We start from the raw sequence: 288,358 nt of genomic DNA, 5'->3' as shown, positions 1-288,358 counted from the left end.
GAACAGAACAGCAGAGCAGTTCACAAGAACTAAAGTTGTGCATTACAGCCACACGCATTGATACACCAGTACACAGGCAAGTACATATCGGCCTAAATTTAGAGACTGAGCATTCCATATTCTGCAGAGTGGCAGACACTGTCAATTGAGCTTTGGTCTTCCTCTGGCATTTTAAGTACATTAAGCATTAATTAGCAACTGGGAGCTATGTCCTGATGTTGGCACTGTTGTCGAATTCGTATGGTAGCTTATATGCTGCTACAGCGTTCGGTGTCAACAAGCGTCGGTGGCTGCTTGGGAATACACGACAAAGAGCACGAAGATTACTTTTAAGGACGTTGATGTGATACGTGCCCCGAAGACATTGCATAAATATGTGGTTGGATGACGCTTATGTCGAGTCGATGAAAGTGTTTGTTTTGAACTTCCGATGGTGAAATTTCAGCCGTACTGAAATTTTTGTGAAGCTCATTGATGTTTGTTTCGTATGATGCTCTGGAACTCTCGGAAATGTCGGACGAAATAACGTGTAGTGATCGCCTTCGATTTTAGATGTCTGCGACCATTCCTCTTACCAGTCCAAAGACAACTGCTTCGTGAGCATGGATATCATATATATACTAGCTCCATGAGCTGCTTGTAGAGATACTTGCTTTGCACGGCCGTCTACTTGTTTAATTCCAGGTATCCAAGAGTGGCCTTTCATCGACACCAACACAATGTTGTGACAGTTCCTCTGCACACGAAACACAACGTCTGCAACTGCTGCAACTATAATGATCGTTTCAAATCAGGGATGCAGACTGTTTGCTGTCTACGTCTGTGTGAATAGTAGATTCGGCGCAGATCCCTCAGAGTAGTTAGTGGGTGTCGTCCTTAAACAACCCTTTCCAAACTATTCCAGGCAGGTTCGATAGGGTTCTTGTCTGGAGAACATGCTGGCCACTAGTCCAGTGACGTTATCCTGAAGGAAGCCATTGACAAGATGTGCACGATGGGGGCGCGAATCGTCTTCCATGAAGACAAATGCCTTGCCAATACGCTGCCAATATGGTTGCACTATCGGTCGGAGGATGGCATTCATGTATCGTATAGCCGTTATGGCGCCTTCCATGACCACCAGCGGTGTGCGTCGGCCCCACATAATGTCACCCCAAAACAGCAGGGAAGCCCCACCTTGCTGCACTTGCTGGACAGCGTGTCTCCAACGATTGTCTCGAAGGCATATGCGACACCCATCGGTGAAGAGAACGTGATGCCAAACCTGAGCGGTACATTCGGCATCATGTTGGGCCCATCTGTACCGCGCTGCATGGTGTCGTGTTTGCAAAAATGGACCTCGCCTTGGAAGTCGGGAGTGAAGTTGCGCATCATGCAGCCTATTGGGCACAGTTTGAGTTGTAGCTCTACGTCTTGTGGCTGCACAAAAGCATTATTCAACATGGTGGCGTTTCTGTCAGTGTTCCTTCGAGCCATAATCCGTCGGTAGCGGTCATCCACTGCAGTAATAGCCATTGTGGAGGGGGGGGGGGGGGGGGGGGGAAGCGAGCGATGGGTGCCATCGGCAGTTCCTGTCTCTGTATCTCCGTGTCCGAACATCGCTTTGGTTCACTCTGAGACGCCCAGACACTTCCCTTGTTGAGAGCCCTTCCTAGCGTAAAGTAACAATGCGGACGCGATGGAACGCCAGTATTGACCGTGTAGGCATGGTTGAACTACAGAAAACACAAGACCTGTACCTGCTTCCTGGTGGAATGACTGGAACTGATCGACTGTCGGACCCCCTCGTTTAATAGGCGCTGCTCCTGAATGGTTGTTTACATCTCTGCGTGGGTTTAGTGACATCTCTGAACAGTCAAAGTACTGTGTCTGTGATACAATATCCACATTCAACATCTATCTTTAGAAGTTCTGGGAACCAGGATGATGAAAAAGGTTTTGTGACGTGTTAATTTACTGAATACGTATACGTATATCTTTTTAGTCAGAGTTAGAAATGATACCAACGTGTACATAGATGATTCATATTTCTCATCACGGTACACGTGAAAGATTGTGAGCGAAACTGGATGAACAGGACAGGGCGCAGCCCATACGCTAGTTCGGGAACTACGGATTGAGGATGAGCACGAAGCCGGGACATTCCTCCGATTGACGAGCGGCGAGGTGCGGTTTCTTCTAGACTCCGTCCATAACGAGACAAAAGTGAGACGAGCAGTAAGATTGCACCACAGTGATTGTTGCCTACCGCTTCACTGTAAAAGCTTGGACTACCTTACCTTAAAATATTTTATTTCACAAAAACGGTAGATTTAAATGTACTGCGTTCCGATAACAATCAGCATTTTTCATGTGATTCGTGCTGCAACCTACAGTATCCCTTTCGAGACCCTGTTTGCAGAATAGGCAGAATCATTAAAGAAGCAGCTACGGTGGTCTGTAGGGATGTGAACATCTAAGCAAACAATCTGACTGGAAAAGAAATCTCATTATTTATTATGAATTCCAACATTGGTAATTTTTCCATTGATATTTTTGGAAGTTCTGGTTCTGTATTTGCTTTGTCGTGTAATACGTATTCATTATTTTTTCAACTATGCTCAAAATACAAAGAAATTCCGGCTACACATGCATAACAGATTGCTGAAAACGCAGTTACACTACATAGAATTTCTGCAAATAGTTAAATCTTACTGACAGCTCTTTCTCATCGAGAATGGTGGTTTCTTACATATCCAACAAAGCGCAGAAGACTGGCCACAAAGATACAGCGCCTACTCGTCATCACCGATTTCGTCTAAATTTATGCTGTACGTAGGTCTTGGCATGAAATAAAAAGGCCAAGCGTTGAGAAAATATTACATGCACTTTGCTATTGCAACTCTGTGACGTCTATTTTTATTGCAAGAAAAAGAATTTGATCAAAAAGCTACAAAACTGCTCTTACCTCACAGAATGATAAAAATAAATCACATTCCGAGAAGACTGCATCTTTGTGCGTCACCAGCTATACTATTTGGCGAAACGATGCGTTACGCAACAAACTGTGCGGTAGAGAGAACCTTTCACGAATGTGAATCAAGTTTGCTTCGCTATAGAAAATTTTAAGTAAAGTTGTGCAATAAAAAAGAGGCGTTCGTAACGTGTGTAAGATACTGAGAAAATTAGTGCTCCTTGCTTTTACGATGAGTATCACTACAGCAAGTGACGCCTTGTATGAAAACATTAACAAATGCAATATATTGACCTATACTTCGGTTTATTTGCAGTGCAAGTGACGTAAAGTTCGAAGGAAAAATTGTTGCACATACGAACTCAACCCCACGACCTTCTGATTACCGTTCTGCACGACATGCATCGTCCAACCAGCACCAAAAATACTGTTTTTCTGAACGTTTGTTGATCTGGAGTTCCCACTTGCGTCACTTTAATTTCTAGTCAAGTCCTGCATACATCATGTACCTGAACGAAATCGTGGTGAGCCAGGGCGGTACCCTTGTCATTGCCACAGCAGATTTCGAGAGAAGCTGAATTTTCCCTCTTCGTCTCGACGCGCTACATGGAAAGCACGTGATAACAAGCTCGACTAATAGTGGGAGCCTTTTTATAAACGTAAACGGCGACATAGAACTGTTCTTTTGGAAATGGCAGATGCAAACTATATGTTTGCGTTGACTATGGTTGCAATGTGTGAGTATCTGACAGATGCATTTTCTAGCAGTGCTTTGTTTAAGAAGCTAAAACAGTGAACTATTCTCCTGTCGAACGCCTCACCACTTCCTGGTAGGAGCATTCCAGTTTCATAAATTATAGTCAGGGATGATACTTGAGCAAGTAAGTCTTTCTTGCTGAATCTAGGCTCTATTAGACGTCAACCTGCCGCAGAGCGTGTTTTTAACCGCCGGCTCTACTAAAAAGTTTCGGCATTTTAGTTATTAGTTTTAGGGTATTCAGAATGCCATTGTACTTTAACCCAAACACAGTATCAAACAGTCCTGACTAAGTGTTCAGTCCATAACTTCTTACTGGTTCAAAACGTGTCCTCTTGTATGGGTAATGGGATGCGTGACTGTGGATTCCATAAACAGAGATCTCCTGCCAAATCTCAAGCGTGATGGATGCAATAACGGAAATTGCTTTTCCACTGCAACGAGGGAAACTAAAAAACGCGCCTATATCGCGAAAATATGCGAGGGACGGGTTTAGGGACTACAGCTATTGAAAGTGAACGGAGATCTCAGCGAGCCAAGAACTGCAAGGTTTCTGGGAATAAAGGCTTTCGGGAGACTGAAATAAGGCCAAATACTACTGTGATTTTCGTTTTGTCTGTACCTACTTGCTCGGTTTCTCATACTACCTAGTTCTTCGTCAATCTCATAATGAGAGCAAAATGAGGGTGAGCGTATTTACTACCAATCCCGTGCCTGCTTTCAGTGTAGTTTACTGTGCAGCTGCCTCTGAAATACCCTGCGGAAAACAAAAATTCATCTTTAACTACCTCCTGAGCTTCATTTCCCTCCTCCTACAGAATCAATAACAGAACCGCAAACTAACGCAATACAATTATGGACTTACCCACGTACTGTATAGCGCAATAAAATTTTTACGTGATTCTTAGGCAATCTGCTGAATGTTTGTCCTCAGTATTTCCAAACATGTTCAAGTTTCTTGAGGGAAGTCATTGCCCTGCGTATGCGATTTTTCATTTTGAAACGAACACTTATTTCATGATTTTTCGCTATTAGCTAATTTTGTCACATTGTTCATTTTCAAGCTACCTGGTTGTCACATGACGAAAGTTGCAGCAGCTTCAAGAACAGATAAGAGTCAGAAATCTACGTAAAACCTTCTACAAACCGCCATGACTGCGAGAAACTGTTGTCACATATCTTCCACATATTTGTGTGAGGGAAGCTCCGTCTAATCGCATATTTAAGAAGTCACTTGGGAAAGCGGTGGTAACTGGCACAACCTACAGACGCATCACTGGACAGCACACTCCACATAAAATGTAAAATTATGAATTAAATTTGGTATCACCGTTAAATGACGTTACAGGTTTCACAGATGCCAATTCTTTATGTCAAGTGATTAATTGCAACCCTTGTAAGGGTCTTTGTCGCTGTTCCACCATAAAACGCATTAAAATCCGTTGGTTCGTACTTCAAACAGATCGTCCAAACAATAAGACGCAACTTTACTAATGTTTCTACCACATGCAGTATATGATTAGCAGACGTGAGAATTTTTTTCTTTACAACGTAGTCGTACCTCCATCCGTAGTTCAAGACAGTATTTTGTATAGAAGCTTCGCATCTCTCTCAAACATTTTAATCATTAGATTTTCTGCCTAACTTAGTTCAGGCATACGTAGTAATGAGCCTTTGGCCAAGGGTTTATTTCTTTTGTTTAAGCTTTTTATATCTCTGACGAAACACTCGTGCAGTTGAATTCGCTGAAATGAGTCATTTAATTTTAAAACGTTGACAGTGTCATGTGCAATTTTATTTGAAATGCGAGCTAACGGATTTTAATGTGCTTTTGGCTGGCATAGCGACAAAGACCAGTCATTTCAACCTGAAACCAGCGTTTTACGAATTGTTTTTTAGTACCTGTCCCTTTGGCATGAAACCCCCGATTCTGTGGCAAGACCGACCTTGTGAAGATTCTACAGTTTCAGTGACGAAATTAAGCAGACTGGTTCCAATGACAATGTACTTTGAGACAAACATTGATGTCAGCTTCAGCAAATTAGCTGTCATGAAACTCAGCTATATTAAGAACATACAACCGTAAAAATATACTTTCCTTTGACACCAGGGTCTCACAGCTTCTAGATCTACCTGGATACATCACGCAACAATTCTCAAAATTGCTGGTGACACTGGTTAAGTAACGTGGACTTCCCATTACTCAAACTACCTTCCACAACACACAGAATAAATACAGTTCTTAAAAACAACAAAAAGTGTTGAAAAGAAACGAGCTTTGAATAACAGCAAGATCAAATTTCATTAAAAATAAGGTAGCTAGGAGGGATTGGATACACTATCCCACGCAGAAGCGTCAGATAAACGGGATAAGCTTAGTGCAAAGTGCAGTACGCTAATATCGTAAAAATATCAAAAGCAGTATGTATTCTTTTTGATAAGAATTTCTTATCACCAGCAGAAAATGTTATGGGCATCTACCATGAGATACCAAACCATACCACTCAAAATCGTGAAGTTTCAACCTGAGAAGGTTATGGGAAATGAAACAAGCAAGGTAATCCTAACATTAAAGAACAAATACTCAGCTGTGACGTCGAGCCCTGAAGAAAGTGCATAGAAGGAACCACAACTTGCCTCAATCTGCAGTATTAAGGAGAAAAACTTAGTAGTCTAAAAAAAAAAAAAAAAAAAAAACACTGTTAAACCAGTGCTAAGAAGCGAAGTAACCTACAATAAAGGCTTCAAACTAGAGCTCAGTATCATTGTCCCCTAGATTTAATATGGTTTTTGAAATGGTTATTTTAAATAAATAAATGCAGCATGGCTTTAGGAAAGAATGGATGAAGGAATGAAGAGAAGAGGTATAATATTACATCATTCCAAAGCCTCTGACAGTCAGCCGTGGGTCGCTCATGAAATTTAAGGTATACAACATTCAGTCACTGTTAACTTACTATAGCAAGCAGTGCACCGAATTACTACTACTACTACTACTACTACGACAGTTCTTCCACCTTCATCTGGTAAGCTATGCTGAAGACACCACCACCCTTCTATTTTACCAGCAAAGCTGAGGGATTAGAGGCATTTGAAACTGAAGGAGTGACAGAAGTAACCACGTATTTTCCTACATTGAGGCCTAAATCCTCAAGTCAGTAAATCTGTTACTAACATTAAAACAATTTGCTCTAATGAGGATAAAATAATATATGTGATATTAAATAGGAAGAAATAGGTAACAAATTTCTTTGTGTCCTTCTGGACAAAAATTTTCGTCACGTAAACCACATCTATTCTGTGTGCGAGAAAATAAGCGGTGGGTTCCACCTGATACGCGAAGTGGCAAAAACAGTTCGAGCTCAATCCCTAAACATGGGATAATTTGTTAATCACGATACTGAAGTGTGCGGCCGCGTGGCAGGACAACACGTGAATACACTGTTGGTATTGTAGATAAAGGCAATGAGGTTAATGCACAGACTAAGGTCCGGAGAGTCCTCGTGTGAAATCCTTGTCTGACAAATATTTAACAATATATTCCTTATATTTGTATTAACTTACTATAGTTTTTGTGAACAGTAAAAACAAAGCAAGCAAATGTGATACACGCAACTACGACACTAGAAGTGGGATAACAAGATCATTCAGAGGACAAAAATATAAGAATAGTCCATATTTTAATATGGTATGTATGGTTCAACAAGCTGCCACATACTTTAAAAATCTGTGAAACAGGGGGTTAGCTTTCCTAGTAAATACCTGTTTGCACTAAATGAATTCCAAGCTGAAGGCCCTCGATTGCAATATGTAATATGTAAAGATGAATGTATTGTGTATCACTACTGTATGTATTGTTTATATTAACTGATCACTCAACTAACGAATGACGTTTGGAAAAGGGACCAGCTTAATGATGGTAACAGTACTTACTCTACCCAACACCACATCGAAAGTAGTTCACAGGGGCGACTTCTGAAGCATTCCATATAAAAACTGGCTTCAGACAAAGTGACAGGCTAACACTACTACTCTTCAACTGTGCACTGGAATATGTAATGAGCGAATGGTAAGAAGATAATCAAAAGAAAATAAGAATTGTGTGTGCGACAAATGAAGTTTCAACTTCTTGGGATTTGCTGATGCTCTTGCTCACCTAGCCAACAATACTCAGGAAATAATACAAGTTAAATCGCTACAAGAAACAGCACAGGAAATTGACCTTAAAATATCATTCGGAAAACAAGATTACGTTGTCTTATCCGACTTGCAAATTAAATTACAATATAACAGGGAATCGAAACTGAGTTACGTATTGGACACCTCCCCTCCCCCTTGAATTTGTGGCCGTGGCGTCAAAGATTCGTGGAACATTCCTTTGTCTAGTTTATGTTACAAGGTGGCAAAGCCAACTAATGTGACAGTAGAATGTATGGCTGAGGTAACAAATTACCTAGTAGCGAAGACTAATATCTACATCTGTGCCATATTGAAAAACGGATGGGGGGGGGGGGGGGGGGGTCCAATACCCAGCTTTTACCCAAAACTGTTAATAAATTTGAATATTTAGGTGAAATCGTAACAATCTAAATGAGAACTAAAAATGGCAAAATACAGCAATTGAAAGAAAAATACATTACTAAACAACAAAAAAGCGTGTCTATAGATGCTAAATTAAACTATTAAACAGTTACACGACCAGAAATGTTATATGCAGCTGAAAAATCTTCAAAATTACTACAGCAGAAATGGACCAAAGACAGAAAGAAGAATTAGGAGACCAACAATATCTCAGTAAATGGGCATCGGAGAATATACATAGACATACATAAAATCATTGGATAGTAACTCCGAAGTAAACAATACACAAGAAAACAGAACTAATAACTAACACCATCACGAAGTATCGCGTATCGTTCTTTGGACATCTTATGAGAACACCACAGAAAAGAATTAGTACAGGAGTAATAGAAAAGCTGTGGAATAGTAAGAGCAACATTAAATGCGTCACACAAATTTAGGAAGACATAAAAACTGCAAATTATAGAGGATAATTAAAAAATCAAAATACTGGAAGACAGGCAAACGAGACCCCAAACGAAGATCAGGGGAAGAACTACAGGAAGAGTCGTCTCGTAAGAAGAAAGAAAACATCCGAGAGAACGAAGAAATATCGACCAGACAGATTAAAGCACTCTTTACGTAACAAATTTTAACACTCCTTGCACAACCACTGTGTTATTAATCGCCATATTTAATTATTATGGAACAATTGTATTGCAGAACAACACCAAGAAATTCTATAAACCTTCGTAAATTTAATGGAAGTGCTTACATCAAGTACATAACTTAATAATTATGATTAAATAGTCCACGGAGCCGGTCGAAAATGGAAATAATTCGTTTAGTCTCAAATTTTCAAGCAGTGGTAAAAGGGAGCGCCGTGAGCAACATACTAAGAATTCTGATAGGAGGAAAAGCGGTGGGGGAGGATAGAGTGTGAGGAAGTTAGTGTAGTTGGAGACCACTTTTGTACGCGTTTCTGTAACAACTCGAGAACAGACTACTATTACAAATGCATACCGTTAAAACATTGAACTGCATTACATACGCTACAAAAATGCTCTATTCATTTTGTTTTAGTCTGCACGAATACAGCTAGAAAATATTGAAGATCTCGTATTACACGGAGGCCCTGTAACTTTGGTGTTTCGTCTAGGTAAAGCGTGGTATTGCCGCCCCCCCCCCCCCCTTCTCACTCTCTCTCTCTCTCTCTCTCTCTCTCTCTCTCTCTCTCTCTCTCTCTCTCTCTCTCTCTCTCTCTCTGACTGAGAATAATAACACCTTTCCAGACCAATATTAACCAAAAAAATTTAGCACACGAAGTTCTGCACAGTAAGCACAATCCAAATACGCAAAACCAAAACCCGTGGCATTGTAACTTCGCTTGACCTGTATTGCTTGAACGAAACCCTCCATACCAGATACTCACACACATCTCTGAAAACTGATACCGCACATTTCACTTGGTCATTATAGCAGAAAAAAAAGCCCATAGTGACGAAAACAAACACATTGAAATCGTAAAAACCCATTACGTAAACCTTCACATACCATATCTAACACGAAGTCCACAGTACAACAAACGAAAACTCTCCAGACATAGTACAAAAAATATGACCAACCAATAATGGTAAACTGATGTCGACACCTACCAACCACTAACAACTGCCAAATACCAACAAGAAAACTTCCTAAATTAATGGAAAGAATCGTCCGTTATTGGTCGAACACTCTTCACCCAGAGCTTTTCGAGTTGGATGGATACGAAATCTGAAGTCATATGATGGAAGGAAAACCTGTAATGCAAAAATAAACAGCGCAGCCACTGCTGACAAAAATCAACCATCTATTGAGTCGAAACAGGCAATATAATAATGTAATATGTCTGATGTTTACTGTAAAAAAAATATTCACAATGAGCAAGCTATTAGACAAGTTGTATCAGAGGGCCGGTTCAATGAGTGAAAGATACCTTAATATCGGCCATTTTTATTTTTACCTGCATAACATGTTTACAAGAACATCAACTAAAACAGGAACACTGTCATTTTCTTAAAACTTAACGTCCCTGCAAAATACAATTTACAAGAAATATCAGAGTTCACTTACCATGGCTGTTAACTTGATCCAAAAGTCGTCCCCTCTCGCAAACACCAAAGAGTCGTCCCCTCTCGCACGCAAACACCAAAGAGTCGTCCCCTCTCGCACGCAAACACCAAAGAGTCGTCCCCTCTCGCACGCAAACACCAAAGAGTCGTCCCCTCTCGCACGCAAACACCAAAAACTCTCCTCCTCTCGCACGCAAACACCAAAAACTCTCCTCCTCTCGCACGCAAACACCAAAAGCTCTCCTCCTCTCGCACGCAAACACCAAAAAGTCTCCTCTCGCACGCAAACACCAAAAACTCTCCTCCTCTCGCACGCAAACACCAAAAACTCTCCTCCTCTCGCACGCAAACACCAAAAACTCTCCTCCTCTCGCACGCAAACACCAAACACTCTCCTCCTCTCGCACGCAAACACCAAACACTCTCCTCCTCTCGCACGCAAACACCAAACACTCTCCTCCTCTCGCACGCAAACACCAAACACTCTCCTCCTCTCGCACGCAAACACCAAACACTCTCCTCCTCTCGCACACAAACACCAAACACTCTCCACCTCTCGCACACAAACACCAAACACTCTCCACCTCTCGCACGCAAATAGCCAAACTCTCCACCTCTCGCACGCAAACAGCAAAACCTCTCCTCCTCTCGCAAACAGCAACAACTCTCCTCCCTTCCAAACAATAAAAACTCTCCTTCCTGTCAAACAACAAAAACTCTCCCCCAAACAACAGCAGTAACAAAACTCAAAACAGTAACAACAAAACTCAAGACAACAGCAACAAAACTCAAAACAACCGCAGCAACAACAACAAAACTCCTCTCAACAACAAAACTCCTCTCAACAACAAAACTCCTCTCACCAACAAAACAACGCCGTAATACTTCGATCTCTACTTCTCTAATCAAGTAAGACGAATAACCCTCAGCTGTTCGTGTCATCCGTTGCAGCCGTCAGGCAGATCACGTGACTCGATAACAGCGCCTCTTGTGGCGCCCCACCAACTGACCGTCTGACAAATTGGCAGTGTGTCGGTGTTTTGACTGACCGACCGACGAACTTTTATTGTCGGGATGTCGGGCGCGACCGACCAGTCGACAACCGAACCAAGAAATTGTGTCGTGTGTAGCACGATCGTGCCAATCGCATGAGTAAAACTCCTGTTCTGACAAAGCTCTCGGAATTAAATACTGTTGTAATATACATTTCGACGTCCGAGGCGGACGAAACTTTAAGGACAAAGTTTTTAGTGAAATTCAAAGACTGCATATGTTTTCGCGACACATCGTGCGAGGAGTATAACAATAGAGATGCAAGAAATGATGCACTTTTTTCATTTTCTAACGAATCCATAGTGGTTTCTCTATGTGCAACACGTGATTAAGCCTGTCTATCTTCTTTATTTCTGTTTTTACATTTTAATTTCCCTGAAGTCCAAAGTGTGGGATCTTTCATTTTTATTTATTTATTTATTACAATTCTAACGCCAAGCGAGTTGGCGCAGGGGTTAGCACACTGGACTCGCATTCGGGAGGACGACGGTTCAATCCCACGTCCGGCCATCCTGATTTAGGTTTTCCGTGATTTCACTAAATCGCTCCAGGCAAATTCCGGGATGGTTCCTTTGAAAGGGCACGGCCGACTTCCTTCCCCGTCCTTCGCTAATCCGATGAGACCGATGACTTCGCTGTTTGGTCTCTTCCCCCAAACAACCCAACCCAACCAAACAATTTTAACAGTCACAAAATGTTTTATTTCTTATGTATCTGTACGGATGTAGATGTAGCAGATGTATTTACTAGATGATGCGCGCCGCCCTCATGTGTAGTCCTTCTTGTTCAAATACGAAATGAGATTCTGAAATTTGCAGGTCATCTTTTGTACTACATCCGTAAGTAAATTAATAACGTTTTCGTGATCGTCTTTTGTTTTATTTATTTTAATTTATCATGATTTATTACCTCTGTCAGCTATAAATCTCGTTGTACGTTTCCCGAATAATTTTAGTTAATAATTGTAGCGGTATGAGAGTACTGAATCTTAGGTCTGCCGCCAGTGGCGAGAAATCGTAATACAGCTAACAGTCTCTCCTCGAAGTTTAGCACCTCTCTCAGGACTGCATTATTTTTCCTTTAACAAACGTTTTATGATGTCCAGCAGCTTCGAAATGCATTATTCACCCTTCTAAAATAATCAGGAAAATTATAAGCTCCCAGCCTGAACATGGGTGTATTTCTTCCCTTGCATTGGCCACTTCTTCGCCCACAGCTTTCTTTCTGCATTTTTCCCTTCTTACCTTTAAAACAGCCAATGCAAACCCCGTTATTATTTTTTATGAAAAACCAGGCCGGATCTCTTAGAACAAAAACGCAGTGAACTGAAGATAAAACAAACAACAGGGCGGCACTATAATCGCCGAGTACAGTCGGTTCGGACGTGTGTAGGCTGCGATCAATTTGGTCATTCTGTCATCCGATAAATTAGTGTGTAAGTGCAGGAGCCTTGTATACTCAAATATTGTTCATTTAGACCCTAAACCGATGACAAATCCGTATTTCCTGCTTTCCGACGCTGAGCTGTCTCTGTTCCCTTTGCCTGGTCTTTGATGATAGCCAGCGCAGCTGGATAAATCTTTTCGTTCTGGTGCTAATTTTAATTACTTCCGGTTGAAAAGTGGACAATTGTTCCCAAAGTACGGAGCACAGGTTCTTAGTGACACCAATTTCGTGGACAAATTGTGGTTCCCTATATCTGGACCAAATTAATTCCAATTTCGTAGGGAGGGGGGGGGGGGGGTGTAGGTTAGAGTTTAACGTGCTGTCGACAGCGAGGCCATTAGAGACCGAAAAATGGCTCTGAGCTCTATGGGACTTAATATCTATGGTCATCAGTCCCCTAGAACTTAGAACTACTTAAACCTAACTAACCTAAGGACATCACACAACACCCAGTCATCACGAGGCAGAGAAAAACCCTGACCCCGGCGGGAATCGAACCCGGGAACCCGGGCGTGAGAAGCGAGAACGCTACCGCACGACCACGAGATGCGGATATTGGAGACCGAGCACAAGCTCGGACTATGGAAGGGTGGACTAGGAAGCCGGCCGTCCCCTTTCACAGGAACCATCCCGACATTTTCAGTACGCAATTTAGGGAAATCACGGAAATCCTATACCTAAATGGCCGGACGCAGGTTTGCACTGTCAACCTGCCGAATGTGAGTCCAGTGTGCTAACCACTGCGTTACCCCACTCGATAATTTCATAGTAGTTTGAAGGAACGATTCTGAGGTTACAAGCAAACCTCCGAGAGAAACCGTGGTCAGCCACCCAACCGAACTTTCCTCAAGCATTGCCAGTAACTCCCCATAGTGTGTTGCCAGTGATCTGTCGTAATGTTGCTTCGGTATACTACATACCTGGTAAGATATAGTATTGAAACCCTTCAACACTGAAGTCAGAAGCCTGTTAGGAGACATCGGAATCTGCTACTGCGAAATCTAGATTTTCGAGCTCTTTCTCTTATTCAGTTACTATCAGTGTCCCACTGTCAGTAAAGGACCCTATCCTACACATGCCCAGTTCACCGACCGACCGACCGACCCATAAATTGTGCGTGTGTAGCTTGTTGACCGACCGACCAACTGTACGCCTGTAGGCTTGTTGGTCTAAAGAGCGATTTTTCTTTGCGGTTGGTTTGTTAGGTAAGACTAGCAGACAGCCGCACCCGCCTCCCCGCGGCCCCATTCACCGTACAAATTGTGTAGTCTGTCCTGCAAGCCGCCCCACAACAGTTCCTTTTCAGTCACCACGCGCGGGGTTCAGCGCACTCCGAATGTGGCTAACACGGTAGTGTGCGAGGCAGACGAAATTTTTATGACAGAGTTTCTGGAAAGTTTTCGAGTCTTCAGATGTCTGTGGGACGTGCCGCGCGAGCAGTATAGCAATAGAGGGGTAAGCAATGAAGTGCTTCTTTCATTTTTAACAAATCTGTAGTAGTTTCATGTGGCAAACAGAGAAAATAAAACATACACAGTTTTGCGAATAATGGTTAGTCGTCTGTCCGTTTCTCGGTTTTATTTCCAATACTCACCGGAAATGAAGTTAGATAACGTTAAATAGAGACAGATTGGATTTTTATTTCGTTTCAGATACGTATCGATAGTAGGAACTAAAAACCGAATTATAGACAGTACACGGACTTTCATTCATGAAATCCACTTGGTTCATTATTAGAAGTGTTACAAAAATCCAACCTATCGTCGCCTGTTCTGCTATGAAGAGCAAAGTGAAGTACTTTTCTTTTCTAACAACTGTTAAGTGCTTCACTTCTTATGAATATGTTGCTGAATTTATAATATGCGCCGCCGCCATTTGCAGTCGTCCGAATCTGAAAGGAGTTTCTTGAAATTACAGGGGATATTACTACATACGAACATAAATTCATAAAGTTTACATGAATATAATTTTCGTTTCGCTTCTGCTTTATCACGAATATTTCCTCAAGCAACTAAGAATCACCCTGCAGATTTCAAGAATCATTTTAGATAATAATTTTGTGGATTAACTGCGCTGAATCTGAGGTCCTCGTAAATTCTGCCAGTGGCTAGAAATCGTATGTGGCTATCGTTTGACGACGTTCAGGAGCTCCGAAAAGCATTTTTCATCCATTCTTAAATAATTCCGAAAATCTTCGGGTCTCTGCTCCGTAAGTAACAAAGCGTAGGTGCATTTGGTCCATTGCAATAGCCATTTCTTTACCTACAGCTTTATCACGGCTTTTTCTGGCTTTGTTAGTTCGAACAGCCAAGCCAAATCCCAATTCTTTTCCTGTGGAATACTAACAAGGGAACCTCGCCATCGCACCCCCCTCAGATTTAGTTATAAGTTGGCTCAGTGGATAGACCTTGAAAAACTGAACACAGATCAATGGAGAAAACAGGAAGAAGTTGTGTGGAACTAGGAAAAAATAGGCATAATATACAAACTGAGTAGTCCATGTGTAACATAGGCAGCATCACGGATAGTGTGAGCTCAGGAGCGCCGTGGTCTCGTGGTTAGCGTGAGCAGCTGCGAAACGACAGAGCCTTGGTTGAAGACTTGCCTAGAGTGAATGGTAATTTTTTATTTTCAGTTCAGGCACTCACACAAAATCAACTTCGATCTACAAAATTCCAAGACATGTTCAGATTTGCTTGGACATATGCAGGATTTGACTGTCTACACACGGAAAAATTTGAAAACGTTAAAAACATATGTTTTGACAGAGCACAGGGAAAACTTAGCGACTGTGAAACTGTTGCATTCATTTGTTGCAGTTTGTGACAAACTCTTATGTTTTCATCACTTTTTGGGAGTGATTATCACATCCACAAGAAAACCTAAATCGGGCAAGGTAGAAGAATCTTTTTACCCATTCGCCAAGTGTAAAAGTTAGGTGGGTCGACAACATATTCCTGTCATGTGACGCACATGCCGTCACCAGTGTCGTATAGAATATATCAGACGTGTTTTCCTGTGGAGGAATCGGTTGACCTATGACCTTGCGATCAAATGTTTTCGGTTCCCATTGGAGGGGCACACTAAACTTATTGCAGTGAACAGAAACGTCAATGAACGAACGGACAGATCATAACTTTGTGAAAATAAAGTAAAATTTTCCCTCAAGGGAAGACTTGAACCAAGAACCTTTTGTGCCGCAGCAGCACACGCTAACAACTGGAACACAACGATCCTGAGCGTACACTATCATTTATGTTGCTTATTTTGCGGATGGACTAGTCAGTTTGTATATTTTGCTTATTTTTTTCATAGTTCCATACAACTTCTTCCTGTTTCTCGAGTGATCTGTGTTCAGTGTTTCAAGGCCTATCCACTGTGCCAACTTATAACTAAATCTGAGGGGGGTGCGATGGGGAGGTTCCCTTCTAAGCGGTATCGCGTAGAACAGAACGTCATAACCAGCTCTAGGAGCAGGGCGGCCCTGAAATGAAGTCGGTCGGGACGTGCGTTGTGTAGACTGTTACGAAATTTGTCGGTCGGTCAATAAACTGTGTAGAAGAGTAGTTGATGTTCAGGCGGGCTAGTTTTGCATGACGGAGTAATCGAGCACAGACTGCCTGGACAGCCTGCCCGAACCAGTCAACAGTGGCCGAGCGTAGAGGCCATAGCCAAGTCATACGTAATGTTAGTTCCAAAAACGTTAAACGTACCTTCATCCCTGCGCAACTACATCCAGCACAGGATTCTCATTCGTGGTGTATTTGTAATCATGCAGAGTGAGGAAGTATTTGCAGTAACAAGTAAAACTGAAACCAATGCGTAAACGTAGAGGAAACGGGAGTGTCCAAAAAGAGAAGTAAGGAATAAATATTTGTTGTAAACTAAAGAAATTCTACAGCATACGTGTCACGCGTAAGCTGACCAACGTTTCTGTTTTTCCAGTCGCGAGCAACTCATTTAAAGAAATACAGTTGTATGAAATTCCACACTGACATCTCCTTCAGGAATGTAGGTTGTAATAAAAAAACAACGAAGTTTGTTGCAATGTGTGCTAAAGAGGTGACACGTTTTAGAGGTGAGAGGCGTTTCTGATGACAGTTCTAAAGAAATAGGCTAAGAATTAATTCATCAAGTTGCAAATTATCGAGAACTCAGCGTTTCAGATGTTACGTCAAATATTTCTACTGTAAGTGTGCATGTCAAAGAAGAGGCTTCTTGCAGTGTGAAACCGTACAAGATCTTCTGTTATTAAGTTATTAATAAAAAATTGTCTACGACAGTTGATATGCGTGGACTGATTGGTATAAAACAGGGCCGGCCATAAATTCTGCACGCGTGCGGTGCTCCTGCACATGTGCAACTTTCGGGTCACAGCGTGCACGCCGCAGCAGTCAGCGTTCATGTAGTGCATGTTTCTACGCACAGATGTCGCTTTATCCACTTGCTGGGATACTCTGTACCGGCGCATTCTAGTGCTCTTTCCACAGCTAGCAGGCCAACCATGGGAAGGTGTTTAGCGTATTAAACATTTAAAATACTGTCACAATCTACTCATTGAGACGTCTACCTTTATGTTAACAGTTTAACTCAGTAAGACAAGTAATACAGTTAACAACCGCGGATTTTTATTAAGGCAGCTTGACTGACGGCACGTAAATACGCGTAATGCTTTTGATCTAGTATTTAAGAAAGAGAGTACTTAGACTCCCAAGAACCTTATTCATGATTTAAGATAACATTAAACTAATGCAAAGTTTCCTATAACTAATTCTCGGTGCCCTCAGTTACACCCACATAATTTGCCTCACTGACCTCTGAACAGAATAACAGCAGACCTCTCGATGATCACCTGTTATTTCAATACCATTATTGCTATATCTTTCATCAGTTACGTCTGAAATCTGCATAATAACCGACAATTAGATGAATGTTATGTTTTATCGACTTCAGCTGAGCGTAGCCCTTCACACATTAAAAAAAAAACCTAAATGTAAGTATACATTGGAAGAATCGCTTTAATGACCAATTTTCCTGACAATAATGTAACGTGGAACAGAATGAGGCAATGATGCACAGTTAGTAAACAATAATTTTTAATTATGAAAGGAATAAATCCAAACACGTTTATCACTGGTCATGAGAAATGATAACCGAGTTGATGTGTCTCATCCATTTTCTTAAGCACATTTAATTTTGCTTGCCGTTCTTCACTGTTGAGTACACTACACTCGTCTTTGTGATATGTATTGTAGTGTCTTTCAATTGAAAACTTACACTAGCCGCTTATTATTCGGCGGCACAGCATACACTGAGTTTTCACCAACGGCTACAAAAAAGAATTGCAGTTCCCAGTCATTTTTAAACGACTGAGAACATAGATCTCCCGTCATTTAATTTTTCACAGTATTTGCCATTTCTCAGTACTTCTCTGTTAAGGTTACGGTTACCAGGGGTAAACGAGACTGGGAATGTTGCGCTCTTGCTTGTACCACATAAACACGGAAGTGGAGCCCCCTCCGTTCATTTAGGACACATGTCTAATAACAGATGCCACTGTCGCACATGTGCGCACATGTGCAGCACTTCCGCACGTCTGCACATTGTGCAGCGTTTGGCCGGCCCTGGTATAAAAAGTGCATTATTTGACACAGCACATTACGTAAGCACAGATTTGTCTCTTGTGAATAACGTTCTATTAATAACCGAATTCCCGGACGTTAAGCTGACAGTAGTAAATACAGGGTGTATAAGAGGACAAGAAAAAAATTACCGGATTTCTCGGTTAAAATTACACTTTCTCCCGGGTGAAAATACACTTTTTCCCTGTGAAGTGACAGGGTACTTTTCCTCGAAACTGTAAAATTTATCAATCCCTTGAATGGTTATGGTTTTATACATCAGTGTAGTACTTCTCGGCTCTTTAGAAAACCACATTCAGTAAAAAAAAAAAAATTGGAAACGTGTATGCTGCATATTTTCGTGTTACGGAAGTGTAAACTTAAATTCCGCATGTCACTTTCTGAAGCATTGAAATCAAGCTTGCAATGCGCTTTTGTAGCCAGTCATAGCTCATGTCACGTGATCTCGCCAGCCGAGGACATCGAATATTCGAGCATAGGACACGTGATAGCAATACCACCGTTAAGTAGTGCGTGCACACAGATAGGAAACGTTAATGGTTTAAATTAATATACATGTTGTTACTACAAGAAAAGCAGAGTTTTCACATATAATCTTGGTCTCTAAGATTAATAAGCTGCAAGAGAAGCTAAGCTTTCACGTATCATGTTGATCTTTTTTGCGCACGTTACACTTAGACACATCCTACAAATGTGCCAGTAAAATTTTTAACAAGGACATGACTGATCTTCTGAGCTCGAAATTTTTCTAAATGTTCGTACCAGACTTGATTTTTAAATGAGTCAAACGCTCTGTGATTTAAGGAATTCATCGTAAATTCTCGCACATAGTTCATCTTACATAAAAGAAAATTTACTTTGAAACTAACGCTTTTCAAATAACCATTCGCAATATTTTCCCGCGACCTGTTAGAAATAGGTTAGTCTCAGTAGCCAGCGCCAGATAACAGGCGCCAGATAACAGGCGTCACCGCGCTTGCGCAGCTACTAGGATTCTGGAAGCTCGTATGTTCGTAGGTGTAAGACATTAAAAGATCTTACATTGTCATAAAAGAAAGAAATCAGAGGATACGCAAAGAGCATCGGAATTTCGTGAACCACACTAAAACGCGTAATTCGGCTTGAAGTGCACATTCGTATGTCCAGATTCGAATGTAAATTTTCTTGGAGTACCAGTAATGTATTATTTCATCTTTGGTTCTTCATTATAAAATAATTTCATACGTGCTAGAAGGTGAAAACATGCACTTTTGAAATGCAGCAAACAGTTGAAACCAGCCAGTAGTGTGGAATTAAACAGTTCGTTTCAAATAAATTGACTGCCTCAGCGGAAAAGATTAATAAAAGCCAAATCTCCTTAGCAAAACGACAAAAATAACTTGATTGTTCTGTAAGGCTATTGATGCTTGACTGTCAGAAAGGTGGAAATAAAATAAAATCTGAAACTAATAACATATTTTAGCCTTCCGTACTCATGTCAATGTATTTTAATTTAATTCACTTGATAGCTCCCAACCACAGAAATCCATTTTGTTTTCACTTGACGTGAGAGCAATAAACGAAGAGAAAACAGCAAAATCACTGAACGTAAACGTCGGTCACGTGAAGATTATCATCTTTCCCACTATAACTGAGACTATGTGCATCAGAAAAAAAAAATCGCAATCAATATTGGATGGGATATTTTGTAACCGGGAGAACAAGAACTCTTCAGAAGATTTGCATTCTTTATTGCCTATAGCTAATAACTCGCTTTTTTGTGAGATAAAATTAAAAATAGGATACATGAAACCAGTAGAAGAGACAAGCAAGACAGTACACATTTCTTCAGTCTTTAAACGTAGCATTTTTTTCTCTCTAACTTTGTTTCCTTTCTGGGAAAGAATCTTACTTAATCAAAGATCGTCAAATGTTTTGCTACATGAAAAAAGAAATTCTTTGTCTAATACTGAAAAAGCCGTTAATACAAACAGTACCAAAGACTTGTGTGATTTCTCAATCTGATTACGTGTTTTTGTCACTGTCTGCTAGATAAAACAAAATAGGCCTGTCTAATATTGTAGCTATTGTAACAAACACCAAATAAACGAGACAGTTTTGGCACAAATGGTCATTTTTATAACACGAGAAAATATAATTCACGAAGTACCAATATCAAATGCTTGTCAGGCTTACTACAAGCAAAAAGCTTTATGTTCGGAAGTAGTTTCACATTTCATTCATACGCTCCAGCTTCCCAAGCATGAGATCGATAGTAGTAGTACGAAACTTTTATATAAAATTGGAATCGTTGCTGGGGAGTAGCCGAACGGTCTGTGGGCGCTGCAGTCATGAAAAAGGTTTCTACGGCTGCCGCCCCCTCTCGTATCCCAATCTCCATCGTTCACGGTGTATCCAGTCTCCTTCATTAAGACCTCTCGCACCCATTGCTTCGTTGACGTCGTCTTTCCTACATCTCGCAGGTCTACCGCGCCGCCTTCTTTGATGTGGAGTCCATTACCATACCCGTTTTTGCCATCTTGTCTGGAATACGCTGTAAGTGACCATACCACAGTAGGCGCTTCCTTTCTATGTAGTCTAGGATTGTGCTTTTGACATTCATAACCTCTCTGATCGTATCATTTCTAATATGGTCAAGTCTGGAGTATCCACAACTTCGTCTCCAGGAATCCATCTCGACAGCCAGCAGGCGATCTTTCTGCTTCAGGGTTAGTTACCACAACTCTGCACCATGTGTTGTGATACTTTCAATAATTGTGCAAGCGTACAATGATCTCTTCTCCTCGAAAGGTAAGAAGCTGATTACTCTAGTCAACAATACGCAGTTCTAGGTAATCCAATGTTTTTAACTGTTACTCGAAGATATATAGTTTGTGGGGGCTTGAACTATTTTGTACCCAGTACCGACTGTAGGGATGAATCAACTTATCGTTGAGGTATGAGTTTGTGGCAATATTGCACTCAACGTGGATTGTGCTGACTGGTAGTACATCTACAGCTTGATCCGATGCATAAAATTTACTGGCGTCCCACAACAAAACACGATCATTTGCAAAACCTAGCAGTGGACCTATTGAATCTCGGTCTAAAGTCGATCGTAGCACTCTGCACGTATTTGATTTAAGGATATTAATGTTTGCCCGCAGTCAATACCTTTTCCTTACTGTTTTAAGACTTCGTTTAAATCATCAATATCGTAGGCACCAAGTTGTATTTGTAGAATCTCCTTCCAACCGTCAATTTCCAGATGCTCTTCGTGATATTTGGAATGCTGTTATACGCCTCCAGACGAATCAGGGCAATACTCCAGTCCCCTGCACTTAAATCGGCGGAAAGTAATTTGCACGTAATGCTGATACTCGCTCTTTTAAAGTCAGAGTGTATGGCATTGCATCTAAACCTCAAATGATGGGCGTGCGTTCAGTTATGGCTCTTTCATATGTGTGGATGTTCGCACACCGGCTCTGACAAGGAGAGGAGAAAGCGCGCATTCGACTTCTCACCGTTCTGTCTAAATATAGCGCGCATTCCAGAAGTTCGCTGATGCAGGCGAAGGTTAATTTGCCATGGCTGTGATGAGGAACATAATGCGGAGATGCCCGCGCAGGTATGTGTTAGTCCTGACATCGCCGTAAATTGTAGGAAACACAACTTTTGCTGGTGAAGTAGCGTTGTGAATCTTCAGGCGGTTGTAAATCCCCAAATGAATCGAAATATTGTACTGTATTTATACTTTTCTTGACATACGCCTCCCAATGGATCCCTGGACCCCCAGCAACATCTAAATTTACAATTCCGCACTCATTAGTCCGCCACATACTCTTCGGTAATGTATCCCGCATAAAGACGCAACGGAATCCAGGAATGTGAAGTTTCTCTTTAACAATATTAATGATACCTTTATTCGTGAGCGTTCGATCAGGTAGGATAACTAACGAACTTTTTTTATTTATGAAGATACCTAGTCTTTTTCTGTATGGTTTCAAGTAGAGACCCTTACCGATAGCTGCTGCTTCCGTGGCCAGATTATGTCTTCTGGCTTCCTCTAGATGCGCCTGTGCATTCTGTGTGTTTTTGACGTTTTGGCTACAGCTGCAGCTCCACCTGTAAGTGAACCTACCGCCGCCAGAGCTGCAAAGGTCTGGAACGAGGAACGGAATAATTCCACCTGATGTGTTTGGTAGTGGTAGGACTCTAGGTGGTTTAATTGCAGTCGTCGTCTTCGTCTCCTTCGCTTTCCCCTTCGCCCCCCCCCCCTCCTTCAACACACGTTTAGCTGCACACATCGAAGTGAGAATACAGTTTTTCAAAGTGCCTGGTTCGTTCTTCTTCGCCCCAACAGTTGTTCGCGCTGCATTCATATTTCGTTTGCAACTCATCACCTGCATGTCGAACTTAATTTTTCCATGCATAGTTTTATCAACTACGAATGCATCAACGCGCTGACCTATTCGGAGATCTTTTCTTCGCTTTATTTGCTTAGCTCTATCGGCTAATATTCGGTCGGCAACGTGGCGTGCTGGGAGATCTTTATTTGCAGCGAATGCGAGGTCGTGTTCAAGGTAGACTTCGTCTAGTAGGTTAATACCGCTACCACCGCGTGCCAGGCGTTTCTGAAGCTTTGTCTCAGGCCCACAGAAGTTGTACCCCGGAATGTGCAATTCAAAAGGCAATTTTTCAAAAATTCCACCTCCACCTCTTATTATGGTGTGCTGCCTATCATGTATGGTACACTACCGAGGAGACAGAGGTCTACGCTCCCTGTTATACACTAACTCGTCAGCGTCAATCGAACTGTTTTCTGATGATGGAAATACGAACCATTTAACTAGCGCTCTATTCCCGCGACGTCTTATCACGCGTTCGATGAGAAATACATCTGCTTCAGAACTCTTCTGCAATTCTTCTGTGTAAAAGCATCCAGCCATTTCTTCACCCTTGCCATCCTTTAAGATATGTCCTAGGGTTCGTTCTGTGCACTTTGGATACTGTGAATATCTCCGCTCACCAGTTTGGTAAGTACGATTTCTCGAACGCTGTCTTGTATTTTGAAATATGTACTAAGTCGCCTACATTGAACCTCTTTTTGCGCGGGTCCAGCATTTGATGTGGAAATATACTTTGTCCATGAGTGAATTATAGCGAACATCGGTCGGTCTCATTTTTATTGTACTATGTTTGGTTCTATTATACCGCGCAATTATTTGTGGGATGATATCTAGCCACTTGTAAGAACCGCGAAGATTAAAAGGTATTCACATTTGAGCTTTGACCATTCTGTTCAAACTGTCCACGAAGCTAGCTTTCAGGTGGGTAAACGTCGAGTAGTCGTGTATCCCGTACCGCTCCATCACAGTCTTGAAATATTCATTGTAAAACTCACCACCATGATCGGTTTCAAGATTGTCTGGGCATCGATTTGATCCTGTCTGCAGCAAACGCTCAAACACTACAGCAACATCTCTACCGGTTTGTTTTGACAGGTAATGCCCATGCGAATTTAGAGTATGTATCAATAACCATTAAAATGTATTTGAATCCATTATTCTCAAGTGAATATTGACTTATGTCTACAAGATTGGCCTGCCACAAGTCATCCAGCCGCTTAATCATAACATGCCTCAGAGGATATGTTTCGCGTGGTGGCTTGTGCAATTCTCGAACTACCGTCTCCATACTTATTAAATAATACCTCTCTCTCAAAGCTCAGAGATTATCGAAAGAACCTCGTTCGAATGAGCTGTACTACCTGCAGCAGCCGAAGCCATCAACAGTCGAAGTCTATTAGTTCATCCGGCTCATTGTAATATATATACTGCGGGAGTTGATTGCTCACGCCTTTATGCTGAAAGTCTACACCTTCACCAATGCTTTTAGGATGCTCATTCAGTAAAGGTTGTATAATGGCTCTGTATTTAGAGTTTTGCAGGTTTCTCAGTGTTATGTCAGGAATTTTATACAGCTCAGTCAATTGCAGTATTTCACCATATACTTTGCGATTATTGGTAGAGTATTTCAAGTTTTTGAGGGCCTTAGGAAGATAAGATTCATTAAGCCAGGTGTTCTTTTAAACTCTGTATCCCCGATGCGTTTCGTGCTATCATATAAACTTACAGTTTGAGCCTAGCATGTACGGTCTCTCCCCACTGACACCAAATGTTCTGTCTTACCCGCTCAATACTGGTTGGTGAATTCTGCGATTGAATCATTATCACGCGAAGCCATCTTACTGATAGATTCGGTAACAGGTTTAAAAGTTTCTCGTAATGTTTGCTCGCAACCCATATGCCCCATCCTCAGCTAACGTAATTTCTCTGGAGCTGCTTTGCGTGGCTGAATGACTTTATGCTTTGTCGACATCTCGGAGCATACTAATCAGAGCTGCTCATATCGCGTGGTTTTATATATGCTTTGTCATTCTTCTTCTTCCCTACACCTCCTCCTTCAATAACAACCACCTCAGCTTCTATCTTCTCTCCAATTGCGCTAAATCTATTCTCTAGCCAATTTTGGTTAAGTGCAAGAAGTTTATGAGTGTCCTTTAATTCCCTTGCAAGCTTACCGAGTCTTGCCTCAAGATTCTTAAATTTCATATCGGTATACACGTGAGCATTATATGCACACCTAATCTCTCAGATTGAGCATCCGCCAAGCGTGCGAATTTGTCCATGGTGTAGTATCTACTGACGCACTCAGCTATTTTGTACATTTATATATGGAGAAACTGCTGGAAGTTCCGGCTATAACTACCATCATTCAGTTTCCGCCTTTTATCAACAACGAGAAAACCGGATTGTGAGTGATTCCAACAATCAGCACATATCTTTACAAATTCATTGTATGACATGTCAGTCCCAACATGAGCCTGGTAAATGTATGTTAAATTGAGATTGTCTTGTTTGAAGGCTATAATGAGGTTGGCATTATCCCTCACCAACTGTTCTGGGATCCTGGAATACGTCTGAGATAAAATACGTCAACACCCATATGACGACCAAAGCAGAAATATCTACGAATTTGATCCTGCTTTTCGACAGCCACATAGTCAAATATGAAGACAGTGTTAGGCTTTACCTTTTCAGGTGGGGGGAGGGGGGGATGTCGTCGCTTTCACTGAATGCTCTTACATTACACCATCTACCCACCCCCCCACCCCCCCCCCCCACATGTGGGTCCGGGGATTAGAATAAGCCCGAGGTATTCCTGATGCCTGCCTGTCGAAAGAGGCGACTGAAAGGAGTCCCTCCCCCTCAAGGGGTAGTTAGCGCCTGCGTCCGGAGACGGACGGTTCCACGGCCTATATTTGCGGTCATTTTGGCTTTTCGCTTCTTCTCGTTTCCTCCTTCCTTTGGTTGGTTCCCTTCTTTGTTCTTCTCCATCTCACTGTCTCACTTACTCTTTCCCTTGCCTTCCTCTCCTTGCCTTCCTCTCCTTGCCTTCCTCTCCTTGCCTTCCTCTCCTTGCCTTCCTCTCCTTGCCTTCCTCTCCTTGCCTTCCTCTCCTTGCCTTCCTCTCCTTGCCTTCCTCTCCTTGCCTTCCTCTCCTTGCCTTCCTCTCCTTGCCTTCCTCTCCTTGCCTTCCTCTCCTTGCCTTCCTCTCCTTGCCTTCCTCTCCTTGCCTTCCTCTCCTTGCCTTCCTCTCCTTGGCTTCCTCTCCTTGGCTTCCTCTCCTTGGCTTCCTCTCCTTGGCTTCCTCTCCTTGGCTTCCTCTCCTTGGCTTCTCTGGTCTCCGCTTCGGCGTTTGAGACAGTCTGCCCTCTCTCTCCCTCTCTCTCTCTCCCTCTCTCTTCTTTTTCCTCTTCTTCCTTCCTCCCTGTGCGCGCCTGAAGGCCGACCCACGCGTTCGCACACGTAGCCGGTGACGGGGTAACCCGTAATTCCCTGCCCTGGGTAGACAAGTAAGGCACGCACGTACCCCCTGGTAAAGGCCAGGCCCAGGGAGGGGTGATTGCCTGAGCTGATACCTTCTGACCACGCCGATTGGTCCCTCTGTCTGTTTCTCAGGAGGTGCGACCTGAGGTGTAAACATTCACCTAAGGCGGGCGCCATCGGAGATGCTGGCAATCATGGGGGATTCCTCCGCAATGGATTTCACTTCTTCTTCTCTCGCACCTTCTGCCCATAAACGGAAACTTGACCAGCCACCAGTAACAAAAGTACTACCGCCTGCCCCACAGTTACTCGTAGTTTCTCGATCTGAGGATGGCAAAGATTTTTCCTCTGTCAAACCTTTCGTTATCCAGAAGGGCGTAGATGCCATAGCTTGATCTGTCAAGTCGTGTACCAGGTTGCATAATGGTGCCTTGTTACTAGAAACTGAGAGCGCCTTTCCGGCACAAAAAATTGCTTCGGGCCACACTCCTGTACATGTTCCCTGTTCGGGTGGAGGCTCACCGCACTTTGAATTCGTCTCGTGGTGTGGTATATACTCGATCACTTGACGGATTGACTGACGAGGAGACTAAGTCTTTCCTCGCTGAGCAGGGCGTGAAGGCTGTCCATAGGGTCATGAAAAAGGTCAACAATGACCTTGTACCGACCCGGACACTTTCCTTGACCTTTGATAGTGTTCAGCTGCTGTCACGTATCAAAGCGGGCTACGACGTTATTTCTGTTGGCCCCTATGTCCCGACACCTACGCGCTGCTACCAGTGTCAGCATTTTAATCACACTCGCCAGTCTTGTTCCAATGTGGCTAAATGTGTCACTCATGGCAGGGATGACGATGAGGGTGACTGTCCACCTCCGTCTCCTCATTGTGTGAACTGTCAGGGTGACCATGCAGCGTCCTCCCGTGACTGTCCCATCTACAAGGAAGAACGCTGTATCCAAGAAATTCGGGTCAAAGAGAAAGTGTCCACCTCGGCTGCTCGCAAGCTATTTGCTAGTAGGAAGCCCACGCTGCTCCCAGCGGCAAATACAGTACTGTCCTCGGCTCTCCATGGACTACCAGGAAGGTGGCGACGCAGACATGCGATCTGACCTTCAGCACCACGGTCGTCTGTTCGGCCAGTGCTAAGATCGCTCGGTCGACGTCTCCTCTTCCTCCCATCACCCCTCAGACACAAGCACCTTCATCAGCTTCTGCCAAGACGAAGACCCAGAAGTCAGATGCACGGGCCTTCAAGAAGGAACCGTCCCGTGCAGACTTCCTACGTACCTTGAACTCCCAGCCATCGACCAGTATTTCCACTAAACAACCTTCCAAGAAGGCTCATAGGAAGCACAGTTCTCCTTCTCCGCCATGGCACATTTCTTCTCCTGCGCCACCCAGTGTTTGCCACCCCAGGCCGTCATCCGTTTCGCCTGGCCGCACCACTGGTAGCCGAATATCTGGCCGTTCACCTGCAGAGGAAGCTCCCCCTCCATCGGCCATCTTGTTAAGATGGCCGATGAACCTATAGAACCAATTGACGATGACTGTCCGCCTACTGATAGCGGCGGCAGTGCTCGCTCGAAGCCAGGCCCTCAGCGGCCTTCAAGGTGACCCCTTCCTTCATCTTCCTTTTCTTCTCACGATGGCACTTATTCACTGGAATATTCGCAGCATTCGCTCCACCCGAGACGACTTGAAGTTGCAGCTCCGCTTGCACCATCCGCTCGTCGTAGCCCTCCAGGAAACGAAGCTACGCCCATGCGATCAAATTGCCTTGGCACACTACACCGTTGTCCGTTTTGACCTACCCTCTGTGGTAGGTATTCCGGCTCATGGAGAGGTTATGTTGCTGGTCTGGGATGACATTTACTACGATCCCATCACATTGCACACCGGCCTGCAGGCAGTTGCCGTCCGAATTACTCTCCCCACTTTTACATTTTCCATTTGTACCGTTTACACTCCATCGTCATCTGCCGTTACCAGGGCAGATATGATGCAAATTATTGCTCAGCTACCTGCACCATTTTTGTTAACTGGAGACTTCAATGCCCACCATCCCCTTTGGGGCTCTCCAGCATCCGGCCCAAGGGGCTCCCTGTTAGCAGACCTTTTCAACCAGCTCAATCTTGTCTGCCTCAATACTGGCGCCCCTACTTTTCTTTCGGACACATCTCACACATATTCCCATTTAGACCTCTCTATATGTACCACCCAACTTGCACGCCAGTTTGAGTGGTATGCACTTTCTGATACATATTCGAGCGACCACTTCCCGTGTGTTATCCATCTCCTGCATCATACCCCCTCGCCGTGCTCAACTAGTTGGAACATCTCCAAAGCAGACTGGGGGCTCTTCTCTTCCAGGGCGACCTTTCAGGATCAGACCTTCACAAGCTGCAATAGTCAGGTCGCACACCTCACGGAAGTCATTCTCTCTGCTGCTGAATATTCCATCCCTCACACTACTTCTTCTCCACGTCACGTACTGGTCCCCTGGTGGACTGCAGCATGTAGATATGCTTTACGTGCTCGTCGACGTGCTTTATGCACCTTTAAACGCCACCCTACAGTGGCGAATTGTATCAATTATAAACGATTATATGCGCAGTGCCGTCATATTATTGAAGAAAGCAAGAAAGCCAGCTGAGCTGCTTTCACAAGCACCTTCAACAGTTCTACTCCTTCTGTTGTCTGGGGTAGCCTGCGTCGGCTATCTGGCACTAAGGTCCACTCACCAGTTTCTGGCTTGACGGTCGCGAATGACGTCCTTGCGGCCCCTGAGGATGTTTCCAATGCCTTCGGCCGCTTTTTCGCAGAGGTTTCGAGCTCCTCTCATTACCACCCTGCCTTCCTCCCCCGAAAACAGGCAGAGGAGGCTAGGCCACCTAACTTCCGCTCCTCGAATCGTGAAAGTTATAATGCCCCATTCACCATGTGGGAACTCGAAAATGCACTTGCCCGGTCATGGTCCTCCGCTCCAGGGCCTGATTCTATTCATATTCAGATGCTGAAGAACCTTTCTTCTGCGGGTAAGGGTTTCCTTCTTCGTACTTATAATCGCATCTGGATTGAGGGACATGTTCCCGCATGCTGGCGTGAGTCTATTGTTGTACCGATTCCTAAGCCGGGGAAGGACAAGCACTTGCCTTCCAGTTATCGACAGATCTCGCTTACCAGCTGTCTCTGTAAGGTGATGGAGCGAATGGTTAACTCTCGTTTGGTTTGGCTGCTTGAATCTCGACACCTACTTACCAATGTACAATGTGGAGTTCGTAGGCGCCGGTCTGCTGTTGACCATTTGGTTACCTTGTCGACCTTCACTATGAATAACTTCTTGCGGAAGCGCCCAACCGCGGCTGTGTTCTTTGATTTGGAGAAGTCTTACACCTGTTGGAGGGCGGGTATTCTCCGCACCATGCATACATGGGGCCTTTGCGGCCGCCTCCCTCTTTTTATTTGTTCCTTTTTAATGGATCGACAGTTCACGGTACGTGTGGGTTCTGTCCTGTCAGAAACCTTTCGCTAGGAGAATGGGATGCCACAGGGCTCAGTTTTGAGCGTCGCTCTGTTCGCCATAGCGATCAATCCAATAATGGATTGCCTCCCAGCTGATGTATCAGGCTCCCTTTTCGTGGACGATTTTACCATCTGTTGCAGCGCGCAGCGCACATGTTTCCTGGAGCGCTGTCTTCAGCGTTCTCTTGACCATCTTTACTCCTGGAGTGTCGCCAATGGCTTCCGTTTTTCTGCAGAGAAGACGGTCTGTATTAACTTCTGGCGCTAGTTTCTCCCACCGTCTTTACGACTCGGTCCTGTTGCTCTCCCATTCGTGGAGACAACAAAAATTTTAGGTCTTACATTTGACAGAAAACTTAGCTGGTCTCCACATGTCTTATTTGGCTGCCCATTGTACCCGTTCTCTAAATGTCCGTGTTCTCAATGGTATGTCGTGGGGAGCGGATCGGTCCTACTTCGCCTATTCGGTCGATTGTCCGCTCCAAGCTGGATTATGGGAGCTTCGTATACTCCTCTGCACAGCCGTCCATCTTACACAGCCTCAACTCCATACAACATCGGGGTTTACGTCTTGGGATCGGAGCGTTTTACACTAGTCCCATCGAGAGTCTTCATGCTGAAGCCGGTGAATTGCCACTCACCTACCGGCGCGATATACTGCTTTGAGGGTATACCTGTCGGCTACTGTCAGTGCCCGACCACCCGTCTTATCGTTCCTTTTTTGACGACTCTCTCGACCGTCAATACTGGTTGTATGTCTCTGCCCTGCTACCCCCTGCAGTTCGCTTTCGTCGCCTCCTTCAACACCTTGATTTTTCACTCCCTGCAACCTTTTAGTGGGCGAGAGCCCCACATCACCTTGGCTCCAGGCTCAGGTTCACGTTCACCTTGACCTCAGCTCGCTCCCAGAGGAGGTTACCCCCGGTTCGGTATACCACTCCCATTTTGTCGAACTTTGTTCGAAGTTCATTAATATGACCGTCATTTATACAGAAGGCTCTAAGACCAATGACGGGGCTGGGTGTTCTTTTATTGTCGGGGCACAAAGTTTCAAATACCGGCTCCATGGCCATTGTTCGGTCTTCACAGCTGAGCTCTTTGCCCCCCTACCAGGCTGTTCTTTACATCTGCCGCCACCGACATTCTGCTTATGTCATCTGCTCTGATTCCCCTGAGCGCCATCCAGAGCCTCAGTGATCCGTATCCAGTTCACCCTTTCGTGCACCAGATCCAACGCTCTCTTCAGCAGCTGGTGGACGACGGTTCTCCGGTTAGCTTTATGTGGGTTCCTGGCCATGTCGGTATCCCTGGGAACGAAGCTGCAGATGCCGCGGCCAAGGGTGTGGTCCTCCAGCCTCGGAAAGCTTCTTGTTGCGTCCCTTCATCAGATTGTAGCAGGGTCATTTGTCAGCGCATTTTGTCGCTGTGGCATGCCGTTTGGGCTGCACTTACGTACAACAAGCTTTGGGCCTTGAAACCTCTTCCCGCGGCTTGGACGTCCTCCTCACGCCCTTCTCGGCGGGAGGAGGTAGTTTTGGCCCGGTTACGAATTGGACACTGCCGGTTCAGCCATCACCATCTGCTCACGGCTGCGCCGGCGCCGTTCTGTCCATGGCGGTCCACCACATTTTAACGTCCTGTCCAGATTTTAATACACTGCATCTTGATCTTGGCCTACCATGTACTCTAGATGCCATTTTAGCGGATGACCCAGGAGCAGCTGCTCGCGTACTTCATTTTATCAACTTGACAAACCTGTCTAAGAACATTTGATTATGCTGTTTTTAATCCTATGCCTGTCAATCTGTCTTTTATCATGTTTTCCATTTTAGTTGCTGTTTTAAACTTGTGCATTGCGGTGCATTCCTAACATAGTCTGGGCGCTAATGACCATTGAAGTTGTGCGCCCTAAAACCACAAAAAAAACAAAAAAAGAGCCGTCTACCCCATCTAACATTTTCTGCAGTAACTGGTACTTGGGTTTAAGCAGTGTTTCAGAGTAGACGAAAAGGTGCTTGAAGCGGACTCAGTCTGTGTGTGTTAACAGAGCCATCAAGACATTTGTCTAACCACAGTTGGAAGGACCTACAATTATAACTCGTATGCTGTTGTGAAGGAGTGCTCCATTCTTCTTCTTCTACTACTACTACTACTACTACTACTACTACTTGGTCTTCTGGTCTTGATCATCACAGGACCAGTCACCAACAATAAAGTCCTTGCAGCAAGTGTGCATCACCCAGCCTGCCATGATACCTATTGTGCTATGTACTGGCGTGCAATAGGCTTTTATATGATAAATAGTGTGTGTGTGTGTGTGTGTGTGTGTGTGTGTGTGTGTGTGTGTGTGTGTGTGTGTAGCCACTATAGTGCAATCACCTTACGAACTGAACTAAAACGGCTACATGACAGAATGAATTCCACATGGTGTATTTAAAGGGAAGTGTGTCACATACATTAACGTACATTAAGGTGTACTAAAGTGCATTAACAATTGTGACATTTTTGTCTAGAGAAATGAAAAAGACAAAGAGAAATTTAATATTATAAATATATTTATTTACTCGAGACATAAAATTATGATCAGCATGGAAAACAATAAGTTCATTCTTTTTCAAATGGTGCAACAGAAGTACAGTATTTCGAAAAGAGTTGTTTCTTATATCCGTCAAATTAAGCAAATGTATCTCATAATGTTATAGACCCATTGAAATAGTTGGGTATGCCATCAGTAAATTTGAGTTCAATATTCACAACACTTATTTGAGGAATAGCACAAGACTTCGGCGCTGCCGTTATACAGGTGCTAAGACAATGGTCTATATCTTCTATGTGAATGCTACATGTCTGAAGCCAGTTAATGATGTTACTGTATACAGCTTGAACTCATGGGCGCCATCTATTTAGTACTAGTTACTGCCATGTCTAGATTGAATAAGTTATCAACAGTCGAGTGCTGCATGAAAATACTATGACCCCCAGCACATTTGATATCCTCTCTACTTCGACGATCATCAGTTATTTTGCTCCCCAAATAGCAAAACTCCTTTACTACTTTAAATGTCTCAATTTTCTAATCTAATTCCCTCAGCATCACCCGACTTAATTCGACTACATTCCGTTATCCTCGTTTTGCTTTTGTTGATGTTCATCTTGTACCCTCCTTTCATGACACTGTCCATTCCGTTCAACTGACCTTACAAGTCCTTTGCTGTCTCTGACAGAATTACAATGTCATCGGCAAACCTCAAAGTTTTTTTTTCTTGTCCATGGATTTTAATACCTACTCCGAAATTTTCTTTTGTTTCCTTCACAGCTTGCTCAATATACAGATTGAATAACATAAGTGATAGGCTACAACCCTGTCTTACTCCCTTCCCAACCACTGCTTCCCTTTCATGCCCCTCGATTCTTATAACTGCCATCTGCATTATCATACTCTTCTATAAATGATGTAGTGAAATGTGGCTAGTCCTCCCTCAAATGTCTACATCCTTCACATTCATCTTGATGATCAAACATGTGACGATGCTTTGACGGTGACAACACAGCAAAGACTGAATGTGCACCGCCAATCAGGTCATCTGAGTGGTGAAACAAAATAAGTCGCCGTCCTTGATGACAGTAGTTGAGTGGACGTGACGCAGTTGGCCTTCTTTCCAACAAAATTCAAACTTCCCGCCAAAATCCGACATCTTGAATGACGCCCACTGCTGGTGGCTATGTGACTTAGCCAGTTGGACCTTGTGGCGAACACACCTGCATGATATTGTTGAAGTAATAATAAAGACAAGTCAAGTTTTACTGCCATTATTGTGCTGGAATTTGAGCTTGCCGCCATTTTCTACGGGGTTGGGGGTTAGTTTAGTGGACGTACCCCAAGTGGTCTATTTTCCTGCCATTTTCGTGGTGTGATGCATTATCCTGCTGGAATTTGAATTTCCAACCAATTTTTTTTCTGGAGGGTTAGGTTAGTGGAGGTAGCGCAATTGACCTATCTTCCAGCCAAAATTCAAACTTCTCACCAAATTCCGCCAACTTGGATGACGTCATGCGCTGTTGCTAAGTCTAGAGCCGCCATCTTGGATGACGTCATCGCCGTCATTTTGAATAAATTTGCAACAATGGAATGTCGGATATAACATACCTTGTCCCCCTACTGTTGGTATCCATGTAAATGAGGCAGCCGATATAGTAGGCAATGCTACAGTCTCCCTTCCTCAGCCCACTGTTCGCGTGGTGCCCTTCACCGATCTGCATTGTGTCTTATTTCGTCGTGTTGCTCTTTTATGGCACGCTCATTGGTCTACACTTCCCGCTAATAAATTGCGGGATGTGAAACCTCTTCTCAGTGCTCAGACATCTTTCTCCCGAACTTGTCATCTGGAGGAGGTAATTTTAACTAGACGCTGGATAGGGGACTGACTTTTTCGCCATTGACATCTTTTAAGTGGCGATGCTCCCCCACTTTATCCCCACTGCTCTCAACTGCCCCTATTTTACTCCACTACAAGCCCATCTACAGCTGTCGCCTGATATGCCTTCCATTTTAGATGATGACACGCGCTCAGCTGATCGTGCCTTCGAGCTTATCAGTGTCAATGAGATCACGTCGGTCATTTGAAGCTCTTTTTGGGAAAAACAACCCCCTCTCCTACAGTGGTTTCCTAAGTTTCCCTTTGGTTTTTTAGTTTCCCCTCTTTTTGAGTTTAGCTTTCATTGCTGCAGATTTCCCATTTGGTTTTTGTACCCTTCCCTAAGTCGCAGAGTGGGCGCTAATGACCGTAGCAATTTTGCGCCCTAAAACTGTAACAAGATAAACTGTAAAATGAAAAAAACTACTTCCTTAAGACATCGATTCCCTGTGATACATGCACAATATAGTTTCGCAGAGGTGTATGGCATCCTCTGTTCATATCCGATCACGGTTTAGAAATTATACTATGCCTGCATCAGTCCCATACAAAATGATCTTTAGTAACGGAGAATACCTCTCACAAGGAAACTGACCAACGCATAGCAACGATGTTCGACATGTGAAATTACAAGACATGCCGCCACTAAATCTGTAAACAGAACATCTGTCAAGCAGATGTATCCATGGGAATTCAGTATCTCACAAACTGTCACTAACATAGAATCAATGTAATTATGAAACTGAAGACTCGATTTTATGCCAAAGATACGGCAGGTTAATGGAGTACCTTGCAAATATCTTCGTTCATCTAGAGGAAAGTGCCGAAACAAGATGGGCGTGTTTCGTCGTCGTCGTCATAACCACACACATGAGATGGAACTCCTCTGATGGCAGATCTGCTGTTAAAGATCGCGAGTAGATAGTGCTCTAAGCCTCAAACATAACATACAGTTGAATACGAGTCGAACACAGGTTATGCCACACAACTGATGCACCCTAACAGAAGGGAAAAAAATTTTTAAATGATCTGACGCAACATCTTCCTCTCTCTAGAATGCATCTACCATTCAATCATCTACCATTAGATCATACTTCGTTACAAACTCATCTCAACCGGTCATTCCATCCACTTTCTGTCATCCTGCACGGTTGCAAGTAAGTTTAGGCGCAGATAGAAAGCTACAAACACAAACAAATCTTCACAAGCATCCCATACTTAGGCATAGTATCACAAAAAGTAGCTAACTTATTAAAAAAATATTAAAATATTTTTCTCCATAAACGGCAAACTTGGATACCACTTACCTCACGCAGGGAACACAAACAAGCCAATAACATAACACAGTGGAATATATAAATTACAATGTAACAGTTGCCCTGCATTTTACATAGGAAAAACTGGAAGAACCTTCCACACACGGTATAAAGAACACACAGACACCTTTCGACTACACCATTTTGAAAAATCTACAATAACTAACAACATGTATATTAATAAACAGACTTGACGACATCCACAACAGCCTAACTGTACTTCACACAGAACCCAACAGTAAAAAATTTAATCTACTAGAACAATTAGAAATAATGCTACACAAAGAAAAATGTTCCGAAAACTTGTTGAATGAACAAACAGAGTTTAACAGCCACAATTTTTTTTTACACCTTCAAAAGTTTATTTTTTCCTGAGAAACCAAATCCATAATAGTACGAACAACTGACAACCTACAACATGGTGCCAAATAATTATTTTAATAATACCTGTGTACTAATACTATCACGTTATCTTCTGTGAAACAAGAAAATCGATTATATTTATAAGTAGAACATCTGTATGAACGAGAATCTGTGGCAGGTTTACGTTCTGCTACTACAATGTGCGAGAAAGTGTGTGACTATGTATATATCCCAGTATCTACTGCAAAATTAAAGACGTATATTGTGTATACCAACTGCACAACAGAAGCAGACATCATGCAATGTTAAACTGTAAGTTATTTTCATATTATTAACGCTGTTAGACTTACATCTATAATATACCATGTTGTAACAGAAAAATGTAATATCAACAGGCAAACAACTAAAAAACCTAATGTAAATCACTAAAAAGCACCTGAAGGTGGCCTCCAGTGCTCGAAATGCATAGTGCAGTAAATAAACGCAACTTGTGACTGAAGGCGGTTTGTTCATTTTATTAAAGAATTCTTCCAATATGAGATGGCACCCTTGTCATCGATGGATTTCTTCTCCAGTGCGTTGTATGGAAGAATGGTGAAACACTTAAGTTAATGCTAACCAAATACGTTGAATACTTAAGAAGACACTACAGCGGAAGTGCGACAAGTGTGGTGGTCGATGGCTACCCAGAAGACTTGCCCACCAAGAGAATCAAATATGCTAAGCACCTCTGCCGAAACAAAAGACACACTACTCCTGAGGTCATATTTACCGAGCTAATGATGGTGACTATGACTCAGGAGCAGTTCCTTTCCAGAAATAAAGTACATCTCATTGGCTTGCTTATTTCGAGGCTCGAAGATGAAGGCTTCTCAGTAAGGCAAGCTACTGAAGACGCAGACCACCTAATTGTTGCCACAGTGCTTGAGGTTTCACAGGAGCATGAGAAGGTTGTGGTTGTTGGTGAGGATACGGACCTTCTCATCATGCTCAATGCCCTAGCCACACCATCAGCAAATATATATTTCTTGAAACCTGGAAGAGGAAAGACCTCATCAAAAGTATTTGATTCTAACAATTTCAAACTGGCAAAGATCAGGTCACTCATATTTCTTTACCCCATAAGTGGATGTGACACAACTTCAGCACCCTTCGGTCGGGGCAAGAAGAAGGTGGTCAATCTACTGGTCAAAAATGTCTTCTGGAAGATATCATACATTTCTGAAAGCATGACACTCAAGCTGAAGCTATTGTCGAAGCTGACCTCCGATTTACGGAGGTATGGCAGGAGAGACTTCAGACAACTTGCGATTCGACCTGTTTTCCAAAGCGATTATGAAATTCAGATTCACCCTAGCATCCCTACCACCAACGTCGGAAGCAGATCGCCAGCATTGCTTGTGGACCTACTTACAAGTACAAATGTGGATAGGACACCAGATGGATCCGCTCCTCTGGGGATGGCAGGCTTCAGAGTTTGTCTTGGCCTCATTCCTACCTCCAAAGAACCAGCTCTAAAGAACCAGCTCCACAGTCTCTTCTCTCAACAAGACAGTCAAACGTTGACGTATGTGAAATTTGTGTACATACCTACTTTTACCTTCTCATCTCATACATTCACGTAAAATTCTGTAATTACGAAATATAATAATCACTACTTAATTTCAAGGAGTGTCTCTCTCTTCTTGTGTCCTTCATATCAGTTGAATGGGTATCACTATATTATATTGAGGGTTACGAACGGATACCACGTACCTGACAAGACAAATTTCACAGGGGAGCTAAAAAATAACCTTTAATAAAAATTTTGATTGTTTTGATTTTTTATTTAGAGATAATCGCTTATTACTCACAGGTTGTGCATTGTATTTTTTGCATCATTTTGTTATAACATGCATTTTTTCCACTTCCAATTTTTTTGAGTCAGAACTTTCTCTGACATCTGTCAGATACGAGGTCTCAGTTCTTAACCCTCGACATATGAAAAACTTTAATATTTTTCAAATTTAACAAAATTTTAGTATTTTATTCTATTACTATATTACATAAGTACAAGACAATTGGTTGCTATAGTTCTGTGTTTAAAAGACTGTACATAAGAATGACTGAAGAACTACATTTGAAATTGATGAGAAATGGTCCAAATTTAATGAGGAGCAGTACACAAATGGGTGGTTCAATAAATTCACTTTTGGTTTCATCGAATGCCAAATTTCTCTCTCCATATCTTTTTTTCTGAACGACACTATTGATAGGTGGGTTAGTTTCTACGATAATACCAAAAAACAGAGGTTAAAACGAAAAATTTTTATGAATATGTGAAATTGGTCCAATTTTGAAGAACACTAGTATGGAAACGGGTGGTCCAAGAAATATACGGATGGTCTCGTTCAATGCAGAGTTTCATGCCCTACAATTTTTAATTGCACTATGTTTTCGATTTGTGAGTCATTTACGAGATATAACCACGAAACCGAAAAATACCACTTTCTCGGGTACATTTTTGCCCCCCCCCCCCCCCCCCCCCCCCCCGCACTTTTCCACAACTCGGCAGTGGGGGAAAACCTAGGATAGTCATACTGGGACACAAACGAAGCCATTAAAACAATAAAATTTTTGTAGCAATTATTTCCGATTGGAATGCTAATTCTACTGGACTAATTGTAAATACTGTTTGTTAGGGTGTGTGTGGCAACGGCGCAGTGCCGTATCACGCGAATGAACGCCACAATAGATAATAACATATGCACTAACCGTCGCATGCAGACGGCCGACATAGTAACCAAAATATTGGACATTGATTTACTCCAGGGTATAACTGCTCTCGGAACACAATTCATAGGTTGCAATCACATTCTAGGAAACTGTCGATGAATAACAATGACAGAAATAATGGACGCAGTATATCGGGACAAAACACGGGGCCTGCGCCTAACTGGACGCCACCCCCGCAAAATCATGCCGTGAGCACTTTAGAGGTGTCCCAGGAATGGTCCTCAAGCAACGCTGGTGGGTCATACTAAAACCGCCCCCATCGTACTCACTACGACCGTCAGAAAGGGGGGCGAGTGGAAGTGATAGACGGCATGAAGAGCAGTGGCAGCTGTTGGGTAAGAGCACAAGAGCACATGAACACCGTACCATTTGGCACCTTGCTGATTTACTGGTTATTTTTCTTTGAACGCTTTAAACATAATGTAGATGGGGTAACCCGAAATAAATGACACCTACCGCGCTACGCTACATTGTTCCCCTGACTCAGTGAAACTGAAACTTTGGATCACGATAACGGGCGCACATTCACGGGCCGAATACATACGGATTTGATAAGCAATGTGCACAGTTCACAGCACTCATCTACAAGTTTACATCAATGCCACCAGGTGACAGCGCACTGCAGCAGTCGTTTGCTTGGCATAAATCCCACTAGGCAGTTGGCACACTGCACAGATACGCCAATTCACCCGCTATATGGTAACATTAGATCGGACATTGGTGTATTTTATAGATATACTGGCAAAAAACACCTACTTTGTGAGATTCTGAATGAGATACAATACATTAAGTTCTGGATTTTATCCTACAGTAATCCATTTGAGGCACTCAGAACCATAAAGCACATCATCGTCAATTGTGAGTGTAGAGCATTTATTCAATGCTTCTGAAATCTGTTGACCTTTCGGTGGGTCAGGTTTATCGGCACTGTAGGCCCACATTACATGTATATCTGAACATTCAAGAAAAGCTGTCTCACTGGTTTCTCTGATATTCACTTAAATTTGGGGGTCAAGGACAGTGTGCTTTTGGCCCTCGTGGCTCTCAGCGCCTTATTCGTGTTCTGGTCAAGTGACCTCATTGGTAGATGGCACTAGTTGAATTTAACAATTTCTGTGAAAGGCAGTGTGTGTTTGGAGTTGGCTGTTTACTGCGCAGGAATCGGCTTTCTTGTGCAGTGCCAACATCAGTTTTGTTGAACCTGTCGTAATGAGCGTACAGCATTGTGAGCCGGGAGTCCCCCATTTGGGGAAGTTCGGCAGCCGAGGGCAAGTGCTTACTGCATTCGACGCCCACATTGGGCTAAATGATAGTGACACAAAACCCAGTCCCCAAATGGAGAAAAATCTTCTGCTCCAGCTGGGAATCCAACCTGGGCCCCTTGAACCTGTATTAAACGCTAACAGAAAACAGAATCACCAGGAAAAGGAAGCAGGGCCTCTCAGACGACATTCGTTGTTTGAGAAAGTGAGGAAATCAAATAAGCGTGACTAGAAGCGAACATTCAACAAAGAAGTGTATAATATGCATAAGCTGTGCGCGTGCATCGTAATAATTCCCGATTATCGGCCTGGAAATCAATTCATTAACTAATACATGAATTGCACAGGCATGAATTGCACAGGCATGAATTGCACAGGCATGAATTGCACAGGCATGAATTGCACAGGCATGAATTGCACAGGCATGAATTGCACAGGCATGAATTGCACAGGCACGAATTGCACATTTTTCAGAAAAACTAAAAAAGGTGCGAAAACTGCCACTTCCACAAATATATGAAATGGAGAGTAGTGAAAGACTAAACATTGTTTCATTCTTGCCATTAACTGCACTAAATAATATACAAAATAACAAAATTCCACATACATAAATTTTTTCAGACAAGTTGAAAATTATTATTATTATTATAGACAGCGGCGGAAGTTGTACAAATATCTTGATAAGCATAACTGTTTTACAGTAGATGCTATTAATTTCACACTTGTGTATTTAACTGACTTTAAAAATTTGTGACCACCCCGAACATACACCTACGAGGAAACCTGATGAAAAGTTTCGTATGCTACGATATAAAGAGGATACAGATATTCGAGAAGAACTGTGAGGAGATTTTAAATCGTGCATGAAACTTAAAGAACTAGTTCAGGCAGCTGTGAATGCTGTAGTGGAGAGCATACCCACGACAGTTGTACTGGACAGAGGACCAGGTATTAACGTCCGTGACGTGAAATTTTCAAAAGTGTAACTAGTAAATCTAGTGTACCGATAATGCCATTCCAAAACTGTGTAGTCTCCGGTGCTACTGGTGCCAAGGGACAATTAGTTAGGTGACTGTGGAACGTGAGGTCCGAACAGTAGTATCATCTACATAATGTGTGCACATAATTTCCTTAATAGTCATAGTTGAATATTTGCATGGAAGTAAGGCGCTGCACGAATTTCAAAAAAGTTTGCATTGAAAAACAAGAGTCGCTATGATGTTAACTTTCGGTGCATACTACATTATATTATAGCGGTGTATTAAATTTAGCTAACATACTGAATTTTTGTTTAGACTTGGGACTTGGTGTCTGTCATGGATCTCGAAAAAACTGCTCTGACGTATCAATGAAGCCACAGTGTAATATCAACATCATCTCTTATATTTCCTCAACTGTTTGAGATATCGAAATGAGATTTTGGCAAATGATAAAACGCAAAGAGACTATTTTTCCTTATGTTTATTATGCAGAACTTCATTTACCGTGTTATTCCACGAACTGGACTTTCTCGAAGAAAGCACATGCTATAGGTTTCGGAACAATATTAGACAGTACACGTTTATATTTATACCGCGGGTGTGGTTTTTCATAAGCTACCGATCTTACTTTTCCTCAGTTCCTTACTTAAACTTCATGAGCCACTGTTTCGGAATTCTCTCTGCACAACATGTTTGTGAGGTGAAACTGTAAACTCTGCTGTGCTCTGGCAAAAGAAGCAGGTTTTAACAGGGCAACAAGTGAAAAGTACAGGTATTATTAAAATTCGGCACTCATGATGCTTCTCTGAAAATTACAAATGGTTAATAAACCAGGCGAAAACCAATTCAGCGGAATTCTTTTTTGATATTAACGAAAGCAGAGGTGGCAGAGCTTTTCGAATGGTCACCATACAAGTGAGGGCTCCACTTAATACTAAACGAAAATTTTGAGCGTACGCTTCAGTTTAGAACGCACTCCCCCTCCAGCGCTGTGAAGTTCCTCTACAGGGCGTGCCCGTAACCCCCACCAACACCACCACCACCACCACCACTCTCCCCAAACGTGCCCAGCCGTTCGCGCAGCATTATTCGGCGCGGGCTCAACGTTTCTCACTGTCAAGAATTTGTCTGTTTCCTGTCTGGTAGGCATGGGATTTCTGCGAAGAGGGGACGCAAAGATCGACCATCTGAACGGAACAAGTTGTAAGTTTCTTAAGGAAAACATCATGTCATGGTAGGTATTGCGAAAAAGTGAAGGCCAATGTCTCAAACTGATAAAAACTAAGGCTCTGTCCACTAGTGGTGGGCAGTACTGTGTTCATAATGCACTAGAATGTCAGAATACAGGAGATGCCATGGATATTTTATCCCATATTCAAACGAAAATAGGCGAATCAGGGCATTTAACAGAACAACAAAAGGCTGAACTAGCTGATTTGCTGAATAAATATTCAAATGTCTTACCGCATAATCCTGGTATCAAGGGGTACGAATATCATGCGCACGTAGTCCCTTATCAGATGTATCATAGGCGCAAACTAAGTTGACACTGCGCGCAGTGGCAACTGTAATTGCGAAATGCCTTCAGGTCATTCACACCAGTCATGCGCCGACTACCAACTTCGTCTGCACATACAGTACTGTCATGTGACATATTGCTTTCCCTGGGCCTAAGGAAAGGTGGTGCAATTTCTATTGCATATATAGTATTAATAGTTAGGATGGCATTTTGTAGTCAGTCCGGCGAATTTCTCTTCTAAAAATGAAAAAAAACTTTTCTAATTTTAAAGCATGATCCTTCAAAGTTAAGTGAACCTCTTGTAATTATAGATAGTAAATATTTCTGTTTAATTCATGACAGTCTCGGACAGATGATCGGCTGTACTAATCTCATGGACTAATGTATATATGCAAATATATTTGTATAACAACTGATCAAGATTTGGACACAAGCTTTGAAGCAGTAGAAGTACGCTCTGTTTCATGGTTTAACCACAGTGGCGTGTAAAGCTAGGAATTTTAAATATGTTCTGAACAGTACAATAGTTAATTCAAAATAATTTGGGAAAGTACTAATTTATGACAGATACATGGTATGGGAATGAATATTAAAATGTACACCATAAAATCACACTTTTACTGTAAGCACAACCAGTATGGGTAGGATATACCAGCAAGCAAGAGAAATAAAAATCTTTAGCTATGCAAGCAAGGCACAAATCTGTAATTGTGTATGGCTTATGTTTAGCTTATTTTTACAAACGTAGTTGCTAAGTTTTGGCAGGAGCCAGTAATTATTTTCTTGTGAATTTTTCTACATAAATAAAGCAAGCACATAGTACTAATACAAAAATCTAGGAAATGAGTTGCTTATTGAGTCTTGTCAATCTCGTAGTTACACAAAATTTCTCTTTGTGTGTGTGTCTGGATGCCCATGTTTGATTCGCGCACGCGGCGGACGGTTTATTTACCCATTTTTTTCCTGTGGTAATTTTCGCTTATTGCGTAGACACCGTAATTTCTATGGAAGTAAAGGTCGTATAGCGATGCCATGTACGAAAAGAAAAAAGTTTTTCTTTTATGAAATATATTTCACATGTAAACATCAGGCCACTAAACCAAGTAACTAAGTACATGAGCGAGTACTATGAGAACATATAAATCTTGTTACATAGCTCCACCGCTAAAATCAAAAAAGAGAGATATTAATATACAAATAATTCAAGTGTTGTATTAAGCTTCACCTTGCATGAGAACAAAATACTTGCACAGCAACTATTTGATTGTCAACGTACACAGAAGCTCCTGAGAAAAGAGACACAATGATTCTGTAGATAGTGCAGTTTAAAACCCACTGTGGAACTCAGCACATACTGAAAGGCTACGCAAGCATAAGCAAATACAACATGTGAAAGCCCATAGTAGTACGTGAATCTGTACTCACCTCTGCTGCGTCGGATTATGGAGGTAATCGGATGAAGTATGCACGAACGCTTTTAACCAAGTGTATCTTCATAAGTGTTCTCGCACCGAACCACAAATAAACGCGTCTGATAAACGTGGTACTAACAAAGCGAACTGATGTCTGCCGTTGTGGTATTCAGTAACAGTGCTTAACAAGTCCACAATTGTCACGTATGGTTGTGCGCGTTTAAAGTACAAAAACTTTAAGGACTGATTAATAACCTGTGCCCTACAAGAACGCTAAACTACCGTTTGTCGTAGACAGTTTTATAATATGATTCACTGAGAGCTGAACTATGTGCAACAGGCTACCAGTAATTCTGTAGTGTAGTGGATGTCATGCAGCGCTCTGACCGCTGACAGTGTTGCCAACAAGGAAACGTGTTGTTACTTTGAAATGAACGAACAGTAGTAACTGCGTATAAACTACATTAAACAACTGACTAGACAAACATGCTAAGCAAAACTCTTTTCAGTGCCGTATAGTGGATAACAAATGTTTTGTCTCTGTGATGCTGCACTTAATTTGTTTCGTATAAACGATGCTGAGGTGAAAAGCAGAAGCGCAGCCCGCGACACATCGTGCTAACCTTGGTACCAGCAGCAGGCATTTGTTCCTATGAAGCAGTTGGTGTAGCGGCAGAGCCGCAACAGAACAGATGATAGGAGCCGCCGACCGTGTGATGTGAGCTCCGTATCAATTACATAGAGAGTCGTATCAAATGAAATTTACAATTAAGGCTTCAACGCTGACTTGTATCACACTAAAGTTTAAGAACTTTACTGCAGTTTGTAAACTGTTGAGCCAAAAATAGCTCGGACTTGAAAACAATCAGTACAATAATATTGATAACATAATTAAAGCAAAACAATTTTGTGTGTAATTCTATTACGTAGCGGTTGTAAATATGCAGCAAACTTTATTTTAAACAAAACTGGATGGAAATTTTATCCCTCGCTGAGTTTTTTCCCGTTGGGAGGAATGGAAACAAAGTATAATGCCACGTAAACACAACTATTCACTTTTGCCTCAGTCAAATGTAAATATTGAAAAAAAGTTCTCATCCAATCCTGAAAACTAAGCCTTATAATAATGACAGTTTATTGATCAGTGCGCAAGTAAACTTTATTTGGTTATTATACAACTCAAGCAAATGAGAATATTTCTGAAAATAATTTGCCATCAGAAAATCATACATAACCAATACATTAAAAAAAGAGTAAAATTATTTTGAAAAATATTTAAACGAACAATTAAGTACTAGCTGGTAACTGATTGAATGCATAAAGTATGTTCTGTTCATCATATAACTTCATTCATTCATTCATTCATTGGGCTTACAACACATAATATATCCTCATTATCTGTGAAAGACGTTTATGCCTTGCCCCCAAAGTGATTTCAAAAACGTATTTATAGAAGTCTATTAATACTGTAATTTATAGTACCGAAAAATGTCTTCTGTTTTTTTTATACAAAGAAATGTTTTGTAATTAAAATCGTTTGGATAGACACTTGGTAAGTGAGCGAAGCGGCAAATGCAAAATACATAGTGACGGTGAAGAAATAAGCGATCGTTACGTACTTCATCTATCCTCGCCTGATGGTGGCGTTTTCTCTGTCGGATTCTACAGAGGGTAAGCATCTGCTCCTGTGGTCCTTCGTATTTAGTTAAACATACGATATTAAGGGAAATGTATGAATCGCGTTTATTTAGAAAAACCACACCTCTTGAGTCCTGTGATAACAACTAGGATTATGTACGAATATTTCTGTCACTATTCACAGCCAGTAAATAAAATATAACTGAAGAATTGTTCGAGGGTAGAACCACCGGATATATTACGTGTCTTTCGTTACTTACTTGAATATCTCCAGGTCGAACCACTCAGAGATCAAATTGCCGATCATTTCTTTTCATTTGTTGCGTATATCTTTACATAAGAATAGTATTAAGCTGATCGGTCCATTAACGTGAGACAATGACACAGGTTGTCGTTTCAGTGGACCGGTGGTGTTCTGCTTCACGATGTTATTCGACGGTGATGTAAACAGATGCTTAATTTGCATCGGTTATCAGAAATACACTACTGGCCATTAAAATTGCTACACCAAGAAGAAATGCAGATGATAAACGGGTATTCATCGGACAAATATATTATACTAGATCTGACATGTGATTACATTTTCACGCAATTTGGGTGGATAGATCCTGAGAAATCAGTACCCAGAACAGCCACCTCTGCCCGTAACAACGGCCTTGATACGCCTGGGCATTGACTCAAACAGAGCTTGGATGGCGTGTACAGGTACAGCTAGGGCGCTAATGACCATTGAAGTTGTGCGCCCTAAAACCACAAAAAAAAAAAAGGTACAGCTGCCCATGTAGCGTCAACACGATACCACAGTTCATCAAGAGCAGTGACTGGCGTATTGTGGGGAGCCTGTTGCTCGGCCACCATTGACCAGACGTTTTCAATCGGTGAGAGATCTGGAGAATGTTCTGGCCAGGCAGCAGTCGAACATTTTCTGTACCCAGAAACGCCCGTACAGGACCTGCAACAAGCTGTCGTGCATTATAATGCTGAAATGTAGGGTTTCGTAGGGATCGAATGAAGGGTAGAGCCACGGGTGGTAACACATCTGAAATCTAACGTCCACTGTTCAAAGTGCCATCAATGCGAACAATAGGTGACCGAGGCGTGTAACCAATGGCACCCCATACCATCATGCCGGGTGATACGCCAGTATGGCGACGACGAATACACGCTTGCAATGTGCGTTCACTGCGATGTCGCCAAACACGGATGCGGCCATCATGATGCTGTAAACAGAACCTGGATCCACCCGAAAAAATGACTTTTTGTCATTCGTGCACCCAGGTTCGTCGTTGAGCACACCATCGCAGGCGCTTCTGTCTGTGATGATGTAGCGTCAGGGATAACGGCAGCCATGGTCTCCGAGCTGATAGTCCATGCTGCTGCAAACGTCGTCGAACTGTTCGTGCAGATGGTTGTTGTCTTGCAAACGTCCCCATCTATTGACTCAGGGATCGAGACGTGGCTGCACCATCCGTTACAGTCATGCGGGTAAGCTGCCTGTCATCTCGACTGCTAGTGATACGAGGCCGTAGGGATCCAGCACGGCGTTCTATATTACCCTCCTGAACCCACCGATTTCATATTCTGCTAACAGCCATTGAATCTCGACCAACGCGAGCAGCAATGTCGCGATACGATAAACCGCAATCGCTACAGGCTACAGTCTGATCTTTATCAAAGTCAGAAATGTGATGGTACGCATTTCTCATCCTGAGACGAGGCATCACAACAACGTCTCACCAGGCAACGCTGGTTGACTGTTGTTTGTGTATGAGAAATCGGTTGGAAACTTTCCTCATGTCAGCACGTTGTAGGTGTCGCCACCGGCGCCAGCTTTGTGTGAATGCTCTGAAAAGCTAATCATTTGCATATCACAGCATCTGTCTGTTAAATTTCGCGTCTGTAGCACGTCATTTTTGTGGTGTAGCAATTTTAATGGCCAGTACTGTAATTAATTTCATTTTCTCATACTTTTTGCTTACGTTTGTCGTCTATGGTTTCCTCGCGCCCGACGCGGACGGGTACAACAGCCAATAAGTTTCTTACCGTGACATACTGGGAAAACTATGCTTACCAGTTTTCTCCCAGGATATTCTCATTCACTAAAAATTCAGAGAGAGGTGTGGGCTTCGTCACTATTCGGAGGTCGCAAAAGTCAAGGGATACCTCCTAAAATTGTCGGATCTCCTTCCGCCTGACGTAATGCAGCTATTGGATGTGACATGGACTGAACACGATGTTCGAAGTCCCCTGCAGAAATAATTAGCCATGCTGCCTCTATAGACGCCCATAATTGCGGGAGTGTTGCCATTGCAGGATTTCGTGCACGAACTGATCTGTCTGTATGTCCCCTAAATGGGATTCGTGTCAGGCGATCTGGGCAATCGAATCATTCGATCGAATTGTCCAGAATGTTCTTCAAACGAGTCACAGATAGTTGTGGCCCAATAACGTGGCGCATTGTAATCCATAGAAATTTGACCGTTATTTGGGACCTCGAAGTCCGTCAGTGGCTGCTGATGATATGCAAGTAGCCAAACATGTCCATTTACAGCCACTGATAGGTTCAATTGGTCCTGAGGACCCAGTCCGTCCCATGTAAACATAGCCTGCACCGTTACACCAGCTTGCACAACGCCTTGTTGACAACTTGGGTCTGTGGGGCCCAAGTCGAATCCTACTATCGGCTCTTATCAACTGAAATTGGGACTCATCCGACCACGACACAGTTGTCCAGTCATTTAGAATCCAACTCAAATGGTCACTAGTCCAGGAGAGGCGCTGCAGGCGATGTTGTGGATACGTACGTGGCGAGCACGGGGCCCCGAGCCAGTGCAGCCTTCTCCCTTCCACTCTCCCCCCCCTTCCACTCTCCCCCCCCTTCCACTCTCTCTCCCCCTTCCACTCTCTCCCCCTTCCACTCTCTCCCCCCCTTCCACTCTCTCCCCCCCTTCCACTCTCTCCCCCCCTTCCACTCTCTCCCCCCCTTCCACTCTCTCCCCCCCTTCCACTCTCTCCCCCCCTTCCCCACTCTCCCCCCCTTCCCCACTCCCCCCCCCCTTCCCCACTCTCCCCCCCTTGCCCACTCTCCCCCCCTTCCCCACTCTCCCCCCCTTGCCCACTCTCCCCCCCTGTCCCCCCCTTCCCCCCTGTCCCCCCCTTCCCCCCTGTCCCCCCTTCCCCCCTGTCCCCCCCTTCCCCCCTGTCCCCCCCTTCCCCCTGTCCCCCCCTTCCCCCTGTCCCCCCCTTCCCCCCTGTCCCCCCCTTCCCCCCTGTCCCCCCCTTCCTCCCTGTCCCCCCCTTCCCCCCTGTCCCCCCCTTCCCCCCTGTCCCCCCCTTCCCCCCTGTCCCCCCCTTCCCCCCTGTCCCCCCCTTCCCTCCCGTCCCCCCTTCCCTCCCATCCCCCCTTCCCCCCCGTCACCCCTCTCCCCCCCTCTTTTTCCCCTCTCCCCCCTCTTTTTTCCCCTCTCCCCCCTCTTTTTTCCCCTCTCCCCCCCTCTTTTTTCCCCTCTCCCCCCCCTCTTTTTTCCCCTCTCCCCCCCCTCTTTTTTCCCCTCTCCCCCCCTCTTTTTTCCCCTCTCCCCCCCCTCTTTTTTCCCCTCTCCCCCCCCTCTTTTTTCCCCTCTCCCCCCCCTCTTTTTTCCCCTCTCTCCCCCCCTCTTTTTTCCCCTCTCTCCCCCCCTCTTTTTTCCCCTCTCTCCCCCCCTCTTTTTTCCCCTCTCTCCCCCCCTCTTTTTTCCCCTCTCTCCCCCCCTCTTTTTTCCCCTCTCTCCCCCCCTCTTTTTTCCCCTCTCTCCCCCCCTCTTTTTTCCCCTCTCTCCCCCCCTCTTTTTTCCCCTCTCTCCCCCCCTCTTTTTTCCCCTCTCTCCCCCCCTCTTTTTTCCCCTCTCTCCCCCCCTCTTTTTTCCCCTCTCTCCCCCCCTCTTTTTTCCCCTCTCTCCCCCCTCTTTTTTCCCCTCTCCCCCCCTCTTTTTTCCCCTCTCCCCCCCCTCCTTTTTCCCCTCTCCCCCCCCTCTTTTTTCCCCTCTCCCCCCCTCTTTTTTCCCCTCTCCCCCCCTCTTTTTTCCCCTCTCCCCCCCTCTTTTTTCCCCTCTCCCCCCCTCTTTTTTCCCCTCTCCCCCCCTCTTTTTTCCCCTCTCCCCCCCTCTTTTTTCCCCTCCCCCCCCCCTCTTTTTTCCCCTCTCTCCCCCCTCTTTTTTCCCCTCTCTCTCTCCCTTCACCTCCCCCTCTCCTCTCCCTCTATTGGTGTCCTTGCTTATGTTGGCCCCCGCTATCCTCCTGGTTCTTTTGGTTTTCCAATTCGGCTTCGTTGCATAATCGTCTCCTCCTTTTGGCATTCCTTGGTCTCCTCTGGGGTTTGACCTCCATTACAAAATGCCACCTCCATAGTGTGAGCCATTTGGGAAGAGCATCTTACCTAGTGTCTCCGACGTGCGCCCTCCTAGTACATTCCACCTTTTCTTTCACGTCGTTGTCTGATACTAGGGTGCATAGCCAGCACGGTAGCCAGCCCGTGTGGTGGGGTCGCTATGTACCCTTTTGGTTGAGCCCCCTGAACACACAGGGATCACACTTCTGATACCTGAGCTGTGACCTCCTCATGCATGCCTTGGAGTGGTTGCTCGTCATCCTGGAGCATCGGAACCCCCAGCAATGGCCGGCGTGCCAGACGGCCCTTGCTGTGGCTGGGTGCTCCCCGTGAGGAGAGCCCCTGATCAGAGTGGGCGGACGCTATGCAAATGAAATGCGTACGGGTCCAGAACTCAGGCTGTTATTCTGCGGCCATCTCTCTGCATGGAACTGATTCCTCAAGTGCTGCTTCTCTTGCTCCTTTGGCCTTCCCTTCCATGACTACCCCCTGGGAAGAGGGTCAGTCCCATCGGCTAGGGGCAAAACCTTTCCCCTGTTATCTAGTTTGCACCAGGACTGATCGAGATACTTTCACCAGTGTCAAACCTTTATTCTTTGTGGAACACATTGAAGACAAGCTTGGCGAAGTGGACTCCCTGAGCAAGATGCGGTCGGGTTCGTTGCCGAAAAAAACTGCTTCAGCTGCCGAATCTGCGGCCGTTCGTGCCTGTACCCATCTTGGCACAATTCCTGTGTCCATTACCCCCCACCAGTCTCAAAATATGGTACAAGGTGTGTTTTTTCACAGGGACCTCATCCTTCAAACTGATGAACTTCGGGACAATCTCGGACGGCGTGGTGTTCACTTTGTTTGGCGTGTCCAGAAGGGTCCTAAAGACAATCGTATTGATACTGGTGCCTTTATCCTGGCTTTTGAAGGGGAGAAAGTTAAGATTATGGTCTATCGCTGTGATGTGAAGCTGTACATCCCACCTCCTATGAGGTGTTTTAAGTGCTTGCGTTTTGGCCACATGTCTTCCTGCTGTTCACAGGCCCCTCTCTGTGGTGACTGTGGACGTCCACTCCATGAGATGAGTCCCTGTGTTCCCCCTCCTGTGTGTGTAAATTGTCATGGTAGTCATTCTCCACGTTCACCAGATTGCCCAGTATATAAGAAGGAAAAGAAGATACAGGAGTATAAGTCCCTCGATCGTTTAACCTACACAGAGGTCTGTAAGAAATATACACGACTTCACCTTGTGTCCATGACATCTAGTTATGCCTTGGTTACACCTACAACCCTTCCTCCCCCTTCCTTACCCCCATCGCGGACCCCTCTCCTCCCCCCCTCCCCTGCGGCTCCCACACCTCCTCCTATGGGCGCTGCTCCCCCTCCCCAGCCGGAGAAGTGTCCCACTCCTTCGGCGTCTGCCGGTCAAGGGCGCCTCTCCCGGGATGCCCCTTCCCGGCACCTTCCAACCAAAGGTCTGCTGCCGCGCGACGACCGCGAGAGCCGCGGTCTGTCGGCCCCCAGGTCGCCCGGTCTCTTTCTGTTCCTGATCTTGCTGCAGCTGGCTCCTTTATGCCACACAGCCCTCCTCGATTTCAGCCTGAAAAGAAGAAGAAACATAAGTCCCGGGACAAAGAGCCTCTGGTGTCACCGGAGGTCCCTTCCCCGACTTCACAACCGGATTCTGACCTGTCGTTCATGGATGTCGCCCCCTCCTTGTCGGTGACGGGTGGGGACCCGGCGGTATGACTAGATTTAGCGTGTTCAGCCCCCATTTAAACCATCGTTCTGTGGTTCTCCAATGGAATTGTAATGGATACTATCGTCACCTTCTGGAATTGAAATCCCTTCTTTCGTCCTACTCTGCAGCTTGTGTGGTTCTCCAGGAATCTCATTTTACTGATGCTCACTCACCGACCCTCCGTGGGTTCTGTGTTTTCTGTCGAAATCGGGTTGGACCCCTGTGGGCTTCTGGTGGCGTTTGTACGTTGGTCTGTACAGACATTGCTAGCACGTGGATTCCTCTTCAAACTATATTGGAAGCAGTTGCTGTTAGGGTCCACTTAGACTCTGCGGTCACAGTTTGCAATCTTTATCTCCCTCCTGACAGCACTCTTACACCTGCTGCCTTAACTGCCCTTCTTCAGCAACTTCCTCCTCCCTTCCTCCTCCTTGGGGATTTTAATGCTCATCATCCCTTGTGGGGCAGTGCCTTTCCATCTAGACGAGGTCATCTTATAGACCAATTTATTGCAGACCACGACCTGTGCCTTCTTAATGATGGCTCCCCTACTCACTTCAGTGCCGGTCATGGTACATTTTCTGCCATTGATCTTTGTCTTTCTTCTCACTCTCTCCTCCCTTCATTACACTGGTCGCCACACGACGACCTTTGGATAGTGACCATTTCCCGTTGATTATCGCTTCCCGCTCCCCGATGGACAGGTTACCTTGTCGGTCTTTCCGACGCGCCGATTGGCCTCTATACACTGCAAAGGTCGTGTTTTCTCCCTCTCTTTCGGGTCGTATTGATGACGTCCTACCTGACGTGTCTGAGGCGATTTTTGGCGTTGCTAGTCTTGCTGTCCCGCGCTCTTCTGGACCATTTCGTCGCTGGCAAGTCCCATGGTGGAGTACGGCCATTGCCATTGCCATCCATGATAGCCGTCGAGCTTTGCAACACCTTACGAGGCACCCATCCATATCCAGCCTTACTAACTTTAAACGCCTCCGCGCTAAAGCCCGTTATTTAATCAAACAGAGCAAGCGCATATGTTGGGAACGATTCGTTTCTTCCCTTGGTTCTACTGTTCCTCTATCATGGGTATGGGCTACACTTCGCTGTCTCCAAGGTTGCCATCGGCCGTCCACCCTCCCAGGCCTTCACCTCCCAGATGGCATTTGTACGGACCCATTAGTTCTTGCAGAACATCTTGCGACCCATTTTGCTGTGGCATCAGCGTCAGCCTCCTATCCAGCTGCTTTCCTTCACCAAAAACAGCGAGCTGAAGCTTCCACCTTATGTTTCACCCCTTGTGAGTCAGAATCTTACAACGAACCTTTTGCTGAATGGGAATTTCTTTCTGCTCTATCTTCTTCTAATGATACGGCCACTGGCCCAGATTCCATTTATAACCAACTGCTTCAACATCTCAGTGCTCCACAACGGCAACATCTTCTTCAGGTGTTTAACCATATCTGGCTCCAGGATGACTTCCTTCTCAGTGGGGGGATAGCATTGTGGTTCCTGTTCTTAAGCCTGGTAAGAACCCCCTATCTGTTGACAGCTATCGGCCAATTAGTTTGACCAATGTTGTTTGTAAGTTACTTGAACGGATGGTAGCATGTCGGCTCAATTGGGTCCTCAAATCTCGGAATCTCTTGTCCAATTACCAGTGTGGCTTTCGAGAGGGACGGCCTCCAATCCATAATTTACTTCGCTTGGAATCCGTAGTTCGGCAGGCTTTTTCCCAGCGCCGCCATTTGGTTGCAGTGTTTTTTGACCTTCGCAAGGCCTATGACACGGCTTGACGCCATCACATCTTACTTCCCTTCATCAGTGGGGTCTTTGGGGCCCACTCCCGATTTTTATCCGCCAGTTCCAGTTGGTACTGCTTCAGTTCTCCATGGACCCAGGAGACGGGCATCCCACAGGGTTCTGTCTTGAGTGTCCTTCTTTTCCTCATTGCTATCGATGGACTTGGGGCCTCTGTCGGTCCCTTGGTCGCCCATGCCCTGAATGTGGATGATTTCTGCGTTTGGGTTAGTTCCTCCTCGATGGCATCTGCAGAACGGCAGCTCCACGTGGCTATACGGCGTGCCCCTGCATGGACCCTCGCACATGGGTTTCAATTCTCTCCTTTAAAATCGCGGGTGGGCCACTACTGTCGCCGTACTACGGTCCACCATGATCCAGAGCTCTATGTCGCTGCACAGAGATTGCCTGTGGTCCCACAGTTTCGTTTCCTGGGTCTTTTTTTCGACAACAAGCTCACTTGGCTGCCCCTTATGAGACTCCTGAAGGTAGGATGTTTCCGTAAACTCACTGTCCTTCGCTCCCTTGCCCACTCCTCTTGGGGTGCGGACTGTTCCCTCCTTCTCCGTCTTTATCATGCTCTATTTCTGTCTCGCTTGGACTGTGGTTGTCAAGTTTATGGTTCAGCTGCTCCTTCCACACTGCACGTGCTGGATCCAGTCCACCATCGTGGTATCCGTTTGGCCACCGGTGCCTTCCCTACTAGCCCTGTTGATAGTCTCCTGGTTGAAGCTGGGATCCCCCCCTCCCACCTTTCTGTTCGGCGGTCCCAGCTTTTGATGTCTTATGCACTCACTATCGGTTCCTCTCCAATCATCCTTCCTATTCTATCCTGTTCCCAGACCATGGACGTCGCACACCCGACTCCCGCCCTTGGGCGGGTTTACCGGTTGGGCTCCGCCTTGCGTCTCTTTGCCGTGATTTTCAGCTTCCTTCTTTTTCCTGTCTTCCTCGCTCCCTCCCCTCCGCCCCTCCTTGGTTAGTTCCTCGGCCTCGAATTCGGATGGATCTCCATGGAGGTGCGAAGGATTCCATCCCCCTGGTGGTGTTGCGTTCCTTTTTCCGCCAAATTTTATGGGAGTTTCGTGATCCTGTTGTTCTTTACACTGATGGCTCTAAGTCTGCTGATCATGTTGGGTATGCCTTCAAGTCCTCTGTTGGAACGGAAAATCATCTGCTGCCACCCACATGTGGGGTGTTTACTGCGGAATTGATGGCAATTTACCAGGCCCTTAGCTTTGTTTAACAGTCCCAACACAACCGCGTTTTGTTATGTATGGACTCGATGAGTGGCCTTCTTGCTATTGACCGGTGTTTTTCGCGCCATCCCTTGGTCTCTGCCATCCATGAACATCTTGCTGATATTCACCATGCTGCTTGTTCTATTGACTTCCTTTGGGTCCCTGGCCATGTGGGTATCCCGGGTAATGAGCTCGCTGATCGTTTGGCTGGGGGAGCAGTTACTTACCCCCGTTTTCTGTAGCCCCTCCTGCAGCGGATTTACGGCTTCATGTAAAATCCCACTTCGCACAGTCATGGGCCAATTCTTGGGAGGCTACTCCCCTGTCTAATAAACTTTGTGCGATTAAGGTGACACCAGGCCCGTGGCGTTCTTCCTTTCGCCTCTCCCGAAAGGACTCAACCATACTGTGTCGTCTCCGCATTGGCCATACCAGGCTGATCCATGGTTTTCTTTTGCGTGATGAGCCACCCCCACTTTGTGGTTGTGGAGCCCTCCAGTCAGTAGCCCACATTTTGGTTGAATGCCCCCTTCTTTTGGCTCTGCGTGCTAAGTACAGACTCCCCTGCACTTTACCTTTGATGTTGGCTGACGATTCCCGGATGGTCTCTCTGGTTCTCGGTTTCCTCTGGGAAAGTGGTTCTTATTCTCAGTTTTAAGGTTTTTAATCTCTCTCTGGTGTTGGGGCAGGGCGGTGAGTGTTTGGGTGTCTCCCACTGTAAGCCATGTTGGGAGATTCCCGATTCACCTCCCTGACCGAGATCCTCTTTTCTTCCCCTTTTACTCTGTTTTTACCTCTTTGTTTTTTAAGGATTGGTTAGTCTCCTTTTCCCATACGTATTTCTACATTCTAGCGGTTGCACCTTTTAAGTCACAGGTGGTCTTGCCTATGCTGCTTCAGCATAGCGTTGGGTTCGTTCTCTTGCCGACTTCCCTCATTTTGTTTTTACCAATGACAACATGTCTGCCCTTTTACGTATTTACCTTTTTCCGTTTTATTGTTCTGACTTTCCTGAGATGTCGCATTAGCGGAATGGAGCATATTTGAAACAAGGGACTGATGACCTTGCTGTTTGGTCCCTTAAACCTCAAACAACCACCCATCTTATTCGTTACTAAACCATTCCTGCATTACCAATATTTGACTTTGTATTTATAACCCTTTATTCGCCGGACCAGAAGCCCTCATCCTCCTGCCACCAAACCTCTCTAATTTCTGCTATATCTTCAACCTGTCCATTTCCTTTTTTAAATTTTCTAACCTACCTGCCAGATGAAGGGATCTGTTTCCATACTCCGATCCACAGAGAGCTATACAAACCGAAATATACATCATGGACATTTAATTGAAACTATCTGAACAGCATTACCCGCAATTACCTTAATTTTTATTGCACACCCATCACTACGACTATTATATTTACTTGATGAGTCAGCAGACGCAATAATCACAATCAAAACAATTGGACGACAATGATACTGAAGATATGAATATTCTTGTTTCTCTTGATGACGTGAAGTAACAGCTTCGCTAATGTGATGCTCAAGCAACAATAGCTGGCTGCTAAGCGGTAACTGATCAGGATCATAGCCTGGCATCTTGTAATAGCGATAGTGGCGCCTCGTTTTCTTATTGTGTTCACTGGCGCCTTTACGTTTGCTCGCGTTGTCTGTCCGTGAGTGGCAGCAGCAGCAGCAGCGCTTATCGATAGCGCTTACTGTGGTACCATCTTTGGGGCAGCCTGTAGTATTTCCGGGCCGTCGTGTGTTGAACAAGAGGATTTGGGAGAGAGCAGCAGTGAGGTCCGGACAGCCAGTGCTCGCCCGACCGCTGGCGACACACATCCAATGTCCGGCGGAAGGGTGTGGTCGCGAGAGTGCACGACCACGTCAAGGACCGGATTCAGCGAGTTTTAGTTGAATGGGTCGTGATATTTGAGTAGTGCAACTTCCACGTGTGTGTGTGTGTGTGTGTGTGTGTGTGTGTGTGTGTGTGTGTGTGTGTGTGTGTGCGGGGGGGGTGGGGGTGGCCGTCGAAGTGATCTCATGGAAATAAGTTGTCAGTCGAAGATTTATACTGGAATCTTTCCTGTGCCTGACTTGAGTGGAGACGACTGTTGGTTGGTCGTTCGGTCGGTCGTCGCAGCGGACGACGTACATTTGGTCTTCCGACCGCTTCTGGCTTCTCTGTGTTCGTGCCGACTTCTAATTCGTCCATGTTGTTTCATAGTGACTCGTTTTAGTATTGTGAATTGTTGTCGTAATTGTTTTCCGGGCTCCGTGTGTATCTCGTGGTTTTGAATGAGCAGTTATTTTAATGCTGTCTGCGTACTGGATTTGGTGTGAGTGGGAGGGTGAACGGACATGAGGTCGTTTGGGGGCGCAGCAGCGAGCAGGTCCATGCAGCGCGAGGGGCAAGCCGGGGTTGCTGGCGGCGTGCTGCCACTGCCGGATCGATGAGGGGTAGCTGCGAGAGCGACGACTTCGTTGCACACCGAACCCTGGACGTTTGAGTGAAGAGTTAACTGCTAATGCAACCTTGACTATTCTGAGATCTCGACTTTTGCAGGCGGGTTGTTGCTTCCAGGGCCGCTGACCCTGGCGCCAACAAGTGAAGTGTTCAGAGGCGGTGAAACATTGCAGCCGTCTTTCCCTATTTGTTATTCATCACTGAATTTAGTATTATTCTTGTTAGTGAAGTACAACCAGTGGTATTTTCTGCCTTGTGGCCGCTAACGCCCCAGTTACCTGCCCTGGAGGTGGTGTGCCTTTCCTCGTCGTGTTGATGCTGTCCGACACGGCGTGTAGTTTGACAACTTCTTGTATTGTACTGTGCATATTTTTGTGTGTGTGTGGGGGGGGGGGGGGGGCAGAGATCTACTACGTCGGTCCTGGTGTTTCCTTCGGCCTTGGGTGTTTTCTGAAGACGTAGTGCTGTCTGTCTCTTCGCCCTTGCCTAAAAATATTCCATCGTTGTACCGGTGATTGGACGTTAGGCAGACTGGTTAGTCTTTCGGTCGGAGCGTTTGTGCCCCTAGTTTCAGTAGTTTTAGTTGTCATCCTGTTACGTGAATACAACTCTTGGCTGCCTGTCTCACCGTACCTTACGTTTGATTTACCTTCCAAGGCCCTTGGAACACTTGCTGAGAACCGCTTGTCTTGATTCCTTAGATTGTGATGTTTGTTTTAAAGATATTTGTAAATCTCTTATTATTGATATGACCTTCAGCCGAGCAATAATTTCACTTCTTTGGTGATAAGGCCTTCAGACATGTTACAGTAAGGTTTTTAAGCAAATCTGTTTTAAAAGCAAGCTATTTATTTTAAAAGCAAGCTATTTATTTTAAAAGCAAGCTATTTATTTTAAAAGCAAGCTATTTATTTTAAAAGCAAGCTATTTATTTTAAAAGCAAGCTATTTATTTTAAAAGTGCTATTTAGAATTGTTCTTCAGACTTTTATTTCAGGCCTTCAGCCGTTTGTTGTTTGAGGTTATTGTTGCTGGCCTTCGGGGCTAAAATTGTGGAATTTTTTTCTGTGCTATCATAGTCAATTGTGACTTTAAGAGATTGTTTTAAAATTATAATTTCTTTAAATAAAGTTCACGTATTTGTTGCGCAACCGAGAGTAACTGATTACGGCCCCATCCACAATCGTAACCTTATCCTGCCCCATCCAGAGAAACGAGCTCTCAAAATCCGCTGAATTTCGATTGCCCCAAAAGTCGAACAAATCTGAAGGCTGTAACTTCAACTAAATACTTAGAGATTGCAATTTCAAATAAAATACATTGGAACGATCACATAGAAAATGTGAATAGAGGCAATCAAAGACTGCGATTTATTGGCTCAAATGGTTCTGAGCACTGTGGGGCTTAAATTCTGAGGTCATCAGTCCCCTAGTACTTAGAACTAATTAAACCTAACTAACCGAAGGACATCACACACATCCATGCCCGAGGCAGGATTCGAACCAGCGACCGTAGCGGTCGCACGGTTCCAGACTCTAGCGCCAAGAACCGCTCGGCCACTCCGGCAGGCTGCGATTTATTGGCAGAACACTTAGAAGGTGTAGCAGGTATACTTCTCCGCCCTATCCTGGAGTACTGCTATGCGGTGTGGTATCCGCATCAGGTGGAACCGACGGATGACATCGAAAAAGTTCAAAGAAGGGCAGCTCATTTTGTATTATCGCGAAATAGAGAAGATAGTACCACAGACATTGGAGTGGCAATCATTAAAACATAGGCGTTTTTCGTTGCGCGGGATCTTCTCATGAAATTTTAATCACAAGTTTTTGTTGTGGGTTGGCAGGAGAGCCAACACCGTATTATTAGTGGAAGCCGAAAGGCACGCGTTTTAGCTCACGCAGGCTGGCGTGAGGTCTGGAACAGGCCAAGGAAATTAGACTTCAGAAAAACGGACGTTGCTGGTGGAATACTTAACTTTAATCCATTAATGAGGAGCGGCGCTCTTGACTGTACATGATTCAGTATCAATAGTAACTGGTAATGGCGCTTCCCTAGGTCGTAGCAAATGACGCGGCTGAAGGCTATGCTAACTATCGTCTCGGCAAATGAGAGCGTATTTTGTCAGTGAACCATCGCTAGCAAAGTCGGTTGTACAACTGGGGCGAGTGCTAGGAAGTCTCTCTAGACCTGTCGTGTGGCGGCGCTCGGTCTGCAATCACTGATAGTGGCGACACGCGGGTCCGACGTATACTAACGGACCGCGGCCGATTTAATGGCTAACACCTAGCAAGTGTGGTGTCTGGCGGTGACACCACAGTTTTCTCCTCCAATTGCGAAAAGATTCTGTTGGCACCCACCTACATGGGGAGACATGATCATCATGATATAATAAGAGAAATCAGGGCTCGCACAGAAAAAATTGTGCTCGTTTTTCCCGCTCGCCGTTCGAGAGTGGACCGGTAAAGAGACAGCTTGAAGGAGGTTCATTGAACCCTCTGCCAGGCCCTTTATTATGAATAGCAGAGTAATCCTGTAGATGTGGATGAATATGGCAAAAAAATTTAGAAAATAATTCTGATAACGCAACGATAATTCGTGGCTGCATTACTGGTTACGATATAGACCAAATTATACCTTCCTGATAGGTTACGTTGGAATTGTTTGTCGAGGAGACTTAGGCCGTTACCTATTAAAGCTTTCATATAAAGACATGTAGCCCAAAGATCTTCTTGCACTTTGTCTACTGGGGCAGTAATACTCGATTAGATGTTGTTGACCGTGACGTCTTTTTATTGTTATGATTCATGAGACTGGAATACATCTGATACGTTGAGATGGATGTGTAGATGTTGTAAAAGGGTGTAGTTTTAATGCATCATTAATTTCAGTGCGTTTTTATTGATAAAGAATTCTCTGTACTTTCGGCAGGTGCCACGTTGTTAACCTTATCGAAACATCCTCCTGCGATTGGAGCGCGTCGCTAGTGTGTGGGTGTTGTTCAGATATGGCTCCTTATCGGCCGCCTTGGAGCCATAGTCTTCTGACACACAGGTGGATATGAAAGAAATTTCTTGTCCGTTACTCCTAATGACGCACACAGGTCGCTGAGTCCCCCCAATTTTCCAGTTTTGCGTAGGCCGCTTCCAACACTTTCTCTCAACCAGCTTAGAGGTAGCGGCAACACATTCGGAGATGTGACGAATGGCTGCCGCCTTCAGTATTCCCACGGCTGACCACAGGCTCGCAATGGCAACGTGAAACCTCATGGTTCACTGCTGCAGCAGTAGCACCTGCAGAGAGGAACAGCATTTCATCACAAATATGGTGCCGATTGCAGTGTTATCGGGTATGTGCAGCCTGTTTCTACAGAGCTCATTGTGCGTGTGTTGTGCGCTGTTTGAATCCACACAGTCTTTGGAGAATAGTGTTATCGACAAACGGTCCTCAATCTCTGCAACTCTCTAAGCTCGCGATTTATTGTACTGTGACTCTGTGAGTATATGACTTCGCGTACGTAAATAGTTTCTTTTTCCTACACTGTGGTCTTTACTCAGTTTCGTTTGTGTGTGGTGAGGACGCGTTTACTTCGGAGTAGTTCCGCATCTGTTCATGAGTCTTACTGTGACATAGCGATGTAATATTGTGAGAGCTACATGTTTTTACATTCTGTCTGGGAACACGGGAAGATACAGCCCACCGTCAACGTAATTCCAGGACTATGTTTTGTCGCTAAATTTTCTCCCGATATACCCGGTATGATTGACGTGTAGTGGGGTAATACGTCAGCTGCACTGGTCCTGCTCACAACTGAAGGACACTCACGTACTGTCTGCCATTGGGTTCCCCTAAATGGCAGGCAGCACCGCATAACAGCCACGCTATGAGGGAAACAAACCAACAGCTGAAGACATCAGGTAAACACGCCGAAGATTCCAGTTGATTAATAGGAACCTTTCCTTGCAGAGGTCACCGCGACATATCCGGCCACGGATACCTACGCCGCGTTTCTATTGGCTCCAGCTCTCTATATAGGCCCGACCGGTCAAAGGCAGACCAGTCTTCGTCCGCTGCTAATGGCAACCGTTGTAGCAGAGTCTCCGAGAAGATATCACTGAAGCCGCGGTACTGTACTGCCGATCGAAGTACCAGTCGACCGAGAGGAACCACAGCTCCGGCTAGATCGACGGAAGTCTACATCTATTGTACAGCCAGTTATTGTATTATAGAAGAAGTTACGTTCAATAAACTGTTGGAGAATACAAAAGTAGCGATGAGTAAGGATTCGACAACCCAAAGAAGATGGAACCACAACAACAACAAGCACAATCACAACTGCAGCAGCAGAATCTATCAGTGCAGCAGGTACTGAATCAACTTTTTCAACATTTCGCAATACTGCAGCAGCAACTGATTGCTGAAATTCAAAGTCTTCACCACCGACACCGCCAGCGTTCCCAGCATTCGATGAAGACGCTGAAGATAGGGAAACATATGAAAAGAGGATTCGTCAACATTTCCGGATTCATCAGGTATCCCAGGAAAATGATCAGAGAGCCTATTTTCTTTCTTGGAATGTCTCCCGTATGTACGAGCTCCTGACGAAACTCAAGCCATGTGATCCTGACAGTCTTACCTTCACAGCCATATGTGAGTGTCTCACCCCCTATTATCGCCGCAGATATCACGTCATGGCAGCAAGAGTGGAATTTTACCAGAGTCGAAAGGAACCCGATCAGACGTACCGACAATGGACTGCTGAACTCAAAGGTATCTCTCGGAAGTGCAACTTTGACGCCCGCATATACCGGGAATCTTACGCAGATGACGTGGTCTGGGATCACCTGATCCAAGCTGCCCCAGACGCGGCTTTCTGCCACGACGCCTTAAAGTTGGAGGACCCTTCGCTAGATCAAATCATAGACCTTGCATTCAAGTTTGAAGTTCCCACTGCAGCTGACCACAGATTGGAAACGTGGACCGACGTCGCAGTCGTCCGAGAAGAGACTTCCGACGTCCAGGAGGACATTGCGGCCGTATACGCACCTTCACACCGCACTCCCCAGCGCACCGCACCGGCATCTTCTCGGCGTATGGAAAACAAAAAAAGACGGTCGTTCAAGGAAGACAACCAGCAGCTCTCACGGGGCCAGCAACGCCGCCGCAGAGAACCCCTGTGCCTTCCATCATGTCCAGGATGCTATTCCCAGCATGAACAGGAGGATTGTCCTGACCGCTGGGCGACGTGTCGCCGTTGCAGTCGGGACGGGCACCTTGCCTCTGTCTGTCGCTCTGCCACGGCGCCAATCTCCCGGCACTCTGACACCAAGGCGTCCGTGGACATCAACCAAGTTGTGTCTTTGGCGTCCCCAAAACTGTATATTGATGTCACCCTATTGGGTAAGCCAGTTCGACTGCAGGTGGATACAGGGGCTGCGGTATCCCTGCTCAATTACACTACCTAGACCGTTTTAGGAGCGCCAAGCCTTCATCCGGCCCCTCGACGCCTACTTACATACAACAGACAGGAAATCGCCTTGTTGGGGCAGTTCACGACGGTGGTTTCTTGCAAATCTGTCAGTCATACGATTTCTTTTCTGGCAGTCAACAGTTCCAATGCTACCGATCTGTTTGGGTTGGATGCTTTCCAAATGTTCGGGTTCAGGATCGATGATCATGTACATCTGGTTTCTTCAGAGCTGCCGTTTCCCAAAGTTGACTCCCTCTGCACCGAATTCCAGGATAGCTTCTCTCCCGGCATCGGGTGCGCCAAGGGGTTTGCAGCAACGCTCCACCTCTGGCAGTCAGCCTGCCCTCGATACTTCCAGGTTAGGCAGGTCCGGGTCGCTCTCCAGCAGCCACTGCACGACGAATTGGACCGTCTGCAAAGGGAAAGGGTGCTACAGCCTGTTCAGTTCAGCCCCTGGGCAACACCTCTCGTCATCGTCCAAAAGCCAGGCAGGTGTCTCCGTCTCTTTGGGGACTTTTCGGCGACCCTCAACACCCAGCTCCAGGTGGACGACTTTCCACTCCCTCGGTCTGATCATCTCTTCCATCGATTGGCTGGTGGTCGTTACTTTACCAAAATTGACTCGCTGAGGCGTACCTCCAGGTTCTTTTGGACAAAGCTTCTCAAGCCCTCACTGTTCTGAATATGCCCGCTGGCCTCACGTTCGGCCTGGCTAGCGTCCCGGCCATTTTCCAATGCTTCTTGGAACAACTTCTGCAGGACATTCCCAGTTGCATTAATTACCTCGACAACATTGTCGTTACGGGCCCTACTGCTGCAGCCCATTTTACCAATTTGCTTCAGCTGTTTCTTTGCCTCTGCCAGGCTGGGCTAAAATGCAATAAGGTGAAGTGTTCCTTCTTTCAACCTTCTATTTCCTATTTAGGACAGGTTATTTCACATAAAGGCATCTCTCCGTCATTTTCCTATGTGGACGCCATACGCCGCCTGCCTCCCCCATGGGACATCCATCAGCTGAAATCCTTCCTTGGAAAAATATCGTATTACCGGAAGTTCCTTCCATCGGCCGCCCAGGTGGCGGCCCCCTTATATCACTTATGCCGCAAAAATGTCTCCTTGAGTTGGACCCCTGCTTGTGAGACGGCCTATTCCACCCTCAAACGCCAGTTGCAATCAGCCTCCCACCTGATGCTAAACGCCACCCTACAGTGGCGAATTGTATCAATTATAAACGATTACGTGCTCAGTGTCGTCGTATTATCAAAGAAAGCAAGAAAGCCAGCTGGGCTGCTTTCACAAGCACCTTCAACAGTTTTACTCCTTCTTCTGTTGTCTGGGGTAGCCTGCGCCGGCTATCTGGCACTAAGGTCCACTCACCAGTTTCTGGCTTGAAGGTCGCGAATGACGTCCTTGTGGCCCCTGAGGCTGTCTCCAATGCCTTCGGCCGCTTTTTCGCAGAGGTTTCGAGCTCCGCTCATTACCACCCTGCCTTCCTCTCCCGCAAACAGGCAGAGGAGGCTAGGCCACCTAACTTCCGCTCCTCGAATTGTGAAAGTTATAATGCCCCATTCACCATGCGGGAACTCGAAAACGCACTTGGCCGATCACGGTCCTCCGCTCCAGGGCCAGATTCTATTCATATTCAGATGCTGAAGAACCTTTCTCCTGCGGGTAAAGGTTTTCTTCTTCGTACATACAATCGCATCTGGATTGAGGGACATGTTCCCACATGCTGGCGCGAGTCTATTGTTGTCCCGATTCCTAAGCCGGGGAAGGACAAGCACTTGCCTTCCAGTTATCGACCTATCTCGCTTACCAGCTGTGTCTGTAAAGTGATGGAGCGAATGGTTAACTCTCGATTGGTTTGGCTGCTCGAGTCTCGACGCCTACTTACCAATGTACAATGTGGATTTCGTAGGCGCCGCTCTGCTGTTGACCATCTGGTTACCTTGTCGACCTTCATTATGAATAACTTCTTGCGGAAGCGCCCGACCGCGGCTGTGTTCTTTGATTTGGAGAAGGCTTACGACACCTGTTGGAGGGCGGGTATTCTCCGCACCATGCATACATGGGGCCTTCGCGGTCGCCTCCCTCTTTTTATTCGTTCCTTTTTAATGGATCGACAGTTCAGGGTACGTGTGGGTTCTGTCCTGTCCGACACCTTTCGCCAGGAGAATGGGGTGCCACAGGGCTCAGTTTTGAGCGTCGCTCTCTTCGCCATCGCGATCAATCCAATAATGGATTGCCTCCCAGCTGATGTATCAGGCTCCCTTTTCGTGGACGATTTTACCATCTATTGCAGCGCGCAGTGTACACGTGTCCTGGAGCGCTGTCTTCAGCGTTCTCTTGACCGTCTTTACTCCTGGAGTGTCGCCAATGGCTTCCGTTTTTCTGCCGAGAAGACGGTCTGTATTAACTTCTGGCGCTACAAAGAGTTTCTCCCACCGTCCTTACGACTCGGTCCCGTTGCTCTCCCAATCGTGGAGACAACCAAATTTTTAGGCCTTACATTTGACAGGAAACTTAGCTGGTCTCCACATGTGTCATATTTGGCTGCCCGTTGTACCCGTTCTTTAAATGTCCTCCGTGTTCTCAGTGGTATGTCGTGGGGAGCGGATCGAACCGTCCTACTTCGTCTATATCGGTCGATCGTCCGCTCCAAGCTGGATTATGGGAGCTTCGTATACTCCTCTGCACGGCCATCCATCTTACGCCGCCTCAACTCCATACAACATCGGGGTTTACGACTTGCGATCGGAGCATTTTATACCAGTCCCATAGAGAGTCTTCATGCTGACGCTGGCGAATTGCCACTCACCTACCGGCGCGATATACTGCTTTGTCGGTATGCCTGTCGGCTACTGTCAATGCCCGACCATCCGTCTTATCGTTCCTTTTTTGACGACTCTCTTGACCGTCAATACGGGTTGTATGTCACTGCCCTGCTACCCCCTGGAGTTCGCTTTCGTCGCCTCCTTCAACGCCTTAATTTTTCACTCCCTGCAACCTTTCGAGTGGGCGAGAGCCGCACGCCACCTTGGCTCCAGGCTCAGGTCTGCGTTCACTTTGACCTCAGCTCGCTCCCAAAAGAGGTCACCCCCGGTTCGGTCTACCACTCCCGTTTTTTGGAACTCCGTTCGAAGTTCATCAACATGACTTTCATTTATACAGATGGCTCTAAGACCAATGACAGGGTCGGGTGTTCCTTTATTGTTGAGGCACAAAGTTTCAAATACCGGCTCCATGGCCATTGTTCGGTCTTCACAGCTGAGCTCTTTGCCCTCTACCATGCTGTTCTTTACATCTGCCGCCACCGACATTCTGCTTATGTCATCTGCTCAGATTCCCTGAGCGCCATCCAGAGCCTCAGTGATCCGTACCCGGTTCACCCTTTCGTACACCGGATCCAACGCTCTCTTCAGCAGCTTGTGGACGTCGGTTCTCCAGTTAGCTTTATGTGGGTTCCTGGCCATGTCGGTATCCCTGGGAACGAAGCTGCAGATGCCGCGGCCAAGGCTGCGGTCCTCCAGCCTCAGACAGCTTCTTGTTGTGTCCCTTCGTCCGATTTTAGCAGGGTCATTTGTCGGCGCATCATATCGCTGTGGCATGCCGATTGGGCTGCACTTACCGACAACAAGCTTCGGGCCTTAAAACCTCTTCCCGTGGCTTGGACGTCCTCCTCACGCCCTTCTCGGCGGGAGGAGGTCGTTTTAGCCCGGTTAAGAATTGGACACTGCCGGTTCAGCCATCGCCATCTGCTGACGGCTGCGCCGGCGCCGTTCTGCCCATGTGGGCACTTGCTGACGGTTAGACACATTTTAATGTCCTGTCCAGATCTTAACACACTGCGCCTCGATCTTAACCTGCCAAACACTTTCGATGCCATTTTAGCGGATGACCCACGAGCAGCTGCTCGTGTTCTTCGTTTTATCCATTTGACAAACCTCGCTAAGGACATTTGATGATGCTGTTTTTTAATCCTATGCCTGTCAGTCTGTCTTTTATCGTTTTATCGTGTTTTCCCTTTTAGTTGTTGTGGTCAACTTGTGCCTCGCGGTGCATTCTTAGAGTAGTCAGGGCGCTAATGACCATTGAAGTTGTGCGCCCTAAAACCACAAAAAAAAAAAAATCCCACCTGATGCCATATGATCCGTCTCTGCCATTACTCCTGGCCACGGACACGTCTGATTACGGGCTCAGGGCTGTCCTCTCCCACAAGCTTCTGAATGGGACAGAACGTCCAGTGGCTTTTCTATCCAATTCCCACTTCGGAAACGACCCTCACTGCTCTCCAGAAAGTTTTTCCTCGGATGAGTTGCCGCTAACTATTGTTACCGATAACGGCCCTAAATTCCGGAGCCAGGAATTCGCGACATTTTGTTCTGCCAATGGCATCCATCAGGTCCTCACTGCGCCCTTTCACCCGCAATCGAACGGCGAGGCCGAACGCCTCGTCCGGACATTTAAGACCCAAGTGACAAATTATGCCTCCGCCCACACTTTGGACGAGTCGCGCACGTTGTTCCTCAGTTCCTATCGGTCGACGCCCATCGGCCTCCGTAGTCCAGCGGAACTTTTGCACGGCCGGCAACCTCATACCCTTTGGCACCTCCTCCGGCCTGGACCCAAACGACAGGTTCCGACTGCACAGGGTCCCTTTGTTCCTGGATCCCTTATCTGGGCGCGAGGTTTCGGCCTGAGAGCTGGATGGATTCAGGGGGTGATCGTCCGGCCGCAAGGCCATCAGCTCTTTGATGTCTGCATCGCTGACAAAGTGGTCCGCCGCCACCGCAACCAACTCAGGCGCTGGTATCAGGGTTTCCCGACCGCCTGTTCTTTCCAGCAAACAGCTCCGCCGCCTTTTTCCAGCCGCCTGGATGCGCTCCCTTCCACCCGTGGTCGGCGTGCAGGGCCGCCAGACCCCGTCCAGCAGCAACAGCCGTCGTCTCCACAGCGGCTGCTGGCTCCACCGGCTCCTCCACCGGCCCGACCGGCTGCGCCATCCACCATCGTTGACGATGCCCCCGTGCCCTTGGCACCGCCGCCGCCGGTGTCGCAGCCTAGCCAGCGACGCCCGCGCAGTCCATTTTCCGGGAAGCATCCCGCGGACGTCGACGAACCTATGCCCGTGGCACCGTCGCGGCCGGCATCCCCGTATCTTCCGCAACGCAGCTCCGCCCGTCTGGCCCACCGCGCCGCGCCCTACTCTGCTGGGGCGAGTTTTCACCGCCTCCTCCACGAAGCCGCCATGGCCGAGCAGGACGATGTCGCCCTCCTCTCCCCCCCCCCAACCCCAGGAAGAGTGGTGTGTACTGTCTGCCATCGGGTTCCTCTAATGGCAGGCAGCACCGCATAACAGCCACGCTATGAGGGAAACAAACCAACAGCCGAAGACGTCAGGTAAACACGCCAAAGATTCCAGTCGATTAATAGGAACCTTTCCTTGCAGAGGTCACCGCGAGATAGCCAGCCACGGATTCCTGCACAGGGTTTCTATTGGCTCCAGCTCACTATATAGGCCCGGCCAGTCGAAGGAAGACCAGTCTTCGTCCACTGATAATGGCAACCGCTGTAGCAGTCTCCGAGAAGGTATCACCGAAGTCGCTGTACTGCACCGCCGATCGAAGTACCAGTCGACTGAGAGGAACCACATCTGACTCGATCGATGTACATCTATTGTACAGCCAGCTATTGTATTGTAGAAGAAGTTACGTCCAATAAACTGTTGGAGAATACAACTCATTATATTCATGCACAGATAAATTTTTGTAGAAATGTTTAAATACCACAATGTACTAGCTGTCCAGCGTGTGTCTTTGTATTTCTATGGATCAGTCAAATAATGTTAGTAGCAATGATCAAACTCTGGTTTTCCGCCGCATATACAAACAATATTGCAGGGTTTACTTTGTTTAGACACCGTAATCAAATATCTTCACTCAACATGGGGGTCCACCTGGCTGAAAATGGAGTCACCCATGCAATTTCAGCATAACAACAAACTGGAATGCGAAATTATTTAACATCGACGATGCATTTCACCCTTTTGTAGCATCACCAGATTGTGTAAAAGAACCTGTATATGTAATCCATCTGTCATAAAGCCATATAAAATGGAAAATGGACACAACAATGGCAGTAGCCCACAGAGGTTTTAAAAGAATGATGGTAGGCGGTAGCAGAGCAAGCCTGTTTCTGATTGGTCTAGAGAAAAGGGGTTGGGAAAGGGAGTACTCGGCGCTAAATTTGTTAGCAACATTTATCTGCAAGGGCGTCGGTACATTACGACAGGTTTGCTGTGGCAGACTGTCCTCTCCCCCAGTGACTGAGTGCTATTTGTGGCAGCCACTAGGTCTCTTGCGTGTGCACAGATACGTATTGTTTAAATAACGAAAATTTCTCCACCGTACTGTTAGGCAGACATGCATACACCGTCTGGTGTACTGTTAGGCAGACATGCAGTGCTCTCCCATTCGCGACTCTGTGGCCTTGACCGCACATGGAGTTCGGTACCCTGCTGGCATTATCCAGTGAACACAGGGGAGGAGATCCTCGTCATCCAGGTGTGTATTTGTAGCGTTCTTTGAATTTACACCGACATGTTGGGATCTGTTTGCTTTTATATTACAGCGGGCAGGAGACTTTTCGACCAAAACTGATACGGCAGCAGTGTGAGCCACCAGGCTGGGGATGACTACACCCCAACGTTCTCAGCAGTTGCTCCGCATGTCCGCGGTCATATTCCAAGCAGCAGTTTCCGCGGCTATCCATCCACAGTTTGCAGTCAAAGGAGTGGGTTACCGTCAGCGAACTGATGTTCGCTGAGGTGTTTTCAGTTATTGGACGGTTGTATCTCTAGGTGCGTATTTGATAGCGCTGTACAGCGTCTGAAACAGTATCTTCCGTTGGTGGCGTCGGTATTTTATTATGTCATCACACAATATAGTAATGTAGTGGTGGTTTGGAAGGGGTTTGTTTATTGGAGTGTGGTATTTCTTATGTTACATATTTGGTTAGACATCTGTATCACTTATAGAAATTGCTATGACATGATTTCTACCAATACATTAGTTTCTAACACATACACCATGACATCCCAAAAACGCGCACGCGCGCACACACATGCTAGTGATGGAGTGGTGACTTAGCAATGATAAATAAATAAGACCTATGCTTCGTTGTCATCGCCTGAGGGCATGAAGACATTGACCCGACGTCGGAACAGTGGGGTGGATCTTGTGTGATTCGACACAATAATTATAATTTTGGGAAGCCCGAAAAAAATTTCGAAAATTGGCGAAAAATGCGTAAAATTGGGGAAGATACCAAAATATGGGAAATTAAGAAAAATTGCGGAAGAATGTTATTAATTAGAAACCCTTTCACTACAGAGTACAACTGACTGGGCTCATCCACTTCAGCTGTACCTATTGATAATCTGATATTGCTTATAACAAATCTGCACCTCTATCACGTGATGCTCAGACCTCGAATGAAAAGGGCTATGGGCAGTTGAGCTAGTTATGACAATGATAATGGGGAAAGGTGCTTGATCCGCATTGGTCGATTGGGGCTCCCATTGGCTGAGAGAGGGTCCCTGCCATTTTTTTCACGTGATGACTATAGAGTTACGTCGTCTACAGACAAGCTAATAATTACAAATTCAGAAAAATTCCGTAATTTATTGGAGAGAAAGGGTTTCGCAAACTGAGCAAGTCAGTAACGCGTTAGTACACCTCTGGCCGTTATGCGAAGTTATTCAGCGTGGCATGGAACGATAGTCCTCCTGAGGAATATCGAGCCAAATTCTTTCCAATTATGCGTTAGATCGTCAAAATACCGAGCTGCTAGGAAGGCGCTGCCCATAACACTCCAAACTTTCTCCACTGGGGAGAGATGTGGTGACATTGCTGACCCAGGTAGGGTTTGGAAAACACGATACAAGTAACACTCTACCTGCATGCAGGTCATTTTGCTGAAATGCAAGTACAGAATAGCTTGCCACGAAGGTCAGAAGAAAGGGGAATAGAATACAGGGTTATTACAAATGATTGAAGCGATTTCACAGCTCTACAATAACTTTATTATTTGAGATTTTCACAATACTTTGCACACACATACAAAAACTCAGTTTTTTTAGGCATTCACAAAGGTTCGGTATGTGCCCCTTTAGTGATTCGGCAGACATCAAGCCGATAATCAAGTTCCTCCCACACTCGGCGCAGCATGTCCCCATCAATGAGTTCGAAAGCATCGTTGATGCGAGCTCGCAGTTCTGGCACGTTTCTTGGTAGAGGAGGTTTAAACACTGAATCTTTCACATAACCCCACAGAAAGAAATCGCATGGGGTTAAGTCGGGAGAGCGTGGAGGCCATGACATGAATTGCTGATCATGATCTCCACCACGACCGATCCATCGGTTTTCCAATCTCCTGTTTAAGAAATGCCGAACATCATGATGGAAGTGCGGTGGAGCACCATCCTGTTGAAAGATGAAGTCGGCGCTGTCGGTCTCCAGTTGTGGCATGAGCCAATTTTCCAGCATGTCCAGATACACGTCTCCTGTAACGTTTTTTTCGCAGAAGAAAAAGGGGCCGCAAACTTTAAACCGTGAGATTGCACAAAACACGTTAACTTTTGGTGAATTGCGAATTTGCTGCACGAATGCGTGAGCATTCTCTACCGCCCAGATTCGCACATTGTCTGTTCACTTCACCATTAAGAAAAAATGTTGCTTCATCACTGAAAACAAGTTTTGCACTGAACGCATCCTCTTCCATGAGCTGTTGCATCCGCGCCGAAAATTCAAAGCGTTTGACTTTGTCATCGGGTGTCAGGGCTTGTAGCAATTGTAAACGGTAAGGCTTCTGCTTTAGCCTTGTCCGTAAGATTTTCCGAACCGTCGGCTGTGGTACGTTTAGCTCCCTGCTTGCTTTATTCGTCGACTTCCGCGGGCTACGCGTTCAACCGTTTCTTCGCTCACTGCAGGCCGACCCGTTGATTTCCCCTTACAGAGGCATCCAGAAGCTTTAAACTGCGCATACCATCGCCGAATGGAGTTAGCAGTTGGTGGATCTTTGTTGAACTTCGTCCTGAAGTGTCGTTGCACTGTTATGACTGACTGATGTGAGTGCATTTCAAGCACGACATACACTTTCTCGGCTCCTGTCGCCATTTTGTCTCAATGCGCTCTCGAGCGCTCTGGCGGCAGAAACCTGAAGTGCGGTTTCAGCCGAACAAAACTTTGAGTTTTTCTACGTATCTGTAGTGTGTCGTGACCATATGTCAATGAATGGAGCTACTGTGAATTTATCAAATCGGTTCAATCATTTGTAATAGCCCTGTATAGTCGACGTGCCATTGTGCTGTAAGAGTGTCACAGGTGACAACGAAAGGGCTCCTGCTACGAAAGTAAATGTCATCCCAGGCTATCACTGTGTCAGACTGTACGGAGTGTGGAAGACAGGTCGATATACCACTACACTCCAGGGTGTCTCAAGATGTGTACTCGCTGGCCATCGGGACTTAGTTCGAATTGGGACTCCTCACTGAAGACAATTTGAAACGTCCCCTTTGAACAATTTATACACGACTGTGCTTAAACTGACACACAATATTTTGTTAGCGCAACGCAATCTGACTTTCAAAATTCCCTACAAAAGAATGGCCCTGACTAACATTAAACTATACCTCTCACAAATCACTTACCTCACAAAAATCTTCGCTGCTCAAGCTACTGCAATACAGCGAGCGCCACTACTGCCAGCTAAATAAAAGATTCAAACTATGGAAGGCACTAACTACTGATAGGGATAGTTAGCAAATGAAAGATATTAGTAGAGAACAAACAATGTATTTACCTTGATATCATCATATATAAATATAGCGGTTCATGACAAATTTCAAAACTCGGCCATCTCTCTCCCCACATCCACCACTGCTGGCGGCTCACCTCCAACTGCGCAACGCTACGCGCTGTTCACAGCCAGCTGCCTAACACTACAATGTCGAGTATTACAACAATGCAAAGCAGCCACAGACTGCACACAGCACAGCCAGTGATTTTCATACAGAGGTGGCGTTACCATAAAAAAACATAAACAGCCTACTTACATAGAGAAAACATAAACAGCCTACTTGCATAGAGAAAACATAAACAGCCTACTTACATAGCCCCCATGCTCCCCACAAAAAATTTTACAAATTGGTTTGGGCAGTGCCCAATACAGATTTGAAAAAATTTTTCATAATTACAATAACAAAGATATCAAATGCACACACTTATTGATACAACAGTGGTCAAAAGCTAAAATTTTGTCACAGTCCATAAAGACAGTCCTGATCATTCATTACGGTAAAATATAGTGTTTTTCTCAAAGTCTGAGCAGTAGAAGAAAATGCACACGGAAGTAGTGGGTTTCCATGCAGTCTTGAAGAAGTAGTGTTGTCCTTCCAATGGAAAGACAGTGCTGACTCTCGACATGCAGACAGGTAATGGGCCACAACAGAGCAAACCCACAGCAGAGTCAGTCGAAATTTTGAAGAGTATTGGTAAATCACCGTTGAAGAGTCTTGCGGATAATATAGCAAGTCCATAAACCACCACTTGTGCACTCACAAAGTTTTTGAAATTGTCCTTAGAACCAGCAATGCTGTTATCCAGTCCCTTGCTGAATCATTAACACACTTGCAAACACTATCAGTCCCTACTTCTCACATATTGTCCATATACTATGACCAACAGAAACGTGTGCAGTGAAATGTAACTAACAAGTTAATAATATCATGAACTGGTGACAATTACAATTTTTATAACATAAGAATACAATAACATAGGTACAAAACACATCATTAAAACATAATAATACAGATAACGTTTGTAGTAATAGGGGCTTTACAAAAGAATAGAAATAAACATATACATCAGTGTTACAGGAATTATGACATAAGTAAATAAATAAGATCAGAATAACTTTTGAAACATCAACTTTACACATGAGCATTGAACAGAACAGAATATCATAGTGAATGTAGCTTAATATTAAAAGAGAAAAAAATTCTATGAAACTACACAGAGACAGGAAGAAAACAAATACACAAGGGTACACAAACACATACTGGGATAACACAAAAGGAAAGGACAGGGTTCGTTTTCAGTGTAACATTTGGTACCGCAGTCCATCCCAAAACTTCATTCTATAGATCTTTCGTCTTATTTCAACCTTTGCTTGCACCAAAAAAATCTTATCCAAGCATGCTTTCTGTATTCTGTTCATATTTCTTTCAAAATAATTATTTCTGATTGTACAATACTCATTTGGGCCCAAATCCTTTTTATATAACTTCGCAATGCATTCTTTACCTATTCTCCATAGTCAGTTTCTCATATAGTCTACCCCCTTTTAAGCTAACTTAAATCTACTGAGCTCAGATGCTAAACTAAGGGACGAGGCAATGCAGCAGCACGTAAAACAATTATTATAAACAGCAATGAAAAAAATGGAAAATTGCAAAGCAAGCTACAGTATAAATTAGCAAAAGTCAAATTCAATAACACTATGCCTGGCAAACAGCAGCAACTTATACCTAAACATGACATAGCGCAAGCAGAAAAAATATTACACTAAAATGGCCATGTCTAATACCTATGTCACAACTTAACATTAGAGTGATGCATCACAATTTATTCTACAAAAGAAATTACCAAGTACTTGAAAAGAAAATTATGAATGCAGTTCCTGTGAAGGTAAATGTCGCTTTGTGCTCCCTCATTTTTTTTAAAAAAATTATTATATACTCGATCTGTAGACAGAAAATATTTATATTAGTACATCTATTAAATTTTATTTTAACCAATGCTGCAGTGCAGCTAGAAACTTGATATTAAACAAAATGTGTAAATAAATACATAAAGCAAGGCATATGGCATTTTTCTTAACTAGCAAGGCAATAGCTGTGAAATGTTTCTCATCGTTTCATTAGGCATTTCAGTAAATATCATAAATTACGAGCTCCACAGTATGCTTTCAACAAGGAGATGTCAGTAGCGCGGACAATGGCCTTCCCTTTCTTTTTTTTCTACCTGTGCTTCTGACGAGGCACTCACACTAATGGCTTGTTCTCCAGGCGTCTGACACACCTGGGTGCCCACGACGCATTATGTGCAGGTGGTCACTTAACTTTCGTACGGAAATATTTACGACAGCAGTTTCCGCTACAGTGACAGTCATATATACAAAATTTCACAGGTAGAGAATTTACTTTGCAAATGTGTAGAAACAAAATCCTATGAATATAAGTGTCCAAAAAAATTTTCAGTGGCATTGTGATACATTCACACATGATTCACACATGTACACACATTTCATAATTCTAAAGTACGATTCTTGGTTTCCAACATCCTTTTCCATAAGTCAGAGTCCCTAATCACTATTCATTACTCCTTACCTTATTACACATATTTATATTCGTCGACACGTCAACCTTGCGACGACACTTCAATATTTCATCATAATAAATACATAGCATAACCAAATTCCTCATATAGCACCAGCTTATTAATCATAAACATACCTCAGCAGCATAATACACATCGTCGTCGTAAAAAAATAACATCATAACACCTCAGTCAAATCTCAAAATCGTCGTAGCTTCCTCCAAGAATTAAAAAATTCTCTGCTCATGTCAAAAGTGTCATCTGCCTCAAACGTACTTTAAAAATCATGAATCCATACCAAATACATCATTCAAAACTCTCATAGTATCACAATGGTTCCGAAAAAATATGAGCATTTCACAAAGTACAGACAAAATACAATTTCATAAGTGTGAAGTTATCCAACTGTGTAATTGCGTAAACATCTGTCACTGACATAGTAAAAAGAATGTTTGTTTCTCTGTCAAATAATCAGATAGCTGTGTAATTCTGTGTTAGAGAAATATGGTACCGATGTGTAAAGTTGTATAAGCAAATACCATATTAGCTAGGGCTTCTTGTGCTTGCCAAACACATGGTACACAAAGCAAGCGTGTACCCCCCTGAGGATAAATGTAATTATACTCCCAGGTGTTACAAATTACCGCAATGGAATGAAATCTATCACGGAAAACTTTCTTTGTAATTAAAAAAATCTTTAAAAATAAGTGTTTTAAGTATAAGATTAATCACTCAAATGCGTGTACTGTAGCGCTAAACTGTGCATCTTGTCGCAACATAATCTCTGTGGAAGTGTCGTAGTTATCGTCCTCCGAAAGCTAAGTTCTGCAGAAGTCAATGTACTTACCACATGATAAACAAAAGTGAAATGCTTTGCGTATAGATGTCGTAGTTATTATGCTTATTGGCGTGATGAAGAAAGTACTGTACAGTAACGTAATGTTGTGCCACGAAAAAGGCTGTCTCATTGTTGCTATACCACAAAAGTTACTACTAAAACATGTTTTTCTTTCCAGAAGAATTCAGAAAACTGTGCAGATATAAAACAGATACACCGCAAAAGCAACATTGTAAATTGTCACTCATTAGTAGCGTCGTGATAAAAATCGTGTAGCTGTCACATAAACTAACCTCTGTGTCATCTGGTATCTCTCAGAAAGCACTTTAAATTCAGAATGTATTTTCAAATAAACCAAAATGTTGCATTAAAATCTCATTAGCAGTACTGGTAAATGTTCTAAGTATGTGAGCCTCATAGTCGTTACGTAATCATGCAACAAACAAGCAAGAATGTACACACACAATAACACTGTGACGTCTGTTCACTATAACAATGCATTCGTCATTTCTGTTTAAATAAGTTCTCTTGGTTCTTGACTGGATATTTCACTTCAAACATTGTTACATGTTAACAGATTCTAAATCTGACAAAGCATATTAGTAATGTGAAGCGAAAAATTTTATGTCAAAGACTAAGTTAAAAAGCAGATTATCTTTCAATAAACGGTTTTACATGTGAAATGTGGTGTAAACCTTTACTCTTCCTAGTACGCAGAGTTTCAACTTCAACGCAATTATCATGTGGTATACGTCGGATTCTGTAAGGTCCATTGTAAACTAGAAAGAATTTGTGACTCAAGTGTTTCTTCTTATGTGACAATGCATGAGCTTTAATGAGAACCTTCTGACCAATATACAATTTCTTTGCATTTGCTTTACCGTGTAGTTTTCTCCTTTCGTCTGCTGCAGATTTTATATTTTTAAGAGCCAAATCAATTATGTCTTTGTGTCGAAGTTTACGTGTATTTGGGAAAGGTACAAGCTCTCTGATTCTGTTCGGTGGTTCTTCATTCTTTAGTACAAGAGTAGGTGGTAAAGCAGTGGAATCATGAGGCATTTCATTCAGCACATTTTGAAATAAGTGTAAATATCTGTCCCAATGCTGATGCTTTCTGTGACAATAAAGTCTGCAAAGCTTATTGATTTCTTTCATAATCCGTTCAGACGGGTTGCAATGTGGTGAGTACAATGAAATAAAAACAGGTTTGATTTTATGATTCCGAAGCGTGCGTGACCAAACAGCAGATCTAAATTGCGGTCCGTTATCTGAAATGACTTTAGCAACGTGGCCAACTTCAGGTAAGAAATTTTTAACAAAGGCGTTGGATACAGATCGTCCAGTGGCTTTACGTAACGGAGTGAAAGAAACAAATTTTGAAGTAAGTTCAACAGCGACTAGAACGTACGAAAATCCATTAGATGTTCTGACAAGCGGTCCCAAGAGATCAACAGCAGCAAATTCTTTTAATTTAGAAGGAATGATAGGAAACAACGGAGCACGATGTGAGACAGTAGATGGTTTCGCCTTTTGACAAAGTTTACAAATAGACAAGACTCTTCGAATTCGCTTTTCCATATTGTTAAAATAACAAGTCGTTCGAAGAATATGATAACATTTTCGTGGGCCAAAATGTGCGTAGCTGAAATGAATGTACCAAATGAGCTTATTAACAAAATCGTCTGGAATGCAAAGTACCCATAGCTTGTCATCAACAGTGCAGCGTTTGAAGAGTATGTTGTTTCTAACCAGGTAATAATGCCGAATCTGTGTGTGTGTCTTTTCATGCCATTTGCTCTTGATGTCTTTCCAAACCGGATCTTTATCTTGTTCATGAGCAATGTCCTTTAAAGATGTGGTGATGAAGTTTTCAAAGGCGACTTTCTGAATGTAAAGAATACTGAAATTTTTCTCGAGGTTGCCTTCTGTGGTACTTTTCTCAAGCCCAGCCGGTGCGCGTGACAGTGCGTCCGCAACAATGTTCTCCTTGCCGGGAATGTAGACTACTGTGAAGCGGAATTCTTGCAGAAACAATGCCCAACGTTTTAACCTGTCATGATTTAATTTTGAAGACATAAGAAATTGTAATGCACGATGATCACTGTATACTTTTACGTGCTTACCAGAAAGAAAGAAACGGAATTTGTTAAATGCCCAAACGATAGCTAAAGCTTCTAATTCAGTAACGGAATAATTTTTTTCAGATTTTGTTAGCACTCGGCTAGCAAAAGCAATGGTTTTCTGAATGGTAGTGTCATTTTCTATGGCTTCTTGAAATAAATGGGCACCAAGACCGACTTTAGAAGAATCCGTGCTAAGGCAGAAATCTTGTGACAGATCTGGATGAGCTAAGATTGGCGCGTGAAGTAACGCTTCTTTCAAAGAATTGAATTCCAACTGTGCTTGTTCGTCCCAGTTCCAAATAGTATTTTTTCCAGTGAGAGAACAAAGTTTTGGTGTAACAAGAATTTGCATATTCAGAAAACGACGGTAAAAATTTACGAGACCTAGAAAACTGCGGACTTGTCTTTTTGTGGATGGAACTGGAATGGCTCTGATTGCTTCTAACTTTTCAGGATCCGGCTGAATGCCTTCAGAAGAAATAATATGTTCCAAAAACTTCACCTTTGTCCTACTGAATTCAGACTTTTCCAAGTTCACTGTAATTCCAGATTCTGCAAAAATACGTAACAAACTGTTGAGGATGCGATTATGTAGTTCCCATGAAGCTTCTGCTATTAGAATATCGTCCACATATAAGGTGATGTGACGTTTTAAGAACTCAGGTAATATCGAATTTAGCCCGCGAATGAATGCTGCTGAAGAAATGTTCAAACCAAAGGGAAGTTTCCGAAACTGATAACAAACGCCGAAACAAAGGAAAGCTGTGCATTTTCTACATTCTGGATGAAGTTCGATCTGATAAAAGCTGGATCTGAGATCAATGGAAGACAACACTTTTACACCATTAAAATTTTGAAGAAGTTCTTCCATCGTCTGCGGCCTGTCTGTTTCAGGAATAATGATAGTACTGATTTGTCTCGAATCTAAGACAAGCCTGATCGATCCATTTTTCTTCTCAACAACATGTAACGGATTGTTGTATGAGCTTACTGCAGGCTCAATAATGCCCTTGTCAAGCATAGATTGTATTTCTGTTCTAACACGGTCCCTATAATGCGCCGGAATTACGTATGGTCTAAGACAAAATTTAGTATGCTCACGAACACGAAATTGGTATTGAAATCCCTTGATTGTTCCTGTTTTGTGAGTAAAAACTGTGGAATGTTCTTGTAAAATCTCAAAAAGGTCCTGCCTATCAGTGTCATTACAATTCTCAATTGTTTGAATTTTATTCTGAATTAACTCATTAATTTCAAGTATGCAGTCTATATCATCCCTGTCAGTTCTTGCAGAGTGATTGTTAGTGTCTAGTTCCGTAGAAAATTCCGAATTGTTGTCCAACAGAAGGTAAAGCCGATTGATTTCTTCGTCATGGTTTGAGAGCCAATCTTCAAATTTCAAAGCTATTGACTTACCTTCCTTCTCTAAACCTATTTCAGCATCGTGAAAGTTTAAGATTGCTTTGTATTCATTCAAAAAGTCTACTCCCAATATAGTTTCCGTCGACAATAATGGAACAATGAGAAAGCTCATAGAGAAGCTGTGGCTTTGACAATAGAATTCTAAGTTGGTTTGTTGGCGTACATCTACACTTTTTCCAAAGATTGCACCTTGTAATTTAATCTTACGTAACGGAAGTGTGGGACAATCGTTCGATTTGTTGCATTTGCTAAAGGCTGTTTCACTAATTACTGAAATGGGACTGCCAGAGTCAAGTACTGCCGTAAATTTTACATCATTTACTGTAATGTGAATCACAGGATATGCAATATTGTTATGTTTTATGTCGTGTTCCTGGAGTAAGATGTCCCTAATGTCTTCCATTTTTACGTAATTACTATCTACGGCAGCTGCGTCGTTAGTGTCATAAGAACGTTTTGTGGCTGCCAGCGGTGTGAGTCATTGCCTATTGTCTCTTTGTTGGCGAGCGTCGTTATTGGGATTTGGAGACCTAACTTCTACAAATTCACCGTGACGAGAGGGCCCTGCTCTGTTTAAATCCCGCCAGTTCTGATGCAATTCAGGTCTGTCGTTACGATCACATCGTCTGTCGTCATGTCGGTAGTTCCTGTAGTTCCTTTCTTGTCGGTTAAGTGGTGGAGAATTTCTCCCTGAATCGTAACTGCGCGTTGGACCGTTGCGTCTAAAGTTATTCTGTCTCCCTTGATAATAATTATTTTGGTTCCCAAATTGTCTGTTTCTCTGATTGTCTCTGTGATAGTCACTACCGCGGAGAGGTGATCTTTCCCTGTAATTATTACTACTCTGCCAACGGTTGTAATACGGGTGGTGTCTGTTTCGGTCACGATTTGTGTTGTGAGAATAGCCTTGTCGCGTCCAGTTATTATTTCTTTCATCGCGGAATTGTGACTGATGTGATCTGTAATTGTTGTGCTCCTGTGTTCCGCGATTGTCAGTGTCACTTTCCAGTTCTTGTAACAGTCCCTGAAAAGCTTCAATGTCGTCTTTGCAACGTCCTGCCAAAATAATATGTCGTAAATGTTCAGGTAATTTGATTAAGCAAATGCGGATGAGTTCTGAGGGGCTGTATGGGTTTGACAGGTACTGATTCCTGTGCAACATGTCTTCAAAATATTTCACAAGACTGGAGAATTCAGATTGTTCGAAATGTTTCATCATTATGATGCCATGTTTTACGCGGTCTTGTGTGGCTTGAGACCAATATGCTGAGAGGAAGGCATGGTAAAATTCTCCTTCACTGTGGCAATCGTGAATGACCGATCGCATTCTTACAGCTGGTTCATTCTCTAAGTAGCCACACATAAATTCTAATCTGTGCTCCAATGACCAGTTGGGAGGAAAACAATGAGAGAATTGATGGAGACATGCTTGTGGATGAATGTCGTTGTCAGAATTCTTAAATGTTTTGAATTTACGTGTAGTAATGAACAGCTTATAGTCAAAATCATGATGTCGTCGAGTCGCATATCGGTCATTGTTAGGTCGTGTCGGCCGTTCCATCTCAAAATTCGGTGCACATTGCCAATTTCTTTCATAACTTCCGAAATGCCCTGTGTTATTATTTTGTGGCTGTTCCGTATTTCTGTGTCCCTCTTCCCGTATTGGGGCGCGAGTATCCTCTGAAATACGTAATTCTTGTATTAACTGTGTCAGCTGATCTTGTACTTCCCGGATTTCTCTTTGGTGTTGCGTATTAATCTGATTCTGATTTTGTTTGAATTTCCTAATTTGTTCGCACTCTTCAGTGTCAGTGAAGGCTACAGATCTTGTGTCATTCAGATCATCATCTACTTTTGTAGATAAGTTAGTGACCTGATCCGAAAGTTCGGCTACTTTCTCCGATAGTGAACACATTTCCTCAGTGTGTTTTTCTGAACCAAGTTTCAGAGTGTCCATTTGTGTTGAAATCGAATCTACTGTGTCCTTTATGTTTTCCTGAGTTATTGCAAGTTGCGTAACCGAATCGGTAGATGCAACTGAGTCAATTTTAGCCCACAAGGTCTCATGATTTTCATGAACAATGGCTTGCAGTTCTTTTATGGCTGCTTCGTGATTCTGTAATGCATTTTCATGCCGCGAAAAAAATAGGTAGAAAATGCTCACAAATTTGTGTTTTTACGTCATTACACACTTTCTGACATTTCGATTCAATGTTATGTAACTCAGTGGTTAAATCTTCACGTGTTTGTTCAAGTGTAGTGTCTAACTTTCGAAGATTTTGTTCCATTGTGTCTAACTTTTTGAGATTTTGTTCCATTGTGTCTAACTTTTGAAGCTTTTGCTGTGTTTGTCCCATTTGTTGTATTAACTGTAATAACAATGCATTGGTGTCTGAAACATGTTCCTCAGTGCTTTTCGGCAGTGAATTTGCACCGGAAACATTCACATTTTGACAAGCAGAAAATGTGTCTTGACTTATTTGAGAAAACGGTGAGGATCCAAAACCTGAATCTACAGTATTTGCGAAATCGTGTCGTGTCATTTCGGCTTCCTGAGGCGAGCTATTGCCGACCGATCGATCGATAATGCTTCCCTCTTCACTAATTGTTTCACTGTCCACGCCATTGTTTGCCGCCCGCTCCATTTCCCTATGCACAATTATCAAATTACTACTTTGAACATCAGTTACTTCATTACTCTGCGGCGCTAACACACTGCTTTCGTCTTCACTGTCATTTCTCAGTTTACTTTGGAGCCTAGTATTACGTTTTTCACACGCCATAATTGTCACAATATTTCACACGATAACACAGAAAAGCACAATTTGAAGAGCAAAATAAAATAACATAGCAATGGAAATAATGTCTACTTAATTGCCAGCGCAGCTGCGAAATACTTGGTGCAAATCTACATGCATGCCACAACTGTTTTACTGTACAACAATGAAAGACTGCAGCTACAAAGGAGATTCTCTCTACAATTACGCGCTAGCAATAAACAAAATCTACACTAATTACACAAACTACAAGAAAAATCAGAAGATTCCAGTGAGGTATCCTAGGCTAAGGGTCGACATATGAAACGTCCCCTTTGAACAATTTATATATGACTGTGCTTAAACTGACACACAATATTTTGTTAGCGCAACGCAATCTGACTTTCAAAATTCCCTACAAAAGAATGGCCCTGACTAACATTAAACTATACCTTTCACAAATCACTTACCTCACAAAAATCTTCGCTGCTCAAGCTACTGCAATACAGCGAGCGCCACTACTGCCAGCTAAATAAAAGATTCAAACTATGGAAGGCACTAACTACTGATAGGGATAGTTAGCAAATGAAAGATATTAGTAGAGAACAAACAATGTATTTACCTTGATATCATCATATATAAATATAGCGGTTCATGACAAATTTCAAAACTCCGCCATCTCTCTCCCCACATCCACCACTGCTGGCGGCTCACCTCCAACTGCGCAACGCTACGCGCTGTTCACAGCCAGCTGCCTAACACTACAATGTCGAGTATTACAACAATGCAAAGCAGCCACAGACTGCACACAGCACAGCCAGTGATTTTCATACAGAGGTGGCGTTACCATAAAAAAAACATAAACAGCCTACTTACATAGAGAAAACTTAAACAGCCTACTTACAAATTCTACTCCGGTCAATGAGATTCCAGGCCCGAATGAACAGCGAAGACGTGTCTGGCGACGCCCTGGACAGTGATGGGATACCAACTTGACTGCCGCCAGCCACACAGCCTACCTACCAGAAGTGGTGGTCTGGGTGGCATTTCATTTCACTTCATAGCAGAACCCCTTCGGTTCTCAACCGTGACACCCTTACGGCACAGCGGTGCGCCGACCACACTGTGTGCTCTGTTTTGTTCCCCTTCCTGGCATGCCACTCTGGGTTTACATTTCAGCAAGATAATGCCCGCCCTCATAGGGCGAGAGTTTCTACGGCCTGTCTTCGCGCCTTCCGAACCGTACATTGGCCAGCAAGGTCGTCAGATGTCTCGTCAGCTGAGAACGTTCACAGCATCACACGCAGGGCCCTCCTACCAGCTCGGGATTTTGACGATCTAACGTGCCAGTGTGACAGAATTTGACACGATGTCCTTCAGGATGACATCTAGAAAGTCTGTCAATCAGTGGCAAGCCGAATAACTGCTTGCATAAGGGCCAGACGTAGACAACCGCGTTACTGACTTCCTCAGTTCGTGAAACTCTTTCTCTGGATTATATTATCCAAGTTTTCTGAAACAGTACTCATTTGTTTGTCTGTACTTGTACGACACATCTGCCGATTTCTGTCCTATTCCGATGACCACTTCGTGATGCGTCTTTTTCTGTCTTATACTATATATTTTGAATCATAACTAGCACTATTTTGGCTGGTAAGGAAGTACTTTTCCCGTCGATGCCATAAAGGAAAGTTTTCGCCAGTGAAAACCACTCGTCTCCAAAAGTGGAGGGTTGTGTCGCTATTAACAGGAGCAAAGGCTGGGCAGGCTTCTCTTGAGCAAGTAGACAATGTCTCTTTGAGAACAGTGTTTCTTGCTCTCAGTTCTGCTTTCCTTAGAAGACGAATGACTGTCCTGCTGATAACAGTGAAGCTTAAAACTTGCTGAATATGTCGTGCGTTGAAGAATGGAGGGCTAATCACTGAAAGAAAATATCCACCGGTCGTGAGCTGCTGCTCCAGAATGATGTCGCATTTTCAGGTTACCACTCTCTTTCTTCTAATGCACCTGGCAACAGTCAACCTGCGAATGCACATGGTCACGGTCGTGTTTAGGGGATGAGGTGGGTGGTGCAAACTAGGCAACTGCCCAGGGTGGCAGGGTTACTGGGTGCTGCTATACAATATTTTGGTAATCACTGAAGAAACGATTAAATGGGGCTCAGTATTGATCTCCAGCAAAAGGAAAAGAAAGTAAGCATTGAAGATATTTTCTCGACGTTTTTATAAAATCCTCAATGAATTCAGGTAGACAATAAACGCACTCTCCAAGTGAAATTGTAGAAGACCAGGAGGAAACACACTAAAGATGAACACACTACATTTTCATCATACGTAATTGGAAAATGGACCGCCCAGCATTGTCGAGGAACGTTTCACGGTGTTGATACTTTTCGTTCTTTCTTTTTTGTTTTTTTAAATCTGAAAAATATGGAACTACATTGCTATGAACGGGATAAAACAAAATAAAGAGACTGATTCGTTAAAATAAAAACGTATGTTACAAGGAGTTACTACTGTTGTTAACAAACTTTGTACTCGAATTCTGCCTTTCCGTCGTGATGATGATGATGATGATGATGATGATGATGATGAACGTGAAAGTGTTCAGAAGGGAAGCTTCTTAATGGGCGTGGAACGTATTGCTGAATTTGGATTACTTCTTGCCAGGCATCTGTCACAAAAGAAAGATTCTGGGAAGGAAAAAACGCCATACTTGACTTTCACTACATAAGAGGATTTAATAAGGATCATGGGGAAGAGTAGTTGAACAAATAGTGACAGTAATTTTTGCAGCTAAATATTACATTGTTATTGTTGACCCCAGTCTTCATATTGCGCACAATGATTAGTTAAGCTGTGGTGCTATATCAAATAACTATGGTTAGCAGTAGAACGTATAGCTGAATTGATAGCCGATTCACGACATAGTGGCGAGGATCTGGCTGACGCGGTACTCCACTTTCTTGACAGATAAGGATCGGACATAAGGAACTGTTGAGATCAATGCACCAAACTTGTCAAGTACTGTTTGGGTATAATTAAAGTGCAGCTGCTCACAGACGTCCAGTGTGGGCTGTAATTGTCATATGGCGGTGGAATTTGATAGATATTCCAATGCGTTAATGCGGAGCCGGTTTACAACGGAAAGGCATTAATTCCAGTTTTACCCATAGGTGCAAATCTGCGAGAAATACGAATAGAAGTGTAGTGGATTAGGAACGTAATGTGGGCAGACGAGGTCAAACAAGTGAGGAAGCCATAATGTGGATCTTATTATTAACTGCTGCTTACACAATTTGTTCAATATGAGCACTGGAGAGGACGAAGAGAAGCTACATCCATAATATAACTTGAACATCAGGTGCTCGCAGCAGTCCTGGTGGAATCTAAGCCATGTGTTCCTGTGTAATGGCCTCCTTATTATGTAGAAACCCTATTTTCAACTCGTAAGGGCGTTCTTTTGGATAAGCCCCAGAGCAGAAAGTCATACAGATTCAGATCAGGTGATCTTGCAGGCCATGTATCTGGAAAACCTGTGAAAATAACACGTTATTGCAATGTTGCATTAAGCAGATCTTTCACTGGGCGAGCGACATGAGGTTATTCCATCTTGCATGAAAACAGTGGTTTCCACATGGGTGCGCTCTTCCACAGCAGGAATGACATGCTCTGTCTACCAGCAGGTTTCGATAACGTGCAGACGCCATAGTACACCGGACAGGCCCTCTTGGTGTACTCTCTTGAAAAGAAGAACTGGTCAAGAAACGACACCATCCAGTCACATACGACGAGTGCAGCGGCTCTACGTACACAACACACGTTTTAACATTGCCCCAAATTCAGCAGTTCTGTTTATTCATTGCTCAGTGTAAAGTAAAATGTGCTTCGTCATTCCACTGAATATTGTCTGGCCGCATGTCATTTCAACTTCGATCTGTGCCAGAAACCCAAGAAAAAATTCAGAACGTTGGTGTGGATCGTGAGGTTTCAGATGATGGAACTTCTGAATCCTGTATGAGTGTTACTGTGGTTGCTGTCGTTGTGGTCTTCAGTTCAGAGACTGTTTTGATGCAGCTCTCCATGCTACTCTATCCTGTGCAAGCCTCATCATCTCCGAATAACTTCAACCTCCATCCTTCTGAGTCCGTTAAGCGTATTCATCTCTTGGTCTCCCTCTACGATTTTTTGCTCTACGCTTCCCTCCATTACTAAACTGGTGTTACCTTGATGCCTCAGAACATGTCCTACCAACCAATCCCTTATTCTAGTCAAGGTGTGCCACAAATTTCTATTCTCCCTAATTCTATTTAATACCTCCTCATTAGTTATGTGATCTACCCACCTAATCTTCAGCATTCTTCTGTAGCATCACATTTCGAAAGGTTCTGTTCTCTTCTTGTCTAAACTGTTTATCGTCCATGTTTCACTTGCATACATGGCTACACTCTATACAGATACTTTCAGAAACGACTTCCTGACACTTAAATCTATACTCGATGTTAACAAATTTCTCGTCTTCAGAAACTCTTTCCTTGCCATTGCCAGTCTACATTTTATATCCCCTCTACTTCGACCATCATCAGTTAATTTGCTCCCCAAATAGCAAAACTCCTTTGCTACTTTAAGTGTCTCATTTCCTAAACTAATTCCCTCAGCATCACCCGAATTAATTTGACTACATTCCATTAGCCTCGTTTTGCCTTTGTTGATGTACATCCTATACCCTCCTTTCAAGACACTGTCCATTCCATTCAACTGCTCTTCCAAGTCCTTTGCTGTCCCTGACAGAATTGCAATGTCGTTGGAAAATCTCAGAGTTTGTTTCTTCTCTATGGGTTTTAATTCTTACTTCAAATTTATCTTGTGTTTCCTTTACGCTTGCTGAATATACAGATTCAATAACATCGGTGATAGGTATAACCCTGTGTTGCTTCAGACTTTTCCGACGGATATGTTGTATATATGGTTCTCAGCCGAGACATCGGATGTCATAGTGAAAACTCCACAATATTTCGTCAGCGCAACTGACCGACATCTTCAGGTGCGACGAGCACGCTTCTAAGGCAGGACCAGAGCTCCCTATTTATGCCAGTATTGGGCAGGAAGTGCGCAGGCGTGGAGGCGCCAAATTCGATGGCCAATAGCGACGATATCAACCGATAGCTGGAAGGACAGCAACGCCACCTACAGGATGAAGAACCAAAGACTTCGACGCACGCGCGGAGGCTGCCGCCGCTGCTCTGCGCTGCCATCGGCCGCCCCAGCGACCTCTGTCGGAAGCCGCAAGCAAAAATGCGCGTCCACGTAGGCGCCTTGATTATCCTCCTGTTGTCAACAGAAAAATTTATGTTGGTTGCGAATCGTCATTCGTCTTATGACCAATAGTACTCCTCTCTGCTCGAAGCGACTTCAATATGGCCAGTGCTGGATCCCAAGCTGTACTAAGCTGAAAGCCTGTGTTTCTGTTTACAACATTCGTCGAGCTACGTATTTCCACTGCTTCCTTAATAACACTGTCCCAGTACGAACTCGTCGATGCGAGAATTTTTGTATGTTGATAATTCATAGAATGGCCTGTACTGAGACAATGCTCGGCCACTGCAGACTTTCCTGGTTGCTCCAGACGAATGTAGCGTCGGTGTTTACATCTATCTTCTACAGTGCGACAAGTTTGTCCGATGTACGGCATGCCGCATCTACAAGGAATCTCGTAAACACCGGGTCTTCTTAGGCCAAGGCTGTCCTTAGATGAGCGCAAGAGAGCTCTGAGTTTTGCCGGCGGACGAAAGACACATTTAACGTTATGCCTCTTCAATAATCTTCCTATTTTTGAAGAGAGACCGCCGATGTATGGCAAGATGACCATTCCTCTTTGTTCTTCGCCTTGTTCCACTTCCTCACGTTGGGTAACCCGCTTCGGTTGTAAGGCACGGCGAATTTCCCGTTCGGAGTATCAATTTTGTTGGAAAGCGGTACGCAGATGAGGTAGCTCATTAGATAAGCTGTCCAAGTCTAATAAGGCTCGCGCTCTGTGGACCAACGTCCTCAGTACGCCACTTGGTTGCGAAGGATGGTGACAGCTGGTGGCCTGTAAGTATAGGTCCGTGTGCGTTGGTTTACGGTACACTGCGTGACCTAATGTGCCATCTTCTTTTCTCCGTACCAACACGTCCAGGAATGGAAGTTCGCCGTTTTTCTCCATCTCCATCGTGAACTTGATGCGGTATGAAGCGAGTTATGATGCTCAAGAAAAAAGTTCAACGATACAAAGCCGTGAGGCCAGATAACAAAGGTGTCGTCCACATATCGCCAAAAACACGCAGGTTTCAAATCCGACGACTGGAGGGCTCTCTTCTCGAAGTCTTCCATGAAAAGATTAGCCACAATGGGTGACAGGGGACTACCCATTGCGACGCCGTCAGTCTGTTCAAAGTATTGTCCATTAAATGAAAAGTAAGTCGAGGTGAGCACATGTTGGAATAAGTCTGAAAGTTCCCCATCCAGCTTCTCGCTAATGAGCAACAACGATTCCTGCAATGGTACTCGAGTAAAAAGTTGTTAACCGGTGCCACCTTCAGAATTTGAAAGAGAGTGTTCCAGTCAATATTGTCAAAAGCTTTCTCTAAGTCTACAAATGCTAGAAACGTAGGTTTGCCTTTTCTTAATCTTTCTTCTAAGATACGTCGTAAGGTTAGTATTGCCTCACGTGTTTCAACATTTCTACAGAATCCAAACTGATGCACCCCGAGGTCGGCCTCTACCAGTTTTTCCATTCGTCTGTGAAGAATTCGTGTTAGTATTTTGCAACTGTGACTTATTAAACTGATAGATTGGTAATTTTCACACCTGTCAAAACCTGCTTTCTTTGTGATTGAAATTATTACATTCTTCTTGGAGTCTGAGGGTATTTCGCCTGTCTCTTACATCTTGCTCACTAAGTACGAGGGTTGGAACTTCAATAGTGGTGGTGTGGTGGTGTGTTGGGGCTTATGGGCGCTCAACATCGAGGTCATCAGTGCCCTGACACACATTAAAAGGAACGAATGTGGACAGACCTAAGAAAACTAAAGCACACACTGAACTATAATAGTGGCAAATAGTTATTTATAGTTCGTACAAAATAGATACGTGTTTCAAAGTTTAACTGACCTTGATAGTAGTCACCAGGATTGTGTATAACCCGTTGCCAGCGATGTGGAAGTCTTAGAATACTCTTAGCAGTGCCAGTTGTGTTGACAGTTCGAGCGGCGCGGTCTGTTGCTGAACAGAATTTGTAGCAGTTCTGAAGCGAATGCCGTGAAGTGTTTCCTTCAATTTAGAAATCGAGTTGAACTCACAAGGGCTTAAATCAGGGGAGTGCAGTAGGTGGTATAGCACTTAGCAGCCCCATCAGTCAAACAAATCAGTGACATCTTGCACTGTACATGCTTGAGCATTGTCCTGCAGGCAGAAAGTGTCATCGCTTCTGTCTCTAAGCTGGTTGTAGGTAGTGTTCCAAATTGAACAGCATAGTGACAGAAGCGATGACACTTTCTGCCTGCAGGACAATGCTCAAGCATGTACAGTGCAAGATGTTACTAATTTTTTTGACTGATGGGGCTGCTAAGTGCTATACCACCTACTGCACTCCCCTAATTTAAGCCCTTGTGAGTTCAATTCGATTTCTAAATTGAAGGAAACACTTCATGGCATTCGCTTCAGAACTGCTACAAATTCGTCCAGCAATAGACCGCTCCGCTCTGTCAACCCAACTGGCACTGCTAAGAGTATCCTACGATTTCCACATCGCTGGCAACGGTTTATACACAATGCTGGTGGCTACTTTGAAGGTCAGTAAAACTTAGATACATATTTCAATTTTCTACGAGCTGTAAATAAATAGTTGCCACTATTAAAGTTCCAACCCTTGTACATGAGTTTTTATCATGGCTGGTCCTCCCCAAGGGGCCTTGTTTCGATTTAGGTCTTTTAGTGCTCTGTCAAATTCTTCACCCAGTATCATATCTCTCATTTCATCTTCATCTACGTCCTCTTTTGTTTCCATAATACTGTCATCAAGTACACCGCCCCTTTGAAGACCCTCTATATACTCCTTCCTCGTTTATGTTCTCCCTTCTTTGCTTAGGATGGGTTTTCCATCTCAGGAATCATGATAATCATACAGGTGGTTCTCTTTCCTAAAAAGTCTCCTTAATTTTCCAGTTGGCAGTATCTATCTTACTCGTAGTGATGCATGCTTCTACATGCTTCTTACATTTGTCGTCTAGCCATCCTTGCTTAGCCATTTTGCACTTCCTGTCGATCTCACTTTCGAGACGTTTGTATTCCTTTTTGCCTGCTTCATTTACTGCATTTTTGTATTTTATCCTATCGTCAATTAAATTCAATATCTTTTGTTATCCAAGAATTTCTACTAGCCCTTGTCTTTTTACCTACTTAATCACCTGGTGCCTTCACTATTCCTTCTTTCAAAGCTACTCATTCTTCTTCCACTGTGTTTCTTTTCCCTGTTCTTGTCAATCGCTCACTAATACTCTCTCTGAAACTCTATAACCTCTGTCTCGTTCAGTTTATGCTGGTTCCATCTCCGTAAATTCCTACCTTTTTGCAGTTTCTTCAATTTTAATCTACAGTTCAAAACCAATATATTGTGGTCATAGACCACATCTGCCCCTGGAATTGTCTTAAAATTTAAAATCTGGTTCCAGAATCACTGTCGTACCATTTTATAATCTATATGAAAACTTCCAGTGTCTCCAGGCCTCTTCCGTGTATACCACCTTCTTTCATGATTCTTGAACCAAGTGTTAGCTATGATCAAGTTATGCTTTGTGTAAAATTCTGTCAGGCGGCTTCCCCTTTCATTCCTGACCCCCAATCCACATTCACCGACTGCTTTTCCTTCCTTTTCCTACTAACGAATTCCTTTCCCAAATGACCATTAAATTTTCGTCTCCCTTGGCAAGTTGAATAATTGCTTTTATCGCATTATACATTTCTTCAGGTTCTTAATCATATGCAGTGGTAGTTGGCATATAAACTTGTAATGCGGTAGGTGCGGGCTTCATGTTCATCTCTGCTACAATAATAGGTTCACTCTGCTCTTCGTAGTAGCTTATCCGCGTTCCTATTTTTTTTATTCATTATTAAACCTACTGCATTACCTCGATTTGATTTTGTATTTATAACCATGTATTCCTCCCCCCATGAACCATGGGCTTTGTCGTTGGTGGGGAGGCTTGCGTGCCTCAACGATACAGATAGCCGTACCGTAGGTGCAACCACAGCGGAGGGGTATCTGTTGAGAGGCCAGACAAACATGTGGTTCCTGGAGAGGGGCAGCAGCCTTTTCAGTAGTTGCAGGGGCAACAGTCTGGATGATTGACTGATCTGGCCTTGTAACACTAACCAAAATGGCCTTGCTGTTCTGGTACTGCGAACGGCTGAAAGCTAGGGGAAGCGACAGCCGTAATTTTTCCCCAGGGCATGCAGCTTTACTGTATGATTAAATGATGGCATCCTCTTGGGTAAAATATTCCGGAGGTCAAATTGGCCACCATTCGGATCTCCGGGCCGGGACTACTGAGGAGGACGTCGTTATCAGGAGAAAGAAAACTGGTGTTCTACGGATCGGAGCGTGGAATGTCAGATCCCTTAATCGGTCAGGTAGGTAAGAAAATCTAAAACGGGAAATGAATTGGTTAATATTAGATATAATGGGAATTAGTGAAGTACGGTGGCAGGAGGAACAAGACTTTTGGTAAGGTGAACACAGGGTTATAAATACAAAATCAAATAGGGGTAATGCAAGAGTAGGTTTAATAATAAATAAAAAAATAGGCGTACGGGTAAGCTACTACAAACAGCATAGTGAAGGCATTATTATGGCCAAGATAGACACGAAGCCCACGCCTACTACAGTAGTACAAGTTTATATGCCAACTAGCTCTGCAGATGATGAAGAAATTGATGAAATGTATGATGAGATAAAAGAAATTACTAAGGTAGTGAAAGGAGACGAAAATTTAATAGTCATGGGTGACTGGAATTCGAGAGTAGGAAAAGGGAGAGAGGGAAACATAGGTCAATATGGGTTGGGGGAGAGAAATGAAAGAGGAAGCCGCCTGGTAGAATTTTGTGCAGAGCATAACTCAATCATAGCTAACACATGGTTCAAGAATCATGAAAGGAGGTGGTATACATGGAAGAACCCTGGCGTATAAGAAGAATGGGTAGCTCTGAGGGATGAAGTAGTGAAGGCAGCAGAGGATCAAGTAGGTAAAAAGACGAGGGCTAGTAGAAATCCTTGGCCAACGGAATAAATATTGAATTTAATTGATGAAAGGAGAAATTATAAAAACGCAGTAAATGAAGCAGGCAAAAAGGAATACAAACGTCTCAAAAATGAGATCAACAGGAAGTGCAAAATGGCTAAGCAGGGATGGCTAGAGGACAAATGTAAGGATGTAGAGGCTTATCTCATGAGGGGTAAGATAGATACTGCCTACCGGAAAATAAGAGACCTTTGTAGAAAGGAGAACCACTTGCATGAATATCAAGAGCTTTGATGGAAACACAGTTCTAAGCAAAGAAGGGAAAGCAGAAAGGTGGAAGGAGTATATAGAGGGTCTATACAAGGGCGATGTACTTGAGGACAATATCATGGAAATGGAAGAGGATGTAGATGAAGATGAAATGGGAAATATGATACAGCGTGAAGAGTTTGACAGAGCACTGAAAGACCTGAGTCGAAACAAGGCCACTGGAGTAGACAACATTCCATTAGAACTACTGACAGCCTTGGGAGAGCCAGTCCTGACAAAACTCTACCAACTGGTGAGCAAGATGTACGAGACAGGCGAAATACCCTCACCCCCCAGGGGATCCACAACTCTTTTGTGGATACGTGCGTAGCGAGCACGGGGCCCCGAGCTAATGTGGCCTTCCTTCCTTTCCGGGCTGCATACCTTCCCTTTCCGCATCCTTCCCCATCCCCTGTCTTCACCCCCCCCCCCCTCACCTCTTGATCTTTCCTTCACTTTCTCCCCCTCTGGGAGTATGGTTTGCGCCTACGTCCGGAGACGGACGCTTGTAAATGTACCGCATTCTTCTTCTTCCTTGCTTGTATGTCTTCTTCCTTCCTTTGTCCATCTCCTTTCCTTACCTCTTCTCTTTACCCTTTTCTCCGCTGCGGCGTTTGAGACCCCCTCTTCTTTCCTTTCCCTTTCTCTTTCTTCCTCCCTGTGCGTGTCTGAAGGCCGACCCACGCACTTCCATGCGTAGCCGGTGACGGGGTAACGCGTAATTCCCCGCCCCGGGTAGACAGGTAGGACACGTACGTACCCCCTGGTAAAGGCCAGGCCCAGGGAGGGGTGATTACCCGAGCTGATACCTTCCGAAAGTGCCGATTGGTCCCTCCGTCCGTATGTCGGGAGGTGTGACCTGAGGTGTGAACAATCACCTAAGGCGGGTGTGCCCTCGGTGAGGGCCCCCACAAGGGAGGAGCGCGCCATCGGAGACGCCGGTAATCATGGGGGATTCTTCCGCAATGGTTTCCTCACCTTCCACTATGTCTGCTCACAAACGTAAGTTCACTGAGTCTCAGCCACAGACGGTTCTTCCATCGTTGCCACAGTTCCTTGTTGTTTCTCGGTCTGACGAAGGTCACGACTTTTCCACGGTCAACCCTTTCATTATTCAGAAAGGTGTCGACGCAATTGCGGGTCCTGTAAAGTCTTGTTCCAGATTACGGAATGGTACCCTGTTGTTAGAAACACACAGTGCCCTCCAGGCTCAAAAATTGCTGCGTACTTCTCTGCTCCACACCTTCCCTGTCCGAGTGGAACCGCACCGTACCTTAAATTCCTCGCGTGGAGTCGTTTATACACGCTCCCTCGATGGATTGTCTGACGAAGAAATTCAGCACTACCTGTCTGACCAGGGCGTCACCGCTGTTCATCGGGTTATGAAAAGGGTTGACTCGAACATCATTCCAACCCGCACTGTCTTCTTGACTTTTGACAAAGTTCAACTCCCATCAAAAATCAAAGCAGGCTATGAGATAATTTCCGTTCGCCCTTATGTCCCAAACCCTACGCGTTGCTATCGATGTCAGCGGTTTAATCACACCAGCCAGTCCTGTTCCAATCCGGCCAAATGTGTTACGTGTGGCAGGGATGCCCATGAGGGTGCTTGTCCACCTCCATCCCCTCGCTGCATCAACTGTATGGGTGACCACGCTGCTTCCTCTCGAGATTGCCCTGTTTTTAAGGACGAAAAGCTGATCCAGGAAATAAGAGTGAAGGAAAAGGTGTCGACCTTTGCTGCTCGAAAGTTACTCGCCAGTCGACAGCCCACCGTGCCTCAGAAAGGAAAATACAGCGCTGTCCTTGCTTCTTCTCGGCCAACAAAGGAGGCGGCCACGCAGACTTGCGACCTCACATTTAGTACCACGGTCGTCAGATCGGCCAGCGCAAAGATCGCCCGTTCAACCTCACCTCTTTCGCCTGCCCACTCTATGGCTCACCCTTCGTCGGGTTCTGCTAAATCTCGAGCCCAAAAGTCAGACGCCAAGTCTACAAAAAAAGAGCATTCTCGTGAAGAGTTCTTACGTACTGCAACTTCACAACCATCGGTTCCTCCGTCATCTAAACATACCTCCAAGAAGGCTACGAAGAAACACAGTTCCTCTCCTTCTCCGCCAAGGCGTGTCCCATCTACAGCACCACCTGGCGGAAATCGCCCTCGGCCATCTTCTGTGTCGCCGAGGCGCACTGTTGGTGGCCGGTCAACTGGCCGATCGTTGGTGGCAGGAGCTGCTCCTGACCAACCTATGGATCAGGATCTTCTGCCTTCGACTGAATGCCATTCCATGCTGTCGGTCGCAAGCTCTGAGCAGTCGTTGAGTTGACAGCACCCTTGGTGCCGTTCCTCCATTTTCTGTTCACCCTATGTCCATTATCCACTGGAATATCCGCGGCATTCGCGCCAATCGGGAGGAATTGTCGATCCTCTTACGATCCTACTCGCCGGTCATCTTCTGTCTTCAGGAAACAAAGCTGCGTCCCCATGACCGCTTTGTTCTCCCTCATTTTCAGTCCATCCGATATGACCTCCCCTCAGTTGAAGGCACTCCAGCCCATGGAGGACTCATGATTCTGCTCCATGATACTCTCCATTATCACCCAATCCCCTTAAACACTTCCTTCCAAGCTGTCGCCGTCCGTCTTTCCCTTTCTGGATACACGTTCTCTCTTTGTACGGTATACATTCCATCGTCTACACCAATGGCACGAGCTGATCTCCTTCATCTTCTTGATCAGCTTCCACCCCCCTATTTGCTGGTTGGGGACTTCAATGCCCACCACCCGCTTTGGGGATCTCCACATCCTTGTCCACGTGGCTCACTATTGCTAGACGTCTTCCACCAAGCGGATCTAGTCTGCCTCAACACTGGGGTCCCTACATTTTTGTCTGCCTCCACGGCAAATTTATCCCATTTGGACCTTGCGGTCGGTACTGTTCCGCTAGCTCGGCGCTTCGAATGGTTCGCCCTTGATGATACACACTCGAGTGACCACTTTCCATGTGTTCTTCGACTGCAGCCTCAACTGCCATATATGCGCTCGCGACGCTGGAAGTTTGCCCAAGCCGATTGGACACTTTTTTCGTCTCTAGCGACATTCGATGACCGTCGCTTTCCCAGCGTCGACGATGAGGTCACACATTTTACCGACGTTATTCTCACAGCTGCGGAACGTTCAATACCACGCACCTCCGAATTGCCCCGGCGCCCTCCAGTTCCTTGGTGGAACGAGGCCTGCCGTGACGCAATACGTGAGCGGCGACGTGCTCTTCGCATTTTCCGTCACCATCCAACTTTGGCCAACTGTATCCGATATAAGCAGCTCCGTGCGCGATGCCGTCGCGTCATCCGCGATAGCAAGAAGGCAAGCTGGAAATTCTTTACTAGCTCATTTAACAACTTCACTCCCTCCTCGGAAGTTTGGAGTCGGCTTCGACGGTTCTCAGGCGCGCCTAGTTTCTCCCCGGTCTCTGGGCTCACTGTCGCGCATGATACCTTAGTGGACCCCGTCGCAATTTCTAACTCATTGGGTCAGCACTTTGCTGAGATTTCGAGCTCTTCAAATTACCCGCCAGCGTTTCTCCCGAAGAAACGTGCAGCAGAAGTGCGGCATCTTGCTTTCTCCTCTCAAAATCGCGAAAGCTACAATACTGTTTTCTCCATGCGCGAACTCCAACATGCACTCTCTACTTCTCGCTCCTCCGCCCCAGGACCGGATGGTATCCATGTCCAAATGTTGCTGCATTTATCAACCCATAGCCTGCGTCACCTCCTTCGCCTTTATAATCGAATTTGGACCGACAGTACCTTTCCCAGGCGATGGCGGGAAGCTATTGTCGTTCCCGTTCCGAAACCTGTAAAGGACAAACATCTCCCCTCTAGCTATCGCCCCATTTCTCTCACGAGTAGTGTCTGTAAGGTTTTGGAGCGTATGGTGAATTACCGTTTAGCTTGGTGGCTGGAGTCCCGCAGTCTTTTAACACCAGCCCAATGCGGATTCCGAAAGCATCGTTCTGCTGTTGACCATCTTGTTGCTCTCTCCACTTATATCATGAACAATTTTCTCCGGAAACGCCAAACGGTAGCAATATTTTTTGATTTGGAGAGAGCGTACGATACCTGTTGGAGGACAGGCATCCTCCGCACACTGTTCTCTTGGGGCTTTCGAGGCCGGCTGCCCCTTTTTCTTCGCGAATTTATGGCAGAGCGCACATTTAGGGTGCGGGTGAACACTACTCTCTCCCGTACTTTCTCCCAAGAAAACGGGGTACCCCAGGGCTCCGTGCTGAGTGTTGTACTGTTTGCCATCGCCATTAATCCAATTATGGATTGTCTCCTTCCTGATGTCTCGGGCTCCCTCTTTGTGGACGATTTTGCGATCTACTACAGTTCTCAAAGGACCAGCCTTCTTGAAAGACGTCTTCAAGGATGTCTCGATCGCCTCTACTCGTGGAGCATCGAAACCGGCTTCCGTTTCTCACCCAGTAAGACCGTTTGTGTTAATTTTTGGCGACGTAAGGAGTTTCTTCCGCCCTCCTTACATCTAGGTCCTGTCAGCCTTCCGTTTTCCGACGTCGCTAAATTCTTGGGTCTTATGTTTGACAGAAAACTGTGCTGGTCCTCCCACGTTTCCTATCTTTCGGCTCGCTGTCTGCGTTCCCTTAACACCCTCCGTGTCCTGAATGGTACCTCTTGGGGAGCGGACCGGGTGGTCCTTCTCCGCCTCTATCGCGCCTTAGTGCGCTCGAAATTGGATTATGGAAGCATAGTCTACTCCTCTGCTCGGCCGTCTATTCTTCGGCGTCTCGACTCTATCCACCACCGTGGATTACGTTTAGTGTCTGGAGCTTTTTACACCAGCCCTGTGGAAAGCCTTTATGCTGAGACTGCTGAACCTCCGCTGTCCAATCGGCGGGCAGTCCTTCTGAGTCGTTATGCTAGCCATCTGTCTTCCATGCCTGCTAATCCAGCCCATAACCTTTTTTTCGACGCCTCCTTTGATGTCGGGTATGCAGGCCGCTCCTCCTCCCTACTACCCCCGGGAGTCCGCTTCCGTCAACTGCTCCATTCTCTTTCCTTCCGCTTTCCTAAAACCTTCTTGACAACTTGGGGTACAGCACCGCCTTGGAACCGTCCCCGGATCGACTTGCTCAGAGACCTATGTCAATTTCCCAAAGATGGTACCCCTACACTTGTTTACCGTCGGGCATTTGCTGCTCTATGTGCACAAATGACGGAAGCCACATTTATTTACACCGATGGCTCGAAAACATCGTTAGGTGTAGGGAGTGCCTATATTGTTGGCGACACCCCAAATCACTTTCGGCTTCCCGACCAGTGTTCGGTTTATACTGCAGAGCTTTACGCTGTTCTCCAGGCTGTCCACTACATCCGCCGCCATCAGCGGATACAGTACGTAATCTGCTCAGATTCTCTCAGCTCTCTCCTAAGTCTCCAAGCTCTTTACCCTGTGCACCCTCTGGTCCACCGGATTCAGGACTGTCTGCGCTTGCTCCACCTGGGGGGCGTCTCAGTGGCGTTCCTCTGGCTCCCGGGACACGCTGGTATCTGTGGAAATGAGGCGGCCGATATAGCGGCCAAGGCTGCAGTCTCTCTTCCTCGGCCAGCTCTTCAGTCTCTTCCGTTTACCGATCTACGGAGCGGTTTATGTCGCCAAGTTACTCAATTATGGCATGTGCATTGGTCAACACTTCCCCACAATAAATTGCGGGAAGTGAAAGCCGTTCCTTGCGCTTGGACCTCTTCCTCCCGAACGCGTCGTCGGGAGGAGGTAATTTTAGCTCGACTCCGGATAGGGCACTGTCTTTTTAGTCATCGACATCTTTTAAGCGGTGATCCTCCCCCACTCTGTCCCCACTGCTCTCAGCTGTGGACGGTCAGACACCTTTTAATTGAATGCCCCTATTTTAATCCGTTACGCTCCCGTCTACAGCTATCGCCTGATCTATCGTCGATTTTAGCAGATGACACGCGCTCAGCTGACCGCGTTCTACAGTTTATTAGTGACAGTGAAATGACGTCAGTCATTTGAAGCTTTTTTTTTTGTGGACAACCAACCCCTTTCTATAGTGGACTTTTAAGCATTCCTTCTGCCTTTAGTTTCTCCAATTTTCTGACTGTTTCCATTGCTGCTGATTTTAAATTTCGTTTTTTTCCTGTTTTCTACGTCACGGGCTGGGCGCTAATGACCATAGAAGTTTTGCGCCCTAAAACCACAAACAAAAAAAAAAAAAAAAAAAAAAAAGAAATACCCTCAGACTTCAAGAAGAATATAATATTTCCAATCCCAAAGAAAGCAGGTGTTGACAGATGTGAAAATTACCGAACTATCAGTTTAATAAGCCACAGCTGCAAAATACTAACGCGAATTCTTTACAGACGAATGGAAAAACTGATAGAAGCCAACCTCCGGGAAGATCAATTTGGATTCTGTAGAAACGTTGGAACACGTGATTGAATACTGACCCTACGACTTATCTTAGAAGAAAGATTAGGGAAAGACAAACCTACGTTTCTAGCTTTTGTAGACTTAGAGAAAGCTTTTGACAATGTTGATTGGTATACTCTTTCAAATTCTGAAGGTGGCAGGGGTAAAATACAGGGAGCGAAAGGCTATTTACAATTTGTACAGAAAGCAGATGGCAGTTATGAGTCGAGGGGTATGAAAGGGAAGCAGTGGTTGGGAAGGGAGTGAGACGGGGCTGTAGCCTATCCCCGATGTTATTCAGTCTGTATATTGAGCAAGCAATAAAGGAGACGAAAGTTCGGAGTAGGTATTAAAATCCATGGAGAAGAAACAAAAACTGAGGTTCGCCGATGACATTGTAATTCTGTCAGAGACAGCAAAGGACTTGGAAGAGCAGTTGAATGGAATGGACAGTGTCTTGAAAGGAGGGTATAGGATGTACATCAACAAAGGCAAAACGAGGCTAATGGAATGTAGTCAAATTAAGTCGGGTGATGCTGAGGGAATTAGTTTAGGAAATGAGACACTTAAAGTAGCAAAGGAGTTTTGCTATTTGGGGAGCAAATTAACTGATGATGGTCGAAGTAGAGGGGATATAAAATGTAGACTGGCAATGGCAAGGAAAGAGTTTCTGAAGACGAGAAATTTGTTAACATCGAGTATAGATTTAAGTGTCAGGAAGTCGTTTCTCAAAGTATTTGTATGGAGTGTAGCCATGTATGGAAGTGAAACATGGACGATAAATAGTTTGGACAAGAAGAGAATAGAAGCTTTCGAAATGTGGTGCTACAGAAGAATGCTGAAGATTAGATGGGTAGATCACATAACTAATGAGGAGGTATTGAGTAGAATTGGGGAGAAGAGGAGCTTGTGGGACAACTTGACTAGAAGAAGGGATCGGATGGTAGGACATGTCCTGAGACATAGAGGGGTCACCAATTTAGTATTGGAGGGCAGCGGGGTGGGTAAAAATCGTAGAGGGAGACCAAGAGATGAATACACTAAGCAGATTCAGAAGGATGTAGGTTGAAGTAGGTACTGGGAGGTGAAGAAGCTTGCACAGGATAGAGTAGCATGGAGAGCTGCATCAAACCAGTCTCAGGACTGAAGACCACAACAACAACCACCACGCTGTATTCACGTGACCAGAAGTCGTGTTCCTCCTGCCACTGAACTTCACTAATCCACAAGATATCTTTTCCAGTCGAAACCCGTTTTTAGTTAGAACCCGTTCTTATTAGTTAAAACTAGTTTTTACTGAGCCACTTCATCAAAACTTGTTTTGCCTAGTTAAAACCAGTTTTAACTGAAACTCCCTGGCAGATTAAAACTGTGCCGGACCGAGACTCGAACTCGGGACCATTGCCTTTCGCGGCCAAGTGCTCTACCAACTGAGCTACCCAAGCACGAATCACGCCCCGTCCTCACAGCTTTACTTCTGCCAGTACCTCGTCTCCTACCTTCCAAACTTTACAAAAGCTCTCCTGCATGATTTGCAGAAGAGCTTCGTAAAGTTTGGAAGGTAGGAGACGTGAGGACGGGGCGTGAGTCGTGCTTGGGTGACTCAACTGGTAGAGCACTTGCCTGCGAAAGGCAAAGTTCCCGAGTTCGAGTCTCGGTCCGGCACACAGTTTTAATCTGCCATGAAGTTTCATATCAGCGCACATTCCGCTGCAGACTGAAAATCTCATTCTTGTTGTAACTGGATTTTGCTTTTGACCAGCAGTAAATTTTAGTTGTAACTAAGGCTATCAGTATCAACTAGTTTCAACTAGTAAGAACGCTTTCTAACTAAACTAGACAGAACTAGTTTTCAGTAAATTTATTTAGGGGCAAATATTAAAATTAAGAGCAACTACGTGTTGATTGCAATAAAAATAGCTTTTTTGTATTGTGCAACGTAATATTTATAGGAATTTTGATCATACATCCAAACACATTCCATATAGTGAAAACAAGAAGGCGCCGACACGAACAGTTCCAGGCGCCAAAACACCCACCCCCCCCCCCCCCCCCACCCGTCGAGCAACGCTGCAGCGACCGACAATAGCCCACCACTGGGCGCTTTTCGCCATAACAAACAACACCGTAGAGGGGTTAAGCACGTACAGATCAGTTTGTACGTATTTATCATGGCACATTTAAAAGAAGAAAGTCGATGGAAAGAAGGATTTGTGAGAAGGATGTTACAAATTCAAGAACACGACACTACAATGTGGACGATATTGAAGAAGCACAATCAGACAAGAAAAAGACACAGAAGCAGTACAGAAGATAAAATCGATTCAAGGTTATTAATATTTGTGGGACCAGCAAGTCAGTGACGAGAAAAGAGCCTGTGGAGTACTACATTACGTGTTGAAGAAATTGTCGACATTATTGAAGCAGCTCATCAGGCCGTCGGTCATGGAGGTGGAGACAGATTAAACGTTGAAACTTCAAGTAAGTACGCAAACATAACAGTGGACACGACACACATTTATCTGTGTGAAACTTGTCAGCCCAAAAGGAGCATTAAGAAAAGGGGGCACATGTCGAAACTTCATTCAGAAATGAAGAGTCGTTGCCAAGTTGATCTGATCGACATGCAGACTCAAGAAGATCGCGGATTTAAGTGTATAATGGTGTATCAGGACCACATGACAAAATTTGTTTTGTTACATGCACTGCAAAGCAAGAGGGCAGAGGAAATGGCACATCATTTAGCAGATATTTTTGACATTTGCTGCTCCTTGTATTTTACACTCTGACAGTGGCACAGAATATGTTAGTTCTGTCATAAACGAGCTGGCTGTATTTTGGCCTGAGTGTAAACTGGTTCACGGTCCACAGACGCACAGCCAAAGGCAAGGTTTTGTTGAACGCGCCAACAAAGAGATTGAAAAAATATTGGCTTCATGTATGAAAGAAAACATTACCACCAACTGGTCAAACGGTCTTCGCTTTGTACAGTTTATGAAAAATCGAACATATTATTCTGGTATCAAACAAACACCTTACAAAGCTGTGTTTGGCAGAGAACCACGAGTAGGGCCTACGACTTCGAGTTTGGCTCTAGACGTTATTAAGGAGATAAAAGATGATCTTGAAGAGGATTTAAATAAAATTAATGTGGTAGACGCAGTAAAAGAGACACCTGATGAACTGGAAACCTCACACGACTCAGAGGAGATAGCGGTTATGGTTAGTGGCAATGGACGGGTTACAGCTGCAGCCAGACAAGAAGATGCAGAAGCTTTGCCCAGTACAAATATACAGTCTCCAACAACAACAACAACAACAACAACAACAACAACAACAACAGCAGCAGCAGCAGCCAAGCAAGAGGATCCATAAGCCGTAGCTAGTACGAGTGCAGAGCCTCAGATAACTCCAGCTTGTCACGAAGATCCAGAAGCTGAAGCTATTACGAAACGACAGTCTCAAATACGAACTACTAGAGAAAAAGCTCATGAAAACCTGACGAAACAGGCCAGAAGGATGAAGATGGCTTCAGATTGAATACACGCCATTGTAGAAATCAGTGACAATATAATTATACCGATTCCTGTTATCGACAGCGCAAAAGCAGATCTCCCCAATCTTATTGAAGTTGTTCTTCAGAATGATGAACAGCGCTTGCACAAGATTAGAAAGAAATATGGGATACTCGACAAATTGTATTGCAGGTATGTATTTCTGAGTTGAGTTCAATAATCAAGGACAAATGTCAGACATTCATTACTTAATTGATTTAATGCTCTGATAACGTCGCTGACTATTCAAGTAATTCATTCATATTTTAAGATTGAATACTTACATTGTAATATACTTTATATGTATTAAGTACCTAATCGCCTTTCAAACAAACCAATTAAAAGTTCTCTTCCAGATCCGAATTCGACGTGTCCAAAGAGAAATTCTAGCTGCTGGAAGACGTGCCACAGACAAAGGTACCATTAAGAACTGCTGTCAAGATGGCAGCCTTAGGATCAGGACAAGAATTTATTCGCTGTGTGTGTGTGTGTGTGTGTGTGTGTGTTCGTGTGTGTTCGTGTGTTCGTGTGTGTGTGTGTTCGTGTGTGTGTGTGTTCGTGTGTTCGTGTGTTCGTGTGTGTGTGTGTTCGTGTGTTCGTGTGTTCGTGTGTTCGTGTGTTCGTGTGTTCGTGTGTTCGTGTGTTCGTGTGTTCGTGTGTTCGTGTGTTCGTGTGTTCGTGTGTTCGTGTGTTCGTGTGTTCGTGTGTTCGTGTGTTCGTGTGTTCGTGTGTTCGTGTGTTCGTGTGTTCGTGTGTTCGTGTGTTCGTGTGTTCGTGTGTTCGTGTGTTCGTGTGTTCGTGTGTTCGTGTGTTCGTGTGTTCGTGTGTTCGTGTGTTCGTGTGTTCGTTTGTGTTTGTGTGTTCGTTTGTGTTTGTGTGTGTTTGTGTGTGTGTTTGTGTGTGTTTGTGTGTGTTTGTGTGTGTTTGTGTGTGTTTGTGTGTGTGTTTGTGTGTGTGTTTGTGTGTGTGTTTGTGTGTGTGTTTGTGTGTGTGTTTGTGTGTGTGTTTGTGTGTGTGTTTGTGTGTGTGTTTGTGTGTGTGTGTGTTTGTGTGTGTGTGTGTGTGTGTGTTTGTGTGTGTGTGTGTAAGAAGGCATATATTTCAGAAAGGTGCTTTTGTAGGAAAAAAGGAAAACTTTGTAACTCAAAATGTCACGACAGTTTGCCTTGCAATAACAAATAATCAAAATTTAATTGTTAAATTTTTTTGGCACGTTTCTCATTTATTAAGATTGTGGCAACTTCTGTCAAATGTATCAGTAATTTATATACTTTCACTGTATGATTACTTTGTTTCCACTTTCGTAACTAATACTGTTAAAATGGCTCTGTAATTTTCCTTAAAATGTTTCTTCAGTGTGTGGTTATTTTTGTATTGCTGTAGTTAATATTAACGACTTAGATGTATTATCAATATTCTCAATAAATATTGCACAATACAATTTTTTTTTATTTCAACGGAGAAGTACTTACTTTTAATATTTGCCCCTAAATAAATTTAGTGAAAACTAATTCTGTCTAGATTAGTTAAGAAGCGTTCGTACTAGTTGAAACTAGTTGATACTGATAGCCTTAGTTACTTCTAGAATTGACTGCTGGTCAAAAGCGAAAGTCATTTAAAAAACTAGTTTTAACTAGGCAAAACGCGGTTTGATGAACTGGCTCAGTATGCACTAGTTTTAACTAGTAAGAAAGCGTTCTAACTAAAAACGGGTTTTCACTGTAACATATTTACCTTTAACCTATCCATTTCCCTTTTTAAATTTTTTCACTTGCATGCCTGATTAAAGGATCTGACATTCCACGCTCCAATTCGTAGAACTCCAGTTTCCTTTCTCCTGATAACGACATCCTGCTGAGTAGTCCCCGCCCAGAGATCCGAATGGGGGACTGTTTGACTTCTGGAATATGTTACCCAAGAGGACGCCATCATTTAACCATACAGTAAAACTGCATCCCATCGGGAAAAATTATGGCTGTAGTCTCTTGTTTGCAGCCGTTCGCAGTACCAGCACAGAAAGGCCGTTTTGCCTGATGTTACAAGGCCAGATCAGTCAATCATCGAGACTGTTGCCCCTGCAACTACTGAAAAGGCTGCTACCCCTCTTCAAGAACCACACGTTTGTCTGGCCTCTCAACAGATACCCTTTCGTTGTGGCTGCACATACGGTATGGCTATCTGTATCCCTGAGGCACGTAAGCATCCGCACCATGTGCAAGGTGTGTGGTTCATGGGAGGGGATTAGAGGGTATAAATATATCGCAAAACTTTCTGTACTGTTGATCATGGGATGGATGATTCTCGTGACACTGCAAATGCACTAGCACTTCCCACAGCACATACTGCGTGGTCAGTTACAGCAACAGCAACGTAACCAGTAACGTCCACTGTATAGGAGGCCTTCTCCTTACAGATGCCACATCAAGCTCAGCCGTTATCAGGAGAGCTTCTGTGAATTTTGGAAGGTAGGAGACGAGGTACTGGCGGAATTAAAGTTGTGTGGACGGGCCGTGAGTCGTGCTTGGGTAGCTCAGTCGGTAGAGTACTTGGCCGCGAAAGGCAAAGGTCCCAAGTTCAAGTCTCGGTCCGGCACACAGTTTTAATCTGCCAGGATGTTGCAACACAGCCGTGTTTTCGAATTTTATTACCATCTTCATTATACCATGTATTGACAACAGGCCTGTCCCCAGACCTATCCGTCAGCGATACTATCTCAGTGCAACATGCGAGCGGCAGCAAATTTCAATTTCACTCACAGTGCACGTCTCTCGTCTCGATAGCCACACTGTTCACTCACGTAACGGCTTGTCAGATGACAGCGTGGATGTCATACCGTCATACAGTTTACAGCGCCAGATTTGCACCTGGAGGAGAAAACTGAAACTATTTTTCCCGTGTAAATCGGCTTCACATTAACGCATTAGCATATCTAAAAGTTTAGTTGCCATACGATAATTACAGTCCGCAATGGACCTCCATAAGACATTGCACATTAATTATAACCACCCAATATTTACCCTGGCATGCAAGCTATAATTAAAACTGTCTCTCTACACTCGCTATATTCCTTATTCAGCACATATTCTATTTAGTGGGCTAAAGTACAGCAAAATGTTGTAATCATTCCACTTCTTTTTTGAGATTTTCTGATAAATCCATCAACGTTTCCCTTGATACCAAAACAATGTAACTGTTCATTGAATACAACAAATGAAACATTTGTTATACCACATAGGTCTCTACTCATTCATTTTCGAACATTACACTGAAATAACTTCGCCATGTGCGCTACTGGTAACACGCCAAATATCAAGGCAGTATTTAATCTCTTGCCACACATTCTGCAACACGTGTGGTGTGATTGTGCTAATGGCTTCTCTGATGCGGTGTTGCATTGTCACAATATCAGGAACTGCTGTTTTGTAGACATATCGCCAAAGAAAGAAATCTAAGGGGGTAATGTCAGGTGATCTAGGGAGCCACGGAACTGGGATGTCTCTGGCTATCCACCTGTTGGGGAAGCTTTCATTAAGGAAACCCCGGGCTTCTCGAGCCCAATTATGGGGAGCGCCATCTCACTGATAGATGATAGTGTCTTGTATATCCCATGGATGGGGTACGGCATAATTCACCAACATGTCCATGTACACACAACCACATACATTGATATCAAGGAAGGAGATGTGGGCGGGTCGCAGTGGCTGCCGTGGTGGCTCGCGTGTTGCGTTGCGGGCCACCAGTGGAGGAACTCGGACACGGACGGGTGTGCAGTACGAGGTACACGCCCGCCCCCGGCTAGCCGCGCGGGCTAAGGCCGTGCTTCCCGAGCGGGAGGGCGTGCCGGTCCCCGGCACGAATCACTCCGGCCGATTCGTGTCACGTCCGGTTTGCTGGCCACCCTGTGGATGGTTTTTAAGGCGGTTTTCCATCTACCTCGGCGAATTCGGGCTGGTTCCCCCTATTCCGCTTAGTTACACTATGTCGGCGATTGCTACGCAAACACTGTCTCCACGCACACGTACACCATCATTACACTACCAAGCACACATTTGGGGTTCCACTCGCACTCGTCTGGTATGAGACGTTCCTGGGGGTGGGGGGGGGGGGGGGGTGTCCACTGGGGGCCGAACCGCACAGTAACTCTGGGTTCGGTGAGGGGCGGTGGCAAGGTTGGTGGACTGCTGTGATGCTGTGGGGTTGTGAACCACTGAGGGTTACGGCGGCAAGAAGCCTCTCCGTCGTTTCTAGGACCCCAGTTAGTACACAATACACGCGGTACACACCCCGTACATATAGTAATAATAATGTTGTCGAAACAAGTGTCACGGGACATGTGGACACGACCGAGGATTGCGCGCACTAAACAGTCAGAGCGAGTCCACACAGCTGCCCTAGCTGGTCAGCGACGTCGTCGTTCCCACAAGCATTTGTGCTCCAGTTACTGCACTTCTTACGCTACACCTCTCAAGTAAGGAATGGAAGTGAGTCACACTCTTTCAGGATTCTGCGACATGCCAAAAGGTAGCAACTTGGCGAATCTTTAGCCAAAACTGAACACATACACTCGAGAACACTCAGCAGTAAGGTATTTTTCACAAAAACGGGATCGTCTTAATTATATCGGTGGCTCTGCTATGGAATCAGACTTGACAGTGAAACTCAAGTACGCAAAAATCGTAAATTTGTTTGCAAATGACAGAGCAAAAACAAAACTACTCCTTATTCCAGTAATCAGTGTTTTGCATCCTGATACCTTTCTAAATTTAATACAAATTGTTTGTATTGTTTCTGTTTAATTTCAGTAAAAGCACAATTTCAATGTTTACATTTATATTTATTGCGTGAAAGTACATTAATTTCTTGTGTTTGTATTTTTGTCAAAATAACTCTTAAGTTTGCAAGTCAACCTTCAATAAATACCTGTATTTCATATCGGTGGGTGGTTGGATGGGTGGTGGGGGTGAGGCAGCAGAGATATTTTAGCTCAGGGGCGTCTCATGAATCCTAAGTACAGACCTGTCCAGTCACTGATCTACAGCCATTCGAACGGAACTCGAAGAAACTACGTTCACATCTACGCCACCAATCCCCAAATCAGATCTTAAAGTATTACTCGTTACTAACAGTATCAACGATGAAGGCTTGAATATGTCAGCGTGACACCGATCTCCAACCCAGCTATAGATCACCGCAGACCCTATCAATGTAGTAAACACGCCATTCGTATCCTGCGCCATACAAAATCAAACTGCGCGCGGGAAACCCGAGCATTTCATTTTTTCTGTACGAGCCCTGATTTATTTTATCGTGATCATCTTGCAGTTGGGTGCCAACAGAATGTTTTCGCAATCGGAGGAGAAAACTGGCGATTGAAATTTCATGAGAAGATCCCGTCGCAACGAAAAACGCCATTTTTAAAAAAATGATTGCCACTCTAATTTACGTATATCTGTGGCACTATCTCATCTATTTCGCGATAATACAAAACGAGCCTCCCTTCCTTTGAACTTTTTCGATGTCATCCTTCGGTCCCACCTGATGCGGATCCCACACCACACAGCAATACTCCAGAATAGGGTGGACATGCGTGGTGTAAGCAATCTCCGTAGTAGACGTGTTGCTCCTTCTAAATGTTCTGCCAAAGAATCGCAGTCTTCGTTTGGTCTAGCCATAACATTGTTCATGTGATCGTTCCAATTTAGGCTATTTGTAATTGTAATCCCTAAGTACACACATCAAAAACTTTTGCATCACCTCTGTTCCGAGAGTTCTGGAACCTGTACAGAAAATTGGAATAGAGGTCAACATAAACATCATTTCCGCCCTTCTTATTGCTCGCGAAAACCACACGTTGCATGTCGTACCACCATATAGCGAGACTTTCAGAGGTGGTGGTCCAGACTGCTGTGCACACCGGTACCTCTAATACCCAGTAGCACGTCCTCTTACATTGATGCATGCCTGTAATCGTCTTGGCATACAGCCCCCAAGTTCATCAAGGCATTGTTGCTACAGATTGTCCAACACATCAACGGTGATTCGGTGTAGATCCCTCACTGTGGTTGGAGGGTCACGTGGTCCATAAATAGCTCTTATCAAACTATCCCAGGCATGTTCGATAGGGTACATGTCTGCAGAACATACTGGCCACTCTAGTCGAGCGATGTCGTTATCCTGAAGGAAATCGTTCACAAGATGTGCACGATAGGGGTGCGAATTGTCGTCCATGAAGACAAATGCCTCGTCAATATGCTGTCAATATGCTGTCAATATGGTTGCATTATCGGTCGGAGGATGGCATCCACGTATGGTACAGCTGTTATCGCAGCTTCCATGACCACCAGCGGCGTACGTTAGCCCCACATAATGCCATCCCAAAACGGCAGGGAACCTCCACCTTGCAGCACTCGCTGGACAGTGTGTCTAAGGCGTTCAGCCTGACCGTGTTGCCTCCAAACACGTCTCTGACGATTGTCTGGTTGAAGGCATATGCGACACTCGTCAGTGAAGAGAACATTATGCCAATCCTGAGTGATTCATTGGGCATGTCGTTGGGCCCATCTGTATCGCACTGCGTGGTGCCGTGGTTGCAAAGATGGACCTCGGCATGGTCGTCAGTGCATCATGCAGCCTACTGCGCACAGTTTGAGTCATGACACGACGTCCTGTGGCTGCACGAAAAGCATTATTGAACATCGTGGCGTTGCTGTCAGGGTTCCTCCCAGCCATAATCCGTACGTAGCGATCATCCATTGCAGTAGTAGCCCTTGCGCGGCCTGATCGAGGCATTTCATCGAAAGTTCCTATCTCTGAGTATCTCCTCCATTCCCGAACATCATTGCTTCGGTTCACTCCGAGACGCCTGGACACTCCCATTGTTGAGAGCCCTTTCCAGCACAAAAAGTAACAATGCGGATGCGATCGAACCGCGGTATTGACCATCTAGGCACGGTTGACCTACAGACAACACGAGCTGTGTACATCCTTCCTGGTGGAATGACTGGAACTGATCGGCTGTAGCACCCCCTCTGTCTAATAGGCGCTGCTCATGTATGGTTTTTTACATCTTTGGGCGGGTTTAGTGACATCTCTGAATAGTCAAAGGGTCTGTGTCTGTGATACAATATCCACAGTGAATCTATCTTCAGGCGTTATGTTAACCGGGTTGATGCAAAACTACTTTTGATGTGTGTATTTAGTTGAATTTACAGCATTAAGACTTGTGTGACTTTTCCTGTAATTGAAATTTAGTGGATTTCTTTTAGCACTCATGTGAATAACTTCACACTTTTCTTTATTCAGGGTGAATTGCCGCTTTTCGCACCATACAGATATCCTAACTACATCATTTTGCAATTCGTTTTCGTCATCTTATGACATTACAAGACGGCAAATGACAGCGTCATCTGCAAATAATGGAATAAGGCTCTTCATATTTTTCCTGTCGTTAATATAGATCAGGAACAATGGAGGGCCCCTATAACACTTTTTTTGGGAACGCCGGGTAATAGTTTTGTTTTACTCGATGGCTTTCCGTCTATTACTACGAACTGTGACCTTTCTGACAGGAAATCACGAATCCAGTCTCACAACTGGGCGATATTCCATAGGCACGCAATTCGATTAGAAGATGCTTGTGAAGAACGGTGTTGAAAGCCTTCTGGAAATCTAAAAATATGGAATCTATTGATATCCCCTGTTGATAGCCGTCATTACTTCACGGGTATAAAGAGCTAGTTGTGTTCCAAAAGAACGATGTTTTCTGAATCCGTGCGGACTACGAGCGCGCGCGCACACACACACACACACACACACACACACACACACACACACACACACACACACACACACACACACACACCATCCACCTTTTCTTTCTTTCTGCAGACAGGACTTTCAGTGGTGAAATTATTTTGCACAGACCGCTAAATAGCATTGACAGTTAAACCCGGAAAGTTGTCTACAGAGCATCAAATACATACGATACTCACTCTAATATTGGAAGCCAGGAACATACTCACCAGTGTAACCACGGTTAAATATTACAATGGCAGCTACAGTCTGACACCGATTGATGTACAGGTAATGTCTCCTCTTGACAGCTGTGCTTTTGGAACTAATGTCAATATCTATAGCGTACATAATTTTCCATATAAAAAATCTCTCTCATACCCTCATGGTTATGGATATGCTAAATCTATACGTCCCTCACAGTCATCCTCTCTAGTCATGCCACAACATAAACCACAGTAACTATGCAATGCAATATATATACATTTTACACAACATAAGCCACAGTAACTTTACAATGCAATAAGTATGTACACACACAGTGCAGTTATCTTTTATATCTGTACAGCACCCAAAAAAATTGTGTGCCTACACTCACACCGGTTCTATGTCACGATGCTCCTCAGTTCTAGGGAAGCAGCGTCTACCATATCTTTCTTTCTACAGACGGACATACAGCCGCAATAAACTATTTTACACTGATCGCCATATTGCACTGACAACTAAACCTCGCAAAGTCCCATACATATCGTCAAATATGGAAAGAATCTTACTCAATTACACTGCTATCCCAATGAGAACAGGAGCTTGAATATTAGAGCGTTAAACCAATCTCCAACCCAGCAGTATATCACTGCGTACCGTCTTGATGTAGTAAACATACAATTCGTATCCTTCGCCATACAAAATCCATCAGTGGATCTAAGTCACTCTCAGAACAGTTGTGCAAAGACTGGCTCATTGCCCCCTTCGGTACAAACGCATTACTGTTTCTGGTCCAGACCTGTCAGCTTGCTCGCATTTCTACACCCATCTCCAGACTCTGGTATTACAAGAACATATCTAATTTCGCTTGGTTCGCACACAGCAATATCCTATCGATCGCTCAAGCAACATAATTCCAGAGATATAGATGGGGAATTATTTCTGTACAAACTCGAAACTTTAGCTACGTGGAGCATGTTCTAGACCACTGAGTAACTAAAAACAAACACACGAAAAATGAGATTTCCGCACGCAAATACCAATCTTGGGGATGTAACAGATTCGAAATCATCCCTATAATTTATAAGATCAACTAAGGTGTTCCTCATGTCTAGAGCAGAGGCAAACATGTCTTTCCCATGCTAGATGCACACCCCACAATCGATCTTCTCTCAATTAAATAAAACCGCAAAATGTGCAGAAGCAGTCAACTGAACAATTTATAAATCATTCATCCTAAGAAATCGGTCACATATGTCTTCAATCCCTCTACTTACAACTAAATGTTAAGATCGCGGTCTCAGTTGAATGACATTCGACAATGAGTGCAGTTTTGGAAATACACCCTTTTGATGGCTATGGCTGTGGAAATAGAATTATCAGTACCATTCTTACGACCCTTTGCTATCACAGTACTAGACGTCAAATCCACACCTTCCTCATGAATGGACATAGTCATTTCTTTTGCATATTTCAAAAGACACACACATACTTCACAAGCCTTAGGCTCAAGGTGAACCGATCATGCACCCCCTACTACTAAGTACAATACTTCGTCAATAGGTGATGGCCTATGATACGAAATACTGACCGAAAATCAACGATGGGTGGACATGTCTCTTAGGTTTCTCTTGCGAGTGCTACCACTGTGTCTTAGAAAGAGAGACGTAATCGACCAGATGTTAAAAAACTCGATCCCAACAACTACTGTATGTTACTGTCACAAGCGATCTTGGTTCTACAGGTGCACACAAATATCCATGTTAAAAGTTATACCCACTTTACGAATCAAGGTACGACATTACCTCTGAATGAGATGGTTTTTTTTTCCGGACAAATGCCGTGATGGTGATCATAGGAATGTGTATTATCAGACCAACACGTAGCCCACGAACCAAACAAGTGACAAAATTACTGCATTTTGAAAGTGATTCGGCTAAGGAACGTGGTATGTAAGCAGTATTTGCGACTCCCTCCCACCACCCCAGCTAGATAATTCTATGGTATTTATATTGCATTCTGTCTCGAGACCATATCAGAGGTTCCGCTTTATATCCCCTGAGCTAAGACCATGGTTGATTGAGAAGGATCACAAACATTAGTAGATGGTGTGCTAATTGAGGTCATAAGTAAATATACACTAGCTTCTCAGATATATATTGTTGTGCTATCCGCTAGAAATGATACCCATGATTTGGAATCAGCTCTTTCCATTGAAGCACGTACATATGTTGGATCCTATTGACAATTCCTTTAATCATTACAACCACTACTCAGTCAGATTTCTGGCACTCCCATATCTCGAAATGAGTCACCATTCCTAAACCTACCTGCTTCAGTAAAATTCCAACACATCTCGCAACTGCTCCCATTTCTACATCCTAGCGCATGTGATCTTTCCAGTTTAAGTCGGAACTGAGCAGAAGTCGGAGAAAGACATACCCACAAGCTTCTGCAACCAGTGTAGAAACATAACGACCTGAGTTAGTGGAACAGACTGTGTTTTGACCATTCGGTGGAAATGTGTGCAATGTGGTACATCTCCGAACTAGATACAGATACTACACACCGAAGCAGATCCGTGTCGATTCAAATCTACCAGCCCAACATGCTATCATCGTTATTCTCTACCCACAAACAGAGAAAAATTAAGAACTATAGAAGCTCCACTAACTTCATCCGATATAGAACTGATCTACTCACCTTTGCTCGTGCAATTACGCAAGGCTGTGGTGGGGCTCCAGCGTGGGGAGGGAGATTTCACAATGCTCCCCAGAATAGCGCAGCATGCAGCCTTCCAAGCATTCCTAACGGTATACACCGTCCCTCACCGAATAAAGACACTGCAGAGTCTACTTTAAAGTTTCATCACCTATACTCTAGGTGAATGATCGAATCCCACAGATTATACTAAGTCGCAAAAGACGCTCCCTCTGGTCATGTTTAGTTGTTTCAAACACTGTTTTCCAACACGCTTTTGTACATTGCCAAACATTTTGTTTTTCCGCCACGGCTTCGAAGCCTTTACAGAAAACTAGACATTGCACAGTGTAAATCATGTTGTTACAGCAGATACCATAACATGCCACACATCGGCTGATTTTAAATAAAAGACAGTTACAACATGAGGACTTAGGAAGAGAGTGTTTGCAGTGTGTAGAGTCTCCAAACTACAGTCAAAAGGTGATTCTCGAGCTCTACATTTAGATTCGTCTCTCACACTGACGGAATAGCTGATACCTCTACATTCCATTTCGACTGATTCCTCATATTGCAGACATGTACGTGATCACTGTTTCGGTTCTATCCACCCCAGATGGTATAGCCCAGCTGGCAAAACTCTCTCTCCATCTCAAACAAGCGATGTCAGTCAATCATTATGTGGTAACCAATAGTGTACCAGTGGAAAGATGGGATGGAAAAGACAACATCGATGTACTCTAATAATAAGCATCATAGTTGATAGTGTGAACAATTTTAGCAATTTCAACACCAATTTCAACACCAACCAATGATCCGACAGCACATTTCCCAATTTCAGTATCATAGCTAAAGCACCCTTTCTCCAGATTATGAGTATCACAGCAAATGTAGACAGATGACTGTGCAATACGTCCATTCAATGTTAATTCTCTAGCACATACATCATCAAAGTATATCAGAAAATGCTCTACATATTTCTAACACCCTGAGGATAGTGCACAATTTATGGTGATGTCACAGAGCATTCTCGTTGTGTTAGGGTAAAATCAGATTGTGAAAGACCCTCTCGCACTGTCGTTGACCAGCCCACCCTGCAGCACTTCTACTGATTTAATCTGCATCCTACCAGAAATAGGTCGCTACATTCCACATCTCAAGAATGAATGGAGCGTAGCAAGTCCTCGCCAGGCCAAGTGCACAATATTTCTCGAGATGCACCCATGTCAAGGAGCTTAGCGCTCCTTATCGATGTATAGTAACAGATTTCCAGAGGTCACGTTGTAATACTACACAGTTAAGAAGAACAAGAAACGAATGATTTTGATGCGCGATGGAGATCCAGATGGATGGAGTTCGATGCATTTTTACCTAAATAAACCAAGCTATGAACTCTAAAGCCAGCCGCAGTGGCCATAAGGTTCTAGGAGCTCCAGCCTGGAACCATGCAGCTGCTGCGGTCGCAGGTTCGAATCCTGCCAGGGCATGGATGTGTATTTCCTTAGGTTAGTTATGTTTAAGTAGTTCTAAGTTCTAGGGGACTGATGACCTCAGATATTAAGTCTTGTAGTGCTTAGAGCCATTTTTATCAACTCTAAACTAATGTGCTAGAGTCTAGTATCGGTTCCTGGAAGGTATCGGTAAGAGAGAACATAAACACATACACTCCTAAGGCTACAACGTTCTGCATTTAAAGTGGGCTATAATAACATTATAGCTTTAGCTATGATACTGAAATTGGGAAATGTGCTGTCAGATCATTGGTTGGTGTTGTAATTGCTGTAAAATTGCTAAAATTACTCACACTATCAACTGTGATGCTTATTATTAGAGTACCTCGCCTGCTTCTCCAGCCTATCAGTAGTATGGAATGTAGTGCTGTTAATACTCCAATGTAAGAAATATACACTCCTGGAAATTGAAATAAGAACACCGTGAATTCATTGTCCCAGGAAGGGGAAACTTTATTGACACATTCCTGGGGTCAGATACATCACATGATCATACTGACAGAACCACAGGCACATAGACACAGGCAACAGACCATGCACAATGTCAACACTAGTACAGTGTATATCCACCTTTCGCAGCAATGCAGGCTGCTATTCTCCCATGGAGACGATCGTAGAGAAGCTGGATGTAGTCCTGTGGAACGGCTTGCCATGCCATTTCCACCTGGTGCCTCAGTTGGACCAGCGTTCGTGCTGGACGTGCAGACCGCGTGAGACGACGCTTCATCCAGTCCCAGACATGCTCAATGGGTGACAGATCCGGAGATCTTGCTGGCCAGGGTAGTTGACTTACACCTTCTAGAGCACGTTGGGTGGCACGGGATACATGCGGACGTGCATTGTCCTGTTGGAACAGCAAGTTCCCTTGCCGGTCTAGGAATGATAGAACGATGGGTTCGATGACGGTTTGGATGTACCGTGCACTATTCAGTGCCCCCTCGACGATCACCAGTGGTGTACGGCAAGTGTAGGAGATCGCTCCCCACACCATGATGCCGGGTGTTGGCCCTGTGTGCCTCGGTCGTATGCAGTCCTGATTGTGGCGCTCACCTGCACGGCGCCAAACACGCATACGACCATCATTGGCACCAAGGCAGAAGCGACTCTCATCGCTGAAGACGACACGTCTCCATTCGTCCCTCCATTCACGCCTGTCGCGACACCACTGGAGGCGGGCTGCACGATGTTGGGGCGTGAGCGGAAGACGGCCTAACGGTGTGCGGGACCGTAGCCCAGCTTCATGGAGACGGTTGCGAATGGTCCTCGCCGATAACCCAGGAGCAACATTGTCCCTAATTTTCTGGGAAGTGGCGGTGCGGTCCCCTACGGCACTGCGTAGGATCCTACGGTCTTGGCGTGCATCCGTGCGTCGCTGCGGTCCGGTCCCAGGTCGACGGGCACGTGCACCTTCCGCCGACCACTGGCGACAACATCGATGTACTGTGGAGACCTCACGCCCCACGTGTTGAGCAATTCGGCGGTACGTCCACCCCGCCTCCCGCATGCCCTCTATACGCCCTCGCTCAAAGTCCGTCAACTGCACATACGGTTCACGTCCACGCTGTCGCGGCATGCTACCAGTGTTAAAGACTGCGATGGAGCTCCGTATGCCACGGCAAACTGGCTGACACTGACGGCGGCGGTGCACAAATGCTGCGCAGCTAGCGCCATTCGACGGCCAACACCGCGGTTCCTGGTGTGTCCGCTGTGCCGTGCGTGTGATCATTGCTTGTACAGCCCTCTCGCAGTGTCCGGAGCAAGTATGGTGGGTCTGACACACCGGTGTCAATGTGTTCTTTTTTCCATTTCCAGGAGTGTATTTCAAGCGGATGACATACATCTTTCTTCCCGGTTTCACTATAATAAACTACCACAATAGACATACAATATAATGCAGCCTCGATGGAAAAAATTGACTGCCTCCCTGATTCCCTTCATTTTGATGTTGACTTTTCTCAGATAATTCTTTTTTCCACATACTTGTTCCCATGTACAAATTGTTCTGTGCGAACCAGAAGAAACCCAAGTACTTCCTCAATTACCCCGCATTTCGGATTATATTCGGTAAATTTATACCTATTCGCTCGTTATTTTTCGCAATTCTATCGATTTTATGTCAGATCTATCCATGCGATTATGACATAACCTCACAACTGCCAACACCTAGCCCAAATGCACTGATTGGGAGGCGTAATAAAGCACTGTACTAGACTATGTACAGTCACCTCCACATTCAGAGTGCGTTTGCTCTGTTTTCTGTATGTCTGTGTAGATTCATGCCTCACAGACGGCCCCCAGGACCCAGCTTCCCCCTCTCCCCCCAAGGTTGTGGACCGAACTTCGAACATAGAATACGTGTCCAGACATAACACATGTTTGGTCCCCGTGAACTCTATCACAGATGTGATATGTGGTGGATCCGCCTCCGAACATAGGTGTGGATGTATATAGTCTGTGACAGATCCACACCCAAACGCAAACTTGGATGTGGAATATTGTGGATCTGCACCAAGACACCACTTCGTACATTGTGCGTGGCGACTCCACCCTCGAACCCTATCCCGTGCGACGCAAATTGTGGATCCGCATCTCAACATTGCTCTGGATATAATGTGTGGCAGATCCGCATTCAAACACTAACTCGGGTCTACTTAGGGTCCTGGGAGCCTTTTGCGAGGCATGCATATACACAGACATACAGAAAACAGAGCAAACGCTCTCCGAATGTGGAGGTGACTGGATACATTCGAGTACAGTGCTATATTACGCCTCCTTATCACTCTAAAAAAAATGTTCAAATGTGTGTGAAATCTTATGAGACTTAACTGCTAAGGTCATCAGTCCCTAAGATTACACACTACTTAACCTAAATTATCCTAAGGACAAACACACACCCATGCCCAAGGGAGCACTCGAATCTCCGCAACAGGTGGGGAGTAGGGTGACGCCTGCCTTGTTCCACTACACACACACACACACACACACACACACACACACACACACACACACACACACACGCACGCTGGATGATTTTGAATAAGACAGTCACAACAAAAGAAAACTGAAAGAGTTTTGCAGCATTGTGGATCCTTTCCAAACTGCTGTCCAAACGTGATTGACAGCCTCTACATTTAAAGTCATCTGGCACAGTGACAGAATAGATGATGGCTCAAAGTTCCATTTCGAATGATTCCTCATATTGCAGTCATTTGCGCGATCACTGAGCCTTACCCAGACGCAGTGGTTAGACACTGGACTCGCATTCGGGAGGACGACGGTTCAATCCCGCGTCCGGCCATCCTGATTTAGGTTTTCCGTGATTTCCCTAAATCAGTCCAGGCAAATGCCGGGATGGTTCCTCTGAAAGAGCACGGCCGACTTCCTTCCCCATCCTTCCCTAATCCGATGAGACCGATGACCACGCAGTCTGGTCTCCTTCCCCAAACCAACCAACCTTACCCAGAAGATGTTCCCCTCTACCAAGACACTTACTCCATCTCAATCAAGTGATGTTAGTCAATCATTATGTGGTAATCAACAGTGTACCAGTAGACAGATTGGATGGAAGAGACACCGCCGATGTACTGTAATAGTAAGCACCACAGTTGATAGTACAAACAATTTTAGCAATTGAATAAAGTCAAAACCGACCAATGCTGCAAAATCATGCTTCCCAGTTTCACTATCATCGCTAAAGCACCCCTCCTCTACTTTGTGAGTACCATTGCGAATGTAGTATGGGTGATCAAAAAGTTAGTATAAATTTGAAAACTTAATAAACCACGGAATAATGTAGATAGGTAAAAATTGGCGCACATGCTTGGAATGACATGGGGTTTTATTAGAACCACCCCATATTGCTAGTTACGTGAAAGATCTCTAGCGCGCGTTGTTTGGTGGTGATCGTGTACTCAGCCGCCACCTACGTCATGCTTGGCCTCCCAGGTCCCCAGACCTCAGTCTGTGCGATTATTGGCTTTAGGGTTAAATGAAGTCGCTAGTGTATCGTGATCGACCGACATCTCTAGGGATGCTGAAAGACAACATCCGACGCCAATGCCTCGCCATAACTCGGGACATGCTTTACAGTGCTGTTAACAACATTATTCCTCGACTACAGCTATTGTTGAGGAATGATGGTGGCATATTGAGCATTTCCTGTAAAGAACATCATCTTTGCTTTGTCTTACTTTGTTATGCTAATTATTGCTATTCTGATCAGATGAAGCGCCATCTGTCGGATATTTTTTTAACTTTTGTATTTTTTTGGTTCTAATAAAACCCATGTAACTCCAAGCATGTGTGCCAACTTGTACCTCTCTATTTACATTATTCCGTGATTTATTCAGTTTTCAAATTTATACTGACTTTTTGATCACCCTGTAGGTGACTGTGGAGCACTTCCAGTCATTGTTAATTCTTGAATATATATATAATCAAAGTACACCAGACAGTGGTTTACATGTTTCTAGCACCTCGAGAATAGTGCGTAATTTACGATATTTTTCTGTGCGGATGGGAGTCACAGGAAATTCTCGCATTCTTGGGATAGAGAATGAAAAACCCCCTCGCACCGTCTTTGACCAACCCGCCCTGCAGCACCGTCACCGATTTAATCTGCAGCTGAGCAGAAGTAGGCCGTTGCGTTCTGCGTCTTGTGAATGTATGGAGCTTGCCGGGTCCGTAACTGGTGTTCCGCACTCGTCCAAGTGCACAAGATTTCTGCAGATGCTCGCATGTCGCGGACGTTAGCACTCCTTGTCGGTGTAGAGTAGTAGATTTGAAAGTGTTCTGATGTAATAGCAGACTGTTAAGAAGAACTAGAAGAAGGTGGCTTGTATGCACGAAAGATCTCCAGACGGATGTAGTTCAAAGAATTTTTATATAACTCAATTACGTTATCAATTCTGTTGTTCTAATGTTTGGAATCAGTACCAGGAAGGTACTGATAAGAGAGAACACGAACAAACGCACTCCTGAGGCATCGTAGTTCTGCACTTAAAACAAGCTATAATGTTTGGTTGCTGCAGTTTCCGACTTATTAGTCGCATGGAAGGTAACGCTGTTATCATTCCAATGCAAGAAATCTATTTCCAGCCCATGACATATATGCTTCGTAAGACACTGCAAAATGAAAAAACTACTTCCTTAAAATATCGATTCCGTGTGATACATGCACAACGTAGCTTTCCAGAGATGTATAGCGTCCATTGTTCACATCCGATCCCAGTTCAGAAATTATACTGTGCTCGTATCAGTCCTTTACGAAATGATTGTTAGTAACGGAGAATAGCTCTTACAAGGAAACATAATCGCATAGCAGCGGCTTCTGACATTTGAAATTACACGTCATGCAGCCACTAGCTCTGGAAACAGGATATCCGTCAAGCAGATGTATACGGAAAGATTGCAGAACCTCACAAATACCTGTCTCTAACTTAGTGTCACTACAGTTACGAAGCCGAAGTCTCGATTTTATGCCCAAGATGCGACAGGGGAATGGAGTACGTCAGAGAAATCGTAGTTCGTGTAGAGGTATGTGTCGAAACGGGATGATCACGTTTCATCCCACATGAGATGGAAGTGCTATGATGACCGAGAGGTTCCATATTAACGATTGCAAGTAGACAGTGCTGTAAGTCACACACAGAACACGTGGTTGCATATTAGTCGAACGCACGCTGCATCACACGACTGATGCATCCTGTTAGAAAAACGAAAAAACGGTCAGATGACCTGCGGCACCATCTCCCTCCATCTCTAGAATGCATCATCAGTCGGCCATTAAATCGTACCTCGTTACAGCTCCATCTCTTCCGATCACTCCATCCAGTCTCTGACATCTTTTAATGCCTCTTTAACTGTCTCTTATTTAAAATCATCCAGTTTGTGAGTGTGTGTGTGTGTGTGAGTTTTGCTGTGGGAGTAGCAACATGATTTACACCGTGTGATGTCTAGTTTTCTGTAAGATACAATGGATCAGAAAGTGTTAATGTCAGTTTGGAGCGTGACACAGACTTTGAAGTCGTAGTGCAAAAAACAATATGTCTGATGACCAGTAGTTCAGTGTAATGCTCCTTCAGTCCACGCCTTCTGCAGGTATAATCTGCCTCAGACTCTTTAAGGAACTTATGTACTGGTCTTTGTGTTTTATTATTGTATTATTTATTACAATACCTGGTAATGTCTACATTAAAGGTTTTGTGTGTCCAGTCAATAGTTTCGATCGCCTTCTGGAATCAATCTAGCAGTGTAGTGTTCAGTGGATGTTAAGGGTTGTGTTACAAAGTTTACCATCATCTTATTTCACCCATTTGGTGATCAGTTGCTTGTTTTCTTTAATTAACCTTTGGTATTTTGTTTGCTGTTTTACAACAGGTTTAAAATTTTTTTATATTATTGCTGTTCCTGGCGTGTAAGGCCTTCAGCCGCGATTGTGATCACTTGCGTTAAAATTCTAATTTGGTAATTTGTATTTACGCAGTAAGCCTTTAAAACCTTATTTACTGCCATTCCTGGCGTCTGATGCCTTCTGGTGTGTTTGTGGCGACTTTCCTTTAATATTTCAATACCTGAAATTCGTAAGTTGCAGCGAGTTTTAAACAATTCTCAAATTATTGCCATTTCTGGCGTGTAAAGCTTTCTGCCCAGATCATAGTGGCTTGCTTTTAAAACATTACTTGCTGTATCTGTATTTGATGGTGATTTGCTAAATTGTAACTCACTGAAAACAGTATTATTTACATAGTTGTTTATTCGTTCATTAGTAACGTGTGGGATTATTATTTATTGTTGAGTCTGGAATTACCGGTTTAAAATAAATTGTGTATAACTGTGAAAGGCAACAAGTAGCGACTGATCACGACCCCGTCCACAATCGTGACCGAATCCTGCCTTCCCCTGACTACCAGGTTTCAAGTACAGCTTTGTACACCACCATACCTTTTGTTTTTTCCACCATGACTCTGAAGTGTGTATCAGGTTCTAAACTGACATTAACGTGTTTCGATCCAGTGGCTCTCACAGAAAACTGGGCAGCATACGGTGTAAATCGCATGCTGCTGCGTCCACAACGCACACACTGCATGACTGAAATGAAAGAAAGTCACAACATTAGGAATGTGGAAGAGTTTTGTGGCACTGTGGAGCGTTTCCAAACACCAGCCTGAATGTGAATGATGACCTCTGCATTTAAACTCATGTTTCACAGTGACGGGGTGGCAGATGACTCAGTGTTCCATTTCGACTGCTTGCTCATATTGTGGTCATGTACACAACCACTACTTCGGTGCTGGCCTTCCCCGGGAGGTGCTGCCCCTTCACCGAGACTCTTTCCTCATCTCAAACAAGTGTTGTCAGTCAATCATTATGTGGTAATCGACAGTGCACCAGTGGACGGATGGGATGCAAAAGACACCGTCGATGTACTGTAATAAGCGTCACAGTTGAAAGTTTGATCAGTTTATTCCATTTTACTAGCTTTTTCCGTAATTTTAACGCCGACCAATGACACAGCAGCATGCTTTCCAGTTTCTGTATCATCGCTAAACGGCCCCTCCATTACTTTGTGCTTAGCACTGCGAATGTAGATAGATGACTGTGCAGTACGTCCATTAACTGTTAATTCTCTAATGTACACACTAAAGTATGCCATTCAGCCATTTACATATTTCTAGCACTTAGAGCATAGGGCATATCTCACGATTACGATTGCCCCTCTTTCCCCAGGCAGATGGGAGTACAGAGCACTCTTGCATTCCTAGGAAGAAGTTAGAGATTGAAAGATCCCCTCGTATTGTCTTTGAGCAAGTCTCGCTTCAACACTGTCGCTGATTTAATTTCCAGCTGACCAGAAGTAGACCGCTACGTTTCACGTCTCGTGAAGGAACAGAGTCCGTAATGATGTTCAGCGAACACTATTCCGAATAAAATTTACTCGTGGCACCCTTTCATGTGCACAAGATCACTCCAGATGAGCGCATGTGTAGTAGGTTAGCACTCCCTACCGGTGAACAGTAGATACGGGAGTGTTGTGGTGATATAACAGATGGTTATGAATAAGAAGCGTGTGGTTTATGCAAGATCGGACTCCAGACGAACGTACTTTGAAGCATTACACGTAAATCAACTGCGCTATAGATTCAGAAATATTGTTCTAGTGTCTGAGCTCAGTACCAAGACGAGACTGGTAAGAGGGAAATTATTGTGGAACATAAACACATGCATCCCTAAGGCTACACGGTTCTGCACTGAAAACACGCTACAACGCTAGGGCGGTACAGCTTCCGACCTATTAGCCGAGCAGAATGCAACGCTCTTAATATTGCAATGTAAGAAGTATATCCCAGTGCATGGGATACATTCTCCATGCAGTTTTCTCTACAATAAACTATGTCGACAATCTGTAAAGGGATAAAACGACTACCTTGCACACCAAAGAAAACAGCGATTCTTTGTAACACAAACCCTACATATGTGTCGAGAGGTGTATGACACGTACTGTTTACGAAGCTTACGTTCGGTTACGGTTCGAAAAATGATCCTCCACAGCCGACAGACAGCGGCAACCTACGAGGTAATAAACACTAACGCCCGTTGTCAGAGGAGATGTAAGTGCCTTACCACAGTTACCACCGCTTGTAAGCTTTCTCTTGCACACAGACTTCATGGTCCGATGTTAGGTTGTATTGCTCATTTGCGGGGTAATATTGCCGTTTGGCCTTGACGTCACGTCTCTAGAATGCCGCCTCTCTTCACTATTAAGATGTGTATATGTAGCATCAATTTAATCTCCTCCTACAGAACACGCAGTCTTATTGATTTTACACAGGATTCTTTTCACGGTATTTGTCTCTAATTTTATGTATTCGCTGTCAATTTCCGAAACTTTATAACCGTGACGGTATAAATTCACGTCGAAATGTGACATTCCAACTATCATTTCATACATCACCGCTTCCAATTCTGACGTCAAATAATAATAGGTATGGATTGTTTAACGAAATTTCTCGTCAAAAACATAACACAGATGTTTATGCACGCAAACTAATGAGCTTTGTCGATCTTTTTTTTATTTCAAATAGTTTTAAACTGTGTGGAGGAAACTGTTCAAACACCTATACTAACAATTTAATTAACATTTCCTGTGGCACGTCTTCTGAAGCAACATTTGTGAAATGTTCAACATGAGATATTCTGCACTAGATTTAATAACTCCTGAAGCAGTTCGTGAAAATGGGCCAGGAAGGCCGAGGCTGGTTAGATCCCACGGAGGAATGAAATATCACATCCTAGTTCCTATGTCATCTGGAAAGAAAAACTGCAGCTCTGTCTCTCTCTTTGTGTGCACCGATATTTTTTTAAACTCTATTTCGAGTCAGCCTGCTACTGGCTTTGTGAGATCGTCAATTTGTGTGTGTGATAGCAGATACCGCATCTGCCTTGTATCCCCTGCATCACGATCATGTGATCGAGCTTTGATTGTTTATTAACTTGAGCAGATTTCTGTATAGATTGCCTGTCAGATATTCGCCCTGGAAGGGCGTGCGCAGGTACTGGTAGACTGCTTCACGCGTGCAGACCACGTGAGGTGGCTGTGGACGCCGACAGGAGGTGCGGTCAGAACCACTGCACGCCGCCGCCGCTTCTCAGGCTGTCGCCAGTGTTGAGCGGCCAGGCAGTCGACGCGACGCGGGCCCCGGGGTGAGCGGCTGGGGCAGCGTGCGGGGGTCGCGATGTGCGAGAAACTTCTTCAGATGTGTTTCAGCGATCTGTGACGGTGTAATTACGCGTTTCCTTACACGATCGGAATGCAAAAAGCGACGGAATAATTTAAATATTAAAATGTTCAAATGTGTGTGAATTCCTAAGGGACCGAACTACTCAGGACATCGGCCCCTAGACTTACACACTGATCAAACTAACTTACGCGAAGAACAACACATGCCCGAGGGAGTACTCGAACCTCCGGCGGGAGTTTAAATATTCTACACACACTGCAATCGATTTCCTGACAAACTGTACTCATACACCACCTTGTACCCCGTAAATTTCTTTAAATAAACAATATTCCACATGCTGTCTAAATTGCTTACACAATACTTCATACATTGCAATAGATCCATCAATATTTACAGGAGGAGGACGGAGGCAAGGAAAATTGAAGGATATCGCTTTAAGTAATTAATTAGTCAATCAAATTGGTTCAGTGGAATGGGAATCTATTTGAATAACCTGAAGCAGTTCGTGAATACCGAAAGTGACTCAACTGAACTATTTATCGCCAATTTTTCAATCAATTTAATTGTACTGTGTGTTAACCGGGGACCTAGAAACGACGGAGAGGCTCCGTCCCCGCCGCAGCCGCAGTGGTCCACAACCCCACGACGACTACCGCAGTCCACTTCACCCCTCCGCCGCCCTACACCGAACCCAGGGTTACTGTGCGGTTCGGTCCCCCGTGGACGCCCCAGGGAACGTCTCACACTAGACGAGTGTAACCCCTATGTTTGCGTGGTAGAGTAATGGTGGTGTACGCGTACGTGGAGAACTTGATTGCACAGCAATCGCCGACATAGTGCAGCTGAGGCGGAATAAGGGGAACCAGCCCGCATTCGCCGAGGCAGATGGAAAACCGCCTAAAAACCATCCGCGGACTGGCCGGTTCACCGGACCTCGACACAAATCCGCCGGGCGGATTGGTACCGGGGACCAGGCGATCCTTCCCGCCCGGAAAGCCGTGCGTTTGACCGCACGGCCAACGGGGCAGGCATCAATTTAATTAATTAGTTAATTAAAATGAAGGGCAAGTATGTCGATGGTGGAATGTAATTCGTGGAAAGAAACCCAGCGCCACTTCTGATATCAAATTATGTTCCATGCGAAGAAGCAGATACGGGCAGTGTGATCACTTCTACATCTGCACGGCTACTCTGCAAGTCACACTTAAGTGCCTGGCAGACAGCTCACTGAACCACGTTCACATTCACTCTCTCTCATTCCCCTCTTGAACAGCTCCCACGGAAAGATATAGCGGTCCGGTTTTTCCTCGCGGATAAGGCATGTAGAACAATTTAACAAGGTTTCCTGTCCCTACTACACTCATTAATCATTTCAATCTCCGAGATAAGTTGCAGTCACCAGCTAATACTAATTTCAGAACGCAGTTGCACAGGAGTAAATTAATAGTAAATTTACTTTCACCAGCTGTTGTGTAATAGATCCCTTGATATGGTGGTAATCACACCTACGTGACTTCTTAGGAGAGCATTTTTACTAGGTGAGCATCAGTGATTTATTTCATGATAGTAAGGTTTCATTCAGCCTGACTCATTGTTTTATCCTGCTCATTAGAGATTTCATCATTGCATATCGAATGTCTAAGAATGAAATTCTGCATTTATATACAAGGCGTCTACATACTGCAACAAGCGATTGTCCTTTCAAATCTCAATTTCGGGGTCACAGGCAGAACAATAGTTACACAATATAAATCTGTGAAGACTGCCTTTGATAGTTGTCCTCTGTACAAACACGTTATCGTTGTGTTTGGGTAGTAATATTCTGCGCTAATGCCTGATGTAAATAACTACGAAAATCCTTCTTAGTGGATAAAATAGAGCTCATAACAATATATGAACTCATTGAACCTGATCAACATTAAGAAAAAAAAGCATCAGGATACGGTGATATACGAAAGAGTATGCGTGATAAGCTAAAGAATAACATTAAAATTGACTTAATTGGCAATGGAACAGCATCTTCCAAGGAAACCCAAAAGAAATCACTCCAAGTGTTACTGGTTAAAGATCTTTCAGAGAGATTCGTAAGAGTTATGCAATGCACGACACAACACGATTGTATTAAAATCATTCGGGGTTGATGGAAATTGAAATAATACAGAGATTTAGATGACGATACTCCATACCAGCAACCACGTTTAATTTATGTGGCACGAAGAAACTGCACGTATTTCTTGTCAACACACTTTAAAATCTATTACACATCTATAGACTCCATGTTATTTGGAAGTGACCGAAGAGTTTTACCTGGTACGCAATGAAGTCTACAACGTGAGCTGCATCTGTTACCGAAAGCGGAGCCTTATTGTAACGCCACAGTCGTGTAACTGCAGGAATGGCTACCACTTCACAGATGTCAGAAAACGGCAGTATCGCGATGCAAGAATGGTCACAGGGATTATCCGTAAGTCATCGACCAGGGAAAAGGATAAAGAGCTATTTGCGATACTACTAAATACACAGTTTTGACCAGTGACAGAATGTTATTGGCATCTTGTCACGTCACCTCTCGTAGTACACTTAGAATTTAAATGCTCTATGCCGTTGTTCGACTTCACATTTTTGCTGAAGTTGAAATAAATCGTTTTGTCTGCGCAGTGTGTTAGGAACAATAGTGTTCTGTGGTCAAAATAAAAATTTGTACCGCTGTGCAGCTTTCTTCGCTGTACTCGATTCGTCTTTTCTGTCTCGTACTAATAATCTACGACTGAAGACCGTATTTGTAACTGATATTGTCATTCACTTCTTAATATAATTCCTGTAATGAAAACTCCACCTTTCATCAACAGCCCAAAAGATTGCCAGACATTTGTTGTCGCGTTGAATACGTAGCCTGACGCACAGTCGCCTTCCTAATTACATCGCTGGTCGATATACGAGTAGACATACAGTATCTCAGCTCCCACTTTATGCCATTAAACGTCTGTCACACTTTGAGAATAATGCAATACACTATATATATACCGTCAAATATTTAGTAAGCAGGTCACACAAATTAAAGCAACAAAGATTTTTAACTGTGCGACGAGATACCAAGAAGTGCTGCAATGTACAAAACGGACTTAAAAGTTTATCATATGAATTCCAGTTACCAATTAGGTGACCGGAACTTGCATCTGCATCCGAAAACAAACCTTTAGTTTACCAATAGTAACTTTCTATGCACATAGTCAAAGAGAAGCATCTACGTTGTGACGACTGCAAATACCGGGTGTCCATTGATCGTGACTGGGCCAAATATTTCACGAAATAAGCGTCAAACGAAAAAACTACGGAGAACGAAACTAATCTAGCTTGAAGGAGAAAAACAGATGGCGCTATGGTTGGCCCGCTAGATAGCGCTGCCATAGGTCAAACGGATATCAACTGCGCTTTTTGAAATAGGAACCCCCATTTTTATTACATATTCCTGTAATACGAAAAGAAATATGAATGTTTTAGTTGGACCACTTTTTCGCTTTGTGATAGATGGCACTGTAATAGCCACAAACGTATAAGTGCGTGGTATTACGTAATATTCAGCCAGTGCGGACGGTATTTGCTTCGTGATACGTTACCCGTGTTAAAATGGACCGTTTACCAATTGCGGAAAAGGTCTATATCGGGTTGATGTATGGCTATTGTGATCAAAATGCCCAACGGGCGTGTGCTATGTGCACTGCTCGGTATCCTGGACGACATCATCCAAGTGTCCGGACCGTTCGCCGGATAGTTACGTTATTTAAGGAAACATGTGTTCAGCCACATGTGAAATGTCAACCACGACCTGCAACAAATGTTGATGCCCAAATAGGTGTTTTAGCTGTTGTCGCGGCTAATCTGCACATCAGTAGCAGACAAACTGCGCGAGAATCGGGAATCGCAAAAACATCGGTTTTAAGAATGCTACATCAACATCGATTACACCCGTACCATATTACTGTGCACCAGGAATTGCATGGCGACGACTTTGAACGTCGTGTTCAGCTCTGTCACTAGGCACAAGAGAAATTACAGGACGAAGACAGATTTTTTGCTCGCCTTCTATTTAGCGACGAAGCGTCATTCATTAACAGCGGTAACGTAAACCGGCATAATATGCACTATTGGGCAACAAAAATCTACGATGGATGCGACAAGTGGAACATCAGCGACCTTGGCATGTTAATGTATGGTGCGGCATTATGGGAGGAAGGATAATTGGCCACCATTATATCGATGGCATTCTAAATGGTGCAAATGTATGCTGATTTCCTTCGTAATGTTCTACCGATGTTAGTACAAGATGTTTCACTGCATGACAGAATGCCGATGTACTTCCAACATGATGGACGTCCGGCACATAGCTCGCCTGCGGTTGAAACGCTATTGAATAGCATATTTCATGACAGGTGGATTGGTCGTCGAAGCACCATACAATGTCCCGCACGTTCACCGGATCTGACGTCCCCGGATTTCTTTCTGTGGGGAAAGTTGAAGGATATTTGCTATCGTGATCTACCGACAACGCCTGACAACATGCGTCAGCGCATTGTCAATGCATGTGCGAACATTACGGAAGGCGAAGTACTCGCTGTCGAGAGTAATGTCGTTACACGTATTGCCAAATGCATTGAGGTTGACGGACATAATTTTGAGCATTTATTGCATTAATTTGGTGTTTACAGGTAATCACACGGTAACAACATGCGTTCTCAGAATTGATAGGTTCACAAAGGTACGTGTATCACATTTGATCAACAGAAATAAAATGTTCAAACATACCTACGATCTGTATTTTAATTTAAACAACCTACCTGTTACCAACTATTTATCTACAATTGTGAGCTATATGTTTGTGACTATTACAGCGCCATTTATCACAAAGCGAAAAAAGTGGTCCAACTAAAACATTCATATTTCTTTACGTACTACACGAATATGTAATAATAATGGGGTTCCTATTTTAAAAAAAAACGCAGTTTCTATCCGTTTTACCTATGGCAGCGCCATCTAGGGGGCCGACCATAGCGCCATCTGGTTCCCCCCTTCAAGCTAGAAAAGTTCCGTTCTTTGTAGTTTTTTCGTTTGTCGCTTATTTCGTGAGATATTGGCCCAGGTCACGATCAATGGACCACCCTGCATATAACTCATGTTGTAAGAAGAATAACAGGGTGACAGCAAGCCTCTTGGGTCGTACCTGTTGTTGTTGTTGTTGTAGTCTTCAGTCCTGAGACTGGTTTGATGCAGCTCTCCATGCTACTCTATCCTGTGAAAGCTTCATCATCTCCCAGTACTAACTGCAAACATCCTTCTGAATCTGCTTAGTGTATTCATCTCTTGGTCTCCCTCTACGATTTTTACCCTCCACACTGCCCTGCAATGCTAAATTTGTGATCCCCTGATGCCTCAGAACATGTCCTACCAACCGATCCCTTCTTCTAGTCAACTTGTGCCACAAGCTCCTCTTCTCCCCAATTCTATTCAAACCTCCTCATTAGTTATGTGATCTACCCATCTAATCTTCAGCATTCTTCTGTAGCACCACATTTCGAAAGCTTCTATTCTCTTCTTGTCCAAACTATTTATCGTGCATGTTTCACTTCCATACATGGCTACATTCCATACAAAAGCTTTCAGAAATGACTTCCTGACACTTAAATCTATACTCGATGTTAACAAATTTCTCTTCTTCAGAAACGATTTCCTTGCCATTGCCAGTCTACATTTTATATCCTCTCTATTTCGACCATCATCAGTTAATTTTCTCCCCAAATAGCAAAACTCCTTTACTACTTTAAGTGTCTCATTTCCTAATCTAATTCCCGCAGCATCACCCGACTTAATTCGACTACATTCCCTTATCCTCGTTTTGCTTTTGTTGATGTTCATCTTTCACCCTCCTTTCAAGACACCTATTAGCACTGATGTGTCCCGCGCCCCAAAAGGTGGAGCTAAGACTTCCTGAAAAACTCACAAGCCCGAAAAAAGTTTTTAAGAGCGGCTCTCGTGCTGTGAGATAAGCTCTATCACTTCAGTGAGCAATATCGACAGCTTCTTCTCGGTGTCAGTGAGCGCACGATTTCGCACCGCCGCTGTTACAGCCTCTGCTGAAATCGCAGTATTGCTAATCAACGACACACTCCCCTTCCACCGACTGCATTGTTGCGAACTTTCCTAGGGATCGTCACCGCAGAAAAATTGTCCTAAGTTGTACAGACCACACCGGAAGCTTTTATTACTGGTGACGTTATGCAGGAGTTTTGTATTCACGCCTGTTTAGAAATGTATAACAGATAAGAAACCAGACTTCATTATGCACGAGGTGCTGATGACATCGGTCCTTAAAATTACACGCTATAGACCGATCTGCATCATTAAAGGGAACGTGTTTCTGCATTAAAACTAGTTACAAGTGAACAAAGAAATTAACTAACCGAGTATTTCAAATATTTAAATACCGACAACATTTACCCTCGCATAGAACAGAGGGACAATAGTTAGTAGAAATTGTTGCGGCTGTAAAAGATCGATTCCCGAAGCATACGCCAACTACCACCGTCATACCTTAGCAAAAGATCTTATCGAGAAACCGAGAAAAATCTGTTCATAAGTAAACTCGCTAAGCGGGTCTAACGCTTCTATCCAGTCACTCGTTGACCAGTTTGGTGGGGCTATAGAAGATAGCATAAGGAAAACCCGAGTTTTAAAATTCGCATCTAGGATATCGTCCAGGCAGGAGATTCGTACAAACATACCGCTGTTTGACCGTCTTGTAGTAGGTACTAATGCGCATCCGCGGCGTGGCAAAGTATCTGGAAGAGTTGAAAGCAAATAAGTTGCCAAGTCCGGACGGATTGCCAGTCCGGTTGCACAGAGTACTCTACGGTAATGATTCCTTACTTAGCCTGCATTTATCGCGAATCTCTCGCCCAGCAAAGGAAAACAGAGCATGTTTTTCCCGTATATGAGAAGGGTAAAAGAACGGTCCTGCCAAATTACAGATCAATATTCTAGCATCGGTTTTCTGCACAATTCTTGACATATTCTAAGTTCGAATATAATAAATTTGCTTGAGATGGAAAAGCATGTGTCCACGAATCAGTACGATTTTAAAGTGCTTCGCTCCTGCGAAACTCAGCGTGCCATCTTCTCACGTGACATCCTGCGAACAATGGATGAAGGGCAACAGGCGGATTCGATGTTCCTAGCTTTCCGAAAAGCGTTCGACACGCTGCCCCGCTGCAGACTGTTAACGAAGGTGCGAGCATACGGAATACGTTCCCAGAGACGTGAGTGGCTCGAAGCCTTATAGTGACAGAATCTATTACGTAGTTCTCTGACAGCGGGCGTTCATCAGAGACGGGGATATCATCCGGAGTGTGGTAGGACCGCCGTCACTTTCTGTCTACTTAAACGATCTGGCGGACCGGATGGGCAGCAATCTGTAGCTGTTTGCTCATGACTGTGAGTCGACGCAAGATGACAGACAGAATTTCCGTTATGTGTGATGATGGCAGCTAGCTCTACATGTAAAGAAATAGAAGTTAATACAGATAAGTAGGAGAAACGAACCCGTAATGTTCGAATACAGCTCTAGTGGTGTGCTGCTTGACAGAGTGACGTCGATTAAAAACCTAACCATAACGTTGCAAAGCGATATGAAATCGAACGAGCGTGTAAGGATGGCATGGCCGACTTCAGTTTATTTGGAGAATTTTAGGAAAGGGTCGTTCGTCTGTAAAGGAGGGCGTATATATGGCTAGTTCAAATGGCTATGAGCACTATGGGACTTATCATCTGCGATCATCAGTCCCCTAGAACTAAGAACTACCTAAACCTAACTAACTTTAGGACATCACACACATCCATGCCCGAGGCAGGATTCGAACCTGCGACCGTAGCAGTCGCGCGGCTCCGGACTGGGCGCCTAGAGCCGCGAGACCACCGCGGCCGGCGGAAAGGACACTACCTGAATTTTATGCCAGCGGCCAGGACCGGTAACCGGAACGCTAACGGCCACAAGGCAGAAAATCCGGCTGGTGGACTTGGACTCCAAATAACGAAAATACAATTAAACTCCACCCGATAGTGGCCAAACTTTCACCAACTCGAACATTCGCTGTTGCTCACGGGAATATCCCCAACAGCCAACCATGAAAACCAACGGCATAATGTGAACCGACTGTCTTCGGTAATTAAATAACCACTGAACTTTAATGTCCTGGGTCGGTGAGCCACGAACCTCGTAGCAATCGGAACAGCTCCCACACACTCCGATACTGCGTGTAGACCGCCAGTGGGCCCAGCCCACTGCGCCGCGCGGAGATTTCCTGGCTGATCCACACCAACCGACCGACTGCTCGCACACCAGCAGGGAGACAGCACTAAAATAACTGAGCAGTTGAGATCACAAGCTACACACAATATCACAAAGACTAAGACGAAGATCGCAACCAATGCTAAAAGCAGTGACCGAGCAATGACACGGCCGAACCACAAGTTGAGACACACACCGCCAACCCGTAAGCGACCAGCGAGCAAATACACGTCGTCTGGTAGGACGACCAACCGACGACCAACCGACGACCAACCGACGATCGACCGAGACCGTCCCCAGTTCAAGTCATGTGTGTCGGCGACGGTCGGGCGAGTCACGGCTATCCAAGCCTCACTACTGCTCCAATCCGACTGACTTCCGGGGCGTCCCAACTCTACGGCTGCCAGGTCCGGACTGCACTGCAGGCGCGTTCCTACTCGCAGCACGACAGACGTGAACCGGGAAGTAATAGTAGACAACAATGATAATGCGGCAGGGCTATATCGGTAAGCGCTGCTGCTGCCGCTCACGGGCAGGCAAAGCAACAACGCAGTGACAACAGAAATTGTTAAAAAAAAGAAAGAAAAGAAAAAAAAAACAGGATGTAAAATACGAGGTGAAGCGAACACGAGCCGCCCACGGCTCACTCAGTTCACGTCAAATGAATTTGAAACATTCTGTGAACGCAACCCAATGGCATACAGCATCTAACTAGTGCACCGTCCCATCCACAGTCAAACGGCGAAGCGGAACGTTTTGTCAGAACCCTCAAGCAGCAGACTGCTAAGCTTCGCTCCGCACACACTAGGATGAAGCATTGCAACTGTTTCTCGCCTCTTATCGTTCGCATCCACGAGATGGACCATCGCCGGCGGAATCGTGTCACAGCCGCCACCATCGGACACCGCTCTACCTGTTCCACCCTCCTCTGAGCCCGGCGCCGAAGGAAGGTCGCAAGTGCCGTTTCGTGCCGTGTGTTATTGTCTTTTACAGGGTTCTTAGCCGCAGCAGATGGTGGGCGCGAGGCGAGACCCTTCGTCGACTTGGCGCATGCGTGTACCTCATTTCAGGCCCAGACGGATTGCAGCGCCGACATCACAATCAGTTTCGCCACCGTCATGTGTACGGTGATCCTTCCCTGCTTCTTCCCCCAGATTCACGTATCACGAAGACGGCGCGGCCACAGTAGCCGCCAGACGGTGTCATCACGACAACGCCGGACGTCCCCACGGAGACGGAGCCTTCGCCTCCTCCGCCTCCTCTCGTCCTACCGGTGGACCTGGAGCCGCCGGCGCCGCAGCAACCGACGCCTTCTACATCTTGCTATGGGCCTCAGGAGGTGGATGCGTACGCTTCTTGAGGTTTTCCGGGCACGTTTCCACCAGAGCGAAAACCGGGGGGTGGGGTACGTCTGAAGGTGACGTTCCCTGCAGCCACAGCTTCCAGCCCATCAGGACGTCAAGGCGTCCACGCTCCCGACTGGTCGCGGCCCAATTGAAGAGGTCAAGATTAGCGAGTTCGATAGCTGCATTGACACTAGTTACTTTGCTTGTACAATCTATGTAACACAGACTTGGGAATCGTTTATACTGAACAACATTGCTTATTTTTCATGTCACCCTTTGCTTGCAACACTTCTGTGAAACTGACAAAGTGTTGTAATCTTTTCCTCTTGTAATAAAACTTAATAATACGATTTCTTTGAATGTTGTCTAGTGATCCGATAATGAAGCTTTCCTAGGCACCCATATTTGACGACGAGGTTGGATTTAACATCTTCTGAACAGCACGTTGCAAGGCATCCGAGATATTCTCAGTAATGTACGTGTCTGGGGAGTTTGGCGGCCAGTGGAAGCGTTTAAACTCAGAAGAATGTTCCCGAATCCACTATGAAGCAATTCTGGACGTGTGGGGTGTCGCATTGTCCTGCTGGAATTGCCCAAGTCCGTCGGAATGCACAATGGACACGAATGGATGCAAGTGATCAGACAGAATGCTTACATATGTGTCACCTGTCAGAGCCGTATCTAGACGTATCAGGGGTCCCATATCGCTCCAACTTCACACGCCCCACACCATTACACACCCTCCACAAGGTTGAACACTCCCTTGCTGACATGCATGGTCGATGGATTCATGAGGTTGTCTCCATATCCGTACATGTCTATCCGCTCGATACAATTTGAAACGAGACTCGTCCGACAAGGCAACATGTTTCCAATCATCAACAGTCCAATGTATATGCTGACGGGCCCTAGCGAGGCGTAAAGTTTTGTGTCGTGCAGTCATCAAGGATAGACGAGTGGGCCTTCGGTTCCAAAAGCCCATTTCAATGATATGGTGACCCGGCATTGAAATCTGCAGCAGTTTGCGGAAGGATTGCACTTCTGTCACGTGGAACGATTCTCTTCAGTCGTCGTTGGTTCCGTTCTTGCGGTATCTTCTTCTGGCCACAGTCATGTCGGAGATTTGATGTTTCATCGGATCCCTGATATTCACGGTACACTTGTGAAATGGTCGTACTGGAAAATCCCCACTTCATCACTACCTCGGAGATGCTATGTCCTATCACTCGTACGCCGACTATAACACTACGTTCAAACTCACTTAAACCTTGATAACCTGTCATTGCAGCAGCAGTAACCGATCTAACAACTGTGCCAGACATTTGTTGCCTTATATAGGCGTTGCTGACCGCAGCGCAGTATTCTGCCTGTTTATATATCTCTGTATTTGAAGACGCATCCCTATACCAGTTTCTTTGGTACTTCAGTGTACAAAAAACATAAATACACTCTAAGACCAAAAAACGACGCATCACGAAAGATTTATGGAAATTGGTTAAAAATTTATATGTATACACGTATCGACGGACAATGCAAAATTGTAAACTTTAGGGAAAAGCGCAATTTCAGGGCGCAGCTGACACGTACTGTAAACGGGGGACATGTCGATTCCACGGTATTAGGCCACTGCTAATTTCATTCCACGTACTCAGTTGCACAGTAACATCGATGACACCCGCGTTGACAATGTATGCTGATGTCAGTAAATGAGAGAAGTGCTGGTGGGCTCAACGAAGGCAATTAGAACAATCGGTGAACTTCTCGACGTTTGAATAGGAACAATGCCAGTAATGTGGATAAAATGGTGAGTAACTTTAAGCAGCGCAACCACAAAGAGAGCGCAAGAGACATAAAATGTGTTGGGTTATCCGCTAATAATGATATTGAGCTGAAATTGATTTCTCGAAACTAAAAATGGTGTCCCAGCGGTAGTCACAAAATTTGTCTGCAAACGCAAAAGTCCTTTGGTGAAGATGGCTCGAATTACAGCAGGCGAAAAGCGGAAAAAGTGAGAATCAAAAGATATCCAAACCGGAGAGGTAAATATTGTATGTGACAACGGCAATAGAGTTGTACCTTGCGGATGAAGAGTGTAGTGTGAAAAAAATTGTGTATAAATAAGGGTCTTTCCATGTGCAGTTGTTAAGATTTTATGTTTTGCATAATGTAATGATGAATTGAAATTGTATGTGATAAAGTAGGGAGGCACAATTTAATACAAGAAGGGAGTATATATTGGTTGTGCAATTCTTGGTGCGCGGAGGTCGGCAGACCAAAATTAATTTCATTAATTGTATAAGAGAGGAATCAACTGTTCTGTTCATAAGACCTAAAGATGAAATTTCAAGGGGTGTCTTAAATGTGTTACTTTTACTAGATCTAATTTTCTTGTGATAACTGTTCGCAGAAAAACTGATGTGAAGAGGTCATCAGACATCACTAAAATTTTAATAGTTTGTGAGAGTAGAACATATAGTAGTAGTAGCAGCAGTAGTAGTAGTAGTAGTAGATCATAACCAGCGACACCCCACTCTGAATTGCTGCCAAATTTATTCAGGATGGCGAATCCAAGACGACAGCCATACCTGTGGCAACGTTGCACTGATGTGACAGGAAATTCAAATTTAGACGGGAAAATGGGACATTTGGGCTATCTGCACTATCCTAACGCACTTTCCCTCCCCTCCCCCTCCCCCTCCCCCCTCCCTCTCTCCCCCCTCCCCCTCCCCCTCTCATCCCCTCACCTGCCCTATCTTCCCTGCACCATCTGAAAATTGGCAGGAGGAGGACTCAGTCTGCGCTGGGCTGCTGGATAGCATGGACGTTAGCCTCTATTTTGCATGCATTGTTTATTTAAACAATTTGAGTTGTTACAGACAGTAGCTCCACCCAGTGTGTTCACCATGAGGTCCAGGTCCAATTGACCAAGTTCACAGTATTACCACCAAAGGCCACTGTCGTCCCTCTCCCCTCCCATGACGTAATCAAAGATGGTGGTCTGGGGAAAAATGGTGAGAAAGGACTCACTCTGTGTCTAGCTGCTGGAGGATGGACGTAACTGTTTACTGTGTTCAATGGACGAGATGTCTGTGCTGGAGAAGGAGTGTTATATTAGCATCTGAGGACTGTGTCGATAGCATTGATATTTGGTGAAGTCAAATATAGACCAAGTTACGCTTCGCAGCTCAAACTGATAAATGCGTGTGCTGTAAATGTAAAGTGTTTGCTAAAAGTCCAGCTGAATCACGAGAGGTGAGATGCTCTCCCACTCTGGCACATGCATCCATGTGAACAACTGAGGAAATGCTGACGATGAGCAGGGATGAATTTAATATGTGTACTACATGCAAGCCCACAGCTGAGGGCAGTATCCATAGCTTTGCCCTATTCCACATGAGCTATAGGTGTTCACCCTGAGGGTTGGAGACCGACTGAACTAGTTCACAACACAACCACCAGAGAGCGGTGCGCCTCCCCCCTCCCCACCCCTCCCCCTCCAACACCACCTCTCCCATGATGTAGTCCAAGAAAGCGGTCCAGAGAAAAAGGGCAAGAACCAATAGCAACCCTAAATCTGGTCGTGGGTTAGACTTCAGCCAGTAGGATGGTGGTATCTGGCGACGCCACTGGAGGGGGTATGGGGCCGGCTCAGCAGCTCTGTGACCCCAGCCTCGCTCAGTCAGCCAGCAGCAGCAGCAGCAGCAGAAGAGGAAGAAGATTAAGGTTATCCATTATGGATATTTTGGAACCCATGACCATTACCTGGACGTAAATATATGAAACTGCACCCAGTCACTTTTTTAATAGTTATTTATTATTGCATGAACCGATTTTTGAACTTTTTCAGGTTCATCTTCAGATGGTTTTCTAGAAGTTACTTCACTATTTATAGCATAATGCTGGTTGCAGGCTCTGTGACAAGAAGATGGAACACACTTTAAAGTCTCGCCATGCATACTGTTTACCTGTCAATATGGATGCAAAATTTTGTTTCTTACTTACTCGGACAGTGTGGTTCGCCTTATTCGTTAGTGTCCATCTGTTGGCTTCCGCCGGCCGGGGTGGCCGTGCGGTTAAAGGCGCTTCAGTCTGGAACCGCGTGACCGCTGCGGTCGCAGGTTCGAATCCTGCCTCGGGCATGGATGTGTGTGATGTCCTTAGGTTAGTTAGGTTTAATTAGTTCTAAGTTCTAGGCGACTGATGACCTCAGAAGTTAAGTCGCATAGTGCTCAGAGCCATTTGAACCATTTTTTTGTTGGCTTCCATTTTGTTGGCCACTTGGTACATCACTTCGCTTACTTTTACACAGTCTGTATTTATTTACACTGTGACAACGAAACTTGGCCAGCATCCAAGTGTTGCTTCTAGCAAAGATCTTGACAGAAAGATATGGAGTAGGTCCATTTTGCTCAGAGATGCAATTTGTTCTTGTTTAAACGTGTTAAGTCGATGTAATGGCAAATATTTAAATCAGACTGGTGATAACATGAGAGCACAAAATAAATAAATAAATAAATAAATATACTACAGGAGCAAACTTCAAGTGATCTGATGTCTTACAAGTCCAAGCTTGCAGGGGCGAGCGCCAACACGTCGATCTTTGCGGTGGCCAGACTTGTAGCAACCTCAGCTGCCATCTTGTCGAGACCTGCACCGACCTCTGAACCTGCGGCAGCAACAGCCTCCAGAACGTCAGACCCGTAGCGAGCACGTGGGATTCTGTAGCATACGTAGCCCATTTGCTGGAGCAGGGCAAGGAGCTGTTATTGTCCGTCCCACTCATCGATTTGTGTGATGAGGACGCGCAGTCTCGTCCCAACACATCGAACGCTGCTGGTGGTCCTAAACAACAGCAAGATACAGGACAGTACTGGTCACAGATACACGACCCATGCCAGTAGAACATCCCTTTGCTAGTGCCGGCACACAGGGCAGATGCTGTGGATAAGAAGGTATCGATTGTACAAATGCATTTCAGTTCAACATACCGATTAACTCCCAGTGGAACAAAACGTGTAAACGTGGGTATAGAAGCACATCGTTACTGGGCCTTGCATGTGGGAATATAAATCGTAAACGCATCGATAACTTTATTTTTGAGTTCGGCTAGGACGAAATATGTCTTGCAGAGTGCTATATCAATCAGCAAATGACTTATCCAATTCATACCACCCCCGCCCCCCCCCCCGCCCCGCCCCCCCCGGACATTCGCCTTAGTAGTGTGACATTGTGACATTATCTGTTACAACAGCGTCACTCTGCACTACGTGTGAAATCGGCTGACAAGTGTGTCTATCTACGGCACGCCTCAGTTATGAAGTTACACGACCTGGATACTGCGCTACCCCTTGCATTGGAGAGCGTGAGTCATTGGTTGTCGAGCCTAGAATCCGCATACAATGATGTAAACTTCCCACGTCTGCATAGTGTACATGGTGATGATTTGGAGCAGTAACTTTGTTTGCACATGAACGCAGAATCAAAACAGAACCTGTACAGGTGCGAAGAAGAAGAAGAAGAAGAAGATAGTCTGATGATTTTTTTAAATACTGCACCTGATGTATGAAATTTAAATAAATAATATATGTATATATAATCTCAAACAGTGTTCGTGTTTTATTTCATACCTCTCTCACCATAGTCCAAGTACTACACTTATTAATATCATTATTTTCAATTCTACACCTATATCATGCCCCCCCCCCCCTCTCTTCACCGTCATTGAATGAATGATGAAGTGACTCTTCACGGGCAAAATAAATAGCTCATTTCTCTACTAGCCAATGTAGCTAAGTTGGTTAAGTGATGCAGCTATAGTGGCTACACATACTATTGCCATCCTTACAAGTTTATATATGCCAACTACATGTCAGTACCTGACGCAGTGTCATGGCAGGGTGGGTGAAACATCATCACCACAAGGACTTTCTCATTGTAGGTCCATCCAAATGTGACAAGGCTTATGTCGTCATGGTGTCGGCCGTGCTGGCCGAGCGGTTCTAGGCGCTTCAGTCCGGAACCACGCGACTGCTATGGTCGCAGGTTCGAATCCTGCCTCGGGCATGGATGCGTGTGTTGGCCTTAGGTTAGTTAGGTTTAAGTAGTTCTAAGTTCTAGGGGATTGATGGCCTCAGATGTTAAGTCCATTTGAATCATCTTATGTCATGACGCTGCTAACACATGTAGATGGAGTCCGATTTGAACATGTTTCCGTATTGTCAAAAACAGCATTTCAGCCCAAGTATGAGCCATTACAGGAGACATCGCGCGCTATGAAAGGTGTTACGTACACGACGTTCAGCGAAAGCAGTGATATCCTCCCACCTGAAAAAGCAAAGTCAAACACTATCCTCGTATTTGACGATGTTCCTGTGGCAAACCAAGAGCAAACTCGAAAATATTTCTGTTGCAGTCGTCATATGGGTGCTGAAATATTTTATATAGGAAAAACATATTCGAGATTCCGGAAACCGTTGGTTAGGGATAATTAGAACCTCATTATTACTTTCAGAAAAGAAAATCTGAATTTAAAACACATTTACCATGCACATGTACGAACTGACATGTTGTTCAATGATTTTCTAAAAATATGCGCAGATTGCTGGAATCATTCACAGTATGGGTTTGTCGTTATTGATAAAACAAGAAAATTGAATGATGGTTGGTACAAGCGAAACTTCCAAGAGTTTCTGTGTATATAACCTGGTAAGAGAGGTGAGTACATGATTATACGCTGCACCATGGGCAAATTCTGGTACACGTCTAGCTCTCAACCCCAGAGGATGGGTGTACGCAGACAGAACACTCGCTTGTACATGGATTCAAGCTATAGGGCATAAAGTTGAAGGTATGAGCATGGATCTAGAGACGCATTACCAGACTGTTCTGTGAATGGTCATCAAATTAAATGAGGTAATTAATGAAATCGGTAAGAAAGTAACCGACTTAACTGAAAAGATCGAGGCTATTGAGGGGAAATTAAATATAGAGGTCTTTGTTGTTGAGAAGGGGAGAAGGCAGATAACAAGAGGAACAAGAGCGGATGTGTAAAGTCTCAGGCTATAGAGACGTCTGAGTAGTATACACCGAGATGTCATCGAAGCAGAAAGTCATTCAAGCGCGGGAAGCCATTCGAGAGAAATATGGATCGACAGCAAACACCAAGAGAGGCCTTTAAGCCGTTTACTGTATTTCACAGGCAGCTCTTGGCAAAAACAAAACCACGTGATAACGATGGAGTTGCATTGACGAATTCATTATCCGTCACGTCCCTGGTTAGATAGACAGAACATTTGGCGTTAGCAGGGGAAGACTGCACATGTTGGGCACGCAGCATATACACGCAACTGATGACACAACACAGTTTGGTGAAAACGGTTTGAGAGGACACCTGGGTTTATAAATCTTATTTTCTTAAGACCCACCAAAAAGAACTATAAATTATTCAGTTACTGATAGGGAAATGTACCGAGAAATACTGCATTTGACTGATGTACATACGATCAGCAAAAATCTTGAGCAACAAGAAATATAAAACCATTATAAAACCAATACCTAATGACGAAAACAAAAACAAGAACAATAACAGTAACGGGGATGGTATTGACATTGTGCATAAAGTAGTGATGCCACAGTATATATATATGACGACCCCGACGAGAGAATAGATCGACTATGACTACTAATGGCATCAGCTGCTGCAGGCTATACAGCTCATTCGGATGAGGCCGTTTCAATAATTTATGAGCTTGGAGAGAGAGACATCATCGAATAAGTGTGGAGACAGTAGTTCGAGAACTTCACAAAGCAGCACTCAAAACATGCCCTCGTAAGCATGTTATGATTGAAGGTTTGGGTGACTTACGGCAGGCTGATCTTATATATATCAGGGAATATTCACATAAGATTAATGAATTAAAATATATTTAAATGTTTATTCATACAAACTCCTAACCTGCCTGGGCATTACCTGTTAAAACAAAAACGGGTAGAAATCTCGCGAATGTGTTTGAGTGCTTGCTGCATACAGGGACGAATCGATCCCCAGACAACCTCAAAACCGATCACGGTGGAGAGTTTTACAATAGGTTTTCCAAGACCGTGATGCAGCGGTATGGAATACGTTACAACATTCACCTACCTGAAAGCAAGTATCGTGGAGCGTCCGAAAAGAACAATAAAAGGTCAAATGTGAATGCGTTTTAATCTTCGCGTATCATACAAGTGGACAGATATCCTCCAAGAAATAATTGCTCAGTATAATCGAACCAAACATACCACAATAAAAATCAGACATCGATGTTCGTGATGCCGTGGACTATCACATTAAAATACCGGATTCATGCAAACAGAAATTTAATCTAGATCATTTGTTAGGTATCTCAAAATATAAGAAAACATATGAGAAATCATATCTACCGAAGTGGTCAACAGAGATATTTACAGTTTGCAAAGTGCAAAGAACGAATCCTAGAACTTACATCTTGAAGGATCGTAAAGGCGAGGAAACTGCAGGTTGCATATACACCGATGAGTTGCAGAAAAGCTCAGAACCGGATATGTTTCTTGTAGAGAGAGTCATACGACGTCGGGGAAATAGAGCACTAGTCAAATTGCATGGGTTTCCTGCAGCACAAAACAGATGGATTAATGCTAACGATTTGCAGATGCACAGTCCACAACCACAGCAGTAGCATAACATGCGTGCTATGAGACGCATTATAGGAGGAGTGGTATTCGAGACAAGACAAACTGCCACTAGTATTACACATTCCGGGGTATAGCTACTGTGGACATGCAACAAAGATTCGGAAACGCTTGGCACGAGGTGATAAGTGGGTTAATCTGCTCGACGAAGCGTATATAGAACATGACATTGCATATGTAGCAAATAAAGATCTCTCAAGTCATCACATCGGAGATAGGATTTTAGCAGATAAGACTAAGGCGATACGGAAAAGAAAGGATATTGTTGTACATCACTGCATTGCAGCATTTGCAGTATAAGAGTGATGAACTTCAAGCAAGTTATGAATGCTGCACGTTGTGCAGTAAACAAGAAAAAGAAGAAGGGTGAAAGCAGAGCTGTTTGAAGAACTGTATCCTGACAGCGAAGTATGAAGCTAAAACCGCTCTGAAAGGCGCGAGAAGAAGAAGAAGAAGAGGAGAAGGAGGATCCCTTAAAGCTCCTCTAATTCTACCAATACCCAAGACGTCTGGTGTTTTCTTGTTCCTCATCCCCGCACTCTCGGCGGTAGGTTCCCTCGCTGGTGGTGCTGCAACTATTGCTCGAACAGTCAAGAACGCGCAGAACTCCGAAGAGCAGTTAGAAGGGGCAAGAAGACATAACCACTTGATGGAAGCCAGAGCCATCGGGAAAGGACTATACTTGAAATCGTACGGGAAAGGGCTTGCTGTATCCATAAATTAAAGGAAAGTCCGTTAGCAGTTCTACAGGATCACAAATGCTGCTCTTCTCAAGTTTGTTAGAAAAAATTCAACATTCCGAGATTCCATGATGTGTTTATGCGGGATACATTACCGAAGACTATGTGGAAAACTGATGAATGTGCCATTGTAAATTTATATGTTGTTGAAGGTCCTGGCACTCACTGGGTGTCACACGCCATGATAAATGTGGATACGTCTACTATATAGGCTCATTTGGTGACCTGCAACCGCCAGAATGAATACAGCGATACTTCACCCACAGAAGACGTGCGCTCTACAATTATCGGAGCTATCAAGACTTTAATGCATACCTCTGTGGACATCTGTGCATCATGTTTCTCTTGACATTCACAAAGAAAAAGAAGCGTGCTACTATATAAGGAGGAGCTTAAAACATTCTTTCATCAGTTGAGGTTCAGATGTAATGTCGTACACTTTGACGTTAAAATAACGATCATCTGTATTGCGTGCAAATTACTTCCCTCCAGTTGATTTGAGCATTGGTGTTTGAAGTATTGCATTGATTGGACTGGAGCCGTACAACGGTATCCCAAATATCACTGAGACTAACAACAAACTACATCTGGATATTAATGGTGAAAAAGGCATTGTGGAAATAGAACCGACGATATCGACGACTTAAACGAAGTCTTAAAACAGTCTGGAAAATTTGTTGAGCTGATTTATTGAGTTGATTTGAGCATTGGTGTTTGAAGTATTGCATTGATTGGACTGGAGCCGTATAACGGTATCCCAAATATCACTGAGACTAACAACAAACTACATCTGGATATTAATGGTGAAAAAGGCATTGTGGAAATAGAACCGGGCGCATACGATATCGACGATTTAAACGAAGTCTTAAAATAGTCTGGAAAATTTATTGAGCTACATGCAAACATCAATACACTTAAATATGAAATAAGGACTGTAAATGCAACGATTGACTTTCACCAGAAAGGTTCAATAGGGCTTATGGGGTTTCACAAAATGACATGTTTTGAAGAAAGATCCAAGTAAATATTACAAGTCAGATCAGGCTGTGGATATACTGCCCGTCAGCACAATCGGAGTGTTACGTTGCAACGAACTCCTATCACAACGACCGTCTGATTCATATTATTTACGGATTCTTCCCCTGAGTTGCAACGAGGTACAAGACTGTTGAAACTCCTTCCATTGCAATATACCTTCCAGTGACAGTTCAGACACTGGACTATTAAGAGTAGCGTATTGTGAACCAGAATAATCAACTTGTTGACTTTCGTGGCGAGGAAATCATTGTACGATTACATCTAAGCCGAGATCGGCACACAGTACAAATCCACTGCACGCAATCCATCGCACGTCACTTCGGCGCCGAACCGCAAAGTGATAACACGTGCCAACTACGAGTTTCTTAAATCAGTTGGCTTGAAACCTCGCAATGATGACGTCACTCAGTATAACCAGTTCAGTAGAGAATGATGAGAGAATTATACTTCAGAAATACTTCTCACATAAACCTTACACTTCAACCACATTTAACAAGAATGGTGAAATTAGGATTGTCCTCCAGCACCAAGAAGCGCTGACGCTTCCATGCAAGTGTTTCATATATTTGGAGGGGTGATTCAATGAAACCGACGGCGGATACAGTGGGAGACAAGTTTACACGTAACGCCTTAGCATCCCTGTTTCAAGAGATACGCTATCAACTCAGTTGGTCTGAGATCGACCGTGCACACAATGTGGCACATCATCAACCCTTAAAGCATATGTCTCTACATCAACCACGAATTTCAATGCCTTAGAAAATGCGGGATGATTCATAGACGATCCGGAGGATAAAGCAGTTGCAGAGTACAAGCGATTTACTGCATGCATTCCTCTAAAAATGTTTATGGGTTACTTTTGGGACATGAGACAGATTGCTAGAAATGCTAAACAGGAACTCACTCTGGTGCGGAGTGCGACGGATAATAACTCATACATTAAAGGAGCTCAAGAGGAGAATATGATCACAATTAGCAAGATAATACGGAAAATACCCCACATCAGTGTATCAGACGAGGAGCGTTTGAAGCTTTTAAAAGACCTGAATTCCGGTACATTTCTATCACTAGGATTTCTCTCTTGGGAAGTTTTCGAGTAGCCAGTGTTACCGACTGCAAGCAGACAAACATGGGATATTAAAACCTGTTCACATCTACAGACGTCTACATTCATCATACTTGATTTTCAGACTGACAAAAGCGGGAATATATCTAATGATTCCACTGCATTCGACAACTGCAAGTTAACTAACGCCAGAGTCTGCGTGAATTCAGAATTCTACCCATATGCAGTGTGCGATTTGTGCTTTTACCAGTGGGGGGATGTCTTAGGGGGTTAGTATAATTATATATGTTACTAGCTTGGACCGTGGCGTTACCCATGGTTAAACAGTTATTTATAAATAGATGTTAATGCCGAAACTCACTGCTCACGCGTATGCACTATCAGAAAAGCCATCCCTTGTTATATCTTTAAAAGTACATTATAGGTAAAGCTTATTTACAAAATCATCTACATACAGGTATACGGGGGAATTCAAAAAGTAAAGGCACATTTGTGAAAAGCTGTACTTATTCTGGTAATAGAAAAACACGCATTATTTTTCTACGTAACCTCCCTGGACTTCAATGCAGTTTTTCCGACGTTTTACGAGTTTCTTTTTTATTTCATCAGAAAATACGTTTTTCGGTTGCATCGGTGACCAATTTTGCACCGCAGCAATGGCGTCTTCATCACTTTCAAATCTTCTTCCCTGCAGTGCTTTCCGTTAAGGGTCCAAACATGTGAAAATTGCTTGGAGCCAGGTCTGGACTGTATGGTGGATGTTCCAGCACCTCGAATCTCAACTTTCTTATTGCGTTGGCTGTCCGTTTGGCAGAATGTGGGCGAGCGTTATCTTGCTGCAGGATGACAGCTATTCACAGTTTTCCACGATGTTTGGATCCGATTGCAGGTTTTAGTTTCGCACGCAACGCATCACATCCACCATACAATACAGACCCGGCTCTAAAGCCTCGTCTACGCTGGGGCGACGTCTTGCAACATTGTGGCATGCTACGGAAATGTGGCGTGCGTCGTCTTGTAGCATGCTACAGCAGGCAACATCTTATGGCGTATGTTGCATGCGGCAGGTTAATTTATACCAAAGCAACAGAATTTGTGCCACACGTGTGTCGGTCTTGCAGTATAATGGATGATAAAGTGATCGCAGCGGCGGCCTACTTGGTACTTGCACATGCAGTTAACAACGGAAATAAAAACCAAAGGAAAAGAAAACGATGTTGGAAGAGGAGAGTATTTAAAGAAGGTCCACGAAATAGTATCCTAAGAACTAGAAGCAGAAGATGGTGCATTATTTAGTAATTTTACGAGAATGTCGACTGAAGACTTTAATTACTTACTGCAGTTAACTACACCTCTTACTGTAAAGAAAGATAACAACTGCCAAGACAGTATTTCCCCAAGAATTCTATGGGCCATCACATTACGATTTTTAGCCACTGGCGATATATACAAGTCACTAATGTACTTATTTAAAGTATCATATTCTGCTATTTCCCTCATAGTGCCAGAGGTATGTGAAGCTTTTTAATTAGTGTTGAAGAATTACATAACGGTATGCACGCAACATTCAATACTGATTTCATTTAAGTAATGTTTTATTGGCATTCTTAAGCAAATTAAAATTGATATTAAAGAACTGTTAAAAACACTTCTTTCTAAAATCTAATTAATTTGAGCTCTTCTGTTTCTGTTTGAACAAATTCCTCACTATTATTATTGTCCACATACACAATTTCACAGCTAGGTTTAAAACCAATGTTTCGATGCTCGGAGTTTTCTATTCATACTCCCCTAAGGGCGCTTTAAAAAGAACATTTGAAAATATGTGCTTGACATATGTGGGAGGTACATGTTCTTCAAGAGATACATTGCCGTCAGCTTTTGATACTGTGTCATCAGTCTGAAAAAAATAGGGAAAGTAATGAGTATGTTTTACTTTTCAGATTCCAAAGGATACTGAAGAATGGCAGAAGGTAGCAAGATTTTTCGAAGTGAAGTGGAATTTCCCTCACTGCATAGGGGCCATACATAGCAAACATGTGTCCCCCGAATACTGGAAGTGAAGTGAATACATCAGCTACAAAAAAACATTCAGCATTGTCCTTATGGCAATTGTAGACGCAAATTACTGCTTTCAATATGTAAATGTTGGATGTCGCAGGGACAGAAAGAGAGCGAAGGAGGAGATTGACTTAGAGGGGAGAGAAATTGACCTTAGCGAAGGGGAGAGTGACGGAGGTTGTAGGAGGTGATAGAGGAGAAAAGCAGATGGACAGAGAGAACGGCAGAAGAAGATGGGGAGTGGGAAAAGAAGGAGATGGACATAAGGGGAAGGTAGAGACATCCGGGCAATGCAGAGTTTACTTACCTCATTTATAAAATTAATAAATCTTCATATGTAGTTAATTAACAACTTTGTAAATGATTCATGTAATACTCAAACTATACTAAAATATGAGATGAATAAAATTTAAAATAAAAATTTTGGTTTTGTTTTGTGCTTAACTTTAACACGCTGAAATTAAAAGTGAATGTTAATTTGTTAAATCATCGTATTATGACAAAGCCACACCAAATTGTGGCCGGTTCAGCTAGTACTAAAGTGTATAATTGTCATTTTAACTTAAAGAGTTTAGTTGAAGAGACGAGATGAATGAGACTGCTCCTGAAGATTCGAGGGTTTGCCTGTTGGTTTGTCAATGGCACTATGGTGCTGAGAAGCAAGGCTTCTTTTTCTTATCCACCTTGCTGCAAATTTTCCTGCATCGAAGCAATGCAGTGGAGGTCCATTTATTGAAATGAGAAGTAGATTTGAAAGTGTCGGAATTTGTAAGTGATTTCTCTGATTAGTCAGTGTTAAATTCATGGCACTAAATCCGCGTTCACATTCAGCCGTAGATATAGGTATAACTTCGACTGCTTTCAAAAGTTCCTTCACAGAATTGGGCATGTGTTGAGGATTTTCTCTATAGATTCGAAAATCTTTAACTAGTAACGCACACGTGCATCCACGTAATTTAAAATCCACCTTATTACACAAGCGAGAAATTGACATGTCAACATAAAACACCATCATCTGAAGGCCATGTATCTGAATTTAATACGGCTACACCCGAAAAGAAATCCAAGTCCTCAAAGCGGTTTTTTATATTGTCTACCAAAGACTGAAAAAATTTCTTCCGAAATGTCTGAAATCTATTATATTCATCACAAGTTGGTTCTTTCTTTAATACCCCTTTGAATGTGCGCTTTTCCTCCATCTCTTGTACTATCATCCTAATTCGTGGCGTTTTCAGGGTTTCAAGAGTTCTTATAGCCACGTCAATTTCCTGTTTTGCTTTAAGGACTGAACAATTTCTGTTTTGCGTAAAGAATGATAATACTTGCAGAACTTCCAGGGCCTCATAAAGCACAACTAATTCCATTACAAGCAACCACTTTGTGAGATGTTTTAGTAAACCTTCAAATTTAGATCTCTCCTGAGTTGATCAGGAACCATCATGTCTCAGTTTTTCAAAAAGATGGACAAGAGAACTGTGACTTTCAAGAAAAGCTCGAACAGCATTAAATGAGGAAGCAACCTACCGTACGCGAAAAAGACGGCCTAGTTTTAATAGCTGCGAGGATAATTCTTGTGAAACACTTTGTAGTAATCTCTGATTTTTGGGACTTCGAAAAAACACAGAATATAAGGAATCTAAAAAAACCTGTATATGGTATACATGCAGAGATGACTAGAGGACAAATGGAAGGATATAGAGGCTTATATAACTAGGGGTAAGATAGTTACTGCCTACAGGAAAATTAAAGAGACCTTTGGAGATAAGAGAAAGACTTGTATGAACATCAAGAGCTCAGATGGAAACCCAGTTCTAAGCAAAGAAGGGAAAGCAGAAAGGTGGAAGGAGTATATAGAGGGTCTATAGAAGGGCGATGTACTTGAGGACAATATTATGGAAATGGAAGAGGATGTAGATGAAGATGAAATGCGAGATACGATACTGCGTGAAGAGTTTGACAGAGCACTGAAAGTTCTGAGTCGAAACAAGGCCCCCGAAGTAGACAATATTCCATTGGAACTACTGACGGCCTTGGCAGAGCCAGTCGCGACAAAACTCTACCATCTGGTGAGCAAGATGTATGAAACAGGCGAAATACCTTCAGACTTCAAGAAGAATATAATAATTCCAATCCCAAAGAAAGCAGGTGTTGACAGATGTGAAAATTACCGAACAATCAGGTTAATAAGCCACAGCTGCAAAACACTAACACGAATTCTTTACAGACGAATGGAAAAACTAGTAGAAGCCGACCTCGGGGAAGATCTGTTTGGATTTCGTAGAAATACTGGAACACGTGAGGCAATACCGACCTTACGACTTATCTTAGAAGAAAGATTAAGGAAAGGCAAACCTACGATTTGTAGACTTAGAGAAAGCTTTTGACAATGTTGACTGGAATACTCTCTTTCAAATTCTAAAGGTGGCAGGGGTAAAATACAGGGAGCGAAAGGCTATTTACAATTTGTACAGAAACCAGATCGCAGTTATAAGAGTCGAGGGAATGGAAGGGAAGCAGTGGTTGGGAAGGGAGTAAGACAGGGTTGTAGCCTCTCCTCGATGTTATTCAATCTGTATATTGAGCAAGCAGTAAAGGAAACAAAAGAAAAATTCGGAGTAGGTATTAAAATCCATGGAGAAGAAATAAAAACTTTGAAGTTCGCCGATGACATTGTAATTCTGTCAGAGACAGCAAAGGACTTGGAAGAGCAGTTGAACGGAATGGATGCTGTCTTGAAGGGAGGATATGAGATGAACATCAACAAAAGCAAAACGAGGATAATGGAATGTAGTCGAATTAAATCGGGTGATGTTCAGGGTATTAGATTAGGAAATGAGACACTTAAAGTAGTAAAGGAGTTTTGCTATTTGGGGAGCAAAATAACTGATGATGGTCGAAGTAGAGAGGATATAAAATGTAGACTGGCAATGGCAAGGAAATCGTTTCTGAAGAAGAGAAATTTGTTAACATCGAGTATAGCTTCAAGTGTCAGGAAGTCATTTCTGAAAGTATTTGTATGGAATGTAGCCATGTATGGAAGTGAAACATGGACGGTTAATAGTTTGGACAAGAAAAGAATAGAAGCTTTCGAAATGTGGTGCTACAGAAGAATGCTGAAGATTAGGTGGGTAGATCACATAACTAATGAGGAAGTATTGAATAGGATTGGGGAAAAGAGAAGTTTGTGGCACAACTTGACCAGAAGGAGGGATCGGTTGGTAAGACATGTTCTGAGGCATCAAGGGATCACCAATTTAGTATTGGAGTGCAGCGTGGAGGGTAAAAATCTAAGGGGAGACCAAGAGATAAATACACTAAGCAGATTCAGAAGGATGTAGGTTGCAGTAGGTACTGGGAGATGAAGAAGCTCGCACAGGATAGAGTAGCATGGAGAGCTGCATCAAACCAGTCTCGGGACTGAAGACCACAACAACAACAACAACATGGTATTCATCTGCTACATCATTCATAACATCGTGGACAGCTAATTCCATTTTGTGGTTCATACAATGAACGACAGTTAAATCCTTATGTGAATGACTACGCAGTAGAGCAGCTACGCCTTTGTAAGGGGCAAGTATTGTTGAGGCACCATCTGGTGTGATACCTACAAGGTGTTTCTTTAGTACATAATTTGTAATGCCATACTTTTCAAGAGCTGCTAACAGTGTGCTGAAAATGCATTCTCCTGTCCCACTTTCTAATTCAACAATGTCAAAAAAGTAATTGCAAGCAACTACCTCAAAGGACAAACGTAAATATATTATTAAACAAGTTTTATTGGAAACCGTTGTACTTCCGTCCATCATGATACTGAAGTTTGTACCCGATTCTACAAGGAAGTGAGCAAGATTTTTTTTCATTTCTTCTCCTACGAACATAATGATATTTCGGCATGCATGGTCAGAATGAAGCATATTACCGACTGATAAACCATTAAGCTGTTGTAGTTCGATTACTGCAGGATACGATTTGAATGATAATTTCTGTTTAGCTATTATATATGCAGATCTGAACAACGAAGCAGTTGCGATAACTTTTTCTTGATGCTGCTTTCCCCACAACTTTGCATTTCAGTGACGCATTTTTGTAAACTTTTCTTCTCTTTTATACTCGTGTTTTCTACGCACTTCATGTGTGATTTACACTTTGCATGATCCCCGATTTTATCATTTATTTTTTTGGCGTTATTAGCAGAAACACCAGCTAAAAACGCGTTATCGATACGCACACGTTCACTGCTTTCCACCTTAAGTTCACAAACTTGTGGACACACTGTGCATATTACTAAGTTTTTGTCATTTACGGGCAGCCACGCATTAGTCTTTTGCCAGTTTTGAAAACGTGATAAGGTAACACAATTTCCTACTATAATTCCAAGAGAACTGTTACTTCCATTCCTACCTTTGACGTGTCACAGTTTTCAGTCACCGGAGATTCGGTCTCTTCCCCTGTATTAGCACCATCATTACCGTTTTCTTTTTTACATTCACTGTCTATTTTAACTCTTTTAGCACCACTGTTAGTATCCTGACTGTCACGGTTTGTACACGTATCAGGTAATGCACTGCTCTTAAGGAAATCAGAAATTTTCCTTTGTTTGAATGACATCCTGAAATTCCGTAGTTCTTACAGGCCCGGACGCACTCAACTCACTAATGAAGCTACTGAAGCGGGAACGTGTGAAGATCGCCGTGTGTGTGGCGGACGCGCGGCAAAGAACGAACGGCACCAATTAATTTGGAGTACGCGATGCTGGGGAGCCTGTGTTATGCTCCACCCACGTGGTTCGCGGCTAGCGAAGTCAGACTGTCCGATCCCGTCTGACCAGTACCGTTGCTCACTTCGCACCACTTTGTGCTTTCGTCCCTGTTAATCCGCGTCATACCGTTGCCAAAAGGTGGCCTAATGGTAAATGTTCGCACAGGTACCGGGCCGGTCGCCACCCTGTGTCAGGGCCCGGGGTGGGAATTTCAGCCCCCCAGCTCACCCAACTCTGCGGTACGACTGATACGGTATCACTGCCACACTACTTCCCTCGCAAGCTCGCAAGTAAACGGATGACGCACCTTAGACGAAAGCAACAATGACAACATGTTAATGATGATTTAGTTCTAAATGTTTTGAAATGCTTAACTACTACATAACACTTTTTCAAAATTAATAAGGAAAAATATTAATATTATTAATAGTAAGACTGTATTAAAAACTTTCAGTGTTCGGCTCCACAAATTTAAATTATATTTAAAGTTTTACTCCAGTGCATGGGAAATAAACATCCCAGGTTGGGATGCATATACTAAAACCAGAGGAGGGGATGGTCTGATGCAGATTGGGGGAAATCCCCCCCCCCCCCCCCCATACCTCCCCCCCCATCCCCCCCCGCCCCCCTGCAAATCGCACACTGCCCATATGACAATTTACACCTGCAGTGGGATGAAATTTGTAGTCTAGCATATGACATGTATGCTAGGTATCATGCTTCTTACTGTGAAAGTGCTGAAGAAGGGGTTGTCTACTCAGTCCACAGAAGCCATCACCGATCATCGTAATAGGCCGCTCGAAACACAACGAGATAATTACATCTGCACCAGATGTACGTATTGAATTTAAATCTTCTGCAAATTTCCTGGAACACACTGCCATGTATGCTCTAGTTCCACATGACTGTGTGATCAACTACCGCTCGCTCACAGGCGTTGTACAACGAGCTGTATAAATGAACAGGTGCTGTGCCATACCTAGAGCATTCCACAATGGCATCTCAAGGTATAAACATCATTGCAGACACTCAGGGATTCTATGATGGTGAGCGTAGACAGTTCATATTTAAAGATGTTGCATTCGTAGTGTACATAGAAGATGCCGTAATAATAGAGACATTCTCAGCAAACAAAGCGTCACCGAGGTCTTTTAAGGATGTGAAGTGCGTTGGAATTCACTGAGATGATACTGGCATACCATATAACAATATGGTGATGTCGCGTCTACTATTCAACCACACAGATACCATTATCTACGTGAAGGGGTAGGAGAAGATCTCGTGAATGCATCGAATCCTCATGTTTGTTGCTGTTCAAGACTTGTAATTCTACGGGTGCCCTGCTCTCCATTGACTCAAGAAGAAGAAGAAGAAGAAGAAGAAGATGTAAATTTACTTTTAGGCTGGGTAAAAAATAAATAATTTTTTACTTTACAACCTCTGTGTTCTTTTTTCAACCCTGTTCCAGCGTTGACAGTGTTCATTTTTAACCAGATACTACGTCTGTGAGTTTCTTCAAGCACCAGAGGTATAATTTTAGACATGTGTGCTGTATGTCTTTGGAAGTGAACACTGTCACATGCCTCCTGCTCCCATAACCCAATTCGGGCTGCACGATAGGGATAATTCCACGCAGCCATTCTGTATATTTTGCTATCATCCGTCTTAAACTTGATCTCCTTTATAGCACTCACTCTTCAGCAAAACTAATGTCATTTATGAACAGACAACCTTATATATATATATATATATATATATATATATATATATATATATATATATATATATACAGGGTGAGTCACCTAACGTTACCGCTCGATGTATTTCGTAAACCACATCAAATACTGATGAACCGATTCCAAATACCGAACGTGAGGAGAGGGGCTAGTGTAATTGTTTAATACAAACCATAAAAAAATGCACGGAAGTATGTTTTTTAACACTAACCTATGTTTTTTTAAATGGAACCGCGATAGTTTTGTTAGCACATCTGAACATATAAACAAATACGTAATCAGTGCCGTTTGTTGCATTGTAAAATGTTAATTACACCCGGAGATATTGTAACCTAAAGTTGACGCTTGAAACATCCGACGTTCAGTTGCGTGTTGTAACAAACACGGGCCACGGTCGGCGAGCAGCATCTGCAGGGACATGTTTACGATGACGACCGTGTTTACGAGTGTGGCTGTAGTGCACTGTTGTGATTTGGTCTAGCTGTCGCAGTGTCCGCATGTACCGCTTGCTGCTATTGTTATTCTGCATTCGTCTCCGCACGCAGACCAACTGTAGTACACCGTGTTACCAGACGTCTGTGATAGTGTAGTGTTGTAGGAACTGTGACCATGGTGTATTCGAACTCTGAAAAGGCGGAGATGATACTCATCTATGGCGAGTGTCGACGAAATGCAGCTGAAGCCTGCAGGGTGTATGCAGAACGGTACCCGGACAGAGAGCATCCAACGTGCCGCACATTGCAAAACATCTACCGCCAACTGTATGCAACAGGTATGGTCGTAGCACGCAAACGGGTCCGTAACAGGCCCGTCACAGGAGAAGCGGGTGCAGTTGGTGTGTTAGCTGCTGTTGCCATGAACCCATACATGAGTACACGGGACATTGCGAGAGCCGGTGGACTGAGTCAAAGTAGTGTCATGCACATACTGCATCGTCTCCGCTTTCACACGTTTCATGCGTCGCTACATCAGCAATTACATGGTGATGACTTTAATCATCGAGTGCAATTCTGTCAATGGGCATTAACAGAGAATGCGTTGCAGTTCTACCTGTTTACCGATGAAGCGGGTTTCACAAACCACGGGGCAGTGAATCTACGGAACATGCATTACTGGTCCGTGGACAATCCTCGCTGGCTCAGACAGGTAGAGCGACAGCGACCGTGGACTGTAAATGTATGGTGCGGAATCATTGGCAACCACCTCATTGGTCCTCACTTCATTGCAGGGGCCCAAACAGGTGCAACATACATCGCGTTTCTACAGAATGACCTGCCAACGTTGTTCGAAAATGTCCCACTGGAAACGCGTCAACGTATGTGGTATCAGCATGATGGTGCACCTGCACATTCCGCAATTAACACTAGGCTGACCCTTGACAGGATGTTCGACGGGCGTTTCATAGGACGTGGAGGACGCATAAATTGGTCAGAACTTTCTCCTGATCTTACACCTCTGGACTTCTTTCTGTGGGTTACGTTAAAGGAGAATGTGTACCGTGATGTGCCTACAACCCCAGAGAATATGAAACAACGTATTGTGGCAGCCTGCGGTGACATTACACCAGATGTACTGCGGCGTGTACGACATTCATTACGCCAGAGATTGCAATTGTGTGCAGCAAATGATGGCCACCACATTGAACATCTATTGGCCTGACATGTCGGGACACACTCTGTTCCACTCCGTAATTGAAAACGGAAACCACGTGTGTACGTGTACCTCACCCCTCATGGTAATGTACATGTGCGTCAGTGAAAAAGACCAATAAAAAAGTGTTATCATGTGGACGTAATGTGCTGTTCCAGTCTCTTCTGTGCCTAATGTCCATCACCGTTCCCTTTGGATCCGTACGTAATTCGGTGCTCTCCGATACACACGATCGAACAGCGGAGGAGTGGTACTCAAGCGTCAACTTTAGGCTACAATATCTCAGGATGTAATTAACATTTTACAATGCAACAAACGTCACTGATTACGTATTTGTTTATATGTTCAAATGTGCTAACAAAACTAACGGGGTTCCATTTAAAAAATCGTAGGTTTGTGTTAAAAAACATGCTTCCGTCCATTTTTTTAATAGTTTGTATTAACCAATTACACTAGCCCCTCTCCTCACGTTCGGTCTGTGGAATCGATTCGTCAGTATTTGATGTGGTTTTCGAAATATATCCAGCGGTAATGTTAGGTGACTCACCCTGTATATATATATATATATATATATATATATATATATAACGCTATTGGGGACAGGATTCATGTAAATACTGACGACAAAGACGTATAGTGACAAATTTTTTTCGTTTATTCAGTTGACACATTTATAACATACTTCTTGAGGTACAATATAATTCTTGAGGCACAATGTAGTTTTTGAGGTACGATATAGTATTCTTGAGGTACAATTTCACTCTTATATTCCAGTTCAGATACTTTTACCTTACATACTACAAAATCAAGAATATTTTTTTACAGTTTTTTTCTCCAATAACACTGGAAATTTTTTTTAAATCTACACTAAAAACTAATGTGGAGATACTTTCTTTACTACAGCTAAATTCCACAGTCCCAGTAGCATAGCTTTTACAGTAATTCTGGTCGACTGTGCTCACTTAGAATCTAAATTGAACAGCCCCAATAGTAAAGATTTTTACAATAACAATTCTGATGGACTCTGAGCTACATAGATACACTCCTGGAAATGGAAAAAAGAACACATTGACACCGGTGTGTCAGACCCACCATACTTGCTCCGGACACTGCGAGAGGGCTGTACAAGCAATGATCACACGCACGGCACAGCGGACACACCAGGAACCGCGGTGTTGGCCGTCGAATGGCGCTAGCTGCGCAGCATTTGTGCACCGCCTCCGTCAGTGTCAGCCACTTTGCCGTGGCATACGGAGCTCCATCGCAGTCTTTAACACTGGTAGCATGCCGCGACAGCGTGGACGTGAACCGTATGTGCAGTTGACGGACTTTGAGCGAGGGCGTATAGTGGGCATGCGAGAGGCCGGGTGGACGTACCGCCGAATTGCTCAACACGTGGGGCGTGAGGTCTCCACAGTACATCGATGTTGTCGCCAGTGGTCGGCGGAAGGTGCACGTGCCCGTCGACCTGGGACCGGACCGCAGCGACGCACGGATGCACGCCAAGACCGTAGGATCCTACGCAGTGCCGTAGGGGACCGCACCGCGACTTTCCAGCAATTTAGGGACACTGTTGCTCCTGGGGTATCGGCGAGGACCATTCGCAACCGTCTCCATGAAGCTGGGCTACGGTCCCGCACACCGTTAGGTCGTCTTTCGCTCAAGCCCCAACATCGTGCAGCCCGCCTCCAGTGGTGTCGCGACAGGTGTGAATGGAGGGACGAATGGAGACGTGTCGTCTTCAGCGATGAGAGTCGCTTCTGCCTTGGTGCCAATGATGGCCGTATGCGTGTTTGGCGCCGTGCGGGTGAGCGCCACAATCAGGACTGCTTACGACCGAGGCACACAGGGCCAACACCCGGCATCATGGTGTGGGGAGCGATCTCCTACACTGGCCGTACACCACTGGTGATCGTCGAGGGGACACTGAATAGTGCACGGTACATCCAAACCGTCATCGAACCCATCGTTGTACCATTCCTAGACCGGCAAGGGAACTTGCTGTTCCAACAGGACAATGCACGTCCGCATGTATCCCGTGCCACCCAACGTGCTCTAGAAGGTGTACGTCAACTACCCTGGCCAGCAAGATCTCCGGATCTGTCCCCCATTGAGCATGTTTGGGACTGGATGAAGCGTCGTCTCACGCAGTCTGCACGTGCAGCACGAACGCTGGTCCAACTGAGGCGCCAGGTGGAAATGGCATGGCAAGCCGTTCCACAGGACTACATCCAGCATCTCTACGATCGTCTCCATGGGAGAATAGCAGCCTGCATTGCTGCGAAAGGTGGATATACACTGTACTAGTGCCGACATTGTGCATGCTCTGTTGCCTGTGTCTATGTGCCTGTGGTTCTGTCAGTGTGATCATGTGATGTATCTGACCCCAGGAATGTGTCAATAAAGTTTCCCCTTCCTGGGACAATGAATTCACGGTGTTCTTATTTCAATTTCCAGGAGTGTATTTATACACTTAAAAACTATTCTAACTTAGATGGCTAACGGCAGGTGAAAAACCTAAAAAATTATTCCATTTACCAGACGCACATGGTGCTTAGAAATATACGTTGACAGTCTGCACATGCATTGCATATGAACAAATAAATAAATATAAACATATTTTTTGTGTTTATGGTTTTTAATATTTTTGTGTAGGCTTTTTTAACATTTTTCTCTCACACACATGGTGTACATATAAATAAATTTTTCTTTTACTTTTTTTATATTTTTTTTCCACACTTGGCCCATGTGCGTATATACACTTGAATCCAGTATACACAAATATTTACACGACACACACACACACACACAAAATCACTTACACTATGAAATAGGGTTCTACTACTGCTCTGCAGACACACTCTCTCTCTCCCTCATTCTCTCACTCTCACTCAATCAGAGTCTACCATCTCTTCTCTTGCTAAACACGAGTAGTATGTGAGTATCGGAGAGTTTCAGTCCCCTCGTCACAAATGAGCCTTTTATCATCATACTATGACAGGCCGATTTTAGACTACACCACAGTGTACACCTCATGTGCTCTCGACTGGATACTGGTCTGTCGTACCATATCAGGCAGCTGTAGTGAAGCACCATGAACACCACTGCACAGGCACCGCTTCTAGTCTTCGATAGAGAGGACTCTCAATGCCATACGATGCGCATCCTTATCCCACCTCTGGGTGGCACCTTCCAATGGGCTGGCCGGAGTGGCCGAGCAGCTCAAGGCGCTACCGTATGGAACCGCGAGACCGCTATGGTCACAGGTTCGAATCCTGCCTCGGGCATGGATGTGTGTGAAGTCCTTAGGTTAGTTAGGTTTAAGTAGTTCTAAGTTCTAGGGGACTGATGACCTTAGAAGTTAAGTCCCATAGTGCTCAGTGCCATTTGAACCATTTGGAAACTTCCAGTGCGGGAGTGCATGCATGTTTGATCACAGACCTACAAACTCCACACTTGCCAATCCTTTCGCCTCGTCCTTCATAAGGCTGATAACCTTCTTATTCTGTGGGACATCAGTTTTGGGGTGGAGCCTTCTTGTGGAACTCGCTCTAGACAGAGCGCCAAATAGGCGTGTGCATCATGCAAACTAATAGGGTATTTGAGTTCTCCCTCCACCACATGCCTTACATCAGAATTAGCTGCCACCCCCCCCCCCCCCCCATGATTTTTCCACGTAATCCCTTGCATTCGTCTTCGGTCACCCATGATTGCTGCTGTCGTGTCCATATAAGTTAATTATGCCCAGATACATTATGTAACTTGAATCAAGGAATACATTGAACGTGTCACTCATCCGTGAGCTGTTTGCCTTCATGTGCCTATGGACACAATGGCAAAGTCCCCCCATGGATCCCACGCTCAAAGAAAAGAAGCATGTCAGTATTGGTCTATAATTCGACACTGCACTTCGTTTTCTTGAGCACTGCGCCCAAGATGACCCAGGTGCCATGTAATAAAAGACGGGATTCAAACAGTATGTGACCATGCATAGACTTCATAATTTCTCAAAAACTTCTGCAAGAAAGCACATAGTTGTGTCCACGTAAAGTTGTACGTCCTCTCCTAAAGTGGACATTTTGAATTCTTACCAGACTTTTATGGCAAGCTCATACCTTGCATCCATTATGGCGTTGCCTGTAAGATTTCTGGAGAATGCAGTTATGTTGGGTAGTTGGGTTTCATTGAATTTCTCCATGTTATCCACATACTCGTAAGGCAAAACCCCTTCCTAGTCACAAGCTGAAATGTGTCCCTGTCGGGAAATGCAGCTTGAGGCAGAGATTCAATGACTTTCAGGAGTGTTGCCTGAAGAAACGTAGCCTATCAAGGAAGTGGAGCATAATTTTTGGCGTCATTCATTTGGAAGATGAAATGTATTTCTCGATGTTCTCATGTACAACACTGATCTGATTCTTCTCCCAACCACAACCAGACAAGTGCTCAACTAGACAGTGAGCGTCATACCCACTTAAATTATGGAAGACAATGGGTATGTGCCTTGGTAGCTGGTACTTCAAATTGCACACTGAACTGTCAGTGGTATTTATGAGGAGCTCCCATTTTTCTGTCTAACGGCAGCTCACAGATATAGCAGTCAACTGCATTATTATACAAATCATCATTCTCCTCCGATTGGGTAAAGGGGAACGTTGTCGCTGTAAAGCTTATCAACATCCGATGAAAGTCTTTCGAGCTCATTGAGCAGTCAAACCACAGGATTACCCCTGACATAAGACTTGTGGTCGTTAAGACTCGAATCATAGTATAATATTACTGGTATTTAAAAAAAATTTATATTATGTTAACCACTTTTGCTGCTGGCAATTCTTCTGAAATGCGAAAATAGTGCATAGAAAATTTTTACTTCTTTATGATGGAATTATATTTCGCAAACCAGCATCATATTCCCTAATCAGACCGACAAGAACGTTGACTGAGGGCATTGTTTAAAGGCCAATCACCGATCTCAAAATTATGCAGTTTGTGTAAGTATTGGAGCAAGGGGGACACGAGGACTCTCTGCATTGTTGCCAGATGCATTCAAGATGCCAGCAGTGACATTATTCAATATGGTGTCATGTAGACTTGGCAACAGCGCATGGCCTCATCCAAGATGGCAGCCATGACGTCATTCAAGATGACGGATTTTGGCAGGAAGTTTGAATTTTGGTGCCTGACCCCCCTCCCCAAGAAAAATGGCGGGAAGTTCAAATTCCAACAGGATAATGCACCGCACTAAGGTTATCTCTACTAAGGTCAGAAAATCGCGGGAACATAGCTCACTTGGCCTACCTCCACTAACCTAAGTCATCCTACTGCCACCTCTTCCTATGAACTGGCACCAAGTTTGAATTTTAGCAGTAAACAAAGGTTAATATGCATATCTCTACTAAGCTAAGAAAATGGCGGGAAAGAAAGGGCACTTGCTGTAACATCAGTCACCTAACCACCACCTACTCCTAAGGAATTGCGGGGAAAGGACTTGCAAATAATTCTTTATTTGTGAATTTTAAAATTTTCCCGGCGAATTGACTGTTCAAACAAATTTTGGGTTTGCAGCCGGTCGTCGTTCAATACTTCGCACGATATTTCAACTGGGCACCTGCCAGTCATCTTCAGGTGAGCCGTCGCAGACTGGCGATAAAGATCTCCGTTCCGCAATATATAGCGTACTGTAACTATTCTGCGCATGCGTCGAAAACTTGATAGTTGAACCAACACTGCCCGCCGGCAGCGCCCTCTCTGGTGGAATAGCGGAACTCAGTCGCCCTCTGCGTTGCTGTTAGCCACGGCCATCGACGCACTCTGTCGTCTTCGATTTGAGCAAATCGTGGAGATGATGGGATTCCATGCACTGTCCAGCTGGTAGCCGCTGTCACGGTTTAACAGATTTTCCGCCAGTCGTATTTCTACGGATTCTTTAATAATGGAGTCCCAGAAAGACGTTGCTGTAGACAAAATCATTGTTTTCTCATACTCCATTGAATGTCCAGTAGAAATACAATGTTCAGCAATAGCGGACTTGCTTGGCTGTAAAAGGCGGGTGTAACGTTGATGTTCAGTGCAGCGTTCTTTCACGGTGCGTGTGGTTTGACCTATGTAAGCCATACCACATTGGCACGGTATTTTGTAAATTCCGGCCTTTCGTAGTAACAGATTGTCCTTAACTGATCCCACAAGGTCCGCAATCTCCGATGGTGGGCGGAAAACCACTTTTACCTGAAATTTTCGGAGTTTTATTGCTATTTTAAACGAAGTGTTGCCAACGAAAGGAAGAAAAGCTAAAGATTGTTCCGGCATGTTCTCCTCTTTATTCACTTCCTGCTTCTTAGTTTTAACTGTTAGTGCCCTGTTAATCTGCCGGATGGAATACCCATTTTCGCTGAATACTGTCTGTAGATGGGCGAGTTCTTGAGATAAGCAATCTAGATCTGAGACAGTACGAGCTCTATGAGCAAGTGTTTTAAGCAAACTCATGGTTTGCGATGGGTGATGGCAACTCGATGCTTGCAGGTACAAATCAGTATGAGTGGGTTTCCGGTAAACTGAATGCCCTAGAGAACCATCATTCTTCCTTCGAACCAGGACATCCAAGAAAGGGAAACAACCATCTTTCTCTATTTCCATGGTGAAGAGGATGTTGCTATGAATGGAGTTGAGGTGATGTAGAAACTCCATTAATTTATCTTCTCCATGAGGCCACACTATGAAAGTGTCATCCACATACCGCCAGAAAACTGTTGGCTTCAGGGCACCGATTCAAGCGCTCTCTCTTCAAAGTCCTCCATAAAAAGGCAGCCAAGCAAGTCCGCTATTGCTGAACATTGTATTTCTACTGGACATTCAATGGAGTATGAGAAAATAATGATTTTGTCTACAGCAACGTCTTTCTGGGACTCCATTATTAAAGAATCCGTAGAAATACGACTGGCGGAAAATCTGTTAAACCGTGACAGCGGCTACCAGCTGGACAGTGCATGGAATCCCATCATCTCCACGATTTGCTCAAATCGAAGACGACAGAGTGCGTCGATGGCCGTGGCAAACAGCAACGCAGAGGGCGACTGAGTTCCGCTATTCCACCAGCGAGGGCGCTGCCGGCGGGCAGTGTTGGTTCAACAACAAGTTTTCGACGCATGCGCAGAATAGTTACAGTACGCTATATATTGCGGAGCGGAGAACTTTATCGCCAGTCTGCGACGGCTCACCTGAAGATGACTGGCAGGTGCCCAGTTGAAATATCGTGCGAAGTATTGAACGACGACCGGCTGCAAGCCCGAAATTTGTTTGAACAATTCTTTATTTAATCATTTTCATGTAGTAAGGCCATCCAGTGTGTTCACCACGAGACCTAGTGTACATGGTCACCACCAGAGGTTGCTCCCATCTGTCATGTAATCCAAGATGACGGCAAACAGTGCGTTCACCAAGAGCTCCAGACTCTAACTGACATAGTACACAGTACCAGCACCAGAGGGCGCTGTTGTATGTGACGTCATCTGATGATGCGACTATCATTATTCTAGATGGCGACATACATTGTGGTCACCACGAGGCCTAGTACATATTGACACCATCAGAGAGTGCTACTGTGGAGTTAAAATGAAGTTTCGCAAATGCCACACCCACCCACACTTGGAAGGAAATACCATTGTCCTCAACCAACCACCACGTCCCCTTACCAACCCATGTTGTTGGGCTAATGTAACGTGTACTAATGTGTACTAAAGTGTAGTAATGTGCACTAACTTGTACTAATGTGTCTATGATGGACATAAGTTTTTATTTTGAAAGCAATGACTCCACCACGAGACCTTGGCTCCAACTGACCTAGTACACATTACTGCCACTTGAGGGTACTGTCATCCCTCCTGTGACCTAATCCCAGATGGTGGCCTGTATGGGTAAAATGGTGCTAAAATGACTCAGGTTGTGCTGGGCTGCTGAGGAGACTAAGGAAGCAGCGCACTCTATTTATTGTGGAAAATTTTATTTAGCGATGTAATATATTTGTCACACTGACACAAAACACTCGCCCTTACATGCTTGGGGTCAGAGTACACAGTCTGCAGACACGCAAATAACTCCTAATTTTCCCGAATAATTTCAGTACAGACCTGAAAACTGTTGTTAAATAATTCTGCACAGTGATGTGTAGAAACACTCAGTACTCATAAACTGTCCAAATAACGGATATCACAGCCTACAGACCTGCTCACAAATTAATGCAATCAATGTGGGCAGGCACCTGCTGCCACCCCCTGTAAAGTGGAGTGCAGAGGAGATTAGCCGCAACCCTCGCTAAGTGACGCAGCTGTCAGCTGTCAAACCACACACAGCTACCCTCAAGCATGAGGTGGCCACATCCCTTACACACTTGACACCTGACAAATTCCTATCCACATACGTGTTCACCTGGACACTGGTGCAGACGCCTCCGGGGCGCGCACAGCCGCGAATCGACGCCAGACGCATGTGAAAGTTCCCCCTAACGGAACATATGAGGTGCGTTCAGCCGCGCGTACCCACGAAATGTCTGCATGGCGACTCGCCATCTAAAATTTGCTCAATTTTATTCTTATGTCACATGGCTTTATAAAAAATAACAGCCAGGTCGACCTCTCAGCAATTGTAAACTGTCCCAGAAACAGTTAACGCTCGCTTTCTTCACGTCTCAGCTTGTATGTACAGAAATTCTTGCACTAACAGAACCTGTTCTTGAAAATAATGCCTAATGCACTCTTCCCAGCGCTCCAAACGTGATTCCCTTCTTGCTCTCAACATATGCAAATTTTCTCACCGCTATGTAGAGGTTCCTATATCCCAGTACAAAGGATGTGAATGAATAGAGCATTATGATACACTCTTATCGAATTTACCTGTAGAATTACTGATGCCACCGTTATCGAAGCTCCTCAGCCTTTTTTTCCTTCTGCGGACGAGACATTCAGCGGTTATTTTACACAGATCAACATATTACAACGACAACTAAACGTCGCAAAGCGCCATACATATCGCCAAACACGGGAAGACTCTTACTCAATCACACTGCTCCCTCACCGAGGACAGGAGCTTGAATATTAGAACGTGAAACCGACCTACGAGCCATCAATATATCACTCCGTAGCCTACATAACGTCAAATACGTGAAGAATCCTACTCAATTACTGTGCTCCCCCACCCAGGACAGGAGCTTGAATATTCGTGCGCAAAACCGAGCTCCAACTCAGCAATATATCACCGTGTACTGTGTCGATGTTGTAAACGTACAGTTCATATCCTCTGCCAAACAAAATCATCCCTTTTACATCATAGCACCCTCAGTGGACCAAAGTCACACTCAGAACTGTTCTACAAATTCGCGATCGTTATCCCTCGACACAAATGCGTTACTGTTTCTAATCCGAACCTGCTTCCCTGCTTCCTTGCTTTTCTACTCACATCTCCAGACTCGGGGATTACAAGGATATGCCCATTTTCACCATAATATCATACCATCTGGTGATCATCCCTCCGGAATTACAGCTTCGGGTGCTCAGTTTGTCACACTGCAGGTACTGGTGTATGTACCGTATTAAAGTTTTGGCTCACTGGCATGTGTATTGGCCCAGCATCGATGGCGATGTTGAGCGCCTTGTCCATGGGTACACTGTTTGTGCGCATCACCAGGCAAGCAAGTACCCCTCAGTCGTTTACACCCTGGCCTGTGCCTCGCCGGCCCTGGGATCGCATCCATGTGGACTTTGCGGGCCGTTTTTGGGGTCCATGTGGTTACTCATCGTCGATGCCTACTCCAAACACCCATATGTTGTCCGCATGAGATCCACCACCACGGAGGCTCTGGCCCAGGTTCTCGCCACTGATGGCCACCCACACATGTCGGTCTCCAAAATGGTCCCCAATTCACGGCGTCCTCCTTCCACGACTTCGGTGAGGCCAGTGGTATCAAACATATCCGTAGCCCCCCTTTCCACCCTTCGTCCAATGGCGAGGCAGAGAAGCCAACCATGTCGGCCCTCACCCCGTTTTTGAGAACCTATCGCACTACGCCAATTGACGGATGCAGTCCGGCAGAGCTCCTCCGTGGGCGACAGCCGCGGCCCCTGCTCCATTTGCTGCTGCCGCCCTCCTCCCGCCCCCACTGCCGGCCCTCGCAGCGGTATACCCCTGGCACGGCCGTGTGGCCCCGCGAGTACGGGCGCAAGGTGGATTGGACACCCGCCACGGTCGTCGCGGCCCGTGGGCGGCGTGTTAAGTCAGTGCAGACGTCGAAATGGTTGGAGCGCCGCCATCATAATCAGCTCCGCCCTCGTGCTGCCACGGACTCGGGCCGCCGCCTCCTTCCCTACCTCCTTTGGGTACGGACAGAGACCTCGGGTCACCGTCCCAGCCCCCGGTTGCCGTCTCTCCGCGGACCTGCCGCCGGCCCTCTCAGCCTCCGGGTGGATCGGCGGCTCCATCCCCCGCCCTGGACTCGGGATCGGCTGTCACGGATACCTCGGGGGTCCCTTCCTCCACGCCAGTTGCGGTTGATACGCCCAGTTCCTCTTGCCACTGCCGCCCACCTCGGCACCGTCCGCGGCGTTTCCGCCCCCACGTGCAAGTTTCAGGGGGGAGGGATCTGGCACCGCGCGCCGCGGAATTTGAATCCGCGCCAGACGTCGTGGACGTCGAAGACACGTAGAGGTCTCTGCACTGACGCGCCGTAAGCTGTGGCGGCGCTCGCCTCCTGGCCCGCTTTTAGTGTGAGGGCGCTACAGTGGAACATGTGATTCCAGCGGCCAAAAGCGGCGCCCCCGATAGCGTACTTAAGCGCTTGCCTTTCGCTGAGCCAAGAAGTCTAATCTCGAGTACGTCTGTTGACACATCGCCTCTTGTTAGGCAGCTTACTGACTTGATCTGTGTACGACTGGACGTGTTTGTTAGGTTTTCTTGTGAACCTGTTGTTCGATCTTATGGTTGTTTGTTCTGTCCTTCGTTGGTCGTGTCCCTCCTCTCCCGTTGTGCTGTTGTCCGCGGGTCACGCCGCGCTTTACGTCATTTCTACCCCGCGACCGTCCCGGTCGCAGTTACAACAGCTGCGGTCACCGCAAGGAGCTCTCTTGGGAGTCCAGTAGTTTGTATCCGATGCACCAGTGTTTACTGTAACTCTCGATAACTCCCAGTAAGAACGCGAAAGAGAAATTTCGTCGCAATTGAGGAAAACAAGATCCATTCGGTCTTTTTCCGAAAAGAAAAACTCGGCTGATTTCGCCGTATTAGACCACTCCTGGAAATCCATATTGTTTGTAGTTGAAACAGCGTGCGTCTGCCTGTGACACTCGAACTATCTCAGTAAGGATGGGACATAGAAATTGTGTCGCGATTAAAAACTACAGGCCACATGCAGGCCTTTCTCAGGGAGACTAACACGGCTACTATCACCCCATGGAGCACTGTTGGGAGTCCAGTAGTTTGTATCCGATGCTCCACTGCCCACTTACTGTAACCCTCGAACACTCCCAGCAAGCACGCGACACAGAAATTTCGCCGCAATGGAAACGAACGTGCTACACGCCTGCTGCACTCGCTGTATTGCACCTCTCCTGGGAGTCCAACAGTTTGTAGCTGATGCAGCACCGCTGCTCACTGTAACCCTCAAACCATCCCAGTAAGGATGCGACATAGAAATTGCGTCGCGATTCAAAACTACAGGCTCCATGCCGACTTTTACCAAGAGACTAAGGCGGGTGCAGTCACCGCATGGAGCCTCTTTTGGAAGTTCAGTAGTTTGTATCCGACGCAGCACTGCCCGTTTACTGTAACCCTCGAACACGGCCAGTAATGATGCGACATAGAAATTGCGTCGCAATTGAAAACAACAGGATGCATGCCGTCTTTTTCCGAAGAGAAAAACGCGGCAGCGATTGCCGTATTGAACCTCTTCTGGGAGTCCAATTGTTTGTAGCTGCTGCATGCACTGCTGCTCACTGTGTATGTAAGCTGTATGAACAAAATATGAATCACATTAACTAACAGTAAACACTCAAAAGATGACGTAAATGTATTTTGGAAATGGTTTGTCTTCTGTAATGCTGATACTGCTGGTCACGGTCAGTTTTGCCCAATACTATGTGCTCTGGCCATGCTGCACCTGCTGCTATCTTCCTGACATTAGAAAATGGAAACAGTGAGCATCTGTGAGTAGTGATTCTATGCGTGTTATGCCTCATTGTTTCAGTTTTTGCCGCTCGGTGGCACCATAGCTGGGCCGCAGTAGTCGCGTTTGGAGAGAAATTTAAAAACGTCCAAGTTGGCTGGCAGTAGCAAATACAAAAGTTAGAAGGAGATTCAAAACAAACCTGCTTCTCGGCGTACTATAATGCAGAAAATTTAGAAGTCAAAGTTTGCAGATGGCAGTAAATTCAAGTAAATTAAAGATTTCAATGTTGGGAAATTTAAAAAGAACTGCTGGGAAATTAAAAAATCCAACTAGCTGAGTTAAGTATTATACCGCAGCCCCCCTCCTTTCATTTCCAAACTAAGCACAGCGAATTATTGAAAGAAGGCATCCTGTCAATGTAGTTTTTAAAATACCCACCCCTCCCCTCTCCCCTCTTCACTTCCCCCACACCTCCACCCACCTCTCTGCCCTCCTGTTCTCATCTTCACCAAAGTGCAGTACAGTGCAATATTAAAATACCAAGATGACGAAAACAGAGTAATTATCTGGCTTATGCCCTCTCCTCCCTTTCCTCTTTCCAAGCAATGAGAGTGTAATATTAGCAAATAGCCCAGCTGTGATAACGGGAAATTTAAAACACTTTTCCCCTCCCCTTTTTCTGTATTTCCATACAATCATATCACCTTATTAAAAGTCCAACATGATCTAAGAAGACCAATTGTGTGGTTTATAATCAGAGTCCGTTTCTTCTCAACCACTCATAGTGCAATATTAACAACCCAAGATGATGAAAATAGATCACCTGTGAGCCTTATACCCCACATCTCCTTCAGTAAAAGCTAGAGTGTACATTAAACATAATAGTAAACGGGGAACGCTATACGACGACACACTAAACACTAAACGGTAGATGCTAAGTACTGAACACTAAATGGTAAATACTAAACGCTAAACAGCAAACTTTAAATTCTAAGCGGTGAATGCTCAACAGTTGACAGTCAACGTCAACTACCTAATGGTGAAAGCTAAACACCACACACTGAACGCAAAATGGTGAATGCCATAAAGTAAGCACTGACTGCCTGAAGGTAGTTGATAACAATAAACGCTAAATGTCTAATGCTAATCGCCTAACAGCAACTGATAAACAACAAGAGCCCAATTCTTTATGGTGAATGGTAAATACTAACCACTTAACAGTAAACCAAAATGCTATATGATGAACGCTAAGAGTCTAATGAGAAACGCTAAATGGGAAATGCTAAATGGTAAACACGAGATGTTTAATGGTGAATGCTAATATCAAGTGCAACATGCAAATATATTACAAATGTCTACGAAAAGTGGTGACGGATAAAGATATTGTTTAGCTGAATCAGTTTATGAAAAGTGAAATATGATTGTCAATCCAAGTAGACCTCCGGTATAATGTTAAAAAGTGATTCCAAGGACTACATTATGCATCATTGACATACAAACATATCTCTGTATTTCTCACATCTTTAAGTGCTGTACACTTTACCGTTGTCTCTCTTTGAAAGTAATCATTTCTTTTCTCACACACAACAACATCAAAATTACTTTATTTTTTAATGTATTGCAGACGAACAAGGGATGGGAGCATAGTATTTAAACAATTTTAAAATGGTGTCAAATTATAATATTTCCGACGTATGAGTACACTTCCTTCTACTGTCCTCCCTACATACATTAAGCCACAGTTTAGTGTTGAAAGATAAAGATTTTCACCATATCCTTTCAGAATCCATAATACTCATCATTTCCGTCATAAAAGTGGTGCCATGTTACATTATTTACACATGCAGTTATATCTGTGACATAATATTAATGTGATGTCATTGTTTTTGTATCCCGCTTGGAAGGCAGCGCGTGGCTCTACTCCTTAAAACTGACAAAGAGGCCGAATGAAAGGAAGCGAGTAGGAGCAGGGGTGGTAAAGTACGTCGGTACTGCAAGTAAAGTAAAAGAAGTTTTCACTGGTGCATGAAAATATACAAGTGAATATGTATCTTTGGTACAAATGAGCACGTAGGTGCGAAGCCAAAGTCCGGATAAGAAAATCTCCATAGTAAGCTAAGCCGAACCGATGGTTCTCGGCCGTCTGCTCTTCATGAACTGGGTGAAAGTGGAGCGGCGCTCGAGGAGCTGCACAGCGTCTCCTAGATGGCGCCGTCGTCCGTGTAGATCGTCCGCTCTCGTAGTGCCAACCTACACTGTGGCATCGGAACTGTCGATACCACAAATGTCAAAGTTATATATTATTTACTTCTCGTTAAAGATCAAAATGCCTCCAAGGCCAAATGTATACATATATATATATATATATATATATATATATATCTGTGTTAAGTATGTCAAATGCTGCGACCTCTGGTAATCATTTCTCTTTCCCTCCCTCTGCCTCCTTCTTGCTCACACATATCTTGGTACTTCATATATCAAACACAACTAGGCTCCTTAAACACACATGTGATCAGTAATAAGTTCTGGTTGGTTTTACAGAAGTTGCAATAAATTTTCCATGAAGTTACCCTCTGCACTACATTGTAATTTAATTTCCTCATTAAATCAATTCTCTTACATAGCTTGTGTGCATCTGTCTCATCATTAAATATCATCTCTAGATATCTTTTTTTTCTGCAAAACAATATAAATGCTAGACCTCTGAAACATTGTGCTCATCAGCAAGCCACATTACACGTGTTACTTACTGTCAGTTCAGCTCTTCGCCCGCCACTGCCACACAGCGATAGCAACACAGCCCACACTGAGATGCCTCTGCACGTCTCACCTATCCTGATAAGATACAGTCCAGCTGAGAGGCAGAGACAGTCACTAACGTTTAATGGGAACAGTGCATAGAACGAAGAGTGTTGCTCACCGTACTCAATTCATGGATGCGTGTATAAATTTTTGTAGCTATTACCTGACGCAAACACCAGAGAATCAGATCTGGCTCACACTGCGAGTCACAATCAGACTCTAGGGGACACAAGGAGTGCACTGTTGCAGTAGGCAGAGCACTCTTCATAGTACATCTCCACACCGAGCCTTGTCGTAATAAAGAGGTGCAGACAGCATCTAACGGCTCATTCTGTGCGCCTTGCGCCGTGTAGCCATAACACGTAAGCTGTATGCTCAGCTACTCCTTGACATCCGAGCACTGAGTGAAATTTCGAATGCAACGCTAACTGAGAATAACTGAGACAGCATGGCTGGGAAAAATCCACTGACACCTCTAGAGAAAGTGGGAAAACGGTGGTCTCTCCTGGTTGGATGAGGCTATGTCCAGCTTAAATACGAATCTTTCCAAACCAACAGTCTCAGTGCTTATATTCAATATATTCTCATTCATGATTTGTTTTACATGACACTGAGGTGACAAAATTCATTGGATACTTCCTAACATTCTGTCGGACGTCCTTTTTGCCAGTGGAATGCAGCCACTCGACGTGGCTTGGACTCAAGTAGTCGCTGGGAGTCGCCTGCTGAAATATATTCATCTGTGCTGCTTCTGTAGGAGTCCATAACTGTGAAAGTGTAGGGCTTCGTGTGCGAACTGACCTCTAGACTATGTCCCATAACTATTCAATGTGATTCACGTCGGGTGATGTGGGTGGCCAAATCATTCGCTCAAATTGTCCATAATGTTCTTCAAACAAGTCACTAACAATTGCGGCCCAGTGACACGTTTGGGAACATGTAGCCACTAATGTCAGAAACTGGTCTCCAAGAAGACAAACATAACCATTTCCAGTCAATTATCGGTTCAATTCGATCAGAGGACCCAATCGATTCCATGTAAACACAGTCCACACCGTAATGGAGCCACCATCACCTTGCACAGCAGTGCCTTGCTGACAACTTGTATCCGTGGCATCATAGGGTCTCCATGACACACAAAATCTACCATCAATTCTTACCAACTGAAATCAGGACTCATCTGACCAGGCTACGGTGTCCCACTGTAGTGTCCTACCAGTATGGCCATGAACACAGGAGAGGCGCTACACTTGCTGTCGTGCTGTTAGCGAAGGAACTCGTGTTGGTCGTCTAATGCAAAGCCCATTAATGCCAAGTTTGCGGCACTGCACTAATGGATACGGTCGTCGTACGTCCCACACTGATTTCTGCAGGTATTTCACTCAGCATTGCTTGTCTGTTAGCACTGACAACTCTGCTCAAACGCCGCTGATCTCGGACGTTAAGTGAAGGCCATCGGCGACTCCATCGTCTGTGGTGAGAGGTAATGCGACAAGAAACTGTTTGGGATCTTTGAACCCATCATGGTTGACCGTTATGCCAATAAATATTCGATTTTTGAAAACTGAAATCCTGCAAACACATTCTAGACAATAATCTCTGGTATCAATACGCCTTATGTATGGGTTACCCATTATTTATAGTTATATACTTCTTTCTTAGGTCTGATACTAAGAACGGCGGTCATGATAATGATGACGATGTCCAAAAAATTTCAAGACTTCTTCTGCTATTGCAGCTTCTCATGCTGTTGCTGCTCGATAATTAATATAACATTAAATGACGAAACACACATGAGTGATTAGTAATACTGTTAATAGTGAAATACGTATTAAATAAAAATAAAAACAGGTATGAGTTATCAGGATATATAGGTTGTTCAAAAAATGTCGATTACTTCGAGAGGTCGTCGTATTCACCGAAAGAAGAATATTAAGTCCGATAAACATGGCTCCAGAAATACATACTTTCCGACATAAACACGTTGTTATAGGAAGGGCTGCATGTCGGTTGGTTGCTGATATTAGCACAGTTCTTGTATTGGCACTCCATCAAAAGCGTCGGCATGGTATTATGATGTCTTACTCACAGTATCCTACCTACCATTAGGTGGTCTGCTGTCAGTTGTGCGGTTCGAGTCGTGTTGTCGGCTACGCTAGTTTTCGTCGTGTTTCTGTGCCATATTGTACACTACTGTCAACCGTGGGTAGGTATCATGGCGTTTTATCTTCTTCACTTATTGTTTACTGTCACTGTACGTACAAATGGTGTAGTATATTTACATTTTCTCTCTTCCACCACTTCTTACCAACGGAAGCCTACTACTCGACAAATGAAATGGCGGATGTGATATTCTGCTATGGTTTAGCAAATGGACGTAGAGTGCGAGCCTGTGCCATCTACGCTAAAGAAATAATAATAAAAAAAATCCATAGTACAGAGTGCTCTCTGAAACTCTGTTCAGCAGACTCTGTTCATCAGACATTTCAAACGTCTGAGGGACTCAGGTACCCTTGCACATCGGAAGACTCATAGTGGAAGGCGCTGCACAGTACAAACGCCTTATATCTTGTTATGGAGGAATGTGTGCTGTGTTTGGTGAAAAACAAAAAAGCACCATATTATCGGCGTGTGACGATTGACAACAGCAGAAGGCGAGTTTCACTCTCCTATCTGTGGGGTAATTCATGAATAATTGCTATGCTCTTATCATCTACAGCGTGTTCGGGACCTAAGGCCACAGGATCATCATAGTAGACGGTGGTTCTGTAAATGGCTTTGCAGAAGTGTGCCACAGATCCCCTGTCCACATCCAATATTTTATTTACCAGTGAGACACAGTTCGTAAGAGATGGTGTTTTGAATTTTCATAACCGTCGCATATGTGCAGCTGTAAATCCGCAAGCATTTCAGGAAAGAGGACATGAACACTGATTCTCAAACAATGTATGGGCTCAAATAGTTGGTGATAGATTAATGTGCGACCACGAAAGTTAACTGGGGCACATTATCTAGAACCTTTCATTAATGTATTGTCTACCTTGTTGGAAGCTGTACCAGTGCAGTAACGATTATGAGTGTGCTTCATGCATGGTGCCGCACCAACACACTTTAGTCACAATGAGCACAGACATCTGACGCAGACATTCCAGAACCGCTGGATTGGTCAGGGGAGCCCCACACCATGGCCTGCTTGTCCCCCACATCACCACCCCCTAGACGTTTGGTTGTGGGAAAACTTGACGTACGAACATTAGAGTGTCGCATTTTCAATGCATGTGAGTAAGTAGAACAACAACTGGGTGTATTTCAAAGGATGTGTCATTCCTTGCAGAGGGCAGAGGAGTAAACTGTCATGAATGGACACACACACACACACACACACACACACATATATATATATATATATATATATATATATATATATATATATATATATATATCATCGAAACAGTTGGTAAATTGAAGATTTATTTAAACCCCTTTACCACAGTTTCAACGTTCATAAAAACGTCTTCTTTAGAAGCAAATATTGAGAATGTAAACACGTTAACAGTGAAAACACACACACACACGCAGATATATAATGTCTATGTTTAAGTTGCACCAGTTCATTTAAAATGGCTCCATCTTTGTAAGTACAATGTTTAAAATTCCTCTAATTCATCTACTACATGAAGCCTATAACCTCTACCTCCTTTGTGCAAAAGTCTTAAGTCTTCTAGTTTCTGTGTAGTGTTCTACAGAAGACTCCCACTGTCATTAACGTAACAAAGAAGTAGCTTGAGCTTGCTTAGGACTAATGGATATATCATTTTCCCCGTCAGTTAAGGCTAGTGGCACTGTGTTTCTTCGTCGTTATGATGTAAATATATTTCTAGAGGTTTGTTGTTCACAGTTTTTCAGCTATGTTATTTTTGTGTGTTATACTCGTTTTACCATCTTCACCACCCTATCACTATCCCTCCCCCCTTCCTTTTCCTTTCCCCCACTCAACATCTAACTTTCCCACCTTCCCTCTCTTCCCCTCATTACGACCATGGTCTTTTCGCTATTGCTTCTATTTGCAATATCTCACAGTCCACGTAATTCGTTTTTACCACAGTGACCTTTTTAGATGGTAACTTATTATCTGTTTCGTAAAAACACTCAACAGCCCAAACCATATAAAACATCGCTTTACGTAAGGCAATCGGTTCCGACGGACGTTGCTATCGTTTTCAGGTCTGTGTGAAAGAGCATATACACGGAAAAAGTCTCATAATATGATTTAAGAGACAACATTTGTGATAAACGTTTGAGTTTGGCATTACATAAACGGGAGTGGAACTGTAAATTTACATATTTTAAATTTTTTTGTTTAGAAACGTGCTTATTTTAAGTTGCGTGTCACGCGAAGTAGTCATGTTTATAAAAATCAGCACATTATAAAAGGCTTGCCATAACTAAAATATTAAAAAAAAACATAGAGCATCTTTAACAAATGGCCATGTTGCCATTACTTATATACATACATATATATATATATATATATATATATATATATATATATATATGATGGCAACATGGGCTTTTTTCACTGTTTAGATTACGTCAAGCTTACTTAAATAATGAGCTGCTGTGTTCTGCGTTCATGTGATCTAACAAATATATTACATCACATGAACGCAGAACACAGCAGCACATTATTTAAGTAAGCTTGACGTAATCTACACAGTGAAAATCCGCTAGAAACGGTGTATAAGGTACACCTGACCGGTAATATTGCAAAAGATAACATTTGTAAAGCGTCCTACAATCGCTAAGTGACTCTTACATCAGCACCCTGTAAGAGACTGTAAATAATATTCTTTTCACATTTAGATTTAACTACTTTAATGAGTGACCTTTACGAATAATAACAGTTACAAAACTGCACTTTACTTACAACTGAATCACATTTTTATTCATATTTTCCAATTCGCATGTTATTACTACTGCATGAATAATAGAAAAATTAAGGTATTTACTTTGCAACAGTTTACTTCTTTTTTTTTGTTGTCGCGCATCCATACCGCAAAGCAGCAGTCGCGAAAGCGCACAGGTCCATTGCTGCAGGTGATGGTGAGGGAGTGGGGTGAGAGTGGGTTTGGTAGGATACGTCCTGAACAATGATAGAGTAGCACTTGCAGTGCATAGGTTCATTAAATACCCTCAAACTACAAAATATGTACAAATCTTTCCAACTAGTTTATTGTGACCTTGAAGTATAATTATTCACATACAGCTATGTGTAAAAGCGTAGAATACCAATATTGTGAGCCTGGTGAGACTAGAAACAACCACAGTTCAAGCATGCCACATAGATAATCGTCCTTTAGATGGACAGAGTTTTTCTTCACAAAAGTTGCTATAGACAGGCGCCAGTCATATTTTGCTATGTGGGGCTGTGCATACTTAGGTGTTGTACTGCAATGTAGGAAAATGTATATGGATACGTATGACAGAGAAATTATCACATAAACAGCAGTATGTGACCAACCATGACAAAAACTAATAGTACCTGTTATTTATGTTATGCAGGTAGCAACATGGCTGCTTTCCTATTTCTGTGTTTGGAGTACAATATTTCTAAGAATAATGATCTTAGCATAGTGACAACTTGGGGTGCATATCATTTCTGCGGTGGGTAACTGCAGAAGGGTAATTAAAGGTATAACTAAGAAGTGCCATTATATTTGTGCAAAAAGTCTCAAACATTAAAAACATAAGATTACACTCATTTAAGATAAAGAGTCTTGGTAGATCTTTACATTGTAAGAAATGTGGTGTACTCATAATATCAATGTACATATAGTAACATTATGGATACTAGGAGATGGTGTAATCTAACAGCTGACATAGCTTGTCTCCATATGTGCAGTCAAATTTTCTTTTAATTTTTTTAGAACATGGCAAATTACTGACATAAATATACAATAATAACACCTTACGTTATGGGATCCTTCCTTACATCCCGCTGTTGCAAATGGATGTTACACCACGAGACGTACACAAATTTGAATACAGCGAATACAGAGAACAAAATTGTGCTGATGGAGGTTTGAACACAGTCCAACCCTTGAACACTTAACCACGACGCCGCAGCTATAAATATTAGCTGAATATTGAACTTGTTAAGCTTGGACAGCTCATTGTTTCTACTTCGCTTTTTCTTAACAGTTCAGTATACCTTCTTCTTATTTTAATGCTTGATCTGGGTTCAGATTTTGACAGACTTTTCGCTGGACCATCTTATCACTAAAACTGAGGGGGATGTCAGAGGGAGATTCCGTTGTTAGGTGAAGCTAGTACATAGGCTAAAAATTATTTCGATATATCTTGCTTCTCACTGGTTCACACAGTAGTATGATTTTACAGCAATTGTAAATTAGTTACATAGATGACTTCAAGATGTAACATATTTGTAAGGAGAGACCATATCAAAGAAATTCGTGTGAAACTGTTACTGAACATAATAGTGCGTTGTGGTGGGTGGTGGACAGAAACCATTATTAACATTTCAAGGTAAAGGCTAAAAATGTGAAAGTGCAACATATTTTATAGGCGCCAGAAGTATTTAATATTATTTAGATATGTTATATATAGTTTAAGTAGTGTGCAACATACAGCATGCCTGTATTACAGCATAGTTTTAAAAGTCTGTACTTACGTTATGCTATGTTTCTGTGTGCCATGTGACATGAATAAAATAAAAGATAAGGGTGTTTCCAACATATGGAAGATGGTAGAGCAATCATTATCGAAAGTGCTGACGAATATTATCATATAATGTAAAGTCGCTTTCAGGTTAGTCATTTATATCATACTCTGTTACTAATTTCTCATATAAGAAAAGGCATAAAACTGCTGGTGTTAAAGGGAAGTATTAGAATACATGATTATACAGGATGAAGAAATTGTTATCTACAAATTCGAACTGCTCATTAAGAACATCACTTGCTTGTCTTTTTCCTCGGCTATATACTTGTAATTTTAAAACAATGTCTAATTTTCCAGCTTAAGGGGAATAGCGTAAAATTTTCATGTCATGCTCTATATTAACTATACTGGGCTTGGACTCTCTCACGCGCTCACTGAAGCTAGTGGTATTATAATTTCCACTATGCTCCGCAAACTTGTGTAAAATATCAAAGACACAAAATCTTTTGCATTTACCACATTTTAATTTATAGCCACCTATGCAGTTATACTTATTCTCATGGTCTTCTATTTTATGCCTAAGTTTGACTCCTAACTTGTTGAGGTGTTGATTTTTATCCACATAACAACTTGGCGTAAGGTCCAATGTAAAATGAAAACGTTGCACAACAAAAAGAGTTTTAGGTATGTAAATGTACAGTTCAACTTCTGTTTTCTGTAATGCCAAACTAAATCTTTTATGTCAAATATTACGTCACAACTCATGTTATGAAACATATTCCATGTATGTGTGTTTTCTTACAGACCTGAAGATGACAGCAAGTCTGTCGAAACTGGTCGTCGTAAATAAAGAAGTGTTTTACGAGATCTAAGATGTTGAATGCTTTTAGCAAGTATAACAGATCACTCCTTCAGGATTCTCAAAGCAGGAAAATTCAATCAAGTTATGCCCCATCACGCACTGTAGGAAACCTGTATATTACAGGATACGAAACAGAAAATAAAGGAGTGTATCCTACACATTATTTTTAACAAGGTATGTACTAAACACAACGTAACGACGAATTAAACAAGAATTTACCTTAAAAGTACGTTTCACTCTGCGGAAAAGGTGAAAAGTAAATTAGAATTAATTTGGGTCAGATTGCTAAAAACAAATCTTTACAAAAATCGTCTTCTGACTGAAGAAGTAACTAGAACAGAAAATAGTTTCAAAACCATATTACCGAGAAACAGTTTAAAGGAGTCCCACGAATAATGCAGAACAAAATTAAACAGTTATCTGATCACATTACTGCCACGCATAACAAAAGGTTAGAATGGCTTTTACCTACTCTACCAAAGCATTATGATGCTCAAATAGGAACCTTTCCAACATTTGCAAGTAGAAAAGAAATATTAAAGTCAGTGGATTTTAGAGACACCGAAAAAATACTTTCAGAGAAAGTTTTTCAACACAGATTATAGAATCAATGGCAAAGCAAATGAAAGAATAATAGCTGGCAAAAATACCACTTAAACTGGGCTGGATAGAAAAAAAGAGGTTATTACCACATCTATAAAAAGAGCACAACCATTAAATAACGAAAAAATTATAACTCGCTAAAAACACTCGATATTTAATTTTAAAAATAATAAAAAACTAAATAATACCTGCATATCCACATACCTCTCCAATAGGCATTATGAGTTATTTAAAGAATAATTATTAACACATTCCGTATGTGAATGGAATGGGAACGAACAGTAATAAATGTTGCAATAGGACGTATTCTCTACCATGCATTTGAAAGTGGTTCACAGACAGATTACAGGTGTGGATTTAGATTGGATAATGTGTGGGAGGCTTCTTCAAATGAACTGAAAATGTTAATCAAATAATTGAGTCAGGATTACGTTTACATTGTACAGGGCAAGATATGTGAGCAAGAAGAGGTTACAGTCATTGTAAGAGATTACGCCGCAGAATTATCAGCCACATGGCTGCAGTGAATGCTGAGTAGGATCACATTACCATCGAACCTGTGACACGTGCATTGCCACTTCAATTTTTATGGCGTCCTCATTAAAAATATGCTTTGCAGCAATACCTTTGTTAACAATAGGTTTTGTTTTGGACCATCAAAATCCGCCTGCTTAACTAGGTTTCCCTTCCAACACACACACACACACACACACACACACACACACACACACACACACACACACAGAGAGAGAGAGAGAGAGAGAGAGAGAGAGAGAGAGAGAGAGACTCCGTCTCCGGGAATGGTACAGGGAGACAATTATCGAACTGTATGAAAGAAACGTAAATTAGCTACAAGCTACGGCAGATACACACTTTATTCAACATGTAAACGTCACTACAGGTATTTGGATATACCAGCAGATTATGACATTCGATATGCCTACCATCATTCGCGATGATGTGTCATAGACATATAGCGAGATCCTTCATGACCCACTGAAGTGCCGGAACATCGATGCTATCGACGACCTCCTCAAAGGCTGTTTTCAACTCAGCAATGGTATTAGGGTTGTTGCTGTACACCTTGTCTTTAATATAGCACCGCAAAAAGGAGTCGCATGTGCTGAAATCCGAAGGATATGGCGTCCAATCGAGGCCCATCGCAGTGGCCTCTGGGTACCCCAGAGGCAGAGCGCGGTCCCCAAGGTGCTCCTCCAGGACATCAGACGCTCTCCTACTTCGGTGGGGTCGAGTTCCCTCTTGCGTGAAACACATCTCGTCGAAATCATGGTCACTTTATGTAATGGGGATGAAATCATCTTCCAAAACCTTCACGTAGCTTTCGGCAGTTACCGCACGATCAAGGAATATCGCACTGACTACTCCGTGACAGGAAATTGCACACCACACAGCCACCCGTTGAGCGTGACGAGATTTCTCGATCGCGAAATGCGGATTCTCAGTTCCTCAAATGCGCCAACTTTTGCTTATTGACGAACCCATCGAAATGAAAGCGAGCTTTGTCACTAACCCAAACCATACAGCGCATACTAATTCCAATCATGGCTCGCTGCCAACCGTGCAGTTTTAACGTCCTAACACAAACAGTTCGGAAGCTATGGCAACGTTATTTGATATCGTGATTAACTGACTGATTATTGCCTCTTACTCACATACTTTTCATGCTGATTCAGGAGGAGGGCGTAAGATAAATGCGGGAAAAATTCGTTAGGAAGTTTTCATCTGATGCTGAACCTTCCTGCTACTAATAAGAATTTATACGCTTTGCTAATCGACTACTTATCGTAATACATGAAAACAGGGGTAACACATTACAAAACAGGAAGTGTCTGTGGAGTGCGGTATGCCCTATCGGCATTGGAGAAGGGGCGGGGCCATCCAATAGTGAGCACAGAACATGTTTCCCACAAATTTGGAGCAACGGTGCTGGTTCATCTTAAGGATTGCAAGGTGTATCTGCCATCAAAATTTTCGATCATCAGTCTCACTAAACTATACTTTCTCAACAGTGGTAGACTGTGCATAATATATCGTAGAAGAGACAAAAACACAGGCACAGTCGATTTAGAAAATTTTATTAGGTAATTTTTTATCAGAAAATATCAGTTTCTATTCACAAAATACTACTCTCTATAAGACATGTTAATATTAGATCTCTGATAAGACTGACGTGACTCCTTGCTCTATTCAAGAGGCTGTCTCACAGAAAAGGTCATTGGTGAGTTAAAAGCCCCTATAGTAGTCACTGAGCACATAAGACAGTCGCTTCAGGGGCAGTGGTTTACTGATTCCAAGTACGGCGCTGTTCTAGAAGACTACGATGTTACAAACGACAGTAAAGTTTCTGTTCCAGTACAAGTAGCTAGCAGATACCGATATTTGAAATATGTTATTTGTAATGTGCACAGATTGCACGCAAAATACCATTCAGGACTGTTTCGATTTCGTTAACGTAGATCCAGCAGTGAAATTCTGGATGCCTACTCGAGTTAATTCAAATACGATATCAGTCCGAAAGAAATTGCTGCTTACCATAGACAATACGAAAAAAGTGTGGAAAACGATTAATAATGTGCATGAAATTCCTATATTTCAACATTATAGATTGTAACAGTTCTCTGAGAAAATTTTTATCTAAAAAAATTCTTAGCTCTTCAGTATATTGTTTGTCTTTCCCTTTCGTCCTCAGTAATCTGTTATTAAATAATAAAGTAATTATGATACAGTATTGTTCCTATCTCTGTCTCTCTCTCTCTGTCTCTCTCTCTCTCTCTCTGTTTCTCTGTCTCTCACTTTGTGTGTGTGTGTGTGTGTGTGTGTGTGTGTGTGTGTGTGTGTGTGTGTGTGACAGAGAGAGAGAGGGGGGGAGAGAGAGAGAGAGAGAGAGAGAGGGAGAGAGAGAGAGAGAGAGAGAGAGAGAGAGATGAGGAGGGAGCCAGTCGGAGAAAGACATGAAATTATTACTTTGCAATAGTGGCAACACAAGAGTATAGCATTTTTTATATAAGAGATACAGATATATGTGTGTATATAAATATGCATAACCTTGATCTTCGAGTCACTTTTTAATATTATTCCAGAGGTGTGTTAATGTACACATACAGCACTGACTTCATAGAAATAATTTAAACACAATTTTTACGCATGATAAATTTCGTAGAGGTCTGTACTTACACTCGGATATTTCAACAGTGTTTAACGTTTACCACTAAGCATTTAATGTTCACCATTTAAAGTTCACCATTTATTGTCCATCATTTAGGATTTACTGTTGGGCATTTACCGTTTAGTGTTTACAATTAAGCGTTGTGTGTTTACCGTTAGGTGTTCAAGGTTTACTGTTTACCATACAGCATTTACAATTTAGTGTCTACCACTTAGTAGTCAGAGTTAAGGGTTTAGTATTTACCGTCTAGCATTTAGTATGTACCATTAGCATTCAGTGTTCACTGTTTGACGTTTACCACTTTGTATTTATTGCACAGTTTGTGCTGTGTAGCATTTACTGTTTGCAATAATATGCTTAATGTCTACCGTTTAGCATTTACTGTACGTTTCAATCATTTTGGAATTTTATTACTTCCCTGGGATTGGTAGAAAAACACAAGGAGGTATATTATAAAATACACAATCATTCTGTACGTTAGTTGTGTAATTTGACACAATTTTTTTGCTGGAAATAATGCACATCTTTGACTTCGTAGTAAACAATGAATATTTTTCACGTTCAAGTGTAGGTTCCACAGATTTTACTACATCTCTGGTACAGCATTTAAACACTACACTGATGAGTTAGAAACATGAATGGTATTCGCGGGAGGGGGGTTTCAGGCACACAATCGATGTGCTTCCGTCATTACAATTGAGTGGAGATTAGGAGAGGAAGAGGCTTTAATTTTTACTTGATGAATGCATCAGAAATAACGTAATTTGCCACCGTCTTTATAGTATGGTTATTTATTGAAAGAGAGGAGGGTCATGCGGCATAAACCACGCAACTGATCTCTTCCCGTCATAACGGACTTTTAATCCTGTGTTATGATTCATTAGAAATATGGACTTGGGAGGATTCGGGGAAAAGATGGGGAGATATTTTTAATTTCCCATTCATGCAAATAGGCTATGTTCTCATACTACACTGTGACGAACTGGAAAGACTAGAGAAATGAGGGGGAGTAAAATACGCACTTGTCTGTTTCCATCACCATAGACTTTTAATATAGTGATCGACATAAAGAGTACTTTGCTCTGAATGGTTGAAGATACGGAGGGGAGGGAAGAGGTGAGGAGGACAGTCTTTCTAAGTTTCCATTACAGGATGCCTTGATTTAATACTTTCCTACGATTTCTTGGGAAATAAGTTGGGGAAGGGGGGTTGGGGAATGAAGCACAGCCGGGCTGCTCACCACACTCTGGGCCACACTGTGCTGCAGTGTTAGCGGTCCCGTGTGCCTCAGCCGTGACAGGTGCCGCAAAGCTCATCCGTTCGCAGTGTCAACAATACTGCCCTGTAGCTTACTTCTTTAGCACACCGGCTGTGCTCATCGCTACTAACTGACTACGGCTGGGTGAAACTTAAAAAAAAAAAAAAAAAACTATATTTCCCACACAAAACTTTTTCGAGGCGCAGCGATACGTAGTTTCATTTCTCCCATTCAGAATTTCGTGCTACACAGTCATTGATTAGCTTTGTAAATCATTTGGCCCAGCAAGCACCAACCTTTCTACCGAGAGTTCGCAGATCCTGTTCTGAGTCCTTAAGAAACGCTATTCGGCCGCTGTGATAGCTAAAATTGCCACAGAAATACTGGGGCAGTTGACTTTGCGTTTTGTGAACGAACGACAAGAGATGGTACATCGTAAATATATAAAAAATTAAACTATGATGGAACAGGAAGATTATATGATTAAAGGCGACTGTCATTTATTAGCCTTCCACTATATTAAGAATGAATCTGGAGCCGCTTATTGATTCCAGCTCCACGATGAAACAGAAAACAACAACCATTAGTGTGATGTACCAGAATTCTATATGTCATTCCATCATATACTTTATCTATATTCATGTAGTGAGTCTCGTACGCACATTTACTCAAAGGCTTTTATACCAGTGTATTATTTTACAGTTGGACACTGTCTTTCGTAACATAATGTAGACAAACAAATATTGCGCCGTGTCTTCGCCTAGGTCGTGGTCACCGCGTAAACATAATTGCAGTAGAAACTACAAATGGCATCGTTTATGAGATAAAGAAGACATCAAGAAGCCTTGTTGATTACAGACGGTACGTCAATGGCAATTTGCAAACTTGAAGCGTGTGGTTGGCTGAGTTTAGAAGTTAAACAACAAGTTTATTTCAACGCCTCACCTCGTGCACACACAGTCTGTGGTGGTTCATAATGAAGCTAATAAATCTCTCCTACTTGGCGTCTCGGTTGAATACGAGATGTGGTCCTGCAGCAAGGCATACTTATCGCTCCAGGTGACCACATACCAACACGGCAGCGATGTTCCTGCGCTTATGACGGTCCACTAAGCACAGGAGGCAGAGTTACACGTTGTTCGCTGCGGCTTCCTTTCTCCAAAAGTATGATGTGGTTCCGGAAGGCGCCTGAAAGAATCCGGTTTGTGTTGTCCGTCACTGAATTACCGAGTGACTTTTTGCACACCACTTGATTTACAGGTAGCCACAATCCACAAAATTCGGTAGCGATCTTTGTCATCAGCATGCTCTAGACAGCGATCTCTATGATATATCAGCGACCCACAGTCCGGCCGCCATGAAAAGGGCAGGTCTGGACCGTGCAGTCCATCCTTCTTCGACGGCTGGTAAAAGGTGTGACGTCAGACCGGTCACTTACTGCGCCGCACTGTTTCATCGCCCTCCAGTACAGCACTGCCTTTAATGTACGGTGACCACACGTCCCATATTTTACGGGATCGTCCCCTGTTTAGCTTCAGAGTCCCTTTGGCGCCACAAAATACATATGGGACGCCTGTTGTCCCGTTTTTCATTAACCGTCCCGTACATTTTGAAATACTGTGTTATTACGAAATGAGCAGCATAACCAAATGGAGAACAACTGTGGTCATACCCAAGGGACGAAGATAATGAACTCCTCGATTAAAATAAACTGGAGGAGGTCTCTCATCTTCAACTTCCTTGCATCTCAACAGGAGTTTCCAGCTCTTTACTGAATTTCTGCTAGCCCTACCTGGCACTAACGCTACTACATAAACGGTGTTCTCGATCGCAAACACTTGACGAACCGGACAAAAGAAGAGGCTTAGTGTGGAAACTGTCAAGAAAATAACTATAAGTAAGACAGTTCCATAAAAACACGGGAGAACTGCCGGATATCAGTAACGTCCTGCCACGATACTTCGGCACAGAGTCTTCTGGTCATCTTCAGGTGAGTACCACTGTAGTAGTACTGCCGAGTACGCGCTGAGCTCCGCTATTTAAAGCCATACTGAGGTGATATTGCGCATGCGCTGCTCAGCGTGCGCGTTCATAACAACTCCGTGCGCTGCGCCTCGCGCCCTCCACGGTGAAAGCTTGGCGTGTCGATATCAGGTCGATTTTCATATTTATGCAGATAACTACGTCGACTGCGAAGTATCTCTATAACAGGATTCCAGGCAGAGTTTAGCTGATAACCACTATCTCGATTGATGAGAGTCTCGTTGTCAGACAATCTTATTTCCACAGATTCACTGATAATCGAGCTCCAAAAGTTTGATGTATAAGCCAAAACTTTTGTGTCATTGTAATTCGTGGAATAGTCTGTGGAAGTACAATGTTCGGCGATTGCAGACTTGGTGGTTTAGAGAAGGCGAGTATGCCGTTGGTGTTCCACAATGCGTTCCTGCACAGTTCGTGTGGTTTGCCGCATTCACACGGAATTTTGTAAACACCTGATTTACGCAGACCCTGGTGGTCATTAACGGATCCCACCAGTGATGAAATTTTGGAAGGAGGGCGAAGATAAATCTCACTTGATACTTTCGCAATATTCTGCCTATATGTGAAGAAATATTCGCAATAAATGGCAGATATGCAAGCGACCTGAAAGCCTCTGCCTCTTCCTTGTTCCGTCCTTTGTAGGTCTTCATCACTCTGCACGGCTTTAAATAGCGGAGCTCAGCGCGTATTCGCCAGTACTATTACAGTGGTACTCACCTGAAGATGGCCAAAAGACTTTGCGCCGAAATATCGTGGTAGGACGTTACTGATGTCCGGCAGTTCTCCCGTGTTTTTATGGAATAATCAGTACGCTGGGAAAGCTTTAAACATCACAGAAGTAAGATACATTTTCTGGATTATTCACGTGCTGATTTTTATAAATTTCTGCTTGAAAATGTATAAAATTCATGAATGACATACATCATCATCATCATTAGCATCATTGCTTAAGACTAATTATGCCTTTCAGCGTTTAGTTTGGAGCATAACCCCCTTATAAAATTCCTCCATGATCCCCTATTCAGTGCTAACATTGGTGCCTCTTCTGATGTTAAACCTATTACTTCAAAATCATTCTTAACTGAATCCAGGTACCTTCTCCTTGGTCTGCCCCGACTCCTCCTACCCTCTACTGCTGAACCCATGAGTCTCTTGGGTAACCTTGCTTCTCCCATGCGTGTAACATGACCCCACCATCTAAGCCTGTTCGCCCTGACTGATACATCTATAGAGTTCATTCCCAGTTTTTCTTTGATTTCCTCATTGCGGATACCCTCCTGCCATTGTTCCCATCTACTAGTACCTGCAATCATCCTAGCTACTTTCATAATGACATACATTCCTCTGCAAAATATAAGAAAGAAACATTTTCAGAAACTATCTACTGAAGATCTTCCAGACCAATTGCGAGGACAAAATAAGTATCCTATGTAGTTAATTTTCTACCCTAGTCAAGGACTTAGTTATATTAAAGTGATATACTGTGTTTGCATGTCGCAACAATAAAACAGTAAAGTATTTACTCGATTAGTAATGCAAGGTATTTTGTTCGATGATCTGTGTAGTTGTTCCGTAAACCAAGTAGTTTGACAAAAATCTAATATACGCAAAATGTCCATTCATTTCAGCTTTTAAGCTGTGTCCAGTATATTGATTTTGGAAATCTGGTCAGCCTGTTTTGATGGTCCATCAGTGTAAGTGAGCGAGGCTGCACAGCGGTTAGCGCACTGGATTCGGAGTCGGGAGGACGAAGGTCAAAATCTTCGTCTGAGCATCTCTGTGACTTTCCTAAATTACTTAAGACACACGCTGCGATGTTACTTCTGAAAGGCCGTGGCCGGTTTTGTTCCCCTGTCCTGTCCTAGTACGATCTCGCACCACATCTCCGATGACTCCATTAAACACCAATCTTCCTTGCTCGTACGATCATGAGGAAGAGAAATAACAAGTAAACCATTTAAAGTAACATATTTTTATTTCTAGATGAGTCGCTAACATTTGTTAATAGCAAACAGTGGTTATGTCCCAGATTAAGAATGTAGCCCAGTTCGACAGCCAAATTCATCCACGATAGGCAGGATTGTACTAGAGATAAAAGTTTTGAAAACATCACCGGTGAAATCAGCGAACAAAATATAATCGTTGGAATAAATCCTAACAGTCTAGATCGCAAGGCACGTTTATTAGAAGTTGACCAGTCTAGATCATCACGTGATCGTCTTCATACCTACAGCCATATTGATGGGCAATCTCCTTGTGGAGCAGGAAGCACTGACTGACGATAGGCAATTGCTGATTGTCGTCATTCAGCGGGTCTTGCTCCACACACAGGAATCGTCCATCAATATGGCTGTGGGTCTGAAAATGGTCGTGTGATGATCGAAACTGGTCACCTTCTAATAAACGTGCTTGTCACGGTTTATTACGAAGCGCTAGTTATAGCTCTACTGGTGCCGAAACTTCTCATGCGGCATTCGACTACCTCCGTCTCTATGCTCATCTTCAGCCTCCAACATGTGTTTGTGTCCCATTGATAAACTCTGTCCTTCAAGTAGCCACATAGTCAGAAATCACAAGTGTACAAACCTGGTTATCTTGTGGTCACACAATTTGGAACGATCAGCCAATGATTTTGTTTGCTCCAGATGTGTTGCTGTGCAAGCGATTGACCTCATGACCAGTGTGAGGTGGAGCTCCACCATCCACCAAAACAGTGGATTCCAAAGCACCTCTCTCTGTAGAGTGGGGATCACATGTGACTTCGTGTGTCAGTAACTAGACAGAAATCTGATTTATGCAGAATATAGTAATTTGCTAAGGCTTCTTTTAACTCTTCTTAGTGGATCATACAATCAGTCGTTTATATCCATAGCGCATTTTTGTTTGAAAGAGCTAGTAAGTTTGAACTATTCAAAAACTTATCACATACAAATCTACTGAAATACTAGAATAAAGCCAAGGGTGTTTCAAGTTGCATCTTAATACTTGGATACGGAAAATTGTTGGTGGCATTGATTTTTATCACAGTCAGGTGTAATTCCAGTTGAGGTAATAACATCACCAAGAAATTTAATCTTTTCGCTGACAAATTCTGATATTTGTAACTTAGCTTTTACTTCTGCCTTTGAAAACTTGTGTTGTGTCTTTTCGGGTGACTGTGTATCTTCTTCTCCCGTCTGTGTACGGTCAAGTAGTTCAGGATCCAATATTGTGCGCAGTGCAGTTACGATTACTTCTGCGCTTACATGTAAGCCAAGTGGCAGCACACACTACTAATAGCTTCTACCAACGTAAATAATGGCCGTGTGTTTCCTGTATTCTTAGGTTGGTCTTATCTTCTTGTAGGAACTTCGGGAACCAGTACTAGTGACGAATGTAATTCCAAAAAATTGTGTAATTCCTCTTGCAGTATCTATGAGTTTGTACAGGAAAGATAGTTTCGTTAATTGGCCTCACATCCTAAAACAAACGAACATTGCCCTCAGGTTTCGCAACTCTAACAACGGACTCTGTGGTGCAATTGGTGGCTCCGTTATGTACCGCACAGCATGTGTTTCATTCCATTACTAGTTGCTGTTTTCTTTGACAATGGAATGGAATATGTACTGTAGCAACAAATCTCTTCCGAATGGACACTGATGCGATATCGGTAAGTGGTTTTGAAACCAGGTCACTCACTAAATATGTGTACATGTTTCAGCACTAAGCTTACTAACTCAATGCGTGAGGCAACAGTGATAGAGTGAATTACTTTATTGACTCCCTGTACCATCAACTTGACCACTGTGTGAAGACGTGGTGCTCTTTTGGGTTAAATTAATTCAACTTTTCTCTCTTGGCAGTACTTACGAGGGTTTACTTTTGCATTTTTCAAGATCTGTTGGATTCTTAGGTTGTCGACGTTCAAATGGCATTTACCCATGGAGAAGGTTATTACCGCGTTCTTCGCATGTAAAACGTCTGGGACCGAAATAAACTTGACTATTAGTCCATATGTGATTAAGAACAGGCATAATATTACTCAATTTCCTAACGTTACTTCTAGTTGTGCCTAGATGCTGAAATACTGTGACTTAGCCCCAATAGCATCCAGAAGTCGATAGTTCTTGAGAGGGTTATTACTCAAACTGATGGAGCTAATAATTACCATTGTCCCTGTATCAGCTGCAATATTTCCTACTAGCGCATGTGCAGTAACCAGTGCAATTTGCACATGACTTTTAAAGTGACTGATTACTAATTCTTCCCTGATATCATTATCGTCATTATAATGTAGCAGCTTAAGTGTATTTCCTACGATGCCTCCAGAACCAACCCATGGTCTGCATTTGAAGGCTTAATGTAACCTTGTCTAGGTTGTTGACCCAGTGTCTGAGAAATGCGGTTCGTTTGCACTACAATTATGTTTACAGTCAGATGTCTATTCCGCCAGTCTCCTTTAACGGTAAATATATGTTCCACCGTTGACTCCTACATCTCGTGTCTATCATATTTATCGAGTATTTAGTGTTGCTCATCAATTCCTGTAGCGGAAATACACCTAGGGTTGTTTCCATTGTTGTCAAGGTTATTATGATAATTCAGCCGGTCCCCAGTTCCATACCCATAATAAGCCAGAGGGCATCGAGTGTCACATCGTTTTCTTTTACTATTCCTTGGCGGGCCTGTATCTATTTACAGCGAATTTTGCATATGAGACGGCCACGACTGTGCCACTCAATGTACTGTGTTGTCTGTGGTGACGGAACTGTGTCTACGATGGCGAAGCTTGAGCCGCACCATCGTTCCGGTGGCTGTCCGCTCTTGACTCTTCTTGTATCAGGCCAAGGAAATCCATAAACGTCGTCCCAGTACCTGGTCTTGTTTATATAATTTTCGGAATATTTATGGAGTCTGCCCTGTTTGCTGTTAAAGGGCTCTGTGCTAAAGACATTCGTAAGTCTCTCTTGCACAGAAATAGACAAATATTTTGCTAGAAATGCCTGCTCAAAATTGAGCATAATCTTGCCAATTGTCAGGTGTTGTTGTGGCCCAAGGGATGTCTTCCTCCAGTATGAAACCTGTAAGGTAATGTATGTTCTGTTTGTCCGTAAATGACCTGGGCAGTACACATTGAAAATCCTTAATCTATACAACAGCATAAACACTTTTTCTCAGGAATGAATGTTTGAAACTGCCTATGTTTGATTAAGCCTACATCCAGTAGGACAGACGATAATTATGGCGTTATCCGCATACCATACAACACATCGATAGGAGACATACCACTATGATTTAGCTCATGCCCACAAGGCACAAGGCTAGAGCTGCCGTCTGCTCTAGTTCTAATATGCGACAAACTATTTACATATTGCTTGACGTTGGGTAATTCCTGTTGCATTTCTTGGACTTGTGACCCGTAATTCTCTCGCCACTGTGGGAAGTCTCTATCGGCTAAGACCTTTAATTGTTTACTTTCTCAGTTAAGGACCTTGGCTGGACTGCCTTCTTGTGGCAATCGCTCATTCACATACTGCCGAACTACGTGTGACAGTTCAGAATCTAAACGTCCATTTACAAACTTATCTTTGTTTGGATGCCACTCAGAATTACCTTTATCATAGCTGAGTAGCTGTGATTGTAATAGCAGTTTAACATTATCCTGTTGTTCACTAGTAAATTTTTCTACTTTAAGATTTAATTTACGCACAGCCTTACCATTACGTTTGATCTCTTCAGACAATCGTTTCATTTATCAGACAATCACTGATTACATCTTTCAGTGTAGTTACTTCAGCATTCACTTCATTTTGTCAGAACAACATATCGTTTGTTGCAGCGATAAATTTGTAACATCGGTTATCGGGGTATTACACTTTAATCTTAATTCTGATACGCCCGCCGATAAATCCACTATTTGTGTAAAAATATCATTACAAGACCCTTCATCCTTTGTGGAAATTTCGCCAATAATTTAGTGGACAATTGATCACATTTAGTTCATATGTCAGCAGAAAACTTGGTAGAAATCTCTCCAACATTTTATTACGTATTTTAGATGTCAGTTTAGCTATTATTTGAAAACATAATTGATCATATATTTCTTTTACCACATCCACTAAACTGGTCGTAGGTTGTGTTCCAAAAATGAACAGCATAGAGACAAAGTGATAACTCTTTCTACAGGACTTGACATCATTTTGCACGACAATGCTAAAGCACATACAATGAAAGCTGGTACTGATTTGTTTGACTAATGGTGCTGCTAAGTGCTATACCACCTACTGCACTCCCCTGACTTAAGCCCTCGTAAGTTCAACTCGATTTCTGAACTGAAGAAAACACTTCAAGGCATTCGCTTCAGAACTGCTACAAATTCGTCGGGCAACAGGCCGCGCCGCTCGAACTGTCAGCGCAACTGGCACTGCTAAGAGTATCCTACGACTTTCACATCGCTGTCAACGGGTTATATACAACGGTGGTGACCATTTTGAAGGTGAGTAAAACTTTGAAGCACGCATCTATTTTGTACGAGTTGTAAACAAATACTTGCCACTATGAATGTTCCAACCCTCGTATCTATGACGTTTCGCTGCCATACGATAATTACAGTTCACAGTGGGCGTCTGTAGGTAGCTGGACTTTAATTATACACCACCTGTTATTTTTGTCTTCCATTCAATATTTCCAGTGTGAGTCAAAACCATACAATAACACAAAGAAAGTTTCTACAACTTATTATAGTCATGCTCTGAGGGAACTATTGTAATATAATTAAATTACTTGAATACTTTTGAACTGATTATTAGTAACACGATTACTTCTTCTTTCATACATAGGCTTTTAATTTTTTTCTTCTTTGTCTCTGCGCTTGCCGATTTATTTACGTGGATTACACTCCGCGTCACAAGTTCGCTGAACTGACCATTAACATTGTTATTCACTTATTTTGCTACGTACGATGAATTCGAACAAATATTCCGAAGATTGCAAACTCCAGCGTACGTGTCCGTCTACTACTAAACAACTACTTTAATCCACTAAACATGTGTAATAATATTCGGAAATATAGGGGTTCTGTACCTACAAGAACAACAATTTCTGCGAAAAGATCACACAGCATGTGCCCCTTTTATTCAATGCAATGCATATTTTAAAATGTGCCGTTGCTGTGACGGTACTTTCTTTTTTCACTCGATCTTTAAACTTCATTTTAAGTTGGTCTCGGTTAATGAACAGTAATTTATATATTCTGCAATATACTCGAGTGAAAAACTGTTTTAGTCGTGCATTTTAATTCTAACGATACACAATTTCTCATGACAGTGATTCTTTATTTTTTTCTATACTGCTTGTTAAATACTGACACAATAACTGATACACACGTATATGCACTCCTGTTCTCACGATGTTAATAGAGTCCATTGAGTACACACTAAGAGGAATGTTACATTAACATGTGGCCAAGTGCAGTTCCATTGCTTATTGCTAAACTAAACTACTGTCCTGTTCTTTTCTGGTGCCATTATTTGTGTGTAGATAAATCATTATTTATGAAGCCTGACGTATTAATAGGTTCGGTTGATTTCATGAAACCATGGTTTTGGGAAATAGAACTGAAGTAATAAATGTGTACTGCGATATTTTATGCTTTCTACTTGTGTTCGTTTGCTTTAGTGCAAGAGGAACTTGTAGCTATACTGAGTGGTCAGATGAGAGAAAATAGTATTTCAGGAAAGATACAAGGCTGATGAACTGGCTACTGCTGTAGCCCAGCTGCCTGTCAGTGGTAAGCAGAGCTCGGATAGCCCAGTGTAAGCCAGTGTTTGTGGCTGAGCTCACAGCGTGTTAGGTGGAGCTGGTGGATGCACCTGCTGACCACACAGTACATGTAAAACCAAGATTGAGAGATGAATCTATGTTAGAATTATTTAAATTAAGTGTACAATAGGAGTTAGGGGTCATTATGGTAGTGGAAGAATGTGATGAACTTGGCACAGAGCCTGTCATGGGCCTTGTTGAAGGGAAACTATTACAAGGCCAACGAAAACTTTTTTTGAAAAACTGCTTTTTACTTTGATAGCTGCTCTTGATAAATTTTTATGAGCTGAATCCATATATAGCCTTAGTTTTTTTTGTATCACCTATAGTTTTCGAGCAATATACTTTTTATTATATAGTACAAAAATTCGAAGTTACATGGTAAATGGGGAAATTTGGTAAAGCCACCTTGCTGACCAAGGAACATGCGTATTACTTTTAGATCGCCTGTTATCATCCAACCATGAGCAGAATATCCTGTCTTATTTAGCACTATTTCTAGGTTTTCATAGCTTTCTTTCATATGTATAGAATCTCCAACAGGTACAGATGCATACATGTTACCAATGTGTAATAAAATAGACTTTAAACTAGTTTGAGATGAATACAGCCTTCAGTCTTCATTTTTGTATTCAATACCAAACTCATTCATTAAACCGGGAATGTCTGAGCAGTACTCTAATTCACATTCTTGTTAAAAAAAATTGGAAAATTGCTGCTCTCTCTATATATACATGTATATGCTGGTTCCAACTGTCAATAAGTTCTTTTCATTTAATCAAGAGCCAAGCAATACCGCTTTTTCTTTCATTAAGCACAGATCCCTAACCAAATTGTTAAGCTCGGTCTGAGTGAACAATTTGGGCTGTAGATTTTCTGTATTACAATGAAATTCATCATCACCTGTTTCATCTAAATCAGATTGTTCATCAGAAAATACTTCTCTTGGAATAAAATTTAAATCATACGGTGGTTCAGGAACTGGCAAATCTGCACCATGCCCTATTTGTTGGATGGCATACAGAAGGTTAGGATAGCTTAATACCTTCTTGTTTTTCGAATTATGACCAGTAATATCAACACTGCAAAAGTAGCAATCATCGGAATCATTTCTTTGCTCCCTCCACATCATGGGAAAAGAAAATATAAAGGCTTCTTTCTCCTTTTTGTGCCATTTTCTCCGATCTTCAACACACAGATAACATACCTTGTACAGCACCCAAGATTTGTCTTCATCCCCAAGTTTATATCCAAAGAATGATAGATAAACCTTTCTCACAAAGTCTGTAATGTTTCTTCTGTGTTTTTTTATCAAAATTCACCATGAATATAACAACAACTGTCAGCAGAGCTTTTACAAGCGCAATTAGATATTGCACTGAGCACATGTACAGGAAACAGTAAAGTGAGGTTAGGTTGACAGTAAACAAAACACCATCTGTTAATATAAAAATAGAATCGGCCTTTTTTTCCCAGAAAATGTTTTTCGGCAGTGTTATCAACGTCATCTACATACATTACACCTCATTTTTAAATTATTTTAACTATATAAAAGCTGTCAAATTCTTTAAAAATCGCTTTGCTTTATAAATTTAACTGTAAAGGATGAAGAAATGGTAGGGGATACAGTTTTTTTTGTCAGTATCTCCAGCCTTCTTCAATGTATACAACTGACAGGTTTCCGATAGATTATATAATGGTAAGACAGAGCTTTACGAACCAGGTTTTAAATTGTAAGGCATTTCCAGGGGGCAGATGTGGACTGTGACCACAATCTATTGGTAATGAACTGTAGATTAAAACTGAAGAAACTGAAAAAAGGTGAGAATCTAAGGAGATGGGACCTGGATAAACTGACTAAACCACAGGTTGTACAAAGTTTCAGGGAGAGCATAAGGGAACAATTGACAAGAATGGGGGAAAGAAATACAGTAAAAGAAGAATGGGTAGCTTTGAGGGATGAAGTAGTGAAGGCAGCAGAGGATCAAGTAGGTAAAAAGACGAGGGCTAGTAGAAATCCTTGGATGACAGAAGAAATATTGAATTTAATTGATGATAGGAGAAAATATAAAAATGCAGTAAATGAAGCAGGCAAAAAGGAATACAAACGACTCAAAAATGAGATCGACAGGAAGTGCAAAACGGCTAAGCAGCGATGGCTAGAAGACAAATGTAAGGATGTAGAGGCTTATCTCACTGGGGGTAAGATAGATACTGCCTACAGGAAAACTAAATAGACCTTTGGAGAAAAGAGAACCACTTGTATGAATATCAAGAGCTCAAACGGAAACCCAGTTCTAAGCAAAGAAGGGAAGGCAGAAAGGTGAAAGGAGTATATAGAGGGTCTATACCAGGGTGATGTACCCCAGGGCAATGTTATAGAAAGGGAAGAGGATGTAGATGAAGATGAAATGGGAGATACGATACTGCGTGAAGAGTTTGATAGAGCACTTGAAAGACCTAAGTCGAAACAAGGCCACAGGAATAGACAACAATCCAGTAGAACTACTGACGGCCTTGAGAGAGCCAGTCCTGACAAAACTCGGTTGGTAGGACATGTTCTGAGGCATCAAGGGTTCATCAATATAGTATTGGAGGGCAGCGTGGAGGGAAAAATCGTACAGGGAGACCAAGAGATGAATACACTAAGCAGATTCAGAAGGATGCAGGTTCAAATGGCTAAAAGCACTATGGGACTTAACATCTAAGGTCATCAGTCCCCTAGACTCAGAACTACTTAAACCTAACTAACCTAAGGACATCACACACATCCATGCCCGAGGCAGGATTCGAACCTGCGACCGTAGGAGCAGCGCGGTTCTTGACGGAAGCGCCTGGAAGGATGTAGGCTGCAGTACATACTGGAAGATGAAGAAGCTTGCACAGGATAGAGTAGCATGGAGAGCTGCATCAAATCAGTCTCAGGACTGATGACCACAACAACATCAACAACAACAGCAACAGTTTCTTTAAGTATATTATTAAGATTTCCCACCCTAAAAGCATAAGAATAAGGTATTTTCAGCAAAAAAGGTTTTTCCATCATTGGCCTGTGTTATTAAATAATGAGATAGCAAACTGAAGTTTAAAGAGAAGTTACTTCACACCTACAGTGGTTTTGTGAATGCTGCCCCAACAAAGGATATAAACAACAAAACATGAAATTTTTTTCCTGAAATGTAGCACATACTTCTTTCTGTTACTGGATAACTATCTCTAATGACCTCAGTATCAATCAGAAGCTAAACAATAGTCTTCGAGCAAATAGGAACATATAAAATTGATATAGTGTCAAGTCGAAATCTTACTTTGTGATGGTGTGAAGCTACCATATTTTCTGATGTTAAGGTATCTAGTGTAAAATGTCTAGTGTTTTACTTATGTGCCAGTTAAGTTTCTTTTATTATCGAGACCATTCCACGTGTTCTCTTTTCAGTATATTTTCACGTTTCATAGATTTTTTATTCATGACTGAGGCATTAGCCTGATGTATAGATAATTTCTTCTGTATGAGTGGTGATATAGCCAATGAGCTTGCCACATTGGATCTCGCAGATTAAAAAAAGTTAAAAAAATGTCAGGCTTGGTTAATACTTGGATGGATTATCTTCTGGATATTCCAGGTGCCATCGGATTTGAGAGATTTGCTGTTGCGCAGTATGACTATTATTATTATCGTGGAACATGTGATGAGCAATTTAATGTTCTTGAGGAGTACTATTGATGAGACAATTTATAGTGCTTTTCTTGATTATGGGGACGAGTGAGGCAGTGTGAAGTGCTCTTACACATGATGATTTAATTGGAGATGTGATTACCATGTCTCACATAGATACATAACACCTTCTTATTTTTGTTTTATTCATTAATGATGTAATTTTCTGCATGCACTGTGCAGTTTCTTGTTGGAGTGTCAGATCTGCACTTGATTAACGTCCATTTTCATCATATCATTGTTATGAACATTTTGATGTAGTGATATTGGGTTTATCAGAATAATGTATGATATAATGAGATGATACTACTTAGGAATTTTCGTTTGTTTGTTGTGTGTCTGAAACTGTGACGTGTGATTGTAAGTGGATATTATCTATCTAGTGAGGTTCAGTACACACTGTGCATGATATAAAGGTGGATTTATGCCAGTTATGTTTAGCCTTTACTAGATATTTTACTTGATGATAGTTCCCTTGAATGAGTAACATTCGTCTTTGATAGAGAGCAATTCGTATGCAAGACAAGTGTGGGCACAATCTGATATGTTGTGGATATTTATATTTTGCGGACGTTTCTGATATGGCTTTATGATTCTACTGTGTTCCAAATGACGAGACGATTCTGTCCTAGTATACTGAAAAGTGAGTTATGATTTGCAATTGTTGTGTCCTGGTCTGTAAAGATGAGTATATGATGTGACAGATGTTTCGTTTGTTCGATATTTGAGCCAGAGTGGGTACACTGTGAGCATTAAAGTGAATATAATGTGTAGTGAGGTTACCATCTTAGTGCTCAGCGGCTTGTACTGACCGTGTCTGTGATGACTGTAGAAAGTTCAAAGTCTTTCCTGCCAAGGCAGTGCATATTTTGTCTTTCATGCTATATGTTGTTTTCTACTCTTGTTCTGCACCGTGTCTGTGTTTGTAGATCTATTACTATCGATGGAATTGGTGTGAGAGTTATTTGAAGAACTTGGCCAGCTGAAAGAAAATATGTATGTCCATACGGTGTAAAAGAAAAATGATTCACTCGGTTTGCTTGAGACATATCTGATTGTGTCAAGGCAAGTAATAACTGTGATTAAGATCGCGATATGGATTCCGTTTCATTGATGCTTGATTACGTTTTATGATGGTTTCTCGAGACTGTCGTGGTGTTCGAGGCTGTAGTGCCGCGATTTCGCTATGCAACAATGCAAGTAGCAGTTACGTTAACGTCCGAGATTAAGGCTAGTGTAACTTTTGATGCGGTACGTTTTTTCAGCTGCAATAAATCATGTTTGACGTCCAACTGCATAAAGTGATGAAACACCGTTAACGTTCACCCGCGTCAGCTAATGTTTCTGGTCTTCTTCTGTTGTCGCGTCCTGTTGTTAGTAACTGTGGCTCCGTGTCGCATCTGAATCTCTTTGTCAACCTTCCGCCTCCTTCTGAGGAACGCAGCTTCTGTCCCCACTAAAATATTCCAGTTGTTGTTCCTGAACATTTCTCTTTCTTTTACGTGAAATAACTTCACGTGTGTTCCAAGAATTACAAATTCGTGCGATTTATAATTTTAAGTAATTCATTTCTCTCGTGCTATTAATAATTACCAATTGTGTGAAAATGTAATGCAGTGTGGAAACTGCAGCAGTTTTGTTCCCTGTTTCAATCGATGGGAGATTTCCTGTTGGTTTTGAGCGAAACTAGACACTGTAACTAGATACACACGTCCATCTTCGCACCCCTTCGCTGTGCTATACTAGTATAATGCTAAACAAGGAAACACTTTGAAGAAGAATGGTCTCATCTGTTAAAATGCTGCAGACTCTTAATAGCTCTTAATCATAGCAACACAGTTATAGAATTTAAGTGCAGAAGAGTCCCTGTTCACCAATAGCGCTGTAACAATATTTAGCAGGCTGTCCTTTTTTTCAGAACGCTTCCCAGAAAGTTAACAGAATCACAGTACAAGTTGTAAAGAAAGACAAGGAGGCAATCAACATCTGCAAATCCAAGGAAACGACGCCGTAAAGTTGATGAGTGGGACTCTGGCTGCAGACCAGGCGACAGAAGTGGCGCAGCTCTGACGTTTCTGAGCTGCGGAGAGTCGAACCCAGGAGTATGGTTCAAATGACTCTGAGCGCTATGGGACTTAACATCTATGGTCATCAGTCCCCTAGAACTTAGAACTACTTAAACGTAACTAACCTAAGGACATCACACAGCACCCAGTCATCACGAGGCAGAGAAAATCCCTGACCCCGCCGGGAATCGAACCCGGGAACCCGGGCGCGGGAAGCGAGAACGCCACCACACGACCACGAGCTGCGGACAACCCAGGAGTAGCCGACAGAGGACAGGAGCTGTCTGCGCCGCCTCCCTGGACAGCGGTTGCGAGGCTACTGTCACCATTAACACCAGTGACGACTGCCACGACAGAAACAACATGTGTATCGCCACTAGCTGTTTCTGCTAACGTGTTAAGACTGCGGCAACTACATTCCAAGATATACTGCACAGTGCAGTCACCATTAAGACTATCTCGTGGGCTGAAAGAACCTCCTGGGACAGGTGGCACAGTGCGGAGTAGACTCTCCTCGCGGTAGCGGTCTGCTAGTGGTCGCCGCTGGCATCTCACTTGGGCTGTAGCTCTCAGACACTGGTTGACCTGGCGCGAGTCACTCCTCACAAGAAGAACGAGCCCCACATACCTGCAAACAGCTGTAGGTAGAATACCACTAGAGAACAATGATAACGTATACGTCCATTTCGTCCCTTCCATCAGATATACTGACGTCACAGCAGCTACACGTAGCGCGAGAGAGCCTGCGTACAGCACTTTGCAGCAGATCCTCACCGCCGTGCTGGAGAAATGGCGACACTGCGACTTACCGCTGTCCCGGTAAGACAATAGAGTGAGTATTCACAGGTACTTGTGGGTATTTCGAAACAGGTCTACGGCGACCGCCGCCACCGTGTTGACGTGGGATGCCATCACATAGGCCACAGACCACACAAAGGTGATGGAATCATTTTTCATCGCGTTCATTGCTTGCATCCAGTTTATCATAATCGCTGCTAGTATCAGGCTCATGACGAGAACAGCCGCTGTGTACAGTGTACCAGCACGTGTCCTCCGTACCGTGGTGGCCGTGCGGTTCTAGGCGCTCCAGTCCGGAGCCGCGCTGCTGCTACGGTCGCAGGTTCGAATCCTGCCTCGGGCATGGATGTGTGTGGTGTCCTTAGGTTAGTTAGGTTTAAGTAATTCTAAGTTCTAGGGGACTGATGAGCACAGCAGTTGAGTCCCATAGTGCTCAGAGCCATTTGAACCATTTTGTCCTCCGTAGCTCACACCTCTCAGTGTCCACTGTGAACGGCGTCAGCCCGAAAACCCTGCAGATGGCGTGGTATCGTGATACAGATCTTAAGAAGTCCCTTCTATTCGCCATTTCAATATCGGATAGCACTACAGGACAGCATCAGTACCTGTGATAAAAGAAAACATGTCCCCAGTTACAATAATAAAGTTGCTTGCATTACATAGAAAACAATTCTTAAATTATCGACATAGAAATGATTAACAGACTAAACTCAGCCCAGAGATAGCACATTCACGACAAATGAGTTTTCCTTAACGTATGTTTTCAAAAACCATTACGACAAAAATGGAGTAACCACAGGGATGATCATTATTATTCGACATGTCAAATAGGTAAACAAAACATAAACTTGCAGTCCAGTATAGTTATCGCTTCCCTACAAACCGCAAATAGTGAAAACTAAGACAATTCGAATCATTCATAAGTTGTTGAGTATGAGGAGTAGGTAAGTTCTGTTTGTTTGACCGTATAAGTTCTTATGTTCTCTTAACAGAACGAATAAGACTGACTTCCCTGTAATATGTTTATTAATTACTACAAGTGCTACTATTGTTTCGTAAAAAACACCCATCAAGCACATTGCAAAATCTACTGTTATGAGTGTCTTTAGTGAGTCTTCGTTACACCACATACAGAGCCTGAAACATTTAAATAATTCTGAGTAAAGTAAGTAAGTAAATGAAAATAAATAAGACTGAAAAGAAGGAACGTCAAGAGGCAATATTTTATCATAACCGGGAACATTGTCGACGGAACACTAAATCAGTTCGAGATGGAAGTGGCGATTTCGACTTGAAGGAGTACTGTCGGCAATCTTCAAGATAAGCCAAGAAAACCTAATTCATGTGGAAACATCGTAATTCATACTCCATTTCTCTCATATACATGTTTAGCAACTTATATTTGATCTGAAATTTCTTGCCAGTGTGCTTTGGCAGTGAAATGGGCTATTTTTGTTATGTTTTCTTGTTAGCGTAATGCTGTCCTTAATTTTGTTTCCATTTACGTGTAGCTTCTTAATACAAATTTTGTTGGCTAACATGGGATCGTAGCCATCGTTTTCTGCTAATACTTTGCTATTTGAGTTACATCTAGAAAGTTTAATTTATCGTGGTGTTCATGTTCGATTATAAATATATTATTGTGTGAAATCAAATACTGGAATAACAGCAATGTGGGACGAGTGTATTGCCGCTCACCACATAAAGGAATCATTGAGTTGCAGACAGGCACAATGAAAAAACAGGCTAAATACTGAGCTTTAAGACAGTGCTTCTTCAGAAAAGAAAACAAACAGATATTCCCACAAGAAAAACTCACACAGACCTGGTCACTGCCGGTGGGCACTGGAGCCTGGCTCATGATAAGTCGGGCTCCAGCGTCCAGAAACAGTGGCCATTTTTATGAGAGTTGTGCTCGAGTGAATGTGTGTGTGTGTGTTTTCTATTTCCGAAGAGGAATATTGTTATACTGCTCAATACTTCAGCTGTCTTTTTGATTGAGCCTCTTAGTGACTCAACGCCTCCTCAAGTGATGAGTATCAATCTATTCTTTCCGTACTGATTATATTTTTGTGTAATTTATTCCATTCTGAGGAACATCTCTATTTACGTTTCTGATCGGTCTTGTAACAGTAGTGTGTCATCTACCTATTCGTAGAGGTAACGGATCATATTAATCCATTTAGGATGGCTATAAGGGAACTGGTTCTCAGTGTGGTGTAGTGAAATATTAGCGAGTATTCCAGCAAGCTGGTTTCCCATTACTAAACTGATTCTAGTACATATATTTGGTTACTGAACTTGGAATGGTTGTAGGAAAGTTACAGTTTTAGTAATGTAATAAAATTCCCCCACAAATACTGCGTTCGACGTACGACGTGTAGGAACCTTCTTTTCGGCAATTTCAATGGTCTCATTAACTATTGAGTTGGTGTACATGTTGATTTTATCTAACAAAACATGTTTTAAATCGGATGGGATATCGATGTCTGTAATTTGTTGTATCACTCCACTAGAACTATTCACTGTACACTGATTTCCATATGTACAGTCCTGAGCAAGTATACAAATTACCTTTGTTTTAGTCAGAATAAATAACTACTTTGCAGTTTATTACTGGATTGATAGGGTTACTCTCTTTATGAATTTTTGGCAGTGACTACAGTTTATTGGCAGATGGGTTCACCATGTTGCAATATGTTTCTTTCTCTTTTGTCAAGTAAAATTTTTAATTTGGACAGAAATCAAGTAGCTGGATGTCCTTTTGTACAAATCACGTTATTTTTGTTGGACACTCGATTCTTTTTATGCAGACTATTTTGAACACGCCCCCTACAGTATTCCATTCATCGGTTACTATTACACTGTTAGTGTTTATTTCACAGAAAGTACGATGATTTTCCTATTGAGGAGATTATCAAATGATATCAAACGCTCAATTGAAATGTCCAAGCTGAGAATAAACATCAGAACACACACCAGAACACGAAGTTGTCATTCCATGGAATAATGCTATAAATTCACTCACTGGGGAGTCTATAAGTTAAAGAGGCATAGCCTTGAGATAACATACATGGGAAAGGTACGAAGAAATGAAAACAATATCCGTAGAAGATGTGAACGCCACTGACAGAAACCTATCTCCCTGTTCTCCCTCTTCTCCGCTCATAGGAAGCACACCGCGTCTGGTACACGCGGTGATCGGGGACCACAGCACAGCTACGACACCTGAGGATGGGCTCTTAACAGTCCGAAACTGGTCGAGTGAAAATAAAGTAATTTACAACTGAAGCGGTATTTTCAACCTCTGCTTTCTTTATTTAGTTTACATCTAAAGACACAAAAACATTCAGCTAGTGACATAAAACAATGCCTGGTAGTCCCAGCAACTGATGGAAAACGTACCAAACTAACTACTTTAGATAAAACACGAAGTTTCACACTCTTGACAAAAGATCCTGTCATTGTTTCCAACGAAGAGACAGCGTTAAACAACAAAAAACAATCGAAAATTTCACCCATGTTGTTGTGTCTGTTGTTGTAATACATTCTTTTGTATGATATTATGTTAACAAAAATAATGTAATATATAAACGAATTTGTATAGTCTGAGATCAGTCCAGTTAATCATTACCTTTGGATGTAAATTACATCAAATTTGACAATTAAACATTAACAATATGTACAGTGCGATTCAAAATAATATGAACAATCTTAATTTACCGTTTTTTATTTCATGTTGTTGATACTCACAGATGAAAGAGATTTGAACAGGGAAGAATGGAGATAGCTCAAGGAACGTTGTGCAGTCGGCGACAGAAGTGTGACGAAGGTTTGTAGAATGATTTCCTTACAGATGGCCGCCAACTCTTTTAACAATGTATCGCATTTACCAGAACGTTTGTATCAACTCGATTAGCAGCAGACAATTATCACAAAACTGTACTGTTGCACGTTGATTTGAGTGCATCAATCGTGTTGGTTGTCAGGTTGAGACTCCATATAATGACAGCCCTGAGTAAATAATTTCTGTCAAACAGTGTGCACGAATTATGACTCAACTGCATGTGCTGAATATCACTGGTATATGCTGAGGTAATAATGGGTAAATTATTGGCAAAAATCGTTCGCAAATCCTAAAAGCAGTACACGTAGCTTGTACGTTGAACTATAAAAAAACTGATATGGAACACTCTTCACCTGAGGAAAATGTACTCTGTAGCGCAAGTACCGCTGATGATGGGTACATGTCCCAATTCTGTGTTGCTTGAGGCTTTCCCGACGGACATGTTGAATATATGGTTCTCGGGCGAGACGTCGGATGTCATAGTGAAAACTCCACAATATTTCGTCAGCGCAACTGGCCGCCATCTTCAGGGGCGACGAACACACTGCTAAGACAGGACCAGAGCCCTCTATTTATGCCAGTCTACGTACCACTTTCCAACAAAATGGATACTCCGAACGGGAGATTCGCCGTGCCTTGCAACCGAAGCGGGTTACCCAACGTGAGGAAGTGGAAGAAGGCGAAGAACAAAGGGGAATGGTCGTGTTGCCATACACCGGCGGTGTCTCTTCAAAAATAGGAAGATTATGGAAGAGTCATAAAGTTAAATGTGTCTTTCGTCCGCCGGCAAAACTCAGAGCTCTCTTGGGCTCATCTAAGGACAGCCTTGGCCTAAGAAGACCCGGTGTTTACGAGATTCCTTGTAGCTGTGGCATGTCGTACATCGGAAAAACTTGTCGCACTGTAGAAGAGAGATGCACAGAACACAGACGCTACACTCGTCTGGAGCAACCAGAAACGTCTGCAGCGGCCGAGCATTGTCTCAGTACAGGCCATTCTATGAATGATCAACATACCAAAATTCTCGCATCGACGAGTTCGTACTGGGACAGTGTTATTAAGGAAGCAGTGGAAGTACGTAGCTCGACGAATCTTGTAAACAGAGACACGGGCTTTCAGCTTAGTACAGCTTGGGATCCAGCACTGGCCATATTGAAGTCGCTTCGAGCAGAGAGGAGTGCTATTGGTCATAAAACGGATGACGATTCGCCCGCAACATAAATATTCTGTTGACAACGGGAGGATAATCAAGGCGCCTACGTGGACGCGCATTTTGGCTTGCGGCTTCCGACAGAGGTCGCTGGGGCGGCCGATGGCAGCGCAGAGCAGCGGTGGCTGCCTCCGCGCGTGCACCGAAGTCTTTGGTTCTTCATCCTGTAGGTGGCGCTGCTGTCCTTCCAGCTATCGGATGATATCGTCGCTATTGGCCTCACAAGAAAAACGAGGCCCACATACCTGGCAACAGCGGTAAGTACAATACAACTTGAGAACAATGTTAACATATATGTACATTTCATCTCGTTCCCCAGACATTTCAACGTCACAGCAGCTACACGTTGCGCGATAGAGCCTGCATACACCACTTTGCAGGAGATCCTCACTGCCGCAGTGGAGAATTGGCGCGACCCCATGATGCCACTGTCCCAATAAAACAACAGACTAAGCATCCACTGGTACTTGTAGGTGTTTCGAAACAGGTCTGCGGCGATCGACAACGCCGTGGTGGCGTAGTATATCGTCATATAGCCTACCAACCACACGAAGGTAATGGAGTCCTTTTTTCTTGCGTTCATAGCTTGCAACCAGTCCTCCACATGCGCTGTTATTGTTATTTTCATGACGAGAACAAAAGCTGCGTACAGCGTACCAGCAAGTGTTCTCCGTAGCTCACACTTCTCAATGACGACTCTTAACGGCGTCAACCCGAATACCCTGCAGATGGCGAGGTATCGCGCTACAGATCTTAAGAGGTCTCTCCTATTCACTATTTCAACATCGGATCCATCCCAGGATGCCTACGTTACCTGTGATGAAAGAAAAAAGTTCCCCAGTTATGGTAAGCAAGCTGCTTGCATTACAAAGAGATTGAATCTAAAATTAACGACATACGACTGATTAACAAATTACACTCAGACTTGAAATAGCACTTCCAACATAAATGAGTCACGGTTCCACAAATCAATAGGAGAACAATGAAGTAAACATAGGCATTATTAAAAAACTCCTTCCTAGTCACTATTTTCAGACATCTGAAATCGATACGAAGGTACGACCTTTATAGAAAAACAAAACGTAACCATCCAGTACAGTTGCTGCATCTTACAGACCGCGAATACTGAAAACTGTATAAGTTTTAGTGTAGAGCTACATTCAGCAAAGTCATCTAGACTGACCTTGCCGTAATACATTTATTAATTACTACAAGTATTAATATTGTTACGCAAAAACCACCTATCAAGCTCATTGCAAAGTTTACTGTTACGAATATCTTTAAGCAGTCTTGCTTACATCTCAGACAGAGTCTGAAAGATTTCAACATTTTGGGTAAAGTAACAAAATAAATGAAAATAAATAAGACGTAGAGACAGAGAGTTAAGAGAATATATTGTATCGTAATCGGAACCATTACAGACGGCGCACTAAATCAGCTGGAGAGGGAAGTGGTGGTTGCCACTTGAAGGAGTAGTGTCGACAGTCATCAAGGTGAGCCAAGCAAACCTACATCGTCTGGCTAAATAGAAATTCGTATTCCGTGTCCCCTAAACATGAGTTTACTATCTCAAATTTTGTGGAAATTTATTTTGCCAGTATAGTGTGACAGTAAACTGATCTTCTTTGTTATCATATTGCTCGTTAGTGTAATGCTGCCTTTATTTTGCTTCCGTTTAGCTGTAGCTTTTTAATAAGAGTTTTGTCGTTTAAAGTGGAGTAGCAGCCATAGTTTTCTTCTCTTTTTTGGTATTTAAGTTGGATCTAAAAAGTTTATCTAATTATGGTGTTCATGCTCGATTGTAAATACATTTTTGTGTGGAATCAGATAATGGAATAACAATATGGGAACAACAGATTGCTGCTCATCACAAAGACGAGGAATTTAGCTGCAGACAGGCACAATGAAAAAACAGCTTGAATCCTGAGTTTCAAGACAAAGTCCTTCTTCAGAAATAGAAAACACACACAAATCCAGACAAGCACAGTCCACACAGCCATGGTCATTGTCTCTGGGACAGTAGGACCTGACTTCTGCTACGTCGTGCTCCGGCGCCTTGGGACAGTGGTTGTGTCTGCGTGAGTTGTGCTCGTGTGAACGCGTGTGTGTTACTTATTCCTGAAGAGGAATTTTGCTCTAAGGCTCAGTTTTGTAACAGTCTCTTTGATGTACTCCAGACGTACATCCTCAGAAATTTCTTCCTCAAATTAAGGCCGGTATTTGATATTAGTAGACTTCTCTTGGCCAGAAATGCCTTTTTTGCCATAGCGATTCTGCTTTTGATGTCCTCCTTCCTCCGTCCGTCATTGGTTATTTTACTGCCTAGGTAGCAGAGTTCCTTAACTTCATTGACTTCGTGACCATCAATCCTGATGTTAAGTTTCTCGCTGTTCTCATTTCTACTGCTTCTCATTACCTTCGTCTTTCTCCGATTTACTCTCAAACCATACTGTGTACTCATTAGACCGTTCATTCCGTTCAGCAGATCATTTAAGTCTTCTTCACTTTCACTCAGGATAGCAATGTCATCAGCGAATCGTATCATTGATATCCTTTCACCTTGTATTTTTATTCCACTCCTGAACCTTTCTTTTATTTCCATCATTGCTTCCTCGATGTACAGATTGAAGAGTAGGGGCGAAAGGCTACAGCCTTGTCTTACACCCTTCTTAATACGAGCACTTCGTTCTTGATCGTCCACTCTTATTATTCCCTCTTGGTTGTTGTACATATTGTATATGACCCGTCTCTCCCTATAGCTTACCCCTACTTTTTTCAGAATCTCGAACAGATTGCACCATTTTATATTGTCGAACGCTTTTTCCAGGTCAACAAATCCTATGAAAGTGTCTTGATTTTTCTTTAGCCTTGCTTCCATTATTAGCCGTAACATCAGAATTGCCTCTCTTGTCCCTTTACTTTTCCTAAAGCCAAACTGATCGTCACCTAGCGCATTCTCAATTTTCTTTTCCATTCTTCTGTATATTATTCTTGTAAGCAGCTTCGATGCATGAGCTGTTAAGCTGATTGTGCGATAATTCTCGCACTTGTCAGCTCTTGCCGTCTTCGGAATTGTGTGGATGATGCTTTTCCGAAAGTCAGATGGTGTATCGCCAGACTGATATATTCTACACACTAACGTGAATAGTCGTTTTGTTGCCACTTCCCCCAATGATTTTAGAAATTCTGATGGAATGTTATCCATCCCTTCTGTCTTATTTGATCGTAAGTCCTCCAAAGCTCTTTTAAATTCCGATTCTAATACTGGATCCCCTATCTCTTCTAAATCGACTCCTGTTTCTTCTTCTATCACATCAGACAAATCTTCACCCTCATAGAGACTTTCAATGTATTCTTTCCACCTATCTGCTCTCTCCTCTGCATTTAACAGTGGAATTCCCGTTGCACTCTTAATGTTACCACCGTTACTTTTAATGTCACCAAAGGTTGTTTTGACTTTCCTGTACGCTGAATCTGTCCTTCCGACAATCATATGTTTTTCGATGTCTTCACATTTTTTCTGCAGCCATTTCGTCTTAGCTTCCCTGCACTTTCTATTTATATCATTCCTCACCGACTTGTATTTCTGTATTCCTGATTTTCCAGGAACATGTTTGTACTTCCTCCTTTCATCAATCAACTGAAGCATTTCTTCTGTTACCCATGGTTTCTTCGCAGCTACCTTCTTTGTACCTATGTTTTCCTTCCCAACTTCTGTGATGGCCCTTTTTAGAGATGTCCATTTCTCTTCAACTGTACTGCCTACTGCGCTATTCCTTATTGCTGTATCTATAGCGTTAGAGAACTTCAAACGTATCTCGTCATTCCTTAGTACTCCCGTATCCCACTTCTTTGCGTATTGATTCTTCCTGACTAATGTCTTGAACTTCAGCCTACTCTTCATCACTACTATATTGTGATCTGAGTCTATATCTGCTCCTGGGTACGCCTTACAATCCAGTATCTGATTTCGGAATCTCTGTCTGACCATGATGTAACCTAATTGAAATCTTCCCGTATCTCCCTGCCTTTTCCAAGTATACCTCCTCCTCTTGTGATTCTTGAACGGGATATTCGCTATTACTAGCTGAAACTTGTTACAAAACTCAATTAGTTTTTCTCCTCTTTCATTCCTTGTCCCAAGCCCATATTCTCCTGTAACCTTTTCTTCTACTCCTTCCCCTACAACTGCATTCCAGTCACCCATGACTATTAGATTTTCGTCCCCCTTTACATACTGCATTACCCTTTCAATATCCTCATACACTTTCTCTATCTGTTCATCTTCAGCTTGCGACGACGGCATGTATACCTGAACTATCGTTGTCGGTGTTGGTCTGCTGTCGATTCTGATTAGAACAACCCGGTCACTGAACTGTTCACAGTAACACACCCTCTACCCTACCTTCCTATTCATAACGAATCCTACACCTTTTATACCATTGTCTGCTGCTGTTGATATTACCCGATACTCATCTGACCAGAAATCCTTGTCTTCCTTCCACTTCACTTCACTGACCCCTACTATATATAGATAGAGCCTTTTCATTTCCCTTTTCAGATTTTCTAGTTTCCCTACCACGTTAAAGCGTCTGACATTCCACGCCCCGACTCGTGGAACGTTATCCTTTCGTTGATTATTCAATCTTTTCTCATGGTAACCTCCCCCTTGGCAGTCCCCTCCCGGAGATCCGAATGGGGGACTATTCCGGAATTTTTTGCCAATGGGGAGATCATCATGACACTTCTTCAATTACAGGCCACATGTCCTGTGGATACACGTTACGTGTCTTTAATGCAGTGGTTTCCATTGCCTTCTGCATCCTCATGTCGTTGATCATTGCTGATTCTTCCGCCTTTAGGGGCAATTTCCCACCCCTAGGACAAGAGAGTGCCCTGAACCTTTATCCGCTCCTCTGCCCTCTTTGACAAGGCCGGTGGCAGAATAAGGCTGACTTCTTATGCCGGAAGTCTTCGGCCGCCAATGCTCCATATTGCTTATATTTTTCTATAATTTGTTTGATTCAGTGGAATATATCTATTTATTTTTCTGATCGGTCTTGTAATGTTAGGGTGTTATCTACACACCCGTACAAGAAGTAAATATTATTAATCCATGCGAGATGGTATAAGGAAATTAGTTGTCAGTATGGTGTAGTGACATACTAGCAAGTGTACCATCAAGGACGTTTCCTTTTACTAAACCGTATTATAGTACATGAAGTTGGTTATTGGACTTGGAATAGTTGTGGGAGAGCTACAATTTTAGTAAAGTAATGAAATTCGTCTACAACTATTGCGTTCATCTGACGATGTGTGAGTATATTATATTTGACAATTTCAATGGTCACATCAACTGCTCCGTTGGTGAACATGTTGATTACATTCAACAAAATGTTTTAAATGGTGTAGAATGTCGATGTTTATAATTTGTTGTATCATTTCACTCAAACTATTCACTGTATACTGACTTCTGCTTATACAGTCTTGAGCAAGTATATACACTACCTTGTTTTTTTAGTCAGATTGCAAAGCTCTTATATAGTTTATTACTAGATTGAGAGGGCTGCTACGTATGTGGCTTTTTGGTAGTAACTGCAATGTATTTGCAGACGGGTTCATTATGGAGCAATATGTATTCTTCTCTTTGGTCAAGTAACTGTTGAAAACTATTTAGAGATTTTTAATTGTTTATGCAAATTAAACTCGAAGATTCTTTTACTACAGACTGTCTTCAACATGACCGCTACTCTATTCCCTTGTCAGTTACTATTGCGTTGCTAGTGTTTATTTTCTCATAAATGGTACCGATGGTTTACATACTGGGGAAAGTGTCAGATAATATGAAACGTTCATGTCAAAAGTCCAAGTTGAGAATAATTATCAGAACACGCAACAGAAGACAAACTTGTCATTCTACGGAACAACCCTGTAAATTCACACATTCAGCAGTGTATAAGTTAAAATGCGGTTGCCATGAAATAACAATCATAGGTCTAACAGAAATATTTCAAAACAATATTCATGGAATTTTCGAACTTCATTGACATGAAACTGTCTTCACTTAGTTCACACCTAAAACTACAAAAACTCAGTTAGTGACGTAACACGATGCCTGGCGGTCCCAGCGACTGCTGAAAACCGTAGGCAAGTAAATATTTTAGATGACAACATGAAGTTTTACATATGTGACGTAACATCCTGCACTGCTTTTAACGCAGAGACGGGGTTAAAAGACAAAAAATATATCGAAAATTTCACGAATTCTCTTACAAATGTTTACTGTTGAAATACATTCCTTTGTAAGGCATTCTGTTAACAATGTAATGTACAAATGATTAGGTGTAACCTGTGATCAGTCAAGTTAATCACCTTTGGATTTCAAGTACATCACATTTTACAGTCATCTGCCATATCTACAGGGTGAGTCAAAATTATGTGAAGAATTTTAATTTTGTTTCCTTTTTTACTCCAGTATGTTAGAACCGATGTCTGATACACGCACACTTGAGCAGAGAAGAATGATTGCAAGCTTACTGGGTGTTGAGCTGCCGGTGAGAAAAGTGTGACGAAGGCCTGCAGAACGATTTTCAGGTAGATGGTCACCTGCTCGTTTACCAGATTTGTAGCAATTGGATTAGTAGCAGACAATTATCAATAAACTGTATTGCTGAATATTGAGTGCATTAGCTGTGTTGATCAGGTTCAGACTCTGTATAACGAAAACTCGGAGCAAGTCGTTTTTCTCCAATAGTATTGACATAATTATGACTCACTCTGTATGTGCTGAATACCGGTGGCATACGCTCAGGTAATAAAATGTAAATTATTGACAAAAGTTTTTGGCATGTGCAAAAAAAAAAAATTTACGTAACTTGTTGGTTATATGAAAATATAAACTGATATGGGACACAATGCACCTGAGGAAAATGTCTTCTGTAGTGCTGATACCGCTGGAGATGAGTATGTATCCCTGTTCTAATTTGGAAATAAGTAAATAAGAATATTATCTATAGGAAAATTTACGACAATCAGCCTCAGTCTATCACCAATCCTTGACAGCTCTGGTCTGTTGCGCTCGTTATATCTGCATATTCCATCTGTCTTTCGTATCCCAATACTTAAAGAGTCTTCTTTGCAGTTCACTTTTAATAATCTGCACCTCACAGGGTATCAACTAATTCCAGAGAGCAAACCATCGTATTAACTTTCATACAGCACACTCGTCCTATCAGAAGTGAAGGCTCCAACTCATTCTCTTCCCACAGAACTGAAATACTACGTGTCTCCTAGCTCTTCTTCTTCTTCACCTTTCCCGTTTACCAGTTGGCTACGGAATCGAAACTGTTATGTGTGCTGAAGCAATGTTGGTGACTGTTGGTGACCAGATACCATTCCTGAAGCGACCACTCCCCGTGGCACACAGTCTGTGTACCTCATCTGTCTCCGTCTAGTGTACAGCTCATGTCTGAGTGCGAAAGCTTTCTTCTGAATGTTTGTGTAGAGGGCATCTGGTGCGGGTTGGAGGCTACAGCCCAGTATTTACACTGGGGCCTGGAGGAAAGCGCATAAAAGCCACCTCTAGGCCGAGTGGCTGAAGAGCGCTCATCGTTAATGCGAGAGGAGAATTTGCGCGACACGTATCTTCAAATACTGTTCAATGAAGATCAAAAAGTGTGATGTAGTGAATACTCAATTGGGCTTGTTTAAATATTTGCGTTTGCCTCTTGCCAGGGCTTCTGCACCCGCCATTTTCCAATGGTATTTTGAACAGCTGACTGCTCAAGGTCCAAACTGTTCAAACTATTTTGATGAAAATGTCACAGCAGGTCGTACACCTGAAGAACATTTGCAAATTTGCGTGCTGTGTTTCGTGTGTTATCTGATGCAAGACTGAAGTGTAGACTGGACAAGTGCGATTTTTTTAAACCTGAATTGAATCATCTTGGTCATGTCATAAACCGTCAAGGTGTAAATACTCTTTAGTCGCATTTGTTAGCAGTACAAGATTTGCCTGTTCCTCGCAATGTTACAGAATTCCAGTCAGTTTTAGGGCAAATGAACTATTGTATTTGGTTCATATCGAATGCTGCACAAATTACAGCTCCATTGCAGCGCTTGCGTCGGAAGAATCTCTCCTTTGTTTGGACAGTTGAGTACCAAGTAGCTTTTCAAAAACTCGATACTTAGTTCACTTTGATCCTGACAAACCGTATGTATTGCAAGTTAACGCTTCCTGTTACGGCATCGGTGCCGTACTTTCGCACAGAATTGGTGATGTAGAGAGGCCTATTCATTTCGCCTCAAATGTGTTGTCCAGAGTTCAGTGTAACTATTTACAAATTGAGAAGGACGCTTTGGCTATTGTGTATGGTTTCACCAAATTCCACCGTTATTTGTATGGCACAAAATTCTACTTAATAACGGATCACAAGCTTTTTCGGTCCTTGTTTCGTCCCACGAAACCGGTTTCTTTCGTAACCGCCCAAAAATTCCACAGACGGGCTTTGTTATTGTCTCAGTACCAGTACAAGGTTGTGTATCGCCCGACTGCTCAGCATGGTAATGCAGACGCACATTCACGTCTTCCGATTGGCCCTGATACAGATTTTGACGCTTCTGCTGCATGCCGTTGCCACATCGATGTTCAGGTTTCAATCTTATCCGCTGAACTATAGCTAAAATACACAGGCCACGGAACCTGATCCAGATTTGTACATTTCACTAACATTCATTCGCACATCTTGGCCTCGTTTCATGCGTAGCATAAAGAACTCTGTCGTGAGCCGATACTTTGCGTGTCGGCGTAGCCTCGCTATACGGAAAGGGGTGATTCTTGTTCAGAATAACAGTGGACACCCATGTGTGTTGATCCCTAAAGCTTTGCAAAAAGGTGTGTTCCAGTTACTTCACCAATGGGGATTGTTCGGACGAAACATTTAGCGCGTCGACACTGTACGTTGCAGGGTATGGACGCACAAACAGAACAGATGACGTCACAGACTGACGCAGGTGCGGAAAATCAGTCCGTTCCGCCACAAACATCACCATGGCAATGCGTGCACATAGACTTTGCAGGACCTTTTCGGAACACTCGTTGGTTGATTGTGGTTGACTCATATAGCAAGTTTACTTTTGCTGTGCCAATGAACTCGACAACGTCACGTACGTGTTGTCCTCTATTTTGTGCCTCGAAGGTTTACCTGAAGTAACAGTGTCAGACAACGGACGACCTCAGTTCACGTCAAATGAGTCTGAAACTTTCTGTGCACGCAATGGCATACAGCATGTAACTAGCGCACCGTTCCATCCACAGTTAAACGGCGAAATGCAACGTTTTGTCAGAACCTTCAAACAGTAAATGGCCAGACTTCGCTCCGCACACACCAGGGATGTTTCTCGCCTCCTATCGTTCGCACCCACGAGATGGACCATCGCCGGCGGAATTGCTTCACAGCCGCCGCCATCGGACACTTCTCCACCTGCTCCACCCTCCTCAGCATCCGGCGCCCAAGGAAAGCCGCAAGTATCGCTTCGCGTCGCATGTTACTGTCTTTTACAGGGTGTTTAGCGGCAGCAGATGGTGGGTGCGAGGCGAGATCGTTCGTCGACTTGGCGCATGCATGTATCTTATTTCAGGTCCAGGCGGCATGCAGCGCAGCCATAAAAATATGCTTCGCCACTGCCATGTGCACAGGTAATCTTTGTGTGTCTCTTGACCCAGATTCATGGAAACCGAGAACAGCGCGGCCACAGCAGCCGCCAAAGAGTGTCATCAATACACCTCCCATGGAGACGGAGCCTCCACCTCCTCCGCCTTCTGTAGTCCTACCGCTGGAGCTGAATCCGCCCAAACAGCAGCAGTCGACACCTTCCACATCAGTTTATTGGCCTCTGGAGGTGGATGCGTACCCTTCTGGTTGCTTTTCGGGGAACGTTTCCAGAGCGCAGGCCGGACGGAGCAGTGCGAGCCGAACCGGAAGTTCGACTCCCCCTGCAGCCACAGCTTCCGGTCCAGCGCAGCTTCCACCCCCCCGGTCTCCCCCCCCCCCCCCCCCCGTTGCCGCGCTCTCTACCCGACGACGGTCCGTCTCCTTGAGGAGGGGGGGGGGAGGGGGGAATTTTCCGGCGTAACATCAAGCGTCGGCACGTAGGCATGGAAACTCACAGTAGAGAAGGCTATGAGACGACCTCAGCCAATAGTACGCTGACTAGAACGACACCACTGTAGGAGCGGCATCTGTACGAAGACAATGTAAGTGCTCCTCCAGCTAGCTTCGATCGCACTAGAAGAGCCGCACTAGAGCTGTGATATAAGCTCTATAGCAGTAACTTATGAGCTTGGATGATCTGCTTGCATGGATATTCTATATACCGAGAGACATTAATTGTTTGCATGTCGCCATTTGCTTGTTGCCCATCTTGGTGGAAACGCAAGTGTTGTCAATTTAACATATTGAAATAATCTCTATTAATAGGATTTGCCTGAAATATTGTTTAGCTATCCGAGAAAGGAGATTCCTAGGCACCCTACATTACACGATTGGGCAGGATCCCACAAATAGGATCAGTCAGGTTCTTCGGAAATCTTCAGTCACCTTCCTTGGCACATCAGTTGATGGTTTGATGGTCACCATAAGAAAGCGCATCATGCTCGGTGTTCTTCTTGCTGTAGAATGATTCTATTTGCCTCAACATTATCTATCCACTCATAGGTATTAACACTGATCCATCATATCATATCTAGAAACTTTTCGACAAACTCATTCTCCTTTTGTGATACAACATTGAAGTGATCTCGATAGAATCTAGCGTTGTGCTGTTTCATATTGGCTGTCCTGTTCCTTATACCACTGTACCTACCTCTCTTTGTTTCCTCAAATCTACTATATTCCAAATACAAAGAGTACACTGCAGGACATTAAAACAGAGCAAAAAAAGCATAGTCAATAATTTAGTTGTATTTTTAGTGCAACACTATGTAACGCTTGGCAGAGAAATACTTTATTTAATTTTTTCATTGAAGATGTACAAGGTGCAGAGTGGTGTCAGGACTGCGCTTGTATTCAGGTGTCCCGCTGCTGATTATGGTGATTGTGAATGTTATTTAGCTGCGTAGAAGAATTTCAACCAAAGAGATGCCAGTTAGTAGGTCAGCGAAGTGTGAAAGAAAGATTAATTTATCCATCCCATTAGTTACAGCAGTTGATTTGCGGCCCTGAGCAGCAAGTGTCAGACGTCGGTCCTGGATATTAGTTAAGTGTTAAACTCAGCTAGCAGCCTTCACAGACCAGCCAGTTTGAAGCGGTGATAGGCCAAGGAGAGGTGTCAATGGCGTCAGCGCTTTGGTAGGTGGAGAATTGTCAAGTCAGGCCCCTGGGCCAGCGTCAGGCTGCTGTGGAGGCGAGGAGATGCAGGCACGATGCTGTGAGTGTGCTGAGGTAGGCAGTGTGGGCGGGAACGACAGTCGTGTGCAGAAGTAGTGAGCCAGCAAAAGACAGCAGCCGAGTGTGCATGCAGTAGGGACGCAATGACTCCTCGACTGGTCAAGCCGAGGTGCAAACCCTAACCCACTGTCAGCCAGTGAGCGGTCCCCTGACTAAAGGTACCAGGTCGACACTCTGCAGCATCGGGCCTAGGTCCTGCCAGTAGCAGCCAATGCAGGTCACCTCTAGTAGTGGCAGCTAGATGAATTACATCAGGTCAGCGAGTGGCATGGAGCATTTCTCGAACTCTGTTGGCAGTGGCTAATGCTGCCTGTCTAAAATGGGCAGCATTAATGTGAGTTTCACCCACGAACGGTTTGCTGAGGCAGCATATCTTGTTACATAGGAAAAATAATAGCCAGGTGTTGGTCCAGAACGTGTGGTAACTCTGGTCGGCCTTGCTACATTCTGACTCCTTCACTTCTATTGTGTCACCAGTGTTCGGCTCTGATGGAGACGGTACTCCTAGAAGTATGGTAACTTTGTATTTGGCAAGGCCTGAATGGTAATTTTTGCTGTGTCAGACCGGTCCATTCAGAGCTTCTAGCCAAAGAACGCCCAGGCGCCCTCCTCTGTCCTGCTACCATGTACCTTCTTCTGTCAAGTAATGATGGCTACTGACATCAATCCGGCCACACTAAGTACAAAGAAACCGTGACACAACAAAAGAGTGACATTCATAACACAGAGCTTCCACCTCTGATGGCAACAGTGGCTCTAAACCTGCAGTCTACATAGCCGAAACGGAACTGGATCATTGATATGGGCACATCATTCCATTGTGCTTAAACTTTGTCGTGGAGGTGGTTAATTAGTGATTAAGGCATTCCAGTAACTCTATAATTTATTACCAGATAGTTTCTCTAGATGACACATCCCACAATAAGCTGAGTTGGGCAAGAGTTGGATATCAACAGTATCAAGGTACGTCATAATAAGATTGGCAGCCTGCAGCTTTATAGTTTCTTGTTTAGATGTAACGTCACGGGGCCACCGGCCTGATAAGAAATGCAATAACTGTTGTTCATCTTATCGACTATGCGAACCAGAACTGATCGTGTAGCGTACCCAGTGACATCCCACACCAACACGCCATGTGCTGTGCCCATATGACAGTCTCGCGCTGACTTCAGAGGCTTGCGCACACGGATACGTCTCTCGGGACACAATACGTAGAACAGAGACTCGTCTCAAAAGATGCTGTGGTGTCACTCTAGTGTCCATTGTTGCCGTGCCTCTGCTGGTGTACCTCCCTCTGTTGCTGAGATTCCGTGGTGCTCCACTCGTCGTTGCACATCGCGTATACATTCTTGCCTTGCTGGAACAAGCCCATTTCCCGACTCAAGAAATGTGATGTTACTGTACGATGCTGTAGGGCCTGCGACCGAACCGCCGAATCTTTCCATCAGTAAATGGGATATGTTCTCAACTGACTCGGTTGTTTTAACCCCTCCACTGACGGAATGACCCGCTTCCTACTTCCGTATGTATAAAGCCAATACGGACTTGTAGCTGTCACGCCTTTGCGCTTACTGCTACGTATTTTAACCGTAAATAGCTCAGCCCTAATGGCAAGAGTTAGTAGTGAATTCACGTTATTAATCTTTGAAGACAGCACAGCTGCCACAAGCTCAGCTCACATTTACTCCACTCCTACCCTCGCCCTTGCACCACATTAACTAGGTGCTACATGGACCTTGCTAAATTCACTTGCGTATACATTTTTGACCGTTACTCGCCAGTATTTACCTATTGGATTAGTACACTCCTAACCGGACTATTTCTCAAAGAGCTGTGATGATTGAACGGGTTCGATCCATGGCCTACAGTGCCCTACAGTTCACACGGTAACACTGCCTACCTGACCCACTTAACTTGGTAGTGAGCTTATGTATCCAATCACCACTGCTAGCAGCAGTGGGTAATCCTATCAGCACGACGAGAGCAGCAGACTTACCGTCGAATCCTCCTGAAAATACTTATAACTACGGTCGCCAGCTCTGAAGGAGCAAAAGAATAAATCAGTTTTTTGGCTCGTTTCAAAGTGAAACGGCTTAAGTTGAATTTAAACTTAATTCTGAATATTACTATTTCTGATCATTCTAGGTGATTCTACAAAGCAAATACTCTCTCAATTTCTGTGAGTTGGCTTGGTAATTACCACCAAGACAACTTATGCAACTTAGGTTAACAAAATTCTATCGTTCAACTTATTTAATGATTTTGGATATTACTCTTTGGACAATTGCTATAGAATTAGTTAAGTGACTTTACTTGAAAGGTTACTCAGAAAAATGTAAGTAACTATAAATAGGCGACTCATTCTGGTGTGACCATTGCTCTTTTCTGGTTCTTATACGCCAAAGTATTCTACACCCAAAGGAATTGTAAATGAAAGAGGCGATGGTGGCCTCAGTCTGATTTCACTACACTATGTTTCAGGTTACTACACTTTACAATGAACAACATGCGTGGTAATTTTACTCATTACTATATTCTGTCCTCTGCACTTGCACAAAAGAAAACTGGTATTCTCCTTTTACATGTATATAAAGTTCGACTTAACAATTGCAAGCAGTCTTGCCTTGGGTAGACGTGTCGGTGCTGGTGGTGAGATGCATGTGGCTAACGCTGCTCTTCACGCCTCATGCCCTTAATGGCGGTTGGAACTACGAGCTGTAGCACTCGTATAAGCTACTGCACGTCCGCCATAAAATCTGGGCGCAGGAACTCTTACGATCAGCCCCAGTGGCATAGAGACGGCTTCGACAACCATTCGTCGCGTTCTACTCCACAAACGGCGACGATATTCGCCTCTTCGCGGTTGCACAATCACTTTTGCGTGAGCACAGTTATGCACGTCCGGTCACGTCAACACTCCCCAGGCCATTCCATTGTTCCGTCCCTGTGTCTCCAGCTACCTCTAGCTACGCTCGTACCACCAAGAGTGGGGGCGTTCCCCTACCACCTTTTCACCGAAATCATTTAGTATTTAAGAATATTTATATTTATTACCCTGGAGTTCATACCAGTCATAATAATTTACTATAATTTACTACTAGCTCTTTATAACATTAAATCATACAGTAATAACTTATTATTACCAAGAAAAAGAATACATTTGACTCCGAGAGCTCTGTGCATTGTCTGAGACAGCGCTAATTCCCAGTTTCGCCAATAGATGGCATCAGGGTGCACTCCCTGGCAGTCTCACACCAGCGCGCCCGTTTCCGACGCGCGGGCTCCAAATTACTGTCAGCCCACCATCATTTCAGTTCCGTTACAGGCCGAGCCAGTCCTCTCGCACTCTAGTCGCATGCGATCCTTGAGGCCTTTCGTGGTGTTCGGCAAAGTCACTATGATCTCATCAATTTCATATTTACGTGGAAATCGTGGCATGCCAAACAACACGTGCAGCAACATTGTGGAACTGAAGACCCGATATGTCATGATACTGCTGCAGTCGAATACCAGAATGTGTTGGCAGACAGTCCACGTTCTTATGCAAATTACAGTAATCAACATTCACATACCATTTATGAATAAGAAACCCCTCTGTCTAACCTTTTCTTTTATACAGAATGTGGTACAAGTAGTATTCACGCCATTTGCTTGTTTCTTGCGTGCCATCTTCATGTTCGTGTTGTTTCACTTTTAATAGGCAGCAATTTACAAACATTTCCTAATGTATTAAATTTCAAGGCACACGGGTGCCATTATTATCAAACATTACTTTGTCTGAAAGACACTAACCTCTTTACCCTGAAGACGCGGACCATGCGTGTACAGGTTCGGTAGCGAGTTCTTGTTCTACCGACCATGGCAGCTATGGTCGCTGAAATAATGCATAAACACAGGGAACAGAGAGTTACGTATCTTTCGACTGTGAAAAAATACTTGGATGACTACAGCTATGTCTGCATTCGTAAAGAACAAGGAAGAGAAAATGAGTGCATGGAGAATGGATTGGCCTGGAACAGACGTGTTGGTGGTAGGTATTCATTTGTTTCCAAGTGAGAGCCACTTTAATACCCTCTCCGAGGTAAAATAGAATCAACACGGACTTTTCTTCCCAGTCCCGAATAAATAGCATTAGCCGTTAATGTCATGAACGGGAATTCAGGGTTACAACAAAAAATTACATTTTGTCATATACATTTTCTTACCTTCACAATTTAGTTGTGGGTGTAGTTCACAACATAGGCCGTATTTCTGTAAATAATTTTAGTAGATGTTATGTTCCTGTCCGCTTGAGTTTCGCGATATTAATAATGGATTATTAAATAAAATGCGAGTGGTTTGGTTCAGGAAAAGTTCACAAGAGGAACAGAAAAAAAATGGCTCTGAGCACTATGGGACTTAACTTCTGAGGTCATCAGTCCCCTAGAACTTAGAGCTACTTAAACCTAACTAACCTAAGGATATCACACACACCCATGCCCGAGGCAGGATTCGAACCTGCGACCGTAGCGGTCGCGCGGATCCAGACTGTAGCGCCTAGAACCGCTCGGCCCCCCCGGCCGGCCAGAGGAACAGAACTGCGTAAGGAAGCAGAAGCTGATTCACGGCATTGTGGACATACAGAAGACCACGACAGTACCCCTTGTTCTGTACTGGCTATTTGTCGTTAACTGACTGACCGAGAGTGGGCACTTTGAATGGGAGCAGCCAGAATTTGTGTTTGCATAGTACGACTCGAACGCACTGAAACATATGCATATAACCTACCAACTAGAATATTAGTCAGACAATCTGGACGGGACTTCCCAAGTGACAAGCATCTACAAAGCATTCTTGAAAAATCTTTCATTCCATCTTAAAGGAGATGTTGGGTTACAGGCCTTTCCAACCGGTATTTGTATTCTGTGTTGTTGTGATGCCAATTATTTACGACAACTGGATCCTTATTTAATTTTGTAGAACTTTTAACTGGATCTAGATGGATAGCTGAGACTAAGATGTTGTTAATTAAGTTTCTTTCGTGCCATGTTCCTGCATATGCCTTACGCCTGAGAGAAAAACCCCTCTGTCGATAAAAAACCCCGGTAGAAATTTGTTGCTCGTTGTTCGTCTTACGTACGCACATATTGTCTCAGTGGTCTTGATAGTGCTATAGTGTGATTTTGTAATTCGTTGGTGTAGAAACGTTTCTGTCTAATTCTGTGGAAGACGCGAAACTTTAAAATCTTGCCGGTGCAGAGAATATTATCTTCTGATACGGGAGTTGTTTGAAGTAATTTTGCTCAGTAAGTTGTTCTCCTGTATATCAGGCTGCTACATTATCCCAAATACTTGTAGATGCTCTTGATTTGTGGACAGTTTCATTCAGTTCTTCGTTTTCCAGAGGATTCTGTTGGAGTGAATTGGATACTGCTTCGAGAAAAATATAAGGGAAAATGAACTTTTGAATTTCGGAAAATTGAACGTTGTATGATAGGACTACAAGAGTGATTTTGTGAGTCTGTTGTTACGTAGTCTGTTGATCCCGAATCTGGTGATTTCTTCTTTTATTCTGTGTAGTATGTTCTTGGTTTTAAGTGTTTCGTAAGGAAGTTTGTTTTGAAGCTATACCGTCGATCTACAGCAGTGTGTTCTTGGTTTTAAGTGTTCCGTGAAGGGAGTTTGTTTGGAAGGTATATCGTAGATCTTCAGCTAATTGAAGCATCCTCTGGTTAGCAGACAGAGGTTATTTTTTCGTTTCATTAGAATTTAAGAAGAGAAACTGGTAGCTCCAGTCCATTTGTTTGATATTTCGTGAGACATACAAAATTATATCGGCATTCAGCTTGTTTAATCTTTTCAGTCCTGTCTTTCTGGCTACTTAAGAGTTCATCTAGACAGATGTAGACAAGGTATTTGACGTTTAGTTGTGGAACAATTTCTTGTCCACAAAGTCGAATGTAGAGTTTTGGGTTATCCTGTAGTCGGCGATTAGTAAGATTGCCATGTCTGAAAAGGAAAGGTTTACTTTTTGGTGGATTAGATCAATCAGATTCTCCATTTACTGGGCTACGTTTCAAATTTGCTGATGTAGCTGTTGACTTGTTCATTGATTGCATTCGAGTTGGGCGCATGACACCAGTAAGTGTTGTCATCTGGATATAGAACCATGTCTTCATTCCACCACCGGGGTCTTGGGATATCTGCTGTGTATATCGTACATAACAAAGTGGATATGACGGCAGCCTGAGGTACTCCGGGTCTGGGTGTGGAGTAGGAGGATTTTTGATCCTCGTCTCGTAGTTGTACTTTTCAGTTTCAGATGAGTTTAGTTAATAATTGTACTACTGCAGGTTGGAAGTGGTGCTTTAGCACTTTGTGAAGATGTCTGTACCTTATCAAAAGCGCGTTCTGTGTCCAGAAAGAGGGTAGCAGTTGCACCTGTGAAATTGCAGGCTTCCGCTGCATTCCTAATTAGCCTTAATCATGGATCAGCGGGATTGTGTTTCTGAAACCAACTTGTTCATGTGATATAATACTTTTGTCTTCTGCAAAATGTTGTAGTATGTTGTTAACTTTGTCTTTCAAAGTCTTGTCAATTATTTATAATTATTTTTATATTTCTAAGTTTGGTTTCAAAGTCGGTTTGCTGAGTGGTGAGTTGGACACAGTTTCTTCTTTATTTCATGTAAATCACAAATTGTACAAGGTTGAATTCTTTCAGTCCAGGTATGAAAAGACTTAACGGTTACCTTGGGGGTCCCGATTTTCAATGATAACAGTTCTAGTTAGAACACTCAGATCAATCATTACTTGGATCTCACCGGATTCTGTGGACATGCTGGAGTTTCATCTCGAGTTACGCCTGGAGCATGCCTTTTAAAAACCTTCGTCGTTATGTATCTCAAGAGATTGCGTTTCATGAGGAGAATCATTTGTTTAGCAATGAGTAGCTGGTTGTTGGGCGCACTGAGATTGTTGAGGCTACTGAGATTGTTGGGGTCGGTTGGTGGCTGTTGAGATTCGACCGGTGTCGTTGCGTCAGATCTGATGATTTTCTCGCGTTTTTTGTTTAGCATGAAGAACGTTGACTCTGCATGGTGGAGATGGGATGACCTGAGCGTTCTCTTCATACAGTTTGTTTTGGACATGATTCCTGCCATATACCATTTGCTTTTTTTACTGATTTGACATTCATAGTACCTATATTTTGTCAAACAACGAAAATATTTGCTACGTTGAGGAAAACTAAGAAATCAAATTACACTTACACCTCAAAAAAAACCAGTATGAGAAAAATAAACATCATTATACGCAACATAATGAAATCACAAATATCTCATTCTCTAGATTAGTGCTGTAAATTCACTCGACCTTGTGTTTATAAATTGACGTATGGAAGCCAAAATAAAATATACATTAGAATAGACAGAAGGAATTTTCAAAACAATGTTCATACCACATCTGAATCTCACTGCCATGATATTATCTTCATTGGCTCACCGTGAAAACAACAAGTTCCACACACCAATGAAAAAGGACATGTGCTAAATATTTTACAATAAATAGAAAGTTTCTTATATATGATAAAACATCAAGACATTATTTTGAACGAACAGGTTGAATCAAAACAATCATTGTAAATTTCACCAATGTCATTCTAAATGTTTCATGTTGAAACATATTCCTTTCTTTAGATAACGTGTTAACGTAGATAACACTATTTAGGAGTGAAATTATATAGTCTGTGATTTAGCAAAGTTAGTCATTATCTTTGTATGTAATGCACTCTTCCATTAAAACTTAAACAGTAACCAAATATATGTTCTGATTGCAACTGGTATACTATCAGTTAAGATTAAATATGTCACTGGCTGACGTCTGCTATGTAAGTTGTGTGAAAAACCAGCTGTCATATTAACTAATAGGAAACAGTAGTCACTCGACGTAAATCTGCCTCGAAGTATATTTTGTCTTCTCTAATGCTAGTAGTGCTACTGATGGACGTTTGCTTTTGTTACTATCTCAGCAATGTATAAATAAAGGAATTCTCTGTTGTTCAGTTTATGTGAGTCAACTCCAGTACAAACAGCCCTCGTGCCTCGTACTTTTCGTAATCCAACACAAAACCTGTTTCTTAATGGTTCAGTTTTAATAAACACTATTTCCCAATGTATAAAATAGTCCCAGAGACCTACCCATATTTTAAACTTTAATGTAACACACTCATCATATCAAAAGTGAAAGCTCAAAATGATTCTCTTACAGCAGAACTGGAATATTACATATCTCCTAGTTCTTACATACTACAAATTAGTTCCTTCCCTCTCCAGTGACTAAGTGGACCTGGATTTTCCTACTCTACCACTTTATCTGCTCCCTGAAACTGCAGCGCCCTCTTACTGTCGAGGATACCCCGCATGACGTCGGGTATGAACCTACTGGTCCCGTCAGTTCCATAGTCTCATGACAGTCGAGAGATCCGATTAAACAAAACAGAATTATCCTGGAATAATAAGATGCAGTGTTGATACACTAAGATTCTGATGCTGTCGACATTCGGCAGGTACTGGTATTTGTACTTCTCGTTCGAGGCATATCTCAGTCATCTCAAAACAAATAACGTTGAAATACGGTCTGTGAATGAGGGACCCCATACTTGTTCTTCAGTTATATTCAATATGCAGGTGGCTTTATTTCTGTCCATGTCGTGTGTTTGCGCTGATATGCAAACCATCCGCATGTAAAAGCACGTAGAGCACTTCAGGTAATTTGCCGTTTACTGCTTGTTGCCTTCAAGGTCTAATTCCTGCTGCTTTAACGACCATTGATGTAGATTTGTTTCTTACGTGCGAAATTACAAACAATATGGGTGGCAGTTATTTGTCATTGAATATAATTCTGTATGAAACCACTAACCTGGTTACCAACACATGTGGTCCATTTGTCTTCGCAGTTACGGCTTAAGAGTTCTTACTGCGCCTTCCTCAGCGCTTTTGGTCCCTGAAATAACATGGGGGAGGTGACAGATATTTATGCCGGGTCTGTGAGAAACGACGCTGAACATTTGGGCTGTCTCTCAATTGTACGTTGGTAATGAACGAGAAACACATTGATTAAACCATGAAAATAAAGTAGTCTGTAGTTGACATATTGCAGGAAGGAAGAAGTTTTTTAAGAAAGTAATTTTTCTTAAAGTGGCTGTCATTTCAATAGCCACTGCAGGAACCGTCGAATCAATACAGAAAGCTTAGAGCCACTTTTTTTCTCCTCAGTAATTTGTTTCTTTGTTTACTTCAATATTTCCTATTTTCTCAAACCGTTTGATATCAATGTCATATTTTATAGTGCTTCGTACTATACGAATTTATTATCTAACGATTATCGAGCTCAACGTAGACTCATGTACATCTCATGAGAGAAACAAAGTCGGTCAGAGAACTAACGGTTAAGGAGTTATCACTTTGAATACATGCAGTGAGAACCTCTTACTAGATCACAGAACTTGAGCGACGATTGTTACGACAGTTTTTTATTATTATTTATTTGATGATTATTTGTTAAGAAGTATTCGACTATTCTTACACTAAATGTTTAGTACAATATGTCAAATATTGAGTCGTTTGTAAAGTAATGTTGAAGGTGCATTACACATGGGAGAGCGATTATTTAACTAATAAGGATTTTTCGGGGTGGGGTTAAGGGGCAGAGGGGCGTTTCTTCTATAAAAAACGAAAAGTATTTGGAATCTAAAATGATCAAGGGGAATAAGACAAATTACTTGTAATGGAAATAAATTAGTTTAGTTACTATGGACTGTTGCTGTAACACGCAATTACTCAGATACAGAATCCAGAAAACACGCTACATTCTCATATACTACAGTACTAACCCACACCGCTGAAACACAGATTCTTAAATTTACAATTCTGCAACATTAAACGCCACTGCTGTAGTGAGTAATTTAATATCTCGTTGAAGAAGACGTATTTTAAAGTCACATTTTTTGTTGTTTTCTTTTGGCAGGTACAAAACGAATGTTATTCTCTTCTATATTTATCAAAGCTCTTTGTATTACAGAATAATATTACCTATGTCGAAGATCTGGCTAAGAATAATAATACTTATTTGTATTTTTTCTCTCTTGATCCTTCAGATGTGCCTCGCTAGTGTGAGAACGTCGAGATTGCGTGGGTGTCCCATACACAGGGTGTAACGGGTATAAGTGCGTTGGTGTCTTAATAGGTACACTCATGAATATGTTGGTTGTCTTTTCTCTTCATCCTACAGCCTTCTCACATATACGTCACAAACTTTATGACTTGATGTTTTCTGCCTGCTCCCAACAACACCACTAAGTCAACTACACCTTTCGGTATAGACTAATCGTTTTGCGTCCACGTGTCCACACTTCAGCACCTGACCTGCTTCCCACGGGAAAATAAGCATTAACGGCTTTTTCTTTCCACACATACTTGGATAGGCTAACCAAAATACAAACATATGACTCCTGTAAGCTATAATTATGAGCCTGCAAATGACTTGATGTAATGTCGTTCAATACACCCTCCGCAGTCAACAGTAGTGATATCTGCACTTACAGCCGTTACGCCCTGTATACAGCCGAGAGGTGGCCGACGCTCCCCAGGTGTGGCGTGTGGTGGGGGGCGCTGACCGCCATTCCACCCTCGGTGCATTCAGTCTTGCCCAGACTCGCGAAGCGTCAACTGCCGGGTGAGTTCTTGACGATTGTCTGATAGTAAAGGGTTGCATGCCGAACTCAGCTAATAGCCCTCGTCCCTGTTGACGAGAGGGTCGTGTTTATTTCTCAAATTGGAACGTATGCCTCTCGTTGAGGCTATGTTTAGCCAGTGCTGGTCTGTTGTTATGCCCCAGGCGTACAATCTAATGTATTCCATCCATCGCTGCTAGATGCTGTGCTGCGTTTTTCCCTTTCTTTGACGCTGACACGCTCAAGGAATGCCATATAAACCTGGTATTGGCAAGTGTATCTTGTCCTTTACTGAGATAAACATAGTTTTCGTTTTTCGTAGTGGTCGAAAAATGGCCAAATTTTTTTTTCGGAGTTTCTCCCAGTTTTGGCTTAGGTAGCCCCAGCACAGGGAATAAAGTTGAATTTCTGTTCCTCTTTCCCTTCCTCTTATTTGCGATAGGCTGTGTCACTTGTTTCCTTCAATGCACGTCAATTTTGGCAGCATACAGTCTAAGTTGTTACAGACTATCTCTGTGCCAGTGATGTCAGCTCGTTGCATGAAGGAACAGATCTAAGAGGATCTTTTTTCCATAGACTGCATGTCCTAGGGGACCATCTGCAATGTCCTTGTTAGCACGTCCTAAACTGGAATACATCTCTTACGTTCACCGTCACCGTCAATTGTTTGTTTTCATGGACCCTGTTGAGTCAGTCTACTATCTCTTTGCCATGTTCCCGCAGGACGAAGGGACATCCACGTAGCTTATTGGCTCTTTATTTGGAAACGTCTGCGATGAAAGTGATATCTACCGTGGAGCTAGTATGTACGTAGTCAGCGAGAGGAAATGGTTCGTCTTTTAGCCCGTTCACTACCACTGGGAAATATGTGTCGCATGATAGGCTGTCAGAGAACCACTTGCTGTGTGAGAACCAGTTGAATATGCTGTATGTTACTACTATGTGTAGTATGGGACGATTGAGAGCATTAGGGATTGCCCTTGAAAGTTGTGCTGTCTCAATTATTACGTACAAATGGGAGAAATTTATCACCTTTTAGAACAGAGTGGAGTTTATAGAATTTCCTGCACTCTGTGTGGCAAACTATATGTAGATCAATCAGTTAGTGCTATAACTCCTAGACTAACTGAGCATGAAGGGAGTTGGAGACTGAGAAAGAAAGAGTTCACCTTCGCTAAACATGCTCTGACTGGATGTCATCCATATGATATGAAGTGTGATATTCTCCATAAAAGAACTAAGGGGAGAAAGCTAACACTACTTGGAACTCTGGTCGTTAATAAACCACACTCAAAGAAACCTGACTTTGTCCTTAATGACCAAACACAGTTCCATTACTCATCCTTATTAAAATTGTAGCCAGCTATTATGCCCCTCATCATTGGCTAATAAGCTTTCTGTAACTGTTGTACACCCACATTCCATTGCCTTTTTCTTCCCCTCCCTTTATTTAGTCTGTTCATCACATCCACCAGTTTGTCCATATGACGTATGAGTCCATGCCATTACTCATTTGTAGAACATTTCTGTTTTATACGCTCACGTACTTTTAATATTTGAATATACTGTAATATAAGATTTATTTATTCAGAGCCTCTTTAGGTGCTTCAAAAATAGTTGAAATGGCTCTGAGCACTATGGGAGTCAACATCTAAGGTCATCAGTCCCCTAGAACTTAGAACTACTTAAACGTAACTAACCTAAGGACATGACACACGTCCATGCCCGAAGCAGCATTCGAACCTGCGACCGCAGTGGTCGCGCGGTTCCAGACTGTAGCGCCTAGAAACGCTCGGTCACTCCGGCCGGCCTTTGGGTGCTACATCATACTTGTTTCGTATCGATATAGCCATATAAGTCACACATCTTTGTACAGCATTCTATGTACACTTATAGATTCTTGCTGAAGTTGTGTGGATTAGCTGTTTAGCATCACGTTATCTAACGATGGCCTGAGAGGCTGAAAGCCAGTTCATAACAAACTAGTAAATATTATTGTGGAACACTAATACTTTGTATTGAAGTTATTAATGTGTATAATTTCCTCCAAAAACCGGCAGAATATTCTATTAATATTAATGTTCATTTTATATGTGGTTGATTCCTTAATGAGGTAATTTTCTACATCCATTGTGTAGCTTCTTCTTTCAGTATCAGGTCTGATTTGATGAATGTCTAGTTTCATCATATGATTTTCATAAATATTTTGATGTAATATAATGGATTTATCTGAATAATGTATGACATAATGAGAAGATACAGGTGAGAACTTGCGTATGTTGCGAATCTCAAAGCGTGACGCGTGATTATCAGTGGATATTTCCTATGTAGTGAGGTCCAGTATGTGCTGCGAATTTTATGTGGGGGGATTTATGCCGGTTTCGTTTAACCTTTACTTGATATCCAGTTTGATTTTTCCTTGAATGGGTGACCTTCTTTGATAGAAACCAGGCCTTATGGAAGATACGTGTAGGCACTATCTGATATGTTGTAGATATTTATATTTTCCAAAGTTTCTGTTATAATTCTATGGTTCTGCAGTTGCCCACATGAAGAGATGGTTCCGTCATAGTATGTTTAAAAGTGAGCTTTTATTTGCAATGATTGTCTCTTGGTCTGTGTGAGATGAGTAAATGGTGTGAAAGGTGCCTCGTTTGGTCGATATTAGAGTCATAGCGAGTACGCTGTGACGATGAAAGTGAGTCTGATGTGTAGTGAGGTTACCACCTTAACGCTTAGTGGCTTATACTGACTGCGTATGTGGTGAGTGCAGCAGACTTAGTGTCGAGGCCGTACATATTTCGTCTTTCATTTTGTGTGCTGTTTCCGACTCTTGCTCCGCCACGTCCTGTGATGGTGTAGATCTACTACCATCACAGGACGTGGTGTGAGAGTTGTTTAAAAAGGTTGGCCATCTACGAGAAAACTTGTACGTCCACATGTTACAAAAGTGAAATGATTCTTTCGGGTGGGGTGATAAATAGTGGATCGCGTCAAGGGAAATAATAATTGTTATTAAGGTTTCGGTATGGATCCCAGTTCACAAATGCTTGATTATGTTTTATGATGATTATTCCAGGCTGTCGTGATGTTCAAGACTGCGATAGTCCCATTTCTCTAAGCAACAAAGCTGGCATCACTCAACTTTACGTCCGAGATTGACACTAGTATAACTTTGGTAGCGGTAGGTTTTTCTACCTGCAATAACTCTTATTTGATGTCCGACTGAAGACAATCACGTAACACCGTTTACATTCGCCTACGTCAGGTAGTGTTCGTGACATCCTTCTGATGCCGCATACTGTTGTTTGTTGCTGTAGCTCTGTGTCGCATCGCATTTGAACATCTTTGTCAACCTTCGGTCTTGTCCTGAGGAACACAGCTTCCCTAGAATCTCTTGAGACACTCTGTAACCACTGAAAACATGCCAGTTGTTGTTCCTGAACTTTTATTAAATGGTTCAAATGGCTCTGAGCACTATGGAACTTAACATCTGAGGTCATCAGTCCCCTAGACTTAGAACTACGTAAACCTAACTAACCTAAGGATGCCCGAGGCAGGATTCGAACCTCCGACCATAGCAGCAGCGCCGTTCCGGACAGAAGCGCCTAGAACCTATAAAGGCACATTTGCATGCCGTGCGTGAGTTTCCTCGGAAACGCGAAATCTTAATTAAATAATTAATCTGTGACAAACACAACTACGATACTCTTATGTTTCATTAAGAAGGAGAGGTCTTGTACAACTGGTGCTGGAAGCACGTACATTTCATTGACTGGCACACCGCCATATTTGATGTTATATAAGAACACTGAGAGTTGCAATCTTACTAGGCACTCGATTCTGTAAAGAATTTATATTTATGAAAGTAAGTAGAATTATTTAACTGTAGGCTTATTCGTTGAATATATCTGATTTAACTAACTGTGTAAACTTTTTATGTTTAGTAGACAGTCACCTCTGTACGACGTATTGACATGGCTGCCAAATTATTCTAATATTGAGATTTAGATTTGAGTCCGCACCTACCGCAGCAGTCTTTGGAAACGATTTAAATACGAAGTCCGATTATTTGAGTCTTAATTCACGGTCAACTACGAATAACATTACATTTACGAAATAGTCATTGTCAAGCGTCTGATACCGAATAATTAAACGTCCACGTTCCAGATAAGCAAATATTAATTACATCCAATCACTATCATACATAATGAATAAATAATTAATATTTTATTATATTTTATTTATTTTATATTGGCGACTGCGTGTCGGACTTCTTATTTTGTCATTTGTTACATTGTTCTCTTTGTTTCATGTGAAAAATCAACTTTCTGGACCTGGACGTGAATGTATGAGAAATAACAAAAATCTGAAGATATTTTCCAATTCTAAAATTTTGCGGGAAGACGCAATGAAGCTTCCAGCAAAATAAGGTAAGACGCAGCATCTTTGCATTGGCAGGCTTGACCAGGCGCATAATTCAGTGTATTAGCTCTTCAGTAGATTCTGTAGTATTTCTTTCGCGCGTAGCAGTTTTCAGTGATAAATTTCATTCTCAGTGCTTTTCCTTAAACAATAACTTCTGCAACAATACCAATACACGAGTGTACAATATGGCCGACTTCAGTACGATACGTTGTAACATGGCCAGCAGCCATTAAGAATAATCCGATATTCAGTTTACATTTTTAAATTAACAAGCAGCCATTGTTGCTACGAGCGATTCATGTTCAACTGCATTTTATTTTAAAACCAGTGTCAAACTTTATTTTCTTGAAGTATACCATACCTGTGGCATGGTCATAACTAGAAAACAATACGCAAAGATGGAACAGCAAAGACATACTATTCAGACGCAATCCGACTCGGACGAGAGACAAATGTTAGAAAATGATTTTACGACAGCAACCGGTAGTGACGATTCATCAACTATTGACGCAAGTGTTAACGGAAATTTTGACAATAGGCCGTCCACCACAAAAATTTCAAAGTCTCAGTCAGAGCCCATGTTAATACATGACGTCACGTCTAATGACGCGGCGGGGCCAGAGACCTTGCAAACAGTAAACATTGCCAACATGTTACAAATGCTAATGAAACAAAACGCAGAAAATATGCAGAACGCGGAAAACATGGCAACCTTAAAGACACAAAATGAACAGTTAAAGACACAAAATGAACAGTTAAGGACACAAAATGACGAAATTAAATCTGACCTCATAGCAATCAAGGCACGTAATGACACTTTATGTAAACGTGTGGAACTTATAGACGCCACACTGACCAAACAGATGACTGAGCTCAGTACGAAATTTTCCAAGCTTAATACGATACAAGAAAAGACTACAAATGACGTAGCACTTTTACAGACACAATTAAAAAACCTTAATGTCACGTGTGAAGCTCTTACTGAACAAATTCAAACATATCCATCAGTACACGACAACCTTGAAAAACGAATTACTGACGTGCAGAATAAATTTGACGATGTTGAACAACACCTGACTGACATCTTACAATCTGATGCCACAGCTCATTTTCAAAATATTAATAAAGAATTTAATGATTGGGTAGAGAACAAAGACAAACATTTTGATAGATGCATACGTGAAAATTTACCAACAATTGTGCACGACTCCGTAGCGGAATACATCACAAATAACAAACAGCTGATTAGTGACGCAGTACAATCCGTCACTGCACCCATGAGACAATTCACCGATCAACCAGTCTGAATGTAACGAAAATATCAGTCAAAATGTACAGTTCAGAAACCAATATACATTCGAGTATGACGCACACATACCGCACACGACAAACACACAACAACAAAACACACCACGACTACAACACATACCACGACGTGCAAACACAAACACAAGCTATTATCATGGTAAACCACAGCAACATTATCGTAATTACTCGCCAGCTGAACATTGCAGTAATTACAGTGGAACAAATCGATATCATAATGCAAAGGAAGAAGAAAGCTTAATAAAACACAGGCAATTTCAGACTTTTATCCCAGAAAAACGAACCACTCATCCGGTGATTTTTCTTAAATCTTTTAGTAACGCATTTCCACGCACTTGGAGTGACCGGAAAAAGATTTCATATATTGTCGGTTACATCCAAGGCGATGCAGCTGTCTGGGCATACAGTCAAGCTGATGTATGTACCACGTACAGTGAGATTGAGCGTACCTTTCTGAACAAATTCTGGTCGCAATCCGTCCAGGAGCGACTCAGAAGACAAACTTTAGAACCTGAAACTTTAAACAGTAAAAATGGTAACTTACGCAGATATTTTGAAAAATACTTGAACATGGGACATTTTTTGGACGAACCAGTCGCAACACGTGATATACTCCGTGCGTTGAAGGCCAAATTGCCATACAACATTAAAGAAAAACTCTTACATATTCCGGATGACGATCCAGATTATTTTTTAACAGCTTTAGATTCGATTGACATGTTACTAGATCAGCGTTTCGTGCGGCAAAACAACAGCCACAATGTTTATACTAGTGGTATGCAAAACATGCAGGCTTGCCAATTCAATTCTGGCGCGCCCACAGTTGGATACGCGGTACAGCAAGAACAGCAAACTCACATGGCGTCTCAATACGGAAATCAAAATCAACACGCGTATTCCAATACAAACAACAGTTACAACAGTAATAACACTCCATGCGGCAATCCATACAAAAGGCACCGCGGTAATAACAACAACGGTAACAACGGATACAACTGTAACAACAAAAACACAAACAGAAATAGAAATAATAATAACTACGAGCCAAGACAGCATCAAGGCTGGACTCGTAGCGATCAATACTTTCATTCAAACACTGCTTTACCACAGCAGCCACCAGGACAAAATTGGAGCATACCTTCCGACCGACAGGTAAGTTATAATGCGCAACAGCAACAGCATCCGCAAAAGTTTGGAGATCACAACAGGCAATATCCGAATGTGAATATAATAGAAATGACACCTGATACACAACCTCAATCTGTGTCAGTACCTAATACAAATGCTAATCCAACAAACTAGAAACAGTCACTTCTATGCCCCGGGTCGTGGCTGAAGAATTCTTGGGGGGCGACTTCAATGTTAATCAGTTATTTGACACCACAATTGAACAACAAAATATTGATATGCCTAATAATTCTAAACAAAAACTACCTGTTTTCTTTATAAGATACTACCACAATGACAATATATCAGATGAACTTTTGCAAGACAGTACACAATGTCGTTTAAACACAAATGAAATTGTTTTAGCATCTACTACTGGTGTAGTAGGTGGGATTCCAACTACTATTATCGTAGATACAGGTACAGCTGTGAGCGTTTTGTCTTTTAATTTCTATAGAAAGATGTGTGAATTGGAGCCTGTGCCTGAGTTTCCCGCCCAAAACTGTAAAATATCTACTGCTCTAGGTAATAAGTCATGTAGGGTTACGAAGCAAGTTTCTGTAAACATTAAAATAGGTAATGGAACCGTACAATGGCCATTCCTGGTTGTACAAAACCTTGTGACAAATTGCATATTAGGAATAGATATTATGAGCGAGAAGGACTGCACTATAGACTTCTCCAAAGGTAAATGTATTTTAAATGATAAAGGCAGTGTAATTATTATTGATTTGGACAGGAGAACTCTAAAGCATGACAAACACTGTACAGGATACAAGGTACAGTTAGTACTTGACAATGACATTCAAGACATGCAAACACACTCATCTGACACAGAGCTAATGGACTTGAAAACATTGCTTGATCATAAGATAAATGAAGCTACAGCTCTCAGTGTACATGAGCGTATAAGACTACAGGAAGTGTTATCCAAATATTTACAAGTTTTTACCAAACGATTAGGTGTTATCAACACATATGTGTGCAAGATTGAAGTTAAGCCTCACAAGATCTTCTACCTCAAGACATATAACGTACCGTTATCTCAACGACCTGCTGTGTGGCAAGAATTAAAGCAAATGTTAGACTGGAAGGTCATTGAACCATCCACCTCACCTTCCTGTAGTCCTCTACTTGTTGTCAAAAAATCAAATGGTAGCATTAGGCTAGTGTTAGACGCACGAGCAATTAATGAAATAATTTTACCGGTTCACACAAAACCCGAAAATTTAGAAGAGCAATTACAGAAATTTCTAGATGCAAAATATTTTTCCAGAATAGATCTCGCTAATTCATTTTGGCAAGCAGGTATCACTCCTGATTCTCGGAAATATACTGCATTTATGTTCGGGGGGCGAACCTATCAGTTTTGTGTTCTACCCTTCGGATTGAATGTCAGTTCTGGGGTATTCATTACAGCCCTGGATACCGTGCTTGGCGATGATTTAGTTGAGACAGTCACACACTATGTAGATGATATACTGATAGCTACACAGTCTTGGAATGAACACGTTGACATACTTCAAAGAATTTTAGAAAAATTTGCACAAGCTGGAGTCACAGCCAATCTTAGAAAATCAAAATTTGGTGGCAGTGAGATAAAATATTTAGGACATATCATTAATTCACGGGGCATACGTCCTGATCCCAGTAAATTAGATGCTATCAGAAACTTTCCTAGCCCTCGAACTAAAAAGCAGTTAAAATCATTCCTTGGGCTATGTTCATTTTTCAGACGTTTTTTACCACAACCACTTTTGAACAGTAAACATCTGCTAAACCTACTCAGAAAGAATCAAGTTTGGATATGGTCGGAACAGTGCCAGAATGACTTTAATACAATTAAACAAGCTTTAGTGAATGCAAACATATTGAGCAATCCAGATTTCAATTATAGATTTTTGTATGACTTGTGACGCTTCACGTACTGGCTTTGGCTGTTGCTTATTTCAAGTTGTAAAGAATAAAGAAAAGGAACAGATAAGAATTACTGGGTTTGCAAGTCGTACTCTAACTGAATGTGAGCGTACATACTCCACTACGGAGTTAGAAACACTTTCCATAGTCTGGGCATTCAAGAAATTCAATTATTATTTATTTGGAAAACATACAGTAATTTATACCGATCACCAGGCCCTGACATTTTTGTTAACTTGTAAACTTGTACATCCTAGACTATCACGATGGGCAGTTACTCTTCAGAACTACTCTTTTGAAATTAAGTACATAAAAGGTAAGGACAACACCATTGCCGACGCTTTGTCTAGACTTCCACAAGGTATGAATGAAACCAACAGTAACTTAGAAAATATAAATGACTACAGGATTCTCTTAATGCAAGACAAGCGGTATGACCAATATTATATTGATATGTGCAGAAACTTGGCTAAATTACAAAAATCTGATCCTCACTGGTGTAAGATAATAACATTACTGGTAGAAAAACACAATCATCCTTTGACTAGGTATTACAAGTTACACAATGATGTGTTATTTTATCGCCGACATCCAAATGCTACTAACTGGTGTGTATGCATTCCCAAAGAGTCTGAACGTAATTTGATTTGGCACACACACTTAGTTTGGGGTCATTATGGGACGAAAAAGTGTTTGGCAAAGCTCAGCACATACTGTTATTTTAGCAATATGAGAAAAAAATTTACAGGGAACTGAAAACATGTGTCATATGTCAAAAATCAAAACCTCAGAATTTATCCACAAAAACAGATTTACATTCTATTTTACCGAGTAAACCCCCGGAAATTCTGTGTACTGACATCAGTGGACCGCATCCAGCAAGCTCTGGAGGCGTAAAATATATCTTAGCTTTTTACGATATATTTTCTAAACATGTAAAACTTTATGCTTTAAAATCCGCCACTGCAAATGCTATAATACGAAGATTCTCAAGTGATTACCTGACGCACGTGGGAAAACCTAAAGCAATTCTGTCAGATAATGCAGCATACTACTCTGGGTACAAATGGAGAAATTTCTTGAAGGACAATAACATTAAAAGTATATTTATTTCAAGGTTTAGTCCACAACGTAACGCGACTGAGAGACTTTTCCGAGAACTAAACCGATTCATGAGGACCTATATTTCATCAAAACATACTAATTGGGTGTCCTACCTAAGTCTTTTCGAAGACGTACACAATAACTTAAATATTTACAATACAAATTACACACCTAACGAGATCATGTTCAATTGCAAACAGAACGATCAATGGACAGAACCATTACCTAAGTTGTCAGACAAGGAAATCACACCTGAACAGAAAATAAAAGAAGTATTGACTACACTGACACATCACGCACAGATACGAAACAAACATCACATAAACATAATAAAAAGAAAACAAAAATTCAAGGTAGGAATGCTTGTACTACTTCGTACTCATCATAAATCTGTAGCACTCAAACGACGCAATGCTAAGTGGCGTCTGCTATATGAAGGACCTTATATAATTGTTAACATACCGCATCCTGGTGCGTATCTGTTACAACATCCTAGAACTAACAAAATTATTGGGCTATACGCACACCGAGATCTTAGAGCATTTCATGCTAAATAATGTCAAAGTCATACCCATGAAAACATTGCTAAGCAACTCGCAAAACTCAGTTTGCTACAACACAGATAATAAGTAGTATAGAAATTTTCATTTCAGCGGTTCCAGTGACGCAGTTGTAGACAGAAGAACTTTTCTTTCAACGCCGCGGCACCATCGAGAAGACTGAATATTAAAGTAAAATTTATGATTACGTAGCAGTGAATGGAACATTTGTGACTGTAGGTACCACTGACTCGGTATGACACCTGACGAACCGACAGACGTCATCTGTGAAGCGATCTTTTACTTCAAGAAATAGATTAGACGCACATCTCTCAGCAAAAAAAGCATCTACCAGTAGCCAAGGCCACACAGACACTATACACACACGCACAAAACGCGAGGAATCGAACAGTTATCCGTCTCTTATTATTCTGAATATTTATTGAGTAGTGAAAATGCCTGGTCTTGCCTACTGATGTAATGAATGTTGTGTCTAACCTATCTTAATTTCAGATGACATCACAAAAAACATCGATAAAATCCCAGCAAAACCGTTAAAGAGGACGTAAATATCTGCAATTCATGTAATCAAATGTGACACAATGTAATAATTTATAGCTATGTAATGATGATGTAAACATGTTTATGTGTAACTGTATTATGTTTATGCTAAGAAAATATGTGACGTGTATATGTATGATTACTTATGGTTTTTTTAAAAACTGATGTATAATGTAACTGTTACTATGTAAAAATTTGAACGATAACGAGTGCCAAAAAGTGAAAAACTTAAAAAAAAATTGCGTAGTGAACCACTGTTCACGGACATTAACGTACATTACTAAGTCTGCAACTACGCAGAAACCTATGTGAAAGAAACTGTTAGTGACATTCATCATGCATCGTACCTTTGTAAACGCGATGAACGATTTCCTTGATAAGTAACTACGAACATTTAGGTGAGCTATATTTAGCAAAAAACTGAAAATGTGAAGTAATTGGTGCATCGTCTAGTGACATCTAACTTCAAGATGTTAACTGGATTAAATGGTCACAACGTGCCTGTCCAGAAAACAACACGACGAGTGGAAGAATTTTGGTTGGAACTTCAGAGAATGGAATGTTCTCGAAATGTGACGGACACACTTACCTGGACTGTCCAAGGATCGACGCCAGCTATATGCCGTCCGAGGTTCTGCAACCAAGCTTCCACGGAATATCGAAAACGAACTGCATATGGACCAATTACTCGACGGGTCACGTCTGATCTGTAATAAACAATGCTTTTTGTCACAACGAACTGCATCACAACGACTATAATGGAAATAGGAAATGGACATGCTTATGTATCAATCACGTTGTTATACAGCGATGTTACTGTGATCAAAAAACTGTACCACGACGACACTAACCTGTGAAAAATTATTCTGCAGCAGATGAATATAAACTGTAATAACGACACGATGTGTATAGGTCAACGCACCGGAAACAAAAAGACATTTTTCTTTGAAGCATTTCAATGCAATACTATGTAACTAAGAACATTCAACAATCTAAAGTTGTATTGTATTATAACAAATATTGTAATTTTAAAACTAAGTTACCTGTCATAGAATGTAGTCTTCATATGTAATCTTTGTGGAATATTTTCTTTGTGCAACGACTAAGAAATGCGCGCGCACACGAACAATATGAACTGCAATGCTGTGCCGCGTGATCTAAATTTACGATATAACGGCAGTGCCGGAGTCACACAGACGCTTCTGCGCATGCGCGCACTCTATTTTGCCAACATTAAAACTTTTACGTCGCACGCGCGTCATTCAGATTTTGTACATAATATACTGTATAATGTATGTCATGTAAATAGTTGTAGATAACTTAGATTTTCTTGTGCCTTTAGGTGAATTGCTCGCCTGCAGGTGTGTTCTTTCGCCTCGCAATTCAGGGGGCAATGTAAAGGCACATTTGCATGCCGTGCGTGAGTTTCCTCGGAAACGCGAAATCTTAATTAAATAATTAATCTGTGACAAATAAATAAAGTCTATGGCACAGAACTGCAGCGCTGTGTCGCTGATAAAACAAAACACAATTACGATACTCTTATGTTTCATTAAGAAGGAGAGGTCTTGTACAACTGGTGCTGGAAGCACGTATATTTCATTGACTGGCACACCGCCATATTTGATGTTATATAAGAACACTGCGAGTTGCAATCTTACTAGGCACTCGATTCTGTAAAGAATTTATATTTATGAAAGCAAGTAGAATTATTTAACTGTAGGCTTATTCGTTGAATATATCTGATTTAACTAACTGTGTAAACTTTTTATGTTTAGTAGACAGTCACCTCTGTACGACGTATTGACATGGCTGGCAAATTATTCTAATATTGAGATTTAGATTTGAGTCCGCACCTACCGCAGCAGTCTTTGGAAACGATTTAAATACGAAGTCCGATTATTTGAGTCTTAATTCACGGTCAACTACGAATAACATTACATTTACGAAATAGCCATTGTCAAGCGTCTGATACCGAATAATTAAACGTCCACGTTCCAGATAAGCAAATATTAATTACATCCAATCACTATCATACATAATTAATAAGTAATTAATATTTTATTTTATTTTATTTATTTTATAAACCGATCGGCCACAACGGCTGGCTGAACTTTTGTCTTTCTCTTAAATGCAATAATTTATTATGTGCTTCAAGAAATATAAATTCGTGCAATTTATACCATTTCTAAGTAAATCATTTTAGTCTTTGCCATTGGTAATTACCAATTGCGTGAAAATTTTACGTATTGAAGAAAGTGCAGCACTTTTAATTTGTTTACTATGTTTTCCACAGATGGGAGGTTACATGCTGGTTTTAAGTGAAGCTAGCCACACTATAACTGGATAAACTGCACAACAGGCTTGAATCTGTCCATCACTGTAGCCCTTGGCTTCGTCGTACACTACTAAGAAAGAAAAAATTTTCAAGAAGAAGGTAATACCATTTACAATACTACAGACTTTTAATAGCTATTTGCGGTTCAGGTGAAAATTAATGTAATATGAGTGTACTGTACAAGCTCATAATCATACCAAAAACGCTATAGAATTTTAGTGCATAACAGGCCATGTTCACCAGAACTACTGTACTCTTCTTTATTCTTCAGAACACTTCCCAGAAAGTTAACAGAACCACGGTACAAGTTATGATGAAAGACAAGGACGCCACCAACATCCGCATATCCAAGGGAACGAAGCCGTAAAGTTCATGAGTGGGAGTCTGGCTGCGGACCAGGTGGTTAAAGTGGCGCAGCTCCACCGTTTCTGCGCTACGGAGAGTCGAACCCATGAGCAGCCGGCATAGGACAGGAGCTGTCTGCGCCGCCTCCCTGGACAGCGCGTGCGAAGCCACTGCCACCATTAACACCTGTGACGACTGCCACGATATAAGCAAAATCTGCATCACCACTGTATGTTTCTGCTGCTGTGTTAAGACTGCGGCAACTGCATTCCAGGATATACCTCACACCACTGTCATCACGGATAAAGCTAGCAGTACCTGGAGCGCTGAAAGAACCTCCTGAGACAGGTGGCAAAGTGCGGAGTAGACTCTCCTCAGCTTGCGGTAGCGATCTGCAATTGGTCGCCGCTGGGATCTCACTTGGGCTGTAGTTCTCAGACACTGGTTGAGCTGGCGTAAGTCACTCCTCAGAAGAAGAACGAACCCCACATACCTGGAAACAGCTGTAGGTATTATACCACTGGAGAACAATGATAACATATATGTCCATTTCATTCCGTACCACAGATATTCCAACGTCAGAGCAGCTACATGTAGAGCGAGAAACCCTGTGTACACCACTTTGCAGGAGATCCTCACCGCCGCGCTGGAGGAATGGGGCAATTCCAGGATGCCACTGTCCCGATACGGCAACAGAGTAAAGATCCTCTGGTACTTGTGGGGGTTTCTAAACAGGTCTTCGGCGTTCGCCGTCACCATGCAGGCGCAGTGTGTCATCATGTAGGTTGCCAACCACACAAAAGTGATGGAATTCTTTTTTCTCGTGTTCACAGCTTGCAACTAATTTACCGTAAGCCCTGTTATTCCCAGGCTCATGACGAGAGCAACAGATGCGTACAGCGTACCAGCAGTGGTCCTGCGTAGTTCACACCTCACAGTCTCCACTGTGAATGGTGTCAGCCCAAAAAACCTGCAGATGGTGTGGTATGGTGTTGCAGATCGTAAGATGTCTCTTCTGTTCGCCATTGCAACATCGTCTAGCACTCCGATATACTTTCGTTACCTGTGGAGAAAAAGTTCCCCAATTATAGTAGGCCAGCTGCTTGCATTACACAGAGAATTAATCTAAAATTCTCGAATCACTCATAAATTGTTGAGTATGATGTGTAGGTAAATTTTGGTTGTTTCGTCGTATGTCCATTTAAAAAAATTAAGAAGACAGACCTTGCTATAATACGTCTGTTAAATACTACAAGCATTATAATTTATTCATAAAAATCACGTATCGAGCACATTGCAAAGTTTATTGTTTTGAGTGCCTTTAAGGAGTCTAGGTTACATCAGAGACAGAACCTGAAACATTTAAACATTCTGGGTGAAGTAGCTAAATAAATGAAAGTAAATCAAACAGAAAGTTAAGACCAAATATTTAATCATAATGCGGAAAGCTACAGACGGCGCACTAAATCCCTTAGAGATCGAAGCGATGGCTGCCACTTGAAGGAGTAGTGTCAGCAGTCGTCAAGACAAGCCAAGAAAACGTATATCTTCTGGCACATTCGAAACTCATATAACATTTCTCCCATATACGAGTTTAGCAACTCAGCTTTCATCCGAAACTTTTTTGCCACTGTGGTATAACAGTGAACAGAGATTTTTTGTTACCACGTTTTCGTGTTAGCGTAATTTCGTCTTTTATTTTATTTACATGTACGTATAAGTTGTTAACATAAACCTGATGGACTGAAGTGGGATCGTAACCATCGTTTTCTGCTTTTTTTGCTACTTAAGTTACATCTAATTTTTTTATTTTATTATGGTGCTTATCCCCCCATGAACCATGGACCTTGCAGTTGCTGGGGAGGCTTGCGTGCCTCAATGATACAGATAGCCGTACCGTAGGTGCAACCACAACGGAAGGGTATCTGTTGAGAGGCCAGACAAACGTGTGGTTTCTGAAGAGGGGCAGCAGCCTTTTCAGTAGTTGCAGGGGCAACAAACAGTCTGGATGATTGACTGACCTAGCCTTGTAACACTAACCAAAACGGCCTTGCTGTGCTGGTACTGCGAACGGCTGAAAGCAAGGGGAAACTACAGCCGTAATTTTTCCCGAGGGCATGCAGCTTTACCGTTTGATTAAGTGATGATGGCGTCCTCTTGGATAAAATATTCCGGAGGTAAAATAGTCCCCCATTCGGATCTCCGGGCGGGGACTGCTCAAGAGGATGTCGTTATCAGGAGAAAGAAAACTGGCGTTCTACTGATCGGAGCGTGGAATGTCAGATTCCTTAATCGGGCAGGTAGGTTAGAAAATTTAAAAAGGGAAATGGATAGGTTAAAGTTAGATATAGTGGGAATTAGTGAAGTTCGGTGGCAGGAGGAACAAGACTTTTGGTCAGGTGAATAGAGGGTTATAAATACAAAAACAAATAGGGGTAATGCAGCGGTAGGTTTAATAATGAATAAAAAATAGGAGTGCGGGTAAGCTACTAGAAAGAGCATAGTGAACGCATTATTGTGTTCACGATAGACACGAAGCCCACGCCTACTTCAGTAGTACAAGTTAAATGCCAATTAGCTCTGCAGATGATGAAGAAATTGATGAAATGTATGAGCAGATAAAAGAAATTATTCATGTTGTGAAGGGAGACGAAAATTTAATAGTCATGGGTGACTGGAATTCGACAGTAGGAAAAGGAAGAGAAGGAGACGTAGTAGGTGAATATGGATTGTGGCCAAGAAATGCAAGAGGAAGCCGCCTGGTAGAATTTTGCACAGAGCATAACATAATCATAGCTAACACTTGGTTCAAGAATCATGAAAGAAGGTTGTACAAGAATCATGAAAGAAGGTTGTATACATGGAAGACCCCTTGAGATGCTAGAAGGTTTCAGATAGATTATACAATGGTAAGTCAGAGATTTAGGAACCAGATTTTAAATTGTAAGACATTTCCAGCCGCAGATGTGGACTCTGACCACAATCTATTGGTTATGAACTGTAGATTAAAATACGAGGGCTAGTAGAAATCCTTGGGTAAGACAAGAGATACTGAATTTAATTGATGAAAGGAGAAAGTACAAAAATGCAGTAAGTGAAACTGGCAAAAAGAAATACAAACGTGTCAAAAATGAGAGCGACAGGAAGTGCAAAATGGCTAAGCAGGGATGGCTAGAGGACAAATGTAAGGACGTAGAAGCTTATCTCACTAGGGGTAAAATAGATACTGCCTACAGGAAAATTAAAGAGACTTTTGGAGAAAAGAGAACCACTTGCATGAATATCAAGAGCTCGGATGGAAACCCAGTTGTAAGCAAAGAAGGGAAAGCAGAAAGGTGGAAGGAGTATATAGAGGGTCTATACAGGGACAATGTTCTTGAGGACAATATTACGGAAATGGAAGAGTATGTAGATGAAGAAGAAATGGGAGATATGATACTGCGTGAAGGGTTTGACAGAGTACTGAAAGACCTAAGTCGAAACAAAGCCCCGGGAGTAGACAACATTCCATTGGGACTACTGACAGCCTTGGGAGAGCCAGTCCTTACAAAGCTCTACCATCTGGAGAGCAAGATGTATGCGACAGGCAAAATTCCCTCAGACTTCAAGAGGAATATAATAATTCCAATCCCAAAGAAAGCAGGTGTTGACAGATGTGAAAATTTCCGAACTATCAGTTTAATAAGTCACAGCTGCAAAATACTAACGCGAATTCTTTACAGACGAATGGAAAGACTGGTAGAAGCCGACCTCGGGGAAGATCGGTTTGGATTCCCTAGAAACGTTGTAACACGTGAGGCAATACTGACCCTACGACTTATCTTAGAACAAATATTAAGGAAAGGCAAACCTACGTTTGTAGCATTTGTAGACTTAGAGAAAGCTTTTGACAATGTTGACTGGAATACTCTCTTTCAAACTCTGAAAGTGGCAGGGGTAAAATACAGGGAGCGAAAGGCTATTTACAATTTGTACAGAAACCAGATGGCAGTTATAAGAGTCGAGGGACATGAAGGGGAAGCAGTGGTTGGGAAGGGAGTGAGACAGGGTTGTAGCCTCACCCCGATGCTATTCAATCTGTATATTGAGCAAGCAGAAAAGGAAACAAAAGAAAAATTCGGACTAGGTATTAGAATCCATGGAGGAGAAATAAAAACTCTGAGGTTCGCCGATGACATTGTAATTCTGTCAGAGACAGCAAAGGACTTGGAAGAGCAGTTGAACGGAATGGATAGTGTCTTGAAAGGAGGATATAAGATGAACATCAACAAAAGCACAACGAGGATAATGGAATGTAGTCGAATTAAGTCAGGTGATGCTGAGGGAATTAGATTAGGAAATGAGACTCTTGTAGTAGTAAAGGAGTTTTGCTATTTGGGGAGCAAAATAACTGATGATGGTCGACGTAGAGAGAATATAAAATGTGTACTGGCAATGGCTAAGAAAGCGTTTCTGAAGAGGAGAAATTTGTTAACATCGAGTATAGATTTAAGTGTCAGGAAGTCGTTTCTGAAAGTATTTGTATGGAGTGTAGCCATGTATGGAAGTGAAACATGGACGATAAATAGTTTGGACAAGAAGAGAATAGAAGCTTTCCAAATGTTGCGCTACAGAAGAAAGCTGAAGACTAGATGGGTAGATCACATAACTAATGAGGAGTTATTGAATAGAATTGGGGAGAATAGGAGTTTGTGGCACAACTTGACTAGAAGAAGGGATCGGTTGGTAGGACATGTTCTGAGGCATCAAGGGATCACCAATTTAGTATTGGAGGGCAGCGTGGAGGGTAAAAATCGTAGAGGGAGACCAAGAGATGACTACACTAAGCAGATTCAGAAGGATGTACGCTGCAGTAGGTACTGGGAGATGAAGAAGCTTGCACAGGATAGAGTAGCATGGAGAGCTGTATCAAACCAGTCTCAGGACGGAAGACCACAACAACAACATTGTGCTTATGATCGATTATAAATATGTTTTTCTATGAAAATAATGATCCAACAATGACAATATGGAAGAATAGCTTGCTATTCACCACACATAGCAGGCATTGAGTTGCCGATCGACACAATGAAAAAAGAGCCTGAATACTGAGCTTTGAGACGAAAAGTCTTTCTTCAGAAACCGAAAACACACACATATTTAGACAAGGACAACTCACACAGACATGGTCACTGCCTGTAAGTACCGGAACCCGACCCATGCTAAACCAGGCTCTGTCGCCCAGAGGTAGTCGCCATGTCTGTGTGAGTTGTTCTTGTGGGGATGTGTGTGTGTGTTTTCTGTTCCAGAAGAAGAATATTGGGCTAAAATTCAATATTTTAGCAGTGCTTTTGAGTGAGCCTCTTCTTCATGTTGTGAATAACAATATATCGTCTCCATATTGTTAATATTTTTGAGTAATTTATTCCATTCAGTGGAATATATCTATTAATTTTTGTGATTGGCCTTGTAATGTTAGTATCTCATCTACATATTTGTACAAATATTTAATTTTTTAAATCTATTAGAGATGGTTATAACGAAAATAGTTATCTGTATGGTGTAGTAAAATTTTAACCATTGTACCAGCAAGGTATTTTCCCATTACTAAATCTGATTCTAGTACATGGATGGTTCATAGACCTTGGAATAACTGTGGGAGTGTTAGAATTAATAAAATTCGTCCATAACTATTGCATTTGTATTACGATGTGCGGGTACATGGTCTGACTAACTGTTCTGTTGGTGTACACGTTGATTTCTTCCATCAAAATATGTTTTAAATGGTCTAGGATGTTAGCATCTGAATAAGTATATAAATCACATATTTTAGTCAGAATGCAAGGCTGTTTATACAACTGGAATGACAGGGTTTGTCTCTTTATGGATATTTGGTAGTGACTACAATTTATTTGCATTTGTGCTACCATGGGGCGAAACGTTTTTTCCTTCCGTCAAGTGAATGTTCAATATTAATTGGGGTTTTTCATTAGGACAGACATTAGCTGGTTGGCTGTTTCTTTTATACAAATCCTGTTATTTTTGTTGGACACTTAGTTATTCTTTTCGTAGAGACTATCTTGACTACTATTGAATTCCCTTCTTCAGTTCCTACCGAATGGCTAGTGTTTAATAGTTCACAAATGGTACCAGTGTTTCCATATTGACGAAATTATCGAATATTATAAAATGTTCATGTCGAAAGTTCAAGCTGGGAATAAGCATCAAAACACGCACCACTCCCTACAACAATGCTATAAAGTCAACCATTCAGGAGTGTATAAGTTCAAATGGAAAATATGAACGTTACTGACATGAAAGTGTCTTCATTTAGTTCACACTTAAAACTAAAAAAAAATAATAATATAAAAAAAACATTCAGCTAGAGTCATAACACAGTACCTGGCAGTCCCAACCATTGTTCAAAAACTTTGCCAACTAGATATTTTAGATTGAATATGTAGGTTCACATACTTGACAAAATATCCTGACGTTTAATAAATGAAATGACGCTACTTCAGAGACTTCTCTGGTCTCAAAGAGTTATGATTTTGCGTATACAGACTGAAGAGGCAAGTAAAAATTTGTACCAAGGTCAGGAATCGAATCCGGGTCTCCTGCTTATTAGGCAGGTGCGTTATCCACTACGCCAAATTTTCACTCGCCGCTTCAGTGACTAAGTTATTGACAAAGGTCTTTGGAATGTGCTGAAAAGAGTATATGTAACTTATATGTTGCATGAAAAGTAACTGCTATGGAACAGTATACACCCGAGGTAAACGTATTCTGCGGTGCTGATACTGCTGATGAGTGGTATGTGTCCCAATTGCAGTCCGGGAATAAATAAGAATATTATGTATAGGACAATTTATGAAGGTCAGCCTCATTCTATAACCGATCCTTCACAAGTCTCGTTTAGTGCCCTTACTGTATCCGCACATTCAACTTATCTTTCGTATCCCAACACTTAACAGACTTTTTCGAGTTCAGGTTTAATAACCTTAGAGGGTATAAAGTGATCCCAGTGAGCAACCCATCTTACTACATTTAATGTAGCACACGCATCCCATAGGAAGTGAAGGCTCCAACTCATTCTCTTCCCACAGAACTGAAATATTATGTAACTCCTAGTTCTTCTTTTTCACTTTTGCGTTTTATCAGTCCCCTTCAGTATCGACATCGTTATATGCACTGAAGCAATCTTAGTGACTGCTGGTGACCAGATTGACTTCCTGACCGCATAACTCCCTATGGGACAGAATCTGCGTGCCAGATCTGTCTGCATCTAGTGCACAGCTCATGTTTAAGTGCGAGAACATTCTTCTGAATACTTACGTAGCAGGTATCTGACTCAGGATGGAGGCTACAGCTCAACATTTACACAGATGGATGTGGAAAGCCACCTCTAGGGTGGCTGGCCAAAGAGCGCTCATAGTTAATCCGATAGCAGAAGCCCATCTGAGCCAGGGTCACCTCCCCGAATCCCTGAATGTTGCGTTAATGCACTAAATTATCTGATCGGGTATGTATCTCCTAATTACTACATGCCAGATATCAGTTATTCCCAGCATATGTATGGTAGATCCTTTTTCAAGCAACATTCCTCCCAACATTTTCCTAATCATGATTCCTTACCCATAGCTTCCAGCAGCCCCGCTGTCACCAGCTAGTTATGGAAGCTTTCAGGAATAAGTGTAAGAAAAAAATATGTTTAGGCAACGTGAAATTCGAAGAATGTATAGGGTGAAACGCCTCCTGTTCGACAGATTTATCGCTTCTGGATTCCCTCAATTTCATCATCTAAGGAATTTTGTGACTAGGAAAATGTTTGTGAAGGTCAGAGTCGGATATTCTATAGAATTTCACTTACTCCCTTAGCGACACAGAATGTATTCGTTAACTTAATATGGAGTTCATCAAAGATAAGTACTTTTTTGACCCAAAAATTACTTTAATAGTCAAGTGAAGAATCTTTCATATTAAGTCCATCCCTATGGGTACCCATATAAATACTGAAAACAGTGTCCACTTGCAGTCAGCATGATTCCCTGCTGCATACTAGTAAAGTCAGTTAAATTCGTTCTCGTTTTCTCACCTCACTGTTTCTGTTACTAACCATTTGGGTCTTATGGTGCGTAACACTGTCGGTGTAGACGTTTATCACACCGTGTTTCCTGACCTTAAGTTACTCCTATTCAAATCATAGCAATCACTAAAATTGAAAATCTGAAAGTGATTCGTATTCCGTACTTCTCATGAAAAACTTAGATGTACTCTACACTACTCACATAAAGACAAGGTATTAAGAACTAACTGTGTCATGACTGTAGCCCACATACAAAAATAACATCCCTGGGCATTAAAAATACAATGACAAGAGGAATACCAGTTAGCTGAATTGTAATTACTGTGCACGTACAATGTACTATGAGAATATCCATGTGGTTTGGTGACATGCTAGATGTGACATGTATAAGATACAGCTGCGACCTGTAACAGCAACATTGGATCAAAATCGGCAGAATACCGGTTCGAACTCAACTTTGAAGACAGATACAGGTATTTCAGAAGTGTATAAGTGGGCATGTACGAACCAGAAAACCACTGGTATGAGCAGTGTCAGGTTTCACCTGATACAGTTGTGCTTACTGTGTATGTTCAATGTCACCCCTGGGGTAGGGGGGCGGGAGGGGACGGAATGGGGGTGGAGGTCAGGAACTTGTGTCATCATGTTCTTGGTTAATAATCTCATGACTCCACTGTTCTTGGAGAATAGGGCTCATTTGGTTGTGTGTCCTATATGTACTAACAAATAGTCAAAAGACTGAGAAGCGACTCTTCTCAATGTTTTTAAAATCATGGTCTCATGTGCTCAACTGACAACACACTAGTGTTGAGCAAGTTGAGCAATGAAGACTTTAACAGTTGTATTTGCAGTTAAAATCTATCAGGGAAGTGTTTTCACAGACCTCTGGGAGGACCATAACATGACTAGTTGGTAGCAACTCTTTTAATTTTTCAATTGTTGTTTGACCTTTTTGCTGTTCATTGAAACTGCAAAGCTTCATTCATCAAGTGAATGAGTGATCATGGCATAATAGGAAACCTCAGCGTGAACTTCCTATAGCAATTTGCTAATCTTGGAAACCACCGTATCTTCTTAGTCATTGGAAGAGATGGAATATTTCACACAGCCTTCACTGATCTGTTCTCCATACTCGCTAATTACATGTTCCAAATAATTCACTTGCTTCAGTGCAAAATCTGCCATTTATATCGTTAATATGAGGCATGAAGAATGGGCCTTTTAAAAAATTCCTTGCTTTATATACTTTGCAAATTCAGTAATGTCGTCGAGATACACTATACACTTCTATCGCCTCAGTCTTCTCAAAACTCCATCCAACACTCACTGAAACGTGACTGATCATTTTCTGAATCAAATGGCTTTCACCGATACTGAGAATGATCCAAAGGAATTATAAATACAGTTTTCTCCTGCATTACATCTACTTGATAATATCCATGTGGAAAAATATTTTCATTGCGCCAAGTACCCTATGTTTTCCATAGTACTTGGTGCTGGATATCTGTCTGTAATCGTACATGCATTGAGGTACCTGTAATAAAAGGAGAAGTGATATTTCCTTTTCTATCTGAAGACATCTTAGACACTCTTACGAATGGTGTACCCTATGGACTTGTGCTTTCCTCGGTGATTGCTGGTGAACAACCCTTCCATTACTAGCTATAGGTGGGGTAACCTGTATGGCTTTTGACGCACAGGTGACTGGGTTTAGACTGGAATCCTATGCTTCGCAAGAGTTGTTGCTAATGGACGCAAGGATTAAAAAGCTCCCTCAATTCCACAAATTATTTTTCGATTGCTACTTTTTCCAATCATTCAAAATCTATCACTTGTGTGCATAATGGCATTTATATCAGTGGCCTGCCCGTGGATGGAGTTTGAACTTATCCTGCCTAGATCATTCTTGTCTAGAACATCCAAATCGGCAATCAATAATCTTTAGAGAGCTTTGAGGCCTCGGCATCAAAATTATCTACGTTTATCAGCACTACTTGTTCACCATTTGTTTCACCTACACACTTCTGCCTGTGAAACACTGTTAAGAAACCAGCTCATCATTCTTCTATAGTGTTTCTATCACACACAATAACTCTGCAAGTTGCCATCACATTTAACAGTTGATTATTTGCATTTCATATTCTACAATTATATCCCTTACTCCTGTAGTCCAACTCCTGGTCTTCTACTTTCCGACATTTCTTACACTGTAGCTGGCTACACTCCCCTTCACATTTGACCTAACAGTCTACAGCGATGGAAATTCACATCAGTAGAGGATACAGTCCTCCTATTGAGACATTAATCGCCATACCTGTTTCTTCCAGCATACTGAGTTCACGAATAGAATCAGATAGGTTTTTCAGAAATTCTTCACTTAATTTCCATCGCACATTAGGCAGCAGTCCCCATTAGAGAGCCTCTATTGCACTGTGTTCGGCTTCCTGTAGAATGATTTTATTTTCTCAACATTATCGCTTCGTTTGTCGCAACACACTTTCAGTCTTCATACTACCCATTCTATAGATTATATATATCGTAAATGCAGACAGGATTTAAATATATGATGGCAAAAATTCAAGCAATATTCTCAACTTACATTGGGTTTGGCTTAGCATAAGTATAGTTTATTGATTATCCTTTGTGTTGAATTATCACAGCGGTAGGACAAATGATTCTTACAAATATTAACAAAACCGTGCTCCACATTAGCTAGCATATACTCCCAGTAAACTATCAAAGCTTTTTTTAAGTCCTCCCACTGGTGCTGCATGTTATAAGCTCTGCAATAGCTAAACTTCATGAACTATCATATGTGCCAATACTATTACACTTCCAAAAACTCGCTAACTCATGGAAATATTCTGTGTTGCGTCTGCCCAACTTGCAAGTATTCTTACAACTTGAAAATGCTTACAGATTCAAAAAATATGCTAATTTGAGTATGGCCAACTTGCAAGAATTATTCCAAGTTCGAAATACTGTCTAACTCGCGAGAATATTGTAAATGCGCATGATCTGTTACTAAAAAAATTTCTACGTCTTCCGCCATCACTGCGCTGATAATTTCACAAGTTTACAAATTTTTACTCGGAAGATTACAAACACATGCAGATCGTGACTTACTCACTACTGATTTATAAATACGCCTCCACTGCTACAGATCTCCAGAAGGACTGTTCCTGACCAAGCCCTTAGAGCGTCGTTCCAAAAGATCTCGTGCAAAGTTCCTCATGCATTTTACCAAACACATATCATATATTACACATATACATATGACATGCCAGACTAAACTTAATTTCTATCACCTTTAAGATAATGTACTTCGCTTTCTGTTGAGTCTTTTAGATTTCTCATAAATTACAGTAATACCACTTTTATAACTGTTTTACGATGTTTTACTATGTGAAAATTATAAATATATAGGAGTTAATACACTTACAGAAAAGCAAAGTAGCCTAATTTATTACGTTGCGACTATTTTCGTCACTTTATTACTTATTTTGTGTAAAACTGAGCTTTAATAGTATAGAATACATAGTCTGTCATATAGTTTAAATTATCTTGTATTCTTCTGATACCCTCTGACCAAACTCATCAGACTCTATCCATTGAGACATAGTTCATCCATTTCAGCCAAGACGTTGATAATATATGAGTATTACTTTTTAAATTTCATATTGTTTGCAACACTTAGGTAATTCATTAATCAGAAACTCCTTGTCTGCTTCTGTAAGTGTGTTTAATTATGTTATAGCTGTCTTGGATCAGGTTTTACGGGATATTTGTCTCTTTAGTAAGTACGGTAGTCTCTAGTTTCCACCATGGTGGCTAGAACGTCACGTTCCTCTCCAGTGCACCTGGGTTTTCCCAGCCTACCTGTTTAACTGCTCCCTGAAACTGCAGCGCCCTACTACTGTCGAGGATACCCCGCATGACGTCGGATATGAACCTATCAGTTCCATAGACTCATGAGAGTCGAAGTACTGCGATTAATGCAAACAGCAGTATCCTGGAACAATAGGATGCAGTCTTGATAAACCAAGATTCTGATGCTGTCAACATTCGGTGATGATGATGATGACGATTAATGGCGGAGGACCCTAAACATCTAGGTCATCAGCACCTTTGCATTAATGTTATACCGAAGAAGATTTTCATAATCTATGGAAGGAGATAAATAACCTGGAAAACTACGTTTAAACCCGCTACAGGAAATTTAAAGCAATCCCAAAAGGGTGAGGTTCAGAAAATCAGGTAATAAAACCCCAGCGACACACAGCGGGGTAACGAAATAAAATCACGGAGAAAATACCTGGAAAGATGCTGTTAAAAAGGGGGCAAATAAATGTGGCTGGATGACGACCCAAGCACTTTGTTACACATTAAGATCTCACACTAGGTATTTTGGGAAGAAAACCGGACACCACGCAAAATTTTAAGCCTCGTAATCAGCTAAAATAGAGGGAAGACCCAGTTCAACCCTCAGTTTGTCATATAAAACACACTCAGTTAAAGTACGTCGTACTGACAGCTGTGCCGCTCATCTCTCACATACTGGGGGCTCCGCCCGACGTAAGAGGAAGCCATGTGTCAATCGACAATGTCCCACTCTGAGTCGAGTAAGGGCTGCTTCTTCACACCGTCGCGAGCGGAAGTCTTGATGGAACATAGATTATTGTTCCTCACTTCCAGCCACTGGGACTCTCACCAACATGTGGCCATCCTGGTCACAAATGAAGCGACAGCCCGCAGAGGGACTGAACAGCGGACAGGAGAAGGAAGGGAGCAAGCATCCTTAGCAGCAGCATCAGCGAGTTCGTTTCTCTGAAATCCAGCAAAAAATAACTTCCTTGTTTTGTCTTCGCAAGAGAAGGAGAGCGTCCTGCACTTGTTGCACCATTCGGCCTGCTGGGTATATCTGTCCGACAGCGAGAAGGGCACGGTGAGAGTCGAAGCAGATTATAAACTTTTTCTCACGACGCCGTCTCCATTGCCCTCAGGATAGCAAACAGTTTCGCATAATAAACTGAAAACTGCTCTTGGAGCCCTATCATGAGGACAATGTCGTGGAACACGACGGAACAACCGAAAACATCTCCCTGCTTAGAACTATTAGCATAGATGGTAATAAAATCTGGGTGGCTACGTAAAATATCGTTAAATTTTAATTTTAAAAATACGGCCTGCTTACAATGCTTCTTGTAAGCAGTCAGTTCTAAAAGTAATCAGGGCCTCGCTAGTAGTCAGCGGGAGAGCCTACACCACCCCTGGCTTTGGACCTGAATGCACTCCACCTGTAAAACTCAAGGCTCTCCCTTGCACGGATCCCAAATGGCCGTGTTCCTTGTGGTCGATGATCGAACAGCCCTTCCAGTGGCGGCTGAACAACGTATCTGGATGCTGCCGGTGTAGGAACGGACAGTGCCCTACATTCTTGGCGTACCACGAGAAGGAGACGTTGAATAGACAGCGGAGGCTCTCCAGGCTCCGCACACAAACAAACAACAGGGCTCGTGCTATAGGCACCTGTTGACAGCCTAATACCCTCGTGGTGAACTGCATCCAGTATTTTAAGGTATGAAAGCCTCACTAACTCATAAACCTGGCATCCGTATTCAAGCCAGGATCGCACAAAGGCCTTATAGAGTTGGAGCAGACGCGCTCTGTCGGCTAACGAAGGCCTATGACTGACACTTTTAAGGATGTTTAAGCCCTTGAGACCTCTCCGTTTCAGTTCTTTAAGGTGCGGCAACCATGTTAACTTCTCATCAAAGGTACGACGCATATACTTCACCTTTCCCTTAAAAGTGAGAACGGTGACCCCCAGTTTTAAAAAGGGAGAAATTAAACAGACCGCGCGAACGATTAAAATCAGCACAATCTGTTTTCTCTAATGAGAATTTAAAACTTGTGGTGCAAGACCCTTCCTCCAACCGCCTGATCGTCAGTTGCAATTGCCGAGTAGCCGTGGTGAGGTTGGAGGATGCACAGAAGATGGAGAAGTCGTCCACAAACGAGGAAGATAGTACTGGACGTCGCACTGTGGTTGTAATGCTATTGATTATGATGGCGAGAGCGGTGACACTTAAAACAGTCCCTTGAGGGACACCATTCACCTGCTTAAAACGGTCAGACAGGACATTGCCAACCCTATATCTAAAATATCTGTCCGAGAGAAAGGACGGCATGAAGGTAGGTAGACATCCACGGAATCCACACTAATGGAGCTGCGACAAAATATTATGCCACCAGGTAGAGTCATAGGTCTTTTCCAAATCGAAGAAAACCACGATAAGGTGTTGCTTACGAAGGAAAGCTTGCTCAATTGCAGCTTCGAGTAGGGTCAGGTTATCGAGAGTGGAGCGGTACCACCTGAACCCACGCTGGGAGCGACTGAGCAGGGACCTGGTTTCCAGAATCCACACTAGGAGCCGATTGATCACACGCTACAGTGTCATTCCTATGCAGCTCATTAGGCTAACACTAAGATAACTACCAGGGTGTGTCCGATCCTTTCCTGGTTTTAAAATTGTCATTAAAATACAGTCCTTCCAAGAGTTGGGAAAGTCGCCAGTTATCCAAATTTTATTGGAGAGCTGAAGGAGGACTTCCTTCGACTGTCAGTCCAACTGTTGCAACATACTGTAGGTTATTAGGACGCTTCCAGGGTTCGTATCACAAGCAAGTGACACTGGAGAATCCAGCTCCCACAGAGAGATAGACTGGTTGTATTCTTCCATGATGGTGGAACGGAAATCAAGATCGGTCTTCTCCTGTGACTCCCGATATCGACAGAAGTGTAATCCTGGCTGGAATCGTCCGTAATGGATTTATATGATTCAGCTATTGTCTGAGCTATATTCTTTGTCGATGTTACAACAGACCCGTGTATTCGTACAGCTGCTATTGGCAGGCGAGGGTTGTGCCTTGAGATCCTCCTAATGGCATCCCATACTTTACATGTGGGTGTGGACCTATTGATGTAGTTCAGGAACTCTTGCCAAGAGCTGTGTTTGCTCTCCTGAATTATTCTCCTCGCCTTTGCATGCGCCATTCGATAGCTTGCAAGATTCTCATCTGTAAGGTATCTTCTAAATCTGCACATTGCTGCCCTCGTGATTGCAAAGCGGCACTCATCGTTCCACTACGGGACAGGTCACTTCCTAGGTTTTTCTGCTGACTTTGGGATGGATGCATCAATGGCATTGTGAATCATAACTGTAATGCGATCCACCCAATCCTGGATGCCGTCACGTTGCTCTAAAACAGCTAACTACCTTTAAAGCATCCAGTTAGCCTTTCTGAACAACCATCTCGATGGCTTTCTTTCAGGATCTTCTCCATCAGGCAGATGGATCCAGATAAGGAAATGGTCACTACCAGAAAGGTCATCGCCCACTGCCCACTGATCAGTGTCTCTAAGCGCAGGCGAGCAGAAGGAGAGGTCTATGGCCGTAGACGAACCTGTAGTGGTGCTATAATCAGTAACTTGACCCATATTCAACAGTATGAGATCTGTTGTGTGCAGTAGATCCTCAAGTGGTGTGAGAACTCCATAGTGCACTCTGTGCATTGAAGTCCCCTAAACCGAGGAATGGGTGGGGGAGAGATGAGTGAGGACACCACTGTCAAGAGGCTCATGAGGTGGTAGGTACAGGGAGCACACAGTAAAGTCAGCGTGGGCTACTATCCCAACAGCAACTGCTTGTAGTGTTTTTGTTAAGGAAATAGGTGACGAGTGGTGTCCTTCACGAACACTATAACCCCACCTTTTGTCCTATCACCAGTAAGGTCTTCTTTTCTGTAAAGTACAGATGTGTTAGTCTAGTTAAAATGAGTCTCTTGAAGGCAAAGGAAAAGGGGTCTGTCCTGTACAAGGAGTGTCAATTCCTCCAGATGAGTCTTGTGCCCATTGATATAACAATGGAGTGCGGGAGCCATTTCATCAATGTGGTCTTGATTTACTCCTGTCTTTGCTCCAAGATGGTGTGGCGCTTGTAGAGCGAGGCAGGGTGGTGGGGTTGACTTTGTCTGATGATGAGACATCAGAATCCATGATGGCCTCATCATCAGTCAGACATGCCAGAATGACATCTGATGGCACATGGGTCAGCTTTCGACCCGAATGTTGAGTTCCTTTCTCCGCTCCCATTCCTGGTAAGGATGAGGGGGAAGGGGGGTGGTGAGAGTCACAATTCTTTGAAAAAAGTTGGCGTTGAGAGACACTCTGCTTTTTGGGTTCCTTTGGGCTGCGCCCTGCGGAAGCATTACTAGTTTCTTCCATTGTAGCTGCCTGGATCGCTATGTCTTCATTCAGCTTTGGCACATGCAGGTGCAAGTATAGGTGCTAGTGGTGGATAATGGTACACTGGACATCGTTTGAGTCGAAGCGTCGACCTTAATGACAGGTTTCTGTAGTATAAGAAGTGGCAGACAGGGGTTTCATTGCCTGATAGTCCTCTTTGGCTTCTGCTTAGGGGATCTGCTTGGTCACTTGGATTTCCTGAATTTTGCATTCCTCTGCAAAAACAGGGCAGGCTCGGATCCAGACTGGGTGGCTCCCAGAGCAGTTAATGCAGACTGGTGGAGACGGATAGTCCATCTGAGCTTCATGGGCTGCCTTTCCACACTTCCCACAAGTCGCTTCGCCTCTGCAACTTAGCGTTGTATGGCCAAAACGCCTCGCACAGGCTTAGGTGCATAGGATCGAACCCTAAGTCGGAGTAAACCTGCCATGATGTGTCCAAGTAGCGTTGGAGAATTGAAGGTCACAATAAAAGTGGCAGTCTCCTCAGTCTCTCCATTGGTCTAGCGTATCCCTTGTTCCACACCTATGATCCCCTGTGGTGCCCGTTCTTGTTTCAGTTCAGCAACATGTATGTCCACAATATCACTGTAGGTTACCACACCTTGGCTGGAGTTAGGGGAATTATGCAACTCATCAATGATGTCGTACTCACTCAATTTCTGTGACTTCATAAGAAGTTCCATCCGCTTTGCCTGGTTAGTCTCAACAAGCAAGGAACCATTTCGCAACCGTTCAATAGCCAGCCAGCCCTTCTAAGCCTTTGTGGGTATAGAAGGGGGACACTTTTTCAAACGACGCTCCCCCCCCCTTCCTCCTGATCACTACAAAGACGTTGGAATTCATGACTCCTTGAGCCCCATTACTGATAAAAAGTTGATTATCAGGAGGACTAGCCTCCCTCATTCTGTTTGATGAATGGGTGAGAGAACTCCCAGGCTGTAGACCCTACCCACTGGGAAGAGGAAAAGAAGATTTAGAGGGTTCCATTTCGGTCCCACGAGCAGCTAGGGAAATAAGGGTCCACTCAGACAGAGCCCCGCATGCCTGAGTAAGCCTTATACGACTGAGGTGCGGCGGCTTCCCCAGAGGCTGCCCGCTGACGACTGTTCCACCTCAACAGCCATGCATCTCATCAGCGAGCAGCACACCTTGAGAGTGAGGGGTTGTTTATACAGGTTTATTCCATCCTCACGGTCCGGGCAGTGAAGCTAAGATCCCCATTCCCTGAAACACAGTACGCCGCGCCACACGGTGGTAGCTGAAGCGTGCCCAGAGCTTGCGGTGGCAGGGGACTGGCGGCGCTTACCAGTCCTTAGCTCAGGAATCGTGGGGTCGCCAAGACCGTACTGAGCTAACAAATGCTGAGCCCTTGAGATCGTCGACATTCGGCAGGTACTGGTATATCTACATACTACACGAGGCATATCTTTGTGATCTCAGAAACAAATAACGTGGAAATACTGCCGGTGAATGAGAGACACCATGCTTGTCCTTCAGTTGAATTCAATATGCAGGTGGAGCTATTGTTATCCACGTCGCGCGTTAGCGCTGATATTCAGACCATCTTCATGTAAAAGCATATAGTGCACTTCAGCTAATTTGCCGTTTATTGCATGTCGCCTTCAAGGTCAAAGTCCCGCATCTTTAATGACCGTTGGTGTAGATGTGATTCTTCTGTACTAAATTACGAACTACTGGGGTGGCAGTTATTCGTCATTGTATACTATTACTTATGAAAGCACTAACCTGTTTCCCCAGAGCACGGAGTCCACTTGCCTTGGCAGCTGCGGCTGAGAGTTCCTACTGCGCCTTCCTCGGCATTTGTGGCCGCCGAAATAACATCTGGCAGGTGGCAGATACGTACACTGCGTCTGTGTGAGGCGACGCAGAATGTTTGGGCTATCTCTCAGCTGTAATGAACGAGAAACACCTTCATTAAAACATGAAAAATGAATGGTATGATATTGATGTAGCGTAGGAACGAAGTTATATTTTAAGTAAGTAATATTTTTAAGGTGGCTGTCATTGTAATAGCTACTGCAGGAACAGTCGAATCAATACAGAACACTAATAGCCACATTTATTTCTGCTCCACAATTTGTCTACTCCAACACTTCGTATTTTCTCAAGCCCTTTGGTGTCACTGTTATATTTTATCGTGCTTCATACTATCGCAATTAATTACCTAACCATTACGTAGCACCATGTAGGCTCACATTCATCTCAAGAGAGAAACACAGTCGGGCAGGGATCTAAGAAGTAAGAAGTTAGTACTTTGAATGCCTGAAGTCAGAACCTCTTGACTGACGATTGTTATGACAGTTTTTTTGTTATTATTTATTTGTTAACTATAATTAGTAGGTTATTTTAGCTCTAAGATACCACATACATTACATGTGAAAATTCTCATATAACACGTAATATACACTGAAGCGCCAAAACATTGGAATAGGCATGCGTACTCAAATACAGAGACATGTAAACATGGAGAATACGACGCTGCGGTCCGCAATCCCTATATAAGACAACAAGTATTTCGCGCATTTGTTAGATCGGTTACTGCTGCTACAGTGGTAGGTTTATCAAAATTTAAATGAGTTTGTACGTGGTGTTACAGCCGGCGAACTAGCGATGGGACACAGCGTCTCCGAGGTAACGATGAAATGGGGGACCTTCCCGCACGACGAGTTCACGAGTATATCGTGAATATCAGGAATCCTGTAAAACATCAAATCTCCGACATAGCTGCGAGCAGAAAAAGATCCTGCAAGAACGGGACCAACGACGACTGAAGAGAATGTCCTTCAGAAGGCAGAAACAGGAAGTACATTGTCGTGAATAGGAAGACCAAACAAATGAAATGAATCAAATCCAAAAATATTTTCACAGGTACCTGAACGCAGAATTGTAAATGTCCTTGTTTTGGTGTGAGACTGGAATGTGGCAGGTAAACAACGCGTACCAAGTAGCGGAATGCCCTGACCGTTATCCTCAGTAAGTCGCGTGCAAGATTTTCTGAACTGTGCCGAGCCCAGCTGTTCATAAGTGGCACCATTGAGCAACGAAACGGAAGTGTGAGTGCCTAACTGAACAGCCTCTGACACTCACTAAGGTCACAAACAGTTTATCTCACTGTCGTTGCACAGCATTTTGGCGGGTGAAGGCACATCCTGTATTTAATCATTACTAGTAGCGGTAGCCGGATAGAAAAAACTAGGTTCTCTGAATGTGAAGGTGCTTCACACTTACGAGAGCGAACGTGGGTAGAGTTCTTTTTCTGATGCAAGTATACAGACTGCACATGAGCTGGCATTCCAGAAGCAAAGCAGGTCACGTTCCACGAGGGGAAATTTTGTCTTGACATGATTTCACAGCAGAAACATGCGTTAACGCTTGTTTACTCTATCCATGGCGCGGTGGCTAGTTTGTGTGTGGTGGTTGGTGGCAAGACCGTATCTGTTTGTCACTCTGTGTTACACTGCAAATGAGAGCTACCTCAAAGTTTTCCACGGCACTATCACATGAGTCCTGATGTTCAATAACTTGTAACACTTGTTTCAAAGTAGGATCTGGCACATTGTACATAGTTGCATCACGAACCATTGTTTCACTACATTTGCCGTCCACAGCTACATTGCAAACTACACTGCCGTGTCAAAGACTGAAGTTCAGTGACCTATTGATGGTATGTCTGTTCTGACCTTCCCCACAATCGAAATAACTTGTAACGAGCTGCAGCCACCTGCACCTGATCCTCGTATTACTTAGTGAGGGCAGAAACTAATTCTTCAAAAACCAGCAACTCTACTAGTCGAGAATAACTTCTGAGGGAGTTGGTAAACACCTATACCACCCATTGACGTGAAACGAGAAAGTTTCGCAGTACACTGCACTTGAAGTGTAGCACATTGAACGTCGAAATGAACGTAGTGCTCGTTCCATTCCTCTTGTTGTTCACTGCATGTATCTTGGACGGTGGAATAGCACGGAGGCTGTGTCGTGGACGTGGCTGTCTGTTGTGGCGAAGTTGATACAGCACTTGCTTGTGTATTAAGCTATAAAACATACTTATTTAGCTCGTAAACTTTGATTCGCTAACACAAAAACCCTCCGTCTCCTCACATAGGGTGGGGTATGAGAGAGAGCAATTTGTTATTTATCCGTAACCATTTTCCACACAAAAACGAGAACATGAATTTTCTTGAACTAGAGCGCGAACCACCAAGAATCAAAACAATTAATTCAGACAAAATGTACGTAGTTTTTTATGTACAATCTGATTCTGCAATAAAAAGGGGGTTCCCATTTCAAATTTTGAAGTTGCCTCCCGTCCCAACCCCAGGGGGCTGGGGTGGCGGGCTAATTTTAGCACCAACAGATGTCCCCCTCGAAAATAATCATCTTTGGATTCTACACATTCTTTCGTGTGAAGCGTAGTTTTCGAGTTATTCTGGTTTGCCAACTTAGAATTTACACCCTTTATATACAAATAACTGATATTCTTGAAATTTTCTTGAATCTTTGCATTGAATTGAAAGTTGAGCGCTGCCAGCCCACCGTTGTTCTTGAAGACAGCTGGGCCTATGATCTGGGGTTGGATTTCATATGACAGCAGGACCACTGTCCTGGTTACCCCACGCATACTGACTGCCAAATTCTACGTCAGTCTGGTGATTCGACCTGTTGTGCTGTCATTTATGAATGGCATTCCAGGGGTGACTTTCAACAAGATAACGCTCACCTGCATACCGCTGTTGAAACCAAACATGCTGTACAGAGTGCCGACATGTTGCTTGGCATGCTTGACTACCGGATTTGTCTCCACTTGAGCTGATATCGAACATCATGAGACGAGATTTATTCCCGAAATTTCATTACTCTACGTAAATTATTTTTTGGTGTTTGGTTTTTTCCGTCAGTGTATTTTAAAATTTTGAAATAAATATTTGTGTTTTTAATGAAATATTCTACGAGATTCCATAGCTTCTAGTATAGGGACCATTGTGAGACATAAAGATCTCTCTAAAAAGTATGCTGTGAGAAATTAACGAAATTTGTATTTACTTTTATGTATGTGTGTGTTAAAAGATAGTTTGAAGCTCTAGACCCTACTTAAACATTAGTACCTCTTTAAAAAGTATGATGTTAATATATGTCAACAACAATTAAAACTTTTGTTTTTCCTTAGTTTTTAAGGTGCGCATAAAGTCCCCCCCGCCTCCTTGAGAAACGTTGGTAATGCGAGGATTAATATTATAGGTGTTTGAAAATTATGTCTTTATTGTCAATACACTGAGTTATTCGAATTTTGATTTTACGTTTGAATCTGGCTGGCATAGAGATGGATGTGCGGGCTACTGCTGAGAGTATATTGTCCTTCCAGTGTGCAAGAGTCCTTGGACGATCGCTGTAGGGAATGGATTCTGGAAATCCCCTAAGAAACGTCACAAGGGTATAATTCGATGAGGAAACTGTCACGGAAGATCAGATGAGGCGCCCGGAGGACTTCCCTGCAAAACACGCAAATCAGTTCGCACTGTATGCGCCGTCGTCCAAGCTACATGCAACTAAGCAACCACAATATTAATTTGTCCAAGAAGGGGCAAGAAACAGTCCTCAGTCATGCTGAATACTCTCCGAGAATTCACATTTAGTGTACTCTCAACACTACACACCAAAGTGCTACACGTAATGGATGCGTAAGGGCTGTCTGGTCCTCTCGTGAAGTTGTCCAGGTTTGTTAGCCCACTAGCACGGCGTGTCTTGTTTATTAGCGCACTCAGATAAATGAAAGTGTGCCTCGTCACTAAAGAACAGCAGCGCAGTGTGTGGCTACTGTTCAAACAAGTCTCCATATGCACTTTTTCGCAGCAATAAAATCGCATTTTGCACCACACCCAGTTTATATGGGTTAAAATTGGACGCGTGGTGAGGAAATCGTCTTACAGAATGATAGTAAAGTGTAAGGACAGCGGTGTGTGTGCCAGCCGAGCGACGACGACATAATTTGCTTCTACGTTTTGCTGCAATCAGAACGTAAAATGGAAATGTTCAAAAACAGAATAGTAATTAAGCTCAAAATAACATGTATTATTTTTGAAAATCAGCGTAATAATGAAGTTAATGACCCGCATTGGGCGTAATTACCAAGGCATGTACAGTGCTGGGGTTAGGTAACACCTGGTCCTGCACTGATTCAAAATAAAATATAATCAGTTTGATCATAAACATCACTATTCAGCAGCTCCATCGTAATCGAATATCCAGCATTCACATCTATGATGCACTACTGACTTCAGATCAAAAGGTTGTAACGTTAAACATCGCAGTATTAGGTTCATTGTATTTATATGAAAGCTGCACACTGCCTGTTTATGCTGGGCACGTTGCTCGCTCTCGCTTTCTTGTCTTCGTTATTTCCCACATTTTATGATGGAATAATTAACGTACTTTGATGCCATTCCGTAAGATGTTATACATTTCAGTTGTCCGGAAAGATGGACACAGCCCAAATTAATATATGGCAATAAAAGAGTATGAAGTTTGAATTAATAGACAATTAGTTATTTTTATTTAACTTCCTGGCTTGGTTTTAAGGAGATATCACAGTGAATAAAGAAACATACAAGAATACTGAGTCCTTTTAATAAGTCACCACGCGAGTGATGGGTTATTAATTGCACCACGCATATCGTTAGCGCCGTCACGTTGTAGGCGAACCATTTCTTCTGTGGTTCATTTTCTTGGAACTGTCCTGATCACATTTCTTTGGCAGGATTATTCTTCTCTAAAGTCAGTTCATTAAGTCAGGACCACTAAGAACACTTCAGGTCTATCTTTTCATTCACCAACCAAACCACTGAGCAGGTAAAACAAACGTTCTTCACATCATGTTTCCACACACCCATGTCTCCAGTACGCGCCAAAACTTCGCAAGTATCTTTCTTGATATTTGTGGTACCATTACTCACAACCGAAACTGTGTTGCGTGAGATTCTGTTTCAGCACTTTATATAAATCCAAACATATTTCAAATGATACTCTCTTTTTTTTACGAAGAACGGTTTACGGTGCAAAAGCACATCTTTACATAGGTTCAGTAAATATTACAATGCATTCCAACGAAATAATATAAAAGAAATACTTTTATATAAATTTCTTTGGGTCCTGTTTTAATCGAGTTACGATATAAAATACCAGTAGTTCCATCCAGTAGATTTAGGCGATAGCTACAGTGTTACTCAAAACTCTCTTAGCCACATAAATTACAGGTTGTGGCAGAGGACGGGCAGTTTTAATTAGTCTCTAAAAGTCGAACAGTATTATAGGTCACACTGAATGTCTGTCATGTGTTTCGGATAGGTCCGCTTGTTGCCGAGATGGAGTACTGGAGTGGGCCTGAAGTTGCTCTGGCTGTGGAGGCCTTTCACAGGAACGTTGAGTGCCTTGCTGCTGCTACACAGGAATACCGTCGTCAGTTCGACCTCAGACGGAATGATCCTGTACCACGTTATAGGTGAGAAATTATGAAGCAACGGGAAGTGCCCTTAAGCTGAAATCGCCTGGAAGAACTAGAAGTTGTCAGTCACAGGAACGGATAGAGGAAGTGCAAAATGTTGTCAGCGAGCGAGGTGGCGCAGTGGCTAGCATTCGGCCATCCTGATTTAGATCTTCTGTGATGTCCCTAAATCGCTTCAGACAAATGCCGGGATGGTTCCTTTGAACAGACACGGCTCCCTTCCCCATCCTTCCCTAACCCGATGGGACCTATGACCTTCCTTTGAAAGGTCACGGTCGACTTCCCTCCCCATCCTTCCCTAACCCGATAGGACCGATGACCTTGCTGTTTGGTCCACTCCCCAACCAACCAAGTAACAGTCCAATGCGTTCTGTGAGACAGATTGTGGTTCTAGTGGGATTGTTCAACCGTAGTGTGCACCGAATTTTACGGAACAATTTAACGTTACAAATATACAAGATAGAGGTTGTGCATCAGTTAAATGAAAATGGTTACGAAAAGCAAATACATATGTCTGTTGAACTGTTTACTAAAAGTAGGGACAACGAAGTTCTTAAGTTTGCTATGGCTGAATGATAAGGCACATTCTCATCGCAGAGGTTGTGTCACCAAACAAAACTGCCGTTACTGGTGCGACGATAGTCCTCAGTAACTTCATCAACGCCCCTCACACAGCCAGAAAGTCACAGCAAGGGGCGCCGCCTCCTCAGTGGACATAATCGACGCTTTCTTTTTTGAGGATGAACATTTACGTGCAGTGGGCAGGGGGTTTGTTAACCACATCGTTTCAAGGAATGAGGATATTTCGTTGCCTTAAAGGCCTCCACACTTATTGATCTGTAACTATTTATTTTGTGGGTCCCTTAAACAAAGGGTGCGTGCTAGAAGCCTACACACGATTGGGGTACTGAAAGACACCATTCAGACAGAAATCAGAAACATTCCTATAAATATGCTCGTTCGTGCCGTAAACGATTTGCATCACAGATTGTCCGTCACTGTAACAATGTTGGCCATCTAGGAGATATCATTTCCAAAACAAGAACTGTGCGTGAAATGGCAATACTCAAGGGTTTCGTTGCTGTGTATGAAAATGTTTTACAGTATATTTGTCGGCCTGTTTCGGCACATCGAAATCGATCCGTACTTCTGCTACAGTTTTCTCCCGAATAGGCTCACAACCATTACAAAGCGTATTTAGGCGTGTAGTACCCCGTTACTCCCACTCCTCTTCTTTGCAGATTTCCAGTTACTCTGCGAGTTTTGATCCACGATGCAACTGATTGCCGGCCAGCAACAGGACGTGGGTTCCCACTATAACTTCCTCTCTATGTCAGGGCTGCCCCTTCCCTCCTGCTTCTCCATTTCTGCCCACCACATCAGCTCCTGATGTCAGAGCTCTACCCACCCACCAAATCTATCCTTCATTTCCGTGTTCCCACTATCCACCCTACCACCTTCATTTTCAGTATCATCCAACGGCTTATATACTAACTCGCGCACTCTAACCCACTACAGAACAACCAAAGTTTAATCTTCCCACAACTTTTTTATCCAGCGCCGGTCCTTCATCTTTTTAAACGGTAGTACATTGCTCCTTTTTAATCAACATCACCATTTTTTCAACTTATTTTAAATATCTATTTTGTCTTTTTATTCTTGTCTGTTGAACTGTTTATTTCTGTTTTTATTTGAAAGGAAGAAAACAACATTGTGTTTTGTAAGTATCATCGAATAATCAGCATTTTATAATCTTTAAAAACATTTTTAGATTCTCCACCCATAAACCTTGCTGTAAGGCATTTGGCTCAAGAGCGAAATATTGTAGCGCAGGAAGACCACCTCCAGCACATATGTGGCGGGAACGACGAAATAACAATAAACAAAAAATCAAAAGTTGGGTCGAAAATTCTGAAGTGCATACGCGATGTACGCTGCTCTGCCGTGATCCGTCAGCCGTTAGAAAAGCGAGCCTCTACGACAACGGCGCGTTGCTCCTTCGGCGAATGCAATGTTCCTACTGGTAAACAAACTTTCCGAACAACTGCTTCGAATGAGACCATTCCCATCCTCTGCCTACCAGGGCTCGCTTCACCCCAGCTCACCCCACACTGAATAAAAGCAGTAACCTTCGTTGCCACATCCTTTGCGGAAGAAGAGGCGCGATTGGAAAATATCTACCTTCATCACGATAGCGCACCTGGACAAAGACGTGCTTTGGCAGTGGCAAAACAGACATTTGAACTATGAATAGTTGCAAACTTCCATCCTGCTGTTTTGGCGCCTTGACTTTTACCCGTTCCTACGTATAAAAAAATCTGTGAATGAATTTTTTTAGAATTAAATGGCATATTGCGCACACACAGAATCAGACTTCGAAGATCAAAGCTACCAACTGAAAGGTAATGGACAATGTAAAATGTCTTGAAAAGAGCATTTACTAACAAGTTTCTTGCTTTAATTATACACTCTAATACAAAAAAAGACGACTGTGAAGGAATTATCTAAATGGAACGTAAATACAGTAGTAGACGTGCTGTACTTGTACAGACAAATAAACGTTCTCGTTTTCAGAAAAGCTGAGCATATCAGTAACCCGTTGGTCCACCTGTGGTCCTTATGCAAGCACTTATTCTACTAGGCGTTGACTGACAGAGTCGTTGGATGTCATCCTGATGGATATTGTGCCAGATTCTGTACAAATGGCTCGGTGGGTAACCAGAATCACCAGATGGTTAGAGTGTCCTGGCCACAACGCTCCAGACGTTCTCAGTTGGGAAGAGATCCTGAGGCCTTGTTGGCCAAGACAGAATTTGACAAGCACGAAGACAAGCTGTAGAAACTCTCGGCTTGTTCAGCGGCCATTATCTTGCTGAAATGTGAGGCCACGATGGCTTTCCATGAAGTGGAAGAAAACGGAGTGTAGAATGTCGTCGACCAACCGCTATGCTCTAAGGGTGCCGTGAATTAGAAACTAAGCGGTCCCGTTATTAAAGAAATGACACTCGAGACCATCACTCCTGCTTGTCGGACCAAATGGCGAGCGACACTCAGGTTGGAACTCCACTGCTGTCATGGGCATCTCCAGACACGTCTTCTGCCTGAAATGGCATTGATTGGTGAAGAATTGTCTCGAGTGAAAAGTCTCGGTGACCATCGAAGACCTCTTTGAAGACGATCCAGGCAGTTGTGGGATACCAAACTGACTGTCTAAATGGACGAGTTAAACGCTCACACCTGTCACACGTAATCGTAAAGAGGGAGGGACAATCCACTACATGGTCTGTTAAGACGTGTTTCGAAAGGAAGTAGAATTGTCATCATTGATGCTGGCGCGTAGGACGGCTTTGTATTGAATGTGTACATGAGGTTAAGACAACGGCCAGACGACAGGGGCTTATCACAGCGACATACATTCCTCAACTTATTAAAAGTGGTTCAGGGAGAAATTGATACCTAATCTACTTCCTCATACTGTCCGTGTTAGATATAACGCCCCTTATCGCAGTAAGTATCTGTCTCGCGCTACAATATCAAAGTCCACGAGGAGTGAAATGACGTCTTGGTTAACAGAAAAGGAAATTTCTTTAAAAAAGAACGTATTGGGGCCCTAGTTGTATTTATTGATAAAATGAACAAACCAGGGTACATCACTTATAAAACAGACAATATTTTAACCGAACATGTCATACTGACGTACGAATTCCTCCATACCACCCCTAATTGTATCCTACAGTGCAGATATGGGCAAGAGTCAATGACGGTGTTTCTGAACGTAATATGCCTTTCTGAATGGACACGTTATTAACAAATTGATGACCAAATTGCTCCCATAGCAGAAGGAGACTGTAAGAGATGCTGTGAGCACGCAAATAAAATTAGAGAGCAGCACATTTCAAGTTTAAAGCTTGCTGGACCAAGCGCTAGTGACGATCATAAATGTGGAAAGTCGAACATATTCCAACAGTGATAGTCATAGTGATGCAAGCAGTAGTGATTCCGCAATTGAAGATGAAACTGAAGCAGCTGACACTGCCAGTGGAAGTGAAACAGACGTGGCTACCGAAAATGAAGAAACGTGGGGTGGAGCGTTTCCTAAATGTGTTTTGTGTGTGGAAATAGTGATAGTGAAATATCCATAGTAGTATGTCAACCGACGAACTTATTATGTCTAATGTGGAATTGCGTCTGCAATTAGTCTAAAAATCTTTGAACGTGTTATCAACAGTGTAGCTACTACATACGACCAAATCGTACTTTTAGCACGGCAATGCTTGTAAAACAAATCCACTTAATGCCTCCAGCCCAGTGTCCTCTGTTTGCAGGAAGTGCGCACCGATGTTCATGTGTGGACGCTATGTTGTGTATGGCCACGTTTATATTTTTTGTGGCCACTAACTTACATGTATATCTGGTTATAACGCAAGACTTATGTACCTGGATGATTTAATGATGAAAAGGCCGTCCGAAACTAATCAATAAATAAATCTTCCCGTGCAGTTTAAAGTCGCCCCCGAAATGTTACTGCAATCAATAATTCTTGAATTGGTGCCTCGTTCATTCTCACCTCCCTACAAATAGTTGTCTGTGTCCCACGCTGCAAACTTCTACGCCAGCTGCTGTCATTGTTACGCAGCTCTCGTCCGTTGCTCGGCAACGTTCTTCCGAACTGGTCAACCGAGCTGTTCTCGCCGCATTTAGAAGAAGCTTCGCTGCTGTACATAGTGGTATTTTTTCAAGCTGGTGGACACCAGGTGTGTACTGATGAAGGTAAAGTGCATACTTCTTCTATGTTGTAAGTTACGTAAACTGTGTTTCGTCCTGTTTACGCTAATACGTACGGTTTATGGAAGGCTAGTAAGTACATTCTTAGACGTGAAAATAAATGCTCATTTCGGTGTATAAACCTGTACAGAAAGCAAAAAATGACAAAATAATTGTTAGGTTGCATTAAAGAATGAAGATTTCCTGTCTTGACAGTTGGAAACAGTTCCCCGTCAATTACTTTTTCGTCACCATTGTGTTTCGTTATCAAACGAACTTGACTAAAATTCTGTTGGATTTGCTCCGCCTGCTTGTAGTGTGACATTTTTGTCGTTTGGTGGTTAACGTATCAGTCAGGAATAAAATGAAATACTCAACGATCCCTCGAATAAAGACACAAGTGAAACAGATCGGTACCGCGCGGAGTGGCCGCGCGGTTTGAGGCGTCCTGCCACGGGCTGCGAAGCCACTACTGTCGGAGGTTCGAGTCCTCCCTCGGGCATGCGTGTGTGAGAGGCGTGGGATATCAATGGTTGTCTGCTCGCAGATCATTGCAGTATGGACTCAGGTTCCTACAGCGGAGTGAAAGAGAACAGTAGCATCATTACCAAGAGCCTCCATTAGAAACTCTCTTTGTAAAACTGCTTTCCACTTAACTGTACCTTAGAAATGACGTATATTATAGCAATTGTTCTTTCGCTCACAAGTCTACTACAGTTCGTGAAATTATAATTCGTTTGTACGCAGGCAAGGGTGAGAGCATCTGGGACCGCATGCTCCACGAACACCCGGAGTACGGCACGAATGGCGACAATGGCGACGTGGCCTGCGATTCGTACCACAAGTACCAGGAGGACGTGCAGATACTGAAGGCGATCAACGTGAGTACTCGCTGTTACATAAATGTGGTATTCAGTGAATCTACATTGTCAGTGTCGCGGTAAGCCGTGGCACAATTTGTTGATCTTCTCCCCACATACCAGAACGTAATTCCCTCATACAGTATTTAAGCAATTTAGACTTAGCAACAACGTGTCTATCCTACTTGGTGAATGATTCCTGCTGCCATGGTAGAATACATACAAGATAATGAGTTTAAACCGATGTATCTCCTTTAGGCGTAATTCTGCCCTTTGTTTACTTACCTAGAGTAAAAGTAACTTACTGATACCGCGTAAAGATTGCGTGCAGTACTTTAAATGCAATCTGCTCAACAAGTATCACAAAAATGCAGATATTGCGACGGTAAACTAATCTTATCTACCATTTACAATAAATACTTGAACAGGTGATATTGTGATATTAACTCTTCCTGAAAGTTTAAAGTTCACGAAATCTGATCATTTATTCTATCTTTTGTTACTCACGAATTAAGATAACAGAGATACTTAATCGTTTGACGGGGATACTGTGAACAAGACAACGGTTCAAAAATGGTTTAAATGGCTCTGAGCACTATGGGACTTAACTTCTGAGGTCATCAGTCCCCTAGAACTCAGAACTACTTAAACCTAACTAACCTAAAGACATCACACACTTCCATGCCCGAGGCAGGATTCGAACCTGCGACCGTAGCGGTCGCGCGGTTCCAGACTGTAGCACCTAGAACCGCTCGGCTACTAGGGCCGGCAAGACAACGGTCAACTTCAGAGATATCGTTGATAGATTTCAGAATTCCTGTTTGCACTTTCTATTTATTTTATATATTTTTTTCTTCCATTAAATTATTTTCTATCTTGTTAATAACTTTTATCTACAGTCTCTGTATTAAAACCTATATAACAAAAGATACAAATTTTGAATCTTTCGTATGTAAGTACGTGAAGTGTCTTATCTTTCCCTTTGCTCACTTTGTTTGATCTCTGATCCTGGAGAAATAAAAAAGAAAGTTATTTTCTTTTGAAATTAAAGCTTTATCATTCATTAAAGTATGTTCATCGTGTTCACTAATATCAACTGGCTCCTGAATCTTTAAGACAGAATTTTATTCTTTAAGGGCTGTCTGGCAGTTTCACGTTATTGTCACTTAAGATGGATTACATGTGCTGAAATCAAGTAGTGATGTCCTAATTTAGCTTTGCCTACAAAAAAGTTAGTTAGTGCCACCACCACTTGATCCCTAAAAATTTAACAATCAAGAACATCTCTACCATTCAGACGCTGAAGAATTTGTTACATACTCGATTCTGCTGATCTTGTTGGGTGAAGAGCAAATTAACTCGCTTGAAAAATGAATTTCCCGGTTATGCGGATGTAGTCGCCGCTGCATCAACAAAATTTCCTCTTGAGCATGTACATGCACTTGAGGTAATATATATACAGATCCTTCACACTCCGTGAGATCACAAACACTCTCGCTTGAAATGGTTCTGTATAGGACACCCACTCGTATTTCGCACCGGAGCTAATTGGTGCTTACCCCATTCTAATACTATACGTGTTATCGATAAACGTTGTGTTTACGACCTTTTGGGGTCTTATCAATCTAACATCCTTTATTATGCAGTATCCTTAAATTGACAAATGAATTGAATTCATTTACCGAAGGGTAAAGGAACAATATATGCATATTACTCTTTAGAACGGCATGAACTGACAATAGACAGAAAGTTTTAAATTTACTTGACAACCTTTTCGTAGCAACCTAAAGACAACTTCTCCAGTGACTTACCCATTCTCGGTCTGGCAACTTAACTACGCCAGGATCAATATCGTACTGTCATCAGAGCCATATTACTGTTCAGGAACGATGAAAATTAGACAAACGTTACTAGTACTCTTAAACAATGTTGTCGCTGCATTCGTTGGCCATTAGTGAAGTGTGCAGCGGTTGACCACACGCTCGCAGTACACCCTTCGCGACCACGGAGCTGCAACATAGGTAGCTACTCTTGGCCCCAACAGTTTGCGCTATCTTTCTCCTTCTTTTTATCTACAATGTATTTGACACAAAATTTGTACATCAAGAAATTTTCAAGATTATATATCAGTTTTATATTCATGGAGCTCATTTCCCACGGTTTATAAGCTAAGAATGGCCGTTAAATGTAGTTATTCCATTAGTTTTAAGCTCGTGTAAATGACTTTTTTCTTGCTAAATATGCAATTTCGAGGCCACCACATTAGCAATACTGTAACCATACTTTTAAGCAGATCCAAATGAGGATGGAGCTTTATAACTAGACTTTTTGTGCCGCCTCTAATATAGTAAATATTGCTGGACTAATCACTTTCTATACGTGCTCTAACATATGGGCATTTGACATTGGTATTTATAATAAAACCTGATATCCTGTATCTATCTCAGTTATGTCCAGAATTTTCCACACATCACACATTGCATTTAAAGTAATCTGTAGCCCTGTCTGCACTTCTTCAATAATTTTTTTTTCCACTAGCAGATCACATTCTTCTCGTGTAGCAACTATTTTCAGCAAATACTCGAGTTTGTATTTTGGACTTCCATTTCCGCTTTCTTTTGCATACAAGTAAGATATTAGCTAGACAGAAAGGCGTCATTTCTACAATAGGAAATTGTTTAAGTCCTTTTAGTATATTGCTCCTTTTCCTTGAGACCTGTGGAATAAGATGGTACCCAATCCTAGTTTGGCAACAAATATGTTTGACAGTATAGTGTGTAACAACGCTCTACAATGAGAATAATACATATTTGACTATAATAGGAAAGCTTATGTTGTTGTTGTTGGAGCTTGTGTTAACAATTTTCACACAGTTTACAGGTAAATAATTAAAACTGTAGGCAATCAGAACAAAGTTAATTTTTCTCGGTCTTGATTGGAAGATTTACTTGTACACCAGTCAACGTTTATGTATTCTTCTTACCTCAGCAGGAAAATTGCAGAACACTGTTAATCACAGCAACTATTCTGTAAGCTGTCCAACTGTTTGCACCACACAGAAACGATAGTCACAGAATGCAGGGGAGCATAATGGAAATACTCTTTCTTGGCATTTAATACAAACAGACAGTCTTCCACAGAAGCAAGCACACCATCCATTCTATAGATACAAATCGTGGCCTGCAATCTGGTAACAGCATATTGTTGAGCTTAGGAAAATGTAAAAGTTTCTCATGCACACATATAAAGGACACTTCATAAAATAAATAGATGGTTTCTGATATAATTGTTCAGTTCTTGGCTAATGATTTGACGTATTAATATGATATTTATCTTTATTCTACAACTGGAACTCACACACATTAAACTGTCTATTCAAAATGTCTTATTGTTTCTCACAATCTCACTGCTGTTTCCTTGGTAGTCGTCTTGCACACAGAGGTCATGGTTTGATGTTAGGTAATTACACATCTCCATTTTGTTAAAAATCCCAGAAAAATCTTGCGTTATATCCAGACCCACAAGGAAATAGTCATCTTACCATAATTGCTTCAGTGTCCAGCTCATACTAGAGAACCGACCACTTAGATATCTCTTAAACGTACCACATATCTCGCTCTTTAACGTTATAGACCGTCCGTTCCCTAATGGTTCTTGGCAGTCCACTTGTACACAGCTGCAGGCCTCTGACAGCAACATGATACATGTGAAGCCCACATCTCTTGTAAAAAGAGACACAAGACATGTGCAAGTTTGAACACAATAACAAGTATCCCCTTGCCTGAGACCTACACATCTGACCACCATCCCCTGACTTCACATACATGAGACTGGGAGGAAGAAGTCTCTTTTGGAGTTATCTGAAATGAGTGTACGCTTGTACGAAAGTGAAATGTGGACGATGAGCCTTTCAGACAAGAGGAAAATGGAAGGTTTTGAAATGTGGTGCTGTAGAAGAGTGTTGGAAATAAGATGGGCAGATCGAATAACTAATGGGTGTATCCAAAAGAGGAAGAATACTTTGTGGCACAACTTGACTATAAGAGCGGACAGGCTGATGAGACACATTCTGCGGGGTCAGAGAATCACCAAGTTGGTAATGGAAAGAAGTATGGGAAGTACAAATTACAGAGGAGACGAAAGCTTAATACAGTAGACATGTTCAGAAGAGTATACCAGGTCGCAGTAGCTGTCCAGAGATGACCGGACTCACTCAGAACGAAAAGGAGAAATGGTTCAAATGGCTTTGAGCACTCTGGTACTTAACATCTGAGGTCATCAGTCCCCTAGAACTTAGAACTACTTAAATCTAACTAACCTAAGGACATCACACACATCCATGCCCGAAGCAGGATTCAAACCTGCGACCGTAGCGGTCGCGTTGTTCCAGACTGAAACGCCTAGAACCGTTCGGCCACAAAGCGAAAAGGAAAGCTGCATGAAAGTTTCCTACGTTTTACTTCTCCGGAGTTACAAGAAATTTTTCTGTATGTCACGTCAATTTTTTCTGCAGTTATATCTTATTCAATAAGGTTTCTATACTGTTTCTTCATCCATCCTGATACATTCTACTTTTACTTGCCATTAACTTCGTTCCCTGGCCAGCTATAGTGTTATTTTCTTACCTCATTCATAAGATTCTTGTAATGTTTTTCTTATGTTGTTAAGATTCGGTATTTCTGCGTGATACATAACTCTTTGGAGTTTTGTGTACAAACGATGTTCTGTCGTGCCTTAATTATTTTGCTTTACTACATTTTAATTCTTGTAACTACTTTCATGTCGTTATATAGATCATTGGTCGTTACCTCATATAAATTGCACTCCATTTCATACTGTCCTAATTTTGCAGCTTTCTGTTTCGTCGTATACCACCTCTCCTTTATCTTGTAGAGATTCAACCTACTGCTCATCGAAACTGCACTATGTTTTGAGTCTACTTCAGCCCCCGGGCGTGCTCTGCAGTGCAGAAACTCTCTTTTTCTAACGAAGACATACTCAACTTGATATCTTCAGTTACCTCATACATATCCAATATTCTAGTCGATCTATGTTTGCTTTTCAACGACATTGGACTATACTAGTTTTTCATCCCTCTTCACATTTTCAACAATTTCTCTGCTCATACAGAATATTTTATTAAATGTTCGCCATTCTTACAGCGGATAGTTCTGGTAAAAAATAAAAAAAATCTTATTAACATATGACCAGAAGAAAAATTTTTGAGCTGTGGGACATTTTATCGACTGACAGGCATATGTCTGTTGGCACTAGAGGAGGTGTTCCATGGATTCACTACTTATCGTTACCAGTCCGGCAGCCTTGGTTCTCAAAGAATGACAGATTTGTGCGAGCACCTGGTTGCCTTCGGATTCGGTTACAAGCGTGCCACAGACTTTCCAGTAAGGTGTGCAAGTTGTCAGTGGATCTAGAACATGACGGTGACTTTAATCGTCCTCAGCGTTATAACTGTAAGGGATTAAGATTAGGTGAAAGGGGAGGGGACCTAGTCGAGCTATAGACATATCACTACACGTTTGCGTCAGGCACTGTCACACGAGGCGCAGACAGAGCAGTGGTGCTCCGTAGTACAGTACGAGGCTTTATTGCGTGTGTTACGTCTGACAACAGTATTAGTGCTAGAAGCAGAAGTACAGAGGCACACACAAAGAAGTAGAAATGTGTAATGAACGTCAACAAGGAGGCACCCTACACCATTGTGCGTGGGCCATTCTACGCACAAGTAAAATGGCCCAATTATCTACAAATATTTGGGCCCAACCATTTGGCCAATATTAACTCCGTGAGAATGTGAGGCACTCTTTTCAAATTCCTTGTATATTACTTCTATTTTCTCATCGTCGGCTTGTTTCAGGCACATAAAGGCCTGTGGCTGGTGCGCTTAGTGTCAGAGCACAAAAGAATCTTTCAGTAATAACGTATCAATTTTGAATTTAAGTGTTTTAAGGCGCCCTTTGCCATGGTGGTTATATTAGAAAGGCCACACAGATATTAATATCTTTTCTGAACCAAAAAAAGCACACGAGATATAGAAAACAGTATATACCAGTACCTAGGTTCATGCCGTATTGCTCAGTGAGACGGTTTTGTTAAAAAGATGCGAAGTACCCTTTACCAAAACTGTTTCACTGGGGAAGATCGTGTTGTGGTTCCTCCTTTAAACAGTCGCATGAACTTGAAAATGACAGATATCGGGAATAGTGACCAGGTTACAGAAAGGTAACCGACACCGCTCAACAGAGACAAGGACACTGGAGCTAGTGAGACAACCGTACGACATAAGGGTACCCAAAATAAGTCGCTCTCTTCTAACGTCTGTAGGTCGCTGGAGGAGCTAAGAGTTCCTAGTAATCGGAAGAAGAGCAGCTCATTCCAGTTTCGAAGAAGGGTTGTCGAGTAGACGCACAAAACCACAGGCCTATATCTCTGACGTCGGTCTGTTGCAGAGTTTTGAAACGTGTTTTATGCTCGCGTTTTATGTAATTTCTCGTGACCAAAAGTCTGCCCCGCAGGAATCAACATGAGTACCGGAAACAATGGTCGCGTAAAAACCATCCCCTCTGTTGAACCAGGCGCCCGAGATAACAGTAAACAACAGGAAATATCGGTACATCTCGGCAGCGCGGCATAATGAACAAAATACGAGCGTGCGGAATGTCAGACCAGCCATGTGACTGAAGAGTTTCCAGCAAACAGAACACTGTAGGTCATTCTCAACGAAGAGGAATAATCAGACGTAAGAGTAACTTCGGACGTACAGCAGCGGACTGTTATGGGACCATTTCTTTTCACGATGTATATGAATGAATTAGTGTACAATGTCGGATGTTCCGTGAGGCTTTTCGCGAACGATGCTGTTGTATACAGGGAAGTCACAACGCTTAGAAAACCCTTGTTCCACCAACACACGAATGTTTCTCATCCGTGTGCGATGTGTACCAGATAGGGTCGATAGAGGAAACTGAGAACATCCGAAGAAGAACGGCGCGTTTCGTTACAGGTTGATTTAGTAAGCGCGGAATAGTCACTGAGATGGTGCAGCAGAGGCTTTCTGCATCACAGTATGGTTTACTATTAACGATCCGACAGTGCACGTTCCTGGAAGAGTCAGCCAAGATATTGGTTCCTCCTACGTACGTCTCTCGAAGTCATCGTGAAGGGAAAATTATAAAGACTCCAAATTGCACGCAGGCATGCCAGCAATAGTTCTTCCCGCGAACCAATCGCGACTGGAACAGGAAAGGGGGAACTGACTGTAGTGCATAAAGTACCCTCCGCCACTCACCCTAAGGTGGCGAGCAAGGTGTAGTTTTTCAATGTAATGTTCTATCACCCATATTTACTCCGACATTTATTCTTTAGGTGGCGTCATTTGACTTTTATGCCTCACAAAATGTTACGATTCTGATACCCTGCATTGCTTATCCTAATATTCACGCTTATCCTAACATTTCTTTCAGAAAATTGGACCTCTTTCTGTTTATGAGCTCGTACTGTATAATCATTCAAAATCTGCGTCCCATTAATCTGTCTCACAGACTGGAAGATTTGCAAATCATTAACTGCAAACTGTTAACTTTAATGGCGCGATCTGCATGCAATCCACACAAAATGCATGGTTACGCTGCTATAGCACACAGGAGCGTGGACCCAACAATAAAGCTTGCAGTTGTGCAGCATATACTGTAGCTCAACCATCATCACCTGTCGCATGTTCCTACTCAGAGTGACGTCTGCATGTAAATGTGATACATAAATTGCACATTCATTTGAAGATGACAATGAATAAGTTCTGCATTCTATAAGAGACATTACTTAAAATACATTACTCGCCATTCAAATTGCTACACCACGAAGATGACGTGCTACAGACGCGAAATTTAACCGACAGGAAGAAGATGCTGTGATATGCAAATGATCAGCTATTCAGAGCATTCACACAAGGTTGACGCCGGTGCCGATACCTACAACGTGCTGATATGAGGAAAGTTTCCAACCTATTTCTCATACACAAACAGCAGTTGACCGGCGTTGTTGTGATGGCTCGTGCAAGGAGGAGAAATGCGTACCATCACGTTTCCAACTTTGATAAAGGTCGGATTGTAGCCTATCGCGATTGCGGATTATAGTACCGCGACATTGCTGCTAGCGTTGGTCGAGATCCAATGACTGCTAGCAGAATAGGGAATCGGTGGGTTCAGGAGGGTAATACGGAACGCCGTGCTGGATCCCAACGGCCTCGTATCACTATCAGTCGAGATGACAGGCATCTTATCCGCATGGCTGTAATGGATCGTGCAGCCACGTCTCGACCCCTGAGTCAACAGATGGGGACGTTTGGAAGACAACAACCATCTGCACGAATAGTGCGACGACGTTTGCAGCAGCATGGACTATCAGCTCGGTGACTATGGTTTGCGGTTACCCTTGACGCTGCATCACAGATAGGTGCGCCTGCAATGGTGTACTCAACGACGAACCTGGGTGCATGAATCAACATCATTTTTCGGATGAATCCAGGTTCTGTTTACAGCGTCGTGATGGTCGTATCCGTGTTTGGCGACATCGCGGTGAACGCACATTGGAAGCGTGTATTCGTCATCGCCATACTGGCGATGGCATGATGGTATGGGGTGCCATTGCTTACAGGTATCGGTCACCTCTTGTTCGCATTGACGGCAGTTCGAACAGTGTACGTTACATTTCAGATGTGTTACGACCCGTGGCTCTACGCTTCATTCGATCCCTGCGAAACCCTACATTTCAGAAGGATAATGCACGACCGCATGTTGCAGGTGCTGTGATGGTATGGGTTGCCATTGGTTACACGTCTCGGTCACCTCTTGTTCGCATTGACGACACTTTGAACAGGGTACGTTACATTTCAGATGTGTTACTACCCGAAGCTCTACCCTTCATTCGATCCCTGCGAAACCCTACATTTCAGCAGGATAATGCATGACCGAATGTTGCCGGTCCTGTACGGGCCTTTCTGGATGCTGAAAACGTTCGACTGCTGCCCTGGCCAGCACATTCTCCAGATCTCTCACCAGTTGAGAACGTCTCGTCAATGGTGGCTGAGCAACTGGCTCGTCACAATACGCCAGTCAGTAATCTTGATGAACTGTGGTATCGTGTTGAAGTTGCATAGGCAGATGTACCTGTACAAGCTCCAAGCTCTGTTTGACTCAATGCCCAGGCGTATCAAGGTCGCTATTACGGCCAGAGGTGGTTGTTCTGGGTACTGATTTCTCAGGTTCTATGCACCCAAAGCGCGTGAAAATGTAATCACACGTCAGTTATAGTATAATATATTTGTCGAATGGATACCCGTTTGTCATCTGCATTTCTTCTTGGTGTAACAATTTTAATGGCCAGTAGTGTATATGCGTCAGATGTGTATGTGGCGTGGGCAGAAGGTATACAGGGTGTCTCTCTCAAGGGTCGTCTGGCGAATTATCTCTTGTGCTTCGACAAATATTTTCAATTTCATTTTTGCTTTGTGTAGTTGGAGTGAGCCCAAGTAATTGCTGCTCGTCTCGTCTTTCATACGCTGCCCTTTGTCGACGGAAAGCACCGGTTTGTTTGCCATTACAAAAAAATTATTTTTAAACCGGAATTTTACGTGCCTGCTAGATCGAGCGCTGCCAAATTAGTCTAGTCCGATAATCGTTTTATCGACATGTATTAAGAAGGACAGTAAAACTCTAACGGAAAACAGCAATCCAGAAGCGACTCAGTAGCGTTACGTGGTTGGCGGTGGCTGTAAGTGGGGGCCAGGGTTGTGCTGTCGCTGATGGAGAACTGGCTACAACAGCCAGTTGGAGACATGTCTGTCAAATACTGTTCCTTCACTTTGGCCAAAGAGGAAAACATCAGTGAAATGCACTCCGCAATAAGCTTACTGCTTACGTTTAACTGTACTTCTTTATAAATTACGAAAGGCTGCTCATTTTGCAATATTATTTATTTTCATTCAGCTACCGTCAACTAACCAGAGAATGTAATATTTTGATACTTTATGTGGTGTCACCGCCAGACACCACACTTGCTAGGTGGTAGCTTAAATCGGCCGCGGTCCATTTAGTACATGTCGGACCCGCGTGTCGCCACTGTGTGATCGCAGACCGAGCGCCACCACAAGGCAGGTCTCGAGATACGGACGAGCACTCGCCCCAGTTGTACGACGACATTGCCAGCGACTATACGGACGAAGCCTTTCCTCTCATTTGCCGAGAGACAGTTAGAATAGCCTTCTGCTAAGTCCATGGCTACGACCTAGCAAGGCGCCATTAGCCTTACCTAGTTTGAGAGTTATCGTATAAATGTCTCAAGAAGAACGTTGTAAACTAACAAAGGATAAAGTTAAGTATATTCCAAAGCTACGTATTTTCTTGATAGCAGTCATAACGTATCCTGTTCCAGACTTGACGCCAGTCGGCGTATGTGTACGCGTGCCCTTCGGCTCCCTTCTCAGTGTGGCGTAGCTAGCTTGTTACGCCACAACACTTTAAACGTTTTTTGGAGAACCATGTATGAAACCATTTTACTGCAAGTACGCTCAAATTCAAGTATACTGAATTTTGGACTATTGAAAACAATAAAGAAAATTTTTTCACGCAGCAGTCATAGTATTGCTATCAAAATAAGTAAATATGTTGAAGCGCCATTAACTTTTATTAACTTGACAGTCTAAAATACTCAGAATATCAAACTTATTACTTTCATTTATCATTATCACTTTTACGTTTGAAGAATGCTGGTTGCTGCGACTGCAGGCCTCTGTTGTATCATCTCGACAGAGTTCCACGTTGAATCGTTGTTCCACTTAGCAGTAATTTTTGTTGCTGTCTTATTGATAGTTGTAGTAGCTGCTATTTAATAAGCATACAACTGCCACTAGTTTATGGTGGCAACTTAATCCACATTGTTTGTAATTAATTGTGCGATACTTGCAAACTTTCTTCACTACACTACAATGAGCTTCATCAATACGATAATGGAATAATGCACATTACATTCGTGCAGTTCTAAATAATGTAAAACTTCTTTCATGCTAAGTACAAGTACTGTATTTTATTAATTTACTAAGTGGACATCTGTTTCAGGCACCGTAGGAATTACGTTAAATATAACGGGAAGAAAACCAGCCTCAAACTCCAGTGAAGACTTGGAAGCAGTTGAGAGGAAGTATCAGTTTGATGTAAGTATGGTAAATGCTACGATAACAGACCTTCTGCGATTGTTCTAGTTAGAAAATTAATTTTGCCTTGTTCCAGTGAACTTACTTCAGTACGTTATCATCAGATACCTTCTTAGCCAACAATTCCGTTAGCGCCATTCAGTTATGTCTATGCTTGAGTATAATACCAAAGGATTTGCAGTGTGATCACTCCTGGGAAAACAATTTGAACCCTCATATTTCTGAAAAACTGAAACTTTTTGTGAGGGCTGTATTTCTTGTGTCGTTACTTTTCAAGAATTACATCCTTTCCAATCCGAACCAAGAAGAGTGGAAACGGAGCAGTGTAATCCCAGATGAATAATACGTTAAGGAAAATTTATAGCGACTACAAGTTGTTGTGCAATAACAATAAGTGAACCTTTACAATGACGTTCACGTGGGCGCCTCAGATCCTGCAGACTATTTCATATGTCGTGTACTGGCCTACTTCAATAGCTTATAAATATATCAGAAACAGTAAAATTCCGAGAGGTGCCGGTATCCTTTTGCACAGTAATGGAGTAATTTTGTAGAAGGATTTTGAAAAGACTAGTCAGTATATTTCTTAATATTAAATTTTAAGTTAATTTATGATTCTTTTTAAATACCTCCAGTTGACAGTGGTAGGATCCAACCCCACGTGTCAAAAACACACAAACTACGAATAAAGTCTGTACTGGACTCTTGAGAACATTGGAGATGACAGCCGAGAAGAGGAGTAACAAGTATAAAGCTCCTGGCATTAATATATCTTTTCATTTTTCATACAGAACTTTTTGCTATAACTGAAATAATATCTGATGACGTGTAATAAGTTTACAAAACTTCTAGATGTATTTAAAAAACAGTATAGGTACCGCGAGATTATAAGTTCATCAGTCATGCAGTCTATCTACGTTTTATTATGTGCATCAATGATACGTTTGAGGAAAGTGCGCTGGTAGTGACAAACGTTTGTCTTGATATTGACCACGTTGGGCTCTACGCACACCCTATCTTCAGCCAGGAGGGGGATTACCCGGCGGTGGTACGTCAGAGGGTAGACGCTCACGGTTGCCAACTTTCACTCAGGAAGAGATTGAGTACCTCAGAGGTAAATATGCACCTATTAGCAGCGTCATTTCCTTTAAAGCGGAATATAGAACAACTCATGCTGTGATTTCTTCCACAGAACATAAAATTTAATGAGATTACTTTTTGCCTGTAGTTGCTCTAACTTTGCAACTTCTTCTACATCTACATATATACTCCGCTAGCCACAAAGCGGTGTGTGGTGGAGGGTACTATTCACGCCAAAGTCCTATTTCCTCCCCTCTGTTCCACTCGTGGATCGCTTGAGGGAAAAAAAAACGACTGTCTGTAGGTGTCAGACGAGGGCTAATTTCCATTATCTTTGAATGGTGATCATTGCGCGATTTGAAACTTGGTGGTAATAATATATGCTCTACATTCTCAGCAAAGATCGGATTTTGGAATTTAGTGAGCAGCCTCTTCCGTTTAGCACGTCGTCTATCTGCAAGTGTGTCCCACTTCAAACATTCTATGAGATTTGACACGCTCTCGCGATGACTAAATGTACCGGTCACGAATCTTGCCGCTCTTCTTTGGACCTTCTGAATTTCTTAAATCAGACCCAACTGGTAAGGGTCCCATACAGACGAACAATACTCTAAGACTGGACGAACTAACGTATTGTAAGCAATTTCCTTTGTTGATGGACTGCATCGCTTCAGGATTCTATCAGTAAACCGCACTCTAGAGTACTTGTGTAATCTGATCGTTCCATTTAAGATCATTTCCAATAGTCACACACGGATACTTAATGGATGTTACCGCTTCCAAAGACTGGGCATTTATTTTGTACTCGTACTTTAATGGGGAGTTTCGCTTTGTTATACGCAGTAGGTCACACTTACTAATATTGAGAGATAACTGCCGGTCATTACACCACGCATTTATTTTCTGCAAATGCTCATTGATTTGTTTCTTCTTCATGTTCTTCTTGTTCAACCTCTTCTTCTTTTCCTTCTTCTTCTTCTTCTTCTTCTTCTTCTTCTTCTCCATCAGTCTCTTTGGAATCAATAGCTATGCTTTCTCAGTATGAGATGTTCTCAACGACAGTGTTCCACATTAATTGACCCTAGTACGACCTAAAGAATCAAAAAATAAAAGCACTTCACTGGACTGAATGTAAAACATACATTGATGAACTCGTCTAACAGCGTTTGGACCGCCTTTGGAACGTACCTCACAGCAGCAGTCCTGTGCGGTTCAAATGGCTCTGAGCACTATGGGACTTAACATATTAGGTCATCAGTCCCCTAGACTTAGAAATACTTAAACCTAACTAACCTAAGGACATCACACACATCCATGCCCGAGGCAGGATTCGAACCTGCGACCGTAGCAGTCCCGCGGTTGCGGACTGCAGTGCCTAGAACCGCAAGGCCACCGCGGCCGGCGTCCTGTGCGGCATGGATTGTAAAAGTTCTCCGCAGTGTTCTGGAGGTATGTGGAAGCAGAGGTGGCATGATCCCTGCGAGCTCGAAGGTACAGAGCTGGCGCCCAATAGCACCCCAGAAGTGTTCCACGAGGTTCAGACTAGGTGAATTTGTTGGTCAAGACATGTACCAGTTCACTATCATGCTCCTCAAAACCAGATGAGCATGATTCTGGCTACTTGCCTGTAACATTTATCCTGCTGGAAGAGGCTGGCGCCCCCTGTGGAGACATCAGGCACGAAGCGATGAAGGTGATCCACAATAATGATCATGTAGTTCACACCTGTCATGGTCCCTTCGATTACTGCTACGAGTACCACGGAAGATCAGGTGAATATCCCCTGTAGCACTAAAGGCTATTTCCCTATATTAAAAATATGGTTCGGATTGTTGTTATTTTGTAATTAAAAGCCAAAACTCATTGAATTCCAAGATTTGGTCACATGATCGAAAACGCACTGTTATTGCTGAAGCTCTGGTGACGTCACACGCCAGTAGTAACACGAAGCTCTATTTGTGTTACGAGAGTGTTAGCCGTAGTTACTGTGGTACACATGTACATGAAATGCCTTCGCAGCTGCGAATATGAACAACCGTCAGCTGCATAATGGGATGACTTCAATGAAAATTTGAGCCGATATTTTCCACTTACCCTCGGGCTACCTGAGCACAACTCACGGTCAGACCCAAACTTCGGTATGTCGTCAACCACACATCTACAACCTGTACTCGTACGTCCATTATGTGTGCTCCTGTACAGGGGCGGCATTTTATTTGAAAGTCACTTGCTCAGTGTCGGCAGATAATTACGATACTTGACGGTTTCCCGGAAATCGTCTTAACTGGTTAATTATGTCATCGTATGTTCAGAACACGTTTATGTGATGCCGCTGACGTCACTGTCTAGTACTTCCGCTGCTTATTCACCTCTGTTACTCCGAATCATGATGCAATGTTCCTTGGAACATGCATCGTATGGAAGTTTCTAGTGGTTTTTTCTCGTACATTTTTGCAAACGGTGTAGTTATTTAGTGATGGAAAATGCGTTTCCATCTTCTAAGTAAAAGTGGAAAGGAATTTTGTGAAGACTGACTGCGGAATTCTTCGGAAAGTTGATGCGTTCATGTCCTCTTCGTTCTTCGAAACAACCCAGATAATCAAGTTCCGGAAATAAGAAACATGAAAACTGCACTGCATGGTGACTGGGAAGGAAGTACTGTGACACAGCAATAAGTTATAAAATTATGTTAAAAGTGAGGGAATCTGGAACTGTGTTTTTTGTTCGGACCATGCTAAAGGTTTTCCAAGGCTGCTTGTGAAAGCCTGCTCAATAAGAAACGTTGGAAACATTTTCATTCAGAGGATAGTTCTGGCAGTTAATATCTGTAGTTGTTGCCAGAACTACTACTGTTTTCCAGGTACCTCTTTTTTCAGTTTTCAAATTTTCAGACAGCGTCCTAACACTCGTGGGGATCTGCAGAGCACCGTCGGCTTACATACTGCCATGTTCTGTTCCTCCGTGTCATTAATTTAAATCACCGGAAAATTAGCTCTACGAAATATGCAGTTTACGCAGTAGAACCTTAAAGTATCCGTTATTTTACTGCATATGTAAGTGATGCTGAAACACTGCGATCTAAAAGTGCTTAAGCAGGACCGACTTTCACTTTCTTATTACATTTCGTCGTGGGTTCCAAGCAGTGTTCAATTTTTCTCTTTGTCAAAATCACACAGCTTTACATCAAGTTGAATGGAAACAGTTGTAAGTGACAAATTATTGTCTTCGATGACTTGTTTGGGGAGTATAATGCGGTCGGAAGATGTTAAATGGTGTTCCAGAGTCATCGGAATCAGAGCTACCACACGCATTAAATACAGTTTCTTCACTCCAACTTTGTGATGTATCTCGAACTGACCAAGTGTAGAATGAAGTTACTAAATGGCAATTTTATAGAAATGTCATATCATATAGAATTTAAAGCTACTACATAACTGTATTACGAATAAAGTAAACTTAAAAAGACACCAGTATTAAGTGAAGAGAAGAGGAGGGGAAAAGAAAAACAAACTTCCTCCGAATGAGAATCGGTCTTGCAAATATTGCATTAGACGTTCAGCATGCTATCTACTACGCTACAGACTATAATGTGTTCATAGAGATGATGATGATGATGATGATTTCTGCTTTGTGGGGCGCCCAACTGCGCGGTCATCAGCGCCCGTGTTCATACAGTGTCTACTTACATCAAAATGATGCTTACAGAAATAAACTCACGTATTGGGCATTTGATCTTTATGAGCGAGTTGCTACCAAATTTTACTTACCTTCTCAATTTTTGGAACGCTCAAAAACAATTTTTTTCCGGAGTTTCATACTGTAGATGTATTTGTTCAATGGGGTACTACCAGCCCATTTTCCGAAAAGTAAATTCCAAAACAAGGCATCACTGCGAATAAGCAGCAGAAGTACTAAATAGTGACGGCACAGGCATCACATAAGCGTGTTCTGAACGCACGATGACATAATTAACCAGTCAAGACGATTTCCGGGAAACAAATACCCTATTGTGCCTACAGCAGCCTGTGTCCGTTGTATGGTGCTTGTTAAGTTTAGCCGTAAGTTTGGATGATGGCGTATATAGTCACGACCGCTGACTTAGTGTAAAAAAAAAAAAAAAAAAAAAAAAAAACACGACTTGTGAGACCAGGTGAGACGTTTCCATTGATCCATGGTCCATTCTCGACGATTTCGTGCTCGATTTCGTTGGGTCGTCATGGTAACACCGAGCGGTCGTCTGCTGCGAACTGCTGTGTTAACAATGTGCGTCGAGCCGTGTGCTCCGAAACACTTGCGCCTGTACCAGCAGCACTGCACGCCGTCGTTAAATCTGCCCCCTACTGCCGCCTACCCTCCTATGCAGAGCGAGCGAGGCTGCGACTTCCATGTCCTGCGATGAGGAGTGGGCATCCAACACCTTTGTCTGCTCGCGGTGTCATAAACCCTTCAAACACATGGATTCTCATGACAGTAACACGCCATCTGCCGACCAGGTTCGCCGTTTCCGGGATCCACGTTCCCAGATGCGGTATCATAATAATCGGTCCTAGGTCAAAGTTTGTTTTCCCCATTTGGGCCCTCTTGTCGTCGCTGGAAAGATAGCCCAGCGTCTTTTCGTCGCCTGTTGATTTTCCTTGGCGCGCTCGCAGCACCACGAGGCGGCATTCGGCCCCGCAATGGGGGTTGTTTGGGGGAGGAGACCAGCCAGCGAGGTCATCGGTCTAACCGGATTAAGGAAGGGGAGTCAGCCGTGCCCTTTGAAAGGAACCATTCCGGCATTTACCTGGAGCGATTTAGGAAATCACGGAAAACCTAAATCAGGATGGCCGGATGCGGGATTGAACCGTCGTCCTCCCGAATGCGAGTCCAGTGTGCTAACCCTGCGCCACCTCGCTCGGTGCCCCGCAGTGGCCAGTGGCCGTTACACGCTACACCCTTATCTGTCTTGGACTAGATATTCCACAAATTAACTATGTTCTTGTGTTAACCGCTAATATTTAACTCTTTCGTTGCTAGTTCCGATGCTGTAGCGCTATTCTCAAACATTCCTTTCGAAACATAAGTAGAGCTTCAGGAATTGAGAATGCGCTTTCGACCCAGAAATTAGTCCTTTTTGTATATGTATTTTGTTATTATTGAACAATATGAGGCCACGTAATTCATCCTTTCACATGCCTTCATTAGGAACGTTATTTGAAGTAGAAGAAAATGGATTAGCGACCACTTTCAAAGTACCATGCCAAATTTACCACAGGCCTGAATCTCTTCTTCCCCTAAGAAATGGAGAAATGAAACTGTTAAGATATACTTTATAGGAGATGAAAAACTGGAGGTAGATCGAAGATATGATTCTGTAGCGTGAGTAAAGTGTGGTATAGTACTGAACCTTCAAAGAATGATTCACGAACACAACG

The 288,358-nt window shown here is 43.0% G+C and overlaps 1 protein-coding gene across 1 annotated transcript; it reads left to right on the top strand.

Annotated features, from left to right (window-relative positions):
* Nucleotides 1-61,496: 61,496 nt before the first annotated feature.
* On the top strand, nucleotides 61,497-166,754 carry LOC124596155 (translation initiation factor IF-2-like). The gene is made up of 4 exons (XM_047135222.1): nucleotides 61,497-61,559; nucleotides 67,508-67,879; nucleotides 102,523-102,634; nucleotides 166,288-166,754. The coding sequence occupies exons 1-4, from the start codon at nucleotides 61,497-61,499 to the stop codon at nucleotides 166,752-166,754; spliced, it is 1,014 nt and encodes a 337-aa protein (XP_046991178.1).
* Nucleotides 166,755-288,358: the final 121,604 nt, after the last annotated feature.

The sequence above is a fragment of the Schistocerca americana genome, chromosome 1, assembly GCF_021461395.2.
Source record: "Schistocerca americana isolate TAMUIC-IGC-003095 chromosome 1, iqSchAmer2.1, whole genome shotgun sequence".
Taxonomy (NCBI): domain Eukaryota; kingdom Metazoa; phylum Arthropoda; class Insecta; order Orthoptera; family Acrididae; genus Schistocerca; species Schistocerca americana.
This window is presented reverse-complemented; position numbering and strand designations above follow the sequence as displayed.

Coding starts and splice junctions, on each gene's coding strand:
- LOC124596155 (XM_047135222.1), top strand. CDS start 61,497: ATGGAACCACAACAACAACAAGCACAATCACAACTGCAGCAGCAGAAT. Junction 67,880..102,522: donor CCGCGCCCTACTCTGCTGGG/GCGAGTTTTCAC, acceptor GACGGGTTACAG/CTGCAGCCAGACAAGAAGAT. Junction 102,635..166,287: donor ACAGCAGCAGCAGCAGCCAA/GCAAGAGGATCC, acceptor TGACGGATGCAG/TCCGGCAGAGCTCCTCCGTG.